This window comes from Phascolarctos cinereus, unplaced genomic scaffold (assembly GCF_003287225.1).
Source record: "Phascolarctos cinereus isolate Bilbo 61053 unplaced genomic scaffold, phaCin_HiC Scaffold_726;HRSCAF=1367, whole genome shotgun sequence".
NCBI lineage: Eukaryota > Metazoa > Chordata > Mammalia > Diprotodontia > Phascolarctidae > Phascolarctos > Phascolarctos cinereus.
In genome coordinates this window covers 404,155,909-404,365,771 of record NW_027556098.1, presented here as the reverse complement: position 1 = coordinate 404,365,771, position 209,863 = coordinate 404,155,909, and the positions used below count along the sequence as shown (strand labels likewise).

Sequence of the window (209,863 nt, the reverse complement as noted above, 5' to 3'; positions counted from 1 at the left end):
TTCACTCTCCCTCTTGGTCACCCCTCCCTTCTCCACCTCACCTCACCCCTTCTGTCTCCTGCTAAGGCAGAGATTCGGGACCTTCTGGGGGGCAGGGACCCCTCTGGCATCTAGTGAAGACAATGGGCGGACCCCTTCTCTGAACGATGCTTTGAGTGAAGTAAAAGAAATGCTGAACTTCAGTTAGAAGTTAGAGAAGTAAAGAAGTAGTTTTCCCCCACTTGACTTCACAGACCTGAAAACTCCCAGACTCCAGACTCAGAACCCCTGTTCTAAGGTACCCTCTCGGCCCGTCCTTATTGTCCTGTACCCACATTTCATCTGCTGTCACTTCCCATCTAGGGCCCTTATATGATGGGGCCAGTCCGGGTCTCTGCCCAGTCCAGAGCTTCTGACTCCAGAAGCTCCCCAGCTCCCCTGGGGCATGGATCTCAGCCTTACTGTCCAAGAAGGGCCTGAACCCTGAGCCTCCCTTGGGCAGTAAAGTTGAAGGGTCTTCATATTGTCTCCAGGCCAGGGTCCATCCTCCCCTCCTCCGTCCTCCCACCCCACAAGGAGGCCGGGGGGAGCCATGTGTCTTGGTAACAGCCTGCTCTGGCCTGGGAAGCCACATCCTAAGCAAATATTTGGTCTTGGAAAGGGAAGGAGGAAACGGGTCCAAAAGAGTCCGACCCAGCCAAGAGTGCGGGGCGGCGTCTGAAGGCAGGGAAAGAACCATACTTTCCAAGAATCTTTAGCTAGCCCTTTGGCTTCAGATGGACGGGCCAACACACTACTCCCCCGGCCTCCACCTTCCCGGCCCCATCCTGGCTTACACATACACGAGGGAAATGGAGGCAGGGCGGGATTCTTCAGGGCCAAGTCTGACTGGGTTTCTCCAACAGAAGCCCTAAAGGGCTGGTTGGGGGGCACTCCCACCCCCCACCCCCAGTAGCTGCCACCTCGGTATCATCCCTCCTCACTGCAATGCTGGTATCCTCTCAGTGGGAAGGCGGGGTGCATGGCAGCAACAGAGGTCACATCAGGCCCTTCCAAGTAATCCCTAGTCTCTCGGGACTCAAGAAAGGGTGGGCACTGATTTCCCGTTGGGTTTCATTCATTTATTCATTTACTCATGCATTCATTCACAACTCACACACATCCACTCCTTCCCTTATGCACTTATTCCCAATTAATCCATTTCTCATACACAGTCATTCATTTGCAAAGGTTCATTCTGTCACTGGCCCATCCATCATTCAGTCGCAACAGATTGACTCATTTACACATAGCTGAGAGGCTACAAACACATTCATTCCTTCAATCATTCACTCCTTTAGTTTGAGCATTTATTGAACATTCATTCAACAAGGATTTATTAAGCACCTGCTATGTGCCAGGCACTGTGGTGAGTGCCAGGAAGATGAGGACAAGGAGATCACATTCTACCTGCCGGGTGGTCAGCCCTATCCCAGGTTTCTGGGACTGTATGTCCTTGCCCCAAGGAGTACCCAAGTTGTGGTCTAAGAGAACATTATCCGGACACACAAGATTACTAGTGATTACCTCCGTGACAAGCCTCAGATGTGACAAATACAGTACCAAGCTTACAGTCAATTAAACGAGTGTCATGGGGTAGAGAGATCCAGGAAGGTTTTCTGGAGGAGGTGGAACTGGAGCAGACTTGGGGAGACAATGAGTTGGACATTTCCACGTGGAGCACAGCCCAGAAATTAGGGTGAATGTGACATGGAGACTGGTCCTGGGTGGAGCAAAGGGTACATAGAGGAAAGGGAAAGGAAGGGAAGGAAAGAAACATTTATAAAGCCCCTACTGTGTGTCAGGCATTGTGCTAAGAGCTTTTACAAATATCTCATTCCATCCTCACAACAGCCCTGGAGGAAAATGCTATTTATTTTTACAATCGAGTAAACTGAGGCAAACAGAGGTGAAGTGATTTGCCCAAGGTCACACTGCTAGTAAGTGTCTGAGATTGGATTTGAACCCAGCACTTCCTGACTCCTGGCCCAGCACTCTACCTACTACATCACCCACATAGAAGGGGAACAGTCAGAGATGAAGACTGGGTTCTAATTTTAGCTCTGCTACTCATTCACTAGGTGACCTTGGACAAGTCCTTCTCTGGACATTTGTTTCCTCCTCCACAAAATGAGGAAGTTAAGATCCAAATGACCTAACTGTAAAGGATGACATCATACATGAAGTAGAAGAACAAGGAAGAAATTGCCTATCTGATCTATAGGTGGGGGAAGGGTTCGTGACCAGACAAGGGACAGAGAGGGTCACAGGAGGTAAAAATTCTGATTACATAAAAAATTTAAGGGTTTTTGTACAAACTAAACCGGGCAGCTAAAATTAGAAGGGAAGTGGGTAAATGGGGAGAAAAATCTTTGCAGCGATTTTCTCTGATAATTTCTAAGATGTGGAAGGAACTGATTCAACTTCATACAAATAAAAGCCATTCCCCAATTAATAATAAATGGTCAAAGAATATGAAGAAGTGGTTTTTAGACGCAGAAATCCAAGCTATCAATAGCCACATAAAAATGTTCTTATTTACTAATAATTAGAGAAATGCAAATGAAAACAACGCTGAGGTTCCACCTTTGCCAAAGTTTGGCAAAGTGGACAACAAAGGAAAATGACGAATGCTGGAGGGGATGTGGGAAAACAGGTACATTATTGCAGTGCTGGTGGGATGATGAACTGGTCCAGCCATTCTGTTTTTGGTTGTTTTTTTTTTCCCCTGAAGCTTATAGCCAGAAAGCTAAGGGGGGAAATTCTTATTTTTTTGTGTGAAAATTTTTATATTTTATTTTTTTCAATTACATGTTAAAACAATTTTAACATTAGTTTCATTAGTTTTTTTTTTTAATTTTGAGTTCCAAATTCTCTCCCTTCTTTCCTCTTGAAAGGGCAAGCAATTTGATATAGATTATAAATGTGCAATCATGCAAAACATATTTCCATATTAGTCATGTTGCAAAAGAAAACACATGGTCTGGTCATTTTTGAAAGCAATTTGGATCCATGCCCCAAAAGTTATTAAACCATGCAAACACTCTGACCCAGTGATACTATGACTAGATCTTTATCCTCAAAAGATCAAAGACAGGAAACAGACCCATACACACAGGAATATTTATAGCAGCTCTTTTTGTAGTGGCAAAGAATTGGAAACTGAGAGCGTGGCTGGCGGGGGGAGGGGGAGCGGGACAGCGGTAGCTGAACCAGTTATAGCGTATGATTGTTGGTGAAGAGGATGTTTCAAAGAAACTTGGGAACACTTAGATGAACTGATGCAAAAGTGAAGTGAGCAGAACCAGGAGAACAATTTATATATGAACAGCAATATTATAAAGATAATTAACTTTGAAAGACTTGGGAATTCTGATTAACGCAATGGCCAGCCACAATTCTCGAAGACTGGTGATGAAACGTGCTGTCCATCTCTGGACAGAGAGGACATGGACTTGGAGGGTAGATTGAGACATTATTTTTGGTTGGATATGGACAATGTGGAAATTGATTTTGCTGGGTTGGACATGTTTGCAACAAGGGTTTTGTTTTCCTTGCTTTCTCAGTGGTGGGCAAGGAAGGGAGTGGGAGGGAGAGAGAGCTGATTTTTGTTTGAAAATATAGTTTAATTTTAAGAAGTGAGAGGTTTGGGGGCAGCTAGGTGGCGCAGTAGATAGAGCACTGGCCCTGAAGTCAGGAGGACCTGAGTTCAAATCCAACCCCAGACCAAACACTTGACACTTACTAGCTGTGTGACCCTGGGCAAGTCACTTAACCCCAATTGCCTAAAAAAAAAAAGTGAGAGGTTTGGATCAAACGATCTTGAAGGTGCCTTCATACTCTAAATACTGTGATCATCTATAAGACTGGCCAGGAAGGTTGGGGCCAGACTCTGGAGAGCATTGAATGCCAGGATGAAAAGTTAGGACTTTGTTCCTATAGTGAGGAAGGTTTCTGAACAGACTAGTTTGGAAACTCTGGAGTTTTGGGAAAAGATGCTGAGAGCTTAAGGGAAATTTTGCCCCCACCCCACCCCCACCTTCCCTCTTTCCTAAGCCCGTCCCCACAGCTGCTGAGCAGGAGGAGCTGACCCTGGGCCCAGCTGTTTCTCCTTAACAGCCTTCTTCTCCTCCAGCCCCTTCTCCCTCCTCCAGGCTCCAGCTCAGCTCCTGCCTGGCCCGGCCAAGTAACGTGATCTTGCTTTTGGCTGGTGTGCACACAAGTCTGTTCAGAGCAGCAGCTCGTGGGACTGGAGGCTCGGCTTTCCGCGCCCGGACGACAGGGGCCACCGCTCCCCCCAAGCCTGATCCCCCCCACCCTGGCCTGGCCCAGCTTGGCCCCAACCCCGCCCATGCAGCCCGAGTGAGACCTTCGCCCCCACTTTGGGCCTGAGATAGCCATGGGGCCTGGAGTGAGCCCCCCAGCAGAGCCCCCAGAGGGGGCAGCCAGGACGCCCCCTTACAGAGCCCTCCTAGGCCTGCTCTGCCTCCTTCCTGCCCTGGTGCTGCTGGTGACCCTGAAGGACATGGCTGACCCCAAAGCAAGAGAGACTCAGGTGAGAACAGAGAACACACCGCCCCGCTTTCCAGCCGGCTGTCTCCGACTTAATCTCTCTGAGAGTGATGTCTGAATTGTCTGTGTGTTCTGTCCGTCCTGGCAGCCAGCTGTTTGTCCAGCCCAGTGTCCTGTGTATTCAAACGAAATAATCCTTGTAAGGCATTTAGTGCCTGGCACATAGCAGGCGCATAGTAAAGCCCGTTCCCTCCCTTCCCCCCGCCCCTCCCCATGTCTTTACCACTCCAGTCTCCGCTTCTGTCTCTGTCCCGTCCTTGGGTCCTCTCTCCAGCTGTCTGTCCTTTCTCCCCTGAATCTTTTTGTTTGACCTGGCCCGATCTGTCTGTCTGCCTCTGGTCAGCTGATGAGGCGCCTAGATTGCTAGCTAGGAGGGGAGGGGACGGGGGTGGGGGGGTGGGGGGGGTGTTGGTGATTCCAGGGGAGAAGAATGTCCCTGGCTCCCAGGGGATCAGCCCGGGGCCGCCTCCTCTGACTCTGTTCTCTTTAAGGAAGATGTCAGCTTGCCTGGCCCCCTCGGCCTCAGTGGTCCCCAGGCCCCCCTAGAACACTCGTTGTCCCCTAAAACCCGCACAAAGCGCTACACCATCACCCCATCCCGGCTTCACTGGGACCACTTCAACCTCACCTACAAGTACGGTCTGAGGGTCGGGAAGGGGGTTGGAATAGGGGTGGGGCAGGAAAGGAGGAGTCCCCTGATCTCCTTCTCCCTACCCGCCCCAGGATCTTGTCCTATCCCCGAAACCTCATCAACAGGAGCGAGACGCGGAGGGGTCTGGTTGCCGCCTTCCGAATGTGGAGCGATGTGTCCCCATTCACCTTCAGGGAGGTAGCCCCAGACCTGCCCAGTGACCTGAAGATAGGTGAGCATCTCTGCCCATGTGTGTGCCAGTTTATGAAGACCCTGGTGTGAGTGTGTGTGTGTGTGTGTGTGTGTGTGTGTGTGTGTGTGTGCATGCGCGCCCACACCGACGTCTCCATCTCTTTAGAAATATAAGGCTGTGAGATAGAGAGGGCACTGGGTTTGGAGTCAGCAGGACCTGGGCTTGAATCTTGCCTCGATGATTAGCTGTGTGATCCTGGGAAAATCACTGCATCGCTCTGTGCCTCAGTTTTCTCATCTGTAAAATGGGGGTGAGGATGCTTGTACCATCAGCCTCACAGGGTCATCGTGAGGCTCCAATGAGACCATGCCTATAAGGGTGCTATAGAAATTTCAACCATCATTCTGGTGGTGATTATTCTCTCCTTCTCACCTTTCTCTTCAGCTAGAAATGGTTCTTGGACAAGTTGCTAATTGCCCTCCTATGCTTCTCGTATATTTAACTCGGACTATTGAACAAAATGATTTCTTTTGTCATTGAGTAATCCCAATTTGTAATCCCAAAAGGATTGGGATGTTGTTACTATCACTGTGGTTTCAAGACCCCACAGTTTCCCGAACAGCAGAGTCCTAGGGCAAGCCAAGCTCACGCTGGGGAAACTGAGGCCTTGGAGGGTGGGGTGGGGTAGCGAGGGGGGCAGAGCTCCTCCCCTCGGGAACCTCCTGGGTCCTACACTCCTCCCAGCCTTGGCTGGCCCCTGGTCCTCAGGTTTCTATCCCATCAACCACACGGACTGTCTGCACTCACTGGTGCACAGATGCTTCGATGGGACCACCGGTGAGTTGGCCCACGCCTTCTTCCCCCCCAACGGGGAGATCCACTTTGACGACAGCGAATACTGGATTGTGGGTGAGACCCGCTTCAGCTGGAAAAAGGGTAAGGGGAGTGGCCCTCCTGCCAAGCCCTTCTATGTCCTCATCTCGTCTCCTTCTATCTGTCTAGTCTCCGATTCCCTGATCCTTCCTCCATTCCTTCACCCATCTCCCATTATTCATTCCTCCATCCCCTCTTTCCTCCACTCTGAGGCCCCTGCCTCTCAGCTAGGGCTCACATTCCTAGGGGCCGATGTCACCACCTCAGTTACTAGGAACCCACCATCAGCTTTCCTGTGGTCAGGCCAGAAATCAGCGGGACTGGGAGAGAACCAAAGTCCTGCCTTCTCAGGCAGGCCCAGCAGCTCTGGCCTCCCCCGCCCCCCGGCCCCTGCCCTGCCCCCAACCATAGCTGACTCTCTGTTGTCTCAAACTGGGGTATTTATCACCACAGATTTCTCGGAGCTGGGACCAAGATTAGCCAAACTGTCCACGGACACCCCTTTCTCCAGCCCTGGGGCCGTGGGCCGAGGGGAATCCTTGGGGCAGGGGGAGGTTGCGGTCAGGAGCAAGGGGCCTGATTATCTGAGGTAGTATGCAGAGCTGACAAGGAGTTTGGGCTTTGCCAGGGGCTCTCCATAAAAGTCCCTCATCATTTCCTCCACCCAGACCTTTTTGTAGGCATCTAGAAGAGACACATGCTCAGAACAAACATCTATACAGGTCAGACATGGGCAGAACAGACATGCATGTAAGCACGTACAGGTCAGGTGTGCATATGGAACACATGTTGAGGTCAGGAGATAGGTATGGATCAGGCATGCACATGGAAAACATGCGTGTTTAGGTCAGCTACATGTACAGGGCAGATCTGTGTGTCTAGCACAGACATGAACAGGGCACACATAGGCAGGAGAGATGTGCATGCTCAGGACACGTGTGTTTAGGTCAGACACACAAGACATACATCCAGGTCAGACAGACGACAGAAGGAGAACATAGAGGAGCAAGATGGAAGGAAAGGAAAGGATTTGTTGCAGACAAGGGGGACCCCCAAGAGCCAGGTGAGCAGAGGGGCTGCGAGTGAGGTGAAGCCAGAAGCTCTGCCCTGATGGATCTGGGAAGGATTCAGAAGGGAAAAGGGTCCCCAGGGGCTGTTTGGGGGAAAAGGGATCAATCACCTAGCAGGTGCCATACTGGGGTATTCTCAGCCTGAAAGGGGCGGTGGGCAGGAGGTTAGGGGTGATGGAAGCTGGGAAAGAGTGAGGAAGGATAAATCTTAACCTGGGGTCTGTGAAGTTTTGTAAAAAATATTCCAATAACTGCATTTGAATATAATTAGTTTCCTTTATAATTCCATTTATTTTATGCATTTAAAAATATTACTTTAAGAAGGGAGGGGGTCCTTAGGCTTCACTGCCAAAGGGGTGCATGACACAAACAGGTTAAGAATTCCTCCCTAGAGGGATCTTTGAGCAGGAAGCTAAGAAGGAAAGAAATATCATGCTGCTTTGTTCATTCATTCTTCCTTTCTCCCATCCATCTATCCATCCACTCATCCATCCCTATCTGTTCATCTAGTCAGGCAGACATCCATCCATCCACCCATCCATCCATCCATCCATCCATCCATCCATCCATCCATCCATCCATCCATCCATCCGTTCATCTAGTCAGGCACGTATTTGCTTATCTGTGCATCTATCCATCTTTCCATCTCTTCATCCATTCACCCATCCATCTAATCATCTAGTCAGACAGACATTCACCTATCTGTCCATCCATCCATCCATCCATCCATCCAGGCACATATTCACCTATTTGTCCATCTATCTATTCTTCCATCTCTTCATTCACCCATTCATCTGTTCATCTGGTCAGGCAGACATCCACCTATCTGTCCATCCATCCATCCATCCATCCATCCATCCATCCATCCATCCATCCATCCATCCATCCACCCATCCATCCAATCATCTAATCAGGCAGATATCCACCTATCTGTCCATCCATCCAACCATTTGTTCATCTAGTCAGGCAGACATCCATCCATCCATTCACCCATCCATCCATCCATTTATCCATTCATCCATCCATCCATCCATCTGATCATCTAATCAGGCAGACATTCACCTATCTGTCCATCCATCCATCCTGCCATCCATCTATCCATCCATTCATCTAGTCAGACAGACATTCATCCATCTGTCTATCTAGCCATCCTCTCTTCATCCATTCACCCATCCATCCGTTCATCTAGTAAGGCAGGCATCCACCTATCTGTCCATCTATCTATCCATCCATCCATCCATCCATCCATCCAATCATCCATCCAATCATCTAATCAGGCAGACATCCACCTGTCTGCCCATCCATCCAACCATTTGTTCGTCTAGTCAGGCAGACATCCATCCATCCATTCACCCATCCATCCATCCATCCATCCATCCATCCATCCATCCATCCATCCATCCATCCATTTATCCATTCATCCATCCGTGCATCCATCTGATCATCTAATCAGGCAGGCATCCACCTATCTGTTCATCCATCTATCCATCTTTCTATCTCTTCATCCATTCACCCATCCATCCGTTCATCTAGTCAGACAGACATTCATCCATCTGTCCATCTATCCATCCATTCATTTACTTAACATTCATTAAATACCTATCAAATACAGAATTCTATGCTAGGCATTAGGGGTAACACAAAGTTTAGCTAAGTCATAGTCCCTAACCTCAGAGAGCTTATAGTCTCCTAAGTAACTGAGATATAGACATAGTTTTTCACATAAAAGGCAGGATTCAAGAAACATTATTAAGCACTTACTATGTCCTCAGCACTGTGCTCTTTACTGGGAATACAAGCTAAAAAGATAAAGTCTCTGCTTTCCAGGAGCCCAACATCTGTACCAAAAAGCAAATACTGTGGGATCTCAGATGGAGGAGAGGGATATGTGGGTAAAGGAGGCAGGAGTGGATTAGGGAAGGATTGGGATCATTCAGTGCAGAGATTCTTAACCTTCTTATCCCTTATCACGGGGCCCTATGAAACATAAGATAAAATACATAGGATTACAAAGTTATCTAATGATATTGAAATATATTTTTTAAAAAGAGCTTATGGACTCCAGGTTAAGAACCCTTGATCAAATTCAACTCCCTCATTTTACAGAGGAGGAAACAGAGGCCCAGAGAAAAGTGACTTGCCCAAATTCACGTAGGTTGTAAGCAGCAGAACCAGGAGGCAGACTTCTGATTTCAAATCCAGGGATTTTTCTGCTCCTCTGGCTTTGAAGGATGAGTAGAATGAATAGGAGGAGGTAGGGAGGGCATTCCCAGCCAGGGGAATGATACAAGCAAAGGTGTAGAAGTGGGAAACACATATTCCAGAGAAGGTTAGAAATCTGGCCTAGACTGAAAGCAGAATGTATGAGAAAGAAAGAGATCAGGCTATGAAATCATGTTGGAGTCAGGCTGTGGAGGGGGTTGAATGCCTGGCTGAGTTTGAGCTTCATCTGAGGCACTGGGGAGCCATGGAATGTCCTGAGGTGAGAAAGGGTCAGGGTTTCTTTATGAAGATGACCAGGGTGGCTTTTGCAGGCTGAGGGGGGATGACGGGAGAGTTCAGTAAGGTTCTCTTTCTCATGATCTGGCATCCCTGGGCCCTGAGAGTCTCTCTGGACCAAGCCAGCCATGCAAGGTTCTGAGGGTCCTCGTCCCGTCCTATGCCGCTGCTCACAGGCGTCTGGCTCACCGACCTGGTCCACATTGCGGCCCATGAGATCGGCCACGCCCTCGGCCTCATGCACTCCCTGAACCCTAACGCCTTGATGCACATCAATGCCACCCTGACCGGGAAGAAGACCATCTCCCAGGACGAGATGTGGGGCATGCACCGGCTCTATGGTGGGTACGGCAGCCTGCGAGGCGACTTGCTCTCTTCCCTTCTCCGGGCCTCCATCTCCTTCTGGGTCACGTGAGGAGGGGTCAGCAATGGTCAGCCACTCCAGGCCTTCTTCTCTGACTTCCTAGCTTCACTCTCCTGGGCATCTGGCCCTTCTGGCTTCATGTTTCCCCAGTCCTGGCAGAAGCGAGATGACCCCCTGTCCCCAGAGTGGGGGGGTTTGAAGGCTCCCCTCCTGGTATTGCACAAGCAGAGCCTGGGTGCCTTTGTCCCTGTGCATGCCTGGCCCTGGTGCTCCTGGCCCTCGGTCCTCAGCCCTGTGTTCTTCCTGGCCCCTGTGGGACCACTTCTGTGTGTTCAGTTTTAGTTTGCCCGGTCCCCATCTTCCCAGCTGTCCCCAGTGACAGTTCTGTGGGCTCAGCCCAGTCCATTCCTCTCTTCCTCACTCTGTAATGGTCCAAACAGGCTTTCTCTCTGTTCCTTACATGAGACTCCATCTCCCATCTCCGTGTCTTTGCATTGGCCGGGCCCCCTGCCTGGTATGCACCCTCCTTGCTTCACCTCATCAAGTTCATCTCCAGGGTCATTTTCTGCGTGAATTCTCTCCTGTTAGGGCCCTCCTCCTCTCCCAAACTGCCTTGGATTTAGCTGTACACCCACATATACTAATGCTGTATAGATTTTTGCATATCCTTGTCTCCCCCCTTGGAACGTAAGCCCCTTGGGGCAGCTAGATGGGATAGACCACCGGCCTTGGAGTCAGGAGGATGTGAGTTCAAATCTGGCCTCAGACACTTGACACTTACTAGCTGTGTGACCCTGGGCAAGTCACTTAATCCCGATTGCCTCACCAAAAAGCAAAAAAAAAAAAAGACAAGAAAAGAACATATGCCCCTTGTGGGTAGGGCTCGTTTTATTCGTTGTACTTGAACACCAGAGCCCAGCACAGTTCCTAACAGGTGCTTAATAAATGCTCACTGATCGATTGATTTCTGACTCTGTGTTCCCAGCCCTGAGCTATGCCTGGACCCTGTTTACTCTCCCCCCTCACTCTGCTGCTTCCCTTGATGCTGGCTTGCTCGCTAGCATCCCTGGGGCCCCTGCATCCCCTGGCAGGGCTCCTGCCTCTGAGATGGCTGCTCTCCTTTCGCCCAGGCTGCCAGGACAGGCTGTCCTTGTGTCCGCCCTGGGCACGGAGGGGCTTCTGTGACACCCGCCAGAAGTTCATGAAGAAGCTCTGTCCCCACAGCTGTGACTTCTGCTACGGTAACTGTGGTTGAGCGGAGGGATGGAGCTTAGCCTGGTGCCTCCTGTCAGGAGGGGGACCCTGGAGAGGTGGGGGATAGGTGTCAGGATTGGGGGAAAAATCTGCAGCAGGTTCCTGAACCCTGGAGGCAGCAGAATACCATGAAAAGAGCATTAGCTCTGAAGTCAGGGGACCTGGGTTCAAATCCTGTGCTTCCCTGGGCAAGAAATTACTTTCCCTGGGCCTCCCTCAATTTCCTGAACTGTGAAATGATATTGTTGGATTAGGTAGACTCTGGGGCTCCTTCCAGCTCTAGAGCTAAAATCCTGGTGGGGCTCTGGAGAGGGCTGCCTTTCAGCACTTGGGTATGGACAGAGGAAAGAAGAGAGGAAGGAAGGGGGGGAAGAAAGGGAGAAAGAAAGGGTAGAAGGAAGGGGAAGGATGGAAGGACAGAGAGTGGGAAGAGGGAAAGAAGGGAGAGAGAGGAAGGAAGGAGGGAGAGAAGAGAGGGTGGAAAGAAGGGAGGAAGAGAGTGAAGGAGGGAAGAGAGGAGGGGAGAGGGTGGAAAGAAGGAAGGGAGAGAGCAAAGGAGGGAAAGGAGAGAAAAAGGAAAGGAGGGAAGAGTGAGGGGAAGGAAGAGGGAAAGGAAGGGAGAAAGAAGGGAGAAAGAAGGACAGGAGGAAGGAAAAGAGGGAGGGAGGGAAGGAGGGAAGAAACAAGTATTTATGAAGCACCTACTATGTGTCAGGCACTCTGCTAAGCACTTTATAATCTTATCTCATTTGATCCTCACAACCCTGGGAAATAATTACTATTATTATCCTGATTTTACAGTTAAGGAAACTGAGGCAGACCAAAGTTGAAATACTCGTTTAGGGTCACATAGCTATTAAATGTCTGAATTTGGGTTCTGCCTGACTCCAGACCTGGAGTTCTGTCCCCTGCATCCCCGACTTTCCCTAGAGAGAACCCTAACTGCATCTAGGGGATATGCATGTTTTGGGGGCCGCAGGGTTCCTTTCTGCAGGGTCTTGGTACCTTCTCCTGGCTTGTGCAGTGTGCCACTCCCCTCTAGGGTTCTGCCCCTTCCTGTGGGGCTTGCCTTCCCATGCCCGGGGCTCCTACTGGCCAATTTCCCCATCCCAGCCTCATTGCGGACATCAGGAAGTCAGGGGTAATTGGCCATTCTCAGCCATCCTGACCAGTTGGGGTGTGGGGCAGCAGCAGCCCTACACTGCATTCGGAGGGCCAGCAGGGGCTGGAACTACGCCTCCCTAGTCTCCCACAACTGAATATCCCCAGGGAGCAAGGAAGGGACTTGATGCTGGAGGCCTGTAATCCCAGAGGACTCCCTGGAGGAGTCCTGGACCCCCAGAGACCCAAAGGACAAGCTCCCAGAGCCCTTGGTTTCTGAACATCACCATCTCTCGTCCTCTGGGCAGAGTTCCCCTTCCCCACCGTGGCGGCTACCCCACCACCCCCCAGGACCAAAAGCAAGCTGGTGGCTGAAGGCAGAAACGTCACCTTCCGCTGTGGCCAGAAGATCGTTCACAAGAAAGGCAAAGTCTAGTGAGTGGTTGGGGGGTGGGCTGGGCTGGGGCCATGTGCAGATCTAGGGGGCCATGCTGGGTTCAGGCCTCTGTCCTAGGAGGTGGGTCACGTTTAGAACACAGATGGACCCAAAGAGTCAGGTTCTGGGTTCTAGTCCTGCCTCTGGCCCAAGGACTGGGGGGTAGGGGGAATCTTGGCTAAATCCTTTCCCTTTGATGGGTCCATTTCTTCTTCCATAAAATTGAAATAAAGACCCCTATGGCTGCTTATCTCCCTGCTTCCCCGCCCTGCAAAAAAAAAAAAAGGGGGGGGGCAGTGATAACAGTGAATGTTAAAGCACTTTATGCTTTTATAAAGCATAAAGCATCTCCCAGCAGAGGTGTTTGACTTCTCTCCTCCGATGGAACATAAAGTGTGTTTCAAGGAGTCTGTGCGCCCAGTGCCTACTGTGGGGACCAGCACACAGTAGGTGCTTAGGAAATGCTTGTCAGAGGCAGCATGGTTCTGAGGCTGGTCAGGAAGACCTGAGCCTTCTATTTGCCACATGGTAGACTTCACGTCCCTGGACAAGTCACTTAACGGGATTAGTTTCTGTCCTGTAATACCCTGCCTTTCACAGGAAGGGGAAGAGAGCCGTCAGTTCTGGGGGAAGGGATGGGGGTGACTGCTGTCACCTATGGGGGTTTTTTCACCCAGGCTGGGTGTAACTGGGGCGAGTGGGCTGATGGGCATCTACACTGTGAGCACTCTGGGGGAGGCTGGGCTGGCTCGGAGCCCCCACTTGTGGGTAAACTGTGCAGCCTTGCTCTGATGACACTCCTCTCTTGCCCCCAAGCTGGTACAAGGACCGGGAACTCTTGGAATACTCGTACCCGGGTTACCTGGACCTGAACGAGGGTCACATGAGCATCATCGTCAACGCCATCAATGAAGGCACCTACACGTGTGTCGTCAAGAAGAGAGATCGAATCCTCACCACCTATTCCTGGCGCATCCGGGTGAATTACTGATGGCCCAGGGACGAGGCAGAGGCTGGGGGCCAGACCTGCCCCTCCCTGTCCTAAAGGGCACCGAGTGTCCTATGAAGGGCCTTTGGGATGGGGAGGGGGAGGCAGATGCCTTCCAGCCCCTGGGCCAGAGCCCTCCGTGGACCCTGTGCCAGGGTCTGGAAGGGTCTTCTCTGCTCTCCGCTTCCTTTCCCAGCGTGGGGGGCCGAGGGTTTGGAATCCAGCTGATAAAGCATTTTACCTGTGTTCAGTTTCCTGCCTCCCCTTTCTGAGGCTGAGACAGGGAGACCCTAGGCAGTCCCTGAGGCCTGTGTCTGCTGGGCAGACGTACTGCAGGGCCAAGATTGGGAAGATGAGGCAGCTGCAAAATGCTGCAGTCCAGCAGGCCTCGGTGTTAGGGTGTGGGGGGTGATGGAGGAGTGCAGGAGGACTGGAGGCTGGGGACCACTGTAGGGTCACCCGCAGACTGCCTCCTGCTGCTGCTGACGGAAGCCAAGGGCCCTTGAAAGGCAAAGCTCCAGGGTGAAGCTGCTCCTCTGTCTGGGAGGTCACGATCCCTCCCCCCACCCCCTCTCCCACCTCCTGTCCCTGATTCCCCCAGCCAGGACACTAGGACACTCCTCATCCCGGTCTGCCTGGGTGGGGAAGGTCAGCTTTCCCTTACTAGCAGCCCTTTCCCAACACAAGCTGGGATTTTCCCTGTCAGGGGGAGGGAGGGCCTTCCAGGGGAAGCCACTCCCCCAGCTCCATCTGAGGTCAGCAGATGCAATGCCACGTGGAAGCCTTGGAGGGCTGCTGCGGGTGGGGGGCTCGATGAGGCCCTCCAGAGACTCCCAGCGCATTCTTGGTGAGCGCTGGCACTGGCCAGAGACATTCTCATCGTAGCCGAGGCCTTAAGTGGGTTTTACTAAAAACATCTGGCTTTTATCAAGACTCCTGGCTTCCTGGGCGTTATTTTCCTAGGCTCCCATCTGAGGCAGGCCTCCCAAAACAAACTCCCAAACCAATCTCCAGGAAGAGGGGAGAGGAGTGGTGAGGCAGGGTGGAGGGCCGTGCCCCTGGGGAAAGGGGGCAGGGAGGGCCCAGCCCATGGGAAAGGGACCCACTGCCTGTATCTGTGGGGAGTCTCTGACCAGGCGGAAGGAATAGCCTGGAGGCCTTATCTGGCTGGTAAGAAGCCCCCCAAGTCCACCAAAATGGGGTCACCATCACCTACTAGCTTCCCCAGGTCCTCTGTAGCTCTTCTGGCTGGGCAACATTCCCCTGGGGGAAGGGGAGGAGGTGGGGCTGGAGTGTGTGTGTGGTGGGGGAGGGGGGCCTATTTGCCAGCTCCAGCTCAGAGGTTCAGGCCACCCCAGCTCTTTCTGCTCCAAAGCCATTAAAGGACAACATGCCAGGTGTTTTCCTCCAAGAATATTTTACTATATTTTAAAATTTATGACAATCTCAATATACAAAAACTTCACTGTGGCTAAGTTTGCATGAATGTCCAGCTTTGTACAGAATCGGAATCAGACCAAGGCTCCCTGCTGCTCCCAGGGCCTGGGTCTAGCTGTTCACTTAGAAAACCGAGACGTGAGAGAGTATAAAACACGAGGGCTTCCTGCTGATGTTTGGGCCGGGGCAACGGGGCCCACGCTACAGTGGGCACTGCCCGGGGGAGGGGAGCAGGGGAAACACACAGAGCTGATGACAGGTGGGGGCCCCAAGAGGGCTTACGTATGCTCCTAGGCATTGAAAAAACCACCAGCTTTGGTTCCAAATCAAAGCCACCACCCAGATGGGTCTGGGGGGCCCCAAAGACCCCTGGCTTTCTCCGCAGCATAGCTGGGTCAGTGCTGAGGGAACGAGCTACTTGTTTGTGGGTGTCACAGTGAAGAGCAGAGACCCCCAAGGCAAGCATCCACACCAGCGGCCCCTCCGCATTGGTCATCAGCTTTCAGAACAGCCAATCTGCCCCATCGATGGACAGAGCCGTGACCAACGGGGGTCAGGCAGCCTAAAGAAACGCCAACTTTCCAAGGAAAGCCGGACTTTGGATTCTACAAATTTACAAGCCCAAGTAAGACACAATGTAAAAAAAATCAAACCGAGAACAAAAGATTCAAGTTCCCAGAACGAAGCTCCCGGCTCTTCCAGGCGTCCCCATCCTCGCGGCACAACGTCGCTGTGTGCTTCCCATGGCGTCTGGGCAGGCCGCGGAGAGACTCCCCTAGCTCTCCGCAACCACATGTCCGGGGGCGGCTCACCAGGGTTTCCTTTGCTTAAAACTTGAGGCTGAAGCCCGGGCCAGCCGCGGATGCTCCCTGATTGGTGGTGGTGAGATGGAAGCCAGTGTCTTTGAGGTCATCGTCCCCCTGGGAAAAGCCAAGAAGCTGGGTGAGTGGTGCAGCAGAGAGAGAGGCCGGCCCCTGGGCTGCCTGGCCGAGTGCATGTGAGCCGGGGAAGGGCCTGTCCGGCTGCTGGCACGGGCCACTTACCAGCTGGCTGTACCCAAGTCCTCCTTCCGGAGGGCGGGGGCTGGTGCCGCGCTTAACCCTCTGCTGCTCACTCTTGGCCGGCCACGTGGGAAACATGGACGGTTCGATGGGGAGTGGGGTTTCTCTGAAGTACTCATGCTTGAGGCCATCTTCCGCGTTGATCCTCCGGCCGGGGTAATAGGTCAAGAACCTGTAGGTGAAGATGAAGAACAGAAGAGAGGAAGTCGGGCTCAGACACACAGGGGTGTTCTCAAAGTGGGCAGGCAATGGAACCACATCAGGGGCCCCTGGGACCTGTCAAGAACTTAAAGCTGTATCTGAAATGGGGGGAGGGGGAAGAAGCTCCTACCAGCCAGGGTCAGTGCCCAGGGCTCCCAAGGTCACGGTCCCAGGCCAGCGCCTACGGCAGGACCACCAGAACACCGGAAACAAAGGAGATGCCCAGTGACCAGGGAATGGCCGCAGGCATGCAGCGAATGTGGGTACCCCTGCCCTGGGAGAAATGAGGCCAGTGAAGAGCCCTGAGAAGCCCAGGAGGGCTTAGGGGAGGGAGCCCAATAAGCAAACGACACGCACAATGACGTCAGAGAGCGTGGTCAGCATGGTCATGGTACGGCCGGCCGCGGGGCCCTCCCTCCCTGCCTTCGCTGTGGAGGTGGAGGACTGGGGGGGAGGGACACTGCCTATGCTGCCTGGCCCGGCTGCCAGGTTTGGGTCGACCACTTCCTTTGGGGAAGGAGCAGCTTTTTACCAAACGGTTTATTTATCAAGGAAGGAGGATATGAGGACAACAGGCAGCAGCTACGGAGGACACAGGATGGCTGCCTCAGGGTGGTCCAGCCCCCGAGCCCAGAGCCCACACCCAGACACCAGCCAAGTGGGCAGTCAGTGGGGCTCCTGGGAAGCGGCTGCCTACCCCTGCCTGGGGGGAGAGCAGACCGCCCAGGCCCCGCCTCAGAAAGAGGGTCCCAGGGCCACTTACTTGTTCATTAGGTCAAAGCCCTGGTCAGAGAGGAGGGCCCCAAATCTTTTCCGCAAGTTATTATAGGGATATTCTGTAAAAGTCATCTTCTTCACTGCGGGGAGGTCGTTGTAACCAGGCCAAATCTTCTCACTTGGAGTTCCCAGGTCCTGCCAAAACAAGGATTTCTCCAGGTTACCTCCTCTCCCCAGGCCATGATGGCACAGAGAATATCAGCTGTGAGCGCATGAGGCCCAAGCCCTGGGGTGGGTCAGACGTCCAGCCAGGCTGGTCTGGGTAGTGGCCTCGCACCCCTGAATCTAGTCAGTCTCTTCATTTGTTAAATGGAAGGGGAAGAGCTGAAGTTCTAACGTCACCGGGCGCTTGTGAGATGAACAGAGTCAGAGAAATAGGCCCTCCCATCACCACTGGTGCCTGCCTGGGCAGGGCAGTGAACAACCCCGAGGGCTGGTCCAGCCAGAGTGAGATGATCATCACATGCACTCAGGAAGCTAGCGAGGCTGACCTTAGAGAAGCTGTGAGCACAGACACACCGCTGGCCACTTCCGCTGCTCCCTCCCCACCCCCAAAGAAGCAAAGCTGTGGGAGGGTTCAGAGACCCATAAATGCATCACCTTAAACACTTTGTTGATCTGGTCGATCTCAGATTTCCCTGGAAACAGGGGCTTCTGAGTCAACAGCTCCCCGAATATACAGCCCACTGACCACATGTCGATGGCAGTGGAATATTCCTGAAAATTCAAGCAGAGAAGTCAATGAGGAGGAAGCAGAGTGGGAGGGCCTAAGAGAGCTTGGGAAGGATGAGTAAGGGGAGAAGCAGAGCTTCTGGGACCCTGGACCTGCCAGTGGCTCTGCCCTCGGGCCAAACCCCAACCCCGGGCCTCCTCAAGGGCCTGTGCCGCGGGGGCTAGTCAGACGGCATGACAGTCCTTCGAAGACGGGGTGGGGCAGGTACCTTCGCTCCCAGTAACAGCTCCGGGGCCCGGTACCACAGTGTCACCACCACTGGTGTGTAAGCTTTTAACGGGGAGCCGTACTCTCTGGCCAGTCCAAAATCGCCAACCTGAAAACACAAGAGACAACAATTTGGGGCTGAGCCTTCCCCACATTTCCAGTAGCATCACTGCCCCTCTCCCAACTGGCCTAGAGAAACTGTGTCTCATGTTTGCCTGTGGGGAAAGGAGATGCAGAGCAAAACAAACCAACGTAAACAAGGGGGAAAGAAGCCTTTAGAGAAGCTCATGGCCTGGCCAGAGACTTCAGATGGGAACGTGTGTGTTTCTGGACACCTAGTTTTCTTGTCCCCCTGCACTAGGCCCACTGAGTTATTATTAATTTTATTTAAAAACAATGCTTACGTTAATCACAACAGCTCAAAGTGTGTACATAGTGCTTTAAGGGTGGGAAAGCACTTTACCAATATGATCCCACTGGACCCTCACAACTATCCTGGAAGGTCTCAGGTGCTGGTATTATCCCTCCCATTTTACAGATGAGGAAACCGAGGCTGAGAGGAATCAGGCAACAGGCCACATCTGAACTCAGATCATCCCGACTCTCAGCCCAGCTAATGCTCACAGCGTCTTATGGCGCTAGACATTTCTCACTGCCCGGGGACGGTGCCCAGGGGAGGGCGCGGCCAGTGCCGTGCTGGGCTGGGCGCAAGGGGCCTCTGAGGACAACCCGTCTGAGCTCTGCATCTGCAGCGCTGTGTGGCAGAGGCGGAGCCCCTCCCCAGGAACCTGCCCTGATTCTCAGTCTGTGATCCTCAGACCACCGGGCCCTCCTACTTTTAAAATGCCTGCGTGACTGAGGAGCAGGTTGGAGGTCTTCAGGTCCCGGTGAAGGATCCAGTTGTCATGAAGATGCTTCACCCCCCGCAGGAGCTGGATCATCAGCGTCTTCACTTCACCTGGAGAGGGAGCAGAGAAGCACAAGGTCTCCAGGTCATGGGGGGGGGGCCCAGAGACCCTCCCAAGCTTCTCGTCATCCATCGAGAAGCCCCTCGCCCCCGATTCTGACCCGCTTGGCCACGAGGGCACAGGGGGTGGAAGGAGATACCTGGCAGGAAGGGCTGCTTCATCGTCTCCATGAGGCTCTTGAGGTCATGCTCCACATAATTCATCACGATGTAGATCTTGTCCATGTTGCTGCCTACCACGATCTCCTTTAAAGCAAATCCCCATGGCATTGATTGGGGAGGGGGAAGGGAAGAGACATCTGTGTGAATCCCAAGGATTCCCATGGACTCCTTTGCAGAAGCCTGGACCCGGGAGGCATGACCAGGGCTGAGGATCCGAGCCTATCAAGTCCAATCCTCTTGTCCAACAGACGAGGAAACTGAGGCTCAGACAGTAAGGGACTCGCCCAGGGTCGCACAACTAGTAACCATCGGAGGCAGTCCTCCTGACTGTGAGTCAGGCCTCCTGGCCACTGACAGGCCTCATCAGTTCAGACCCCTCCACTTCAGAATCTGGGCTCATTCTGAAGGGAGGGGGACAGACTGAAGCGGACTCTCGCATTCGCTAGAGTGTAAAGGGTGTCAGCGGTGGGACACTGCACGGGCAGGCACCAAGTGGGACACTCACTCAATATGCAAACTGCAAATGAACAATGAGGGTCAAGCCCAGCCAGCCCCTGCTGTGGCCGCCCTAGGCCCTCCCCAGCAGGCCGGGCAGCTCTGGAGAGGAACGAAGGGCCTGTAGGAGATCCTGCATCACTCTGCAGGACTTCAGCTGCTCTGCGAAATGTCAAAAATGAGGAGTTTTTGTTTTCCCTTTTAGAAAATCAATACAGACCGATGCTTTTTCTGAGCAAACCTGATCTCCCCCACATCAGCTCTGTAAAGCCTACGGCGTGAGAGTGACCGGGGTTTTCTAGCTCTACTGGCTTCACCATTCTGTCAGGCAAAAGGGGTGCCTGAAAGCTCCTCATGCCACAGCGAAGATGAGCTGCCAGAGAAGAATCAGAGCAGTCCTCTACTTTTCCTGCATTTGTTTTAAAATATGGAAGAAAACAGGCATAGCCACGGTTTCTGCTGGAGCGTACCACTACGTGGCACTTTACATGACATTTCAGCCTGGAGGGATGGACAACAAAACTACATCTTACAATTTAAAAAAAGTCAACATGTTCTGTTGGGGCACAGCGGCTACTTCCCAACACACACCCAAACACACTTGCTTAGCTCAGTGTGTTTAGCGGGAGGCCCTTAGCAAATGCTCACTGACTTCCAGAGCACAGTCCCGTCCCAGGGATGCGTGTGGAGGGAGGCGGAAGGAAGGGGTCATTCCCTAGACCTGCCGTGAGGCAGGAGGACAGAGGCTCACCCGGACAGTGACGATGTTTGGGTGCTGAGCTTTCAGGATGGTATTGATTTCCCTGAGGGAGGTAATTGGGAAGCCTTCTTTCTCCTTTTCCATTTTCAAACGTTTCAGAGCCACGATTTCATCTGTAAAGAAAACATTTTAAAGGTGGGAACTAAGGAAGAGTCTGCGATCCTGGATGAACAAAGGGCCGGCAGGCCGTGGTAGACATCTTTTCCCAGCAGCAGCTGAGGACGTTCGATGCCAGGCTGGACCGGAGTCTGAGCCTGGGCTCACCTCCTCCTGCCTCAGCTTCAGCCCCATACGATGGAGATGTTGGCAAGAGAAGCACAACAGACGTGCAGGTTGTAGTGACTCACGGGAAACCCCGTCCACAAAGCACTCGACAAATATTAGCTCTTGTTATTACGGTTCTCTTCAAAGAATGTTTTTTTTTTCTTTCTAAATACGGCTGCGCAAGGTTTCAACGAACAGAAAGAAGGAAGCCTCAGCGGCTTACCCCCCTTCCACTCCCCAGCACTGAGGCCAATGTCCTGGTCCACTGGCTCATAAATCGTCCCCTGGGTGGCCATCCCCAACCTCCAGCCGGCCTCTCTTCAGAGGACAACCTGCTCTCTGTCTCTTGGGTGCGGACATACAAACATGCTCCAGAAGTGGCGGCTTGGTCCAGCTCCCAGGGAGTCCCCCACGCCCCACTGATGGCTGGATCTGGCACAGGGCCTTCCCGCTCACCCTCTCCCCCAAGGCTCTCTCTTCTCACTTAAGATGCAGCTGTCACTACCTCCTCCTCAAAGACTTTCTTGACAGCCCTCTCCCCCAACTGCTTGTGCCTTCAAGTCATTCAGTGGCCTGCCTCAGTTCCCCCATCTGTAAAATGGCAATGACAACACCTACCTCCCAGAGTGCAGAGCAAATGAGGTAACAGGTAAAGCACTCTGTCTACCTCAAAGCACCATGCAAGCAAAATGATTCCCAAACTACCTTGCATAAAAAAAAAAATCCTGACCCTCACACAAACAGCACGGGCATTTCCACACACACAGAGTGGCAAAGGTGGACCTCCGCGATGCCTAGGGAAGCTTCCTTTACGGGAGAACCACCTCGACAGGACTCTGAAGGCCCAGCCACCTGGGTGGGAGGCCCGGGGCGCTTCCTCTGTCCTCTCTGGTGCATTTTCAAACAGACTTGCTTTCATTCCCTGACCTCAGACCACCTTGTCTTTAGCTATTTAACACTGACTGAATTTATCCCGATGCCAGGTCCTTATCTCCCCTTCTATCCTTTGTCCTTCCCGTTTCAGCACTTGGTGTGGGGCCTAGCACACAGTACGTGCTTAAGAAATGCTTGCTGTCGACTGAATGGTGGGCCCTGAAATGGGGACGAGTCTCCTGGCAGAAGCATTCCCTCGTCTCGCCTCCAACTGCTAAGAACTCAGCACTGAAGCCGACTGTTAGTCCAGTCCGGCCTCCCTCAAATCGGCTGCTGTGAGCACACACGTGACGAGGCCGTGGACTCGCTTCTTGATCCTGGGGGAGGCTTTCACAGACAGGCTCTTGCACTCAAGGCCCACGACTGCCCTAAGAAGATGGCTCCAGTGCCGGGACTCCTGTTCTGCACAGCAGGGCACCGGGCCTAGGAAAGGCAGCAGCTGGCCAGACAGGCCTGGATATAGGGATCCTGACCCTGGGTCTTGTTGCCTCAGACACGGGCAGAATCACACAGCTTTTCATCTGACCCCTGCCCTCAGAGGGCCATCAAGACTGCTGGCTCAAGCGTCTGCAATTCGATGCCCCTAGACCCGAGGTTTCTGGCTCCTCTCTCCAAGGAGCACCCCCAACTGTACCCAGAGAAGTGGGAGACCCGAGGATAACATCCCCTGGGCAGAAGACAAACCCACTCCTCTTTGTGTGTGAACCTCTCTGAGTTCCAACATCAATCACGCCCAACTCTGTTGAGGGAAGGGAAGCAGACTTGCTTCACTGGTGTGAGACCCAGAATCAAGGCTCCCACCTGCCCCCAGGAACAGCTACTTTGTTAAATGATCTTCTCAGCCCTAAGAGTGGCCTGTGCCGGCCGGGCTCTAACGGTATGCCTGGTGCAGGATGTCGGGAGGAAGGAGGGCGGCGGTGAGATGTGACTGATGGTGAGTGGTGTGCTGGGTGAGCCCCTCAATCCATCAGCCAACTAGTCCCCTGAGGAGAGTGTGGACATGGAATAATGGGAGGAGAAACACAGGGCAGCGGCCACGGCAAGAGAAGCAGGTGTGCGTGTGCGCACATGTACTATGCTGGGACAGAAAGGAGGTTTTACGTCCAGCACGTCTGGGGCAGGGAAACATGGGATTCTTACAGTGATGTAAGAAAAAGGACTTCTGCTGAGAGAAGATGGGAAGATAATGAAGCGTAAAAGAATGATGTTTCTCAGAAAGGTCTAAGCAGGGCACTTTCAGGAGCTGACGAAGCCACCTGGTCTCTGGGTGCTTCCAAGGTAGCTGTCTGTCCCATCCACTGCACCAAGAGGGCACAGTCTGGGGTCACCCACATGTGGGACCTCGGCCAAGGCACTCCCCTTCCCTAGGCCTGAGTCTCCTCGTCTGGAGTATTGGGGTGGAGGTGGGGAGTGCTGAACTAGACCAGATGTCCCAAGGTCCCTCCCAGCTCTAGACCCACGGCCCTCGGCATGGGCTCTTCACTAAGGCCCAAGCGTTGATCACCCTCCGGCCCCGCCCCGAACCCCCTCTCCGTGCGCACTGACCAGTCTTTTTGTCCTTCGCTCTGTACACCACACCATATGTGCCTTCCTCAATCCTGTTCAGACACTGGAATTCTTCCACACTCCGACAACCCTGGGGAGGGAAGGGTAAGTGGTGAGAGCGGCCTCCGACCCCGGCCAGCTCCCGCCCCACAGCTGCCTGGAAAGGCTCGCTGTGCTGGGCCTGCTCCTTTGGGTGCTCGAGGCACGGCTGCTGGATGAAGGGAGCATTTTCTGCTCCTTGCCACAGAGAACATTAGTTCATGCTGGGACTCTCAGGGATACCGGTCCCAGTTCTCTCCTAGTTAAAAGAGGAGAGGCTGGCGGGGCACCGTGATGGGCTGAGGTACTGAGGAGGTGGTGACACCCCTTTCCCCTCCCCAAAAGCCCTGACTCCAGCAGCACTGGGACCTCTACAGCACAAGGTCTGCTGGGGACATAGAGAGAATAAAACCAGCCAAAGGGCCCACGAAGCCCAGAGCTCCAGGTGCCAGGGGAGGACACAGGGAGCTACAAGATGTCTCTGTCTTGTCCCTTTTCTTTTCTGTCAGAAAAGATCCGTTACTGAAAAGGCAGTTTCTTAAGGAAAACAGGAGAGCTTCCCCCTGCATCCACTTTAGAGGTGACAGAACTGGAGCCCTGATCTGTGCGCCGCCGGGAGCAGGGCCCAAGACCCGCGCCTGAGCAAGTCCCGAAGCGTGCCCTGAGGGGATGTTCCCCCATTGTCTGGAGGAGCCACCTGGGACAGACGCACTCTTGCTGCTCGGGGAGACAGCTCGATAAACTGTTGTCATCGACAAGTAATAAGAGGGGTTGCTGGTGCCAAGAACACACCCTGACTAGGTTCTGGCCAAGTGAAAAAGTCCATCCCTCCTATGGCCCCTGGGAAGGAGGTGGAAAAAGGAGGAGAGCGGGGAGGAAGGAGGACGGACCCAGGGGCAGGCAGGGAGAAGGGAGGTGGCCCTGGGGAGCATACTGACCTGCAGGGCCGGGAGGTATTTGGGAAGCTCCTGCTTCAGCTCGATGGGAGACAAAGCTGGGGAGTCGGGGACGTATTCGCCTTCCGTCATGGCATTGGACTGAGGTGTGCACTCGCCCGCTTCTTCTTCACCTTCCTCGCTCTCTCCCGAATCTCGGTCAAACCTTGACTCTGTAACTTTAAAAGTTAGAATCAAATCCAGCACAAGGGAACCGCCAAGTACCAGAGCTAAGCCTCCAGCCACAAGGAGGAGAGGAAGGCCCCATACAGAGTTAGGGGGCATAGAGCGTCTCTGCCCCAGAAAAAGGTGGCGAGAAAGCATGGGGTCAGATCGACCCTTGCCACTTCCTGGCTGATGTTACACCAAGGCAAATGCATCTGAATCTGCAGATCCACAGGAACCTTGAATCCTGTCCCACTGAGCGCACACACGAAGAGCCTGCCTGACATGGCCCTGCTGAGAGACCTCCCTGGTTCCATGGGAGTAGGAGCCAAAGAGCAGGAAAGAGGCCCCAGAAACCCAGGCACCCCGGGGAGACTTGTAACTCAGGGGGAGATCTGGCGAGGGTGGAGCAGCCAGACATCCTGTCCTGAATCCCCGCCCAGGCCTGGCTCTCCTCCCCCATGCCTCCATCACCTGGGACCTACATCATCTCCACTGGTAAGTTCCGTGCGGGCAGGGCCCATGGAATGTTTCTGTAGCACAGCCTAGCACACAGGAGGAGGAGGAAGAGGAGGAGGAGGAGGAATAAAAATAATAATCACCACAGCTGACCTATAATAGTCTAAAGTTTGCAAAGCAGTTTATAAGCACTGTCTCACTGGTCTTTACAACCACCCAAGGAGATGGGAGTACACCACTCATGCCCACTTTACGGATGAAGAAACTGAGACTCAAGGGGTTCAGAGACTTCAGCGGTGTCAGCGCCAGGGGCCTCCTGACTCCAAGCCGGCCACCCCTGCCACTATATCACATTGCCTGGCTTCCTGGGGTCATCAATACCTCCTTGTTCTGATGACCTTCAAGGACCAATCAGTTTGGTCTCCTGAGAACCTTTCTAGCTTCCAAACAAGAGGTTCTGGGAAAACACAACAGCACCAACATGCCAGCTCTCCTGTGTGATGGGCACAAGGACTAGTGAAACTTATTTTCTTTAGGATGTGGCCAAGACTTCAGCTCAGGGACAATCTTACCCAAAGTCACAGTGAGCTCTTTCCTGAGGCATCAGGAACATGAGAAAACAAAATAAAGACCAGATGTTTCACAGGGAAGAGGTTCTCACCCACTACAATATGGTTTCCATTCTCCCGCTCTTCCTCTTCGCTCATTTCTTCTTCACTCACCTCTTCTGCAAATCAAAACAAAGCCGGCTGCTCAGACGGACAGAGGACAAGCTTGACCTAACTGGGGCTTCTTCCCCGCCTCTTAATTCCTTTCCTGAACTAGAACACCTCTGTGCCTCAGGCATGCCTGGTATTAATCAGTCAGCCAACAAGCGTGTAGTCAGTGCCTCAGACGTGCCAGGCTCCACGACACACTGGAGATAGAAAGATAAAACCCCAGCAGTCTGTGACCTCAAGGAACTCACGTTGTAGTGGGAGACACATGCACAGAGTAAGTCCACAGAGAACACAGAAGACAAACACAAGCTAGTGGGGGGGGGGGAGTTGTACTACAGTGAGGGATCAAGCAGAGTTTCCTGTACAACAGGGGTTCTTAACCTGGGGTCTGCGGAGAGACTTCATGGAGTCTCTGATTGTGGAGGAGGAAAAAAACGAACTACATCTTCCTTTTTTCACTCACCTCTGGCTAAAACTGAGCACTTACTGTCATCATTTAAAAACATGATTCTGAGGCTGGGGGTCCACAACACCAAAAAGGCAAAGACCCCCAGCTTTGGAAGGCAGTGCTTGGGCAGCCTCTTGAAGGAAGGAGAGAGGTCTGAACGGAGCCCTGGGTGAGGGAGGACAGTTCAGCCTGAGGAGAGCCAGCACAAAGGTCGGCCAAAGCAGGATGGAGGGCCACGTGTGAGGAACAGAGAAAAGGACAGTCTGGGGAGCCCTAGAGTAGGTGACCCTGGAAACTGGGTTGTGGAGGGCTTTACTTTATATTTGATGTTCAAGGCCACGGGGAATACTGTGTGGTCAGGTCAAATCTATGCTTGAGGAGAATCACTTTGGCAGCTACATGAAGCACGGACTGGAAGGGAGAGACGTAAGGCAAGCTGTCTGAGAGGCGACAGCCGTGGGAAAGGTGCAAGAAGTGTGACAGAAGAAGAAAAGAGCAAACTCTGGCAACGGACTGGAGCTGGGGGTGGTGAGAGAGGATGATGCTGGATTTACACCCCAGGGAGAGTGGAGAAATGGCAGCGCTCTTGGGAAGCTCAGAGAAAGAGCTGCTCTGAGAATGATAGCGCCTTCCAGTTTGGACGAGCCGAGTATGAGATGCCCATGGGCCAGCCGACTGGTGATGTCTAATGGCCACCTGGTGATGCAGGCCTAGCTCAGGAGAGAGACTGGGGCTGAGCCCTCGGGAGCTGATGAGGTCACCAAGAGAGGAATGCAGACAGATTAGAGGGCCAGGACAGAGCCTCGGAGAGATTCGGTCAGTGGGCAGGACATGCACGATGACCCAGCGGGAGAGGCCACACAGGAGATGACATGCCGGAGGACGGGGTGTCAGCAGCACTGAGCGCTGCACAGGCCAAGCACAAGTACGATGCGGGACCGCTGGTCACTCTGCAGAGAGCAGTTTCGCTTGAATGAAGACGTCGGAAGCCAGACTGCCCAGGACTGAGGAGTACATGAGAGGAGAGGAAGTGGAGGCACCGAGTATAGACAATTTTTTCCTAGAAGTTTGGTCAAGAAAGGGAGGAGAGACACAAGAAGGTAGCTTGAGGGGATGGATGGGTCTAATGAAGGTTTCTTAAGGATGGGGGAGAGACCTTTGAAGGCAGCAAGAGAGGAACTAGCAGACAGGGAAAGACTGAAGGTGACTGAGAGGAAAATCTGCTGGAGAAAACGTAAGGGGATAGGATCAAGGGGAAACATACCAGGGGCTGGCCTTGTCCATCTTATTGGGAAGGAGGAGGAGAGAGTGGGGGATGACGTTGGGGGTTCTAAGAGAAAGAGAAAGGGATCTCGTGTGAAAGGCCTCGGTGTTCTCAGTAAAGTAAGATGCGAAGTCCTGAGCTGAGAGGGCCAGGGAGAAGATGGTGAGGGAGGCTGGAGGAGAGAAGAGGCGATGCCGAAGAGCCTCTGCTACGATGCCATCTCCACAAGTCCTCCCCAGCACCGCCACGGTGCTCACTTCATGGGACTTGTGGGAGAGAAGGAAGCGCACAGCCCTTCCTCAGAATTCTGGGCTGTTTTTATTTTTTTGTAGGGAAAAGTTAAGAATTCAAGCTAGCCATCTTTTTCTTTGGTCATCCTCCTCTCTGGTCTACTGCCCAAAGGAAAAGGACACAAACAGGTGGCATTACCAACTCTTAACTCTCCAATTAAGTTCTATCCCCTTACCAGCAGACTGCTCAGACACTTCCTCAGAATTGCTTCCTGTCTCCTCCTCCTCTTCTTCCTCCTCTTCCTCCTCCTCCTCTTCTGATTCCTCACTGCTGCTCTCTTCTTCTTCCTCCTCAGAGCCAGACCCTGACTCTGCTGGAGAAGAAAGCAGAAAAGGAGAAGATAAATCTCTGGTGTCCCTCCCTTGGAGAAGCCTCGCGGCCGCCTGACAGAATCTGTCTATCTGACGCTGCTCTCCACTACCTGATGAGGACTCAGCTGAGCTGGTCTTCCTTTCACTGTCGCTGACATCTTGTAAATCAGAAAGGGGATCCCTCTCCTCCAGTTTCTCCTCTTTGACTAGGAAACAAACACAGACGGTGGCAAAGGTAAGTTCGGGGAAGAAGTTTGTCAATAATTAAGACAATCTGCAAAGGCTTTGATTTACTTTTCATAAAAAGACATTTCATTCATTCATTTCACAAGGGTTTACAGAAGATGAGCTGTCAACCTTCAAGTAAAAGGAACAGCATCTCTGAATGCGTGACTAAGAAGCCCACAAGGGGAAGACTCGATGGGTCACCTGAGCAGCCAATCTAAAGTTCATCAGATGGGAATGGAGGGCTGATCCTGACATGGAAGCACAGTATCTGACCAGGCCATGTGCAGTGAGAGTAAGCATACTTTAATTAAGAGAGATACGGATTTTGCTGAACTCCCTCCTAAATAAAGCTATCTGGTCACAAGAGCCCCTGGGAGAGAATGTTACTCGTGACTGAAGGCCGTGGCCATCCAGGCCTGACTGCCCTGAAGCGTCTGTATCCTACTCGAGAGACTGCTCCATTTTTACAGAAATACACGGCCTGGTTCTTCACAGGAAAAACCACCATCCCCGAGGTTAAGTACACCACCTGTCTGCTGGGGAAAAGCTCCCCAGAGACTGTCCCAACAGTGAATTGTGGTGAAAAGCCAGCAAGCGCACGTCCTGAGAGGCACTGACCGCAGTGCCCAGCTGGCACCCAGGCAGAGGCTTACCTGGCTTCCTGCCATCCCCTTGCTCAAATCTCTCTCGCTGCTGGCGTAATGGGCTTCGACTCCAGTGACTTATTTTTACTTTGTCTCCATAGTCTTCTCGCACTGTTCTGTGATGGGCAGAAACTGGCAACCCCAGAAAAAAGAAGGCATTGACACCAGCTTGCTTAAACCAAAGGCCCTTTCCTCAAAGATTCCTCGTGCACACAACTACAAGACGAGCTGTAATCCGTCGGGGGGGTAGGGTGGGGGGATAGCGCTTATGTCCCCAGGTTCCATCAGAGCTGCTGGGCTCGCGTGGGGCGTTTTCAATTCAGAGGCACAGAATCTCAGAGTTGGAAGGGCCCTCAGTGGCTACGCAGCCCAACCGGCATCTGAAAAGGGATCTGCTCTGTTACATGAACCACAAGTGGTCGTCAGCCTTGGCTGGCAGACCGCAAGGACGGGGCACCATCCAGCCCGTGTGTAGACAGCTCTTCCACCCCTTTGTGGCTCCCGACTCTGTCCTCCAGGGCCTAACAGAACAAGACTCAACCCTCTTCAAATCCTGGAAGGCAGTTGTCCTGTCATCCCCCAAAGGTTTCTCCAGGCTAAACATCCACCAGTCCTTCAACTACAGCTCACACAGAGGCCTTTCAGCACGTTGGACACCCTCCTCTGAACACTCTCCAACTGATCCAAAAGCATAATGCCCCCAGTACTCTGTGTGAGAGCGGGACCATCCCCTCCCTAGGCCTCTCAACTCAGCAAACATGTCCTCACCTCTGAGGTGAAAGGCACCAGGCTGGACAGTGGGAATGCAGAGACAACAACCAAGGACAAAATGGGCCCTTCCCTTAGGGAATTCCCATTCTAACAGGGCTGGCAGGACACCACACGGACACAAATCAACACCGAGTAAGCAGGGGAGTGTGTTCTCGTGTGTATACATCTCATCCCCCAGACAGCTCCACGAAGGCAGGGGCACTGTCCTGGCACGCCTTTGGCTCATCCCCCCACGCTGGGCACACATAATAAATGCTTGTTGACTGAATGACACCAAGGCCACAGGTGGGATCCCCAACCACACCTATCCAGAGAACATTAACTTCTGTCCACGGACCATAAACAGTTTCCTTGATTTCTAGCCGCCACGTTACCAATGTTCTCCCGCCTATCACAAAGGAGACCTGTGTGTCTGTTTCAGAACAATCCACTAGCACTGCTTAAAAAGCAAATAAGCTCCTCCAACAACATCCCTTCTCCCCTGACCACATTCACTGCCACCCTCTACCTGCCACCCACCCACACATGATCTCCTGGTGTTGGGTTTTCCCTAACGGTAATTCTCAAAGAGGTGCAGAAATCAACAAGGAGAAATTGGATTCTTCATCTGATCATCACCCACAAGGATAGAAATAATGGCCACTCTGGAGAAAAGTGGCTATTCTATGTTAGAATTTATGAGCAAGGAAGGAAGAAGAGGAGGGCTGGGCACAGTCTGACAAGGAGCTTAGATTTGTAGAAAGCAAATTTCAAAAGGTTTAGAGAAAGGAGAAGGATCCCATTGATTCGAATTCTCCAGTCAACGTTAGCACAGCAGAAGACACAAAAATAAACAACGCAGACGAGGATGAAGGGAAGTTTTCTAAAGAGAACAGTGTAGAGGTACCAGAAACCATTAACCAACTTAGGTCTTAAAAAGTCACTTCCAGAAGACGTAAGCAAGAGCAGATTACTGGGAGTGAACACAAAGGCCCAGCACGATCTCTGAAGCACAGGGAAGCCCAGAAGGAGTTGGCAAGGGATTGTAAGGACCACAAAAAGGAATTTTTAAAAGTTACACTGGGGTTAGGAAGAGGCCCAAAGAAGAGAAAAAAACTGTGCCTCAGGACATATGGGACAATAACTGACAACAGAAAAGGCAGAGACCCAATCTTTATTTATTTATTTTTGTGAAGGATAAAGATCTTTGGAATAGGAAAGGATAGAACAAAAATGGCAAACAGGGAGTTGATGCCCAGGACAGTTAGGAAGATAGAAGAGGATCTAATTGCCCTTGATGAGTTCCAGTTACTTGGCTTGTATTACCCACATCTCCGAGGACTGAAAAACCTAGAAGTGATTGCGGGAATGTCTGGAGAAGGGCAGAGGCTGTCTCAATGCCAAAATAGGAAAGAGAAAGGCCAACAAGGTGATCTGATTCCTGGCAAAATGAAAGAACTTCTCATTCAAAGAATAACTGATCAGCCTCTTGATCAAAGAGAGCAAGCACGGCTTCCTCAAGAATGGGTCTGGCCAGCTAGGCTGCCCACGACGAAGCACACTGAGGTCTGATGAGAGGGGAAACTTGCTGATGGTCAGAACTGTCCCAAAAGGGAACGGGCTCCCCGTCACTAGCACTCTCCAGGCAAAGCTGGAAGACCACCTCCTTGGCATGATGTAGAGGAGATGTCTGTTCAGGCACGGCTTGGCTTAGATGGCCCTAAAGTCTTTTCCAACTCTGGGATTTCTTACATGAGCAGCACACAAATAAGTGTTACGTGTGTGTGTTGAGGCTGACCAATCCTCCACAATGGATCTTCCCATTTTGTGCACATTTACTCTGACCCAGAGGCCAACAGAGATCTCATGTATCTGCCAAATGTCTGACAGCTTCAAGCTCAACCTTTCTGTGAACAACTCTGAATCCATTTCAGCCTGTTTGAGGGACTGAACATTCAAAGAGTCCTTTTCTGGAGCAGAACTCACCCTAACAAGGCCCTCCCCAGCTCAACACACAAAGGAGCATTCCGCAGGGGCGGCCTCTGTGCAGAGGCCGGCGCAGGCCCGGGAAGCCCGGCTGGCCCCGCTGCCCTGCTGCCCAGCTCGGGGGGCCCCGTTACCTTCTCTTCTGGCCTCCCGCTCTTTGCGGCGCTCCTCGGCCCGTCTCTCCCGCTCCTTCTGTTCCCTCTGCTCCTTCTGCTGCTCCCTCATCTTCCGCTCCCGTTCCCTCTTTCGCTCCAGCTGTTCAAGACGGTCCCTGGAAACAATCGGATGCCTACTTTTTTTTTAATTCAAATAGGAAGTTTCCAATATTTTTCAGCACTTTCATTTACAAATGATCTCTTCTCAGCTTGTTCAACCTCAACAGCTTATGTTAAAACAGCTGACCTAAGAAAAGATCTTCTGCAAAGAGACAAAGAATGCACAAAGTATTGTTCTCAGAGGCATGTCACTGGCAGAAGGAGCCCCGAATCCTTCTGCTGGAACAGAAAAACGGGAGGCTCCAGCAGTGGTTCTAGTACTATTTCTATTCAAGTTTTGCCAGACTACATCACCAACATTTCTGTTTTGTTTTGTTTTTTGGCTAGGCAACAGGGTTAAGTGACTTGCCCAGGGTCACACAGCTAGTAAGTGATATGTGTCTGAGGCCGGATTTGAACTCAGGTCCTCCTGAATCCAGGGCCGGTGCTCTATCCACCGCGCCACCTAGCTGCCCCCATCACCAACATTTCTGGAGTATATATGACAACCCAGTTTTAAAGAGAGCTCTGAAAACCAAAAACCCCATCAACTATGCAGAGACTGGGGCACCTCCGGGAACAGTCCTGAGGAGGCCAGCTCGGAGGACGGAGGGACGAAGCCTGATTTCTCCAGCAGCTGCATCATTTGAGGCAATCCAAACCTAAGCATGCCTCCCAGAGTTCACCAGAGTTTCATCCACCAGTTGAGTAAATACAAGCTTGATGGATAAATTAGGTGGAAATTTAGGGGTTGCTTGGGGGAAAAACATCATTTTCTTGATTATCATGAGAGTCATCACTGTTCTCTTCTTAAAAAATACAGGTGGTACAGTGAACAGTGCTAGACTTTGAGTCGGAAGACTCGAGTTCAAATCCTGCCTCAGACACTAATGGCTTGTGTTGACCTAGTGTGAGTCATTGAAACTCTCTCAGCCTCCATTTCCTCATCTGCAAAATGGGGATAATAACTTCACTTACCTTCTAGGATTATTATGAGGACCCACTGAGAAAATCTATGGAAGGCACTTTGCACACTATGAAATGCCATATCAATGCTAGCTATTGTATTATTATTGTTATTCAGTTGTAGGGTGCCAAAAGCTGAAAACTGGGAGACCACAGAGGAGAATTAAAAGGTATCATTTCTGTAGGAAGTGAGTCAGCATGCTTGCTAATATGACACAACAAAGTCTAAAAAGCACATTAAAAACCACCCGAGCCCAGGGGAAGCAGCAGGCAGAGCGGCTGGAGAGAGGACCTCAACTCTGAGCAGGCTGGCGGCATGACCCTGGACAAGTCACTTTCACCTTCTGGTGCTATCTGCAGGAGCCTCTGAAGACTCAGCTATGAAGATGGTGCCGTTCTCCCTCGGCAGAGGGAGCCCCAATCAAAGCTCAGTTTGTCTATCTCCGAGTCTGGTCCCCCGGCACACCAGTGGTAAAGGAACAGCCAATTCTGTTGAAACTGAGACCGGCTAGCTGAAGGGAAGCTGCCCACTGGCACCCAGCTTCTAGGAAACCTGCCCAGAGCCCAGTGTCTGCCAACGTGTGCATCCCTCACCATCCCAAGCCGGCCTGGGGCTTTCCCTCTAAAAGCGCAAGGGGCCAGCTGAGCAGAAGCTCAGACATTTCCACCCACCGCTGACCCAAGGCCCTCAATCTGGCTCCAATTCCCTTGGCCAAAGAGTCAGCTTACTGAAGAAGTGAGGAACCTGTGGGAGGAGAGAGCTCCTTAAACAGGGTCAGGACTGAGGGGTCTGAGTAGCTAGAACAAAACTCAACCATCCCATCTCCTCTTCCTTAGCTTAGGCTCCTCTCCCCTTCTTAGGGAGTTCCATCTATCAATGAGCAGACAACAACCAAACTGAAGTAGCTGCTTTGCCCCTGCAATCCCAGGGCAGGATGTCAGGGCACAGGGGATGCAGAATTCTCTCCTCTTGGACCCCTCTCATCTCAGATGGTCAATCCCCGCCCCCCCACCCCCCCTCCAATGCTAGCTTCTCCAGCCATCCTCTGGATCCCATCCCTTCTTATATGAAGGAGGGAAAGGACTGAGGAGGAGTAATCTGAGAGAAGGTAACTGGCAAATTGATATAACAAAGAAAAAGCAAACATGAAACAAATTGGTAAGATGGCAAGATATGAGGTAAAAGAAGTTAGTGAGAAAAGGGAAAACTAAAAGTTGTATTATAGTGCTTTGGCTCAAGAGAAGAATTTAGAAAAATGAGAAGGGTAGACAACGGGTGTGATAAAATGTGAGACAGGATGCCAAAGAGAACCGCTAATCTGGGAGGAGAACGGCTGGCCAAGAACATGGTGTCTAGGGATTGGGTCTGGATTTCTAAACCTCAGTCAGTTTAAAATACGAGAATGTCAGGCTCTCACCCAGGCAGAGTACACTCCTAGTAAAGTCGAGCATGAATGCTGGAGCACTGGGTCTTTTTTTCTTCTTTCCTTTTCTTTTTCTGTAATGAGGGCTAGCTCCCCAGAGAGGGGAAGAGGAATGGACATAGTCAGAGTCAATGTAAAAAGAAAAGGCAGCAACAAAATGAGATTTATCTTAAAAGGAAAAGAAGTTGACGTAGTTAGCAAGGTAAAAGGTTGTAGAAAGGCCAGAAGGGAGTGATAAAAGGGTGTAAAAGTGTTAAAAAACATTCTGAAGAAATAGTGCGGACACTCAAAAGCAATCTGATAATGGAAGCCACATGGAGAGGGCTGCAGGGGTCTGCATCAGGCAGGCTGGGTTGCTGTGTGTGACTTCTAACAAATGTCAAGCTAAACACGGGTTTCCAGGAGCACCCTGCCACAAGTGGGAGGGCAGCAGGGGCCAGGAGCAGAGAACGTGGAGAAGCATCGTGCCAAGGTGTGGAAGGCCTTCACGAAGGACGCCTGTGACACCTGAGGACCCTGACTCGCAGGGAAGAATGCCCTACTCAAAGAGAAACCCTGAGAAGCAGTCTGAGAATTAGGTTCAGACCAATCTCTCCCCCGACATGCCACAAGCTCAAAACAGCCGCCTGACCTGGACAGAAAAGATCACACCACTAAACAAATTGTAAGAGAATGAAGTCAGGTGCCTTTCCCATCTCTGGCTAGAAGGAGAATTCTTAACCAAATGGGAGAAAGTGGAGCTCACAACAGATAAGACAGATGGTTCTTATTCTATGAATAAAAAGCTTTTGAATGAACAAAATCAATGCAACCAGGATGAGAAGGGAGACTGCTGAATGGGACAACCATCTCTGCATGCTATCCAAGATCCATGGTCCATTCCCACTTCACGTAAGCTCCCGGGCAGCTCTGCAGACCCTCAGTGAGAGGCTTCAGTGCCTGCAGCAGGTCCCCCCTATCCCGCCACTGTCCAGCCCCCACCTAGAGTCCCATTTATGTAAAGTGAGAACTGGCTCTATGTAAAATGAAGAGCCATTCCCCAACTGGCCAAAGGACAGGAATAAAATGTCCTCAAAGGAACTGTAAACCAGCAGACTTTGGAAAGGCTGCTCCAAATCTCTAATGGGAGAAATACAAATCCAAACGACTCTGGTTTCATCTCATTCCCAGCAAATTAGCAAAGCTCAGAAAAGATGGAGTCAGAGCTAGAGGGACTGTGGGAAGATGGCCTGCAAATAAGTTGTTCACAGAGCTGTGACCTAGTCCAACCATGCTGGAAACCAATTTGGAATTATGTTTAAAAAGTGGCTAAACTGTCCACATCACTGACCAGCTACCCCACTGCCAGCAACCCAGAAGTACAAATCCAGTGGCTGTCCCCTGAGTGGGGAAGAGCAAAACATGGCAGGGCACAGGAAGGCCTGGACCATGGCTGGAGTGAACAAATGACCAAGAAGTCTTACGTAAAGAGCCCGAGACTACAACGGATGATCCAGAAGCCAAAGGGAGAAGAGCAAGGGAATGGGGAGGGTGAGGACTCCCTTGCTCCAGGGATCTAGGGAGCTGTTTTTCAGCCAGTCAAGAGTAAGAGTGGCCCCATGGTCTTCCTGGGGCATGAAGCCTCCTGGCCTCTCATGAAGACATGTCTAAGAACTACTACCACTGGCCCAAAGGACCATCCATTTCTGCTCCTTGCCCTGGGCAGTCCCAAATGATCCTGCAGGAAAGACTAAATACCCAAGATTACAAATGTCCTGGGCAAGTAACTCAAGACCACAGGGCAAAGTGTATTTTCTTCACTGGTACCCACTGAAGTCAAAGATGATGTCAGAGAGGTGAACAGAAGGGAGGTAACCAGCCGGCCAAGAAGATGGTGTCTGGGGATGGGGCATGGATTTCTAAACCTTAGTGAGTTTAAAACATAAGAATGCCAGATTCTCAGGCAGGGAGAATATACATCTATTAAAGTCTGGCAAGAATGTACTGTTTGGTGGTCTGAAGACTCAGATAAAATCTAAGGCGAAAAGGACAGAGAAGGGAGGAAATCATTGGTATTTTCCCACCAAACTAGATGTCAAGTATGTTCTAGAGTATGACTAAGAAAAAAAAGAGATAGTGGCACCCAGAAGGTCAGAGGTGACAAAATCCAAGGAAGTGCCAATAAGAAAACCCACCTCCTCAAATATTCATACACAAACCACAAAACTGAGGACAGAGTAGGATCCCAGCACGGTAAGGAGGTCAAACTGACCACCAGACATCACTGAGAGTTTGTGGGATGAGCCCCACGAGTCACAGGCAGTTCTGCACAGGCATATGTGGCCCCACCAGGTGAAGATCTGAGGGGGGCCAGGGGAGGTGGGGAGGAGCACTGGACAGTAATAATGTATGTGCACATGAAGAAATCTAGGAATCGAGAAAAGCAGGGCAGAGAGCATTTCTGTGAAGACCAGCAAAGGGAGAGACAAAAACAATGTTGTCAGTGGCTGCAGTCGACCACAGACCATCAGGACAGAAAAGACGAATTAGACAAGGAGTCTGGCAAACATGATAAGCCTAGCATAAAGGCATGACACAAGAAAGATGGGGGGCTTCAATGACCCAGACATCTGCTGGAATTCTGCCAAAAGCAGAGCATCTCCAGAATAACTGCACTGTTCACAGGCAGAGGGTGGGGGAGCGTAGGAAACCAATAAAGGAAAATTCTATGCTGGACCTGATTCTCACCAACAGAGCGCAACTGGGTGTTGGGAGTAGAAAAACCGGAGTGAAGTGGCCTTCACCCTAAAAGTTTGTGTTGGAGGAGGGGAAAGCCAGTCACAGTCCAACCTGAACCCTAGATTGGGAGGAGACAGGAAGGACATCTATATTTCAAAGGATTCTGGGCAAAGGAAATCACTGACTAAAATTCTCTGAGAGATGGAAAATTCTCAAGAATGAAATTCTGAAGGTATACAGAGAAAGACAACCCCCCTCCCCACTGTTATCTGACAAAGTTCTAGAAGTGTTAGTTATAGCAAAAAAAAGACAGAAAAACAAAATGAAAGCTATAAACATCAGCAGGAAGGAGATAAAACAATCTAAAGATCTACAGATGACATGATAGTTTACCTAGAAAACTCCTCAAAACCAGACAAGAAACTGATCAAGATAACAGCTATAGCAACATAGGATACAAAATCATCAATTTTTAAATGAAATTAACAAAAACTAGGAGGAAACCATGAGAAAATGCATCAAAAATAACCATAAAATTCATAAGATATGTGATCATTAACTAACCAGCACACACAAAGTTTATACGAATACAACTACAAAACATTCTACAGAATAAAGGGAGAAAAATAACTGGAGAGACATTCACTCTTTGTGGGGCAATGCCAATAGAGTAAAAATGGTAATACTACCTAAATTAATCTATACGGTTAGTGTTATACCAACCAAATTACAAATGATAAGATTCACATGAAAGAATAAAAAATCTAAAATCTCATGGGAAAAAATGAAAAAGGAACAAATGAAGAGGGTAGAGTATTACCATAACTCCAGCTATTAGAAAGCAATCACCCTCAAAACCACTTGGCTCAGGCTAAAAAACAGAGAAGTAGATTGTTGGAAGAGGTGAGATAAGCAAGAAACAGAAACAAACCAAAACAGTCAATAGTTCAGTGCGTAATAAACCCAAGGCCATAAATCAACAGGGGAACAGCTTTCTTTCTGATAAGAAACACTGGGAAAACTGTAAAGTATTTAGTCACAAATTAGGCTTTAGACCAACATCTTACACATAACCTGAGTATAAATAATCACACCATCAAAAATTCAGGAAGAAAGAGATCAGTACCTTTGACAATTATGGCTATGAGGAGAATTCTTCACCAAAAGTAGAAGATGTAAAGAGGCAGGAGTGGGAGATGATTGATGTCAAGGCAAAAGGCATCAATAAAAACAATTTTTTGAAAGTCATAAAATGGAACAATTTTGGTGAAGACGAAAAAGAGGAGTTTTTTGAAGAGACATGTAGAAGAACTGAGAACTCCCCAACATGTCAAGATTTTTGGAACACACATAAAGAAAACAAAAGGCAGCTAGGTACGGGAGAGCTTTCTGGTAAGAATACCAGGAGAAGCGCTAACGCTCAGGACTGAGACTGAGGAGGAGTACTAAGGACAACAAAATGGACTTCTTAGCTAGACTGAAAAACAGAGGCCACTCAAAAAGGGATGAGACCTTTGCTTGAGGTGGCTGGAACAGTGATCACTGACCATAGAGGAAAGGAGGGATTCTATTGAGATTCTGCTTTCTCAGCCACTGAGGACCTTCGGATTGGAAAGGAGAGAATAAAAATGACTCAGCAGGGTGTGGACCATCAAAGATAAGAAAGGTGATAGTCAAAGAAGACCTTCCTGCTTTGGATGAACTGAAAGCCCATGGATCCGATGAGACCCCTCCCCCCTTCAAGGATTCAGCAAATGGGTAGGTATGAAGGCTGAGCCCTTGCCAGTGACCTCTGAAAGATAAGGGAGAACAGGACAGGTACTAGAGCATTGAAGCTCAAAGTTCTGGCCTGTTTTCAAAACAGAGAACAGAATCTGCAAGTAAATGATGGGCTAATGAGCTTGATTTCAACTCCTCGAAACATCCTAGAACATACTGTTAGAAACAGTTTATGAACATCTAGAGAAGGAAGAGGCTGTCAACTAGGGTGGTTTCAGCAAGCTACTTCTTTTTCTGATGTGGTTACTGAAGGGGTAGGTCGGGGAAAGCTACAAATATAGTTTTGGGGCAGGGGAAGGGGGTTGGGTCTTTTGGAGACTGGATCTCCCTAGCTCACTCAGGTTGGAAGAGCAGCCACCACTCCTAGGCCCAGTGCTGTTACTGATCGGCATGGCTTCTCTCCTCCTTTGCCAGCCTGGGGCACGTCGTTCCTAGGAATTCCCCATAGGGCTGCCAGACTTACTGAGGATTCCTGACAGGCTTTAGCCCTCCCACAGTTCAGAGCTCCTGAGGAGCAGGGATTACAGAAGTGACCTCCTCATGCCTGGCCTAAATAGTTTTCCTAGATTTTGGCTGTGTTTGATGAAATAGCCCCTGCAGTTCTTATTGAAAAGGTGGTAAGGCCCCTCCTTCTCCTGCTGCTGGAGGAGCCGGCCACCACCAGGAAGGATACTGTAACCATCAGAACCAACAGGTTCTTCCCTGTAAACAGATGGTCAGAGATGGCTGCCACCCTGGAAAGGCCACAGCGCCTAAGACTGAGACTCGAGAAAAGTCAGCCAAGACACACAAGACGGCTCCAGATGCCGTTTTTGTCTTTGGATTCAGAACCCAATCTGGTGGTGGCAAAACCACACAGGCTCTGACATGATTTAGGATTCCCCTGACTATGCAAAGAAAAATGAAGCAGAACACAGACTTGCAAGGCATGTCCATTATGAGAAGAAAAAGACATGAGGAAAACAGCAAAAGGAACACAAGAACAGAATAAAGAAAGGAGGGGTAATGCAAAGGCAAAAGTGGGTGCTGGCAAAAAGAAGGAATAAAAGGCATTTTGGAAGATGTTTACCCATGAAGAGAATATGGATTTTTTCATCAGAGCACAAATAAACTATATAAAAACTTCCAAAGGCAAAAAAAAAAAGTTGATGAAATGCAAGCTAGATAATGGTACAAGTGTGTGGACTGGGAATGGACTTCATGGAAAGATTTGAAGAGTCCTAGATGATAGTGGGTTAAGAAGAGGTCCTCCTCAGTGGCATGTCCCACTAATTTATGCATAGCCCTCTAACGGGTAATGGTTTAGATAAAGGCCCTGACAGAATCCTTATGAAATCTGAGGAAGCTAAAAATTGAGGAGGGAGAGCTAATGCACTGGATGAGATGAGTCGGGATCTAAAAAGACCATAGCAGGTTAGAGGATCAGGCTAAATCTAATTAAGGTGAACTTCATTACACTTGGATTTGAAAAAAAAAATCATCTCCTTGCTAGGGGAAGCAAGTTGTCTGAAAAAATCTCGGGGTTTTAATGGATGGCTAGTCCCCTGGGTCAGCACAGACATGTAAGCAGACAAAGCTCTGGGGATCTCGGGCTCCAGGACCAAGGAGGTGACAGTCTCACTGTCCTCAACCCTGCTTTGACTCCATCTGAATTCTGAGTTCAGTGTGGGGCATCATGGTTCAGGAAGAGTACTGGTGAAGAGCCTGAAGTCTGCTTCACACGGACACTGCTTGGAGGAAATGGAGATGCTAGTGTCGAGAAGACCGGAGGAGTGGACGGACAGCTCCCTTCAGGTCATCACAGAGAAGGAGACAAGACGTGACTGAACACAGGAGGGGCCTCCACAGCCACCCATACGTTCAGGTCTCTATTAGGAAATCACAAAATCCCTGAAGGAGACCCGTGGATCTGGATGTAAAGTGTGGTCGTTGGTCCCAGCTCAATGGAAGGAAGCCATGTGAGTTTGAACAATGCAGCCCAATCAGGGGAATCGCTATTTGCACTCATTCTGGACCTAGCTGGGCTTACTGATTTTGCCTGGTCCCACAGGGAAGAACTAAGAGTACTGGGCAGAAGCTGCAAACAGGCACGTTGAGGTGGGATGCTGGGAGACACTTCCTCACGATTCATGGGGGCTCTTTTTCCAGGCAGGGGGAGGGACTAGTTCCAATTCTGACACTGTGTGACTGTGTCCCTTTGTCCCTGAGGGCCCCACCCCCTCACATCCCTTCCCCGCCAGCAGCTCCAACCTCTCCCATCCCACCAGAGTCTTCCTTCCTGTTTAAGCCTGCTCATGAAATGCCTCCCCACAATCCAATGACCACTCTCTGCCACTCATTTTCATGCCTGAATGTTACGGGTGGATGACTTCTTCTCTCTACTGCCTCCTTCTCTTCCAATCTGACCACTGGCTGAAACTAAGACCCCCTCTTCCTGACTTCACGCCCCCTTCAGAAAGCACAGGCACCTGTCGACATCCCACATGGAGCTTCCCCCAGCAACAGGCCCGCCCCAGACTCTCAAGTCCCGGCCTATGCCCCTGCGTGGGCACTGCTCCCTCTATGGGAGCGCACAGGAACGCAGGAACCTCCCCCCAGGTGTTCAGGCTCCCTTCTCGTCCTTCACCGATGGCCAAAGCATCTTCCTGACATACGGATCAAATGACGTCCCTCTTCTCTCAAACCCTTGGATGGTCCCAAATAGTTTAAATGCCTTGGCCTGGGACTCAAGGCGCTCTCCAACCGGCACCACTTTCCCTTGCGGGCTTCCGTGTCTTCTTGGCTCTAGCCACGTGGACTGGCCTTGCTTTCCCCTGACATGTTTTGGTCACACTTTTCCATGGGCCTAGCATTCTGACTGCCTCTCCCGTCCAGTACTGAAGCCGCCTCTCCCATGAAGCCTTCCCTGATGCCAGTTTGCTGCTCCTCTCCCATAAGAAAGTAATCCTTTTCCCCTAGTGTAACTTTAAAGTGCACGGATTTAGCACCAACGGAACCCAATCAGCACAGATCTAGAGCTAGAAGAGCCCTTAAGGGCCATCAAGTGCAACCCCCTCATTTTACACAATGACACTGAGGCCGAGAGAGACAAAACAACTTGCCTGGGGGTCACCCAGCTAAGAAGTGTCTGAGGCAGAATTCGAACTTAAGTCTAACCACCACACCACCCGGCTGCCCATCATCTGGTACTACACTTGCTGGTTTATATACTGCAGGTTCCTTCTAGAATATGAGCTCCAGGAGGGGAGAGGGTGCCTCTTTGTCCCCAGCCCAGGCCTGGTTGAGGCTCTCCATCATCATTCTGCTGATTTCCCAAACTCAATTATTTACACCTCTTCTCTCCCCTTGCTTCCGTGTCCCACTAGGGGGAACAATGATAGTGCCTCCCTCACAGGGCTGCTGGGGGAATCCAAGGAGAGCTCTCAGTGCCCTTCTGAGCTGCTGTAGCGGCCCTTCCTTGGCCCACTGCTGGCTCTGCTCTCTGCCTCCAACTTCCTCCTGCTCAGGTCTAGCTTGCCTGAGTGATGCTACAGGGCTCAGCAGAGGACATCCTTTAACCCCTGGCTCTCCTGGCCAAGAACTTGGAGCCCCCACTTTTTAAGCTGGCACTGAGGGAGGCCCATTAGCCAGCACCCACCAGGCCCCCCTCCCTCAGCTCTCATAACTCCTCAGCTGACTCCCTGGCTTTAGCTACATTTAGAACACCACACTACCCTTTTGTCCATCATTTCCTATAAATCTCAGTTTAAAGTTATATTTCTCTAGGAAACTTCCATTGTCTAATGCCACACTGACTTCTTTTATTCTCCCTTCACTTAGCATTATGGACTGAGCCTGGATTCTACTCCTTTCTCCTTATGGACACATTGCTTTTTAAATTGTTATCATGTCTTTTCACTCCTTAATGGTAAGGAATCTTACTAGTGTTTTTGCACTCCACAGCACAGCGCTCAGTACTGTGTTCTGCATCTCACAGGTAACAGTAATATTAATAACGACGATGACGACGACGACAGCAGCCAACATTTACAAAGCACCTACTCTGGGCCAGGAGCTGTGCTAAGCAGTGCAGAGGCTGGCTGGCTAACAGAAGGCTCTCACCTCTCCCTCCTGGAATGTTCCCGTGCCATCTCCCTCCTTTTCTGCCTCTCCCATTCCCGCCGTGCTTTATCCTGCTCTTCCCGGTGCCTTTTCCGCCGCTCATGTTCTCGCTCCTTCTCTTTCACCCTGGCATGCTTCCCTAATGAGGGGAAACATCCTGTCACACTCATAGGAATACACTGAAGTTCCAGGAATTTAATTTAAAATGTAAGTTACAGCACATGAGAAAGCAACTCCCTTTGACTGGATTCTCCTTTTATGTGATCAGGATCTTGACTCAGAATTCTAACCAAAATGTCAGTTAATAAATCACATCTCAAATGTAGCCCACAGTTAAGTCTTCTTCAATACCCCCCTTCCCCACCCCACGGGTCCTCGCAAGTACACCCCCCCATCAGAATCATTTTAGAACTCTCCAGGTTCTCCGACACACTCTCCTGTCTTTCATGTTCTACTTGGTGCATGCCACAAGACACATCGAGCACCAGAACAAGGGCTGGGCCTAGGCTCAAACTCTAGCTGTGCCACTTCCTGTGTGGCCCTAGATAAGTCACAACTGCTTCAATCCCTTCAGTTTCCTTGTCAGGAAAAAACAGATAATAATTCCTGCCCCGGCTCTCTGCTTCAAGGATCAATTAAGATAATGAAACGTAATGCAATAATGGAAACACTTTGTAAATTGTAAAGTGTTCTATAAACGGAAGACAGCCTGCTTGGCAACAAGACTGGCCACAAGGCTGAGCGGCCCACAGGAGGCGCCGGAGCAGGCCAGCGGACGCAGAGGGGACAGGGCGCACGGCGCTGTCCACTCTGCTCTCTGGATCTGATGGACCACTGTTCTCACTGACAAGCGACAACAAACGGAATGTGAATTATGATTACTAAATCAGCTCAACATTAAGCAGCAGGGATGGAGGTGGGGACTTGTATACCCTGAACCAAATAAATGTTACCTCATCAAATCATACCTAGGGACAAAACAATATAAAAATAAGAGGGAAAAACTCTGCAAAGGGATAAGGGCCCACCTCTCCAGAATGCCCTAGGGAAGAACAAGCTAATGGCAGAGTGACTGGGCATGCAGAAGGAAAACAGCTCTGTACCTCCCTCTGCTGAGTGACTGCGATGCCGACGTTTTTCTTTCCTCTTCTCATCTTTCCTGTGATGAGCTTTCTCTTTACGGGACATTTGCTGGGGGGGTTTGATAGCCAAGGAGTCATCTTCTTCACCTCTAAGATTACAATGCAAAACAGCAGTCACTCTATGCACAAGTGCACTTAAAACATAGCACGGAATTAACAGCTTAATTACGAGCATGGCCATAAACTACATAAAAAGACAGCAGGAGGCACGGCTTCTCTCTGCCCATGGAAATGAAGGAGGGGCAGCTGTTAGTCAGGATGTAAAACCTGCAGTCACGGCAAAAATGTATTTCTATAGCACATAGGTCAGATGAAAAGGTAAGGGCAAAGCCAACTGGGTGTACTGAGTGAGGTCCCCAGAACACAAGTCTTCCAAGCAAGCGGAACATCTGAGGAGCTCCCTTCTAGCGCCTGCTGCTCCTACCCCAGATGGGGGAAATGCCGCCATCAAGGTTTCTTCCCACTTGATTAAGGGGGGATGGATGTGCAGCGGCGGGGAAGCACCCTGCATCAGGAGAGCAGGCTTCTGGCCCCGCCGTCGCCCCGAGAAGCCGCACAGCCTCAGACGAGGCACGCAGCTGCTCTGGCTCTCACTTCTCTCATCTTGTGGTTGGAAAAGTTTAGTCTAGAAGAACCCACGGCTCCTCTAAAAACCTTGCAGCACTCTGAACATCAAGCTGTATCCAGACAGCTCAGTGGTGTGGCTGAAAGAATGCCAGGCTTGGAGTCCAGCCCCAGACACTTACTAGCTCTGAGACCTCGGGCAAGTCATTTAATCTCAGTCTGCCTCAGTTTCCCCATATGCAAAATGGGGATGATAATAATAGCACTTATCTCCCAGCTCAAATGAGATCTACGTAGAGTGCTTAGCATAGTGCCTGGCACATAGGAGATGCTATGTAACTGCTAGGTACTATTTATCAATAAACACGTATTAAGTGCCTACTATGGGCCTGGCATTGTGCTATCCCACTTCACTTCAGGTCACTAGTCACCCCACTATATTTATGACACCAAGAACCAGAAAAACTTGAATAACAGCTTATGATTCAAAAAGCTCTTTCCATATAACAACCATGTGAGGGGGCAATATGAGTATTATCCTATCTCTTTGATAGAACGGGTGCTGAGGCTCAGACAGGGTGACTGGCCACCTCTCCAGAACGGCACGGCTAATAAATGTAGGAGCAAGTACAAGAACGAGGTCTTTCAAATCTAGGACCAATGCTCCCAGGTCTCCTCCGCTGGCTAGATTCACCTCATCAATTCCTATGAGCACTGGCCCTGGACAGGATATGCCAGTAAATCAAGCTGATACCAAGTTGGCAAAACAACAGCCTTGCTCGGGCAACCTTTCCCATTTTTCCTATGACATCACAATCAATACATTATTATTATGAAATACTGCAGATTTTAAACAGAACTGTTACTGTTTAACCTACATCTAACTTCACATTCAGTCGACAGCTTGCCTCTGACACTCACTAGATAGGTGACCCACCTTCTGTTTCCTCATCTGTACAATGGGGATGACGGTACCTGCAGTACCTATGCCATAGATTATGGCTTAAAGGAAGTATATGTGAACAGTGCTTTACAAGCTTCAACATGCCATATAAATGCCAACTGCTGTTTTTATTTTTAGATCTTCAAGCACGGAAGAGGTGGGTAATTTAGGAGAAGCCACATAATAACTCAGTTCTAAACATGGAATTCAGACTAGCCATCAATCCCCAAGATGGACCTTTTCAAAACAACACTTGTCCACTCTAGCTCGACTGAAAAAGCTGGCATGACAAAGGCCCCTCCACCAGACTTCCATCCAGTTTCAGGGAATTAGGCGCCGCCCACTTACCTGTCTTCCATAGAATCTTCCCTCCTGTAAGGTGAATTCCTGATTGTTATCTCCATCCGGTGATCTCTCAGCTCCCCCTCTTCAAGGGAATCCCGCTTGGAATCCCGATCATCAGACTAAAAGGAAAACAGAAAGAAAGAAAACCCCCGACCATTTTACTTTTTGAAAAATGACATTCAGGTTAACTTCATCAATGACCTCAGACACAAAGTTTACACAAATTTCAATGGGCCAATAAAATACAAAAATCAAATTCTTTCATTAAGGGCATATGATGTCTCTCAGTGCCCATAACCCTCGTACTGCAGGAAGCTGTGTATGTCCTAAGAAGCCGGTGAATGTGTTTAGTGTAGTCAGTGAGACGGGCTGCTTGTGACCAACGTACAGAAGAGCATTAGGTCCCATGAGAGAGGCAGCGTTTCTCTTCTTCTACAGTTGCCAACTAGATTTCTAGACACTGCATACATAGAAAGGAAAGCTAGAGGACGTATAAAGCTCTATGGTGTGCATGGTACTGTACTGTATTAAATAGATACTTATATAAAGGTGGCATTCTATGTGACAGATCGTGCCAACTTACTGAAAAGCTCTTCTGAACATGTTATTTTGCAAACTAATAGAGATGTTAATTTCTCAAAGCAGTACTTTATCAATATTTATAAACAGAATTATTTGTAAGTGTGAGCGTGAAAAGAATTAAAAACATTAATCCAACTGCACTTAAAAATATTCAATAATGATGTTAGGTCCCAAATACTTTATTCTCCAAACAAATCTTCATGTAGCATAAGGGTTCTTAACCTTTTTCTGCGTCATGGACCCATTTGGTAGTCTTATGAGGTCTTATGGACCCTTTCTCGGAATCACGTTTTTAATGCATAGAGTAAAATACATAGGATTACAAAGAAAACAAATAATATCAAAATAGTTATTTTTAAAAAATGGTTCAAGAACCCCAGGTTAAGAACCCCTGATCTAGAAATAGCTTTAGTTTGTTATCTTTGAGATAAACTGAGAAATCAGATGGGGTTTGGGGAACTTTTTAAAGAGACTTTGGCTCACCTGTGACATTTGGAAGTACAAAACCACTTCACCGAAGAAGCGAGGTTCTAATGGAAAAATGAGTGCAAAGACATTAAACTTCCTTTTTACAAACCATGGACTTGACAAAAGTGGCTTACATTTTTTATGCGTTTTATCTCTGCCTTCTCTTCTTGTTCTTTCCTTCGCTTCTTTTCCTGAAGAATTTCATCTAAAGTTTTCACTTTCCAAGAATCCTTTTCATCACCCATTTGAGTTAAGACACACTGAAAGAAGAAAACATTTGAAAAGCATGAAAGAGAGGCTACGCACAGCCCAGCATGATTGGAGACACTGCCCACCCCGATGAAACAGCTGTCTGTGGGCAGGCAGGAAGGCTGATGCGCTGTTGGAAGAGCTCGGAACAGGCTGCACCCCGGGAACACGCCCCAGGTCTTGCTAAGCCAGTGCTCAGGAGCCCTTGCCCCCCGTGAGCGCCGTCAGGACCCATCCAGGCAGTGAGCAAGAGCAGTGGGAGAGCCCACAGCCCTCTGAGTAGGGGGAGGTAAATCAGGGCAGGGATGAAGCAACATAAGGATGACCCCTCTGGCTGCAGGGCAGAGCGAGGCCATGGATGATACCAAAGAGTGTCAGGGAAGAATTTCTATTTCTCAGCCTCTCTCCTAACAGCACCCAAAGAGAGGGCTTTCTAGACACTCACCTATTTCCTCTTACTCCACGTATTTTACAAACTGGATTTGTCCTCTAAGCAGGCCCAGGGCTCTACTGCCTCTCTGTCTGTGCAGACTCTATTCTTTATGCCAGGAATGGCCCCACACTTCTTTGCCTGCTGAACTCCTATCCCTCCTTAAAGTCCCACTAACACCTTCTCTAGGAAGCTTTTCCTGAAAACCCTCTCACAGGGTCACAGACCCACAGCTGGAAGAGAGCTTGAAGACAGCCCCGTCCAGCCCTTTCATGTTATAGATGAGAAATGAAGGCCTGGAGAGGGTATGGCACTTACCCAAGGTCACACAGTGGACAGAACACTGTGCAGGAAGACCTGAGTTCAAATCCAGCCTCAGGCTGGACACACTGGTCACACACTAGCTGTGTGACCCTGGGCAAGTCACTTAACCCTATCTGCCTCCGGTTCCTTATCTGTAAAACGGGGACAATAATAGCTCCTATCTCTCAGGGTTGTGGTGAGGATTACATGAGACAATAATTGTAAAGCACTGAGCACAGTGCCTGGCACACGGTAAACACTATCTAAATGTTATTAGTGTCATGATAAATGGTATAGATGGGATCTAAACCCTGGTCCTCCGGCTTCAAACCTGCCCACTGTACCTTACTTCCTCTATTAGAGCAACAAACTTTCCCCTGAGACTTAATGTAGTACTCTAGCTAGGTGGCACAGTGGCTGGAGCCCCAGACTTGGAATTAGGAAGAAGTGGGTTCAATTCCAATACTGAGTTGAAATCCCACCCCAGACACGGACTAGACACGCAACTCTAGGCAAGACCCTTAATGTTTTTGAGCCTCTAATTCCTCACCTGTATGGGAAAATATAGCATCTACCTCACAGGGCTACTAGCTCTGTGTGTGTGTGTACAAATCTACACTAAAGTGCTTTGTGAACCACTATAAAAATTAGCTATTATCTTTTATGTTTCTCTAATGTATTTATCATGTCTTATAATGTCAATATACACTAACCCACCAATCACCAGAACGTTGGCTGGAGAGTGATCAATTCTGAGGCTACAGCGATTCGCTAAGTTCAGCTTAGCTTCATCAACTCTCCCAGACTCCAAATTTTACACAAATATCAATGAGATGTGTCTACTGAAAAAAATTTTCCTTGCCTCTAAAATAATAATACAGAACAGCATTTACCCTAGGTACCATAGATGCATTTAAAAAGCATTACTGCGTCAATACCTCAATCACAGACATGGCCAGGAAGGGTGGAAATCACAGATCCTTGAAGCATTTATGTAGCTACAGACCCAGAAGGCCTAGATTCAAATCCCAGTTCTTCCACTTATTATTTTTGTGACCTTGAACATAACTGGGCCTCGGTTTCCTTATCTGTAAAACTAGGAAACTGGACATTATAACATCTAAAGTCCCTCCTGGCTTTCTCTATGATCCTGGGATTCTAGTTATCTGTGTTTGTACCTCATTTCGTTACTTGACAGTAAGTAAGTACAGGGGCTGTGTGATATCTAAACTTTCTGTTTCCTCCAGTGCCCAGCACTGGGCTCCACAAAACAGCAGCTCAATAAATGTTTGCTGAACACCTGAACTGAAACCCTGCAAGAATCAGATCTGGAAGGGACCTTAGAAACTTCTGCTGATGAAGGGTGCTTTCCAAGTATCCTCTCATTCACACCCCACAACAATCTTAGGGAGGCAGATGCTACCTGGATTCTCACTCCCATTTTCCAGATGAGGAAACTGAGGCACAGAGGTTAAATGATTTACCCAGTTATTAAGTGCCAGAGGACGGGAGCTCCTCCATCCCTGCCTTGAAATTGCACTGGCCAGAAAAGGAGGAGTAGGGGGCGTGGTGGAGGGCGGTGGCTGGGCCCTCAGTGACAGAAACAGCGCAGGATGCCACAGACAGAGCAACAATGACAATTCCCTATGATATATTGTCTCCCTAGGTTCTCAGTCACCCTGCGAAGTCAGCACCGCCGGGGTTATGAGACCCCCTAAACAGGTGGGGAAACTGAGGCTGAGAAACAAGCATTATTATCCCCATTTGATAGATGAGGAAACTGAGCTTCAGAGATGTCAAACCGCTTGCCCAGGGTTACACATCGACCGTAGGAAGTAAAATTCGAACCCAGGTCAGGCGCCTTACTCGCTATGCCATCCCACCTCACTTTCTCGAGCCCCTAAGCTGCGAGACTCCCCGGCGGGCAGGCCACGGGCCCAGGGAGCAAGTGGTGTCCCGCTCTGGGCCTCGGTTTCCTCCTTCGTAAAATGGACCACTCGGCGGCCCCGAAGGTCGCTTCTGGCCGGAGAACTCCGAGCCCACGCGGGGGGCGAGGGAAGGGGGGCGGGGAATCTCCCCACCGAGGTCTAGAGGCGGGCCCGGCCTCGGCCCCGCCACAGGCCCCGCGCCCGGACCCGCCCCGAGCCGCGGACAGAAAGCCAGCAGGCAGGCCCGCGGGCCCCCTGGGTGGCCTCCACCCCAGGCCGGGCATCTCCCCACCAGCCCCGGGCCCAGACACTCACCACCGCGCCTGCCGCCACCGCCGCCACCGCCGCCGCCACCGGACCCGGAGACTGAGAACCAGCATCGGGCGCGGGAGAAGTGCGTCACTTCCGGCTGCGACGCGGGCCGGTGACGTCAGGGAGGGCGGGGCGAGGGCGGGAGCGGGGAGCAGCGCCGGGGGCCAGCCCGCGCTCCGCCAGCCGCACTTTCGCCACGGGCGTGTCCTCCACTTAGGGACGCGAGCACGCGGGTGCCGCACGTGAAGCCCCGCCCCCCGCCAGGGTTGGATACATTCCTCCCAGCCTCCCCGGAAAAAAAAAAATAACCTTTCCCAGCAGGAGTGGCTGCAGCGGCCGGGAATCTGCGGCCACATCTGGATGCAGCCCGGAGCCGCCGGTGGCGAAGATGCGGCGCCTCTGGCTCCGAGCCCCCACGCGGCCGCCTCTTCCTGGCCCCCCGCTGGGCGCGGGAGGGGGCTGGTTTACACCTCCTCCCCCAACTCTTTCCCATTCCGGGTGCAGTGGGAAGAGAGCTGGCTTTGGAGTCAGGGGCTCTGGGTTCCAATCCTAGCTCCGCCTCTGAAATTCATTTAACCTCTGGGCCTCAGTTTCCTCATCCATAAAATGGGGTAGCTGGTCTTGCCGGCCCCGTGCGGATCCCCCAATCTCCAATACTTCTAATCATGCTGCTCCAGCCAGAGTGCCTGGGGAGAACCGAGGAGAGCTGTGCTTTTTGGGGGGCAGGCGGAGAGGCAGCAAAAACGGGGTGCTGCAGATCAGCTACCCCCGAAGGAGCTGGTTTTCCTGTTTCCTCATGCACGAAGATGCTCTTCCTTCAAACTTGACAACTGGCTGTGTGATTCACTTAACCACTGCCTCAGTTTCCTCAACTGTAAAACGCAGACAAGAACACCACCTACTTTCTGCCCATGGTTGTTGTAAGAATCAAATGAGGTAGTATTGTAAAGCACTTTGCATACTGCCTGACATATAGAAGGTGCTCAATAAATGCTTTATTTCCCTTTCTTGAGTTTTTTTTTCTTAAGGGCTGTACTGCTGTAGCAATTAATTAACCAATAAACATTTATTAAGTGCCTTCTATGTGCCAGGCGCCAGTGCTAAGTGCTGGAGATACAATAAAAAGCAAAAGCCAGTCCCTGCCCTCAGGGACCTTATTATCTAATGGAGACAAACACATGTATACAAAGGATAAATAGGAAATAATTATAGGGAAGGCACTAGAATGAAGAGAGGTTGGGGATGACTTCCTTTAGCAGGGAGTGCTTTAGTTGGGACTTGAAGCCAGGGAAAGACTTAGAGAAATATATAGCTACAGATATACACACACATATATAAATAACATAACAAATGTAACAAATGTATTAACCAATCAGCTATTTTTCTTCTATGTTTGTATTTCAAGGCTTGTTTTTTTGTAATAAAAGGATAGGAAATTCATGGCTGAAGAATCAGAGACTCAGTTTGGAGGGTACTTAAGATCCGATCCCAGCAATAGACCAGGGGTGTCAAACGTGGCCCAGGTCTTTTTTGCAGCCAAACTAAATTAAAAATGTAACTGGGGAAAATGAATAAAATAAATAAAAATGAACATGGTTAGCATGTGGTTTTCTAAGTCTCTATGTGGCCTGTAGGTATGCACCGTTTCCAGTTGAGTTTGACATTTCAGTTCTACACTATCCCACAAGGAGCCTTCTAGTTGTCGCCTTGAAAATCCTTCAGGAAAGGGCAATTCACTCCACTTCTGGCCAATTCTCACCGTTAGAAAGAAAAATTTTAAACTTAAACAAGATGAAAGCTGCCTCTCTTAAATTTCCATCCACTGTTTCTAGTCTAGGGTGAAGAACAAGGCTAATCCCTCTTCCAAAAGATCCCCTTTGAAATATTCAAAAACAGTTATCACATCCTCCCTCATTCACATCTTCAGCTCTTTCAGGTCCTTCAGTCCCCTATTGCCATCTTGGTGACCTTCCTTTGGACATGGAGCTGTTTGTCAACGGCCATCTGAAAATGAAGTGCCCAGAACTGAATAATAACAACACCCCAGAGGTGCACTAACCAGGGCAGAGGGCAGACTAATCTATGGGTGCCTAAGTGGACAGAAATTCTTTAATTTAGGTGAAGGCTGCTTCGGGACAGCTATGGCTCCCACTCTGGTGTCTTAGTCCACCTGAAGATCGAAACCACAGGGGCGAGGTATATTCTCTGGAAGTCATACATAACTTTGCACCAAACTGGGGGAGGCTGAAGGATTGGCTGACATGCGCTGAGTCAGAGGAAAAAAATTTAGCCCCTTTCTGTTTGGTCTGCTTGTAAAATTTTCCCCATCTGGAAAGAGGTTTATCGGCACAGACTACTGGGAGTATAGTCTAAATTCTTTCAGGTTTGGTGGATTCTTTTCATTGTGGGAACTGGAAAATCACCAAGAATCCAACTCAGATAACTTAAGCAGAGAAGGCCCCCAAGTATAACACAAAATCGAAGACCAAATCGAGAAGCACAAATATCAATTTTATTTTACTTTTACAGAACAATGCTCATGGAAAGAAACTAACCCATCTGTTTTACTCATAACAAAGGAACAGCCAAGAGGCATCCACAGGATTTATTACACAGTTATCAACCTATTACCAAGCAGAAGAATTAAAGTGACAAACCAAATCATGGATGCCTAACATCTTATCCAAAGCAACGAACTTAGTTACAGCAATACTGCAAGAGGCGATGTACAAAATGCACAAAGGACCTACAAATGTCTCGTACAGTGTGGTTTTCGTCCTACACGTTTGGGTTTAGTTTAACACACAGTTTGGCTCAAGTGTAGAAAACGCAGTTACTGTTGCTATTTTCAAGTTTCTCAAAATGGAAAACTCACTATTTTATTTTAAAAATAATTCCCATTGGTACACAGGGACACTTAGATAACTGGGGGGGGGGAGAATCTGGAACTCAGAACTCCCTTGTTGGCACTGGGACAGCACAGAGAGGACTGATTTTCCTGCTCGACGGTGGTGTCGATGTTGACTGGTGGGGCTTCCCTGGTTTCCAAGAAGCTTTGAATCTCTCTGCAACCACAGTTGCTTAAGGCAAATTCTTAAGTGTTCTCTTTCTTTCTTTCCAGCATGCCCTCCTCTTTAGCCTCTAGTCTGAGCAGGCAGAATACTGCACGTGGCTTGACTCTCACAGGTAACAATTTTAAAAGAGCCAAGCATGATACACAGCACTTAGGATTTGAGATGAAGCCACAGACCATCCCTCAAGTGCAAAGGCTTTAATTTGCTTAAGACTCACAGCTCCAAGAAAACAAAACCAAAATGCATTGGTTGAGCAAACATAGCCAGGATGGGATATGTGTGGGCTTCCCCTGGATCAAGTGAGCAAACCAAACAGCTGTTTCTTGGCTGGCCCCCAGTCAGGTAAGGATGCTTATTCTGAGTGAGCTGTTATTTGGTGGCTTTGCTGAATCAAGTAACCCTCGTTTATGGCTGTTTGGGGAACTTGTGAGAAACTGGCGATTAAGAGTACGATGTAAACACCCATTGTCAAACCCACAAACTATGGCTCACTTCCTGTACGGCACTCATCATCTAAATCTGGCCTCTGTGACCCTGGAGTCAGGCTCTGTGCCCTTCCCGGCAGAGAGGACTGGCTTTTTACTGGCCTTTTCATCTTAAGTCTAAATGGTGGCTCAGCTCACCAACATCTATTTAAGAAGGTTGACATCTTGAAAGTAACAAAGCTTGACTGTAGTGTCCCAAATTAAAATGGCAAAAAAGCGTCCTACAAGACAGATCAGGGGTTGCTTTTTTTGGGGGGTTTTTTTCCGAGATAAAATTCAGGTATCTGGGCAAAGCACATTCTGAACTCTAAGGAAGAAACCAGCACTCCTAAGGCAGCCAGAGGGTGGCGCACCTGTAAAGCAAGTGCTTTACTGCCATGACACATGGCGCCACGACACATGGCGCCACGACACTCTGAGCCTCTCAGTTCACTGCCCCTTGGCTGACAAAGTGGAAAACAAAAAGATAAGCAAAACCAAGACACCCCCCAGAAGCCGGAATTCAGAGGCTCGACTAACTGTATCCAATAAGAGAAGAAAGGGCCCAAGGCCAGGAAATGGGCAGATCAGCTGTGAAAACACCAACCTCTTAGCTCTGGGCTGGCTTAAAGCAAGAAAGAAATGATCTCCGGCCCATAATCATCCTTTTGTGTCAACTTTCAACCTGAGGAAGCAAATTCTGGCCTCGAATCACAGCATCACTTGCCAAGTGCAAAAGCCGTAGGTACTTCCTTCAACGTTACAAGTGACCCAAACATTTTCCTGTGGGACAACTCAAACCAAAATGTAGGTGTAAAATAGAGAACCCAATGGCATGAAAGATCTTTTAAAACTTACAGGGGTGGGGGACAGCAGAGCTGTAAAAGACAACTTTCTTTATACATTCTTTACATAGTTCTGACTGCCATGTTGTGTGGTCTTTAAAATCAAAAAGACAGGGGGCAGCTAGGTAGAGCAGTGGATAGAGCACTGGCCCTGAAGTCAGGGGGATCTGAGTTCAAATCCGGCCTCAGACCAAACACTTGACACTTACTAGCTGTGTGACCCTGGGCAAGTCACTTAACCCCAATTGCCTAAAAAAAGGGAAAAAAAAGTGAATTAAAATCAAAAAGACACCTGGGAGGGTCCTCAACACTCTAGACATGTGAAACTACAGCTCATAGGAAATCATGAATAAAATGATCACTGGGATTTTAAAGGAAAGTTTTCTATGCCAACTGTGTGTGCTGGAGGGAAAAAAAAAAGGAAAGAGACAGGCCAGTCTTATGGTGAGAGTGAAGGATGTTGCAGCAACACCAGTCAAATTTGAAGAAGGTCTCCGGCAGGGTTGCTCCCCTGTGCCTGAAACTTTCTATGAGGTCACAGACACTGGACAGTATGGGTGAGCTGTGTGCGGATAGTAATCTAAATTAATGCACTGGATAATATCCACACTGAGAAGACCAAAGATACATCCATTGGAATCTACATGCCATAAGAATGGACATGTCTTCATAGACTGAAGAACTTTATAGAACTCCACACCCATTAATTTTTTTCTGCTTTTTTGTTTTGTTTTGTTTTATAATTAGGGTGAGAGGGGCACAGAGATTATATTTCATCAGGTAGGGAACTCTTGGTATGGAAGCTCCTTTCACCAATGCAGGTGGGGTACTCATTTGTTGTTGTTTTTTTGTTTTTAGGCAATTGGGGTGAAGTGACTTGCCCAGGATCACACAGCTCGTGTCAAGTGTTTGGTTTGAGGCTGGATTTGAACTCAGGGTTGGCGCTCTATCCACTGTGCTACCTAGCTGCCCCAGGGCTACTCATCTGTAACCTGTACTCTCAGAGAGTAGCCTGGAAGTGCTAAGAGCTTTAGGGTCATACAGCTAGCATCACAGGCAGGACTTAAACCCAGGCACCCCTGACTCTAGTGCCGGCCCCCTGTGCACTACGGCATATTGCCTTTCATCTGGTAGACAAGCTGTATCCCTACGTGTCTTGCATTTAGTAGGTGGTTAATAAATGCTTGTAGAATTGAACCGGAGAATTAATACCTTTCAACGACTGGCCATCAGCCGTGTTGCTTAATCCTCTACCTCCATCGCCCCACACAAATCTGCTATGTTTTCTCCATGTGGAAATATCCTCCAACCATGCAGGTTGGCAGCTTCTCTGTAACTTAGGGGTCTTAGAAGAGTTGCCTGGGATCATGAGAGATTAATGACTTGCTTGGGTCAGAAGCAAGGCTGAAGGCAGGCCTTCCTACGTGTCCGTAGGGCCAGGACCCAACCCCCGCTCCTGCCACACTACCTCTCTATCCCAGCCAAGGAAATGGGCCGGATCCAAAGGAATTGGTTCAAGTGTTTTTTTCTTTCACAAATGGCACAGATTAACAAACATGAACTCTAGGTGGAAAACCAGTGCCAGGTTAACAGCATGAAATGCCAACAAAACACATATTCATTCCTATGGACACACTGACGATGACGTGGGTAGAATGGGTTATCATTACTAAAATGTCTTAGCCAAAGGTAACAAAAATAGACCATTTCTGTACATTTACATTCCCTGGATGTAAAGGGGCCCCAGAACGCCTACAGATGGCGTCTGTGTGACAACATGGAATGAGGACAGTCAATCCAAAATGAGGTCCCAGGTCTGGCGGCTGGATGCAGGAAATCTGAAGTCTTCCACGTCACAAGAGGTAAAGATTTCCAGAAATAATCGTGTAATATGTTGTTGCCTCATCTACAGATTCAGCAATGAATTCCTATTATTAATCTGTGTTTCAAGGAGTTGTTTTTGTTTTTTTGAGAGGGCAAATTCCTGGAATCCAGAAGGTCTGAATTCTACAAAAGAGCTGTGCATTTTCTTTTTCTTTTTTCTTAAATGTGGATCACAGGCAGCTTCAGAAGCTACCAACTCATCAGCTCTCTGAGGAAACACAGGTCTTAGGAAGCATGCACAAGACCTGAGAACCAGATTCTAGGGGATCTGTCATTTGTGACCAATGGCAAATCTTGCAAATGTCAACGCTCTGCAACTGGGCAACCAGCCCCCAAAGTTCTGAGCCCTCTCCTGCTGAGGCAGAGAAGGGGAAGCTGGTGAGGACGCGGAGTGGAGATCTGTGGAGACCTGTGGCAGGCGGCTGATTCGGTGGGCCATCTGATGTCTTCACAGAGCAGCAGAAGGCCCCCACAGCCCCAACACAGCAAGGGGAAGTGAATATTCTTCAATTCTACCCTCTCTTTTAGGGAGAAGAAGGAAAAGTGATTTCAAGGGAATGTCACTGAAGACAAAAGCTCTTCCAAGTCTGAGTAAACAAATCTGGAATGTCCACTGTATACATGAGTTGAACTTACTGAAGAGGTCTCTGCAAGCTAACAGGCCTGCTGTTTGCTCTCCTGCTTCAGGCAAGCCTCTCCAAACAGGCAGAACTTAACAGAGACTTAATTATTGCTCTTTGTTTCAGAGAGATTTGATCTACATCAGTAGTTACTCAAAGCATTTTACATTTTTCCAGGTGAGAAGCCAAGCTGAAAGCTAATGAGATAATTAGGGGAGGCCAAGTTGGGCAGGAGGGAGAGAAAATGAGATGGGGGAGGGAAACAGTAGAACATAGAGGACCTCAAGTGGCTTTTCTCTTTTCTTATTCACAGAAAAAACAAACCTCACTGTCAGCTGATTCTGAGGACCATCAGGGCTATACAGACAGCATGAGAAACCTAAAAACTCACATTATGGGAAATCCCTTTCCCCATTCCTTTCCCAGGTTAAAAATGGGGACAGAATGCCACTTTACACCATCATCAAAACCCAAAACTTCAATCTGAAGAATATTTTTTTTAAAAAGTGCTACAATAATACACATTGCCAACACTTCTGCCACTCCCACCTCCCCATCCAATGCCCCCCCTCCCAAGCTCATTAAGGTCAGGTTATGGAAAAGAGGTCAATTCTCTCCCCACCACCCCATTCCAAAGTAACTTCATCTGTCTCTCTCTGACAATTCAACTTACAAACAGCTCCAGGGATGTCAACAGACACTAGGAAAGGCACCATCAGGGGAGGTGGTGGAATACTGAACCAATTTCTGAAACTTCTGGTTCATGGCGCAGACTTTTTAGACAAGATGTTCTAAGATGGGGCCACCTCATAAACAGAAGGGAATCGCATGAGAGGTTGGGGTCCTTCCTTAGGCCACTCGGAGCTACAGGAGTAAGACAAGCTGTTAGTTAAGATTCTAGCTTTACCCACAGAGCACAGTTTTTTATTCCCTGAAATCTGCTCTAAACCCCATCTATCCATTGTTAGATGGGGTTTTTTAAGTACAGTATCATTTTAAACAGTTTATTTTAACCAAAAATGTAAACACTAACACCTTTTACCAGCTTTCTTTCTCTACTCATCAACTTATGTAGAAAAAGAAAATTAAAATCTTCATAAAGTCAATGAGTGGCAAAGGTGGGGAAGGGGGCAGGGAGCTGCAGTTTTAACCCCATCAATGCTAAGAAAGAAAGAAACCACCCAGCATTAGAGCTATATTACACTAAACTGAAAAACAAAAAGAAGATCCCAAACAATTACAAGGTAGGAGACATTCTGTTTTAAATCAGCCAGTGCAGGGAATTAACCGTCAGTTGATGTTCTACTCCTCACCCACAGCATCGAGAGGCAGGGGCAGCTGGCATTAATAATCAGGTGGGCATGGCTGGCAAAGAGGGTGTGAAGGGAAACCCCTTCGGCATGAGAGGACAACACTATTTTCTAAAGAGCTTGGGGCGAGGGGGTCAGGGGAGGGACTTATTGCACTCCATAATTTAAAGTAAGCCTGTGAAATGACCCCTTTTTCTAAATATTTCACGCTGTGACATATCACTGGTTGGTTGGTTGTTGTTTTAATACACAGGTTGTGAAATTTTTAAAAAAAGGCAAAATGTGGAGGTACTGACAGCAGGGACCCCACTCTGGGTCCCTGCCCCCAATCTTCCCCTTTAGAGCCAGTGGAAAAAGGGTGGGTAAGGTATGTGTCAACATGTGTCCACTGCCACGTTCCACAGAGAGCCACTGTTACCTCAGCAAACCTGTGGTCCCCGGCACAACCAGCTTTGCTATTGCTGGCCCATCAGCAGCGCTGGCGGCATCCTTTTGGGCTGAAGGCTTATCGCAGATTCTGAAGGAAAAAGAAATGTCGTGAACCCCCCCGGGGTGATCATCTATGAGATTTGTCAGTCTCGGTTTCTTTTCCACTTAAGGACGTGAAGGAATCAGAGGACTCAAGCCTCTCCTGGATTCTCTGTTTTCTGTGATGGGGAAGTTCGGTGATTCCCATGGGCAGTAGTTGCAGGGAACATTCACCTGGGCACCTGGATCTCCAGCTCTGTTTCCACGGGTCCCCATCATCATCCCCAGGAAGCCCTGGGCTGCTTCCACGGAAGCGGGGCGATGGCGCTTGTTTTCTGTATGGCACCCCATTCCAGCCCCCAGCAGAAGTTCAAAGGCAGTGGCAGGGCGTTGTTTGTTTCACATTACTTTGGGGACAGTACTGAGTTGAAGCTGCCCCTCTCCAGGGTGCTGACGCTCAGGTCTCTTGCCCTGTATCACGTCCTGCCGTGGTTCTCGTGTCAGGAGAAGTACACGCCTCTTGCATCGGAGCATGTGGCTTCCTCACATTCCAGCTGCCTTGCCTGCCCCCTCCCCAGTCCCCATCTGCACATCAACAGTGAGGAAAGAGCAGCTCCCACGAGACACCAGGGCTGGACGCTGGTGGGCAGGATGGCAGACTAGGGTCAGTTGTACGGCTTGGAGTCCTTGGTGATCAGTGGTTCCGTGTCCTCAGGGGAGGTGGGACTGGCAGTCACAGCGAAGCTCTGCATGGCCTCCTGTTGATGCTGCTTGGCTTTGTTGTAGAGCAGCACGCCGATGGTCACCAGAACCGTCCCAATGGCTGACAGGCTGGTGATCTTGTTCCCAAACACAATAATACTCAGCCAGACTGACAGCGCATGCTTCACTGTGCTGGCCACGCTGGAAGAGAAAAGTGGTAATGATGTCAACAGAGTGTGATGCCCTTGCCTCGTGCCCAGGTTACCCGTCATCTGCAGGAGGGCCACGGTAAATCTGGGTCATGTGACAGGCATGAGACGGCCGTAGCCCAGTGAGTGGATTTCCTCACCCACTGGGTAACCCATGTGGATGGTTAGGGCAATGGTGGAAAAGGCAGCTAGATTACCTTGAGCTCTCCAAATCCGGGGGGAGCAAAACATTTTTAAAAGGTCTAGTTTTTCCACACTCTTATTAAGCATCCTTTTAAACCAACCATTCACAATCATTTAAAACCAAAAGGTTTTTCCCAATATGTGTGCGTGGAGAGGGGGGGCAGGTAGGAGGGAGAGAATGCAGATCTGAAAATAAAATAAAACTTAATTTTTTTAAATAAAAAAAGGGTCCTTGAATCTCTGAAAACAACTTTAACTTAATACACCTTCTACATTCCCCAACACACACATACTCACACATCCTCTCATATACCCTTTAGTGTATACATTACACTAGTGTTTAGTATATTTCTAAGTCAATATCACAGGAGCACAGTATTATAGATTTAGAGTTGGAAGGGACCTTAGCGGCCTTCAAGTTCAATACCTTCATGTTACATAAGGAAATTGAGGTTCACAGAGGTTAAATCACTTGCTCAGAGTCATGCAGTAAGAGTCTGAGGCAATAGCAGGGTCCATAAAGGAGTCTAGTCATACAAGGCATGAGGGTGGTTCTGTTATGTCTTGACATGGAGGGGAAGAAGAATACATTGGAGTGGGGAGGGCCGGGGCAGAGGGGAGGGGGGGAGAGAAAGGAAGATTAGGGGAAATTATCTCACATAATTTGGACACATAAATTCATATCTATATACAAACCAGGAGAAGTGGGTGAGATGGAGTGGCTGACACTTTTTGAACCTCACTTCCATAAGAACTGGTCCAATGAAGGAAAAACAAACACACACACACACACACACACACACACACACACACACACACACACACACACATACAACTGGGTACAGAAATACATTTCACTCAACAAGGAAACAGGAGGGAAGGGGGAAAAGGACAGAAGGAGGACTCAGAGCCAAGGTAGACTAAGGGAGGAGTTAGCTCTAAGCAGAACAAACTGTAAAAATATTTATAGCTCTTTGAGCTGGCAAAGAATGGAGTCTGAGGGGGTGCCCATCGATCAGGCAATGGCCTAACGTGTTATAGTATATAAATGTGATGCAATGCCATCATGTTGATCTCTTATCAGCCTAATGATCAACCAGGATTCCAGAGGACTAGTAATGAAACATGCCACTCAACTGACAGATAAAGGACTCAGAATGAGAATTTTTTGGGACATGGTCAATATAGAAATTTGTTTTGATCGACTATATATGTTTGTAATGGATCTGATTTTTGTTCTCATTCTCAATTGGGGCAAGGAAAGGGCTTGATAATAGGGTGAGAAGGTAGATTTTGGCTAAACCACTAGAATTTTTTTTTTTAAAGAATCTGAGCTAGGATTTGAACCCAGGTCACTCTTACTCTAAGGCTAGCCCTACGTTTCTTGAGGGTGAGGGCTGTATTTGTTAGTCAGTTTTATCACAGCTCACCATGTGAAGAAAACACGCAAGGCACACCATTGTAAAGCTGACCCTCTAATAAGAAAGTGATTACCTTCTCACCTGTCTTTTTAAAATCTTTATTAAAGATACATCTATATGAAAGCAGAGAGAAGCTGAGCAGGGTCACACAGTAATTAAATATCTGAGTCACAATTCAAATTCAGGTCTTACTTCAAGTCCAGCACTTTATCCACTATACCCCACTGCCTCCTTTTAGTACTTCCTACTGTAATTACATTAAAATTATTTACTTCTACAAGTCCACTCCACTCCAGAGTGATAGACTGAATAAATTTTCAAACTTTTTTCAATGCACTGATCAACTGTGCTGAATTTTTTTCCTTAAAATATATTATTTTTTATATGGGATGGCTCTCTGAAAAGAGGTTGAGGAGGGATACTTGGAGACATTTTGTTGATATAAAAAAGACAGCAATAAATTTTTTTTTTAAATTGCCAATTTCTGAAACTAGGCAGACTATAAAGATGACAATGACATCTAGTCTATCTCTAAGTCTCCAGGTAGGATTAAACTGAAACTATTCCAAACAAATTATTTTCTCTTCTATATCCCTAAAAGATTTCTACAAGAGACTCACTGTACAACTTTGAAAAGCTGTAGTAAAAATGGCATTTTATGGGTAACAGCGGGTCAATACAATAATCACAGTGATTGAGATATAACTACAATTTTGGAATGCCTGACTAACATCAACCAGACAGGAACACCTGGTAATTCACACTCTAGTTTATTTCAAGCTTCCAACAGCCATAGCACAGGAACACCTGGTAATTCACACCCTAGCTTATTTCAAGCTTCCAACAGCCATAGCACAGGAACACCTGGTAATTCACACCCTAGCTTATTTCAAGCTTCCAACAGCCACAGCACAGGGACACCTGGTAATTCACACCCTAGTTTATTTCAAGCTTCCAACAGCCACAGCACAGGGACACCTGGTAATTCACACCCTAGTTTATTTCAAGCTTCCAACAGCCACAGCACAGGGACACCTGGTAATTCACACCCTAGTTTATTTCAAGCTTCCAACAGCCACAGCACAGGGACACCTGGTAATTCACACCCTAGCTTATTTCAAGCTTCCAACAGCCATAGCACAGGGACACCTGGTAATTCACACCCTAGTTTATTTCAAGCTTCCAACAGCCATAGCACAGGGACACCTGGTAATTCACACCCTAGTTTATTTCAAGCTTCCAACAGCCATAGCACAGGGACACCTGGTAATTCACACTCTAGCTTATTTCAAGCTTCCAACAGCCATAGCACAGGAACGCCTGGTGACTTATGCTCTGGATCATTTCAAGGTGACTCATACTCCCACTAATGTCTCCTGCTTACCTGAAAGTGACAGGGGAGATCTTTCCCATCAAGGCATAGGCTGTGACACTCTGAAGGTGGAACAAGACGCCATCCATGAGAAGCAGCAAGATGACATCTTGATTGTAATGGAAACTTTTTCCACTCTTTCCAATCACTGGCATATCCTGTACGAGTCAGAAGCAAAATAAACAAATAAATAAATGCAGCTGCTTCATACTCTGAATATAATGAATCTCTAGATTAGAAAGCCTGATAATATAGAAATCTGGCTTCTTTTTTGGGGGGAAGGGGAGTTAAGAAGATATCACTTTGGGGCCATAGTCCTTAACAATATGAAATTTCTAATCATATTAAAGTCAATCAAGTGATCAGATGAAATAATATCTATTGGGGCAGCTAGGTGGCGCAGTGGATAGAGCTCTGGCCTTGAAGTCAGGAGGACATGAGTTCAAATCCAGTCTCAGACACATGACACTTACTAGCTGTGTGACCCTGGGCAAGTTACTTAACCCCGATTGCCTCACCAAAAAGCAAAAAAAAAAAATCCTTTAAAAAAAAAGAATATCTATTAAAAATAGTACCTATCACAGTGTCTGACACATAGTAAGAAGCTATATAAATACTAATTTCCTTCCCCTTTCCCATACAATAAACATTTATTGAGGATCTAATGTGGTTAAGGGACTATGTTATTATCTTTCTGATTTTGGTATAAAGTTGGCTTATTTTTCTAAGCTGGTGGGGGAGGAGGTTGGAAAAGAGAAGATATGTTTATTAGTCTGACTGAGCTCTGAAAAAGGAGTTAACCAAATGACAAAACGTATTTTGTGCCCTGGACCCTTCTGGCAGCCAGACACATAAAAGTACAGACCCTTTCTCAGAATAATGTTATTAAATGCATAAAAATAAAATACATAGGATTACAAAGGAAATCAACTATATTGAAATGCAGCTATCAAAATGTTAAAGAAGACTTCATGACCTCAGGTTAAAAATGGTTGCCTCATATGCTTTGAGAAATGCAAAATGTGGACACATCCCACACAGCAGAGTAATGGCTCTCAGGCCTGAAGGAACAGCTCATAAACAAAGGCAAGCAGGAAAAGACAGAAGGAATGAGGCCCCGACCCAGGACTTCCTTTGTAAGGGGAACTCTGAGAGGGTGAAATGCTCTCTGCCAATGCCTTCTCTGCAGCTGACGGTGGTAGAGGGCAGCCCAGCACAGGCCTCCATCGCCTGAGTCCTGGTCACATGGCCAGTCTGGGGCAGGGGCAGGACTTTGAACCCAGGTCTTCCTGACTGATTCTGAGGCCAGCTCTCTATCGACTACACCACAGGGCCTCTCCACTCTCTGAAAATCAATCTCATGGCCAACAGCAAAGATCTATCTTTGCACGAAGCCACTCTCACCATGAAAAAGATCCAAGCTGGAATGAGCATGACCACAGCAGCAGCACTGGTATAGAACTGAAGTTCTGGGGCACTGCACAGAAAAAAATAGTAACAAAGGACAAAGAAAAAAACACATGCCCACTTCAAAGGCAAAGCAAATCTGAGCGTAGAAACCTTAACCCTCCTCCCCCACCTCTTACTCCCCCCATCAGGTACTCTGAAATCCTGTGACACTGGTCCCCTTGCTGCTCCTCCCACAAGACATCCCATCCCCGCCTGTGGGTATTTTCCCTGGCTGGGCCCCATGTCTGGTGAGCTCTCCCTCCTTATCTCTGTCCAGCTCGGATTCCACCTTCTACTGGAAGACTTTCTCAATCACCCTTGTTTCTGGGGCCTCCTCTGTTGATGGGCCCCAATTCATTTGGTCTATATCTTGTACTTATTAGAATGCTGACTATCCCATTAGACTGTAAGCTCCCTGAGGGCAAGGACCGTCTTTTACCTTTCTTTGTATCCCCAGCACAGTGCCTGGCACACAGTAGGTGCTTCATAAATGCTTGCTGGCTGACTGAATCCTTTCTGAGATAACCTCCACTTTGTCCTGTACGCATATTGTATGTACATAGTTATCTGTATGCCTCCTCATTAAATCATGAGCTCTCTGAGGGCAGGGGCATGGTATATCCCCAGCATATGGCACGCAGTAGGTACTTAATAAAGGCATGCTTCAGATACTGGGTGAGGAGGCTCCTTTAGAAAGCATCCTGGACAACTGAAATTATGCTTTTCTTGTGTGAGGAGGGGGGACAACCAAGTCACATGAGGAACCTGGGGAGCTGAAGCCTAACGTCATACACTTTGTGACTGTTAAAGGAATTCCTGAGCAACTGTGAGTGACGGGCCGGGGTCTTCACATTTCTGCTAGGCCAAACCCACCAATTCACTGCACACAAGTATTTAACACTTGGGAATCATCAGTGTAGCTCAGACACCTCAAATGGGCCATGGGATCCCTGGGGGACCCCGGTGAAAACCTGAGGCTCCATGCACTATGAATACTTACGAAAACCTGTATTTATCCCCACTGAGCAGCTTTTTGGAAAATACATTTTGCAAACTAGGAAAAGAAAAAAAAACAGAAAAAATATTTCATTGGCAAGTTAGAAATAAGTGAAAATTGGAAATAATTCTTAAAAATACCTAAAGCAACCACTTCACTATAAACTAGGACAGAAATGTTTCTAAGGAATAAGCTGTACTTTCCTGTGGACTACAAAAATATTACATGGATGGGTAAACGTACAATATGGGCTCTTCCCAAACAATAGTCTAACACAAATAATCTATCTCCCCCCAGTCTTGAGTAAGATGATTCAAAACAAATCATCTCGGGCATAAAAAAGTTGCATCTTACATCCTGTATCTGCCTAGCTCCTTTCTCTTTTATATTTAGTATCAAAACACACTTTTACACGGGCACTGTCACAATACAGAGGATATGGCGAGACAGGGTAAGGGACTGGACTCGGACTGGTGATGGTCTTTGGTTCGGGGACTCCCAGGTGAAGGAATGCCCTCCACCAAGGCATGTCTCCCCCTTGTCTGTGATTTAATGATCAAGACAGTTGTCTAGAGCAACGAGGACTTAAGAGACGTGGCCCAGGGCCACACAGCCAGGAAATGCCGTAAGAGAGCCTGGAGGCCAGTTTTCAAAGTCAGCTCTCTCTCCTAGCCCTTGCAGCCTTTCTGTGCTGAGATGTGCATCCTTGTGGGGAGCTCGCAGGGGGCCAACTGCCTCCATCAGTGTACATCAGCACCTCCTCTGCCAGAGACTAGTGGTACCCGGGCTACCCAGGGTTAAGAGGCTTGCCCAGGGCCAGCCAGAGGACCTATGACTCATCCGCTCGGCCCCCTGCCTTGCCCAGTCTGCCTGGGCGCACTTCAGCATTCCAAATGGAACTGTTCACCTGAAATGAACGTTTAAAGTATGAACAGCACACGGCACTGTACTGCAGCTTACAAGCAAATGAACAGGTTTTCTGTACTCACTGGAGGGGAACCTGGCTTTAGAGCTCCCAGTTTACCATTCTATGAAGCAATATTAAAGTAATTTATCACCTGACACCTGTGATTCTTATGGAAGAAAATCCAGTGCAGCTAGGGATACTCTAAGAATTTCCTCTCACCTTTAGCCCCACTGGAACCAAACATCATCTGCTCCTAAGATTTTTCAATTTATCTTTCCTTTTTTCAGTCTCTCTCTGACTCTCTATTTCTCTCTAAGTCTGTCCCTCCCTTCCTCTCTCATCTTTGTCTCTCCCTCCCTCTCTGTCTCTCCCTCCCCTCTTATCTCCCCCCTTTTTCTCTGCCTCTCCCTCCCCCCTTCTCTCTCTCTGTCTCTTTCTTTGCCTCTCTTTCCCTCCCTCCCCCTCCCATCTTTGTCGTTCTTTTTCTGTCTCTCTCTCTCTCTCACTCTCACTATGGTCCTAGGTCTTACCAGTCCATGATGTTAGTGGACAAGGCTGCAGAGAACCCCAGGACGTTGAAGCTGATTTCAGTAGCTGTGCAGAGCGCGAGCCCACCCATGACGGGGATAAGGGATAGATTCACCAGCAGTCCTAGAGAGATTGGAGGGAAGAAGAGGAGAGATAAGCTGCTGCCTATAGCTTCTAGTCTCCAAAATGTACTATTAGATAAGTCTTTCTTATGAGAAAAAAAATTTGGGCCCACAACTTAAAAGCCCATGTGTTTCTCTAACAGATATATTTACTGATAATTTTATTGATAATGTATTCACATGATGGGCAAGTCATCATTAACTCAATAATTGGTCATAGAAAGTCTGACCTCATGACTTTACTAACGTGGGAAACCCCCAGTGAGGAAACCCTTTCCACCAAGGCAGGCCGCCGGGCCTCTGTAGCTTTTGGTCTTTGGAGAGTTGCCCAGGGCTGGGGGCAGGATGTTTCTGAGACAGGACACACTAAGGAGTCTATGCCAACAGGGAGTGGCACAGTCAGACAGGAGCATTAGAAAATTCTGTAGTTATGTGAGGGGTGGGCCACAGAGGAGACAGCAGAGACGGGGAGGCCCATGAGGAGGCTATGGAAATTGTCTGGACAGAGAAGACGAGGGTCAGAAGTAGGACGGAGGGCCAGTTGAGCAGAAGGGACACAGGAGAAAAGGTGAAGAAGAGGGAAGAAGCCTTTGGAGTCTCGGCCCCAGGGCAGAGAAGGCCCTACAGTGCCAGGGGACTGGGGGATGCTTAAAAGAGTTTCCTAGCCCGCTGCTCTATTTCCACTCAGGCCGCCTGGCCTCCATGCTGACCTCTGTAAAGAGCTAGCTAGCCTCTCCATTGCGTGGTCAGCAGGACATACCGAGGGCTCTCACTTATGCTGGGCAGACAGGCTTTAAATTACAGAACTCAGGGCTGGGATTGGGAGAGATCTCTGCTGCCCCCCAGCCCTGCCCCCCACTAGGACCCTTTGGCAATTTGGAACTGACCACTTACCAGTGTATTCTCCTAAAATCATCCTGGACATGATGACCGTAAAGATAGGAGCCGAGCTTTTCACCGTTTCAGCAAACGAGACAGCCACATTTTTCAAGCTAACCAGCCCCAAGACCACCGTCGCAAATCTGAAAATAAAGTCAAGAACAGCAGGTCAGAGATGGCTCTCCTGCTGTTGGGTGAAGCTTCTATGAAGCACAGTCAGTAAGCATCATATAATCATATAGTAAGTACAGAAAGACACATACACTTTTTAAAAAATCTAAGTAAAGGCATCTCCTGTTCCTTCCTCCAGACAGGCCACTTAGAAGTGGTCTTTCATCCTGGAAGGGGGAAATTTCTGACCATCAGACACATATGTTCATACGAAAGAAATGTCTGCCATCAGGAAAAAAAAAAGGTATTTTTTCCCCCAAAGGTTTCACTCATTTTACTCTAGACTTTATCTGCCTCCCCCTACATAACATCTGCTTGTACTTACATCCCACTTGGAAGATAACCAATGCCTTTCCTCACAGAACCCTGGGAGAGAGGGGCTGTTATTATCCCCATTTTACGGATGAGAGAATTGAGGCTCAGAAGGGAATAAAAACTTGCCCAAAGTCACAGATACCAACTGCTATAGGCCAGCCTTGACCCCCAAGTCTTCCTGTTCTCACCTGCCTCTTATAATAAATACTGCTAGAGGGGACAGAGATTGGACCTGGGATTTCAGTGATGTGGGGAACTCCCAGGTGGGGAAAGTCCTTTGACCACTGCAGGTCTGCCTCTTCTCTGCAACCTAGAGTCTGGGAGAGTTGCCCTAAGGTGGAGGGACTTGCCCAAGGTCACACAGCCAGCAAGTGTTAGTGGTGGGATTTGAACCCAGGTCTTCCTAGTTTTCAAGGCCAGCTTTCTTCCAAGTGAACCCTGCTGCCTTTATGACAAGTGTTATTAAAATAAACTTTGAACCAATATGAAAAGGCCCTAGAAAAACAGAGCCCTTTGTTGGAACATCGACTTGCTTCCGTGACGTTATCACTCAGGTGAAGCTCGTGTGTTATCACAAAAAGCATCTGCTTGCATCAGAAGGCTTGAAGGAGACCCGTGCAGAACTGGTGAAGCGCGGCCACAACGGGATGGACTCTCTCTCCTGTTAAAAGGTCCGATAGTGTCTGTTGGCATCTTCCATGAGGCCGGTACCCATTCTCACGGACAGTCAGAGACACGCTCGAGCTTGGCCAGCTTGGCTGTACGGCCTCCCCCTCTTTTAAAAAATCTCTCCCCCCTCCCCTTAAAAAAAAATCTTTGTTATAAGGGATGCTGGGTAGGCAGGGAGGAGGAATAGATTCAAGAATAAAGTGATGTAGAGACAAAAACCATGGGTAAAAATAAGATTTAAACAGAGAAACATGATCCAACATTCTCTTAGCCACAAAGATTCTTTACCTCATTAGTCCAACAAATATCATTATCATGATGAAATTAGATGGATAGGACAGGCGTGCTTTGTGCTGATATAAACAGCATGGAACAAAGATCTTAATACAGCCAATCACTGTGGTGGAAAACATCTGCACGGCTCCTAGAAAGAAGAGAGAAGAGAAAGTCAGACTCAAGTCAGGGCCTGGACTGTCCGATGGAATGAACTGAAGCAACGGTGTCGCTCGTCACCCTTCCCTGAGACACACAGACACAGACACACACTCTCACACACAGACACAGACATACACACACACACACACACACACCCAACTTGTAGACTTTTAGGAAAATGATTTCTTTTGCTCTGACACTACAAGCCAAAGGAGCAGCCTCTCTCGTCCCTACAGCGTGCTCCTGACATTTCATGCGGGTTAAGCCCCCAACAGCACAGAAATCAGACACGTTGTACAAAAGGCAAGCAGAGAGAAAGCTGCCTGGCGCCCGGAGCCCTTCCCCACCACGAGGTCCCAAACGGTCCCCAAGAACCTCGAATGAGCTCACCCAGCATGCTGGGCTCGCCTTCCAACAGGGACAAGATGTACTTGTTGAGAAAGAGAGTACAAAAGCTGAAGAAGAACCACAGGGTGAGGTAGAGGAGAGCGTGTGAATTCCATATGCCTGAGTCTGACTCGATGACCGTGGTCTCTGTGATGGTGATCTTCAGGACATTCTCATCGGGGGCGCTATCGCTTCTCGCAATGACAATTTTCTCACTCCGATTCCCAATGAGGGAGCCCAGGCCAAACAAGGATTTCCCCTTGGGCTTGTCCTCAGGGGCAGGAGATTTCCCCTTGAGCTTCTCCTCTGGTGGCACAGTTGGGACTTTTGTCAAGGAAGGCATGCTGCCAACACAACCAAGGAAATGCCCTCAGTACCAACGCAGGGCAGCACGGACCGTGGTGCTGGGTCCCACGCGTCCGCCTGCGGTCCGTCCTCCAGGGTCAGTGCTGCATGGATGCTGGCTTGGTCCTCCAAGGAGAGTCCTTTAGACAGAGGGTGGTGGTCTATTTCTGATGGCCAGCTTCATGTTCTGACCTAAAAAGAGGAATTGAACAATATCATCATGGCTGGCTCCGTGCTATCTACTAACCTCTAGGAATACAAAAAGGGACCAAAACACCCCCAGTACCCCCAAATACCCTCAAGGAGTCCCCAATCCAGCGGGGAGACAACGTGTGCATAACTAGTCATAGATGCAGACGAGATGGAAAGTGACTGGGGAGTGGAGAGGAGGAACAGAGCGTTCTGAGCCTAAGGAACGGCCAGTGTAAGTATTGGAGGTGGGTGATGGGGGGACTGGGTGAGAGGAAAAGCAATGATGCTAGAGAAGATGGCCTGCTGACTGCTTGAGGGAGTCAAGTGTAAGAAGGTGGGAGGGCAGGAGGGGGCCGGGTGGGAAGGGCTTTCATTTATATTTGGTCCTGGAGGTGAGAAGGAAAGCCTTTAGTTTGTTGAGGAAAGGCTGGTGGGGTGGTGATATTCTTCAAGGCAACCTTGGTCTGCCAAGACTACTATCCCCATTTTACAGACAGGAAAACTGGGCCTCAGAGAAATGAAAACAACTTGGGCCAGGGAGAAAGTAATGAGACTATAAGAATTCCTAAGATTCAGAGCTGGAAGGTGCCTGGGAGGGCCTGCTGTCTAGGGGCTCCTAGCCTAGAATCTGGTAACTTTTTTTTTCTAAATATTTTACTAGTGGTATATCAATCTATTTGCTTTCCTTTGTTATCCTATTCAGTTTATACATTTAAAAGCAGGATTCTGAGAAACAGTTGACAGGCTGCCCCAGACTGCCCAAGAAGCTGCAGTCCAAACGCCCCTGCTACATCTACCAAGCTTTTCCTTTGACAGCTAAGGAAACTGAGGCCCTGAGAAGGTGAGTGACTTGCCTAAGGTCACAGAAGAACCACACAGACTCAAACCTACATCTTAGGATTTTTACCGCTGGGACAAGAGGCAGGAAATAACAGTGGACATGGATGCGGAACTTTGAGGTCTGGAAAGCCCTTTACAAACACTACTTCTTTTGATCCTCTCAACAACCCGGGGGGGGGGGTTGCTCACATTATCCTCACTCTACATATAAGGAAACTGAGGCCAAGAGAAATGAAGTGACTTGCCCAGGGCCCAGAGTCTGAGACAGGATTTGAACTCAGGTCTTTGTGACTCTAAATCTAGCCTGCCACCTAGTGCCTTTAAGAGGAAAGGCATGGGGGCAGGAGGCAAAGTGGGGTTGGCACTGGGCCAGCAGGCATGGGAGGTGGAGACTGAGGACATCCTCAGTGAGTATGCACACAGAGGCGGGTCCAGCCCTGTCCAGAGGGCAGCAGCCTCTCATGGGATCCCAGAATTGAAGCCTTAGAAGGCCCCCGGTGGCCATGTAGCCCAACCTCCAAGTACAAAAGGAATCCCCCTCTCTAACACGCCCAAAGAGAAAAGACCCCCAAGGAGGGGGAGCCCACTCTTTTCCGCACACCGAGACCACACTGGTCTCACTGGGACTCCCTCCTGCCGCGGCTGGTTCTGCCCTGTGGGGCCAGGCAGAACATGTCAAATCCAGCTCCTCTGCACCAGGATGCTGGGTAAGGCCCAGGCCAGAATAAGCATTCAATCTGGCTATGTACCAGGTACTTTTGACAATGATTATCTCATTTGATTTGATAATGAGACAGAATAAAATGAAAAGGAAACAAAGGAAACTTTGGGGTTCTCAGTCTCACCCCTCTTCCTGCTGGCAACAGTTAAGATCCCCTCACTGGTTTCAGCAGCCAGAACGTCTGCTGGACTTGGGATCAGAGGCACCTCCAGGGCCTCAGTTTCATCTGTAAAATGGAGCGGATGGTCCCTAAGATCCCTTCCAGCTGTGCTCCCATGGTTGTCCCTCCCCTACTGGCCTTCGTGGCCCACCCTGTCCCCCTCCAGGCGATCCTCCTCTTTTTTCAAGGAAGCAGTGAGTCACATGTCTATCTTCCATTATCTTCTTTACCATTCAATGGCTGACCTATTCATATTTTATCTACATCACCAACAGATGCCCAAAATGCGATAAGCAGGTTAATGCCAACAGCTGCCGCCGCCTTAGAATCTGGGACAAAGTTCTACCAGTCTATGTGAATGGGAATTATTAGGCCTATAATCTCTCACGGGAAGGGATTCGCTCCGGAAGGGCCCCAGAGACACCTCTAACTCAAAGGTTCTTCACTGAACTTCTTTTAAAAACAACTAGGATTTCAACATAAAAAATAGCTGTGTTTCAACACAATTGGTTTCCTTCAGTAATCCTGGCATTGATTAGGCACTACATGCTAGGCACTGTGCTAAAAACACATTTTGTAAAATGTTACGTATTTAAAACATGATTCTGAGAAGGAGTCCATGAGGCTGCCCCCGACTGCCAAAGGGGACCCTAACAGTGGGCAAAAAAGGTTAAGAAGCTATGCTCCAACCGAACAGATCTCCAAATCATTCTGCGTCCAAGAGAGCACCAGCGGTTTAAGCCATCCCAAGGCTCGACCACAGGACACGGAGGCCAAGCCCGGCCCACAGATACGGAGGGACTTTCCCAGGGCGATATAGTTTGTTCCTCCGGGGCAGGAGCTGCATCTATTAGCCCACTCTTTTAATAAATCACTCTTTAAAGAAACGATCCATGGACACACTCATTTCTAGTAATGAGGTTAATGACCACCTTCTCATGCATGTTTTGAAAAATCTGGAGTTTTTTGTATACGAGGTTTCCTTAAGGTGAAACTTATCTAGGTGGCTTAGAGGAGAAAGGATTATTAGGGAACAGTCTGGTGATACTAAGGCAGGGAGTGAAGGCAGGCAAGCTGTTGTCCAGCCTTCTCAGTAGGCAGAAGACAGAAGACCACCCAGCAGTCCACGGATCACACTAAATGGCAGTGTCCCTTCTTTTCAATAAATTTCAACATAATATTGTCAGTAAGTCCTATTGTATTCCTACCCAAGTAGGAACTGATCCTGTGATTCTAAATGGGAGAAATGACTAGAAATCTTTTAAACTGCCACCTGCCCACATGTCTGCATAGTACTTTCTAAAAAGGACCAGAGCCCTTCCCAGAATTTGGGCTCTCCATCAACTGTGGAAGATACTTTCCCAAAAATGAAAATGCAGATTACAGGTCCCCTTTCTGCCTATCCTGACGCTCTGCTCCAAGCTGTGAGTCCCCGCTGCCTTCCCCGGCCCACTCCGGTCTACCCTGGCACTTTCTCTCTATTCTGCACAGATGCCATGTTGTTCCCCTTTTGTTCCCATGGGGGGACAGGCGATAAAATGTGGGCAGCGAGCTTGACCCCAGGTCACCCTGGGTGATCGACCTGCCAGCTGAGCTCCCTTGCTGGCCTACCTCCACCTGGGAGCTGGGTCTCTTCTTCCTGCTGTTTGTTTCGAATCAAGGTACAACGTGGCTCTCCTGGCTCTACCTTGACCTCCTGGCTGTTCCTCCATAGGCTTGTAGCCAATTCTGACCCAGCCCACTACCCACCCACGCCCTGGCACTACGCGTATGCCGTAGAGGACCACATGCTCCCTAGTGAACCATGACAAACACCCGTGAGCCAACAAGATACTGTGAGAGAGTACAAACTGTCAGGCCTTTGCTGGGGGAAGGGAAGGATTCACATCCTGCCTTTTCCTAATAATGGAATAAAGATTGCCATGCCAATGTCCATGGGACGAGAGTTACACATAACCAGAGTATTAATGGCCTTGGAAACAGAGAAATCCTCGGGGTCATGCACTTGAGCTTGCAAAGAACATTCAAACTACAACACTGCATCTCTCTGTCCCGATTCTGCGACTTCTTGGTGACCCCAAGCCACCATCTCTAAGCACTGATTTCATCAGTGAACACAGGGCACCCACCCTCAAGGGCAGGGGCTGTCTCCTCCTTGCATGGCAACCCCGGCACCCAGCTCAGGGCTCAGCCTGGGCACAATCCCTCAGAGGTGACTATCGGTGGTTTCCCCTATCAAGTCCTGAGGTCCTTGGGGGCAGGCCCCCCAAGACTAGCTAATATAGGGCTTTATACACTAATGAATTCCCATGAATGAATGAAGGCTTCCTGAATCGCTAACACTTGAAAACATGGCCCACCCTGGCCCTCTGGGCAAAGCATTCTTTTTTAACCACCTCCTTCAATGAAGGATATAGCACCAGTTCACAGAGTTCCAAGGTAGATCACAGCCTCAATATTCACTTTATGAATTCTGATCTCAGTTTATGATAAGTAACCAACGAAAAACCACAATGCAGAGAAATGCCCATAAACCTTCCAGGAGGGACAAGGTGTGGATAAGCCTTCTGATCCTGTCTACACTGTGTTCTCCTCATCCAAGTACAGATAACCCCAAGGCCAAGCACAGCTAAGCACCCCCTTAACACCAACAGACAACATCTGAGCGAGGTAAATACAGGAGGAGTGCCCCCCACTGGATGGAGCCCCATGGGGGAGAGAGTCATCAGATGATGCAGATAGGAGAGAGACGTGTATGGAGGCTGTGCAGGCAGGGAGAGAGGGAGGGAGGGAGGGAGAGAGGTGGGAGGACCACAGGCTACATACATGCTACCTAAAGAGTTCAGTGACACAGGTGTTCACCCTCTCAAAAAAAAGCCAAGGTTCACTCAGATGCAGCGCCAAAAGGGACCACCAAATACACCCTCCTCGTCTAACAGGAGGAAACTGGAGCCCAGAGAAAGGAAGCCTAACCTCCCAAGAGACCACAGGTCACCAGCATCAGAGGCAGCACTGGAACCCTGGCTCTTCCTCGCTGCCCTCTTCGACCCAGCCAGACCTCAGTTGCCTATGAGGCAGGTGGTATTGGCTTTCAGACACTGGCAGAGGTAAGGTCAGGGTGGGGAACCTCTGGCCCTCAGGTGCAGCACTTTGACCGACTGGGTCATTTTGGTCATTTGGGCCCCGGGTGGCCTCGAGGCCGCAGGCTCCCCACCCCGGGTTAGGTCATGCTAGGGATTCTCCAGGGCAGCACGCAGAATCTGCCTGTCCAGCTGTCTGCCCAAGAGAACACAGGACTATCCGAACACCACACGGTTGGGCTTCAGGAGAATCACACAGCATCTCTCTTTCCATATCGATTTCAAAATACTGCCCCTTATGCACTTCATGCTACAGCCCCCCATGCCCTCTCTCCTCCCCTTCCCGGACTCCTGAGCGCCATGTGAGGCCCACCTCAGTCCCGACCTGCTCCCCCAGGTCTTGCCTGAACCCCTCAGCTGTGTGCACTTTCCTCATGCCCCACCTCCACTCCAAATTCCCTCATGCGCTTTTTGTGTTCACTTATCTGGACACAGGTTGACACCCCAACAAAAGATTTTTGGTTTATTTATTTACTCTCTATGACCCCGGGCGGTCCTCTAAGGCTTATGTGGCAGATTTCAATTGAAAGAGGAAGTTTTCCAAAAGCATGAAATCATAGGACTGGTCTGGAAAAAGAAAAATTCCCCAGAGCCCTGCCCAGGCACCCAGCACATAGCAGGTGCTTAATCAAACCCAGTTCAGGTCCACAGAAACAAAACCACGCAGCCCCTGCCACCACGAGAGATTAAATGATCCCTGGATTACGAAATATTTAAACATACGGTTTCGCAGACCATCTATCTGAAGAGCGCAAACTCATTCAATGCGCTCAGGTTGAGGCAGAGGGAACATTATTTACCATTCAGCTGTTTTGCTGTGCACCCCCAACCCCCCATCATTTCGAGAAACAGAAAGCCAGACCTTCACACTGTGACTAAAACAAGATATTCCAGTTAGGTTTGCCACAGAAAACTGACCTTTAAAAGAAAAGGCTGAAGAAAGGAAGGGAGTACCCAGGAGAAGCCAGGGGTTCAATGGAATGAAATAAGCAATTTTTAGGTGTCCACTACGTGCCAGGCACTTTTTACCAAGATGACCTCATCTGATGCTTGCAAGGACCCAGGAAAGTAAGGGGTATTATTATCCCCATTTGACAGATGAGAAAACTGAGGCAAACAGAGGCTCAGTGACTGCCTCCCCCACCCCATGTCACAAGCCTGAGGCTAGATTTGTACTCAGGTCTTTCTGAGTCCCAGCCCAGCACTTTGTGCTTTGGGGGGGATCCCCTGCCCAGCCTGACCTTTGATGCATTCAAAGTGACCACAGACAGGTGGATCTGCAGGACCCCAGGAACGCGCCAAAGCCGAGCAATGCTTTTTTTTTTTTTCAGCCCAAGAAACAGCACCCAAATGAAAGGTCCTAAAGTCAACTCAGGAAGTCTGCCGTTATTTGGAGAAGTAAATAAAATACCTCAATCTAACAGGTGTCTAGAGACAGGGAGATAAGATCTGAAAGGAGAGAAAGCACCGGAGGTGCTTTCCCTGTCCCTAAGGGAGAGAAGCAGGGTGGAGGAGTGGGGATAGAGCTGGCTGGGGAGCCAACCTGGGCCGCGGGGTCTGAGGGACCATGAACCTCTTACAGCCCACCACTTCTCCAAGCTGCAGAGCCCCCACCTCCGTTGACTCACAGTTTTTCATCTGAGAGTTCTCTGTGCCAATGCAATCATCCCCTAAGAAACACTCAGCTTAATCAATGAACATTTATGAAGTACCTACTGTATGCCAGGCACTGTGCTAAGCACTGGGGATACAAAAAAAGGCAAAAGATAGTCCCTGCCCCCGAGGAGCTTCCAATCTAATAGAGAGACCATGTAAACAGCTATATACAAAGCAAGCTATATGCAGGAAAAAAAGAACAGAAGGAAGATACTGGAATTGAGAGGGGTTAATAGAAGAAAACATGGTAGCAATTGAAAATCTCAGCCTAATACTGGTCACAAAGGCTTTCTTTCTCTTTTTTAAAAGGAGAAAGAGAAAATAGATTTTTGTTAATTAATTTTTAAAAAACATCTTAGCCTCTAGCTTGCACAGGGTTCACTGGGAAAAGCATGTATGAGGACCTGAGTTCTAATCCAACCTGCCATGTTTTGCCTGTGTGACCTTGGGCAAGTCACTTGTCTTTCCTCTCTCTCTCTCTCTCCTCAGTTTCCCTGCCTGTAAAATGACAGAATTGTAGTCGATGACTTCTGAAGTCCCTTTTAGATCTAAGTCTTCAGTTCTGCGATCTTTGGGTTCATGAGAATTGATAAAAATGTCACTTTCTATTGCTGCTCAGACCAATGACAGCTAATGCTGATAGTAACTAATACCAGGTTAGCCCAAGAAAAGAAGTGCCATCTTCCCTTCTTTACCAGGCCTAGAGTCTGGAAGACCAGAGTTAGAATCCTGTTTCAGATACTTACTAGCTGTGTGACCTGAATTCAAATCTGGCCTCAGACATTTATTAGCCATGTAACCTTGGACAAGTCTCTTAACCCTAGTTTGCCTCAGTTTCCTCATCTGTAAATGGGGATAATAACAGCATCTACCTCCCAGGCTTATCATGAGGATCAAATGAGATAATAATTATAGAGCACGTAGCACAGTATCTAGCACACAGTAAAAGCTTTATAAATGCTAGCTATTATTATTATTTACCTAGGGTGTGGCTGGGGCATGGGTCTTGCACACACATGTTTGGCCAAACTCAGCTGATGTATTGGCTGGTTTTTCTGACCTGCCTTTTCCAAAAAGAGTTACAAGGAATGGCTCCCTGGGTAGGGGCAGGGTATGTTCAAAACATCAAGGTATTGTCCAAACAAAAGATGCTGATACAAATTCAAATTAAAAACCATTACACCAGAGGCAAGGCGTCCTCTCTGAGCCTCAGTTTCTCCACCTGCAAAATGAACTGCTTGAACTAGGCAGCCTCTAAAGCACAAGTATAACACCTGGCACTAGGTAAACGCTTTGTTCTCCATTCTAAGGTCCTCCGCAGTTCTAGAATCGTGGTCCCTGACTCTGGAATGAGTAAACTGGACATGATTATTCTAATTAGATTGGAAGCTCCTTGGGGCCAGCCTTTTGTCCCTTTTTGTATTCCTAGAGCTTGGCACAGGGCCTTAGCACACAGTAGGTGCTTAATAAATGTTGACTGAAGATTAAAGCTATCTATAGTCCTATGAAAAAATGCTCTAAATCACCGCTGATGAGAGAAATGCAAGCTAAAACAACTGTGAGGTACCACCTCACTTATCAGATTGGCTAACATGACAAAACAGGAAAATGATAAATCTTGGAGATGTGGGAAAACTGGAATACTAATGCATTGTTGGTGGAGTTGTGAACTGATCCAACCATTCTGGAGAGCAATTTGGAACTATGCCCAAAGGGCTATAAAAATGTGTATACCTGGGGCAGCTAGGTGGCACAATGGATAGAGCACTAGCCCTGGATTCAGGAGGACCTGAGTTCAAATCCAGCCTCAGACACATGACACTCACTAGCTGTGTGACTCTGGGCAAGTCACTTAACCCCAACTGCCTCACAAAAAAAATTAAAATGTGCATACCCTTTGACCCAGCAATAGCACTTCTAGGGCTGTATCCCAAAGAGATCATAAAAATGGGAAAAGGACACACATGTACAAAAATATTCATAGCAGCTCTTTTTGTGGGGGCAAAGAACTGGAAATCAAGGGGCTGCCCATCAATTGGAGAATGGCTGAACAAGTTGTGGTATATGAATGTAATGGAATACTACTGTGCTATAAGAAAGGATGAGCAGGCCGACTTCAGAAAAACTGGAAAGCCTTGCACGAATTGATGCTGAGTGAAGTGAGCAGAGCTAAGACAACATCGTCCACAGTAAGAGCCACATTGTGCGATGCCCAACTTTGACAGACTGAAATCTTCTCAGCAATACAAAGATCTAAGACAATTCCAAAAGACTCATGATGGAAAATGCTGTCCACATCCAGAGAAAGAACTAGGGAGCCTGAATGCAGATCGAAGCAGACTATTTTCTCTTTTTCCTTTGGTTTTTCTTTCTTGTGGTTTTCCCCTTTTGTTCTGATTCTTCTTTCACAACATGACTAATGTGGAAATATGTTTAATATAATGTTCATGTACAGCCTATATCAGATTGCATGCCATCTTGGAGAGCAGAGAGGGGAAGGAGGGGGAAAATTTAAAACAAAAGCTTATGAAAGTGAATGCTGAAAACAAAAATTAATTAATGTTGACTGATTGATACTTTAGTGATATACCTGGTGAATGCTGACAAAATACAATTAATTAAATAGTAAAGGATATTTATTTAATTCATTATATCCATGACTCCTTTTTGCATTTGGGGAAACCGAGGCCCAACCTGTCCTAATCTGGGCTCCCTTTAAGTCCCAACTAAAATCTCACCTTCTTCAGGAAGCTTTTCTTAACCTCTCCAGTGCCTCCCCCCACCATTTACCTCCTATTCATCCTGTACTTGGCTTGTTTGTATGGAGTTGTTTCCTCCTCCCCCCATTAGACTGTAAGTTCCTTGAGGGCAGGGACTGACTTTTGCCTCCTTTTGTATTCCCAGTGCCTGGCACACAGCAGGTGCTTAATAAATGTTGATTAACTGACTAATCCGAGCTGGTGTTCAGGAGTTAAAAGGCACCAGAACGTTATACCCAGGAGTCCAGCCAGAGTTTCACATCGACCAGCCAGCCCAAGGTACCAGCACAGGCTCTTAAGTGGCCAGGCTCACCTTGGTGACGTTCCCAGGAGGCAAAGGCAGTGCTTGAACCAAATGCCAGGCGACCTGTTCATTCCCACCCCCACATATTCTGGGAAGAGCCAGTGCTCGGGACTGAGATTGTGAAGGGACATTCCTCCTGACATTTTGGCGTTACTCTTGGCGTGCCTGAGGCGCGGCGCCGGCATGACCACTGAAGGCTTGTGTCTCTGTCCCCAAGGAGCGCTCTGACCTCACAGAGAAGCTAGAACAAGGAGGGAAAGACCCGACAGAGAAAGAAATGAGCCAGGATGTGAGGAGGGCCGTGCCCCAAGAGGAGCTGCGGGCTTCGCACCCCAAACAAGCCCCAAGGCCTGGGAGTCCATCTGTGGGGATGACAGCCATGTGGCATTGCTGACTTGGATGGGGAGCATCTCGCTCAAACCTGGGCTCTGCCTCTTACCAGCCTGGCTGTGTGACTGCAGGCTGCATGACCCTTTACCTCCCCGGGCCTCACATTGGATGACTTCCAGCTTCCTTCCAGCTTCCTTCCAGCTCAGTTGGTTGGTTTTTTTTTAACCTGTGACTAAGTTTGCTCTGGATGAGGGACATCAGGCAGCTGGGGGATGCAGTGGATAGAAACCTGAGCCTGGAGTCGGCAAGTCACTGGTCAGTCATCTCTGGGATTCCCTGTGTGAGGTTTTCTTGGCAAAGATACTGGAGTAGTTTGCCATTTCCTTCTCATTTTACAGATGAGGAAACTGAGGCAAGCAGGGTGAAGTGACCTGCCCAGGGTCACACAGCTAGGAAGTGTCTGAGGCCTAATCTGAATTTGAGCCTTGCTGACTTCAGCCCGGCATTCTGTCCACTGTGCCACCTAGCTGCCCTGAGTCAGCAAGATCTGAATTCACATCCTGACTCAGTCACTTACTAAGTGTGACTGAACATGTCACTTCACTGCCTTCTGCCTCAGTCATCTCATCTGTAAAATGGGAAGAATAGCACCTCCTTCCAACAGTTGTTATGAGCATAAAATGACATATTTGTAATGTGCCTAACAAGTGTTAAAACAATATAATAAAAACGATAGTTACCATTTATATAGCATTTATGAGGTAATATTATATCATTCTTGTTATAAGAAATAAACCCCCATTTCAGGCCAAAGATATTTCAGTTGTTCAAACTACAGCCGATACTAAGAACACATAAGAGGGAAGCCAGTATCTGGGGCAGTTTCTTTAATTTCCAAGGGGAGAACATTGTCTCCTGGGAAGATTCTCACTCTTTGGGGGGGCATGCAGGGTTGCTGCAGGGCATGATTCCAATAAGAATTCACCTACTTACAAGGCCACTGATTCTGAGCTAGTCCCCAGCTTTCTCTAGGAAGGTAGGTCACATCTGAAACAGGCAAGGGAGATGCTGGGAGGGCCCAGGTGAAGCCTTCATCTTCCCCTGCTGTTTTCACATATTATTCTCATCCACCTCTTGGGCCCCATTGGCCCATATCTCAGTGACCTCTCAGGCCGATGACGCTACAAGAAATCCATTTTAAAAATCAAAAGGCTCCCAAGTCACTCATTCCCCCCCCCCGGGCCCTCTGACATCCTGGCCCGCGGGCCCTCCCTGTTTCCACTCTTGGGTTCCCCCCCCTTCTCACAGCATCTTTCCCTGGAGTCCCAGCTCGTTTCACTTCCACACGCCCCCCCCCACCCGCCTTTGGCCCTCTGACCGCTCTCCCACTGGCCTTCTCAGGCACTGGCCCTGGCACTCGCAGCCCCCTCCCCCCCAGGCTCTCCCCGCCCCCAAAGCCCCCTCCTCTCTCTCGGCTGCTTCATCCCCCGCCCCCGCAGGGTTCTCAGTTAGTGACCACAGGATTCCCAGATGGAAGGGACTTTCGGAGAAACGTCCAGTCCACCCCCTCGTGTCACACAAGCCTCGGGCGGAGATGATTACTCGATTACTTCCAAGCCCCGGGGGGGGGGGGAGGTCCCGGCCAGGTCCAGCCCTCTCTGGCCCCTCCCGCTGCCCATCCGAACCCAACAAACGCGCGGGGCACCCGACCCGGCCGACAGGGACAAAAAGCGGCCCCGCGCCCCGTCGCACGCGGCATACACCCCGCTCCGGGGGCCCCGCAGCGCCGGGGGACCCCTTTTGTCCCCTTCGATTTCCCTTCCAAAACCATCTTTGCAATGAAAGGGAAAGGGAGGGGAAAGGCCGGCGGAGCAGAAGCGGGACCGGCGATTTTCTGAACTAAGTAAAAGAACGAAACAAGCCTCCCCACACCCCCGGCCCCAGTGCCCCAAAGTGTTCCTAGGCGGGGGGGGGCGGGCTGCTTGCCCCTCTGCACCCCCCGCTCAGCCTCCGCCCCCCTCCCTGCACCTCCCTAGCCCCCCCCCCGCTCAGCCTCCTCATGCGCTTCCCCCCTTCTTTCAGCCTCCTCCTCCTCTCCCTCCTCCCCGCCCTCGTGGGCTCCCTCCTCCTCTCCCTGCTCCCTCTCCCCCCCACGCTCAGCCCCGTCCTCTACCTGCGGCTCCCCCCGCGCGGCTGCTGCCCGGGGGCCCGGCCCGGCCCGGCCGCGGAGCCCCGTGGCCTGGCCATCCCCTGCCCGGCTGGACTGCTCAGGCACCTGCTCCTGTCCCCGCCGGCCGCAGAGCCGGGAGGTGCGGGCAGGACCGAGGCCTAGCCCTGGGAGCAGCCGAGCGCGCGCTCGCCGAGTCAACCAATGGGGGCGGGGGCCGCGTGCGCGCGACGGGACGGGGGTGGGGAGAGGAGGAGGAGCGCCGCTGGGGGGCGCTGTGGAGCCACGGCGGCGGGGTCGGGGGGGCGAGGGCGTCCCGTGCCCGGCTCTCTCCTCCGGACGCCGCAAAGAAAGGGCCCAGCGTGCACGTGTCCTTCCCCGGCTCCCAGGGCCGGCGTCCGCTCTGTAATCACCTTGGCCAGCAGGGCGTCTTCCTGGAGCCCAGCTCTCAGCCCCCTCTCCTCCTCCTCTCTCCAGTATGGGGGCACGCACAGGCGGGCGGACCCGCACCCTCGGTCCGCTCGGAGCCTCAGCGGGATGAGACGAGGAAGGAATGGGCCAGAGATAGCTCAAGCCCCTTCAAGGACAGCCCCAGCCCCTCCCCCCCTCAGGCTGGAGGGAGGCGGTGAATTTGCAGTCAGAGGAACGGGGTGCAAATGCTTCCCCTGTTCCCCACTGCTTCCGTGCACTCGGCCATTCTCCCCCAGAGCCGGGATGATTGCTCGGCGGAGAACTGGGGATGGCCACGGCCAGACGAGCCTCCAGGGGCCCGCTCTGAGTCAGGGGCAGGCGGGCCCTCCTACATTCCGGCGTGGCCCCTGTAATCAGTTACGGCATTTCAGTGACCCCAGGGCATTTACGGAGCGCTTTGTGTGGCTGGAGGCAGCACAGGGACACAGCCCCTCTTCCTCCGCCTCAGCTGCGGCTCAGCGTTCTTGGTTACCACCCTTCCTCGTCCCCCCACCCTTCCATGCCTCTGTGTATACTTCGCATTCACCCACCCGTGTACGTGTTGTTTCCCCACGGTAAGGCAGGGCAGGGACCATTTTTGTCTTAGTGTGCTTGCTCAGTGTCTAGAGTTAAGCCTTGGCTCCTAATTAAATTGGATTGAATGGATGGAGATTTAACACTTCTTCCACTTAGCCTCCCTAGATCCTCTAGTCAATTTTAATCTTTCCCCCGGGCCTTCCCGGAGCTCTAGGCTTTTCACACAAGATAGAGACGGAAATTGGGACGAGAGCTGTGACTTCATTGGGATAGGGAAGTGCTGGATGAGGAAAGCCTTCTCTACCAGTGCAGGCCAGCACCTTCTCTGCAACCTTCTCTAGAGCACCAAGACATTAACCACTAGTATGCATCAACCATGGGTCTCCTTAGCTCTTGCTCTCTTACATTAATCCTTTACAAGTCACTCATTTTGTCCTAAAAACAACCCTGGGAGATAGGTGCTGTTATTATTATTCCCATTTTACAGATGAGGAAACTGAGGCAGGCATTGTGACTTGCCTAGGGTCATACAGCCAGGAAGCGTCTGGGGCTGGATGTGAACTCGGGTCTCCTTGACTCCAGACCCAGCTCTCTATTCACTGCATCATCCAGATGCTTCTCATAATATTATGTATTGTAACTCTTTGTATCTTCCTCCTCCATTAAATTTTGTCCTAAAGAGGCACACACTTCCTTTTACATCATCTCTCCCTCAAGTCAGATGCGCCTGACTCAGTAGACCCAGAGAGGTGATTTAATGAACAAAAAGGAAGAGATAAGGGCAAGGGAATACAGGATGAACACCCCCTTCCCACCTCCCACCTCCCAACCCCCGAGCCTAAGCTTGGATCCCGCCAAGGTGCAGCTTCAGGCCAGCCACAGCCTTCCCTCCTCACCTCCATTTCCTCATCTGTAACATGGGATCACATTATCTAGCTCAAAAGTGGACAGCCTGAGGCCTCGTGGCCCTCTAGGTCCTCAAGCTCAACCCTTTGACCAAATCCAAACTTCACAGAACAAATCCCCTTACTAAAAGGATTTGTTCTGTAAAACTTGGACTCAGTCAAAAGACCTAGGTCCCCAAGGACCTAGAAGGCCACACGTGGGTTAGGGGAGGGGTGGCACTGAGAAGTTAAGGGTCCCACAACCAGTATGGACCAGAAGAGGCATCGAGCCCACATCTGGCTGCTGCACCATGCTGCCTCTCCCATTACTGTATTACATTAACTCTGTTAGGACATATTGAGTCAAATTTAGGTAAGCAAAATACACTACATAAAAGAAGACTCCCTTGAATGACATCATCACTATCTACGCCTTCACTTAATTTCAAGAGCTCCAGGGAAGGTCGTCTTTAATCCTTCCCATTCCTTTCTTAGCGCACCCGCACCCCCACCCCAGTGGCTCAGACCTCCACAATGAGCGTCTCAGATCTGTGTATCCCTCCCTCCCCACTCACTGGGCCATCAGCATGTGGAGAGGCAGTGTGCGATCCTGTCGGAGGGAGTCAGTCATTTCCAAGCTGAGGGCTGGACAGAGCTGTAGCACCAGCGATAAAGAGTGAGTGGATAGACTCCCAGGCCTAGAGCCAGGACGCTTGGGTTCGATCCCCATTCCAGACAGGTAATGGCGGTGAGATGGCAGACAGTTTCTGTAGCCTCAAGGCCTTGGTTTTCTCATCTGTGAAACGGGGGATGATAAGAATTGCTTTCTCTCTATCATCATCTTCATTTTACAATTGAGGAAACCAGGGCAGACAAAAGTAAAGTGGTTTGCCTAAGGTCACACAGCTAGTAAGTGTCTAGGCTGGATGTGAACTCAGGTCTTCCTGATTCCAGGCCCAGCATTCTATCTGTTATCTACACACAGCTTTGTAATACCTTAAAAAAACGCTTGTTGCCTCACTTCTCCGATTAGCTGCTACTGCTATCTGCTGAGACTATTATCTATTGTTTTGTTCAGCTGGCCAGGTACCGGGCCTGAGGCTAATCGGCACTTTTTTTTTTAAAGCTCTTCTGTTAGGTCTACAGTCGTGCTCCTCAAGCTACTGCCAGGATTTTAAAAAACAAAACCAAACCCACACTTCACTGGGGAGGGGGAGGGTGTAGCAGGAGCCTGCCTTAAAGCTTTAATAAATTTAAAGAGACACAGATTCTACAGGTTGGAGCTGGCAGGTAGAGCTTGCCCCACCTACCATGAGGCTCATGTTCCCATCATTATCCTGGCTGAGTAGAGGGGCCTAGCACCCTGAAGATGAGGAGCTGGAATGAGGAAGGCTCGAACCGGAGATGTTTAGCCTGGAGAAGGAAATGCTCCGGGAGTAGTGCACAATGCTGCTTTCAAGTCCATAGCTGAAAGGCAGGTAGGTAGGTGGAGAAGGGTTGTCCCGCCTGGGCTTGGAGGCCCCCAAGCTAGGAACAGTCAGGTGGAATTTACAAAAAGCAAAAGACAAAAAAAAAAAGGTGGAAACACCTCATGAAAATTAGGGCTCTCTTAAAGTAAAATGAGCTGCCGGGGGGGGGGGGGGGGGAATAAGAGTCCCTAGTTCACAGACTTGATGGAAAAGATTCTTGGCAAGGTACAGATCGGTTGGCCTGTGAGAGTCTGTAACATGATAAAAATATTCAACAGCCCCGAGCTAAGAGCATACAGATAGATCCCTTGGGCGATCCCTTGGCCGTACCACTGGAAACTTTCTTCCAAGTTCACACTGATGGGTCCTTCCTGTGTCACAATCTAACTATACTATCATCTCACCCATATCTTTTGGTCTTATCCACAAGCAATCGCGAGGGATTCTGTGTAATGCTTTGCTTAATTCCAAGCAACATCATACGAATAGTATCTGCTGATATGTAGCCCTTTAAGGTTTACAAAGTACTTTACAAACGTAGTTTCATTTGATCTTCACAGCAACCCTGGGAGGTAGGTGCTATTATCGTCCACATTTTACAGATGAGGAAACTGAGGCAGAGGTTAAGTGATTTGCCCAGGGTCGGGTATTCTATGTCTATAGTATTTGCTTGTTTTATCAGGATTGATTCCCAGTTTAAAAAAAAAAAAGGCAAATTAGGTTAATTAGGCATGACTGGCTTCCAATGAATGACCATACCCTTCTTTTTTAAATACTCAAAAACCATCCCTTTAATGTATTGTGGAACTCAGTCAGGAAAAGCATCAAGCCCATTCATCTGGTACAGGTTGCGGGCACCACCTCCTTGCCTTTCTGAAAGATGGGGCCCTCTCCAGGATATCTTACTGTTTAGCAAGAACACTGCTATTCATACAGTATTCTAGCCTGGAATCTCTTCAGTCAGTTCACTAGCATTTATTAAGCACCTACTATACACCTGAAGTCACTGTGCTAAGCACTGGGGATACAAAGGAAGACAAAAGACAGTCCCTGCCCCTCAAGGAGCTCACATTCTAATGGGGAAGACAGCCGTGCCACCACCTATATACAAACAAGATGTAAAGCGGGGCAGCTAGGTGGCACAGTGAATAGATCTCTGGCCTTGGAGTCAGGAGGACCTGAGTTCAAATCCAGACTCAGACACTTAACACTTACTAGCTGTGTGACCCTGAGCAAGTCATTTAACCCCAAATGCCTCACCAAAAAGAGAGAGAGAGAGAGAGAGAGAGAGAGAGGAGAGAGAGAGAGAGAGAGAGAGAAGAGAGAAACAAGATGTAGACAAGGTGAACCAGGGATAGTTCCAGAAGGCCAGACTTGGTAACCTGAACTCTTTTAGGGCAGTTAAATGCCTAGGTGACCATTTCCTCAGTTATTTTGGATACCTTGCTACCCTCAAAGACAAAAAGTAAGATAGATGGGTTAACAAGAGATTCTAGCAAGGTTTGGAACCTTGAGATACAAGTACTTGTGTCTCAACTCTTCGCAGCTTGCAGGTCAAAAGGAGGAGTATTCAATAATCACTTAATAAACGGTGCTTGATTAAGCACTTATCACCTACCAGGCACAGCTAAGGGGTGGGGGATATTAAAAAAAGGGCAATAGCAGGGTACTTGCCTTTAGGAGCTTAGGTTCTAAAAGGAGAGACCAACATGACAATAATTAGATACCTACAAGACATATGCAGTCGGCTGGAGGTTATCAGAGAAGGGAAGAAAACCCCAGCAGTCCCAGGGAAAAAAGAGAAAAGGATCCTACAGAACCTGCGATCTGAGCTGAGTCTTAAAGAACGTCCAGGAAGGAGAACATTCCAGGCCTTGGGGCCAGGCAGTGCAAAGTCCTGGAGAGGGGAGATGGAGCATCCTGGGTAAGGAACAGGCAGCAGGCTGCAACACTCCAACAAACACCTTCCAGGCAGCCAAAGTCTCTAATGATGATCTGAGCCGTAGCCCAGCTCCCTCCCCAGCAGCTGGACCCGAGTTGGTTCTGAGCCCAGCTTGCTTTTGGAAGATATTTAGTTGTTCCAAAAAGCATTAAAGGTTTTTTCTGACTCTCTCACCCTCAGGTTCATTCTCCAAAGGGACAATCCAGGGAGGAGGTTTAAAAAAAAAATGGCAGAAGAGCAGGCAAGCACTGGCGAAGGCAGCTAATGTTTTCCTGCTTCACTTGGCAGAGTAGCTACTTAACAAAGAAGGAAAACAAGACACTCCTTTTGCTGAACAACACCAGGAAGGGATCCAAGAAGCCTTAGGAGTCTTAAGGGAGTGTTACCATTTAAGGTGGCCTATGATTAATTAAAGCTATGAACAGTCTGGCTCCAAAACAATGATATTCCAGAATAGTTCTCCACTTCCTCAGGGAGGAGGGATAAACTAGTCTTGGCTTGTGGAAAATGTATGTGCAAAGTTTCCAGGAAGAGACAGAGACAAAGAGACAGAGACAGTCCTCTCCCATACACAGTAGGTACTCAGCAAGAGAGATGGCACAAGATAGATAAGGCAACACTGTCCTATGAGGTCCCTTCTTTGTTAAAAAGCCACAGGACAGCAGTGTTGGAAAGGACTTCTGTGGTCATCAAGCCCTAGCCACACCTGACCACTCAAGGGATCATTCAGCCTCCACATGGAGAACCTGGGGGTGGGGGGGGACCCCCAGCAGCAGGAATCCTGCTCATTCTGATTTTTGGTCTCCTTACTCGTCCTGATGTGAAGAGGAAGTAACTGAGAGAATCCAGGAGATGAAATGGTAAAAATACCCCCCAAGTGAGTGATGGGAGGTTGGCTGGGAGATGTGTGCTGAAGAGTGTACTTGAAGGAACTATTTAAATAACTTCACTGCCTTGCTCCAGTTCTTCAGGGTGCTAAATGCTTACCCCAAAGTGGTCAAAGAAAAAGGAAAAGGACCCTTATGTATAAAAATACATATAGCAGTTCTTTCTGTGGTGGCAAAGAACTGGAAACAGAGGGGATGCCCATCAAGTGGGGAATGACTGAGGAAGTTACGGTTTATGAATGTGAGGGAATACTAGTACATTGTAAGAAATGAAAAGGTGAGGGCAAGAACTGTCTTTTGTGCTTGTATTTCTATCCCAAGTAATTAGCGCAGTCCCCGGCATACAGTAAGTGCTTAATAAATGCATGTGGAATGTCATGTTCAAAAAAAGAAATGATGAAAAGGATGGTTTCAGGGAAACCTGGGAAGAATCACATGAACTGATGCAGAGGAAGAGAATAGAACCAGAACAATTTCAACAATAATAATAATATTGTAAAGACAAATCCCTTCAAATGGCTTAGGACCTCTGATTTAATGCAATAACCAACCATGATTCCCATGACCTGATGATGAAATGTGCTGCCTACCCCTTGACGGGGAAGGGTTGCACTCAAAGTACAGATCAAGGCATATTTTTTGGATGCAACTACTTCAAGAATCTGTTTTGGCTTGACTATACATGTAATAGGGTTTGGGGTTTTTTTTCTTGCTTTCTCAGTTGGGGAGAGTAGGGAGAAAAGGCAGATTTTAATTTGGGGGAAAAAGTAAAATCCTTCAGTGTTTCTCTATCACCTTTTAAAATGTGCTAACATTCCTTGCAGAGCTAGAGGACCATGAGGGCAGAATGTCATACACACTGTCAGACAAGAAGCATTTACAGATTGCCTACCATGTGACAACAACTGTGCAGAGCCCTATCAGACACAGTCACCTCAGGGGCTGCTTTTGCAAAGCAGTCTTTCTTTATGTAGCAGGTGCTTCTTTGGCAGTTTCATTTTTTATTTTATTTTTTTTTATCCATTTTAAACTTAAATACAAAATGAGAAAAGAAAAAAGACACTTTCCATGTGCACAGATGAACATCAAGAGAGGATTCAATATAAAACAATAAATTTCCATTTCTCAAGAACCTATGTAATAAATTCCTACACATTTTCTTTTTTTAAAATTTATTTATTTTGATTTATCAACAATCACTTCCATAAGCTTTTGAGTTTTACATTTTTCTCCCCCTCCAAGACGGTGCACAATCTGACATAGGCTCTACATATACATTCCTATTAAACATATTTTCACATTAGTGGTGTTGTAAGTGAGAATTAGAACCAATAGGAGGAACCATCAGAAAGAGGAAACAAAACAAAACAGAAGAAAAAAATTGCAAATAGTATGCTTCGATCTGCATTCAAACTCTATAGTTCTTTCTTGGGATGTGGGCAGCATTTTCCATCATGAGGCCTTTGGAGATGTCTTAGATCCTTGTATTGCTGAGAAGGGTTAAGTTTATCAATATTAGTCATTGCACAATGTGGCTGTTACTGTGTATAATGTTCTCTTGGTTCTGCTCACTTCGATCAGCATCAGTTCATAGAAGTTCTTCCTAAAGTCTACCTGTCCATCATTTCTTATAGCACAATAGTATTCCATTACATTCACATACCACAGCTTGTTCAGCCATTGCCCAATTGATGGGCATCCCCTCAATTTCCAATTCTTTGCCACCACAAAAAGAGCTGCTACAAATATTTTTGTACATGTGGGTCCTTTTCACCTTTGTTTGATCTCTTTGGGATATAGCCCTAGAAGTGCTATTTCTCAGTCAAAGGGTATGCACATTTTTAATAGCCCTTCAGGCATAGATCCAAATTGCTCTTCAGAATGGTTGGATCAGTTCACAACTCCACCAACAATGTATTAGTGTTCCAATTTTCCCACATCTTCTCCAACATTTATCATTTTCCTGTTTTGTCACATTGGCCAATCTGATAGGTGTGACGTGGTACCTCAGAGTTGTTTTGATTTGCATTTCTCTAATCAATAGTGATTTTGAGCATTTTTTCATATGACTATAGATAGCTTTAATTTCTTCATCTGAGAACCGCCTGTTCATATCCTTTTTCCATTTATCAGGTGAGGATGACTTGTATTCTTATAAATAAACTTAGTTCTCTATGTTTGAGAAATGCGGCCCTCATCAAAGACACTGGTTGTAAAAATTCCCAATTTTCTACTTTCCTTCTAATCTTGGTTGTGTTGGCTTTGTTCCCTACCCATTATTTTCAAAGCAATGCAGCTTTTCTGTGCTGGTTGTTTGTTGATTCTAGGTGTAGGCCTAGAGGTGTTTGCATTTCACTGAGGTCAAACTTCCACCCCAGGAGGTCTGCCCTTTCCTGGAGTCCTCTTAAGTTGTCTTAGGACAACTGCTTTACCCTGACTTTTATTTCTGCTGCTCTATCTTCACTCTGAGGCAATGTTCTGGCTTTTCTTGTGGAGGAAGTTTGGAAAGCATGAAGTTTTCTGTCCTACTCTGCCATCTTCCCAGAATCCTCTCCAGCAGTTTCATTTCTCTGGGAATTTGAAGGGACCTTGGACATCTCAAAGTGGAAAGAGCTTGGTGAGACACTGTAGAGTTCTGGGACTTCTGAACCAGGAATCGAGGTTTCTAAAGTTCCCTATCTCCTGCCTTTGCTGTTGAGAGATATTTCATTTCAGCTGTAAGGGTATGAGCGGGCAGGGAGCCCATCTCTGTCCACTATGATGGTAGATGGCAGGTCTCTGTGAACTTCTAGGGGTTAAGCCCTTGTGCGACCAATAGTCAAGACCCAGAGCTGTATCTGACTTGGACCAGTGGTAGGAGGGCTAAGACCAGACTGAGGACAGTGGCAGTGACCTCAGGACTAGTGCTGCCTGAGTGACCAGATGAGGTCAAGAAGCAAAAGAACAAATGGAGAAGGCATAGTGTGACATTCCAACGGTAGAAGATTCACCAGCTCTGCCATGAGGATGCCCTTATGTTTAGACTCCTGGGTTTCCTCTCCACGAACATCAGCTCATTTTCTCAAGACAGGGGGGAATTATACGGGCAGCCCCGCAAAAGATGGATGGGCGAGGTTTCTACACAGGGACCTGGGAGCACTGAACAAACTTCCTTACAGTTCGTCCTCAGCGAAGTGCTGTTGATGAATGCGTCCTGGTTGTTGACTAAGAAGGTAAAGTCCAGAGGCAAGGGTGCACCATAGATTTTCTATTTTTGAGCAGTATTTCATCATTTTTCTTTCTAAACTGAATCAGGTCGGTAATAAAGGGAATATGCAGAGTGGGGCCCCCTCTGGTGGCCAGTGGAGATACTACAGCCTTTTAGGAAAGCGATTTCAACCCAGAGTGGGTAAAGAGCAGGTCTCTAAGATAGGATGGTTTGGTTTCAAGCCCACCTCTGACACAGTCTAGCTGGGGGTCTCTGGGCAGGTCAGCTAACCTCTTGGTAAAAGTGGTATATCCAGGAATAACTGGGATGTGAAAACAAAATACACAAATACGGTAATTAAAAAACCAATGTGGAATGGGGGGAAAAAAAAAGAGGTAGATATATGCTAAGGTTCTGACCCCTAAACTAGCTTGTATGTATTGTGCATTTATTCCATATCTACTAACATATGTTCATTCTGTTTCCTGTGACAATATAGGAAAGGTCCTGGAGGGCAGGAACTTTCATTTTTGCCTCTGAATTCTCCTCCTTCCCTCTCCCCTCTAGCTCCCCAAATACTTAGCTCGTTGCCTGGTACGTAGTGGGTACTTCCTAGTGGCCTGCTGACTGATTTCCTACTTCTTTTCCTCACTGACCTTTCTCTGTTAGCAGCATTTAGCTGTAGATCACTCCCTCCTCCTGGATATGGTCTCCTCCCTGGGGTTCCAGACACTGTTCTCTCCCGGTTCTCCTCTCATCTTTTCCCTCTTCTTTGCTGGATCACGAGCCAAGCCCTGACCCCCAGGTATGTAGCTCAGAACTCAGTCCTGAGCCTTCTTTTCTCTGTCCTCTCCCTCAGTGGTCTCATCGGTTCTCATGGGTTCAATTGTCACCACCATGCAGACGATGCCCACATACAAATCCTGACCTCTGGGTCCTGAGCTCCAGGGCCACATTCCCGGCTGCCAGCTCCTCAAACTCAACAAGTCAAAAATGGAATTGTCTTCTCTCTCCAATCCATCCCTCTTCTTGATGGTGGCGTCCGCGGGAGCCATCTTCTACTTTCCCTTCTTTCTTGGTCCCATATCCAATGTTGCCAAGTCTTGTTTATTCTGCCTTCACAGTATCTCTCACACTGAGACTTCCAGCTCAAAAGCTCTGATTCACAGCTTTTCTTAAGTTATCTTTTATAACTTTCCATTTGGGATAGCCCTGTGAGGCAGGCCTTCACGAACAGAATATGCTGCAGAACAATCAATGCCACAGACCTCTGAACTTTCAAAGAACCTTGGAATGCTTCAGGAGCTTAAGAAATGATCTAGTTTTGAAATATCAGGAAACAGGAACAGTGTACACAGGCTCTTTGAGGGCAGGGACTGTCTTTGCTTTTCCATCTATTCCCAAGGTTTAGAAAAGTGTTTAATAAAGAGGTTTTCATTCATTCACCCACACCCTTCTCTCCAGTCAAGTGACCAGCACCCTACATCAGCACCCTCTTTACCTAGCCTGGGTTATTTCGACAGCTTCCTCATTTGTCTGTCAAAAGTCAACAAGCCTTTACTAAGCACCTACTATGTGCCAGGCACTGGATAAAGGCCTGGGATACAAAGAAAAGCAAGCACAGCCTCTGCCTTCAAGGAGATTACTTTCTAATGGGAGTCCTAACAGGCAAACAACTATGCATATTCCAGATATAGAGACGAGGCAGGCTCAAAGTGCGTCAGACAACAGGTACTAGCATTAAGGTGGACTGTGAAAGGCTTCTGGCCAAAGTGCGACTTGAGTGGGAGACCTGAAGAAAACTAGGGAAGGCAGAGGGGTGATGAGGAGAGCATTCAAGGCAGGGACAACATCTGCTGAAAATGCACAGGCTGGCAGTGGAGTCTCGTGTGAGGAACAGCTAGGATACCAGTGTTCCTGGATCAGGGGAATAAAGAATGAGACTGGGGCAGCTAGGTGGTACAGTGGGTAGAGCACCGGCCCTGAAATCAGGAGGACCTGAGTTCAAATCCAGCCTTAGACCAAACACTTGACACTTACTAGCTGTGTGACCCTGGGCGAGTCACTTAACCCCAACTGCCTCACCAAAAAGCAAAAACAAACAACAAAAAAAGCCTTTCCCACTCCTCCTTAATGCTAATGCCTTTCCTCTTGAGATCAGCTCCATTTTATTCTGTATATATCTTCATTGTACATAGGTGTTTGCAAGCTGCCTCCTTCATTAAACTGTGAACCCCCGAAGAGAAAAGACAATTTTTACCCTTCTTTGTATTTCCAGGCATTTAACATAATGCCTGGCACATAATGGGCTCACAATAAATTCTCGGTGACTCGGCCTGTCAGAAGACAGGAGAGGGCATATATGAAAGGTATTGGAAAGGTAGAATAGACAGGCCTCAGAAACACAACAGGCATGGGGTCAGGCGTCAGAGAGTGAGGAATGGGGGGTGATACCCAAGTTGTGAATCTGGGTGACAGGAAAGGTGGTAGTACTCTCAACAATAATAGAGAAGTTAGGAGGAAGATAAGGTTTTGAAGGAAAGATGAGTTCTGTCCATTTTGGACATATTGAGTTTAAAGCTGCCTGTGAGATGTCCAAAAGACAGTAGGGAGATGACAGACTGGAGGTTGAAAGAGAGATTAGGAAAGAATTGATTACTGAATCCACAGCTCATCAAGTGAAATAGCCTAGAGGGAGAAAAGAAGAAGCCCCAGGACAGAACCTTAAGGGACACCCATGGTTAGTGGGAAGAGCCAGCAAACGAGGAGTGCTCTGACAAGTAGGAAGAAAGACATGAAGAAAGCAGCGTCACAGAAATCTAGAGAGAAAAGTATCAAGAAGAGGGTGATCCACAGTGTCAGAGGGTGAAGAGAGGTCAAGAAGGAACAGGATTGAGAAAAGGCCATTGGATTCGGCAATTAAGAGATCATAGGTCACTCTGGAGAGAGACATTTCAATTGAATGATGAGGTCAGAAGCCAGAATGTAGAGAGCCAAGAAGAGAGTGAGAGGAAGGGAAGCCGAAGCCTTCTCGAGGGAGGAGAGATATGGGACGCCAGCTACTACGGATGAAATGATCAAGTAAGGGTTTCTGAGGATGAGTGAGCCATGGGCTGATTTGCAGACAGCAGGGAGCCAGCCAGTAGACACATTGAAGATTAGTGACAATGGGGATGAAAGATGGAACAATCTGCTGGAGAAGGTGGGATGGAACAGAATCACCTGTGTATGTAGGTGGATTTGCCTTGGGCAGGAGCAAGACCACCTCTCTGGCTGAGATGGAGTTCCGGTGGGGAAGGAGATAGTGGAGGAAGGTATATGGGAAGTGTGGGATGAGGAGGAGAGAAGAGGGAGCCCCTAACAAATGGTCTTTTTTTTTTTCCTCCAGAAAATGAGGCAAAAAATCTCAGATGGAAGATCTGATGGGAGGGGGGGTATTAGATAGGAGATTTGAGGAGGGATGAAAGGTTTGGAGAAAGCACGATGGAGAGTGGGACAGCAGCTCCATTAGGGAAATATAAAAGGATTGCTTTACTGCAATGAAGGCCCCCATATGTGACAAAAATCTGTAGTAGCCCAAGACAAGAGGGCTTTATGATTTTTCCCTAACTGTTCCCTGCCTCCAGTCTTGCCTTCTGCTATCCCTCTGTACATAGCAAGCAGATTGGTATTTCTAAAGCACATTTCTACGTGACCAAATCATTTTAGACTCAGTGGTTCAGTGGTTCCCTACTGCCTCTAGAATAAAATACAATTCCTCTGACATTTAAAGCCCTTCACAAACCAGTGCCAACCAGTCTTTCTAGGCTGATCTCACATCTTCACACATTTTATGTTCTTGACTGACTGGTCGGCTCGCTGCTTCCTATACATGACATTATATCTCCAGCTTCAATACCTTCATACAAGGATGTGTCCCATGCCCGAAATGTATTCTTCTTCCTCTTAGAATTCATAACTTTTTTTTTAGCTTTCACATTTTTTTTAATTTATTTTTTTAGTTTTCAACATTCACTTCCACAATTTCCAAATTTCCTCCCCATCTCATCCCTCCCCCACCCCAAAATGGCATGCATTCTGTATACCTTCCCCTAATCTGCCCTCCCTTCTATCTCTGCCCCCCTTCTCTGATCCCCTTCCCCTTTTATTTTCCTGTTGAGTAGGACAGATTTCTACACCCCATTTCCTGTATTTCTTATTTCCCAGCTGCATGTGAAAACAATTTTTTTTTAACTTTTGTCTTCAAGACTTTGGGTTCCAAATTTTCTCCCTTCCTCCCTTCCCACCCACCCTCATTGAAAACGCAAGTAATTTGATACAGGCTATACATGTGTAGTCATGCAAAAACACTTCCACAGCATTCATGTTGTGAAAAACTAAGTATACTTCCCTTCATCCTATCCGCCCCATTTATTCTATTCTCTCTTTTGACCTTGTCCCTCCTCAAAAGTGTTTGCTTCTGATTACCCTCTCCCCTAATCTGTCCTCCCCTCTATCATCCCCCTGTTCTCTTATCCCCTTTCCCCTCTATTTTCCTGAAGGGTAAGAGGTTTCCATGCGCAATTGAATGTGTATGTTATTCCCTCCTTAAGCCAAATCCGATGAGAATAAGATTCACTTATTCCCTCTTACCATCCCCCTTTTCCCCTCCACTGTAAAAGCCTTTTCTTCTATTTCATGTGAGATAATTTACCCCATTCTACCTCTCCCTTTCTCCTTCTCTCAGTATAATCTTCTCTCACCCCTTAATTTTATTCTCCAGCTATCACCCCTTCAAAAGACCTACATCTCACCTTGTGCCCTCTATCTATCTATACATGAAATTTTTTTCCTCCAACTACGCCAATACTGACAAAGGTCTCATGAGTTACAAATATCATCTTTCCATGCAGGAATGTAAACAGTTCAACCTTAATAAGTCTCTTATGATTTCTTTCCTGTTTACCTCTTCATGTTTCACTTGAGTCTTGTATTTGAAAGTCAAATTTTCTAGTCAGCTCTGGTCTTTTCATCAAGAATGCTTGAAAGTCCCCTGTTTCACTGAATGACCATCTTTTCCCCTGAAGGATTCCACTCAGTTTTGCTGGGTCATAACTTCTTTCAAGTGCTAACTCGTATCTGGATATTTCTGGAAACCTCCCCCCCCCTTCTTAATGTTCTCCCCACACATTCCTTGAAATTATGCTAATAATAGCTAACATTTATACTTTGCCGGCTTTGTGCTGGGCACTGTGCTAAGTGCTTTACAAATATTATCTTATTTGAGCCTCACAACCACCCTGGGAGGGAGGTGCTATTCTGATTTTACGGATGAGGAAACTAAGGCAAGCAGAGGTAAAATGACCTGTCTAGGGTCACACAGCCAGTGTCTGAGGCTGGACTTGAACTCATGACTTCCTGACTCCAGGCTCAGCACTCTGCATTAGGCTACCCATCTACTTCTTTGTGTGATTTTAGTTGTTCTTGGCATGTGTTTCAGTCCCACCCAACTCTCTGTGACCCTATTTAGGGTTTTCTTGGCAGAGATGCCCAAGTGCTTCGCCATTTCCTTCTCCAGATCATTTCACACATGAGGAAAGGAAGGCAAACAAGGTTAAGTGACTTGCCTAGGGTCACACAGCCAGTAACTGTGGGAGGCCAGATTTGAACTCGTGAAGATGAGTCTGATTCCAAACCCAGTGCTCTATGGCTGGGTCACCTAGCTGCCCTGTGTGTAACACACACACACATATATATCTGTGCAAATATATGTTCCTGTATATATACGTGTGTAAATACACACCCACACACATACATTTGTATCTGTGAATATTCTCTTTCTTCCACAGAAGGCATGCTCTCTGAAGGCCAGAACCTGGCTGGCACAAAGTAGAACTTGCAGGGGCAGCTAGGTGGTGCAGTGGTTAGAGCACCTGCCCTGGAGTCAAGAGGACCTGAGTTCAAATCTGGCCTCAGACACATAACACTCACTAGCTGTGTGACCCTGGGCAAGTCACTTAACCCCAACTGCCTCACCCAAAAAACAAAAAAACAAAACAAGGTAGAACGTGTAAGAAGACCTGAGGATTTGAACCATTAGACAGTCCTTGATTCCCCGCACCGAACGCAGGGTCCTGACCTGGCCCCGATACACTCAAATGAAAACCAGAGTCTTGGTGGGTCCCTCCCAGGGTGGGGAGGGCGCCCCTAAGGCTGGTTTTTCTTTGACACACCTGCTCCCCAATACCCACAGAAGACCCAGAATGATGCCCTGGTGCAAGAGTCCTGACACGTAGGGGCCGCTGGCGGAGGGGGAGGGCAGCCGGGTAGCGCAGGCGGCGCATGGCAGGGAGAAAAAAGGAGGCGGCGCCGGAAGTGACGCGCCGGAAGCCCGGGGCGGAACTGAACAGCCTCCTCGCTCCTTTCCCGGCCTGGCCCCCCCACCCCCCCCCGCCGCGCCTCCACGATGTAGCCACAAAACCTCAGAAGTCTCCGCCCGCCTTTCCTGCAGGGCAAGAGGAGAAGGAAGAGGAAGACGCGGAGCAGCGGCTTTGCAGCGGCGCTCAGCATGGAGTCCGAGGGGAGCAGGTAGGTTAGTCAGTCTGTCGGGCCGCCAGTCAGTCTGTTGGTCGGCGCGCGGGGGGCGGGGGCGGCTGCGGCGCTGCTAAGCAACAGCAGCTCTTGCCAGCCTCGCCGCCTATTGGTGGCCTCCGGACGGTCCCATCCTGACGGGGGGGGAAGCTCTGGAGAGGGGGTTACCACCGTTCATTCCACGAGGGGGGGAGGAAAGAAGCAGAGTTTCCCCCCTCCACCACCCCTCCTATTGGTGGCTTCCGGATGGTCTCATTCTGACCCTGGAGGGGACATTAACCACTGCTCATCCCATGAGAAGCATCATCTTCCCCTCCGCCGCGCCTCCTCTTGGAGGCCTCCAGACGGTCCCATCCTCACCCTGGAGGGGGGACGTTTTCACCGTTCATCCAATCAGGGCGGAGAGAAGCCCCGTCCCCTCTGCCTATTGGTAGCTTCTAGAAAAGCACATCAAAATCCTCTGGTGGGGCTGGCGGCGGTGGGGGGGGAGGGGGGACGGGACACGACGGGACGGACCGCACTGGACCTTCGTTATGGGCCACGCACATGTTGGCCGCTAGGGGGCACCCACAGTGCACAGGTCCCTGAATCAGGAAGTCCTGAATTCAAATGCAGTTTGTGATGACCCTTTCCAGCTGTGTGACCCAGGGCAAATCAGTCAACCCCAGGGGCGTCAGTTTCCCCCACAGTAAAGTGAGATTAACAAAAGCACCCACCTCCCTGCTAAGCCCAGTGCCAGGCATTCAGTAGGTACTTAATAAATGCTTGTTTCTTTCCTTCCTTTTGGGTCTGGAATGTTTTTATCTCTGCAGGAGGCAGGGGACAGAGAGAGGGGTGAGACCCAAGTGGAAGGCCCCCCCCCCTGGCACCCGGCACTTGTTTGAGCTGGAGTCATTTTGGCACAATTGAACTTAAGCCCCCTGAGGACAGGCACTCTTCCCAGCCCCTGGTTTTCTTCAGGCCCTAGCTAAGGTCCTACCTTTCCCAGTTCCCCTTAATTCTGGGGCCTCCCCTCAATTCTCTCCAATATGTTCCAGCTGTAGCTTCTTAGTAGAAGATTTGCTGTCTCCCTGCCTTAGACTGTAAGCTCCTTGAGGGCAGGGACTGTCTTTTGCCAGTCTTTAGCATGTCCATAGCGTCTGGTGTCTGGCGTACAGTAGGTGCTTAATAAAAGTTTATTGGCTGTCATAGCTGGTGCTTAATAATGCTTGTCCATTGATGGGCGCCTCATCTTGGGGAATCTCAAAGTATCGTGGGGTTGTCCCTGTTACACTCGTGGGCAGACTGACACCTCATAACCAGTACGATATAATACACATTTGTTAAACACCTCCTCTGTGCCAGCGCTGGGCCTCCTAAGCCCTGGGGGTCCAAAGAGAAATGGGAATCACCCCCTGCCCTCCAGGGGCTTACATTTTCTCCTGGAAGTATGTTGAAGAAGCAGGAGTTTCAAGGCTGGAAGTGAGCCAACTCATCCAAGGATGGATGACCGGCAGAGCTCCAGAAGGAGCTCGGGCCTCTGACCCCCACTTTCTTTCCAGGGAACCCAGATGTTTTTTCTCATTCTGTCTGTGTGTACCTTTGCCCCAGACTTCACTTTGTGGGTGCCCAGGCAATATTTAGCCACCCAAGGCGTCAGTAGTTTCCTGTTTTGGACTTTGCCACTGGGATTTTTCTGGGGCCAGGTTTCCCATAATGACTCATGCATGTGGGAGGCTGTGCCCCTTGTGCGGAGCCTGGACAAAACCGTCCTTGGAAACTGCCCTGTTGGCCCTGGAGTTGGGCGGGCTTATCTGGGGGGAGCCAAGGACGGGGCTCCAGATTTATGGGGATTTATACAAGGAAGATGCAAACATGCGTGCTCTCTTCCTGCTCAGAAAATACTGTTTCAGCATGAACATTCCAAACCCCCAAGGCCTCGAACTTCAGACCACACATGTAACTCTACAGGAATCCAAACTGTTGACATTCGTTTTATTTCTTCAGACGGCTATAGTTTTGTCTGTTTATCCTGTGTCAGAATTGTCTGCTACCACCCAGTGATCCCTGGCTCCTCGTGGGGTGGGGGTGGGGGGCTGAGGGGGAGGACTGAGGAAGGGTCCATAACCTCCAGTTTCCTTAATAATCAACAATATCAATCAGTAAACATTTATTAAATGCCTACTATGTGCCAGGCACTGTGCTAAGTGCTGGGGATACAAAAAGAGGCAAAAGGTAGTCCCTGCCCTCGGGGAGCTTCCAGCCTAATGGTCCCCTATTGCAACAGGCAAACAGATATGTACAAGCAGCTGTACAGAGGATAGATAGGAAAGAATTAATGGAACGAGGGTGGTGGGATGAAGAGGGGTGGGGACGTCTTCCTGTGGAAGGTAGGATTTTAGGGGGACTTAAAGGGACCCAGGAAAGTCTGCAGGCAGAGAGGAGGAAGGACAGCCAGAATGAGATGGAGACTGTTCAAGGCTGGAGGACCAGGATGGGGGGTGGAAATGTACACGGCGGCTAGGTGGCGCTGCAGTGGAGAAAGTGCCAGGCCTGGAGTCAGGAGGACTTGAGTTCAAATGTGACCCCAGATGTTAGCTGTATGACCTGGGGCAAGTCGCTTCATCCTGTCAGCTTTAGTTTCTTCCTCTTGAAAATTGGCTGGAGAAGGAAATGGCAAACCTCCCTGGTATCTTTGCCAAGAAAGCCCCGAATGGGGGCCCAAAGGGCTGGATACCAGCGAAGACTGAACAAGAGGAGGTGGGGTGCCTGTGTGTTTGTGGGGTGATGCTCTGTCCACAGAGCCCAGCCTTCTTTCCCTTCGTGGTCCTAGAGAGGGCTGAGGCACACCGAGGTGGTGAGCGACCTGCCGGGATCACACAGCTAGAACACGGAAGAGCCAGGATTTGAACCCAGGCCTCGGCCTCCCAACCCAGAACTTTCGCCCAGGCCTGCCTGCCTCTCTTGTAACTGCATGCCACTGTGACACGACACTCCTGATGGAGGTTTTGTTCTGTTTCTGTTTCAGAGAACCCATCTTTCCTGCTCTCTCGGAGCCCGGGGATGCCCCGCTGCCCAACCTAACCCCAAGGCACCAGGAGCTCATCCCAACTCCCTGTGGCCCTGTAAGTAGCCTGGGCACAGTCTGGCCTCGGGGAGAGGTGAGCCCTAGGCTGCTGCCGCTGAGTGTGTGTGTGTGGGGGGGTCCTCGGGCCGCCCCTGAACCCGCCGGTGCCACGCTGGTGCTGCACGGTGTCCCGGCTGGTCAGCAGCGGGCCGCGCTGGGGTCTCGGGGAGAGGTGAGCCCTGGGCTGCTGCCGCTGTGCAGGGAGTCGCGGCCGCGCCGGGGCCTCTTCACTAGCTCGCGTTGCGTTATGAAACTCACTTATTGTCTCATGCTCTGGAATCTGTCCCATACGTTTGCCAGGGTTCGTTAGGAAGTACGCCAGGATCCAGCTCCCCCACTCCCTGCCCAGGACTCTTCTATTAAAATTCTTTGCAGGCGTCAAGATGGCACTGGGCCAGGAGTCAGGAACACCTGAGTTCAAATCCAGCCTGAGACACTTCCTGACTGTGTGACCCTGGGCAAGTCACCTAACCTCCGTCTGCCTCGATTTCCTCATCTGTAAAATAATAGCACATTTGTCAGGTGCCTGGCACACAGTGGGTGTTCAATAAATGCTTATTCCCTCCTTCCATCCCTTCCCCACTCGCTTTGTCTGTCCTTCTAGGAGGAACAGTGATTTTATTTTTAGAGGGAACTTCCAGGTGAGGAGCCTGCCTCTCCCAAAGGCAGGCAGGCACCTCCTCTGCCACTTCTGGGCTTCCAGAGTTGTCTAGATGCCCGAGGGGTTAGGAGACTCAATGGGGCTCAGAGGCGGGACTTAAACCCATGACAGCCTTCTGCCCAAGTCGCTTCTGCCCCATGTCCAGGCGTGTCAGCTCCTCCTCAGCATTCCTGGCATCTGTCCCCCTTTCCCTATTTGGACTCTGGTTTGGGAGCCAAGGGGAATGCAAGACCCCACGCAGCAGAAACGTTGGAAGGGCCTCGGAGCATGAGGATTCCATTGGGTGGGTGAGGAAGGAAGACTGCATATGGGTCCACGAAGACCCCTGGGAAGTTTGCTTAGGCCAGAAGGGGACGTCGTGGGGAGCACAGCTGGAACCGGGCGCCCAGGGTCTGCAGGCCTGTCAGCGCGCAGGCAGCATGGACAGACGGGGTCAGAGCCGTGCCTTAGGAAGGCTGTCTCAGCTGCAGTGGGGCAGAGGCTGGAGGCCTGGGAACACCAGGTGGTAGGTCATTCCCAGAGCCCAGGAGAGAAAGGGGGGGGTGAAGAGGAGGAGAGAGAGGGGACCAGGGCGGGGAGGAGACAGGCAGGCGAGCGGAGGAGGGGATGGCATCAGAGGGCTCCTGGCAGGTGGATTGGACAGTGGTGGGGAAGAAGGCGAGGCCCATGTCCCAAGCTTGGGGGTGGGGGTGCATCTGCTGAAATGGGGGGAGAGACGGATCGATATGAAAACTGTCAGAGTTCTGGGCGTCATTCTCCCAGAGTCCTTCGTGGGGCGAGTGTGTGGGCGCTGCTGTGGGCCTCTCCAGCCTCAGACTGATTTTTGAGATGCTTCTCACGTTTCCTTACTTCCTCCTTCCCCTGGCCTGGTTGTAAAACACCCAGGGATTTCTGGGGCCAGGGAACTGTCACTGGGTCTTTCACTTCCAGCCCTGGAGGGTTGCTTGGGACTTGGGGACCTGCCTTTGATGCTCCTCCAGGTGACGTCCCTTTCCTCCCCTGTAATGAGGGGTTGGCCTGCGTGGCCCCTTGGGTCCTTCCAGCCCTGAAGCTGGATGATTCCCTCCTGGTGTGGGGAGCTCCGGGCAGGCACTTTGTCTCTATCTCTGGGTCTCGGAGAGTGACTTGGCCAGGGTCCCACAGCCAGCATGTGTCCACAGTGGGTCCTCTTACCTGTTCACTTGTTAGCCCACACTGTCTCTCTGAGCTGCACTCAGGCTGGACTGGAAACCGGAGCATCGTGCTCTGGTCCATCTCGTCCTGGGGGGGGGGGCTCGGACAGCTTGACCTCCCGCCTTTTGTACAGCTGCCGTGGGGCACATTTGTAAGGCTGGACTTTGGTCTGGGAGTGGCCGTCATTTTACAGTAGAGGAGACAGAGGCTCGGGGACGGTCACCCCTGAGTGACCACTGCCTGAGGCAGGATTTGAAGGGTCTGCGTGGCATTTCGGTGTGTCCTCAGCTTTCTCCCCAGCATGCTTTTTTATAGGGCATTTCTCATTTTCTTTTGTCCCCGTCCCCTGGTCTGTGAAACCCCCTTTTGCCGTGGGACCTAAGGAAGGACCCTGCCTTGCTGGCCTGCCATGCTCCCTGCTGCCGCCAGGGGGCGCGCCAGCTCAACCTGACGGAGCCTGCTGGACAGGAGCTCGTGGTGGCCTGACCGCGGTTGGCTCCGGCTGGGATGCAGGTACCCTTTGACAAAGGGAGGAATGGAAGGTGCGCCCCCAGGCGTCTGCACCCCCCAGTCCGGTGCTTCTGCAGACATCGCTTTGCCGGAGGCTCAGGGGCCCAGGAAATCGCGGGTCATCCGACGCGTCTGGCCAGCTGTGTGGTCTTCGGAGGGGAAGGGTCCACCGCCAAGGACGCTGTCTGGTCCACCAAGTGCTCATGCAGGCCTCTGATGGAAGGCCTCCAAGGAGGAAGGAGAGCCGCCGGCGGCTGGGGGACCTGTCCTTCCATCCGGGCACCCCACCCCACGCTTTTCTTAGGTCTGCCCTCTGGGGCTGGCCGGCCTTCTCTTCTCTCCCCAGACACGACGGGTCCCTTCAGTGTGGTGGGCTCTGGGAACGCTCTCTCTCACCGGGACCGCTTTGGATTCACTCCATCTCTGTGTATGTCTCTGTCTGCAGACTGGAAGCTCCCTGAGGGCAGGCACCATTTCTTTTTGTTTGTTTTTGTATCCCCAGCACCAGGCACATTTTGGCGTGCGATTTTAGACCAGGCCTGTGATTTCATCAACGTAGGGATCTCCTAGTGAGGGAAGTCCCTTTACACATGTAAGCAGCCCCTGTTCTGCCTGGGACCCAGAGTGCCCTGTGTGCTGGATGGTTCAGAGGCAAGACTTGAACCAGGTCTTCCTGACTCCAAGGCCTGCTCTCTGTACAGTATTTCCTGCTGTCTTTTGCCTAGCATGTGTGCTGCAGAATAAATGTTTGTTGAAGTACATTGAATGAATAGTACTGTTGCCTTAGGAGCTTATTCCAGACTCTTGTTTCAGTCTGGTCTCCCTTTAGTACTCAGGTCACATTTTGCCCTTCTTTGTCTCCATAATGTGTGTGTGTGTGTGTGTGTGTGTGTGTGTGTATATACTCCTATGTATGTGTATATAATACATATATATGTATATGTATATATAACTTCCCAGTGTAGAAATTCCCTTCTTCAATGCTGCTTTTTTTTTTTAATTAAATTTTATTTTTTCAATTAACCAAAATCTGCCTTTGCTGTCTCCCACCTCCCTTTTTCCCCAACTGGAAAAGAAAGAAAAGTAAAACCCCTTTCACGAACACATATAGATAGTCAAGTAAAACAGCTTCCCACAGCAGTCACGTCCAGAGAAAGCCCACCGTGTCTCATTGGGTAACCTGGAGTCATCACACACACACCCCACCCCCGCTGGGAGGCTGGGCATCCTGTTTCCTTGTGGGCCCTCTGGCGTCTTGGGTCCATGTGTTGATCAGAGTTTCTAGGTCTTTCCAGATCATTTGTCTTTACAATGATGTTGTTGTGGAAATTGTTCTTCTGGTTCAGCTCACTTCGCTCTGCATTAGTTCATCTGGATCTTCCCAGGTTTTTCTGGAACTATCCCTCTCATTATTTCTTAGAGAACAAGAGTATATGGGTGCTGCTCCTCTTTCTTTGATTTCTTTGCAACTCTGGTAGATTCTCAAAGGGTATGCACAGTTTAATAGCTTTTTGGACATAGTTTCAAATCTTCAGAATGGTTCACAACTCCACCAACAATGCATTAGTGTGCCAGTTTTCCCACAGCTCCTCCAACGTCCGTCATTTTCCTTTTCTGTCACCTTAGTCAATCTAGTTGGGATGAGGTGGGCCCCCAGAGTTGTTTTAATTAACATATCAGTCATTAAACATTTATTGAGGGCCTTCTGGGTGCCAGAGACGAGGCTAAGAGTTGGGAATACAAAGAAAGGCATAAGACAGTCCTTGCCCTCACCGAGCTCACAGTCTAATGGGAGAATACAAAAGTGGGGCATGATAAAGTCCTACAGCTCAGATGGGAAATGATCCGAGGAAGGGAGAGTTTCAGAGTTGATTTCATCTTGAGGAATGATGAGGTGGATTCTCTGAGAGCCCTCCTCAGACTGAGGATCTGGGAGCAGCTCCCAAATGCCCACCCTCTGCCCTCTCTAGAGAAAAGGAAGTGTTAGATTCAGAGTCAGTTTGTCTTGAGGAAGGATGAGTTTGTGGGAGGTCACAAAGTCCAGGAAAGTAACGGGGTAGGAAAACGAACATTTCTCTAATGATGAGTGATTCACAGCATTTCTCCATATGAATTTTGAGAGCTTTGATTTCTTCCTCAGAAAACTGCCCATTCTTATTCTTTGACCATTTATCAATTGGATATAATTGCTCTTATTCTTATAAATTTGAGTCAGTTCCCTATATGTCTTAGAAAAGAGATCTTTCTCAGAGAAACTTGCTGCAAAGATTTTCCCTATTTACCTGCTTCACTTCTAATTTTAGCTTCTTTGGTTTTGTTTGAACAAAAACTCGTTGGTTTTTTTAATTCTGTGTCATCAGAATCGTCAGCTTTACCTTCTAGATCCCTCCATATCCCTTGCTTGGCGGGGAACTCTCCCCCCTCCTTAGATCTGACAGGGGATTGCTTCCTTGCTCCTCTGATTGGTGGTGACATCACCCCTGATCTTGGTAGGCGGTATGAGATGGTGGTCTACACCCGACTTTCTGCCAGATTGCTTCCCACTTGGCTCCAGCAGGTGGTTTTAGTCAAATAAGGGTTGCCCAATAGCTGGGCTCTTTGTGTTTATCAGACACTAGGTTTCTTGTGTTTGTTTGCTTCCGTATATTTTGTGCCAGATTTGTCCTCCTGATTGACCTCTCTGCTCTTACTCAGGACCAGATTGTTCTGAAGATTGCTGATTCACAGTACAGTCCGAGACTTGTCCCCCTAGGCCTGCTTCCTTTCTGCCTTTTCCCATTATTTCCTATGATATTCTTAATCTCCTCTTCCCTCAGATAATTGTTAATATTTTTCCTAGCCCTGTGTAAAGTAATTTTGGGTAGCTTGATTGGCATCGCATTAAATAAGTAAATTAATTTGGGCAGAATTGTTCTTTTTGTAATATTGGCTCAGCCTGCTTACTAGCAATTAATATTCCTTTAGCTATTTGGATCTGTCTTTATTTGTGTGAAGAGTAATTTGTTGTAAGAGCCATTTTTTTTGTCCTGGACCCTTCTTGGAGTATTTGGTGAAAGCTGGGGACCCTTCTCAGAATAATGTTGTTAAATCCATAAAATAAAATGTAGAGGATTACAAAGAAAACCAATTAGATCAAACTACCATTACTGAACTATTTTTAAAACCAGTTCCTGGGCCCCAGGGGAAGGACCTCTGGCTTGGGTGATTTCCCAGAGGGAAGGTCTGACCATGTCACTCAATAAAACTCCAGAAGTCTCCTATGTCTTCATGCTTCTAATCCGCAGCCCCCGGCTTCTGCCCACCTTTCTAACCTCATTAGCCATGCCTTCCCTCCCTGCACTCATGGGCTTTTTTCTGCTCCCCTGACGTGACCTTCACCTCCCATCTCAGTGAGCTTGTCCAGGCTGTCTGGCTTGCCTACAACACACTCCCTGTCCCTTCAAAGGCCGCTTGGCACACAAACCCTTTCCTGATTCCCCCTAGCTTCTGGTGCTGTTCCCTCCACACACTTCTCCATACTTTGTATATCTTTGCTCCGTGTAGGTGTGCATTTCCCCTCTCCCCCCATAACAGGAGCTCCTTAAGGGAAGCTCACATAACTAGTGAGTGTCTGAGGTCACTGACACAGAATCCTAGCTCTAGGGCTGGAAAGGTGGAGAAACTGAGGCCCAGAGCCAGAACGTGACTGCCTGGGGTCAGCCAGCTGGTATAAGTGAGAGGCAGGCCTACATGCTGGTAAATGCCATCTCTCTTTCCAGATAAAGCCATGGTCGGAATTGTCCTGTCCAGTCAAGGTCTACTTCTGCATCACGCTGGTGTCTCTCCTGAGCATCATCGGGTTAACCATAAAGACCCTTGTGCAGAAGTCGGATGAGAACTTCACCGTCTCTCTCATTCAGCTCATCGGCGTCGGTAAGGGGGAGCGCTCTGTGCTGGGAGGGGTCTCTGGTGCCTGGACGGCGCCCTGGGGTGGGGGGGACCGCATCGGTTCTGCTTGTCTCATTTACTGCACGTTGTCAGACGTCTCCGATTTCCTCCTTTTGTATTTTACTTGAGTTTTCAGTCATAATTCTCTGATGAGCAGGAACCTGAAATTCCTGTGGTACCAGGGTCTGTCCTCCTGCTCTCCTCATCCCTAGCTCGGGGACCACATTCTTCTCTTAATCTCCCCTCTAGATTGTGAGCTCCCTGAGGGCAGGGACTGTCTTTTGCCTCTCTTTGTATCCCTGGTGCTTAGCACAGTGGCTGGCACACAGTAGGCACTTAATAAATGTTTATTGACTGACCACCCTACCCTGACTGCCTGGAGCGAGCTACTGTTCCCTCCAGTGCTGGGGATGTGCCAGGCCCTGCCACAGGGACTTAGGTGGGTGTGTGAGCCAGAGGCCTGCCTGGGAAGTGCCCCAGTGCCCGGGGCAAGCAGGAGCCAATTGGTTGGTGCTGGGTGGACCAAAGTGAGGTGAATTACCTCAAGGAGGGGGCCGTCCCTCCCCAGTGAAATAGGAGCCCTCGTTCAGTTGAGAATTCAATGGCCTCCTCTGTGCCAGGGACCTTGCAAGAGTGTCAGTCTCTAAAACCTTAAACACAGGGAGCATGTGGGCTCCCCACGAAGAGTAAAGAAAACACAAAATCTTAGCGCTTAAAGGGACCTTGGCAAGGTGGCACAGCTCTCCTGTACTGTGGATGAGGAGCCTGGGGCCCTGATGGGGGGGAGTACAGACAGACGGACGGACTGACTGACCCACAGGGAGCTGGATGCCAGAGCCCCCCCTCCTGGCCCCTGGGCTGTGAGCCCTGCTGGCCGTGGGAGGGAGGGACAGGGAGGCTTCAGGGGAGAAACTGCCCAGCCACCTCCCTCCACTGCAGAGGGCTGGCCCCTCATGCCCTTCCTGGAGATGCCATGAAGGCTGCTACTTTTCCCCTCCTGTCCTCCCTCCTTGCCATCCCAGCCCTCCTATCCCCTCCCTGCCCCTCTTCTCCCTCCTCCTCCCTCCTCTCCCCCTCCTCCTCCTTTCTCTCCACTCCCTCCTCCTTCCCTCTTCCTCTCCCCTTCTCCTTCGTCCTCCTTTCCCCTCCCCTCTTCCTCCTCTTCCCTCCTGTTCTTTTCCTCCCTCTCCCTTTTCTCTTCCTTCCTTCCTTCCATGTTTTCCCCCTTTCCTGATACCACTGATTTCCTTGCACCCTGGGCTTTCTCCCTCTGTCTGTGGTTTGCCTTTCTCTCACTGCCCTGAGGGTAGACGTTGGGGCTTCTCCTGTCCCCCTCCTCCCCTCTGCCTCTCAGGATCCCTGCCTTCCTCCAGGGCCCAGTTCCAGTCTCTTACTCTGCAGGAGGCCTTTCCTGGCCCCCCCATCTGCTAGTGTCTCCCCCTCAGATTACCTCCAGAGTCCTCTGTAGGTGTCTTGTCACAGATGTCATCTCTGCCCTGTCACATTCCGGGGGGGGCAGGGAGAGCTTTGGATTTGTCTTTGTCCCCCCCCCAGGGCCTGGCACAATGTGTGGCTCATGGTGGGCCTTCAAAAATGCCTATTGATTGATGTTTACACGCATTTATTCGGGGGCTCCCACGTGCCAGGCCCCGTGCTGTGCACTGGAGGGGGGTGAAACTGAGGGCCACCAAGCCCATTCCTACAAGAAGTCGCAGAGCAAGGGGAGCCCAGCGTTGGCCTGGGAAGAGGCCCGGCCTAGAGCAGAGCCAGCAGAGAGGTGCTGCTGTGTGCACCTCGTCATGGCCGCCTGATGGAGAGGAGAAACCCTTCATGGCCTCATCTTGAGAACCACTTCGATTAGCTCCCTCTGTCTGAGAGATGGCCTTGGCCCTGGCCTCTTTCTCATTAACATGGATAAATGTGGGGCTGCCATCTGGCTCTGACGGTTGGGACCGGCCAGCTGGGCCTGGCAGTAGACATCTGTCCGGGGCCATTGATGTTCTCTGAGGTGGGAGGCCACGGGCTTCCTTTCAGCACAGCTGCGTGTTGGGAATGGAAGACTGCTCAGAGTGGCTGCTTGTCCTCAGGAGTCCTGGGCATCTTTGTGACTCAGGGAAATATCCGTCTTCCCTAAGGGGGAGGAAAGTGGCAGAGCCTGTGTCCTGGCAGCTTGGGTGGAGGGCTCAGGGGAGATGCAGGAGCATGAGGAGTCTGCCATAGGGATGGCTTCATCAGGGATGGGAGGGCCTGGCCCTCTCAGGAGGCAGACAGTTTGGCCTAAGGAGAATGGGAGACTTTTGTGGCCAGAGGGGCATAGGGAGCTCAACTGGGCACTCACTTTTCTCCTGGAGTCAGACCTATAGGCATGCCTCCTTCTGGGCAGCTGATGATGGAAGGCCAGCTTGGATGCGCAAGGGCCGGAGGGGCAATGGCAACTGGGGCTGGGCGATTCCTTCACAGATTAGCTTTGTCCCTGAAAATAGTTGTGACCTTGACCCGGCTCCCTGTGGAGCTTGGGCTGTGTTTGGAATTATACTGAAATTCTTAAAAGTTACCAACGAGGCTTCTTTGCCAATTTCTTTTATGGGAAAGGAACTTGGGAAGCCTAGCCAGGCCAGTGAACCAAAGGTCAGTCGGGTGAGGGCCTTCTTCATCCTTCAGTCATAAAATGAGGTAAATATGCTTTGCGCTGTCCCCCCTGGGAAATCTTGGCTTCTGGAGAACAGGGTGTGTCCCTCAGTGGATGGGGAGGGGCCCAGGAGAAGGACACTACCCTGGAGACAGTGTTCAGGGCTCCCAATGCCTTTTTTGGATTATTTACCTAGTTAGGAGATATCACTCAGGCACCTTTCCTTGACGCCAGCCAGGGCAGTGATTGACTGGTTGTCTTTTCCCTGGAAGGTCACGCCTGTACCATCCGCATGATGCATGGGCCTTTATGTTGTGCTCATGGGTGTCCTTCCTTCCAGGACACTCCCGGGGCCCTGAGTTCTCCACTGCCTAACCCAAGTGGACGATGCCTTCTCTGGGGGCATGCATCCACTCCCTACTGTAGCCTCAGTCTTGGACAATGCTTTTTAGAAAAGCCAGTGGCTGGCCCCAAGGCCCCATCGTCCTCTGCCCTGGACTTCACCTGGCCCAGGAGGAAATCAGACTCAGCCCGGTGACTCTGGAAAGCCACCAGAGGAGGGCTGTGACCCTGAGAAGCTGGGGCTCGGGGAAGTGGGCTAGCAGGGGGTCTGGAGATTGTCCTGGGAGAGACAGGGGAAGAAGCCTAGTGCAGGAGGTGTGGGAAATGAGGCTGAGGGGTGCAGAGTCACAGAGTTCACTAGCCTACCGAGGCCAGACTCAGACCCAGGCCTCCCCGATTCAGCTCCTGCTGTCCTCTCACTACACACAGCCTCCCAGTTCAAGTCGGCACAAACTTATGAGATGCCTGCTATGAGCTGGGCACTGCACAAGGCACAGGGCACTGGAGACAAAAATGAAATAGTCCCTGCCCTCAAGACACTTGCAGTTATGTGGGACAGCGACTCTCAATCAGTTAAACTCAGAGACTTCTCAAGGTGGAAGCAAAGGTTGCTTTCTGTTACGATCTGGCGAGAAGGTGCACCTGTTCCCCGCGTACACTTCCAGGAGGAGAGAGGCAAGGCACAGAAAGGGAAATGAGATTATATACCCTAACGCAAACAAGCCTCCACCCGCCACTATCCCTTATTCCCATTGGCTGGGAGGCGGGTTCACATTCTTAGGTGCGAAAATTCAAAGACAGAGAACAAGGAAGCCGGGCATAGCCAATCCAAACATCCGTGTCCTTATTCAGTGAACCTAATGCTGGCATCGCCGTGGTGCGGTGATCAGGAGGGGGTTTAGGGCCGAATTCCCATCAGTTCGGTAATTCCTAGGAAACCGAAATTTACTGCCATTTCCCCTCCCTGACCCCTTTCCCCCTCATCCCAGAGACAAGAAAAGGCAGGAAGCTTTTCAAAGGGCAAGCAGTTCAGGTTGCGGGCAGGGCTATTCTGTCTGAGCGCGGGAAGGTTTTGAAAGCGAGAATCAAGAAATATGAACAAGAACTATTGATCCCTGATGAGGCTTCACTTCTGAGAGATCACCTCTCACAGTCTACTGGGGAGAATCAGCCAGAGAAGCAAGTGAAAACTACATCTGTACAGAGGAATTGAACGAATGAATAACACGTTGATTGCGTACCTACTGTGTGCGAAGCACAAAGTGCTTCCTGGGAATGCAAACAGTAGGAAAAAGTAAAGCCAGGCAGTCCTGCCATCAAGGAGCTCCTGGTCTAATAGGGACAACAGGACGGATGAGGGCAGATGAAAGTGCCCCAAGGCCTTAGCAATCAATAGACACTGACTAAATGCTCACAGTGTGCTTGGCACTTGGCTAAGCCTCAGGGCAGTGGCCCTTCTCCTCCCTTTTGCTACCGTAAGCTTTGTCAAACGATGACCTCTACCTCCTGCCCTGTGGCTGGGGCCCTCTGTCCTCTACCTCATCTGCTGCCTTGATCAATACCTTTCTTCAGCCAGTATCAGGTTGGCTTAGTCCTGACTGCTTTGTGGGATAGTTTGAGATCTGGCATTGCCCAGCCCCCTTCGTTCCCTTTTCTTTTCCTTATTTCTTTTGAGATTCTTGACCTTTTCCTCCATATGAATTTTGTTATTATTTTTTCTAGTTCTATAAAACAAATCCTTTGGTAGTGTGCTTGGTGTGGCATTGAATAAGTAAGTTAATTTTGCCTCTTTATTTTCATTTCTTCTGATAAAATGTTTCTGATGATGAAACGTTTGATAGTGCCATGGGCTTTGGGGGCAAGGTAATATGCAGGGGCAGGGGGGGACACAAACAGCTGGAGGAATCAGGAGAGGCCTCCTGTAGACTCTTGAGCTGAACCTTGAAGGGGCTGTGCTGTCATACCTGGCATAGGGGACAGCCTATGCAAAGACTTGGAGGTGGGAGATGGATTCTCCAGCTTGGCTGGAAAGTGGAGCATGTGAGGGGAAAGTGATAGGAAAGAAGTTTGGAAAGATGGGTGGGAGCCAGCTTGTGAAGGGCATTCAGACACATCCCAACCACAGAATCAGCTGCCTGGCAGAGTAGTGAGTTTCTGGCCACTGGAAGTGAATCCTGGTTGGGGATTTCTGAACTAGATGGGAAGTGAGACTTAGATGACCTCTGAGTCCCCCTAAGGGCTTAGAGGCTGAGACTTGTGTCTCAGAAGGGAGGTCATCAGGCCCAGCTAGGAAGGGCTTTCTGCGGCCTCCACCCTGGAGGTCTTCTCTAAGATAAAGGAAGTGATGGGGTGTGGGCTCAAGCCTTGTCCCAAAGAGAATATGGCTCCCATCTGCCTACAGGCCCCAGCTCCTCATCTTCATTTGAAGGCCTTAGTCCTACCTTTTGATCTTATTCAGATTCATGCCATCACCCCTTGAACTAGTTTATCTAGGGGTCCCAGAAAACCCTTAAACTTTTAGGTTCCTTGTCAACTCCCCTTATCTCCCTTTGAAAGCCCCAGCCCCACCTTTTGATCTTATACAGATACCTTTCAAACTTCTACCTTCCAGTTCCCTTCATCATCTATTCCCATTGTCTATTCAATTTCTCAGACATTCCAATGGGAATTCTCACCTAGACTCTTTTCCCAGCCCCCTTCCCTGGCCACCCAAAGTTACTTTAGCATATATAAGATCCACCCTGACCCCCGTTCAAATGCTGAGAATCTCTCATGCCCCACAGGCTGAGCTTTTTTCTCTACCAGGCTTTTCCTTCTGGGAGTCACCTGGCCTATATGATTTATCATTAATAAATCTTTTATCTGGCTGGAAGATCTGAGTTGAATTCATTGAGGCAGGGACCAGCGTTGCAATCTTGGGGGTTCCCAGCAGCACGCCAAACCTCTAGACCACTTCAGAAGGACTCTGGGGGCTGGTGTCCTGCGGTGGCTGGACCACGTCTCTCTCTTCATTTGTCTTGGTCAGTGTTCTGCATTTATTATGTGACCCGAGGAATCCTCCAGGAGAACCGTCAGGAGCTCATTGTGTTTATCCTCTCCATCCTGCTGGTGATGTTCCGATCCCTAGTGAACTTCCTTGTGCTGGCAGCGGAGGATAAGCCTGCAAGGGAAGACCCTGTCATCCTGGTGAGTATGTGTGCTCCCTTCTGCCTTGCATCAATCCCCTTCTGTAGACCTGAGCCCTGCAGCACAGAGTGTGAGGATGGGCCAGCCCCTACAGGCAGGAGGGACTCCAGTGGAGTGTGCTAACCCTGGGAAGGAGATGGGCAAGCCAGGGTGTGGGACGCCACAGAGACAGGGAGGGGAGTGCCCTCACGGAGTGTGGTACCCCTGCTCCTCAGCGCTTTTCCTGATCCGCCCCCACAGCACCCCCAGCTTGGGCCTTCCCAGGTCACTTTGTATTCATCCTCCATCCTTCATGGAATGTAAGCTCTGTGAGGGCAGGGGCTTTACTTGTGGCTTTGTATCCCAGCACCTGGCACAGAGGAGGCCCTTAGGCATTGACTGGGCGGGGGGGGGGCTCAGCCACGCTGTCCTCTCAAAAGCCAGGGACAGGAAGCCTCTTCCCTGTGACACCAGCCTGTGCCCCAGGATGACCTGCAGCCCTCACACTGACCTCGTCTCAGGCTGACCTCAGCAGGTGCCCCTCAGAGAGAGAACAGACCGAGAATATCCCCCTCTAAGCCCACGCTGGCCCAGGTCGGCTCAGGGCTCTCCTTGGGTAGCTCTCAGCAGCCAGAGTAGAGGGGACCAAAGAGTGTGGCTGCTGGCACCTTCCTGCCCTCAAGGGGCTCACGTTGTCCTGGAGGGTGACGCTGAAGTCCACACTGGTAGCGCCGCCTCCTCTCTCCTGTGAAACCCTTGGCAGGGGCATGCCTCTCAGGAAAGGAGCCCTGGTGGGAGGGTCCTCTGTGAACACTCATTTCAGTGAGCACACAGCGCCCAAGCAGCCACCAGAGTACAGGGCAGAGTGCTGGACTCTGGGCAGGGTCCAGCCTGCCGATCTCCACGCCCTAGTCCGAGGTGCGGCTAACGTGAATGACCATATGCAGACTGAGGAATGGACGAGATCTTGAGATGACGTTCTCAGATTTCTTCCAACGTCTTTTAAGATTTTGGATGTCTAGAATAACCAGCCAGGCTGACACCTTGCATGTGAGCCCAGAACCACAAAACGTGAGAGATGGGTGGGTTGGCCTTGGCGGCCATTCAGTCCAGCCCATACACAGAGCAGTCCCTACTCCACCAGCCTTGCCTTGAAGACCTCTGAGGGCGGGGATCTCACCCCTTCTCCCCCCTTGAGACTTCCTCCCCAGCAGCCCCACATAGGAGGAGGAGGCTAGGTCCCAGCTCCCTACATCTTCCCCGAGAACAGGAAGGTCCAGGGGAAAGAGCGCCACCGAAAGGCCAACATCTCCCCTCTCAGACTCAGTTTCCTTGTGTGTAACATGAGGAGGTTGGACTGCGTGCCCTTTGAGGGTCCTTCCAGCCCAAGATCTGGAAACCTAAGTGGACACTCACTGTATGTGAAATGGAATGTCAGCCCCTCGAGGGCAGGACCTATTTTCTCTTTGTATTCCCAGCCCCCCCTCCCCCCCCACACGCTGTGCTTGGCACAGCAGGCACTGACTGAGTTAAGCCTCAGAAGTTTTTCTGACCCTGAGATGCAGTCACAACGTCTCCACTAGTGAGGGGAGTCCGAGCTCTGAGACCCCAGGGTCCGTGGCCCGCTCCGCCCAGGGCTCCTCCCCAGGCCCCTCAGGCTTCCCCGGACGAGGCTGTCCCATGGCTGCCCCTTGTGCCCTGCCCATCACGTCACCCTGAGTGGCCCCCGTTGGCACTAGGGCTTTACCCCATCTGACTAAGCTTTGACAAGCTCTTCTGTGGTTTCTTTCCCTCCCGTGGAAAGAACAAGGTCCGGGCATCACCACTTCCTCCTGGCTCGGTGCCTGGGAGGCTGGGCAGAAAGAGCCCTCACTCTTCCTGGGACTCCCCTTCCTTACCTTCAGGGCCAGGCCCACGAGGCTACCTCCCCCCCCGGCCTGCCCTGTCCAGCCCACCCGCCTTGCGCCCTCCGCTTCTTCCACCAAGGTCCCACCCCCTTCTTGGTGTCATCCTCCCTTCCAGTCTGCCAAACCCAGGCTGTACCCAACAGTGAGCAAGCATTTTATCAAGAGACAGGTACGGGCTGGCGCCTGGCTGAGGAGTGAAGGAAAATCACCCTCCTAAGTGCAGGGACCCAAGAAGCAAAGCAGAGGCGGCCCTGCCCCCAAGGAGCTCCCACTCTAAAGAGAGACCACTGAGCAGGAGGGTCGGGACCCGCTCCCAAAGGGCGCAGACCCGCAGAAAAGTAAATGTGAGGGAATGGCATGGCAACGGAAAAATAAACATGAGGGAATTTGAGGAAGGAAAGGCAACTTCTTCCTGGTGTGGAAAGTCCCTCAGAACTCACAGCAGGGGGAACCAGGCAGGGCTTTGTATGGGAGGCAGTGCCCAGGCTGAGCCTTGAAGGATTCTAAAGGGGAGGGGGAGGCGAGGAGTCGTGGGGGCCAGGACAGGGGCGGCAGCCCCTCCTCTCATGATCCCCCGCTGGCCCACTCTGTGCCTTTTATTCTTCCCTTCCCTCAGGACCTGTCTTTCCCCTTCCCTCAGACCTGTGCCTGTCCAGTGAGAGAAGGCCTGTGTCTGGCCACTGTGGGAGGCTGGGCCTCAGGCATCCCATTAGTTAGGAGCTGTCCATCACTCGCATGGTTGTTCACCTGGCCCTGCTAACTTTGCAACTCCCCTAGCAGGCACTCATCCAGATTGGCCCAAGAGCACGAATTCCTAGTCACAGGCATGGCGGTGGGATGGCGTGGTGCCAAGTTTGGCTGGCATGGGGAGGACCGTAAAGCCTGGAAAGGTGGGGACAGCGGGGCTCCTTTTTCTCTCCCTGGCCAGGCCCGGTTCGTCGTGATCCTGCTGGTGGGCTTTTTCGATGTGATCTGTGCCGTGCTCCTCATCCGAGGCCAGGGCATGATGGCCTTCCGAGTGGGCGGGGCCCTGGAGAGCCTGCAGGCTCAGTACTTCATGCTCAATCTCTGCTTCTCCATGCTGACCTTTGATCTCCAAGCTCAGGTATAAAAGGCCCAGAAAGCCCACCCAGAGAAGGCCCCACACCCTTATGTGTCTGCACCTTTGTGCCCAAATGGGATTTTGTCTGACCCATTCCTAAAAAGGAGCCAAGGGGCCAGGGCCTGGCCAGACTGACAGGCTCGTTGATGGTCACCTGGGGGCGGGGCGGGAGCCCATTGGGGGCCTTGATGTGCTCCAGGGGAAAGGCCCTGCCTCCCCAGAAGTAACATTCCCACCTATGCACAAAGAGCCATACGGCCCTGGTTTATTGAAGAGAGCCATTGGAAAAGTTCAGAGGAGTACCAGCATATATTCTGGTGCCCCAGAGGTTTCTGGGGATTAGGTTTCAGGTCCCAGGAATCCTTTGTCTCCTGGCTTCTGCAGGCCAGGCTGCTGAGTGCCTCTGCCATTTGGAGTCAGCAGGAGCCGGGCTCGAGACACCTCTGACATGTCCCAGACAGGTGCCCACCTGCACTGGCAGATGGGAGCCTCCCACCCTTCTTCCAGGAGCGGGAAGGTGTGTTCCATTATCTGTTCTCTGGCTGTGCCCCTAAAGCGCCCCCACCCATGTTCTTTTTTTGGTAAAGCAGTTGAGGTTAAGTCACTTGCCCAGGGTCACATAGCTAGTAAGTGTCAAGTGTCTGCTGTTAGGCGGGATACGAACTCAGGTCCTCCTAACCCTGGGCGCAGCGCTCTGTCCACTGTGCCACCCAGCTGCCCTTGCTTAAGTCTTTTTAAGGTGCCTCCTGGACTTGTGTATGGGGTGAGGGAGAAGGAAGAAAGCCTCTGGTGCGGGGGGGAGGTCACTTCAGGGGCAGGCAGGTGTGGCGCTGCTTGGCCAGTTTAAACAAACAGCCAGACCCAAGTGGGTGGGACACCCCGACCTGTGACACCTTTAACCCGCTCCAAGAACTCGTGGCGCCCTGCTGGCGTCCTCGTTGCCAGCTCCCTGCCCAGACTCTGGTCACCCGAGGTACCCAGAAGTCCTCATGGGAGGCCACCCCGGGACGGGGGGGTTCTGGAGGTCCTCCTGAGCCCTTCTTCTCAAGGACTAGGCTATAGTCCCCCTGTAGTCGAGGTCGGGTCATTTCCTGCAATGGCTGCAGTCCATCGCATGGAGTGGTCCCCTTGGCATCTGCCATCCAGCTGGACATCCTAATGCCAGCTGACACAGCTGTGTCACATTAAGGTTTGCAGAGCACTTTTCACGTATTAGCTCAGCCTTGTGAAGTAAACTGTTATCTCCATTTTATAGATGAGGAAACTGAGGTCTTATGGGCGTGAAGAGGCTTGTTCAGGGTCATGCAGCTAGGCAGTGTCCGAGGTGGATCTGAAGCCAGGTTTTACTGTCTGCCCCAGCGGGCTGCCTCTGGCCGGGGTCAGCATGACCCGGAGCATCCCCAGCCTTTCCTCGGGAGTCGCCATGATGTCCTGAGCTCGGCCAAGCCCACAAGCCTGGCCCTCTGGGGTCTCCTTGGCTTTTCGGGATTTGGGCCCGGCCTTCGTCGGCTCCTCTTCTCCTCAGAAGAGTTCTTGGCCTGTGGCCCAGCCTGTGGACCAGATGGGAGCCAAGGTGAACTCACCATTCCTGGAATCCCTGGGACCCCTCGGGTTCTTGCCGCTCTGTTCATCCTCTCGGCTGCGTGTGGAGCCATTGGGGAGCTGTGGACTGGTCTTTGCCTGGCGCGAGTGCCCTCGGGCGCGTTTGCCCTTGGCCTCCCCGCAGTCTTTGCGGCCACCCTTGGTTGGCAGTTGTGGTTCTGCTCTTGGCCCTGGCCAGGCCTCCCAGCAGAGGGCTGCCACGTGGCATCAGAGCCCGGCCTGCTCTCCCAGTTCAGTCTTGCTGCCTTGGTCGTGGATTCCTTCTGCAAACATCTGTTGATCACTTATTTTGTGTCAGGCACTGACATAGAAAGGCAGGAATGAACCAGTCCTGATCCTGAGGGCTGGCATTCTGTTGGGGGACCCAGCCTGAGTGCAGAGTGGGCACAGAAGCACCATCAGGAAAGAAGCAGTCCACGGGGTCACCAGGAAAGGCCATGGGGGGGCAAGGCATCCAGCCAGCCTGTGGAGGAAGCGAAGGACTGGGGATGGGAGGGAGAACAGGCCAGGGCAAGCCAGGCTGGGCAGAGGGACCCACACACACCAGTCTACCTGGAATCCAGAGTGATGAGAGGGGCTGAGAAGAGACAGCAGCCAGCCTGCCAGAGCCTTTATTCTCAGCTCAGCGTATGCCAGGCACGGGCCAAGGTGGGAGCCAGATTGGGAAGGACTCTAGAGGCCCGTCAGGGGAGGTCCTGTTTTGTCCTAGGGTCAGTGAGGGGCTGAAGTGCAAGCTTCTGGAGCACCTAGCAGTAGTGGTCAGAACCCGTCAGAGTGAAAACTGGAATCCACAGCTCCGTCAGCTCCCCCTTTCCAGAGGAAGTCAGCCCCATGGTAGAGACACGAGCCATCGGGGCGCTGCGCCTTGGTGCTCTGGAGCTGAGACATCTGGGGAAGGGCCCCCGCCAGGCTACCTCACCACACTGACTCCTCTGAATCTTCTGAGTGAACCAGCAGTGAGTGACAACCGGACTTTGCAAGACTTGGACCAGGGCCTTGGCCCCATCTTGTCTGGCATCGTTTGGATGCCCCATTAAAATGAGGTGCAAGATCACAGCTTCTCCCTGGCAGGCTTCTTCCTCCCTCCCCTCCCCTCCCCTCCCCTCCCCTCCCCTCCCCTCCCCTCCCCTCCCCTCCCCTCCCCTCCCCTCCCTCCCCTCCCCTCCCTCCCCTCCTCTCCCCTCCTCTCCCCTCCCCCCTCCCCTCCCCCTTCCTTCCCTCCCTTCCTTTCCTTCTTTCCTTTTTGGGAGAGTTGGTGTAAGACTGTAGGACATGCCTTCTTCAGCCACCTCTTTACCTCAACCATCAGTAAAAGAACAAGGCTCCCTTGTACTGAGGGATATGGCACCATATTCCCACTGGGTTGTGCTCCAAACAGAGAACATTTTGGATTTCCCATTGCTTGCTTTCTAGGACCATTCAGGAAAGGGGGATCAGGCCTTCTCTCACCCATCAGGCTGCCACTTGCTCTCTCATGGGCCGCTGGTGTTATCAGACCCTTCCTCTAACAAGTGCACTCTTCCCTTCCCTTCCCCCCGGAGGGGATGTGTTTAGTATTGGTTAATACAGATACTGACCCATCCCCAGAGCTCCCTTGCTGGCCCATAGATGGGACCACCTCGTTTCTGACTCCTGACAGTTGATGTCTGAGATGAAAGAACCTGCGTGGTCACCTCATTGTTGCTCCGGGGCCTCGGAGGGAACCCGAAGGGCCCGGCAAGCTTCAGTAGCCGGCCGCCAAGCGTGGGCTGCTTTCCCCTGGGACAGATCCCCTCGCCACTTAAGGCATGTGCTCAGGTGCACCCCACTAGGCAACCTTTTATCATGAATGTAATTAGTAACAAGGAGAATGAACAAACAAATGTCAGGAGGTCCTGGCTTGGGAGGGCCAAAGCCAGATAGGAGAGGGGCCCTGGAGCCCCCAGGACCATGTTCACAAGGCCAGAGGAAGATGTCTTTAGGCTAGTGGTCACTGACAAGCGCCGGGGCTTTACGTAGATTTTTCCTTCCGGCGCAAATAGCAAAACAAACAGGCCCTGCCCTGAGCCTCCTGCTCTCTCCCTTTGCAGCTCTGCCTGTGTGTCCTGATCCTGACGTCGGGCCTGTACGCCTCGCTGCAGCACAGTCTCATCCTCATCGTGGGCGTCCTCTGGGCCGGCCTCAAAGTGACCATCGGCATCTTGGCGGTGAGTACGCAGCTGCCGGGCCGCCTCCTGTCCCCTCGCCGGATGTCGGACTGCCTCGCCCGCCCCCTGCCTGCGGTCCTCTCGGTTGCCCTCATTTCCTCGTGTGCCCCTCTGGGGTGGAGGGAGGCAGCCCGCCAGCCCCAGCATTGGCAGAGAGCCCGGAGAAGCTCCAGCAGCGTGTGAGCGCCCTCTTACTGTCCAGGGGCTGCCGTTTTGGTGCTCCTGGTGCTTTCTCCAAGAGGCCAGGGTTCAAGTAGCCCTGCTCTGCTAGTCACCGTGTGCCTGGGCCGGCCCCTTTGCCTCTTGTGGTAAGGCAAGAGGCTTGGCCTCCATGCCCAGGCCCTGTGGGCCTTGGGATTCCCCACCAATACCAGCTGCAGCCTCTGTTGTGTTTCAGTGGACAAGGTTCAAGAGTGGCCACCTTGAGGATGAGCCTCTCGGTACTCAGCCATGTGGAAGGCAGGCTCACTTTCACTTCTGTCCTGCCTGCAACCAGTACGTGATTAATCAGTCAGTCAGCTAGCGTTTATTAGGGATGGACTCCATGCTGGGCACTGTGCTAGGCACTGGGAGCGTAAACCTTGAGGCGCTGATTGAGTGATTGACAGGCTGGTCCTCAACTCCTGCCCTCTCTTCCCTTCTCTTCCTCTTCTCTCTTTCTCTCTCTCTCTCTCTCTCTCTCTCTCTCTCTCTCTCTCTCTCTCTCTCTGTCTCCCCAGTGTCTGTCTCTCTGTCTTTCTCACACACACACACACACACACACACACACATATACACTCTTTCACACATTATCTCTTACACACACATTCTCTCTCTTAGATTCAAACACTGTCACACACACACTCTTTCACACACACACACACACACACACACACACACATACACACACAGAGCTTATCAGTGAACTGTACATGAAGCCCTCCAGCCCAGTAAGACGTGCCATGGCTTGTGCTCGGCTGGCAGCACCTTTGGGCACCGTGGCTGCCTGGCACATGGCCATGGGGGGAAGAGTTCACTGGCAGGAAGGACGTTTCATGACTTTAGACAAGATATTAAGAGTCAGGGGTGCCTGCTGCGTGTGCCACGGCCTGTCTGAAGGCCTGCCCCCCGAAGCAGATGGAGTGGGCCCCCACGGGCTCTTTGGGAGCCTCCCAACAGTGTTCTCGGTTCTCCTCTAGACATTTGCTTCTCCTCAGGGATGAAGATGGGCTGGGCCTCTTAGAATGAGACAGCTTACTTACTATCCATCCAGACGTTTACATGACTGGCCACGTGTGTGTCTCTCCTTCTCCTCATATTTGTGCCTGCCCCTGTGATGTGTGTATGTGCGTGAGTCTTGGCTTGTAGACTTGTAAGATCATAGATCTAGATCTAAAAGGGACCTGAGAGGCCATGAAGTCCCCCGCTTCATTTTATCATTGAGGAAACTGAGGCAGACAGGTGAAGTAACTTGCCCAGGATCACACAGCTAGGCAGTATCTGAGGCAGAATTTGAACTCAGGACTTCTTGGCTTCAAATCCAGGGCTCTGTGCACTGTACCATACTGCCTCGGTTCACCACATCTGTGGACCTTGTTGTAGAGCAGTGAGGCTTCATGCTTTTGGCTCTGGCTTTTTTTTCCCCGAAAGGAAAACTCTTCCTTCTCTCCCTCTTATCTCTTCCTCCCAACTGAGAAAGCAAGAAAAACAAAACCCTTGTTATAAACATAACCAAACAGAAGGAACTCCCACCAGGCTGGGCACAAAGAGAGAGCGCCCCCTCTCTGTCGTGCTTTGTCTGTGCGGGGCCTCGGCCTTTAGAGTTACTTGGCACAATATTGCCATCACTGTGTGAACTGTCGGTCTGGTTCTGCTCCGCTCACTCTGCATCCGTTCTTGCAAGTCTTCCCAAGTTTCTTTGAAATCATCCCCCTCGTCATTTCTTTCAGCACCGTAGTCATCCACGATATTTATATCCCAGAACTTGTTCAGCCATTCCCCGGTTGATGGGCACCTGGTTCAGATTCTAGTTCTCTGCCACCACATTGTACATGCGGGTCCTACTATTGCTGGGTATGTACAGCTTAACTTTTAATTTTTTAATTTTGACTTTTTTTTTTTAGGCAGTTGGGGATAAGTGACTTGCCCGGGGTCACACAGCTAGTAAGTGTCAAGTGTTTGGTCTGAGGCCACATTTGAACTCAGGTCTTCCTGACTTCAGGGCCGCTGCTCTATCCACTGTGCCACCTAGCTGCCCCGGGTATGTACAGTTTAATAGCTTTCTGAAATGTCCGGACCCGTTCACAGCTCTACCAATAAGGCCTTGGAGTACCTTCCCCACCCCCTCCACATGCCCTTCCATTTTTACCTTTTTAAAAAAATCTAATTTACGGGTCTAGTGGGCATAAGGTAGAACCGCAGAGTGGTTTTAATTTATCTTTCTCTAGTCATCAGTGATTTGGAGCACTTTTTTTTTATATAGTAGCTTGAATTTCTTCCCCTTAAAACTGCTTGTTCCTATTGTTTCATCATTTATCAATCTGGGAATAGCTCTTATTCTTAGAAATGTTAATCCCTTTCCTACATGAAACTTAGCAATGAGACTTTTATCAGAGAAGCTTGCTGAAAAATTTTCCCTCAGTTTCCTGTTTTTCTTCGGTTTTAGCTGTATTAGTTTTGTTTGGGCGAAAGCTTTTTAATTTTATGTAATCAATCTGTGATTTTCCACCATTTTGCCTCTTCTCTCTTTCCCGCACCGTGGAGCCCATTTTGTCCAAGGCATGCGTTCATTGGAGCTTATATGGTAGGAGGGGTTGGTCTGTGCCTCATTTCTGTCAGGCTGCTTTCCAGTTTTCCCAGCAGCTTTGTTGAATAGTGAGTTCTTGCCCCATTATCTGGGCTCTTTGGGTTTCACCAGGCTGTGGTGCTTGTTTGCCTCTATATGTTGTGGGCTTGAATAGTTTCCCTGACCTGCCTTTCTATTTCTTAACCAAGTTGTTTTTGACGATTGCTGGCTTTGTAGCGTGTTTCGGGATCTGGCCCTGCTAGGCCCTCTTCCTTCCCACTTTTCTTTTCGTTCATTCCCTTGGGATTCTTGACCTTTTGTTCCTCCAGATGAATTTTGTTATTATCTTTTCCTAGCTCTATGGAGTAATCCTTGGGAGTTTGCCTGATTGGCATGACACTGAATAAGTAAATTAATTTAGGTACTATCGTCACATTTATCGTATTGGCTTGCCCCACCCATGAGTAATTAATATTTCTGCAGTTACTTAGATCTTTCTTTGTGTAAAGAGTGTTTTGTAATTGTATTCATATAATTCCTGTGTGTGTCTTGCAAGTAGACTCTCCAATAGTTTATACTTTCTGTAGCCATTTTAAATGGAATTTCTCTTCCTGTCTCTTCCTGCTGGATTTTGTTGATAATATACAAAAATGCTAATGATTTGTATGGGTTTATTTTGTGTTTTTCAATTTTGCTGGAATTGTTCGTTATTTCATTAGTTTTTTAGTTGATTCTCTGAAGTTCTCTAAGTAAACTTTTATGCCATCTGCAAAAAGCAATAATTTTGTTTCCTGTTTGCCTATACTTATTCCTTCCGTTTCTTTTTCTCTTCTTGTTATAGCTAGCAATCCTAGCGTAATATTGAATAGTAGCTATGATAATGGACATCCTTGCTTTACCCTGATTTTACTAGAAAGGCATCTAGTTTATCCCCATATTTGGTTTTAGATAAATGCTGTTTATCATATTATGGAAAAAAATTGATTTATTCCTATGCTTTCTAGTATTTTTTTTTAAACAGGAATGATTATATCATGTCAAAGGTTTTTTTTTGCATCTATTGATATAATTACATGATTTTTGTTGTTCTAATTAATTTACTCATTTATGATGATAGTTTTTCTAGCACCGAGCCACCCTTGCATTCCTGGAGCTATAGCTCCAGCCTGGTCATGGAGTGTAATTTTTGTGACATGTCATCGTAGTGTCCTTCCTAATACTTTATTTAACATTTTTGTATCAATATCATTAGGCATAGTGGCCTGTAGTTTTTTTCTCTGTTTTCATTCACTGTGGTTTAGGTATCAAGCCCTGCTCTATTTGTGTCATAGAAGTAGGAGCCTTTCTTTTCCTATTTCTTTCCAGTAGTTTATGTGATGTTTGGAATTATTTTTTAAATGTGTGGTTACTTATAAACACACCTGACCCTGAATCTTTTTTCCATTGGGAGTTCATTTATGACTTGTTCAATTTCTTTCTCTGAGATTTAGTTATTCAGATTCTCTATTTCTTGTTTCTTCAACCTGGGCATTTTATATTTTTGTAAATATTCATCCATTTCATTTAGATTGTCTGTTTAATTGGCATATACTTGAACAAAATAGTTCCCAATAATTTTTTTTTCTTTTTCATTGGTTAGGAATTCACCTTTTTTATTTTTATGTTAGTCATTAGGTTTTCTGCTTTTTAAAAAAATTCATGTTCATTAATGGTTTATTGTTTTTCCCTAAAAAATCCCAGCTCCTAGTTTTATTAATTCATTGTTGTTGCTGTTGTTTTTTTGCTGTTTTATTAATCTCTTTTTTGATTTTTAGGATTTCAATTTGTTGTTTGATTAGGGTTTTTTAATTTGTTGATTTTTCTAGGGTTTTTTTTTCTTGTATGCCCAGTTCATTAATCTGTTCTTTTATTGGTGAAAGTGTTTAGAAACATACGTTTTCTCAAAAAATTTGATAAATTGTCTCATTATGGTCATTATCTTTAATGAAATTATTATTTCACTAATTTGTTTTTTTATCCACTCATTCTTTGTTTCATTGTTTTTGTGTGTGTGTGTGTGTTTTTTAGGCAATTGGGGTTAAGTGACTTGCCCAGGGCCACACAGCTAGTAAGCGTCAAGGGTTTGGTCTGAGGCCGGATTTGCACTCTGGCACTCCTGACTTCAGGGCCGGTGCTCTATCCACTGCGCCACCTAGCTGCCCCTGATCCGCTCATTCTTTGGGATTAAGCTATGTTTAGTCTCCAATTAATTTTAAGGGGCACTTTATTAAATATATTTTATTACATTGTGGTCCATAAAAAGATGTATTTAATATTTCTGCTTTTCTGCATTTGTGAGGGTCAGTCTTTGTGAAGTTTCCATGCACAGCTGAGAAATATGTGTGTGTACACACACACACACACACACACACACACACACACACACAGACACGCACACAGTCCTTTCTATTCCCATTAAGTAATCTCCAGAGATCTATCATGTCTAACTTTTCTAAAATTCTAAAATTCAGGTTCTTGACTTTTTAGTTTTATTTTTTGGTTAGATTTGTCTAAGGTTGAGAGGGGCTAAGTTGAGGCCCCCCATTTTTTATTGAGGTCCCCATAGTTTTATTGCCAGTCTTTCCCTGTGACACGTTTAATTTTTCCTTTAAATATTTAGTTGCTATGCCATTTGTTTAGCATTGATGTGGCATTGTCTACGGTGCCTTTCAAAGGCAAAATATAGTTTCCTCGTTTGTCTCTTTTAATTTCGTCTTTTTTGCTGTTGCTTTGTCTGAGCTATCGATTGTAACTCTACCTTTTGTACTTCAGTGCAAGCAGAAGAGATTTTGCTTCAGCCCCTTATTTGAACTCTGTGTGCGTATTTCTGAAGCGTGTTCTTTATCAGCAGTGTACTGTTGGATTCAGCTGTCCGATCCATTTTGCTCTCCTCTTCCGTTTTATGGATGAGTTCGTCCCATTCAGATTCACCATTAGGATTATTAATTATTTACTTCCCTCTATCCTAGTCTTTTATACTTTTCCTTCTGTTTTTTTTTCCTGGCCCCTCTTTCTTTGTTTTGCTAAAAACTAATCTCTCCTTAATCTGCCCTCCTTCTTGCTGCCCCCTTTCTGCTTTCGTCTTTCCGTCCTGTTTACTTGTTGAGTGAACTGTATTTCTGTGCCTAGGTAAGTGTGTATTCTCCTTTCCTTGGACCAGTTCAGATGAGAGTGAGGTTCAAGCATCACCCATTCCCCCCTCCTCTTCTTCCTCGTTTGTTCTAAGCTTCTATTTGTGTGCCCCAGTTAAAGTGAGATGATTTTCCCCGTTCTTCTGCCATCTTCCTCCCCACACTCCTCCACCCACTCACCCAGGGGGACAGAACCGTTCCCAGGCCCTTTGTCTAATGAGACTCCTTCTGTGACTCCTGATGGAGCTCTGAAATGATACATGTCAGGGGATACGAGTTAGAATGTAAACCATTTATCCCTCTTTAGTTCCTAATGATTGCCCACTCGCCTTTACCTTTTTTGGTTTCTCTTGACTCCTGTGCTTGTATTCCACAGAGTCTGTTTGTCTCTGATAGTTTCGTCAGGGACACGTGGAAGCCCTTGGTTCCATTAATGGTCCATTTTTTCCCTGTCGGTTTGCGCTCAGTTTTTTTCTCGGCAGGTTGTTCTTGGTTGAAAGCCCAAGTCTTTTGCCTTCTGGGACATCGTATTCCAAGCTCCCTGTTGCTTCATGGCACCGGCTGCTAAAGCGTGTGTGGTCCCGGCTCCTCAGTGCCTGAATTCTTCCTTTCTGGATGCTTCTGGTGTTCTTTTCTTTGACCTGCAGCCTGAGTCTCGGCTCCAAGGTTCCTGGGAGTTTCCAGCTGGGGGCTTGTTTCAGGACGCGATGAGTGTATTCCTTCTGTCTCTACTGTGTCCTTCATCTCCAGAGGTCTGGGCAGCTTTCTTTTAAGATGTCTTGTCATGCGATGTCAGGGCTCCTTTTTTGGTCCGGGTGTTCAGGTGTCCACTGGCTCTTAAAGGCTGTTGGTTTTGCTCTGAGAGACCTTGTGTTTTCTCCTCCTCCTCTGTTGACTTGGGCTTTGTTTTTGTTTTGCTTTGTCTTGTTTTTCTGAAGCAGTCAGACTGAGTGACTTGCCCAGGGCCACACAACTAAGGAGTGTCTGAGGTCAGATTTGCACTCAGGTCCTCCTGACTCTGGGGCTGGTGCTCTGTCCACTGGGCCACCTAGCTGCCCTTCTTTTGACTTCGTTTTCACTTTTCTTGTTGTCTTATTGAGCTTTTGCTTGGTCAGGTCTAATTTTCAGGGAGTTATTTTCTTCAGTAAGTTTTTTTAACTCTTGTTAAAAGCTATTAATTCTCTTTCCACAGTGCTCATTTCATTCTGTTTTGTTTCTCTAGCCCACTCATGTGTTCTTCAAAATCTTTTTTTTTTCTCTTTCTAACTTTTGCTCCCTTGTTCCAGGAATTCTAGTTAGACGTGTGCCCATGGTGTGTTTTTCTTCAAGGCTTTGCTTGTAGATCTGTTAGAGTTCTCTTCTTCTGGGTGTGTGTCTTCACCTTCCTCCTCACCATCATAGTTCTTGATGGTGGGTTTCTTTTTTATTTGCTCATTCTTCTGGCCTTCACCTTGGCTTTGGACTTCATGTAGGGGCTGGGCTCTGCCAGGGAGTGTGTGAGCTGAGGTTTTGTCCTCTTGGGTCCTAAAGTTTTGAGTATTGTGTTGTTTCAGGATTGCAGACAGTCCAGCTGGGCACCTGTGAGCTTTCGGTGTTCCCAGAGTGGTCCAATCCAGGGCAAAGTCTGCTTGCTGCCCCTGGTCTGAGCTCAGCAAGGGGCTGGGATGCTGCTGGACCCTGCCCCGAACGTCCAGAGCTCCCCTTGCTCTGGGCTCCCTGCCTTGGCCGTTCCCCTGTAGGCTTCAGACACGGTTGGGCACCAGAGATATACCCTTGCTCTTGGCTCCTTCCATCCCTCACTGTGGACACAGCCCAGGGCCCGAGCCGGCTCGTCAGCTGGGAATGCCACACCTAGCCTCAGGTCCCCTCCATAGTGTGCCCCAAAGTGAAGCTCCCCTTGTGACCCCCCAGAATTGAGTAAAAGGAACTGGGCACCAGAGTGTATGTGATGGTGTGGGCGAGCCCCTCCTTCTTCAGCACCCCTGTTCAGCCTCTATCCCCTTCCTCCCCACTTTAGAGGTGAGAAAGCTGAGAGTCAGGGAATGACTTCCCAAGTCCCCCAAGAGAGTGAGGAGCGGAGCCAGGATTCGAACCCAGGACCCCTGACTCTCCATCCAGTGCCCTGTGCTTCCTTTCTTATTAGTACAAGTGCATTCAGAGATGGGCATTTTGTGGGAGGGGAGGCTCTCTCCCTCATTGCCAGAGGTGGAGGCCTAGATGTACCGTGACCCTCACCTTCAGCCTCCTGGACAGTGCTGGTGACCCTCGCCCTCTGCCTCTTGGACAATCCTGCTCTGAAATCGGGCTTTGCTCTGGGCCGATACAGAGCCCTAGGGTTTCTTGGCCCCTCCCCCCCAGTAGAGCAGGGCTTGCTCTTCCCCTTTTTCTGTGTCAGCCAGTGCCCCTGGGGCAGTCCAGTGAAAGGCCTTCTCAGAATCATGTTTTTAAATGTACAAAAGAAAGCACACAGAAGTGTAGAGGAAACCAGTTATGCTGAAATATAATGCAGACTCCCCTGCTTAGCTGTCCCACTCCCAGCCCCACCCAGGGCCTAGCTCCCTCCCCAGATTCTTCCAGTTCTTCTCACCCCAGACACCCAGATGAGGTCATGGGTGTGCCTGGTTTTGTGGGAGGCTCCCTGCAGCCAGCCCGATGACCTCCCTGCCTCCCCACTCCTCTGGGGTTTGCTGGTAGTACCCGAGGCTGCATCCAGGGTGGCAGTGCTCCTATCCTCCCCTTCTGATCTAGGGCTCGAAGGACTCTTGATGTCACTTGGTCCAGCATCCTTCTTTTAGAGAAGAGAAAACTGAGGCCCATAGAGGGAATCACCTGTGTGATTTGAACTCGGATCCCAAGACTCTGGGTTGAGTTCCTCTCTACCTGTCTTCAGAGGAGCCATGACCCTGAGGGTCTGGCCGAGCTCTGGAGGGGAGAGGGGCCCCTCTGGCTTGCCATGCAGCCCTCCCCTGACTGGTGATAGATAGAGCCCGAGGTGACCGCCAGTTAAGAATGAGAATGGGAACGTTGGGGGGCATGATGGGGAGAACCAGGAGGAAAGTGACCTTTGTGTAGAAAGGTCACCTTGTCCCCTGAGCTCCTTCCTTTGGACTGGCCAGCCCCAGCTGTGGGGGAGGACAGCAGGGCAGGCCTACTTTGGACCCTCAGGCCAGAGGTCAGAGAGCATCCCAGACCCTCTGGGACATCTCAGATTTCAGACTGGTCCTTTCATCTTTTTCAAGCCCCTGGGGAAGAGTCCTGTGCTTCTCCCGAGGGCTCCAAGCAGGATGGGCTTGCTCCTAAGCTGAGGGGAGCTAAGGCCCCTCAGGGACGTCCCCAAGGCTCTTCAGGGGAGCCCATGGGCTTGGCACCTATGGGTGCTGTCCTCATGGGTCAGCATGACCGTTGCTCCCCCTCATTCATCCCTGCCTTTGGTTGACCCATTACCAGGCCCTCGCTGTGTCCCTCCCAGGCCTTAGCAGTTCTGTCTGGCCCAGGGATCTATGAGGCATTTAACATAACCCCAGAGGGTCTTCTGAAGGCCACAGGCAGTTCCTGGGCAAAACTCCCTTCTGGACTCCCTGTGTCTCTGGCCACAGTGACTGCTGAGATGAATTTAGGGTTAGGGTTAGGCCTGTGGACAGAACACACTCCTGGACTGGCCCCCATTACCCCAGGGTAGCGTCTGTGTGGGAGGTGGGCTCAGCACCTGCAGGAGCAGAAGGAGGATCTGCCATCCCTTCCCCCCAGGGCTGGATGCCAGGGCAAGAGGCCTTCCTCTTCTCAAGGGTCCTGGCCCTGGCGGTCTCTGCCTGGAGCTGGGACGCTGGGAGATGGTGCCTCTCAGCAGGAGCTGGGAAGTCAAAGCCGAACTTGGAGGGGCCTGGAACAGAGCAGGGCCCAGGCCTGGGTCATCCTTGCTGACCAGCTAGGAGGTTATCCCCCCTCCCTTTTACAAGTGGGGAAACCAAAGCCCCAAAAGGTGATGTGCTGTGGTCATAGTACCTACATCCTCCCATTTGAGCCTCAGAATAACGCTGGGAAGCAAGCCCTAGACATGGTCTTATCCCCATTTTCCAGAGGAGGAAGCCGGGGCTCATGAGAGGTCAAAGGACTCGGCCAGATTCACACAGCTAGGAAGTGCCTGAGGTCCTCTGGACTGCCACCCCTGCAGTTTCCCCAAAAAGGAACCTCCCAAGATCCTTTCTTCCTCCCATAATAAGTTTTCCATAAAGACCATCTAAAACCCCATTTTATAGAGAAATAAACTGAGTCCCACGCAGGCAGGCCTGCTCGCCCAGTCCCACAGCTAGTCATTCGCAGCCAGATTCTCTAACCCCTGAGCCAGCCGCCCTCCCTGGTCCATGCCATGGGGCAGGGTGGCGGCTGATGTGTGTCTTGGTGGTTGCGCTAAGGTGGACAGAGCGCCCTCGGTGGCATTGCCTGACCCTGGGTGGAGGGGAGGCCTTCACCAGGTCCCAGGTGATCTCAAAGGGACATTGTTTTCTTTGCAGATTCTGAGGGAGCTGAAGGCCCTGGTGTGGATTTTCCTGGTGCAGAACGTCCCTGAAGTGGCTTACCTCTTCTATCTCCTCTACACGGTGAGGGGGCTGCGGGCAGAGGGGAGGACAAAAGTCATCCATGCGCTGTGCCATTGGAGGGCAGTCTGGCACCTGAAATGCTCCGTGGCACTCTCTCCTCACAGCCCGGCTTGCAGGCCTTTCTGCGGCCCAGCCGGCCAGGCCCCCTGAGCTGTGAGGGGCCAGGGAATCTTTGCCTCACCGTCCCTCGGGCCAGGGCCGGGTCAGGCTGACTCTGTTCCCATCAGCTTAGCTCAGCCGTCTCCGGGATGCTGCCAGCAGTCAGGGGGACCCTTCTGCCCTAGGAGGTCAGGGTCTAGCCCTGGACTGAGCTGTGTGGCTTTGCTCTCTCCTCTGTCTCCATTAGCCAGACTGGAGAAGAGCCATTGTTTTGGCTGGAGCTGGCCGTGGCCGAGAGAGACGTGTTCTCCCTGTTGTAGCAATGCTGAGGCAGAGGGTCTCGCTGACCCTTTGCAGGCCTGGGACTCCCCAGGAGAGGGCTGGGGTGAAGGGCACATACCCTGGGCTTCCTGAGGTGGTGGAGAATGGTGCCAGATGCCAGGGACGCTGCCTCGGGGAGCCCCCATGAGTCCACCCCAGATATGTACAGGTGCCCTGGTCCTCTTGGATGGGATCTCCAGCTCCTGCCAGGTTTGATTGTGTGGGGTTTTTTTTTGGGGGGGGGCAATGGGGTTAAGTGACTTGCCCAGGGTCACATAACTAGTAAGTGTTATATGCCTAAGACCAGACTTGAACTCAGGTCCTCCCAACTTCAGGGTCAGTGCTCTATCCACTGCACCACCTTGCTGCCTCAAGGTTTGGTTGTTAATAGACAGGAAGCCATTGATCCACATGGGTGGGTCTTGTATTGTGTGATTCTTGGAAGTTCTGAATTGCTTCCGTGGGTTTTCAGCGGACTCGTGAAGGTTTTCCAGGTAGACCACAGTATACCTGACTCACAGCAGTGGTTTTGCTTTTCCCTGGCCTCACGTCATGATCCCTCAGTCTTTCAGCATTTCAAGGACCATGGTCACCATTAAATAGCCAGCATCACTTCACACAGGGCTGGTCACAGAGCAGGTGTATAACAAACATGGCTGGCAGTGGGCGACCTTGCTTTACTCCTGCTGTTAGTGGAAAGGCCTCTCACTTTTCTTCATTACACGTGATTTTTGCTGTTGGTATTAGAGACATGTATACAGTGTTAAGGGAAGGTCCTTTTATTCCTATGTTTTCTAGTTGTTTTTTCAAACAGAAACAAGTATTGGATTTTATCAAAAGCCTTTTCGGCACCTACAGATATCTTTTGGGTTTATTGTTTTTGTTATTAACGTGGTTGATGATGTTTTTAGTTTTCCTTATACTGAACCAGCCAGCAGGGCAAGGCTGGGGGCACAAGATGCAGCGGGGGCCTGGGGCTTCAATCCTCTAGCTTCGTGTGCTCCACTTTTCAGTTCCTGCCTCACAGGGGCCGCCCCGAGCAGAAAGGAGATGCTTGAGCAGCTCTGTCTCACCCTCCTCCAAGCATCTAGCATGGCTTAGGTAGCCAGGGCGGCCAGGTGCAGGTTGAGAAAACGGGAGTTCCAGGTCCCTGGGAGGGCAGTGAGCTTCCTCTTCAGAGAGTATGCAAATCATGTTCAGTATGTATTGATTCATTAAGGAGAGGGAGAGGGAGAGAGCCAGGAAGGAACAGGCCAGCCACTCAGCTAAGATCCCACCTACTTCCCAGGAGCAAAATGCAGCTGGGCCAGGCCTAACCAAAAGGCTGCTGACAGCCACCAGCGGACCGGCCCTGGGACTGGCCACGCTCCAGTCTGACCTTGGACTCCAGGTGCCGATTTTGTTTCTTCAGTTGGGAGAAGCAGCAGCTTGGAGCCCGAGCTCTGGCCAGAGTGACTGGTGGCTGACTTGATCCCATCAGCTCCGGCTCCAGGACGGCTGTAGTCATTTCTCTGTCTCGGTGAGAAAGTGATTCATTTCACCTGAACATTAAGAGCCCACTCTGCTCAAGGCCCTGGGGTGGAACAACATGGGCACGGCCACGTGGCAGAGGGGCACGGGGGGAAGGATGGCAAAAGGAGAGTCAGACTGAGGACTCCGGGAACATGGGGAAGGGAAGGAAGCTTCCATGTGGGACTGGGGCCTCGGAGTGAATAACAGAGCCAGCGAAAGGACTCCAGTGCAGCCAGGGGGACAGCCTGGGCCAGACGAGGACCAGTCTGGCTTGGGTACAAAGTGTGGTGTCACAGAGAGGGGACTGCAGATTGGTCCCCAGGAGCCTTCTCAGATAATTACCTCTGAATGATTATAGCTAGCACTGATACACCAACTGTTACACTTGCAGAGTGGTTACATAGGGGGTCTCATCTGAGCCTTACAAACCCCGGAAACTGAAGATGAGCCAGGCTAGATGACTTGCCCAGGGTCACAGAGCTAACAAGTGTCTTCCTGACACCCCTCTAGTACTATGTACTCTGTTGCCTTGCTGCCTCAAGACGCAGAGGGAGAAAAGTGTGGAGGCAGGTCGGTCATTCGTAAGAAAGGCTGATGGGAGATCAGGGTGGAGAGCCAGCCCCGGGCCTGGAAGGCCTGTATTCCTGGCCTGTCTCTGGCAGCTCCCCAGGAGCACGAGCACGGGAGGTGCTGCCCCGATGGGCCACGGGCCCTGTTCTTCTCCTGCCCTGGCTTGTCCCACCCTCCCATTTTACAGATGAGGAAACTGAGTCTCAGAGAAGTGGGGGCTTGTTCAAGGTCACACAGGAAGTGAGCTGGTCTAAGTTCTCAGGAATAAAACGTTGACCAAAAGAAGAGACTAGCCCATTGAGAGAGGATTTCTAGAGGTCACTGAGGAAAGAGAGAGCATAAGCTGTTCCTGTTCGGAAGTTCCTCGAAGGAAGGGGCTGGTTCCTTTTGTGTCCTGGTGTGTCTTAAAACACGCTCATTGGATTATTGAATGGTGTGGTCAGAAAGGGATGCGCAGATGGTAGGGGGAAGCAGCTGGTCTGCCCCCAGTGAGAGGGGAAGAGCCGAGTCCTGAGGACAACCCAACCATCTTTTCCCACATGTGTGTGTGTGTGTGTGTGTGTGTGCACGCACACATGCATGCATGTGGCTGGGTGCTCACACATGCCTAGCCTGGTTCCCTGGCCTGACCACAACATTTCCTGAAGCCCACCTGGGGTTTCCTGGGAAGAAGTGGCCATCCTAAAGCCAGATCACGCAGGTCCAAGGGCAGGCCCCTCCCCTTCCTGGCTGCCCCTGGCAAGAAGGCCGGACCAGAGCTGGGGAGCAGCACGTGGCATGGCTGTGATGTGAGATCTGTCAGTTCGGATGGGTGGGGGGTCAAGGCAGGCCTGGGATGGGCACGGCTGCTCCTGAGAAAGGAAGGGGAAGGGGCCCCGCGTCCTGGGGAGCCCATCCCAAGGTGCTGAACGAGATGTGCTCGTCTTTTCAGATAAGCAGAGCGTGGGGCCAGGGCAGCTCCTACACTGGAGAGGCGGCCGCCATCGTGGGCTCCTGCATCTCGGTAGCCATCAAGTCTGTCTTGCTTTGGGCCCTGGTCCACGTGTATCGAAGCTTTGGCCAGGGTCTGAGAGAGAGAAGTGAGTGGATCCTTGCTGCCCCCAAACCCCTACCCTGTCACTGGGTCACTGGATCATAGGACCTTAGAGGATACCCCCCCACACTCACACCCATTTTACAGATGAGGAAACTGAGGCCCAGGAAGGTAAAGGGCCTTGCCCAGGGTCCCATAGATGTTAATGGCCAGGCTGGGATTCAAGCCCAGGTCCTTTGATTTCAAACCCAATAGGAGGCCACAGAGGGTCATCGCTGGGGCATGAGCCCAGACCCTTCCCCATGCTTGAGGCCCGGGCAGCCGTGCCCACTCTGTGCCCATGCTGGGCAGCCAAAGGTGGAAGCTCACTCCGCTCTAACTAGGGAAGAGAGCCCCTCTTCCTGCTCTCCCATGGGCATTGTCTGGCTTAATCTGGACCCTGGGCTGACCCAGGTCTCTTGTGTTGCAGCCCAGAAAACCTACTTCTTTTCCCTGGTACTGTTTCCTCCTCTCCCCCTGCCCCAGCCCAAGGAGCAGAGAGTGGAGGGGCAGAGTGGTGCCTGGTCAAGGGCAGGAGATAAAGCTGCAGCGCCGGTCAGGTGGAGGCTGTGACCTCCACTGATTGCAGAGCCTCCCTGTCCCCTCCCCCTCTGTCTGCCCTGCTCTCCCGTCTCTGTCTCTGCCTCCCCACCGCCATCCCCTTTTCTCCACTACCTACCGTAAATTCTAAACCCCGCCCCCGGAGCCTTTCAGGAGAGTTTTCTGCCTCCTGCTCCCAGTTCAGTGAGCAGAGAATCTCAGGATGTCACTGTGGAAAGGGACCACCATTCCCACCCCCTAGACTTTATAGATAGTGTGGAGTCCGAGGCCAGAAAAGGATTCTGGAGCTAGAAAGTCCCTGAAAGGCCACAGAGTCCAGGCCCCCAGAGGGGAAGTCACCTGTCTGTTCAGTGGTACAGCACAGACTTGAACTCAGGGCCTTGTACTTTCCACTGATGTGCAGCAGGAGTGTTCTGCAGCCAGCTTCTCCGACAGTCGGCCCAGGACTTTGTCCCCTGTGCCGCCCTGCGTCTGTGAGTGGACTCCCAGCATATTTTTGTGGGGGTCTGTTCCCACCCCCCCAATGCATCTGCATTCTGGTCCCAGATCCTAACCCGACCCACTGTTCTAGGTCCCCTCTTTGGAACTGCCTGCAGCAATCTCTCCTGAACTCTAGCTGTTGTTTGGGGCTGGGGTCTCTACTCTGGCCCGTCCCTGCCCTCCAGTACAGCCTCACATTTGTCCCCCCAGTGAATGGGTCCCATCAGCCATGAAAGGCTCCCCCCCCCCCGTAGACTAGGCCTGGGATTCTGGGGGATAGGGGTCGGGGGTCAGCTCTGTAGTTTGGGAGACCTGGGTGCGGGTATCAGCCCTCTGTCAGGGTCCATTGTGTGCTTGGCTTGTCACTTTGCTGGGCCCCAGAAGGGGGCTGAGGAGAACAGACGCTGACCGGAGGGCAGGGAGGGGGCTGGCTTGTCTCCGCTGTTCCTCGCTGCCGACACCTCTGTTCTCTCTCTTGCCAGTGTTTTCTTCCTATGGAAGGATTGAGTCCTGAGCAGCCCTCCTTGGATGACCACTCATCAGCGTGGACCCCAGCCCCGCCCCCCCATCTTCCCTGCACGTGGCAGTGACGTCCATCAGCAGCTAGTCTTGTGCCAAAGCCCCATCCAGAAATGCCTTTGGAGGAGCCTGGGTGCAGGCTTTGCCCCAGCACCGGCAGGCTGAGGCTGTGACCCTCCCTTCCCCCCAGGGCCAGGGCCAGGGTCTGGGCCAGCAAGCATCTCCAGCAGCTACCCAAGCCCTGGCCTCCACCCCGCCACAGCACAGCGCCTGGGGTGGGCGGTGCCAGGCCCTGGCTGGGAGGGAGGGGGGGTTTCCCAGCTTTCCTCCTGCACAAGCCCGAGGGCCCCGGGCTTCTGGAGAGCTGCCACCAAGGAAAGCAGAAAGGGACATCCACAGGCCCCTTGGAAAGGCAGTCACAGTTTCCCCACCCTCTCTCATACTTGTTAAGAAACAAAGTTTTATTATTTTACCAAATGGAGCTTTGGTTACTGGCTTTGTATTTTTCAATAAAGTACGCAGAACACACAGGTGTGGTGCTGGGGGCTCTTTTGAGGGGGGTGGGTAAGGGGCCGGGAGGAGCCTTGAGTGCCCCTACTTGGATGTTCTCAAAGCTGCCCCACGGGCAGGCCAGTGTCACCCGTCTGGGCCCTTCCCCCGCCTAAGAGGAACGTTTTGTTTCTACTTTCTTATCCCAGGGACTAGACTGTCTGTGTTGAGCTCTCCTTGGATTGTCCTGGTATGGGATTCTTGATCATCTGCCTGGTACCAGAGTCTAGCTCAGCTGACTAGGGAGAACGGCCTGGGCGTCGACCTTCCTCCCCTTCAGCCTCCCCTCCAGGGTCAAGCTGAGGCCTTGGCCAGCTTCCACTGTCCTGGCTCAGTCCTTCCACGGCCTCTTCTGGGCAGACCCGTCAGCCCTTCTGAGTTTTCTGAGTAGAAAGCAACAGTGAGGGCCAAGGCCAGCGGGACGAGGTTGGCCGATTTACGTCCCCCACAGGGTGCTGGAGACGTGAGCTCTTGGAGAAAGCGTAAGCAGTGACGGAGAGTGGGGGTGTGGGGCTGGCCCTCTGAATGGGCTCTCCTGTCACTTGGGGCTGGGGGGAGGTCCCTTCCACTGGTGGGCCCCCGCATCCCCAGTGCTCAGCTCAGGGCTCGGTGAGCAGTAGGGCTAAACAAAGCGGTCTCGTCCCGTCCGCTGGCCAGCGTTCCTGGACGTCTAGCAGTTTGAGGGAGAACACAGCCACAAATGAGGCAGAACAGATCAGTTTGGACCTTACTAGCCAACTCGCTTCCACTGGGCTGCCGTTCCAGAAGCGGTGAGGCAAGACTGGTGGAAAACGAACAAAGCCAGATCTCTAGGAACCCCTTAGAGGAGCTGGGGCTCACCCTGCGAGTGGCTCAGGAGGCGGGAGCCTCACTCGCTCTCACTCTCCTGCCTGTCGGCCCTCTCCGTGGTATCAGGATCCGAGCCCCACGAGGACCGGGGCTGGTGTCCAGGTGCCCTCCCAGGGTCACTGACTTCACAATGGCATCCCTGCTCAGAACGTGTCGGTGGCTCTGAAGGGTTGTTATCATCTTCCCCTAGGACTATAACTTTTTTTTTAAAAGGTCAACTTTAAAAGATGCCCATGAAGGGAACTCTCACGGCTTTTTACTGCATCTTCCTAAGCAGGTGTGATCCCAAAAGCGCCCCTGAGCCTTGGTTTTCTCTCATCCCCAGTGCCCAAGAGCTCACTCCTGGCCCTGCCAGGCTGGTGCAGTCAGTGCCCAAGGCCACTATGCTATGGGCGTTCTTGCACAGCGACACTGCTGGGACCCGGGGAGTCACCGCTTAGGAGCCAACTGATGCACCACCCATTTTGTTTCTTAAGAAAAGAGTTTATTGAAAGGATGTGAAAATAGTAATATATGCTTTCAACAATAATAAATTTCCAAAGTATTAACATTATGAAACATTAGGAATCTTCTTGAGAGGCTCAAAGCACACTAAAATCATACCGTGTCCTGTTGCTTTTAGAGTTGGTCAGCACTCAGGAAGGACAAGTCAATCAGAGATACTGAGGACATCTTATGACCCATCGCAACCCCAAACATGTGTACCCGCCGGGAGACTGGGCAGTGGTGGAGGGAAGGCTCTCAAAGCACCAATGCCAGTCTGCCTTTCCTGCTTCCAGCCAGGGCTAGACAACACAGTAAATATTTGGCTTTCTGCAAAGTGAAGTTTTACCACTGTTTCAAACTGTTTGTTTCTAAGAAGACTGCATTCCCAGTCAGCCCTCTTCACAGAGTTTTCTCACAAGCTGAGAAGAGACAGGGCAGCTTGTGGGGAAGAGAACTTTGAAGGAAGCCTTGCATATGCGTGCACTGGATTACACCAAGTCCTTCGGTGCAAAAGATGAAAGTACATATATACATCTTGGCATAGATAATGCATTCTGGAAGCGCGCTCTCAAAGATCACAGCAGAGCACGAACCTGGAGGTCCAGGAAGGACCAGTCCTTGGGTATGTTTTCCTACGGGCTGTGCCTGACTCAAATCTTTACTTAATTAGCCTTCCTGACTGCGAAATCCACACATACCAAAGTAAACGGCTTTTGCTGATTCCTGTTCTTACTGACTGCGTTTCAGTGGAAAAAAAAATACAAAGAAAAAAATCAGAAAGGAAACAGTCATCTCATAAATTAATTCCTCTACGAAACGTTAAGCATGGAGAGAGAAGCTACATTGTACTTACACGTGAAAAATGAGGCGATAAAGCCCTCTTAGCACATTCAGACCCAAGTCTGATGAGTCTGGCTTACTCAAACTATTAATGCACTGCAAACAACTCACAAAAGCTGTAGAAACAGATTATTAATTTACATCCACATACATAATTTCCAGGTCGATTCTACATGGTTTAGTTGACAGCTTGCTTTTTGCAAAGCTCTCCCATCTTGATTGAGGAAGCAGACACAAGGATGAGGGGGCAGGCCGGGTTGGGAGAACCTTGTCCAGCCCCCCCCCCGAGAGCCCCGCCGAGCAGCCGCCGTGGGGAGTGCTGGGGTGCCCTGGCGCCTCTCCCCGCTTCCTGCTGCCAGCTCTGCTGTTCCTTGGGGGCTGGCGGCAGCATGGCCCTGCAGGCCACACACGCCACACAGCTGTGCACGGCTCAGTCGGGCTTTGCGTTAGTACAGATGCTTTCAGCACAGACCCTGTTTCTGAGTCCTCATGAGATATATACAGAAAGAAGCATTTTACAAGCGGAGCAGAATCTGTAAAACCTCTTCGTGTGCTGAAGGCACCATGGTTGCTAGGTGAGGAACGTGGGCAGTGTCTGATCAGCCTCCCAAGGCAACGCTAGCTCGCCCTTCCTGCTGCTTTGGAGGAGGGGGGATGGGGGGACAAGGGAGCTAAGACCTTATCGAGGAGGCCTCAGGCAGCTGGCTGGCCAGAGTGCTGGGGCAAGGGTGGGTCTCAGTCGTGTTTAGGTTCTGGTTGCTTTTTTTTTTTTAAAGTAGAGTGTAAGGTGGGAAGGAAAAGAAAAGAGGCAAGGGACCCACCAGGGCCCCGGGGTGAGCGCCAGCAGTTGCAGCCATGGGCCCAAAGAGAAGTCAAGGCTGCTACTGACTCAGGGCAAGTGGTGGGAAAGAGCCCACCCTGTTCAAGGAACTTCGACAACAAAAACAAATCCCGATCTTTCCAAATGACTACCAAAAATGTCCTTTAATTCTGACCTTTGCAGAAGCATTTCCCCTGACAGTCTTAGGAAAAATAAAGATAAATGAAATGTACAGAGGGGGAAAATGTTTGAGACTCCTCTGCTGAAGGAAGACATCTGGCTGTGACACATTTATTCAAAACATCAAAGAACAGTTTTTTTTTGTTTTATAATCCAAAGGACAGATTAAGTCACACATATCCCCTCTGAATTTTAAATACACTGGTCTATGAAATTTCCATACATGTGGAATTACAAATACGAAGTTATGTAGACTATTGTAATATCATTTTTAACGTCGGTATAGAAAATCACCTTGAATTTGAAACTACAAATGAGCGTGTGTGGATTGTTGATATCATTTAGAAATGCCGACTCATTTTTAATTTTGCTTATTTATAAAACACAAAAGGAAACTGAATTCAAAACATTCAACAAAGTTAATTTGGTTGACAAAAAAAAGATAAATTTTAACCTCTTCCCTTTGGCCAGTGGATAGGAAATAACATGATATCTGGTCATCAGCAGATCAGACAACTGGTATGAGGTACATCACCGTATTCAAAAATATATATATATATATCCTATATATATATTTACAGACACAGACACACACAGATTGGTCGAGTTCTAGGGGTCGAGGGGTTAAGGTAAGAGAAGAACACATTGAAAGGATTTGCACACGGTTCCGCCCAGGAGTTGGGGACCTCGCAGGGCGCTGTCAGCCGCCTAGAACTCCTCTTCCTCCCCAGTGAAGTGGTTCTGCTTTTTCCGGACGTTCCAGTGCAGACACTCTGCCAGGCTCTCAAACCAGTCACTCACAGGGTCCCGGAAACAGATGGAGGGGAGAGGGTAACAAGAGGTAGTGATGCTGATGCTGATACACACACACACACACACACACACACACACAGAGAAAACAAATGTTTGTTATGCTTCAGAGTCTAAGAAAACCAAGCAGGTAACTATTACTGGCACATGCTGACTTAGTGCCAGACTCAAGCTGGCACCTGCAGGCAGGGAGGTCCCTGCCCTCATGCAGCTGACGCTCACTTGCACGCAGGCCAGGCCAGGATGCAGGGTCGGCTGCCCGATGGGGCATCGCAGCTGTTCTCACAACCCTCGAGCCAGTGTGGCCCAGTGTCTGCAGTCCAACGGCCTGCCTGACCTTTAATCCTGCCTCGGCCTCTATGGTCTGTGGTTCTCCACTCAGAACCTCAGTTTCCTTCTCTACCCAATAAGAGGGTGAAACTCAGTGAGTTGACGCACCTGCTCCTGGGGGACAAGCAAGGCTAGAGATGCAGAGATGGCCAAGAGCCAGCCTCATCCTCATGGAGCTCATGGGCTAGGAGTCCCTTTAGAAGAAAGCAGCTCCCTATGCCCTTCTGCTTCGTGGGCTGCGACATTAGTTCATGCCTAATTTATAATGAGTGAACAGAAGCCAGGGGCCCCCAACTGCACAGACAGGCTGCAGTCATGCTGCGTGTGCACAGGCTCTCTGGGGGCCGCTGACCTGCAGCGGGAGGAAGAAGGCACGGCCCAGGGACAGGTCGGAAAATCCAAAACCACCAAAGAGTTCATCTGGCCAGCCCTGACCCCGACTCAAAGCATGGTGGCCTCCACACCTGCTTTTAGGGCTGATGTTTGCCTCCAGAAACCCACATGCAAAGGACGGGGACTGGACAGGACGCCTCCAAGCTCTCAGGGAAGTGCCAATGGTCTTGCAGCAAAATACTCACCTGTCTCCATGGCAGATTTCTTGTCTCTTCCGCCCATCAAATGAAACCCACGCTGTGTTCCTAGCTTCTGGCGACAGTGTGATCTGGAAAAACACCAAGGAGACCCCTGGGAAGCTGATTCTGAACATTTATTATGGGAAGAAGGGACGGCACAAGGCAAGGCCACAGAGAGGATGTGGTGAGGGTGAGAAAGGCCCTGAGCACCCTTTGAGGGTCTGGGCCTGATTCCAGACAGAGAGAGTCGCTGACAATGATGGTGTGAGAGGGCGGCACGATGGAAGCAGAAGTGGTGAGATGATCCTGCCCCTGGCCCTGCCCCTGGCTGGAGGGAGGAGGCCACGCCAGTACTGGAAAAGAAGAGGCATGTCTACATGACACCAGGAAGGGGACAGGAGGGGAAATTCCAAGAACATGAGGTCATGGGGCTAAGTGAGAGGCAGAGCATGTGGCCATCATGTCTGGGGCATCCCAAAAGGACCACAGGGTAGAAGCACTGGCAAGCGGCTGGAATGCGGCCTGCAATAGGGCACCCAGATTCTGTGGGCACAGGCAGTCCGGTAGGCCCCTAATGAAGTGAAGGAGAGAAGGGCAGGTGGGAACACAAGAGGCTCTCAATGTAGCTAAGCTCAGAGGGTCTTGTGGGGGCCGCTGACGGCCTTTACAAGTGCCAGAGTGCTGCGTCTGCCCCCAAAGACTGACCTTGAGCTCCACGCCAGCAGGCACCACGATGGGCCGGAAGGACAGCGAGTGTGGACAGATGGGCGTGATCATGATGGCGGGCACATTGGGATGAATCATGGAGGCTCCTGCAGCAGCGGCGTAGGCTGTGCTCCCAGTTGGCGTGGACACAATCACTCCTGAGGCAAGAAACAAAATGTTTCAAGGACAGTCAGCGGGGCAATGTCCTGTGGGGGGGGAGGTGCCAGGTGGAGGCTTTACCTCCTCTTCACCTGGAAAGGTCAGAGACAGAGAAAGACATGGGACTGAAGAGGACTTTTTAAAAACCAGCCGCCTGGGTGTGTTCCAGCCTCCTGGGTTTCTGTTATTCTGTTATTCCAGTCCTTTTATTGAGGGGATTTGTTCAGTGACGTTTGGATTCAGTCACAGGGCCGCACTTGAGGACCTAGAGGGCCACAGGTGGCCTCAGGTGCCCCACCCCTGCCCTAGGCTCAAGCATCTGAGGTCTACACTCCTGCCTTGCTGGGGGGGGTTCTGAGGGGGTCATATTTTCCATGAGAAAAATTTTGCATCATTCTAAAGTCAATTTAATTCCAGCAGTATTTGCCAGTCTCTGCAACACAGTGTGGCACAGGACCTAGTGGATGGAGGGCTAAGTCTGGAGTGCGTAAGACACAGGTTCCAATCTTCTTTTGATTCAATTCCCCAGGAATAACCCAAGTCAAGGAAAGGCTGCCCCTGCCTGAAGTGGTCACAGGTCCATGGAGGGCCATTCATTCTGCTGTGTAGACACAGTCCGGACACAGATCATGAGGGGCCCCTCCCCCTTAGGCAGAGATTTGGGGCCTTTGGGGCTAGCAGGACTTACCATCCCCCTGGACTGTTGTTATCAGGTGTCCATCTAGATAAACATCAACATTAGAGAGGTATGAGGAGGGACCCCGATCGATCACCACTTCATTTAGAACCTGACAGATAAACACAATATGTGACCCCAGGAGCAACACTGACCAGGAGGCCCCTGTACAGGGGGCCCAGATATCGGCATCAAAGAATCACCAAGTGTCATGGAGGACAAAACCTCCTCGGAGGGGAGGTCAGCTTTGTAGGGAGGAAGTCACAAACTCCTCACAAACACAGCTCTGAGGCATGGCATCCTATGATAGAGACAAGTGTAGCTAAGACTGAGAGCCTGCGTGGGCCTTGGAGATCAGACTCTGGGTTGTCAGGACGCTCACTCCAGGCTTCCTCACCAGTCCCCAGGACAAAACCCCAGCTGGCTGCCATGTTGTGGCGCTCTGGTGGCCTGCTTGGACTCCCTGCGGGCAGGGGTGTTCCTATTTCACCCTGCCCCCTGGAGCCCCCAAAGCAGCTGCTCACGGAGGGAAGGCCGGATGGCGCCTGGACGGACCTGGTAGTACATCATCTGCCTGCCGCTCTCCTTCTCCAGGCTGGGAGGTAGCACTCCGTTCTCATCGATGCCGTTCGGGATCAGGGCTTTCTTTTCCCGGAGCTCCTTGACCACCTTCACCTTGAGCCTGCTTCGGAGAACGATGGCAGCATTTCCTGGGCCAGAGAGGATACGAGCCATCAACAAGAGGAGCGAGCGGGAGGCGTCCCTTACAAACGAGGGCCGGGGCGGGGCACTCTGGGTGCGAGGAGACAGCCTTCCTCTGGAGAAGAGGCAGGAAAGCCCGCTACCCTCTCCCCTCCCCAGCGCAAACCCCAAAGGAAGCCAGGAATGCCACTGGCCTTCACGAAAGCCTGCCCAACCTTACTGACCAGCTCACCTTCTATCACCTGGGTGACTTGGGACTGAAAGTTTTCAAAGTTGAACGGGGTGAGAAAGCCGAGGGATCCTAGGTGGAAGGCCATCACTGGAGGCACACTCCCCTGTCGGTAAATAGGAAGAAGGGTTGTTTGTGCAGATGGGCAGGAGCTTCTCCTCGATTCCAGAACACAGTGAAGGCTATTTATCTAAAGGGGTTTCCAGCATCCACAGCCCATGGGAGGTGAGGGAGCTGCAAACAAGGCTAAGACACCAATTCATCCCAGGCCTCCAACAGTGAGGCTCCAAGGCAACAAGGCGGGGCCCCCACTGGCTGCTCCTACGCATCCATCCTCCTTCTCACAGCTGGAGAACACCTTCCAGCAGGCGCCATCTTGGCCACATCCAGCAATCCTCTCTTCTTCCCCTCTTGTTTCAGGGGAAGAGGGGCCCTGCCTTTGAGGACTGACAGACGCTGGCACCTCTGAGCACATTCAGTTCCTACTGTCTAGGGACTCTTTCCTTTCTGCTTCCATGCTGGCATGCAGGAGAAAGAGGGCCAGGTTCAAATCCTCTCTAACCCCCTCACCATCTGGGTGATGTTGCACTTTCTTGTGCTCCTCAAGTTTGAGCTCTGGTTTCTCCATTTGAGGGGGCTCAGACCAGACCACAAAGCCCTCTGCTTCTCTTTGCTCGCTCCCTCCCTCTCTCTCACACACCCGACACTCCTCTTTCCTTTCAGCTCCAGACTCTTCTGAATTCCTCCCAGCCGATCTATCACTCTATTATTTTTCATCCCCACAGAAGAGCTCTTCCCAACTCTCTTCAAAATCACTCCCTAGAGTTCTCTCTGAAGCACCCCCTCTCCTTTCAAGGACCCCATGCCCCCTTCTCTCCTTCTCCTTGGCCTCTAAATGGGGGCAGCCCCTAAAGCTCAGGCCTCGGCCCTCTGCTCTTCTCTCTTTAATTCAGATTGTCAGCAATCTCATGTACTATGTATGACGAGGACTGCCCAACCCACCATCCTCCTCAGCCTCCTCAGGCCCATGTCTCTGCATTGCATTTTCCTACCCAGGCACATCTGTTCTCAGCCTCCTCAGGCCCATGTCTCTGCGTTGCATTTTCCTACCCAGGCACATCCGTCTGGCGGTGAACTGAGCACCTCTGCCCCCCAGGCTTCCTTATTGCTTCCAGGGGAGCTGTCATCCCCTCCGACAGACTAAAACCTCCACGTCATCTCAGCCTTGTTCTTAATCCTTGTCCCTACATTTGGTCCTTCACAGAATCTTCTTTCCCAAAGTTATTTAAAGCCATCCCTCTATTTCCATCCTTACTGTCTCTTCCTCAGGTCAGGCCCTGACCACCACATACTGGCATTCCTGCAGCGCCCTCTGAACTGGTTTCTGGTCCTCCAGGATTTTCTCTCTCTAATTCCACGTGGATAACACTGAGCCTGAAACTGTCCTGTTCCAAACTCTTCATGTGTCTCCTCCATTGCCCACAAGACAGTCTACATTCCCTTGCCTGGCATTTGAAGCAACCCCCCCCCATGCCCCATCTCTATTACCTGGTGCCCTGGAGACACTCTCTGCTACAGGCAGGACAGCAGCCCCCCAGTCACTCTCAACAATGTGTGCTGCCATGCCTCTGCTTCCCCCAAAACACTGGCATGGAATAATTCTCATTAAAAATTAATATTTCTAAACTTGTTTTGCCTAAAAAACTGTAATATCAACCAAATTTTCCAAGATGTAAAGTACAAGACGGCAAAAAGTGAAAAGAGATTCCGAAGACCTTAAGAAGCATCTACATGAAGCATACATAACGTTCCCTTTTGTGCCTCCCCAAGTTTACCTGGAAAAGGGAAGAAGCGTAAAGCAAGGTCCCGTCTCCTCCCAGGCAGATGATGAAGTCTATCTGATCTGAGATGTCATCGTAATCTGGGAAGCACCAAGAGACACCCGCTTAGGAAGACCAGCTTTCTGGCTCAGATCGCAGGACGCGCAACGGTGAGCGAGCCGTGGGAAGTGCGGCACCGGGGACCTTCAACATCGCCTCAGCCCAGCCCTCAAAGGTGACAGCAATGCCCAGGAATGTCGAGGCCACCCACCCAGGGCCAAGCTGAGAAATGACTTCAAGGCTTCTGGCCCCAGACCCAAACCCTTCCCCATCACGCCACACAGCCTGAGCTACTGCCAACCACGCTCTCTGATAGGGACGACTGTGGAAGGTCAATGAAACCCTCACAATTTTGTGGGATTACCTTCCCTGAAGGTGCAGAACTTCTTCTTCACGGTTCCAAAATGTTCATCGTTCACTATAGCAGGGTCTTCTAAAACTTTTTTTTCCACATAAACGATCATGTTGTTTTCCTAAAGCCAAACAACACGCACAGATCACTTCAGAAACATACCAACGCCCCATCAATCAGGCTCATTACGGAGGTACTTGATTTTACACGGCTCAACAATACTAAGGCCAGAGGAAAAAACATCCCATTCATCAATACCTCGTTGCCCAGAAATAAATAAGTTACTGCTCACTGCAAATCTCTGGTCATGACTGTGTGAGAAGTCTCACAATGCAATGGGATAGTGGGGACAGACTTATGAAGATGCCCACTTGACACTCACCCTCACACTTACACATAGAGATGAACATGAAATTTCTATTTTTAGCTTACAGAGCGATAAAATTGCTTTGGAAACTCCAACTTGTATACATGCTAAACCTTTATGATGGCCACAAGTATGATTTCTTCTTTGGCTTTTCTCTTCCCAAGCAGGTTGGGACAGTCATTTACTCTAGTCTGTGGGTGACAGCTCCCGACCAGCAGACATACCTCCATAAGATATACACAGAGAGCTTTAAAAGGCTGCAGGAGGCTGGCATCTCGTATCTTTTTTATTACAAGGACACTCTTTGGAGATTTGTTCCATGTCAATCGCTGGCTTGCTGGATCCTGAATGTGCCTGCGTGGGAAAAAGAAATCCAACAGTTCATGTGGGGGAAGACAAAGCTTGAAAAAGGACAAATTCACTAAACAAGCAGGAAGAGGAGGATTCTGTGCCTTGGCTTCACTGCTACATTGGCAGTTTAACCAAGACCCCACCTACATCACACCACCTGTACCTGCCTGTACCTGCTTTTTAAATGTCCGTAGTTATAGGGTTAATAGTTAAATGAAATCCAAGACGATAACCTTCTTTAAAACGTCCCCCAGCTCTTGTCCTTACCTCCTGTCCTTTGCCAACAATTCTCTTAGAACTCAGCTCAAAAATCTATCCTCCTCCCTGCCCAACCCCTGAAGGATTCCCTGATTTAACCAAGAAAAAGCTGGCCAGCATCCATAGTCCACTGTCTAAACCGATAAAACTGACTTTCACTTTCCTGGACACGTTCATAAGAGCTCTCATTTACAGACAGAGTCTGCTGTAGACCAAGAGAATTCATTGATGATTCTCTCAGTCTGTGGCTATGCTAATGCTAGAGTCCAAGATCTACACTCCTCTATTAGATGGCAGACTCTCGGAGGGCTGGGATTTTTCCTCACGTGCACAATGAGGGGACTGGACTAGATAGATGCCCCCCGCTATCCCTCGGGGCTCTGAATCACCAGAGGACCCAACGCGTACAACAGGTGGTCCAGTTTTGTCCACTGAACGAAAGCTCAGTGGCTGGAACTGCTGTGCAGAAAAAGGACACGTTCCCAAACCTGATCTGTCCCCATGAGCTCTGCAGCCCAAATCTAACAGCCATTGTTTTAATTTCACCTCGGTGTGTCCAGCTCATATTCTAATCACCTTGTCGGCTCTTTGAGGATAAGACCCCAGCTACCAGCGCTACATGAACAGCATATCCCTTGGCCTCCCAATTACTGCTGGCTAAAGATGACTTTAAGAGGATTTAAACTATGGACTTCCACCTCCTATTTCTCCAGCGCTAATAATAAGCAGTAAAAACTGAAATTCAGGGCACAGTGGCTAGAGCACCAGCCCTGGAGTCAGGAGGACCTGAGTTCAAATTCGGCCTTAGACAACTGACACTTCCTAGCTGTGTAACAATGGGCAAGTCACTTAACCCCACTGCCTAGCAAAACAAACAAAAATGCTCAAATTTATTTTCTTTCCTCAGAGGACAAGCAGTAGGAGGGAAGAGGCATGAATAACCACCACAGAGAAGAGAACCAACTCAAAGCCAATTTCTGTGGAACAATACAGAGGACAGAGTGAGCAAGCTCCCAGGTGACTAATTTCTCTAGTTAGCTGAAGGATCATAAGTACAGGAGCATAACAACAACAATAAAAAGTGCCTAAGAAACACCAAGAGAGATCCCACTGGCTTTAGTGTTATACAGGACAACTGTAAGTACAGGGGCACGCCCTGTTCTGCCTTGGAGGAAGCCCAATTCAGACTCTTCCGACTGTCTCATTAAAGACAAAACTCTGATTTATCAACCTGACAACAGTCATTCTGGCTATTCTAGCAGCACTGATGGAGGGCTCAGATTACATAACACTGACGGTTTCCACAGATTTGCTTGACATTATAACCCAATACTATAAATTACATCTCACCATGTAACTACCAGGATGCAAATGTGTACATCTGTCAAAAGACGGAAGAGATCGTGGAGGCTCACCACCCCTACAACTTTGTATCTATGCTTAGTGCTATTACGCCACAGAAAGGCCATCACCGCTGTGTCCCTGTAAGTACAATGTACCTACAATGTCTGCTCTTATGGGAGAAGGGAAGGTCACTGCCTACAAATGCTGACTCACTCCCAGTTCCAACTTCCATCAGTCTTCAGGCCACTGAGGACAGTGGGCCTCTGGGCACTCACAAGTGAGTCCTGAAGCTTTACAAGTGAGAAAAATCTCCTACTCTTATCCTTATCAATTCTAGCAAAACCTGCAAGCTGACAGAGTACACACTTATTGGCAAACGCCATGCAGTCCTATGTAACAGCCCTTCTATGTGGTGAAGGCATGCCATCAGGGCCTCGAAGAGACTCCTGCTTCTAAGTTTCCCTTTCTCAACTCCCTTCAACTGTGTTTAAAAACACAAAATACAAAACACACTGTACAAAATGTCTGATAAATGTTATCTGAATCAAGACTCCATCAAGTGAGAGCTGAGACATGCTCTGACAGTCTTCAGAAATGACTGATCTTCCAAACTGTAACTATTCCTCACTGATGAAGAGGGTGAAAAAGACAGAACAAGAGTTTCTACCTTTGCTATCAATGTTTACCCAGATGCCCAGAGCACCCATTCTTTTCGCAGTACTCACCATTTCCAGGTATTTTTGTTAATCGAGACGTCATTCATCACATTCTTTATGATCTTCATGGCTTTCTTCCAAAATCACAAATAATTCTTGAAATGTTTCTTGTTTATTTTAAACTAGGCTGCTGCCATTGTCAAAAGAATCGTGTTTCTCTTGGCAGGCTAAGAAAGGTTTACAACAAGCTAACAAAACTGAAAACACCCAAACTCTCCCAGCTATGCATTGAACTAACATTAACTTAACCTCCAAATACTAAAATTGTAGTTCCAAAGCACAATACTAAGTCATCTTTTGTAGATTTTTAAAATACTAAGCCAAAAAAGCCACCTCAAATTAAAATTCCCTAAAACCAGTATCCCTCATGTTATGTTACTCATAATATAATCCTTTCTCCTAATGACCCACCCCAAAGAAAGTCTTTCAGATCGCTTCTAATCAGCACCATGGAAAAAATCATGGGATTTTTAGCTCTTAAATAAGCTAGCCATAAGAGACTAATCTACTCCTGTTTCTTATTAACCTACCAACACCACCAAAAAAGCCAAAGCAAACCCTGTTGGCGCTAGCAAACCTTATCTTAGTCTCTGAACAACCACCTAAAACTGCTCTCCTTCACAGGTGTCTGCAGGCTCTGGGCTCCAGCTCTTTGGCACACTCAGCCTCAGCAGCACTGAGCGTCCCCTGCCCTGCCCACCTTCTACACACTCAGTCTAGTGTGAAAGCCAGTGGATTCTCTCACAGATCTAGCTCAGCCCCATGGGAGGGGTTCTTACCACAATCAGGCGGAGTCTGATGGGAGCACAGCCCTCCTCTTAGCCAACAGGCTCAAAACAGTGTAAGCAAGGCCAAAGTGATTTAAGGGAGAACTCCTCAGGACTGATTTCCTTAGGAATTCAACATAGGATTTCTCATTACAGTAGTATTTACATATTTAAATTGTCAGGATATTTCAGACAGCTGATTATTAAGGTGTTAAGAAGCAATGTATTGAAATGAGAAAAGCAAAACCAGATTTGTTTCATTGTGCTAGAAGTGAAAAGTTATCCCCACTGTGGGGGCCTGTGGGCATACTGGGAACACACCTGGGCAGGTGTAGCTGTTCAGGGCTCTCACACACCCTTTATTAGCAATGTCTTCAGGCAAATGACACAGGCCTGCAGTGGGAAGGAGAGGAAGTAAACCCATGAAGGGCAAAGATGACAGACAGCTGGAGGACATTTGCATGGGAAGGGCAGGGAAAAGGCCCAGTCATTCTTTCCAATAGGCCCTAGGAGGGCAAACTTGCAAAGCGGCACCTTATTCCACAGCAACCTGGCTGGCCATGACCACTTCAGACTACAAAGGACCTCAAAGCCCACACTCTTCAGCCCCTCAAGATCTGTGTTTCTAATGTACCTTCCCCACTCAGCGTTTCTGACAAAACGCAGGAATGAGTCGGTCTTTTCTAGCAATCTTTCACATCCAAGCTCTTGTGTGTTTACAGAGAAGCTCACGTCTACCTCGTGGGGATAATCTTTCTCTCAGGCACAACGGATCAGCAGCAAACCCAACGAGCGAGCTGAAACAAATCCGAGCGTTTATTCCACCAATGTGTGCTTGCCACTTGCCATGTGAAAGCTTCTGTTCCAGGTATTGCTCAACACACACGGTGAAGAAGGGTAAAGGCCATTTCCACAGGAGATGGGGAAGAAGGGTTAGTTAAAAATTAATCCTGGGGATGATAAAAGTACCAGTGTCAATCAGTCTCCTTACATTGAAGGGAAAAAAATGAAATGAAAAGAGTCATTGCTGTTCAGTCACAGCTGACTTTTCCTGATCCCACTTGGGATTTTCTTGGCAGAGATACTGAAGTGGTTTGCCATTTCTTTTTCATTTTGCAGATGAGGAAACTGAGGCCAACAGGGGGAAGTGACTTGCCCAAAGTCACCCAGCTAGTGAATGTCTGAGGCTGGATTTGAACTCAGGTTCTCCTGACTCCATGACCAGCACTCTATCCATTGAACCACCCAGCTGCCCTTGAAAGAGCAATTATTTTTTGATTGGGACATGTCAGGAAACATCACAACTTCTCATACAGTTACACTCTCCTCAGTTCTCTGATACCCTCCTTTAAATGAGGAAGTACTCCCACTCTTCTCAGAAAGTTACAAAAGCAACAACAACGTTGCAGAATATCTTATCTTCCAAAGATGAGGAGGAAGGAGGTTTAAAAAAAGAACTATTAATAACTTAAAAAATTTTTTTTACATATACACTGAATATGGGAATACTCACATGAAATCCAACATTTATTTCCTACCCTGCCTCCATCCATTTTTCCTGAAACCTAAGAAATAGAATTAGAGACTTGGGGATTATCTAGCCAGCTTAATACCCATGAAAGAGGTTGCACTTGGTATCTGGAGTGTGTCTACCTCCACATAAAGGGATGCTACTGACTGTATCACGTTAATCCTCACCAAGAACACCTGTTTTTTCTCTCCTAATTAATACATGCCCATTTAAAGCCACTCCACACACTAGACCAAAGATCAAAATCTAGTTCACTTGCTCCTAAACAAATGTCCCAAAGGGAAGATCCTGGAATCAGACTTCTAGGTGACATGGCAGCAGTTAAACCATGTTAAGACATCCTCCCAATGGGCACTAACAGATAGCCTGTATCAGATTGCTCCCCATCTTGGGGAGGGAGGTAGGGAGGGAGGGGGAGAAAAATTTAAAACTCAAAAGCCTGTGGAAGTGATTGTTGATAATTCAAAATAAATTGATTTAAAAAAAAAAAGGTACACACCTGATTTAAGGTGTTTCAGAGTTTCCCTAAGTGTCTTTGGTTACAGAGAGAACTCAATGACCATCAATTTATTGATAACTGGCTAGCCTAATTAATAAAATGATTACTAATTACTTGTTAAAAAAAACCCCCAAACACAACAGATACAGGGTAGGCCCCCCCCCATCGCTGCCTCATGAGATGCCTCAAACACCAATCTCTACACAACTCATACATCTATCTCTGCTCCCCATTTGTCCTTCCGGGGCTATTTCCCACTCCTTCTGGCTCTCTCTCAGCAGGGTTTGGGTAAAGAGGCTCTATTGGGCTGCCTAGCCTCCTTCCTGCCTCCTCTGGCTGCCCTGACCCTGCTCTCTCCATGGTCCACCTCCCACTTGTGTGACCATTCCTTCTCCCTCCTGATTCCTTCTTCTCCTGAACCTGGGGAGCTATCCCACAAAGCCTTGGCCTCTTCTCACCTTTCTCTATACCCTAAGTCTTCAATGATCAGCTGCATGCAAATGACTCCCAAATCCACAGCCCCAGGTCCATATTTCTAAATGCCTACTGGACACCATCCTACAGATGACAGATCCCCACCTGAACGCATCATCTTTCCTCTAAAACCCACTGGCCTCTCCTTATCTCCTCTGCTAATGGTACCACAAGTCTTCTAGCCAGCCAGGCCAAACCCTTGGACTCCTCCTTGCCAGACCCCTCTTCCTCATTTTCTATGTTCAATCAGTCAACAAGTCCTGTCAAAGCTGTCACCACCACGTCTCAGTGTATACTCCTCCCTCTTCCTTTCCACTGTCACCACTCTCCTTCAGTCCGGAACAGCTCACCTGGAACACCTTAATGGACTCTGTCTCTAGGCCCCTTTCCTCTTGACAGTCTTGCCAAAATATAGGTCTGATCCCCTCAACTCCTTTTCTCAAAACCTCATTATCTTTTACAACCAGTGTCTCTGATAAGGGCCTCATTTCTAAAATATATGGAGAACTGAGTCAAATTTATAAGAATAGAAGTCATTCCCCAATTGACAAATGGTCAAAGAATATGCACAGGCAGTTTTCAGAGGAATAAATTAAAGCCATTTATAGTCACATGAAAAAATGCTCTAAATCACTATTGATTAGAGAAATGCAAATCAAAACAACTCTGAGCTACCACATCACACCCGTCAGATTGGCTAACATGACAAAACAGGACAAAGATAAATGTTGGAGAAGGTGTGGGAAAGTTGGAACACTAATACATTGTTGGTGGAATTGTGAACTGATCCAACCATTCTGGAGAGCAATTTGAAACTATGCTCAAACAGCTATAAAATTGTGTATACCCTTTGATCCAGCAATAGCACTTCCAGGTCTGCAACCTAAAGAGATCCTAAAAATGGGGAAAGGACCCACAGATACACAAAAATTTTTACAGCAGCTCTTTTTGTGATGGCAAAGAATTGGAAATTGTGGGGATGCCCATCAACTAGGCAATGGCTGAACAAGTTGTGGTACATGAATGTCATGGAATACTATTGTGCTATAAGAAATGATGAGCAGGCTGACTTCAGAAAAACCTGGGAAGACTTGTGTGGTCTGATGCTGAGTGAAGTGAGCAGAACCAGGAGAACACTGTACACAATAACAGCCACGTTGTGCGATGACTGACTGATGGACTTGACTCTTCTCAGCAATGCAAGGATCTAAGACAACTCCAAAAGACTCATGATGGAAAATGCTCCACATCCAGAGAAAGAACTCGGGAGTCTGACTGCAGATGAAAGCACATTATTTGCTCTCCTTTTCTTTTGTTGTTTTGTTTTATTGCTTGATTCTCATGGTTCTTCCCATTAGTTCTAATTGTTCTTTATATCACGACTGATGGGAAAATATGCTTACTATGGATATATAAGTAGAGCCTACATCAGATTGTACGCCATCTTGGGGGAGGAGAGGGGGAGAAAATTTAAAACTCACACTCTTATGAAGTGAATGCTGAAAACTAAAAATAAATAGATAATTTATTTTAAAAAAAACCTCATCATCTACCAAATAAAATAGGAATACGTTAGTTTGGCATTCAGGGCCTTCACTGGTCTGATTCTAACCTACTTTCTTTGGCTCCAGGCAAACTGGACTATTCTCCCATTAGGTTGAATAAGGTAGCCTCCACATGCCTGCTATGATCTCCCCTAGCTCCTCTATTGCCAGTTATAGGAATCTGAAGCCTCATTAGATTCCTGCCCTCCCTCTCCAGCTAGAACAGATTTCTCTCAGAAGTCCATCTGATGAGACCTTTGCATTTCATCTTCTAAGTTCCCTGTGAACACCTCAATCCCCTAATGGGGTATAATTTCCTTAAGGACAAAGACTGAGTTACTTTTCCTATTTTTGTACCTAACACATAGCCTTTTGCACACTGGTAACTTTAATTGAATACATATTAAATTTTCAACATGAAAAAGCTAAACCCTAAATATTTGTTGTCAAGCAAAAAGAAAAGTCAACTTACATGATGGTCTTGGGGTTCTGCAGCATACAAGCCTTTGGTCCAAAAGTGGTCACTGGGCACGGCCCATGCAAAGAACGGGTCCTCCTTTTGGAGGAAAAGGGAGAAAAGCCAACATTTCTGATTAGTACCTTAATATAAAGATTTGAAGAAACAGCTATTTGGGGAAAAAAAGAAGAAATTATGCTAACTTTAAAAAGATGCAAAAAGAGACTAAAATCCCCATCCTCTGAAGAGACCCGCCCCACCGCAATAGTCACAGACAACAAAATATTCATAGCAGCATTTTTTGTGGTAGAAAAGAACTGGAAACTAAGCAGCTGCACTTCTAATGGACGATTTCTCAGCAAACTGTGGCACATGAAAAGTGACGGCACATCACTGTGCTGGAAGAGCAGAAAGCATGGGAAGATTTCTACGGCAGCTGATGCAAAATGAAATAAGCAGGGCCAGCAAAACACATGCAACAAAACAACATCGATGTGAACACAGAAGGACCAAAAAGCGGCCTGAAAGCTGCAAGAAGACCCTCTCCCTCACTCCTCCTCAGAGAGGAGGGACCAGCGACGTGCAATATGGTATAAGTGACTTTTCGGATATGTTGGCTTTGCAGAAGTTTTATTCTTTATGGTAAAGGTAGGAGAGGGATACAGCAGGAAATGTAGGTGATGTCAAAACAAAATATCAATAAAAATTATTTTTGAAAATTCAAAATTCAATCTGAACTACAGCACACTGTCCACGGAGAAAGGGATCACACAGCGCCCCATGTCCTCAATAGAAGCAGGCCTAGGTTTGAGCCTTGTGCTGTTATTCCCAGGGGCCAATGTACTGCCATCCTGAAAAAGTCACTACAAGAGCTTGCGATGTCCCCGCAAACCAAGTCTGTGTCTACCTCTAGAGAACACCCACCAGACCTGCAGCAGAGACTCTGCATTTTATAACTCAAAAAGGAAGGTGGGCAGAAAGGTCCAACTCTGAGCCAAGGAAGCAGCTCTGACCACATTAGGCTTCTGCTAACTCAAGAGCAAGCACTGACCTATGGTGGTGACCTCTGCCTGGAAGACGATTTGCTAACTGCAGCGTTAGGGAATCCATGACACAAAGCCTTCTCTTCTCTTGGCCTACCCTTTGGCTGGTCCCCAGATGAGCTAAGGATGTCACTGAAACTCTAGGAGTCCTTCCTGATGAGAAGTGCTACTCACCTCTTGAAAAAGAAGTAATAGGGGCAGCTAGGTGGCACAGTGGATCAAGCACCGGCCCTTGAGTCAAGAGGACCTGAGTTCAAATCTGGTCTCAGACCAGACACTTGACACTTACTAGCTGTGTGACCCTGGGCAAGCCATTTAACCCCAATTGCCTCGCCAGAAAAAAAAAAAGAGAGGGAAGTAATAGTCTCAAACATATCAGGGTGAGGTAGAGAGAGAATACATACTTTGATTAATTGGAAAAATAAAATATTCTAGGAATTCAGCTATTTAGCAAATTAAAGATTCACATCTTTCCCTCAACATACTTGGGATAAGAGCACAGCAGCGTTCTTTACCATCAATTTTACTACTGTTCTCACTAGGAAATAGCATTTTTAGAATAAGGTAATTGGGGCACTTATGAATTCCTGAAAAAATCTAATGATTATCCTTTTATACACTAAAATACTATCACAAAATAAACAGAAGAATATAAAGCATAATTATAGAAGGATGCCAATATACTGAATATTCTGGCCAAGGAAAAAAATCTTATTATTCTTTTCTGAGTACAATTCTTTACCAGGTAGCTCTGTGAAAGCGTCTAAATTTACTGCTACATTTCTTTAGGTTTTATTTTATCATTTTCTAAAGAAAAAAAAATTAAACTTTTAATCTGAAAAATGTGACCAACTCCCCACCCTGAAGTCACATCTACTTACTCACCAAGGGAGAAAGAACTATATTTATGCTAAGAAATCACCTAACTACTGCTAAAAGCGTCACCTCTAGCTGGTATTTATCAGGCACCTTCCAAATTAAGGTCTACATTTTTGTATATCAACATTATATGTGAAAATAAGGAGAATAATAATAATAGCTCAACGTTACAAAGCACTGTGAAACATGCAAGCATTTGACTCTCTAACATACATATATATATATAAAATTTTTCCCCCAAGAAAATATCTGTGTGTGTGTGCGCGCGTGTGTGCACGTACGTGCGTGTGTTTGTGTGTGTGTATATATGCATGTGTGAAAAATACTGTATCCTAACTCCAATACTTGTCCAGTGTGATCCTGGACAAGTCATTTACTCACCTCAGTGTCAGTTTCATTAACTATAAAATAGGAATAATACTACCTACCTGTAAGCAGGTACAAGAAAAGTTCTCTGTAAACCTTCAAGTCTTATGTAAATATGTCAACATAGCTGGATCCTAATTGGTGAGAAGAACGAGTCCCCTCCAGTGGTCATATTATTCAAATTCACACTGTACATCACCATTGGGCTGGAGCCAATTACACTCTAATGAAGTGGATTCATTATTCACACTAACCAAGACTTAGCTGTGCCAATATACACTTATGTGTATACACTTATGTATATCTTAGACACGTGAAACAGACAATGAGTTGGGCCTAGAATTGAACAGGAAGATAAGTTCTTTCAACGACCCCAGGCTTCTTCCTGAAACAAAGGCTTATTTCTATAACACTAATATTCATACTGCGGACAGCCACGTGTCCTCCTGCTGTCTGCGGCACTTCGGGAATGCAGAATGAAACGTTGGGTGGATCGTCCATGACAAATGCATGGAAAGACATGGAGGACACTCCACAATGAGCAGGTGGCAATCTATGTCCCTGGAGAGAGCATCAGACCCGTGAGACCATGACCCTCAAGTAGCAGCTGGCCAGCAGAGCTTAAGTGACTTTCTAAAGATTCCCTTGCAGTTGGTGACAGAACAGGGTCTGGAGCTTGGTGGCCAGGCTTTCTGGACAAACATACACACTCTCACCTCGTTTTGTGCAATCTGCCCTGACCATCACACCTAAGCCTTCTGTCACCCCTAGCCAGCCCCAGAGAGCTCAGCAGCTCCAATGTCAAACACTTTCCGTTGTAGTTCTAATTGAAATTAGAGTTCCATTGATTCGTGCAAGGACCACTGGGGGACAGAGTTCAGCTTTAAAATTTCTGGGGTTATAGTTAGTAAAGAAAAGTTGTCATGTCATGTTTTAAACGAAATGATCTTCAAATTTCCCATAACATTTTAGAAGCATTTAATTGAAGAGAACTTTCAATACAGAATAAATGGACAGACATTATGTTAAAGTTACTTCGGTTTTGTGTGATACTAAAATTTAATTTCTATAGTCAAATGCCAATTATCCACATTAATGGAAGGGACAGTGGTATGGGTGACACAAATAAGGAATAATCCAAGTGACATTTTCCAAAGGGGAAGCAATTTCTTATAGCAAATTAGCCTAAATATTTTTCTTAAGTCCATATTAAAATTAATCTGCATTATAGCGGGGGATCGCTTAAGGCTGTGCAATAGCAGGGAAGAGGTAGTCCCCAATGAAGATATTAATGTATAGAGTTTACCAAGTCAGGATCATCAGACACCACGTGTGGGAACACGAGCACAAACTGACATATGTGTGACCTTCCCATATGAGGCAACTTGACATTGATACTAATCAGGTACCGCAGGGAGCCCAATGCCACTGTTTACTGACGATCCAGAGAGTGGACTGCAATGTCCCATGGGACAGGACCTCTGTGAGATGCAAGCACTCATACTGAATGGCCCTGAGAGGTGGGTTCCCTTCCCTAAGTCCCTTTAACAGTGCAAACACTATGGGATGCCCATGCCTGCATGTGTCACATTGAGCCAATTCTCTGAGAAAGTCCAAACTCACCCATTTTTCCTGGTCCCACCAGCCAGACAACGCCAATCACCTAGACAGAAGATGAGGAGCCGGCCCTCTTCATGGATAGGTACTTTACCTGAATTCTTTTGTGCTCCCCAGGGCAGGTGAGGCAGATAAACTCCGAGACTTGGCTCGACCCCGGATGGGATTCCCATAGCTCCAGTCCTCATCTCCGTGACATGCTGAACAGCGGTAAGAGGCTGAATCTGGATTCAACTCTTTGCTCAGACTGATTTTTTCTTGTTCCATCTCCACAGTGGATAAAAGGGAACTTCCGTCAGGAAGACACTGACGCCTTAAAGCGAAATTAAATGATAAATTCCATGGACTTATGATTCAGGTTCAATTAATCAGTTAACTTAGCTTATCACAATATACCTGTCTTTGATTATCTTTGCTTCTTCTGATCTACATACCCGTTTGAACGACACAACTTCAATGACAGCTTCGAGTTCAGCCAAAATCCAACAAAATAGATAGACTTTCTTTTCTCCTCTGCCTTTCTTTAACTACTCCTATATCATCAGCTCAATGCAAACTTCCTTTGGAACTCTTAAACCAGATTACAGATAGTTCAGAGGCATGTCAGGGCTCCGTAATGAAGGCATGGGCTACAGTGGAATGTTTTCACTGAGGTAAGGGGTGCTACAAATCTAGTTATTGATCATTTTCATAAATTAAGAACTCCTTACTGCTTATAAGAACACACACATTCAGATAGACTAAGAATGAATATTCTAGAAGGGATGGCTATTCTGATTTAGATCATGTAGATGACTTCAGGTCAAAACAAAATCCAAACCCCCAACCTCATCATGGTGTGGAGGTGACCCTGGGTTTATGAAGGTCATGCCACGGGGAGACAGCTTCTGGCAGCTTTTACTAAGCTGGAAGGACTTCAAGAATGGTCCTGGAGACAGTCCGGGTTTCCTAAGCCTGGCTCCTTTCCTGCAGCCTATGAGCATTCCTCATCCTTAAAAACCCTTCCTTTGACTCGAAAATAGCAGCCAACACCCACTGCCCGGAGACCTGGGGGACTCCTCCACTGGAGACTTTCTTCCAAACTGACCCATATGCTGTGGCTCTCATCCCTTTCACAGCCAAAGCCCTAGGAAAACTGTCTACATTCATGATAGTACAGTATCTCTCTCTCTCTCTCTCTCTCACACACACACACACACACACACACACCCTCTTTCCTGTTCTGAACTCTCCTTCCACTGCCAAGGCTAAGGGCAGGATTCAGTTCACATTTATTTTTTAAAGGTTTACTAGTTTTTACATTTCTAAATTTACCAAATTTATATTTCTTCCATTTCTAAATATCCTTTCTCCTTCCCTCTCTCCCTCCTCAGAAATCCATCCCTTTAACAAACAAAAAGGAAAAAACCAAATCAGCTCTGCTAAGCAGTGTTCCCCCCGCCCAGGTCTGCCGGCACCTGCCCGGCTCCACACCATCCCTGCCCGCCCCCAGAAGGCCCATTTGTTCTGTCTTCTTTAGGGCCAGATAAGGCTTTGGTGTCCAGGCAGGTTTTCCTGTTGTCCTTGCCATTTCTGCAGTCACAGCATACACTATGGTCCTGGTCCTGGTTCTGCTTCCTTCATCTACAAGCCTTCCCCTGGTTTTGTATAGTCCTCATCATTGTGATTTCTTACAGTGAAATAACATTCCATGATATTCCGGTGCCATAATGCATTTATCCATTCCCCAAATGATGGGTGACTTTTGTTTTCAATACATACATTTTGGTGTAATGGGCCTTTTTCTATCTTGAGGAACATGCCTGGCTCCCACTCACTTCTCAGCCCCTTGAGAAACTGTCCCGGCCAACCTCTGCTGACGGCAGAAGCCTCCTTGGTTGTCCTGCTCCCTGAGATCTCTGCAGCCTCTCACGCTGTTGACTGCTCCACCTCCTGCACACTTTCTCCTCCTTCCTGAGTTTCACTACCCTGTTTTCTCATGGTTCTCCCAACTTCCTTTTCAGGATCTCTGCAATCTCACATCTCTATCAGCCTGCTTGACTTTTCCACTCAAATGTCCCAGAAGCATTTCAAACTTAACCTGTCAAGTATCACCTGCTTCTCTTCTTAACAACCCTATTTCTAGTGAGGACACCATTACTTTCTAGTTGCTCACATTTGCAATCTTGGAGTCATCTTTCACGCCTTCCTCTGCATCCCTGCCCCACTCCCCCCAATTCCAATCAGTCACTGGGTCTTGTTGACTCATCTCCACAATCCTTCTGATCCACACCCTCTTCTCTACTTACACCACAACCACACTAGTGCAAGCTCTCATTGCCTCTCTAATGGACTAGACCAAGGGTTGGTAAACTACAGTCCCAGCTAAGGACTCTCAGGGGCCACAAAAACAGGCTGTAGTTGGCCTTCCAATTCCTGGCCTAGCCCAACAGCTTAGTAGATCACTCTTCTCTCCAATGTATCCCTCCCCCAGCTACCAAAGTGACTCCAGACCCAGGCCCAGGCCTGACCATGTCACTTTCCTGCTCCAGAAGCTTCAAAGCCTCCCCACTGTTCCTAGGAGAGAATAAAGACAAACCCCTCTGCTGGGAACGACCCTTCATGGTCTGGTAACAGCTTACTTTTCCAGGTAGATTATAAAGTTCTTCCCCTTACACATCTATTTTCTAAAATATCTGGCCTAATGGCTGTTCCTTATGCACAATATTCCAAATCTCCTGCCTCTCTGTATTTGCAGCCCGCTGAACAAAAAATACAAAATGGCCCTAAGTCCTACGGAGTTGCCCATCTACTGTGGCAATGACAGTGGCAGAGTGTGTTAAATATCAGTTTTTAGATCATCCAAAAACTTTTTACTGGTGCTTTTTCCCATTACAAAAAAGCAAAACAAATTACAGCATTGGCCATGTCAAAAACAAGAAGCTTCAACCTGTACTGAACCCATCACCTCTCTAACGGGCAACATGATTCATCTCTGGCATTGGGGTTCATTACTGTTTAAACGTGAGATCCCTGTCCAATGACCAACGACTAGATGCAGTACTCAAGCCTAGCAATCTTGACATTCTTGCCAGAAACAAAATGAGAATGGAAGGAGTGTTCGTGGGCTCTCTCAGGAAAGGAAAATAAAGCACCAAAGCACGTCATGGGTATTTGGCCATCCTCAGCTTCAACGATCATAGGGGAAAAAACCATCATGAAGTATATATACACCAGCACCTTTTGTAGAGGATAAAGAAGTAGAGAAATTACATGAAAAACTCAGTAAGACCACCAAATTAAATCAAAATAAAATCTTCAGTGACTCCATGCAACATTAGACAAAGACAGTTTAAAAAAAATTGGAAAACATGATTCAGGAGAAAGGAATGAGAGAAGCCCAAAACTTACAGACTATATAAAATCTTTAAATCTATTTATCATGAATACTCTGAGAAAAGAACCAAAAAGTGCTAGATATGTAAGCTTCAAATAACATCCCAAGAAGTGAAAGGGATATTTTAATTGAGAATAATTCTTGAGTAATTTTTTTAAAGTAAAATTTTTATATCTTTTTTTAATATTACCAAAACTTCTTCTAGAATCCTTCCTGCTCCCACCATAACAAATTATTCTTTAAGGTACAACAGCTGTGACTTGGGCAAGGGGAGCACTCCCCCCACTCTCTTCTCCAGGGCCAGGCTCGTTCCTTGTCACTGGCAGCATTATTTTGTCTCGTTCTTTCCATTTACACTGTTGCAGTCATTTCCTTAGCTTTGCTTACTCCCTGGGCATCAGATTATGAAAATCTTTTCATTCTTCTTTATGGTTGTTGAATTGTCTACAACTCTTGGTGACTTCATTTGGGGTTTTCCTGGCAAAGATACTGAATGGTTTGCCATCTCCTTCTCGCTCATTTTTTCCCCCCTATAGATCAGGAAACTGAGGCCAACAGGGCTAAGTGACTTGCCTGGGGTCACACAGCTAATAAGTGTCTGAGGCTGGATTTGAACTTGAGAAGATGAGTCTCCCTGATCTAGACCCCAAAGTCTGTCCACTGTACCACCCTGCTGCCTATGTTTGCCTAGCTGCCATAAAAAGATGTTTGAGTAACCTTAGGGTACTTGATTCCACAGAGCAAAATAACCAAGAAGGTGTTTCTCAGACATCCCTCAAGCTTAGATAGGATTCCCTGAAGGCTCTCACACCAGGGATGAGCTTGTCTAAAGATTCTGAGTTGGCCACAATCACAGAGTAAAAGCAGCAGAGTCCCAGGCTGAAAGAGGCATTCCATACAGATGGTGAAGGCCTCCAGATACTGCTCTCTGGAGATGGTACTTAGCTGGTTACATCAAGCTTCAGAAAAACTGAGAGGCTCCTGGGTAATACACATGACCATTTGAAAGAATCTGGCCTGACCAACCATACAGGAAAAACAAGGGAAATGAAAAATGCCTTTTATCCAGGCTATGATATGCAGTTAGATAAGGAAAACCTACACAACTCATCCATCAGCAGTTAGACAGACACTACCAAGTGACATGAGAAATGGAAAATAAATTGGACTCAGAATTAAACAGGGAGAGAAAAGGAGGCTGAAGTATCTTTGGAAAACTGCACAATTCTTGTACTGACACAAGCAAAGATCCATCTTTTCAACAGAAACATTCAATTGGAATTACACAGTTCAGTCAGGGCACAACGCTTCAGAAGAAAAGAAAATGGGAAATGGAGAGGCACATGGTGAGTGTGAATATACTATTAACACATTACAAATAAAGAATTATGAAAGAGAAGATTAAAAGATGTAAAACAACACACAACCCATAAGTGAAAAAGGCAGCAAGAGTGAGAGAGAAGGGCAGAATGTGTGTGCTCCGCTGGTATCCCCAGGCATGGGGGAAGACCTGGGTGGGAGTAGCATAGGGATGGATGGGTTACAACCTGTATTGCTAGAAAGAAGACCCCCAATGATGAGATCACAGAGAGATTAGATATGTGTAAAGTACTGACATCACCACTGAGGATCCATAAATAAAAGCTGTCCTTGCCCAATAAGGACATAAAGACATGAAAAGTAGGCCTGTGCTTACAGAGCTAGCATTTTATTGGGGGGGGGAGGGAATAAGATGTTAAGTGTGATACAAGGTAGTGGGTGAAAAGGGCAAAGAAGAGATCAAAGTGCTCCAAGAATAGGGAAGAGGGAGGGAACACTGACAAATAAGACAAACTGCCCTGCGTGCTCCTCAAGGGTGCTTCCTTAGCTTCCTATTGCCTTTTCAGTCTTTCTTAAAGTACTCTTCTGGAGAATTATAAAAGGTTGTTCCAAGTTCAGGAAATAGCAATTCATGATTCTTTACAAAGAGGGAATGAAACAATGACAGCAGATGACTACATCTGATACATATCTTATGGCCAATGGTATTCTAACAACTGTATAACCTCCTAAATAAATACCTCAACAACGAACAAGCAGATGACAGAAACTGTCCCTAAAGGGTTAGCAAACAAGAAAATTATTTAACTCACTGTAACATAAAGCATTTATTACCAAAAATAATCAAACAAGACAGTCTCTACCCCCAAAGAGTTTCCATTCTTGCATAAGACAACACAAAGTGGAACTGGAAGGGTGAGGGGAGGCAAAGTGATTGGCAAGGAAGTAAAGCAGTCTAGACAGTGAGCAGAGCTGGGAGAGTGAGTGCCCCCTCCTGAAATGACAACACTGCTGCCGCTGTTCGGTCGGGTCCAACTCTTCTTGATCCTCTTTGGGGTTTTCTTGGCAGAGATACTGGAGTGCTTTGGCATTTCCTTCTCCAGCTCATTTGACAGAGGAGGAAACTGAGGCCAACAGGGCTAAGTGACTTGCCCAGGGTCACCCAGCTAGGAAGTGTCCAAAGCCGGATTTGAACTCAGGAAGAGGAGTGTTCCTCACTGCAGGCCTGTCACTCATATCTACTGTACTACCTAGCTGCCCAATAATAATTACTAAGCTATTTATATACTGGGTTTGAAGCAAACTGCAGAACTGTCTCATTTCTTCAGTGGCTCAAACTAAATGGAGAAAATTCCCTACGCAAAAGTCTGGCCTGAGAATGACACACTCCAAAACCTGAGCCCCTGGCTTTGTTCTGCCCTTAAGATTTTCAGTAAAAAATACATTTTACAAATGTGTTAAGGCCAGCTTTCCAAAATATTTGAAATAAAACATATCAAAGTATTTTTAATTAATCTTTACTTGACAAGAAAAAGTTTCCATCTCTCATTTTGGTAATAAGCACTTAGAAATAAGGAAGGAAAATGGATTTTGCTTACAAATGAATATTCAAATTCAAAAATAGAAAGCACAGAAGACATTTTCTATTTTGCCAAATTTGACATAAATCCAATCACAGACTTATTCAAAGTACGTCTTGCCACACAGAACCAAACAGCTGATAAATGACAGGTTACTGCTAAGGGCAGAAACCAAAACTTTCAAAGACATATTCCAGATGTTAAAGAAGGTTACTTTATCAAGTTTATATGAATAAGGGGTTTCTTTTTGCAGCATGACTAACCAACACTTGAATGGAGTGGCATTTTGAATGTGCATCATAAAAAGACATTGCTACCCAAACTTACAAAATTTATAGTCTAAAGGACAAATGCTGGAAAAATGTGACAATGCCACTTAATTCACAACTGTTCTTGGACCTCTTACGCCTCCACAGCCTTCAAAAAAAGCTGCTGGGTTAGCCCTGAGGGAGAATGTGCTCCGAAGGCTAATATGTCTTTTCATTTTGTCAAAATGATCTGATGGAATAATTCCAGCAATGTTTCCCATACTTTCTAATAAACGTAGCAAGGCACTTGGGGCACTCAGGATTCACAAACAAAGCTGCAAGCGTGTGACTCACGTACATTGTTCCTTTTTCCCCATTTTCTAATACAGATCTCCTACGAGTCTTTACACTTGGCTGGTTTCTCCAGGCACTTTCATTACAAATACCTATTTATCATAGTCCTATGGAACCATGGCTATAATAACATGCTCAAACCATATGGTCATTGTATGAGAGAGATAAGTTGTTGCTAAGAGCCTAGCAATGGCATTACACAAGAACCCCTGCAACAGATGTAAGTTAACTGGCATATTACTTAAAGTCTATTATTCCATATATATTTGAATATGTTTACATATTTTTCAGTCATTATTAATTTTCCCCAATTTTGCCAACTGCAACTGAGACTTTAAGTAGGAACGCTGGGGTCTGTAAAGTGCCACCAGTATCGTATTGTCTGTCAAGTACTGAACCACCTCTAAGGAGCCCTGAGAAGCCCTCTTGGATCATGACAACATTTTAGATTTCAGCCGAGCTTTGCACAGATGTTATCCTTATAGGCACTTGAGTCATCTGAGCTTTAAAGGTTTTGAAACTTCCTCATCCAGATGGATTATTGTGCTTGTCTTTTTGTGAGGTTTTTTCAATGCCTCTTATGGTTATTAGGCCGTTGGCTGACGAATTCTCTGAGGAGAGCAGCGAAGTCATTTTAGGTCATCCAAGTGACTAGTGAGACTAATTTCTTAAAAAATATGGCAAAGGTCATTCCCATGTCAGTATTGTCCATATTAATCAGACTCAAGGTTTATTTCATTACAGCTATTTCAAATCAAGAGGAAAATAATTAAGAAATCTGAAGGTTTCAATTTTTTTTCTCATTGGGCCCAATGGATTTCCACTCCACCCCACCCCACCCCACCCCACTCCCATGCCTGGAATACTCCTCACCTCTGCCTCCTGGTTTCAAGACAGCCCAAATCCTACGGCCTAGAAGAGGCCTTTCCCAGCCCTTCACCCAGCTATGCCCACCACTCGGGCCTCCCCTTGGGGATTATCTCCAATTTATACTATGTGTATCTTGTACGTACAATTTTTTGTATCTTGAATATGAGGACACTGGACATGCTTCTGCCTTTCTTTGTATGCCCCCCAGTGCCTGGCACAAAGCACTTAATGAATGCTTAATTGATTGATAATCCCATATACAAACCGCAGCAAAAGATATATCACATTTTATAGTTCATCCACCTCATAACACCACAATCCCCATAATCCAGCAACGATTCAGAAGAGATCAAAAAAGACCTGGGTTATAAACACTTGTTGCTATACTGGTGACCTAGGCAAGTCACTGAACCTCCCTCAACTTCAATTTCACAACCCGTAAAATGGGCAACTACCTACTGCCCAGGGGTACCTATGGTCAGAATCAAAAAAAGGAGGGGAGGGGCAGGAGAAAGAGAGAGACAGACAGCTCTATAAACATTAAAGCCCCTTCTATCATTTCCTCCTGGATTTTGTTACTGCTATAGAGAAAAGATTTTCTGTGGGTTTATTTTATATCCTGCTCTTTGTAGAGACTGTCACGATAAGCTTCTCTGCTAATTCACTTAAACTGGGTATTCTGTACACATTTCAAACTCAACATACCCCGAACAGAACTCATTATCCACCTAACCCTTCTCCTACTCAAAGTCCCTACTCTTGTCAAAAGCTCAACAATCTTCTACCAGTCTCTAGTCTGCACACTCAGCATTTCACTCCCTCCTTCCCCTCCCTCATCTTACATATCCAATCAATTGATCAACCTTGCCATTTCTACCTTGACAACATCTCCTGCATCAGACCCGTTCTCCCTATTCTTACAGCCACCACTTTAGTTCAGCCCCTTGCCTGGACTACTGCGACGGCCCCGATTGCTCTTGCTGCCTCAAGTTCCCCCCTACTCCAAAACCCATCCTTCCCTCAGGGGCCAAAGTGATTTTCTTTTAGGCACAGCTCTGACAATGCCACTCTCCTACTTGGACCCCTTTCAAATCTGGGATCAAATATAAACTCCCACTTGGCTTGTAAGTCCAGTGCAACCTTGACCCAACATATCTTTCAGCTTCATTCCATATCTTCCCTTTTCCTCACTTTCTGGTTCAGTCAAACTGCTCTTCTCTGTTCTCCACACGCAAGCTCTTGCATTTAGAGCTTAGCACAGAATGCCACAGCAGAGGATGATACCTTTGACAAGTCAATATCTCCCTGCCCCCCCCATTTTTGTCAAGAACAGAGACCTCTGCAGCAGTGAACTCTGAGTGTAAGTCATCTTGTATCATCTTAATGCATGCATGAGGACTAGACTCCTTGCTGAAGAAGGACCTCTAGGCGGTGTTTTATAGAGGAGGAAATGGAGGCTCAACTGGGTTAAATGATTAGTCAAAATCACACAGCTGATTTCAGAGGGGGCTTGGTGTTCTATTCACCAGCACACACTTTCTCTCTCGATACATGCATTCTATACCTATGTCACAGCTCTGTTATCAGGAAAGCAGGTTCCAAGTAACTATGGACTATTTATAATTTGACTAATTATGTGACAGCTAGGTGGTACAGCAGATAGATTGCTTAACTTGGAGTCAGGAAGACGAAAGTTCAAATCTTTCCTCAGACGCTTCCTAGCTGTGTGACCAGGGACAAGGCACTTAACCTCTAAGTCTCAAGGTTTCCTTATCTGTAAAAAGATAAAAGTAAAAGCACTTTGAAAACCTTAAAGTGCTATATAAATGCTGGCTATTGGTGACCATGGTATTACTATTAACCTACCCTAGAGTCCTGCTGGGCTTCCTCACTTTAGTATGGAGCTGACTTGAGCCTCACTTGTGAACCCTGGCAAGTACTCCCCACATCCCCTTCGTGTTCTGTTTGGTTGCCATCCAAGGACCAGACTGGCTCCACCAGGCAGGCTCATCACCAAGTTGGCTCCAGCTAGACTGCTATTATAAATTGGGGGCAGGGAGGGTGATAAGCTTGGAAGGAAAACGCACATGATGAAATCAAAGGTCTGACATGCAAAGGAAGGAGAGCACACGGGTTTGTATCCCATTAAGCAGAAACACACCAGGCAGCTAGGTGGTGCACCCGATAGTTTGTTGGGCCTCAAGTCACGAAGACTCATCATCCTGAGTTCCAATCTGGCCTCTGACACATACTAGTTGTATGACCCTTGCTTGACAAGTCACTGAACTCTTTTTGCCTCAGTTTCCTCATCTGTAAAATGGAAACACACTGGAAAAGGAAATGGCAAGCCCCTCCAATATCTTTGCTAAGAAAAACCCAAATGGGGTCACAAAGAGTCTGAAACAATTGAACAACAAGAAGTGGAAGTATTCTCAAAACGATCTGGACTGCTAATGAACAGAGCTTCCACTACACTAACAAAAAACGAGGCCATTTTGTAAGCTCCCTCCTCTCCCCTCTACAATGCTACCCGGTGCGAAAAAACTCCATGAGTTACCGCAGCACTATGCAGATGTAGGGGGCACAGAATAAGCCTGTTTGCCGAAAGGAGTCAAAGTCTTGCTCACTCCCAAATGCCTTCACTGGTGTTTGCTGGCTGACCTTGCTGAACCGTGCACCTCAAACTGGCTTAAACCAGCCTTGTGGTCAGCTGTTACGGCACAACACCCTGCTCCTGTGTCCCACCTGCTGTTCCTGGAAAGTACAGTCCATTCTCCACCATAACCCCTCCCTTCGTGGTTTTCAAGCCTAAATTGCCCCTGCCCCTCCTGGACTGTGGGCTCCATTGTACCTCTGGAACTGGGGCTCTGACATGCATGTCTTCTTTCCCTTTTAATAAATTAGTTGAATCAGACTCAACCAGATCTCCTCTGTATTTGAAGCATGTGATACCACTCTCTCTTCCCTTCCTTTGCTCCAAGTCTCTGGAGGAAAAGGAGACTCTTTTTGCCCAGGCCAAACTCCGCACTTGTGCTCGCGATGCCCTCGCCCGTCTCCACTGGGAGCTTAGACTGGCAAGCCTTGGTCACCCCTGACAGCTCTAAATTGAGGAATCCCATCACCCCTTCCTCAAACACATTGAGTGGCTTCCTACTGTTTCTAGGACAACCCAGAATTCCTCCCACTGGCTCTGAAGGCAAGCTCTCCATAATGAGGCCCTCCTCAACCTCTAGGACCAGACACAAAGGTCTCTGCTGACACCGATGCATTTCTCTCCCTGCCTCCAACCTATCTTTCTGGGTCTCAGACACAGCCCAGTCAAGCGGGCCCTGCCCTCTCTCCTCATCTCCAACTTTTAGAATCTCTGGCTTCCTTCAAATATCAGCTCAAATAGGAACTCCCACGGATGGCCTTCTCCCAGAAATTACTTTATTTTTGCTGATTATATCATCTTCACAGAGAGGGCAGCACAGCACAGGAGAAAACCAAAGGACTCAATCAGCAAGGCCTGGTTTCACGGCCAGTTTGCCCCACATTGACTGTGTAGTCTTGGGCTAATCCCTGAACCTCCCCAGCTGCTGAGAGCATGAACTGCAGAGCAGGAGCAGACCTACAATAGCTCCTCGCCAGGAACTTACCTATACCAATATGTATTTTACATATGCCTAAGTGTAGGAATTGTTTCTCCTGATAAAATTTTAAGCTCCTTGAAATCAGGGACTCTTTCAATTTTTGTCTTTAAAAATTACTTTTGCCTCTATTAGAGTGCATGCCATCTTGGGAACGGGAGAGGGAAGGGAGGAATAAAAAAATTTGGAACTCAAAATGTTGTAAAAGTGAATGCTGAAAACTATCTTTACACATAATTGGAAAAAATAAAATGCTATTAAATGGGAAAAAAAGATAAAAATTATTTTTGTCACTGCACTGGAAGGGGAAGGAAAGAAGCATCTTTTATAGTGCCTACTATGAGCCAGGCATGGTACTAAGCATTTTGCAAATATCTCATTAGGTAATAGGTGACTAATTAATCCTGCTGACTGATTATAGTTTTACATCCATCTCAATTTGGTTCACTATTCAATATGTTGGCAGAAACTGTCACATACGGGGGAGAGGACAGTAGGGGAGAAAGCACTCACACAACAAGGAGATGCCTATGTTATTCCATTCCAGCAGGATCAGAATCACACTGTACACTCCCCCTTACTGTCCTGTTCCTGAGACTACAAACTACAGTATTTCTTTTTTGTATCTCTCTTTGATAACTAACTCAGCGTCCATATTTATTTTAACCATCCTATTAATAGGATAAATACAGTAGGAACTCACGGAATTGAATTTTAGGAGAAGATTTTATATTGTTGAAAGCATCATGATACTTTTTTGCACTATAGCTCACAGACAACTAAATTCCCAAACTTGGAATTTGTAGATTTAGGGCTGGAAGGGGTCTTAGAGACCATCTGATCCAACCTTAAGACTAAGGCCCAGAGATGTTAAGTAACCAGCCCAGAGTGACCTAGCTACTAAGAACCTAGGGCTGAATTTGAACCCTGGTCCTCCTGACTCCAGGCCCAACTCTATCTTCTATATCACATAAGAATAAAAAACAAATGCTGTCACCAAAACCTGGAATTACCAGTGGTTGTTTATGGAAACAAAACATGAGTTCTGAAATACTGGACCTTTCATGGATTTCTCTGGTAAATCAAACAATAATTGAAGTGGAAAAATACAATTTTCCAACATATTCACAAGTTGTAATTAACAATAAATGGAAGACTATATCACTCTTCTATGTCTTGACAAAACTCTTCATTTTCCTACTTCAAATTGTCAAATCTGCAGCAATTCTTGATCTGTTTGCTGTTCTTTTCCCTCACAAAAATACACACTTGGGTAGCTCTGAGAGTAACAGCCTAAGCAGGGTGATCCAGGGTTGGAGCCAGGATGTCAAAATCAGGTTGCCTACGGCAAAGACCAGAATTCTTCCCATCATGCCATGCTACCCTGAGTAGGAGGCCCGGATGAATGGAAGAACTCACAAGTGAAACAACCACCACCACCAAAGAAAACTTTATGCATTTTTCGTCTTTGAATTTTACTGGCAAAAGACAGTTTACTTTTGAAAGAACTAAAATAAAAGCAAAGAGTTATTTTTAAAGAATACTCATATTTACTGCCAAACTATTCCAGAAGCTCTATCAGGCTTTGCTAGTCAAGACTATAATGGGTATGATGGCTAAAAATAACTTAATTTAGAAAATAATGCCATTAAACACAAAAAGCAGCTTCTTGAACTGAGTTTTCCATGTTCCATTTTAGCAGTGGTTAATATGACGAGGATTCAACTGCATTTAATCAAAGTTTGTGTTTGGCTTAATGATATTTTTAAAAAATCAAATTTCTAACTTCCTCCAAATGCATTCAGACTTCCGACAGCACAGATTTTGTAATTTACTATTACAAAAACCAGGACCCACATATTTAGTTAAAAAACCAAAAATAACCTTATGAACATCTGGTTGCAAGATTCTTAATCGGCAAGGTTGCCCTGGAATATTTTTTGGGAGTGAAAAGAACGTATAAGGAATACTTCCCCTCTTCTCCACTCACTTCACTGTTTTCAAATCAGCTTGAGAATAGGCATTTTTTTTTGTTGCTCTTAATGTGGAATTATACCCATAAATCAACCCAAATTTACCTGTTACTTTTATAGTGTCAAACTTTAAGGGGTGAGTTAATGCCGAAAAATCTATCTGTACAACAAACAGAAAGAAACCATATTCATTTCAGCAAACATTTATTAAACCCCTGAGTTAGATATAGAGTTGAGATGAAAAGTGCCTGACCAGTGTCAGAGACAGGGCGATGTGTCACACAGATGGACACCCCCAACTGCACAGCTAGCCAGAGCACCCACAGAGTTTATCCACATGGAAACAATGAACTGAGCCCCAAATGGAACATGAGAGGAGACTAGCCTGATTTTGGCTCTGTGGGGTTCTTTTAGTGAGTCGAGGGATTGCCCTAAAACAAAAACCCACCATTTTAATACCATTATTCTTCTGGTCATGTATTTTACACATGTCCGTGTTTCATGGTACACCAGGTTCCAAAGAACTAATGCCGAGGACCACCCGAAGGACAATACGGGGGTGCCTGGTCGGCAGGAGCAGGCTGCAACACATTATAAATGGGCAACTGCACAGTGTGGAACAACATAAAGATACACCAAAGACGAGGATAAATGGGCAAAAGAGACAGGGTGGTCTTGCATCCGGACCAAAGGGCAGTCGACGTACCCCACTAGATCCCCCCCACAAGAGGCCTTCCCTTGACTCCTACAGGAGCCTGGGCGGTCACAGAGACCACTCACATCAGTGAGGTCACAGAGCCAGGGGGAGGGGGGTACCAACTGAAACAGCCAGAGTACATGAGGGCTGCAGAGGCGGAAAGCATCATCCTGCTAGCAACGTGTTATAAGCTGAGCTGTTACCAAATCAATTTAACTAGGCATCTACTGTGCTCAGAAGACCCCAACAGACTGTGCAGGTGCACAGCTGAAAAAGTATGAATGTCACCAAAGCGGAGAGAACAAAAGATCTGAGAAGACTGGGAGGCAGTGAACCCCCCAGGGGATCAGAGGGAGCACAGCAGAGCCACAAGTACCAACGAGAGAGAGGATTAGTGACCATCTCATTGCCACCACAGCTACACCTGCAGCATTTCACTTCAACCATTAAGCACCTACTGTGTATAAGGTACTACCACTGACACTGTTTCACCACAAGGTGAAAACAGTCTTGTTTCTCAAAAAGAAAAAGAGACAGAATGACACCAGTCTTTTGATCTATAAGCTTAAAAAGTCCCCACACAGGTTTCACTGAGTTAAAACAGGCCTTAAGGAGGCAGCTTAACATGGGGCAGTGGTTAGTGTGCCAGTCCTGGAATCAGGAGGCCCTGAGTTCAAATGTGGTGTCTGACACTTACCAGCTGTGTGACCCTATGCAAGTCACTTAGTCCTGACTGCCTCCTAAATTAAACAGGCCTTAAGGAACAACCATTCCCAAACTTCATTTTGCAGATGTACAAAGGGAGGGAAAAAAATGCCCTTTTTCTTTTGGGGGGGGTCCTCTATATCCTCAAGGTCTAGCACAGTACCTTGAATATGCCCATAACTGTACAGAGTCTTGAATTTAAAGCAACATTTGACCCAAGTACCAAAAGACAACCTAGAGTCCTGGAAAAGCCCTCTTCCAAATCATGAAAATCTCCACCTGCTCCTATGCCTTCTTGAATTTGCACCTGTTCTTGATCATAGATGAGGATTGAAGACAAATACATTAATTCTGCTTCAATACTAATATTTCAACAGTATTTTCTACTCTGTAAAATGGGGACTAGATTCTGAAATGCTATAGACATGAGGAGTTTTTCTCCATTACGAAATAGAGCATTCTTTTGGCTACCTTTTGAGATATCTAAATAGGTTTTTGGAGGCCAGCTCAGGGACCCATCATTTACAACTTTAGATCTTTGAATGCATTTTTCCATAACAGCATATTTACAATGAAACTTATAAGGGACTCTTAGAGGGATGAGTAGGTTAAGGAATAGGAGGGCAAGGTAGTGGCTAGCAGGAGTAAAGCAGAGGAGTGGGGAGGGATAAGGTAAAAAGGTGAGGATAGTGAGGAAAAATAGGAAGGAGAAAATACACAAGTAACTGTAGCTCAGAATGTGAATGGGACAAATCTACCCCTACAGCAGAAACGGAGCGCAGATTAAAAATCTGAATTCGACGATATGTTGCTCTCAGAAAACATTATAAAAATGAGAGATACACACAAAGATAAAATAAAGGGCAGGAGTAGAATTTAGCATGTAAAAAAGGCAGAGATAGTAATCATGATCTCAAAGTTAAAATGTATTTAACCAAAGTAAAAAAAAAGAAACTACACTATGTTTGGGCAACACCATTCAATACAGTTTTAGACCATTTAAAACACTTCGACAGTATAAAGTACCTGAGTATATACCTGCCAAGACAGGGACCATATGAACATAAACATAGAACACTTTTTATACAAATAAACTCAGATCTAAATAAATGAAGTAATATTTATCATTCATGGGTAAAGCCAATATAATTTTTAAAATAACAATTTTACCTAATTTATTTATATATTGTCATCCCCAATTAAATTACAAAAAAATTATTTTACTGAGAAGAAATACTAACAAAGTTCATTTGGAAGAACAAAAGGTCAGGAACTTCAAAGAAACCAGGGGAAAAAGATATAAAGAAAGGAGATTCAGCAGTATCAGACCTTAAACTGTCTTATGAGGTAAGAGCATTGAAGTGTAAAAAGAATAATTTCAATTATTTTAAATTAAAATTTTCTTGTATAAATAAAACCTATGTAGCCAAGAATAGAAAGAATGCAGAAAATTGGGGGGAAAAACTTTCATAGACAAATCTCTCAGATAGCATGGGATTGGGCTGGAATATTGCTGTGGTGTAAGAAATGATGATCTGGTTGATTTAGAAAAACATGGAAAGACCTGGACTTACAAAGATGCTACCTACCCTTGGTGAAACAGATGATAGGAGGAAATAAGCACAGGTGTGTATGAGTATATGTGCATGCGTGTGTGCGTGTGTGTGTGTGTGTGTGTGTGTGTGTGTGTGTGTGTGTGTGTGTGTATTCTTAATCATAGCCTTCTTGAGGGCGCTAGGGGGAAAAGAAGGACAAAGTGCACAGCAGAGAACGAAAGCACACCCACAAGGAAGCAAAGAAGCGCGGGCAGGCTTGGAACACACTGGGCAGTATTTCTTGTACAGGTTTTCTTGGAAAGGAAACTTGTTGTTTTGTACTGAATCATCTCTTCTGGTCTGTTGTGGACATGGCAATGTTTGCTTTTTCCTTTCTCATTTTGTATTTAAGTTTAAAACAAAAAAATTTACAAAAAAAAAAAAGCACTAGAACAAATCCCAGAGAGGAGATCCAGAAAAAGTCACGGTGTGTCCAGGGAGACAGATGGGGAGGTCTGGGGACGATGAGGACAAGGTTGGAGGTGGGCGAAGCACTCTAGGCCCCAAGGAGAGGTGGCACACCAACATAAGAGGAGCTCTCAAACAGTACCGGCATTCCACCCCAGACCCTTACCAGGGCACCCCAATGGGAACAGGGAGCAACTAGAGGCTTTGTGGCCTAAGAAGTCACAGATCCAGGGCTAAGTAAGAAGGGGGCCCACGCACAGCGGGAGCATCTGTGGGCAGGGAGGAAGAAAGGAGGAAGCTCAGAAGCCAGCAGCAGCAACAGCTGGGTAGCTCAGACCAGGCACCTAGAACAGCTGGCAGAGGAATACCACAGCTGGAATCCCAGACCAAGGGGGAGCCTACAATTCTGTCCCTCTGATTCCACAGACTTTCCAGCAGGATGCTAGGGGCAGAGCCCAGCTGCAGCCGCTCTTGTACAGACCCAGATCCAGGCCAGAGACTTGCAGGGCTCAGACCACAAAGGCAGCAATCAGATTTTGCCCAGGACCAGACACGTGGAGAGCACTGAAAGCTTCCACATCCCCAGCCTGTCCCTGAGATCCCAGAACAAATACAACACTCAATACCCAAGAAAGCAGCAACAGGACCAGCCCAGACCTTCCCTCCCGAAGTGTGGCACGTCCAAAGTCAGGAAGGAGGCAGGAAGAACGGGCAAACACACTGAGAATCCAACCATACAGAGCTACTATGGTGGCAAGACTGCTCAAGATACAAATGCGAAAGAAAAGAATGACAAGCAGCACCTCGGAGAAAAATACAGCTCCAGCACAAACTCAACTAGAACTCCCAGAAGAGATGAAGTGAGACTTTTTTAAAAACAGTTTTTATAAATTAAATAAGAGCATTTGAGGAAAAAATAGGAAAACAAATGAGAGTTTCTGAAGACAGAATCAGAAAGAGAATTAATGCTCAGGACAAAAGGTATATATAAAACTTTGTCCAAGCAATAAACTCTCTGAAAATTAGAATGGACCAAACAGAAGCCAATGACTTCATGAGGCAACATTTAAGAAATATTAAAACAAAATCAAAAGCCAGAAAAAAATCAGAAAACACCATAGCAATAACAACTAACCTAGAAAACATACAAGGTAAAAAAAAAAAATTTAAGGATCAGTGGACTATTTGAACACCATGACCAAAAAAAGGGCCTAGACATATTTCAAGAATGTTTTTTAGAAATCTAACTGCCAGTTCTCAGATGAAGAAATTAAAGCCATCTATAGTCATATGAAAAAATGCTCTAAATCATTATTGATTAGAGAAATGCAAATCAAAACTCTGAGGTACCACATCACACCTATCAGACTGGCCAACATGACAAAACAGGAAAATGATAAATGTTGGAGAGGATGTGGGAAAATTGGAACGCTAATACATTGTTGGTGGAGTTGTGAAATGATCCAACCATTTTGGAGGACAATTTGGAACTATGCCCAAAGGGCTACAAAAATGTGCATACCCTTTGATCCAGCAATAGCACTTCTAGGGCTATATCCCAAAGAGATCAAACAAATGGGAAAAGGACCCACATGTACAAAAATATACATAGCAGCTCTTTTTGTGGTGGCAAAGAATTGGAAATTGAGAAGATGCCCATCCATTGGGGAATGGCTGAGCAAGTTGTGGTATATGAATGCAATGGAATACTATTGTTCTATAAGAAATGATGAACAGGCTGACTTCAGAAAAACCTGGGAAGACTTATATGGTCTGATACTGAGTGAAGTGAGCAGAACCCAGAGGACTCTGTATACAATAGCAGCCACATTACGCAATGACTAAGAACGTTAAACTGAACCCTTCTCAGCATTACGAGGATCTAAGACATCTCCAGAGGCCTCGGGATGGAAAATGCTGTCCACATCCAAAGAAAGAACTATGGAAGTCGAATAGCTCTCACTTATTTTTACCTTAAGTTGAATTTTGTTTCATCTTTCTGATGGCTCCTCCTATTGGGTTTAATTTTTACTTACAACTTCACTAATGTGAAAATATGTTTAATGGGTATGTAAATGTAAAGCCTATGTCAGATTGTGTGCCGTCTTGGGGAGGGGGGGGGGAGAAAGGGAGAAAAAATTTTCAACTCAAAAGCATATGGAAAAAAAAAATTAAATTAAATTAAATTTAAAAAAAAATCTAACTACCAGGAGGTGAAGCCAAGATGGTAAAGGCAGGAACTTGCCTGAGTTCTCCCCCAAATCCCTTCAAATACCTTTTAAAAATGACCAAACAAATTCTAGAGCAGCAGAAACCATACAAAGATGGAGTGAAACAAATTTCCAGTCCAAGACAACTTGGAAGGTCAGCGGGAAAGGTCTGTTGTACCAGGGTGAGAGAGGAGCACAGACAAACCCAGAGCAGGCCTCGGGGCGACTGAATCACTGGCAGCAGTGGCGGTTTCCAGACTTCTTAGCCCACACACATCAAAGACAACTTAGAAGGTCAGGAAGAAAGGTTTATCAGTCCAGCACAGCCCTGGCCCCAGGAAACCAGGACTACCTCTTGGAAGTGACTGAATCAGCAGTGGCTGCTTCCAGAGCCCCTGGCCCACAGAGGGTAAAGGGGGTCAAAGAACTGGTCAGAAGGAAATTACAGGGGGCTTTTTGCTAGCGCTGGGGGCTGCACTCTGTTGCTCCGCCCATACCTGGATCACAGTCCTGGGCGGCATACCCAGGACCAGGAAGAGCACTAGCACAGCAGAGCTTTGTGGCCACAGTGGAGGGCGGACCCTCTCATAGTTTCAGGCCAGAAAAAAGGGCTTTTGGTCACTCACAGACCAGAGCATAGACAGGAGAGTAGTAAGCACCTCTCCTTAGATCATACCACCTTGGAAGAACCGAAAACTTACAGGTCCCTAGGAGTATCTCTGAAAACAGCTGAACAAAAGCCCTGAAGCTTGGGACAGTGCGCCTTCCACCCTGGAAGCAGAGCCCCATTTTAGCAAAGAGTGAAGATTCAAGTAATAGGCTGGGAAAATGAGCAAACAATGGGAAAAAACTGACTACACAAAGTTATTACAGTGACAAGGAAGATCAAAGCACACACTCAGAAGAAGATAGCAAAGTCAAAGCTCCTACATCCAAAGCCTCCAAGAAAAATACAAATTGGTTTCAGGCCATGGAAGAGCTCCAAAAAGGATTCTGAAAATCAAACAGGAAAGTGACAGGAAAAATTGGGAAGAAAAATGAGAGTGATGAAAGAAAATCATGAAAAACAAGTCAACAGCCTGGTAGAGGAGAGACGGAGAGACGGAGAGACAGACAGACAGACAGACAGACAGACACACACACACACACATACACACACACAAAACGAAGAAAATAACACCTTAAAAAAAAAAAGACTAGGCCAAATAGTATAAGAGGCCCAAAAAGCCAATGAGGAGAAGAATACCTTAAAAAGCAGAAATGGCCAAATGGAAAAGGAGGTCCAAAAGCTCACTGAAGAAAATAATTCCTTAAAAATTATAATGGAGCAAATGGAAGCTAATGACTTTACGAGAAATCAAGAAGAAATAAAACAAAGCCAAAAGAATGAAAAAATAGAAGACAATGTGAAATATCTCACTGGAAAAACAACTGACCTGGAAAACATCCAGGAGAGAGAATTTAAAAATTACTAGACTACCTGAAAGCCATGATCAAAAAAAGAGCCTAGATATCATCTTTCAAGAAATTATCAAGGAAAACTTCCCTGATATTCTAGAACCAGAGGGTAAAACAGAACTGGAAAGAATCCACCAATCACCTCCTGAAAGAGACCCCAAAATGAAAACTACCAGGATTATAGCCAAATTCCAGAGTTCCCAGGTGAAGAAGAAAATGCTACAAGCAGTCAAAAAGAAACAATTTTAGTATTGTGGAGCCACAGTCAGGATAACACAAGATTTAGCAGCTTCTACATTAAAAGGATCAGAGGACTTGGAAAACGATATTTCAGAAAGCAAAGGAGCTAGTATTACAACCAAGAATCACCTACCCAGCAAAACTGAGTATAATCCTTCAGGTGGAAAAAATAAACATTCAATGAAATAGAGGATTTTTAAGCATTCTTGAGGAAATACAGCTGAATAGAAAATCTGACTTTCAAATACAAGACTCAAGAGAAGCATAAAAAGGTAAACAGGAAAGGGAAATCATAAGAGACTTAATAAGGTTAAACTGGTTACATTCCTACAGGGGAAGAGGATATCTGTGACTCCTAAGACCTTTTTCATTATTGGAGTAGTTAGAAGGAGTAGATATAGACAGAGAGCCAGGTGTGAGTTGAATATGAAGAGATGACATCTAAAAAATAAAATTAAGGAGTGAGAGAGGAATGTACTAGGAGAAAGAGAAAGAGAGAAGTAGAATGGAGTGAATTATCTCACATAAAAGAGGCAATAAAAAGCTCTTTTATAGTGGAGGAGAAGAGGGAGAAGGTGAGGGGGAATGCATTAACCTTACTCTCATCAGAATTGGATCAGAGAGAATAACATACACACACAATTGGGTATAGAAATCTATCTTACCCTACAAGAAAGTAGGAGTGAGAAAGAGGATAAAAGAAGGGGAAGGGGGCTGATAGAAGGGAGAGCAGATTGGCAGAGGGGTAGTCAGAAGCAAAACAGTTCTGAGGAGGAACAGAGTGAAAGGAGAGGGGGAGAATAGAATAAACAGGGACAGAATGGAGGGAAATATAATAGCAATAATAACTGAAAAAAAAATTTGAAGCAAGTTTCTCTGATAAAGGCCTCATTTCTTAAATATATAGAGAAATGAGTCAAATTTATAAAACTAAGAGCCATTCCCCAATTGATAAGTGATCAAAAGATATAATCAATTTTCAGATGAAGGAATCAAAGCTATCTATAGCCATATAAAAAAAAATTTGAACTCACTACTGATTGGAGAAATGCAAATTAAAACAATTCTGAAGTACTACCTCATACCTATTAGATTGGCTAATAGGACAGAAAAGGTAAATGACAAATGTTGGAGGGGATGTGGAAAAAATGAGATATTAATGCACTGTAGGTGGAGTTGTGAACTGTGAACATTCCATAGAGCAATGCCCAAAGGGATATAAAACCACGCATACTTTGACCCAGTAATACCACTACCAGGTCTGTATCCCAAAAGAGATAAAAAACCAAAAAGGTAAAAATATTTATAGCAGCTCTTTTCTAGTGGTAAGGAATCAGAAATTGAGGGGATGCCCATCAATTAGGGGATGGCTGAACAAGCTGTGGTATGTGATTATGATGGAATACTATTGTACTAATGAAATGATGAGCAGGATGCTCTCAGAAAAACCTGGAAAGACTTGCAAGGGCTGATGCAAAGTGAAATGTACTGTGCTCAAAGTAATAGCAATATTGTAAGATGATCAGCTGTGAATGACAGCCATTCTTGAAATACAATGACTTGGATCTTATGATAAAAGGACTTACAATGAAAAACGCTATCCATCCCCAGAGAAATAACTGATGGTATCTGAATACAGACTGAAGCATACTTTTTTTTAACTTTCTTTATTTTTCTTGAGTTTTTTTGTCTGTGTTTTCTTTCACAACATGACTATTATGGATATGTTTTGCATGACTACACATGTATAACCTATATCAAATTCCTTGCCTTCTCAATGAGGGGAGCGGGGAGGGAGGAAGGGTGAGAATTTGTAACTCAAAGTTGGTTTTTTTTGGTTTTTTGCTTTTTAGTGAGGCAATTGGGGTTAAGTGACTTGCCCAGGGTCACACAGCTAGTGGCAAGTGTCTGAGGCTGGATTTGAACTCAGGTCCTCCTGACTCCACTGCGCCACCTAGCTGCCCTTGGAACTCAAAGATTTAAAAACAAATGTTAAAAATTGTTTTTTACATGTAACTGGAGAAAAATAAAATACTAAATACAAAAAAAGTTAAAAAAAAATCTAACTGCCCAGATCTTTGAGAATAAAAGGGCAAAATAGAAACAGAAAATTCACTAGTCATCTCCTAAAAGAAATCCCAAAGTGAAAACTCCCAGGAGTTTGGTAACCCCAAATCCAGAGTTTCCAGGTCAAAGAAAAAGTACTGGGAGCAACCAAAAAGAAAAGAATTCAAGCACTGAGGAGCCACAGTCAGGATTACACACTATTTAGTAGTCAGCACCATAAAGGAGCAGAGAACTTGGAATACAATATTCCAAAAAGGATATATGCTTATAAACAAGAATAATGTACACAGCATTCCTGACAAAAAGACCAGAGCTGGGGAGAAACTCTGAAGTTCAAGCACAGGAGAAAAAAACATAAAAAGGTAAGTAACAATGAACTATGACAAAAGACTAAACAAGGATAAAATACTGACATTCAAATATGGGGAGATGATAGATGCATCTGAAACCTGCCATCATCAGGATCCACAGAGCAAGTCCAATTCGACAAGGCCTGAGAATTGTTCTGTTATATTCTGACGATCTTCTTATGAACGGAACGGTGGAAGAATACACCAGGGAAAGGAGGTGGTGGTAGTGGTGTTGGGGATGGGGGAGGAAGGTTAAGAGAAATTACCTCACATAATCTGGATGTACAAGTTCACATCTACACAAACATGCAGGAGGGAGTGGGGGGGAGTAGCTGACACTTCTGAACCTTACTCTCATCTAAACACCTCAAAAGAAGCAAGAATACACACACACACACACAAAGAGCTGGATACAGAAATACATTTCACTTAAGAGGAGGAAGAAAGGTGAGAAGGGAAGAAGGGGGAATTAAAGGGAGAGTACAATAAGAAAAGGATTAGACCTACACAAAACAGATTCTAAGGATATACAAAAATATTTATAGCTCTTTTTGAGGTGCCAAAGAATGGCATCTGAGAGGATGCCTATAAATTGGAGAGATGAACAAGTTATCGTACATAAATGTAACAGAATACTGTTGCATTGAACTCCTATTAGAGAAATGACCAACCAGGATTCTAGCAGACTAATGAGGAAACACACTACCCACTTCCTAACAGAAAAGTGAAGAACTCAGAATGAGAAAAATATTTTTTTGGACACAGCCAATTTAGACATTTGTTCCAACTGACTATACAGGTTTATAATTTTTTTCTTGTGTTCTCCATTGTGGGGGGAGGGAGGGAGTAAGAAAGTGAATCTTGCCTGATTAAAACAAATAATTTTTTTTCTGAGAGCTATCCAGCCATCAACACTCTGGAACCCTTAAGAACAAAAAAAAATGGCCTAATCTACCTTAAAAATGGGGGGTGGGGGGGGTGAATCCTCCAATGGGTGTCGTGTATTAAAATAGTTAAACATAATCCTAAAAAATGATATTACCATTAGTTAGGACAGTAAAATATAATAATGTTACAGTAATTAAAACCAATTGAATAATCCTAGCATAAATTTTTCCAAGACACAATTTGAAGATTTGGTTAAATTTAAACAAATGTTTCAGGAAAAGGCCAACAGCAAGCAGTTTTAAGTCATTATCGAAAATTAAATCCAAACGGAAATCTAATTGCTTTTGTAGGAAAAAAACCCAAAGTCCCTGGAACCTTCATTTGTCAGGGAAGGAAAACTACCCCTGGTATTCTGCATTAGCTTTTGGGCACACCCTTTTCCTGCAATTAAAAAGCAAAAGGCAAAAGACCAGATGAAATTGTGTCTCCCTGTTGATATTGAGACTCTGGGTAGCCAGGTGTCACACACAGCTTCATAACCCTAAAGAACAATAAAATAACTTGTCAGGGAGAGCCATTACAGAGAGTTCAGGAACTGATCTGACTTGGTAAAAATATATTGTTACCAATGTGTCCTCAGGGTCTTCAAAACAGCTTCAAATCTAGAACAACACATGCAGAATAATTCTGGAGCTTTATCACTAATAATGCACAAGGACTCACTACCTCTAGGTTTTCAACATGGTGCCTTGGCACACAGCAGGTACTTAATAAATGTCTGCAGAACAAAAACTTCCCCAATAGAAGTGGTCAAAAGATATGAGTAGTACTCCAAAGACTTTCAAATTATTAACAATTGTGTGAAAGAATGAGAAATGAAGATTAAAATAACCTGAGATTTCTCTTCATACCCTGCAAAGATGACAAAAGATGGGAACAGTCAACGTTGGGAGAACTGTAGAAAGACAATGACACCAATACATTGTTGGCAAGCTGTGAACCTCCACAAACATTCTGAAAAGCAATTTGGAATTATGCAGAGAGAGTGACTAAAACGCCCATAACCTTTAAGTCAGAGATTCCATTGCTAGGCACAGACCAAGGAGGTCACACACAAAAAAAAGGCTCCACCCATATCCAGCAAAATATTTATAGCAGCCCTTTTTGTGTTTGCAAAGAATTGGAAACAAAGTGGATGCCCATTAACTGGAGAATGGCTAAACAAATCATGGCACAAGAATGTAATGGAATATTACTGTGCTGTAAGAAAAAACAAATGAATACAGACAAACATGGGTTTACATCAATTCATGCCAAACGAAGTGAGCAAGGCCAGGAAAACAACATACACAAAAAAGACAACCAACGTAAATGCAAAGAACCACCACCACCAAAGCATCAAAACTGAGCATTGCAAAGCTGTGTGAGCAGATCTGGCCCCAAAGGAGATGTGAAAAGACCCCTCCACCTCTCCTCCCCTACAGTGGTCACAGGCCACAAGTGTGGAGCACTGTCTGTATTCACAGACTTTTTTTCCCCATGTGCTGACCATTTTTGCTGAATTTTTTCTCTTCTTCCTGTTTTTCTCTATGAATAAAATTCTTTGTTACAAGAGATGGCTCTCTAGGAAGAGAAAGGAGGGGATACTGGGGGAAATCTAGGCAATGTAAAAATAAAAGATTTCAATAACAACCTATTTAAAGGTAAATGTCCATTTCTTACTCCACTACTTGCAGAGAGATTAAAAATCTCAGATGCAAATAACTGTTTTTTCATGTGTTAGTGCAAACACCTACACTACTCTGAGCAGCATTTTAAAACTGTTGCTGAGAATAAGTCTGCAAACAGGGAGTTCACTTCCACACAGATTCTCATGAAAACCTAAAAAGGGTATAGGTATCAACTCACCCATCCCCAGCACAGGTCTCTCCTGACTAAATTCTTTGGATATTTTGAACTAAGTTATAGGTTCATAGATTTAGAGTTGAAAGGGACACTGGAGGCCATCTAGCCCAACCCCTTGATTTTACAGATGAGGAAAATGAGGCCCAGAAAGGTTGACTTTCCCAGGGTCATGGAGCTAGTAAATGTCTGAGGAGTGATTTCAACTCAGTTTTTTTTGACTCTTGCATTGTCTTTCCTCTAAAATCCATCCATCTCCCAGGCTTCCCTCCTACTGCCGAGAGCACCGCCATCTTTTTAATCTTCCAGGTTCGAAACTTCAATGTCACAAGCTTCTCCTCCTGCCAATCCAGCCTCTACCCAGCTAGCTACCAAAGGGATTTCCCTAAAGCCTAGTTCTGCCCCATCAACACTGTCTACATCCTCCAATTCAACAAACTACAGTGGTTCCTTATCACTTCTAGGAGCAAATAAAAATCAATTTGGCATTTAAAGCTCTTCATAACGTTACCCTCACAGTCTACTGACCCGTTACGTTCCACGCTGCTCTCTCTGGTGCAGCCACAGTGGATTCTGCTCTCTAGACCTTCACCCTGGCAGTCCACCAGGCCCAAGCGGCCTCCATCCACACCTCTGCCTCCCAGAATCCCTGGTTTGCTTCAAGACTCCACGCTGCTGGCAGCCCTGACTCCAGCTGCTAGAGCTACCTCCTCCAAGACCACCTGGGACTTGATGCACCTTGCCCTGTATACACCCAAGTATGTATGTCGAGGCTGTCTCTCTTAATGTATTAGACCACACATACACTCCTTGAATACAAGGGCTGTTTTGCTTTTGCTTCCATCTCCCCAGCACTTAGCACAGTGCCTGGCCCAGTGAGTTCTTGATAAATGCTTGCTCATTGAAAAGGCATGTTTGTAAGCCCTCGGTAAAAGAGGTATCTCACTAATTCATACTGTACAGAACGAAAACAAAAAAACAAAAAAAAGGACTACCCTTAGAGAAATATGAAATGACTTCAAAATGGCCAGTGTCTGTATTAGCGTCAGGCTTTTCTAGGGGTATCATTGATGCCAAACTTGCAGGGGTAGACCTGGGTTCTGAAGGACTGTATAGGCCTCCCCAGAGAGAAAGCTCGGGCAGATCCTATCAAGCTGGAAAGGCTGGTGTACAGCCAAGTGATATCTAAGCCCTTTACTCTGTCTGTGGACTATGGACCAGCCTACTTCAGTTTATAAACAGCATCAGCACCAGGTTGGTTACGGGCTGATGGATTTTTCTGCCACCACGACTTCTGAAAACCAGCTGGAGTGGCAAACTTCACCAGTGGAGGAAGAAACCTCACCAACAAGGTGGCCAGTACTAGAGGAGCTAAAGTACAGGCCACCAACAAGTAGAAACCATGCCCAGCTACCATCCCCGGGTCAGCAAGGGTCTGCTAACACTGTTTTCCAAAATCTACCTCCAAGGTGTGTTTTATATACTGTAAAAAAATTCCCAAAGCTGTGGAACTAAATCTACATCAGGGCCAGTGTCCAAGAAGGTCTTATTCCATCCATCCTCCCAACACGTGATAGCCAACAGGGCCAGGCTGCAGCTACTGCCCAACAGCACAGCCCCCCCCCATGGATCATTTGTGGGTCATTCACAGGCCACTGCTGGCGTAGGTTCACGAAGGCCCAAACACAGAGCCCACCAACCTCTCAGGGTGCTTGTGAGGGTCAAATAAGAGTCAAGTTTGTAAAGGCTAACTAAGCCTGGTACTTAATAAATGCCTGCTCCCTTCTCTCCTTCTGGCTAATAAGCCCCCTTTACTGAGACGGGGTGTCAACAAACAAGCCAGGCAATACACAGGGCACACACCTGGAGGGGCACCCAAGGACCCAGAGACATAGGGTACACACCCTCATACCAACTTACACACTTATGACAGGGGGCAGACACACTCACACTCATCCACAAGAGAGGCAGACACACACACACCCCCAGAGGGGTCGGCAGAGGCACTTACACACCCACCCAGAGAAGGGCAGACATTCACACTCAGGCTTACTCACCTACAGGGGGCAGGCACAGGCACTTACACACTCACCCCCCAACGGAACTAACACACTCACACACAGAGGAGCAGGCACACGAACTTACACGCTCACCCCCCCAACGGAACACACTCACCCTCACCCAGAGAGGGACACACATTCACACTCAGGCTCACTCACCCACAAAGGAGCAGGCACACGCACTTACGCCCCAAAGGAACAAACACTCACCCACTGAGGGGCAGACATTCACACTCAGACTCACCCACAGAGGGACAGGCACACGCACTTACACACTCACCCCTCCTCTTTCGGGAAGACTGGGGAGGGCTGAGTGAACGGCCGGGTCGGCCCCACCCCCATGACCCCGTAGGCCCGCCCCGTGACCCTCGTAGGCCCGCCCTCCCCCCGTCCCTCCTCACCGCTCGGCCGCAGACGCCGACGCCTCTACATTTCCGGGGCCACCCGGCCGCTCCCTGGGCTCGTCCCGGGGCTCGGCGGCAGTCCCGCGCCGGCCCCGCTCGCCGCCGCTCGCCGTCGCTACCTCCAGGTCTGCGCCGCGGCCTGTAGCTGCCCCATGGCCGCCGAGAACAGCAGCGACAGCAGCCGGAGCGGTAGCGGCGGCGGCGGCGCCTGCGGCCGGGCCTGGACTGCGCAGGTGCTGGGGAGGCCTTGCGCAGGCGCAGGCGCAGGAGCAGCGCCGCGTGTCGCGTGCGCCCCTCTGCGCGAGCCGCCCCTTCCCCCACTTCCCTTTAGCGCGCGCACGCACGCGCACACACACACACACACACACACACACACACACACACACACACACGCACACACGCACACACACACACACACACACGCACACACGCACACACGCACACACGCACACACACACACACACACACACACACACACACACACACACACACACACGCGCGCGCGGCTCTTGCTAACTCCCCCAGGCCAAGGAGCCGAAATCCCCTGGCCTACGCAGCCTATCCCAGGCTGACTGGTACGGGGAGATTTCATCATCCTGCTCAGCCCCGCCTTTCGGTGCATGTACTTCCCCCTTAGAAACAACCCGCATTTATTAGGCGCCTACTGTGTACCGCCCAGCCACTATAGAGGAGACAAAAATAAAAATATCAGTGATGGCAAAAATCTGCTGCCAAAAGGCGAGTTCACAACCCCTAGTAGCCTCAGGACAGGGAAGCAGTTACACTACTTTCGCTCTACCTCCGGGTCCCTAAAGTCTGAGCTTAACTTTGTACACTCTACATAACAAATTATTCAAGTTGTTTTGATGAGAATGGGATCTAGACCCCAAAAAGGAAAAACCCTGGACTTTTCCACTTGGCCTGCCTCCCAATTCTCTGTTACCCTTAACCTAGCCTAGCCCTCCATTGTCTTACCTCCCAATGGCCCCAGGCCACTTCCACCCCCTTAGTCCTATCTAGGATCATTCTCCCTTGGCCTCCTAGTCCAGGTTCCTGGAGTTCTATTACCTCAGACTACTTGGACTCCTAGATCCCTCCTGTAGTCTTTCTGTATATAAGGTCCATCTTGTCTCCATTAAGATGCTTAGTTTCTTAAAATCTAGCCAACAGCTCGCTAACATTCAGACTCCTTAAGAGTCTGCCCAATATGATGGTTGTTCTATTAAACTGAAATTAGGCTTGGGTAGAATTCTTTCTGGCAGGACCCATGAGCTGTGATTTTTGGGGTCCCAGCACCCCTAAACCTCTTAACCACAACAGTTTCAGTCGGTCAAACTCTTTAGTGGCAGATACTGGAGTGGTTTGTCATTTCCTTCTCCAGCTCATTTTACAGATGAAGAAACTGAAGCCAACAGTGTCAAGTGGTCCAAAGTCATACAGCTAGTAAGTGTCAGAGGCCAGATTTAACCTTGAGAAGATGAGTCTTCCTGACTATAGACCCAGCTATCATCCTTATTTTACAGATGGGAAAGGAGAGACACAGAAAGGTCAAGCAATTTATCCAGGGTTGCACAGCTCTTAAGTGTCTGAGTCAGGATTTGAACTCTTAAGTTCAAGACTCATTCAGGTGGAGGGGGAGCTGCTCCCCCAAATTATAACTGTTAGAGTTAGAAGGGCTTATGTTTCCACAGGTAGAATAATGCAGAGATTTAAAGAACAGCTCCAGGAAGTAGTACACTGTAGGTGGGCTCAGGCTTAGCCAATAAAAAGTAAGTAGATTGTTCCAAAAAGACCCCAAAATCAAGATAAGGGTCGAGCTAGCTCAGACCAGTTAGGGTCAACCTGAGGACACCTGAAAAATGTTAGGGCACCTGCTTAATTAACTTTATTACTATTGTCTGGCACACCCCGCATAAAATTAGAGCCTCATTAACTAGTCATGGGACATATGACCAAAGGAGGGGGAACATACTTGAGCATATCGAGGGGAAACATGTAAGGATGTTACCCGGGAAGGGATGGACCAATCCCGGCCTGGGAGGTTTCGTGCTGAATTCAACTGCACAAAAGCACACTTTCCCTTGCACTTAGGGCCCACCCCTCCTGAAGAGGGGTGGAGCCTGCTTCTGGCCGGAAACGTCCAAATCCTCTGGACTTTCTTTATAATAAATTTTCTTGATACTAAATTTTTGGTGTCAAGCCTATTTCTAACATAACTCTTTGGCTTACTTTGCCCCGACTCAGTTTGCTCTGTTAACCTCAGAATATACCTCATCTCAACACAGAGACAAAAAGGCCCCAGTTTCCTTTGCAAGCACTCCAGGTAACAGTGTATCACTTACAAAACAACTGTTTCAGATCCCAGGCAGAATGCAAAAACCACAAAGGACTTACAGTTTCTCGTAAACAATATAATTACCCTCCCTTTCCAGGTTAACCAGCCTTCAGCCCAGAAATCTATACAGACCTCTGTCTTTCCGGTCTACCAGTTTCAACTCTATTTGTTTTCGAGAGGTTACCCATTCCCCTTCATGAAGACCTTCGTGGTAACTCATGCTGGGAGCAAAGGGCAAAGTCCTTGAAGGGTTTGTTTGTTTGTTTTATCTCATAGTCCTCTATATCTGAATCCTGCTCAGTGCGTTGTGCACACTCCTTTAGAAGGCTGCCTCACAGCAACCACCGGCACTTTGCCTCTTCTCTCTTGTAGGGACCTAGGTCTAAGGAGTGGAAGCCAAAATAACCAACCAATTTATCTCCAGTCTTTGAGATCAAATCACTATTCTTCAAGGGCGACTGTAGATGGGCCATCGTTACCCAAACCCAGCATCATAATCTTCATGAGGTTTCCAAGGGCACACATTCCCCTAGGCTCTGAGTGAGTGGATGCATGGATTCCTGGAGGGAAACCAAAGGTCACAAGTACCCCCGTGCTAGACTGTGACCTGCTCTTTTATCTGAATCTCTGCCGGAGTCAACTGGATCAGCTTCAGTAATAATTATAATACAGCATTTATCACTTCATATTTACTATTCCCTCGTTCCTTATTCCTGCTCATACACACCATATACCTCTCCATTGCCCTGAGAGTGATGCTTATTTTCAATTTTTCAAAGACCTGGCATTAAACCGTGTAATACTGTAAACCATGAAACAGAATGTTGGTACTATAAAGAACAAGCTATGAAAAGACACCTCCCCCTTTCCTTTGCAGATGAGGGGGGTGGTACACAAGTGTGGAATGCTACAGATGCCGTCAGTTTTTTTTTTTATGAATTGATTAGTTTTGCTAGGGTTTTTTCCTCTTTTGCTTTTCAAAAAAATTCTTTGTTCTAAAGAGGAGAGGAAGAAGAATAGTGGCCCCAACGCACGTTTCTAGCCTCACTTACTCCCTCTTCCTACCTTACACACACACACACACACACACACACACACACACACACACACACACACACACACTTGCCCAAGCCTTTGCACAGACTGGCAACCTCCCCCCCCCAAATTCCTGGAATACTTTCCTTCCTCACTTCTGCCTCCTAGAATCCCTCTCTTCCTTCTGTAAAGAGTTTTCTGAGCCCCTCAGCTGCTAGTGCCCTCCCTCTCAAACTACTTTAACTACTTTGAATGTATTTCTTTTTGTGCATTTCAATGTACATCTCGTTTCCTACCTGGCTGCCCTCAGTCTGGACTTTTTTTAAGGCAATTGAGGTTAAGTGACTTGCCCAGTGTCACATGGCTAGTGTCAAGTGTCTGGTCTGAGGTCACATTTGAACTCAGGTCCTCCTGACTCCAGGGCCAGTGATCTATCCACTGACCACCTAGCTGCCCCAATTATGGACTTCTTTTACTTCTCTCACAACACTGTGATTGGATGGTAGAGCCATAAACTCCTCCACTGCACATAATTGGTAATAATAATAATAATAATAATAATAATAATAATAACTAACATGTATATAGCACCTCCTATATGCCAGGCACTATGCTGAGCACTTTACAAGTATTATTTCATTTAATTCTCATAACAACTTTGGGAGGTCCCCTTATTATCTCCATTTTACAGTTGAGGAAACTGAAGCAAACAGGTTCAGTGACTTGCCCTGGGTCACACAGCTAGTAAGTGTCTGATGTCAGATTTGATCTCAGGAAAATGAGTTTCCTGATTCCAGTTCCAGTGCTCTATTGACTGCAGCGCCACTTAGCTGCAGATGCTGACTTGGAGGCTGCTGTTGCTTTAACTCCTTCATTCTCCAAGAGGACCCTCATTGAATTGCATAAATGATTTAGATGTGTCATCTGAGTTCTAAAACCCACTGGTATGGGACTTTCTCCTCATTGGAGGAGATCAGTGCCCTGTACTTATGTGATGGGCAGGATGGAATTGCCAAGAAGAGGAGACAAGAGAGCTCTGCTCCCTGTGGACTAGCTTTGAGACTCTTCTAGTATTTCAGGCTTCTGGCTTCCAGAGAGCAGATGGATGGTGGCAATCCCATTTCAGATTGCTGGAGTTCTGGAGAACAGGGCTAGGAAGACACTGACATGAGAGGAGGTAACAGCCTCCATCATGTTCTCATAGAGATTTTGATGAACTTCCCTTGGGTGACATCTGGCACTTTCATTAACTCAGTTCAGCTCTTCGTTGAGTTGAGTGACCTTGCTTCCAATGGGAGAACCGTCATTTTGTATTGGCTGGTATGTTCTATGTGTAATTTCCTTGATTTTTATTTTGACTTCAATAAATGGGTTTCTTTGTTACCTGCTAACATGTTGCTTTTGGATCTAGCATTTGGTGTGAAAGGTGTTAAGCCTTAGATGTAAAGCTTGGGTCCTCCTTTCCCTAGTAAGAAATAGCAGTCAGAAATATAGCCTGAATCTGAAAATCACATCCTCCAAACAGTATCTAAGGGAAAAAAATGGATGTAATTCTAATCTAATACTCCCTCTCTGTTTGGAGAGTAGAGTAGTAGCCAAGCCTCAGACTCCAACCTTTTGCTTCCCTTCCTGGTAGGAATGAAAGCCTTCCTTGGAGAAAGGTGGGGGTAGAAGAAGGTAGAGACGATGTCTATCCTTTCTCCTTTCAAGCCGCACAACACTCCCAATGCTACATATAGGGGACAGCTATTCACTGCAGAAGTACAAAATCAGTACCATTCCTCCTCTGTTTCTCCCTCCTTCCTTCCCTCCCTCTCCCCTCTTCTCCTCTTAGCCATATATTCAATCTGATGGGTCTGGGATCTGGATCCCAACCCCATCAAATCCACTCCAACTGGCATTTATTAAGGTGTGCCAGCCTCTGTGCTAGGAACTAGAGGTACAAAAACACAAAGCCTCCTGTTGGAGATGGTTCTGGAGGGTACTTTGAAGGGAGATGGGATTCCAAGTCAGACAATGGAGAAGGAGAGAATGACAAAGCCAGTGCAGCCTGGGCAAAGCCTGGAAGGCCAGATATAGAAGGTTACAGGGAGCTGAGTCAAAGGCCATCCAAGAAGTTTGGCTAACACCGAGTGCCTGAATGGGAATATGGGATGGAAATAAGTGTTTTCCTGTGTTATCCTTTGATGTTTCTTGAACTCTATATCACTTGGGGCCCATTTTGTAACTCTGACTTGTGATGGAGTTTTAATTTGCTTTGGAAAATCATTACTGGCTTCCTACCACCACCCTCTACTCATACACCCCCATAAATGCACACAGCTTGGCTTCCTCGACTTTACTCTGATAGCCTCCCATCCCTGCAACAAAGCTATAGACATTCAGGTAGCCCAAAGTTGGAGCACTGGGCATCCCTTCACCTACCCTGCATCTGGACATAAGGTCTATCACCACTCAGATGTTCTGGGGATCCCCCCGCCCCCCAGTCCTCTCTTAAAGGTTAAGGAGCAATGCCCTAGAAAAACCCTAGAAACCCCCTACACACACACACACACACACACACACACACACACATCAAATCCCCAGCCAGCTAAAAATCATTAACAGTCTCTGGGCTGTTTGATGGTCCCCTAGTCTTTGCTGATGCTTAGAGATCCACTGCCCCATCTCAAATGGATCACCTAATTATTCCCTTATGGGGAATGCCCTCTCTGCCTTCCCATCCCCTGCCTCTAGGACACTGCAGCACCAGCAGACCAGTGCTGCCCACCTACTAGGAAGGAAGCTTCCTGTAAGGACTCCTGGACAGAGTCCAACCAAATAAGCTGGATGGGTGATAAACCAAGCCTAGATCACAGGGACATGAACTTTAGTTCAAGAGCCAATGACCAAAGCTGAGACTAGGTATTCTGCTACTCATAAGAGCCATGTCATTGGCCCTCAGGCTTCAGGGATAGGGAAGCCTCACCCATACTCCCCTTTTAGCTCATAAGTCATTGCCTAAACCTTGGACTGCTCAGCCAGGCAGCCATACTGAGACCCTGATAAGCATGAAGCCATGATTCAAAGAGTTTGCTAAGGAACCTTGTGGATCAGCAAGAGGGCTTCCTCTATTCTACTGTTGAGGTCTAGATGTTTAGGGGATGCTGAGACCACAAAATCACAACACACAGGTCCTGCCTGAATGAATTTGACCCAAGCCTTCTTTTAGACAGGGTTTAGATTGGTCAGACTCTTAAGGAATCTAAGCACCTTAATGGAGACAATATAGACCTTATATATAGAAAAACTATTGGAGGGATCTAGGAAGGATCCGGAAACAAAACACAACAGAAGAAAAAAAATAGCAAATAGTATGCTTCGATCTGCATTCAAACTCCATAGTTCTTTCTTGGGATGTGGATAGCATTTTCCATCATGAGGCCTTTGGAAATGTCTTAGATCCTTGCATTGCTGAGAAGGGCTAAGTCTATCAAAGTTAGTCATTGCACACGTGGCTGTTATTGTGTATAATGTTCTTCTGGTTCTGTTCACTTCACTCAGCATCAGACTGAGGCCAGCTTCTTTACCTTGAGCAGATTGTGCTGAACCTGGGTGATGCTTCCAGGCAAAGGTTGCCGTAGGGCCCTAGGACATTACCAGGGGGGCTCACACTGTAGCTGCTGCCCCTCCCCCCTCTTTCCTTTCCTAGGTGGAGGAGGGCAAAATCAAAGGTGAGCGGTAAAGGGTAAAACTCTCTTCTTCTATGAGAGGGGTTAACAGATACCCTCCTGACTCAAGGGAAGGGAGTGACCAGGTTGTACAGGTGTTTCAAAACTCCTTAATGATAAATCACAAAACCTCTATAATCTGCCAAGATATTTTTAGCTGTTCTAACTTTCCCTGTAACCTCCATGAAGGAGGATTCAGAGGTGCGAAGGGAAGGGAGTAAGCCTCAGGGAACCAAAAAGCAACTGCAGTTTCCCCCAATTCCCTAGTGCCAAGGGAATTAACAGAACTGAACATACACTTCCAGATAGGGCATCCATCCTTGTCCCCTATGCTTCGGAAGGTGTAGCCAGGTCCATGGCCTTGAACCGACCCAGTGGACCGGGAGTCTGACAGCATCAGGCCGAGTGCTAGACAGCCTTGTAACTGTCTGCTAGAAAAGCACCTCCAAGCCTTGGTGCTTGGGGAGTTACCCCAACTGCAGAACAAGAAAGGAGGGGTTACCTTCCAGTCTTGGCTGAAGAAGAACTTGGGGTTAGGCAGTTTCCCCGTATGGGTCACCAAAATGATAGGGTTTAGGGGTCCAGGGGTCTTGGGACCCCAAAGTCACAATACACGGCTCCTGTACTAAAGAATTTGACCCAAGCCTTTCAGCCAAAGACAAGGTTTATCAGAATAGCCATCATATTGGGCAGACTCTTAAGGATTCTGAATGTTAGGGAGCTATTGGCTAGATTTTAGGAATCTGAGCAGTGGCTAGATTTTAAGAATCTAAACCTCTTAATGGAGACGAGGTGGACTTTATATACAGAAATACTGTGGGAGGGACCTATGAGTGGTCAGTAAGCTGGGGTGAACAGAACTCCTGGGACATGGACCTAGTGGCCAAGGGAGAATGGAGCCTAGCTAGGACCAAGGGTGGGAATTGGCCTGCGGCCATAGGGAGGCAAGACAATGGAGGGGGGACTGGGTGTAGACACAATGAAAGCCAGTTGATGGCATTATAGCCTCAGGTGAACACCAGACATTTGGCCATGTGGGAAAGTCCAGGGTTTTCCCTTTCTGGGGCCCAGATTCCATTCTTATCAAGACCATACAAGTATTTCCAGGTTTTTTCTGAGGTCAGCCTGTTCATCATTTCTTATAGTACAATAGCATTTCATTACATTCATATATCACATTCACAGTTATGATTACTGTGTCTTTCTCTCCATCCTCTCCCCCCTTCTATGCTTTTCTTTCTCCTTTCTCCTTTTCCCTACTCACTAGTGTTTTGCAAACTGCCTCCCTCTGTCCTGCCTCCCTTCTATCCCCCCTCCCTTTTCTTTCCCCTTTTCCCTCCCACTGCCTGTAGGGCAAATTAGATTTCTATACCTAACCGATTATGTTATTCCCTTCTTAAGCCAAATCTGATGAGAGTGAGGTTCAAACAATACTCATCTCCACCCCTTCTTTCCCTCTGCTGTAATAGGTTTTTGTGATAGGGGACTTCCAAACCTTCCTGATAAAAAGACCAGAGCTCAACAGAAAATTTGATCTTCAAATACAAAACTCAAGAGAGACATAAAAAAGGACAGAAAGAAACATGTTATTAATGAGGGCAAACTATTTACATCCCTACAAGGGAAGATGATACTTGTAACTCTTGTGAGAGATGATCTCTCAGAAGTGATGCCTCCTCAGGGGATCAATGGTTCTTGTTAATATTTCTTGACTGTTGCTTTCAAAACCCTCCCCTGCTCAGACCCTGTTTTTAAATGCTTAGCAGAAAGAATAGCTCTGCCCCCAACCTGAACTGCTTGCCCCTTGAAAAGCTTCCCGCCTTTTCTTGTCTCTGGGATAAGGAGAAGGGGGTTAGGGAGGGAAAACTGCAGTAAGTTTCGGTTTCCTAGAAATTACCTACACCTGTAGGAATTCGGCCCTAAACCCCCTCCTGATTGCCACACCACTTTCACATCCAGAAAAACCTAGAAAGACTTGCATCAACTGATGCTGAATGAAGTTTACTAAATAAGGACATGTATGTTTGGATTGGTTATGCCCTGTTTCCTTGTTCTTTGTGTTTGAATTTTTTCGCCTAGAATGTAAGCCCACCTCCCAACCAATGGGAGTAAGGGATAGTGGTGGGTGGAGGTTTGTTTGCCTTAGGGTATATAATCTCATTTTGCTTTCTGTGCCTTGCGTCTCTCCTCTTGGAAGTGTGTGGGGGGAGCAGACACCCCTTCTGGTGAGATTGTAATAGAAAGTCACCTTTGCTTCCACCTTGAGAAGTCTCTGAGTTTAATTGATTTACAGTCACTGTCCTACACACTCTTGAGAACTGTATTGTTATTACACCAAGTTAAAGGGGTATACATAAAGGGAGTGGGTATAAATTGACTTTGATTTAATGATTAAAAAAATCTAATCAAATGGGTTAAATGGATCCAAGTAAGTGGATTAATCTGATCTAACTAATAAAGTGTACTAGGAAGGATCTAGATGGGAGTGACTGGGAGGTCAGAATGGGATTTAGATTGGGTCAAGAGTGGGAAGGGGCCATTAGGAGGTAATAGACAATGGAAGGCTGGGCTAGGTTAAGGGTAACAGAATTGAAAGATTGGGTGTAGCAGATAATAAAAATAAATCTTGAATGTTAGTTTGAAGAGCTTTGAATATTGAATTTGAATTTTATCCTCAAGGTCAGATTACATAGAAGTTTCCTGAACAGGGAGTGGCATGATTGTTGCTGTTCATGTGATATCAGGAGGGTGATGTCTTGACTTGCAAATGAATTGGATTTAAGTGAGGCAGGGCTGTGCAAAATCAGTAGCCTCACCCTTTCCTCCAGAGTCATCCAAGCCCAGTAGAAAGACACAGATCAGGATGAGTGGCTATGGCCTGGATGCTGTGGGACACTTTGGCCTTTTTAAGCTAAGGTCTTTCCCAGGTTTCAGTTTGTCATAAGGCAACACCCATTCAATGATTAAAGGCTAGGTAAGAATTAAAGAATTTAATTAAATTAAGAATTTAATTAAATTAAAGAATTAAAGGCTAGGTAAAGGCTAGACAAAAGTTAGACTAGTTTGTCTTCATAAGGAGTCAATTTGGGAGGGGAAGACCCTCAGAGTTTCTAGAAACAATTGCTGTTTATACTTACTCTGAGCCATCAAAACCCAATCAAACCTACGCTTCAGGAGGATTGCTTTGATGTCATAGTAGAGAAATGGACTGGAGAGAGACTGGAGAAAGTGAGAGCAACCAGAAGGCTATTCAACAGTCCAGGCTTAGAGGTGGGTGATAAGGGCTGAACTAGGGTGATGTGGTATGAGGAGAGAGAAGGGGAGAGAGGGATGCAAGATGAGATGTCTTACAACGGTCAAATTGACAAGTCCGGCAAACTGATTGCTTATGGGGTCAGTGGCTGAGAGGATACTCAGAGATGACTCTGGGAGACTGGGATAGTGGCACCCTCTACAGACATAGGAAAGTCGGGAAGAAATACAATGAGTTCCATGTTGAATTTGAGGTACCTATGGGATGTCCAGAGAGAGATAGCTAATTGGTGTTTGCTGATGCTGGACTGCGGCTTGGGAGAGAGACTAGAACTGGATATGAGTGAGAATGCGTTTATTGAACAATGACTAAACATGCACTAGGGCATAGAAACCTCACAATCCAATGCAGAAAGGCAGAAATATGAAATGCGTCCTTTTCAGATCATGATGCAATAAAAATTACATGTAATAAAGGGCCATGTTTTAGTCTATCCGGTAGACTAAACATTAATTGAAACTAAAAATCTAATCCTAAAGAATAACGAGTGGGTTAAACAAACAATAACTTCATCCAAGAGAATGGCAATAATTAGACAACATACCAAAACTTATGGAATGCACTGAAAGTGGTCCTTAGGGGAAGTTTTATGTCTCTAAATGCTTATATGAATAAAAAAGAGAAAAAAAGAGATCCATGAATTGGGCATACGACTAAAAAAAGCTAGAAAAAGAACAAATTGAAAATCCCCAATTAAATACCAAATTAGAAATTGTGAAAACCAAAGGAGAGATGAATAAAATTGAAATTAAGAAAACTATTGAACTAATTAAACAATGACTGTATGTCAGTCACTGCTTTGGGAGTCATCTGTATAGAGATGATAACCTATTAATTAAGGAGATTATCAAGAGAGTTGTCCAGGCTCAGATGAGATCATATATATACAGATATATATAATCTATGTACATAAATGCATATATATACATATATATATGCATACAGAGGCTGGCACGTAGTACGTACTACACAAATGTTAAATATGATGCTGCTGCTGCTGCTGATGATGATGAAGAGGAGGACCATGACAGAGCCCACATAGTGGGTAGGTCTTGAGGGATGTTTCCACAAGGGAAACCCAGGAGCAGTCAGAACCAAAGAGAGAGCAGCGTCCAGAAAAGCCAGAGAGAAGAGAAGGTCCAAGAGGAGGAGACTGACTTCCAGCAGGGCCCATAATTGTTGGTTATATTAGAGCCAGGGATTCTTTTGAGGTATGGGCTAGACTAGGTGGCCACTGAGATCCCTTCCAACAGCAAAATCCTGTAAATATGTCCCCTCCTCTGGCACTGCCCCCATCCTAGTGCAGGTCCTCATCACCTTACACCTACACTATTGAAATAGCTGCTAGCGGATCTGCCTTTCAAGTTTCTCCCCACTCCAATCTATCCTCCATTCAGCCATCAAAGTGATTTTCCTAAATTGAAGGTTGGATCATGTCACCCTCCCCCCCGCTTCATGAAATCAACTCTAGTAGCTTCCTCTTACCTCCAGTATCAAATACAAAATCCTCTTGCCATTCAAAGCCCTTCATGACCTGGCCCCCTCCTACCTTTCCAGTCTTCTTAAGCCTTACTCTCCACACAAACTCTTTGATCCAGTGACACCAGCCCCCTGACTGTTCCACAAACAAGACCATCCATCTTTCCCTCCCAGCATTTTCTCTGAGGGTACCCAATCTCTGGAATGCTCCCCATCTTCATCTCTGCCTCCTGACTTCCTTCAAGTCCCAGCTAAAGTCCTAACTTCTGCAATCTCTCTTACTTTCTGTTAGTTTCTTTCCCAACCCCTCTTCATTCCAGTGCCTTCTCTCTCCTTCCTCCTCATACCACATCATCCTAGTTCATTATTTCCTATTTATCCTGTATATAGGTTGTTTACTTATTGTCTCCCCCATTAAATTGTAAGCTCCTCAAGGGCAGGGGCTGTTTTTTACCTCTTTTTGTATCCTCAGTACTTAGCACAGTGCTTGGCACATAGTAGGGATTTAATAAATATCTATCGAATTGAATTGAATAAATGCCAATGGTGCAGTGTGGGTTGGAGTAGGGGGAGATCAGGAAAAGCTGAGTAGAGGGATGGTAGCTGAGTCGGACTTTAAAGGCTATGGAGGAATCCATGGAAGAGTATATTTAAACACAATAGATATGGAGAGCTGAGAGTAACCTGAGAGGCCCTTTGGTCCACCCATCCACATCCAATCCTTTCCAACCCCATCTAGATGAAGTCTTTGAAGCCCAGCCAGTAACTTAAAGTCATATAGGGCCAGGATGAAGATGAGAACTTGAGAATTTAGTGTGATCTCTCTCTCTCTCTCTCTGTCCCTCTCTCTCTGTCCCTCTCCGCCTCTCTCTTTTCTCTCTGTCTCTCTGGCTGTCTCTGTCTCTCCCCCTATCTTTTCATTTCTCTTCTCCCCTTACATCCTCTTCTCTTCTCCCTTTCTCTTTGCATCTGCTCTCTCCTCTTTACTCCCCCAGTCCCTCCTCACAGGTGTCTCTTCCTCCAGGCTGGGTTCAACTGACGGGTAGGGAGTTTGAGCTCCTCCCAGTGGGTCCCAGGCCACTCCTCTAACAGGAAGGAGAAGGGGAAAAGCCTCAGAGTTGTGTGCTTACCTGCTTTCCTGAGCACTGGAAGCCTGCTTTGCTCCCACCTTGTTCCCCAGGGTCTTCCACCAGGGCATTCTGCCAAGCTGCAGAGCTGTCTGCTACCTAGGGAAGGGCTGGACAGCCTCATAAAGGAATGTCAAATTTCCTTCCCCTTTCGGCCTTTCCTGTCCCCCTCCCCCAGTGTTCACTCACTCTCCCTCCTACTTTGTGGCCAAACTGTTCTCTTTAAAGCCTCTAGAATTTCTAATTCAACACACATTTGTTAAGCACCTACTATGTGCTAATGATGGATGCTAGGAATATGCCAAATAGGCCTTGCCTCCGAAGGGCTTACAATCTAATGGTAGTGGTGAAACATTGAGTATACTCCTGCTACTTTTAGATTGGCCCTTCTTAGATTCTCCCAAATCTTATAAGGTCCTCTGGGAGAGGGAATGCTTTTCAATCTGAAGTTGTATCTCCAACAACTAGCATGGCGCCTTGGCCTTGCAGGGAGGATGGAATGGGCCTGGACCTATGGAGAACTCCCAGGGCAGAAACTGTCTACCAATATGCTGTGTTCTGTAATTATTAACTGAGGCACTGAGGATCTCCAGGATTTGCTTAGGGTCACACAGTGAGTGGGCACCAGATTGCAGACATAGATCCTGAGAGATGATTTTTTTTGAGCCGTAATAATTGTTGTACCGAGAAATCAGCGAGCGAGACCCAGACGTAATTTAAAATGTGAATTTATTAGCGTGCAGCAGCAAGGGGTATGCACACCCAAATCAAGCAGCCCCGATCAGGGGTCAAGCTAGGGTTTATATGGAAAAGAGCATGGGAAAGAAATGCCAGGAACACTGATGAGGTAATCCAAAGGTGCAGGTATCTCTGGGAGCTATGGATGGGAAAGTACAGGGAGTATAAAGGACAGGGAGGGGGATGGATCTTTGCAGTCTGGCAGGAGGAAGAGTCCTTGGGCTTGCCAAGGACACCCCTCTCCCTCTGTCTTGATGAAAGAATGCTCTGCAACAAGGGAAAGCTTTCTCACAACACAGGAACTTACTAAGGAATTGGGAGGCTTCCAGAGACATGATCTGAGGGCTGGGGCCTGAGCAGCCCAGCTCTGTGTAGCTGTACCAGGGAAAGAGAGATAAGGGTCATGCTGAGGCCCATGCATGAATAACTGCTAGGCACAGTGTCCTTGCGCTGGGGAGTGGTTGTCAGAGACAGTGTTTCTGAGACTAGGCAGAAATTGGGGCACAAGTACAAGCACAAGCACCCAAGCACCCCATCATTACAGGTCAGAGATCACACAAACCAGACCGGGTGTCCTGGTCTCTGGTATAAACATAATTATCTAAAGCAATTATATTGCAAGCTTTCTTATCCATTTGCTTTGGAGGTACGGGCTATGCTGAGCTATGCAAAAGTACATTTCACTATTGTTTAGATTTAGGAGGAAAGAGGTCTGGGGCAAGATTAAGCACCAACTTTTGCTTTCCATGGATTAAAGGGCCCTACTACCTAAATGGCAAAATAATGTTCTGCATTACAATAATTATCTTGTGAAAATGCCAAGGTTTCTGGGCTCTAGCATCTGTGCAGCTGCTTTTTGCAACTGTACGGATTCTTGGAGAAGATGGTCACTGTTTGGGTCATCTTGAACCTGAGAGGACCATGGTGACATGGCCAGCTGGCTGACCAGGAGCCTTGGACCCTTAGGACAATACGGCGTATAAAGCGAAGCATTTCTTTGGCTGTCTCACAAAGTGCATTTTCTTTTCAAGGAGATGATGAGAGATAAGTTACTGTTTTATGTTCTAGTTTTTGTTAATGCTTACGTGTCTTTAGTGTTTTAAATATTTCTGTTATGACTGAGGAAATAAATAGCTATCCTGTTTTGGAGTTGTTGTTCAATTGTGTGTGATTTTCCACAATCCCTTTTGGAGTTTTCTTGGTAGAGATAACTGGAATGGCTTGTCATTTCTTTCTCCAGCTCATTTTACAGATGAGAAACTAAAGCAAATAGGGTTCAGTGATTTGTCCAGGGTCACATGGCTATTAAATATCTGAGGCCAGATTTGAACCATGAAGATGGGTCTTCCTGACTCCAGGCCCAATACTCTATTGTGCCATCTAGCTGCCCTATATCTGACACCTGTTTTGTACCTTTTTCCACGAAGGGTCCCATTTGATGAGACCCTAAACATGAGCCATCCTTAGTTTTTTAAAAATTATTAATTAATTTTTAGTTTTCAACATTCAGTTCCATAGCTTTTGAGTTCCAAACTTTTTTTCTCCTTCCCTCCCTTCCCCCCTCCCCAAGATGGCGTGCAATCTGATATAGGCTCTACATATGCATTCCTATTAAACATATTTTCACATTAGTCATGTTGTAAAGAATTAGAACCAATGGGAGGAACCACAAGAAAGAAGAAACAAAAAAAAAAAAGAGAGAGAACAAAGAGTATGCTACAATCTGCATTCAGACTTCATGGTTCTTTTTCTGAATGTGGATGGCATTTTCCATTGTGAGTCTTTTTAGAGTTGTCTTAGATCCTTACATTGCTGAGAAGAGTCAAATCTATGAAAGTTAGTCATCACACAATGTGACTGTTACTGTGTACACTGTTCTCCTGGTTCTGCTCACTTCACTTTGCATCAGTTCATGTAAGTCTTTCCAGGTTTTTCTGAAATCTGTCTGCTCATCATTTCTTATAGCACAATAGTATTCCATTACATTCATATATCACAACTTGTTCAGCCATTCCCCAATTGATGGGCATCCCCTCAATTTCCAATTCTTGGCCACCACAAAAAGAGCTGCTATAAATATTTTTGTACATGTTGGTCATTTCCCCATTTTTATGATCTCTTTGAGATACAGACCAAGGAGTCATCCCTAAGTTATGTTTTAGAGGTTTTCCTTGGAGTTCTGCTCTGGGGTGGGGTGAGCCAGTTTTGAGAAAAGCCTGACTCCCTTGTTGGCAGTTAAGAATCAATCAATCATAAATGGTCAAAGGATATCAATAGGCCATTTTCAGATGAAGAAAAAGCTATCCATAGTCCTATGAAAAAATGCTCTAAATCACTACTGATAAGAGAAATGTAAATTAAAACAACCCTGAGATACCACCTCACATCTATCAGAGCAGCTAATATGACAAAAAAGGAAAATGATAAATGTTGGAGAGGTGTGGGAAAATTGGGACACTAATGTATTATTGGTGGAGCTGTGAACTGATCTAATCATTCTGGAGAGCCATGTGGAACTATGTTCAAAGGGCATTCAAACTCTGCATACCCTTAATACCACTACTAGGTCTGTATCTCAAAGAGATCAAAAAAAAGGGAAAAGGACCCACATGTACAAAAATATTTATAGCAGCTCTTTTTGTGATGGCAAAGAATTGGAAATTGAGGGGATGCCCATCAACTGGGGAATGGCTGAACAAGTTGTGGTATATGAATGTAATGGAATACTATTGTGCTATAAGAAATGATGAGCAGACAGATTTCAGAAAAACCTGGAAAGAGTTGCATGAACTGATGCTGAATGAAGTAAGCAGAATCAGGAGAACATTGTACACAGTAATAGCAACGTTGTGCAATGACCGACTTTGATAGACTTAGCTCTTCTCAGCAATACAAAGATCTAAGACTATTCCAAAAGACTCATGATGGAAAATGCTATCCACATCCAGAGAAAGAATTATGATGTCTGAATGCAGATTGAAGCATACTATTTTATATTTCTTTCCCTTTCTCATGGTTTTTCCCTTTTGTTCTGATTCTTCTTTCACAACGTGACTAATGTGGAAGGAAATATGTTTAATATGATTGCACATGTATAGCTTATATCAGATTGCTTGCTGTCTTGGGGAGGAAGGAGAAAAAATCTTGTGAAAGTGAATGCTGAAAACTAAAAAAAAGAAAAGAAAAAGAAAAAAAGACTAAATCAATCAAGAAGCATTTATTAAGCTCTTCATTTAAGACAAAAACTAAACCAGGCCCCTGACCTCAGGGAGTTGACATTCTGTGTAAGGAGACAGGATGACAAGACAACTCCTGATTATTTGTCAAGATGAATCAGAAGGGTTGGATTTGCCCTTTGATGCCTCTTACGGGATAGGCTTTGGTGATGGCCTCCAACATGATTTAATTGGCTCTTGGAGGCACCACCCTTGACCTGACCAATACTAGAGAACTCAACACATTACAAACCAGAATCCCTGCTTTGACCTTATTCAGATCAGTGGTGATTGCATCAATGGCACACTACATATAGGCCCCACCTACACTCACCATGGACATACCAAGTCATACCCTGGACTCTTTTCACTAGCCATCATGCTGCCCCACCCTCACTTTCTTCCAAGTACAGAGCTATAATCAGATCAATTCCATCACTGTTCCTGAAAGGGTTTGTCAAGCTACCCAGGGGAGGCTCCATTCATCATCCCTGGAATTTTCCTCCACCCACCCACCCCCACTCTTATTAAGTGCCTACTATGTGCCAGGCACTAAGCAGTAAAGGAAGTTTTGTGATTACCTTTTTTCCTTTCTGATGAAAGATCAGAGAATTGAGAGGTAATTTTACCAGCCCAACAGATGGGAAGTAGCCAGGGTAATTGTGGATTATCCTGGACAAGTAAATAAATATTTCACCCTAATTAGAAAGAAGTCTGTGGACATCTGCCACTTAACTTCTGTTTGCCTCAGTTTCCTCAAATGTAAAATGGGGATAATAATAGCAAACACCTCCTAGGGTTGTTGTGAAGACCCAATGAGATAATAATTGTAAAGCCCTTAGCATAGTACCTAGCACATAGCAAGCACTATATGTTAGCTATTATTATTATTGGTCTGTGCCTCCTTGCAATAGGAAAATGATTTCCTAGGCCATGTGATCTTGGTTGGAATCAGTATCAGATGGAATCTTATTCCTTGGCTGTTTTACTTCTCCACAATGCCCCAGCATTCCTCTTCATCTCCACCACCCCCACCAAGAGCTTTTTTTGTGTTTTGTCTCCCTTATCAGATTGTAAACTCCTTGAGGGCAGGGACTGTCTTTCTTTGGTTGGAGGCGAAGGGGATATTTGTATCTGTAGTACTTAACACAGTATCTGGCATACAGTAGGCACTCAATAAATGTTTATTGATTTGATCTCTGACTTCAAGGACATAGAAGAGTGATCCCTGGTGCAAGGCAGTGCCAACCTAGGGGGTGGGGTGGGGAGGTGAGAGGTGGTTAACCCAAAAGTAATTCCAAATTCAAGAGTTCTGAGACTTAACCTTATATGTGGATGGAGGGCAGGGAATGTGTTTGTGGGTCCTCCTTCAGCTTAAGGACTCGTCATGACATGAGGGAGCAGAATACCTATACTTTGCCTTCTCCTGTTATGGTAATTTATTTGGACAGTAAAGGTCTGATAGGAGGGGGTTACCTCTCTAGAATCCTCAAAGAGTTTCACCTTTTAGAAAAGCCTAAAGCGCAGGGTGAGCCAACAAGTCGCCAAGGAATAGTGTCAGTCTGTGTTAGTAAGAACATTCAGTAGAATATCGTCAGGTCCCACTGGTAACCTCAAGTTCAGTTTCCTTCCAAAGAGGGTCTACAGGTTGATGATAAATTGAAAGAACTCTGGGATCCTGCTGGAAAAATAGAATTAGCTTGAGAGGGGATTATATTGATTACCTATTGCCATTATGAGTAATATACATGTTTTTTGTATAATATTTGTTTATAGACTCCATAGAGTCCTTTGAATATTCTGCATTTGCTGGATGGGTGGGGGGAGGAACTGGGGATGTGAAATAAAAGTTCTAGATATGCATTGGTTACCTTGAGTGCTTATATAGGAGCTAAAGACTTTGTAACTCATACTTTAAGAACGCCAGACAAGGGCTGTACATATAACCTATATTCAGATGTTTCCTAAAGTAAACCTTCATTTGTTTACTTGGTGGGGACACCAGCCAATTGATTGTCGATCTTAAGGGTCAGCCCTCAAGCCTGGAACTGGTCCCATGTTAGCCCGAAGGTGGGGGATGTGGACATGGGTTACAACAAATCATATATGATATTATAGGATGCCATCAGAGGAGTAGGGGATGGAGACAGAGTCCATTTCAGGAGAACGCAATAATAACAATTATTTCAATAACAACAACAACAAATACTTCCAGGTCTTGGAGTCACAGATTGAGTCACTCAAGCAAAGATACAGAGAGGTCAAGAGGAGAAGAGGGGATGGAGTGGGGTCCACCTTGGTTGGAACATAGGTGAAGGTGAGTTGTATAAGGTAAAGCTGGATCAGTGAGTTGCTACCAGACTGTGGCATGCCTTCAATACTAGGACTAGGAGTTTATGCTCCATTCAGTAGGCAATAGGGAGTGGAAGAGTGACACAGTAAGAGAGGTGCCTCAGGAACATGGCCACAGTGGCCCTGCGTGACTATGTGAAGAAGGCAGGGCCCTCTTCCTACCCCCATCCATTTATGCCTGGTACTGGAGGTCCAGGGAGGACTGGGGCAGGACCTTGGGCTCAACCTCCTCTCAGGACTGTCCCAAGGTATGTCCCAAGGAAACTGGAACCTCAAACCCCACCTCTGACATAGAGAAAGCACCTTCCTCACCTCCTTAGACCTCACTGTTCTCCTGGCCTACCCACCCAGCTACTGCAATCCATTAATGCATAAATGGAGGATAGGTGAAAGGCCTCCATCTGCTTCTGCAGGCAAGACTAGGGCACAGGGCCCCCTCCATCCTGGGAGCTCTACTTCCATGGTCGAAAGTCCAGGACACCAACACTCTTTCAGGGGACAGATCTGGCCTTGTGTGTCACTCCCTCTTGCTGTCTGCCCAGCTCAGGTCACACTGACTCAGGGCCTCCCCTCATCCTTGGGCTGAACTTGAGGGAGGGTGGTAGGTTTGGCTAGAGTCCAAACCCCAGGCCTCCTCCATCCTACTCCCTGTCTTGACTCCAGAGGGAATGAGGGGGAGTGAGGGAGAAAAGTACACAGTCATCACCCACCTTACTATCAGCTGAAAGGCACATGGATAACCTGTGCTCCCTGAAATAACTGGGGAAACCCTGAACATAATAATAATACTTATTACAATAACAATAACAATGAGTAATTTCAGGCCTGACTACAGGCCCAGGAGTCAGGAGACCTGAGTTCAAGTTATGGCTCTTCCATTTAATGAGTCAAGTGACTTGTTGAGTAAGTCCATTCCCTTCTTGGAACTTAGGGCCCATGCTTATAAAATGGGGATAATAATAGTTGTCATTTAAATAGCGTTGAAGGATTGTGAAAACACTGGACAAACATTATCTCATTTGATCCTCCCAAGATCCTTGTGAAAGAGGAAGTGGACAGATATTATCTTTATTCTCCGTACAGCTGCCAAACCAAACCCATATTCTAAAACCAGAGCCCTCACAGCGTGTCACTTGACTGCTCAAATATCTTCAATGACTCGTCTCTTCCTCTAAGATAAATTACAAGTGCTCTGGCTTAGTGTGTGAAGCTCTACAACATGGCTCCCACCCACCTTTGAAGACCCAAACTCTGCCCATTTCCCAGGGTCACGTGGCATAAAGTGGTTGGGGGTGGTAGCCCTCTACACGTGGTGTCACCTGCTATGACTGTACTCCTAGACACAAAGGCATGAAAGAGGAAGGCCGTACTCAGTTAGGAAGTTTTAAAGTCATGGTCAATTAATTTGGCCTACACAGCAAATGGAAAAGGCTGCTCCCAACCCCCAGCTAGGCCAACAGCAAATGGAAAGGGCTGCTCCCAACCCCCAGGTAGGCCAACAGCTAACATCTGTGTGTGCACCAGTTTTCCCATCTCCAAGAAGCAGGTCCCCAGCATTTCCCACAAGGGTGATTTCGTCTTAGGTGATTCGAGCCTACAGCTATTATACCTGGAATGCCCCAGTTCCTCACCTTTGATCGGTAGATACATAATTTCCTGCTGAGGTTCTGCTTCCTGCCTGATTCCCCACCCCACCCCATGTGTCATTGCTCTCTGCTTTTTAAAAAATGTAAATAGTATTTTATTTTTTCCAATTACATGTAAAGATAATTTCCAAAATTCATTTTTTATAAGATATTGAGTTCCAAAATTTTCTCCCTCCCTCCCCTCACCTCTCCCCAAGAGGGCAAGGGATCTGATATAGGTTATACATGTGCAATCATGTAAAACATATTGCCACACCAGTCACATTGTGAAAGAAGAAACAGAACAAAAGAAAACAACAACAAAGTTAAAGTAGTCTGCTTCACTCTGAATTCTGACTCCATCAGATTTTTCTCTGGATGTGGACAGAATTTTCCATCATGAGTCTTTTGGAATTGTCTTGGCTCACTATATTGCTGAGAAGAGCTAAGTCTATCAAGGTTGATCATCACACAATGTATAATGTTCTGGTTCTGCTCATTTCCTTCAGCATCAGTTCATGTTGTAACGCAAGTCCAGGTTTTTCTGAAATCTGCCTGCTCATCATTTTTTTTCTTTTTTTAAAATTGTTTTATTATTTTGATTTATCAATAATCACTTCCATAAGCTTTTGAGTTTTAAATTTTTCTCCCCCTCTCTTTTCCCCTCCCTCCCCAATCTGATATAGGCTATACATATACATTCCTATTAAAAATATTTTCACATTGGTCATGTTGTAAGGAAGAATTAGAACCAATGGGAGGAACCACCAGTAAGAGAAAACAGAACAGAACAGAGAAAAAAAAAACAACAAGTAGTCTGCTTCGATCTGCATTCAAACTCCATAGTTCATTCTCTGAATGTGGATAGCATTTTCCATCATGAGGCCTTTGGAGATGCCTTAGATCCTTGCATTGCTGAGAAGAGCTAAGTCTATCAACATTAGCCGCTGAGTTGCTGTGCAACGTGGCTGTTATTGTGTACAAAGTTCTCCTGGTTCTGCTCACTTCATTCAGCATCAGACCATACAAGTCTTTCCAGATTTTTCTGAAGTCTGCCTACTCATCATTTCTTATAGCACAGTAGTATTCCATTACATTCATATACCATGACTTCCCCAGTTGATGGGCATCCTCTCAATTTCCAATTCTTTGCCACCACAAAAAGAGCTGCTATGAATATTTTTGCACATGTAGGTCCTTTTACCTTTTTTATGATCTCTTTGGGATACAGACCTAGTAATGGTATTGCTGGGTCAAAGGGTACACACATTTTTATAGCCCTCTGGGCATAGTTCCAAATTGCTCTCCAGAATGGCTGAATCAGTTCACAACTCCACTAACATGCATTAGTGTCCCAATTGTCCCACACCTCCAACATTTGTCATTTTCCTTTTTTGTCATATTAGCCAATCTGATAGGTATGAGGTGGTACCTCAGAATTGTTTTAATTTGCATTTCTTTAATCAATAGTGATTTCAAATTGCTTTCCCCTCTTGAAATAACTTGGTATTGACTTATTTAAATTCCCCCCGCTAGAATATAAGCTCCATGAAAGCAAACTTATTTTTTCTTTTGTATCTCTTGTGCCTAGCACAGTGCATAATGTCACTTGTATAAGATCACATAGTTAGTAGGTTATGAAGGTGGGATCTGAACCTAGATCTTTTCTGGCTCTGGCTCCTTTCACTCTCAGAGCTCTGCTGTAAGGCTCAAATAAAATAAAGTCAGTGATGGTGGAAGTGGCCTGTCTGTCACTCAATGTTTGTTTTCTCTGCTCTCTAGCATTTATCAAGTGCTGACTATAGGTTTTTTCATTCTTTTCTTTCTTTCAGTCATTCATTGAAATGAGATAGCATATATATAAATTTTTTTTTTTTGGTTTAGGCAATGGGGTTAAGTGACTTGCCCAGGGCCACACAGCTAGTAAGTGTCAAGTGTCAGTTCAGATTTGAATTCAGGTCCTCCTGACTCCAGGGCCGGTGCTCTATCCACTGTGCCACCTAGCTGCCCCCATATATATAAACTTTAAAACA

General features: G+C 47.9%; 5 protein-coding genes across 27 annotated transcripts; 2 read left to right on the top strand and 3 right to left on the bottom strand.

The window, feature by feature from the left end:
* The first annotated feature begins 4,131 nt into the window (after positions 1 to 4,131).
* On the top strand, positions 4,132 to 14,932 carry MMP23B (matrix metallopeptidase 23B). Of its 2 annotated transcripts, XM_020976103.2 has the most exons (8): positions 4,134 to 4,573; positions 5,082 to 5,224; positions 5,314 to 5,453; positions 6,183 to 6,350; positions 10,033 to 10,197; positions 11,351 to 11,461; positions 12,884 to 13,010; positions 13,828 to 14,932. In XM_020976103.2, exons 1-8 carry the CDS (start codon positions 4,418 to 4,420, stop codon positions 14,000 to 14,002), a joined length of 1,185 nt encoding a protein of 394 aa, XP_020831762.1. In that variant the 5' UTR covers positions 4,134 to 4,417; the 3' UTR covers positions 14,003 to 14,932. The 2 variants fall into 2 exon arrangements, with proteins under 2 accessions (XP_020831769.1, XP_020831762.1); XM_020976110.2 differs by lacking the exon at positions 6,183 to 6,350 and having other exon boundaries at positions 4,132 to 4,573.
* Positions 14,933 to 15,399: 467 nt separating this feature from the next.
* On the bottom strand, positions 15,400 to 50,392 carry LOC110200664 (cyclin-dependent kinase 11B). Of its 8 annotated transcripts, none has more exons than XM_020976055.2 (20): positions 50,292 to 50,392; positions 47,201 to 47,326; positions 46,020 to 46,135; positions 44,126 to 44,253; positions 43,023 to 43,161; positions 31,915 to 32,069; positions 29,054 to 29,176; positions 28,283 to 28,378; positions 28,037 to 28,174; positions 25,801 to 25,866; positions 24,519 to 24,694; positions 23,542 to 23,632; positions 20,791 to 20,912; positions 19,523 to 19,628; positions 19,252 to 19,373; positions 18,417 to 18,524; positions 18,076 to 18,192; positions 17,462 to 17,610; positions 16,480 to 16,669; positions 15,400 to 16,356 (listed from the first exon to the last, which is right to left on the bottom strand). In XM_020976055.2, the coding sequence occupies exons 2-20, from the start codon at positions 47,309 to 47,311 to the stop codon at positions 16,264 to 16,266; spliced, it is 2,346 nt and encodes a 781-aa protein (XP_020831714.1). In that variant the 5' UTR covers positions 47,312 to 47,326; positions 50,292 to 50,392; the 3' UTR covers positions 15,400 to 16,263. The 8 variants fall into 8 exon arrangements, with proteins under 8 accessions (XP_020831714.1, XP_020831720.1, XP_020831727.1 ...); XM_020976061.2 differs by having other exon boundaries at positions 24,519 to 24,688; XM_020976068.2 differs by having other exon boundaries at positions 31,915 to 32,051.
* Positions 50,393 to 52,778: 2,386 nt separating this feature from the next.
* SLC35E2B (solute carrier family 35 member E2B) lies at positions 52,779 to 83,039 on the bottom strand. 4 transcript variants are annotated; one of them, XR_002322289.2, is made up of 10 exons: positions 82,320 to 82,522; positions 69,703 to 70,236; positions 69,166 to 69,301; positions 67,738 to 67,865; positions 66,724 to 66,844; positions 65,290 to 65,343; positions 64,245 to 64,317; positions 62,853 to 62,998; positions 58,904 to 59,856; positions 52,779 to 58,039 (listed from the first exon to the last, which is right to left on the bottom strand). XR_002322289.2 is itself a non-coding variant. In XM_020976044.2 (9 exons), the coding sequence occupies exons 2-9, from the start codon at positions 70,040 to 70,042 to the stop codon at positions 59,619 to 59,621; spliced, it is 1,236 nt and encodes a 411-aa protein (XP_020831703.1). In that variant the 5' UTR covers positions 70,043 to 70,236; positions 82,727 to 83,039; the 3' UTR covers positions 52,779 to 59,618. The 4 variants fall into 4 exon arrangements, 2 of the variants coding, with proteins under 2 accessions (XP_020831703.1, XP_020831695.1); XR_013482567.1 differs by having other exon boundaries at positions 52,779 to 59,002; positions 59,188 to 59,856; XM_020976044.2 differs by lacking the exon at positions 82,320 to 82,522 and adding an exon at positions 82,727 to 83,039 and having other exon boundaries at positions 52,779 to 59,856.
* Positions 83,040 to 98,094: 15,055 nt separating this feature from the next.
* Positions 98,095 to 136,743, top strand: LOC110200628 (uncharacterized). Of its 6 annotated transcripts, none has more exons than XM_078145767.1 (9): positions 98,095 to 98,236; positions 101,247 to 101,343; positions 107,448 to 107,601; positions 113,613 to 113,773; positions 116,588 to 116,764; positions 120,433 to 120,549; positions 130,995 to 131,081; positions 134,515 to 134,662; positions 136,179 to 136,743. In XM_078145767.1, the coding sequence occupies exons 1-9, from the start codon at positions 98,217 to 98,219 to the stop codon at positions 136,208 to 136,210; spliced, it is 993 nt and encodes a 330-aa protein (XP_078001893.1). In that variant the 5' UTR covers positions 98,095 to 98,216; the 3' UTR covers positions 136,211 to 136,743. The 6 variants fall into 6 exon arrangements, 5 of the variants coding, with proteins under 5 accessions (XP_078001893.1, XP_020831681.1, XP_020831686.1 ...); XM_020976022.2 differs by having other exon boundaries at positions 101,247 to 101,379; XM_020976027.2 differs by lacking the exon at positions 136,179 to 136,743 and adding an exon at positions 132,790 to 133,020 and having other exon boundaries at positions 134,515 to 134,601.
* Positions 136,744 to 139,904: 3,161 nt separating this feature from the next.
* Positions 139,905 to 199,983, bottom strand: NADK (NAD kinase). 7 transcript variants are annotated; one of them, XM_020975987.2, is made up of 12 exons: positions 199,904 to 199,983; positions 158,662 to 158,880; positions 154,678 to 154,761; positions 146,946 to 147,075; positions 146,367 to 146,475; positions 145,958 to 146,043; positions 144,126 to 144,228; positions 143,747 to 143,901; positions 143,204 to 143,303; positions 142,357 to 142,514; positions 141,658 to 141,740; positions 139,905 to 140,795 (listed from the first exon to the last, which is right to left on the bottom strand). In XM_020975987.2, exons 1-12 carry the CDS (start codon positions 199,969 to 199,971, stop codon positions 140,648 to 140,650), a joined length of 1,443 nt encoding a protein of 480 aa, XP_020831646.1. In that variant the 5' UTR covers positions 199,972 to 199,983; the 3' UTR covers positions 139,905 to 140,647. The 7 variants fall into 7 exon arrangements, with proteins under 7 accessions (XP_020831646.1, XP_078001891.1, XP_078001887.1 ...); XM_078145765.1 differs by lacking the exon at positions 199,904 to 199,983 and adding an exon at positions 186,899 to 187,131; XM_078145761.1 differs by lacking the exon at positions 199,904 to 199,983 and adding an exon at positions 186,778 to 186,848.
* Between the last annotated feature and the right edge of the window lie 9,880 nt (positions 199,984 to 209,863).

Bases quoted from the DNA above. Each gene is read 5' to 3' on its own strand.
- LOC110200628 (XM_020976014.2), top strand. From the start codon at position 98,217: ATGGAGTCCGAGGGGAGCAG. The intron at 107,602-113,612 runs GTAAGGGGGAGC...TGTCTTGGTCAG, and splicing joins CATTCAGCTCATCGGCGTCG to TGTTCTGCATTTATTATGTG. The intron at 113,774-116,587 runs GTGAGTATGTGT...CTCCCTGGCCAG, and splicing joins GGGAAGACCCTGTCATCCTG to GCCCGGTTCGTCGTGATCCT.
- SLC35E2B (XM_020976044.2), bottom strand. From the start codon at position 70,042: ATGCCTTCCTTGACAAAAGTCCCAACTGTGCCACCAGAGGAGAAGCTC. The intron at 67,866-69,165 runs GTAAAGAATCTT...CTTTATTTTCAG, and splicing joins ATATTTGTTGGACTAATGAG to ATTTGCGACGGTGGTCTTGG. The intron at 62,999-64,244 runs GTGAGAGTGGCT...TGACTCGTACAG, and splicing joins CAGCTTGGATCTTTTTCATG to GATATGCCAGTGATTGGAAA.
- NADK (XM_020975987.2), bottom strand. From the start codon at position 199,971: ATGCCCTGGTGGAAGACCCTGGGGAACAAGGTGGGAGCAAAGCAGGCT. The intron at 154,762-158,661 runs GTAAAGTACCTA...TTCCTCCAAAAG, and splicing joins GGGAGCACAAAAGAATTCAG to GAGGACCCGTTCTTTGCATG. The intron at 146,044-146,366 runs GTAATCCCACAA...GGTGCTTCCCAG, and splicing joins GTTCTGCACCTTCAGGGAAG to ATTACGATGACATCTCAGAT.
- LOC110200664 (XM_020976055.2), bottom strand. From the start codon at position 47,311: ATGGGTGATGAAAAGGATTCTTGGAAAGTGAAAACTTTAGATGAAATT. The intron at 25,867-28,036 runs GTAAGGGGATAG...TTTGATTTGCAG, and splicing joins AGTGTCTGAGCAGTCTGCTG to AAGAGGTGAGTGAAGAAGAA. The intron at 20,913-23,541 runs GTCAGTGCGCAC...TTTTCTTTACAG, and splicing joins AGCGAAGGACAAAAAGACTG to ATGAAATCGTGGCTCTGAAA.
- MMP23B (XM_020976103.2), top strand. From the start codon at position 4,418: ATGGGGCCTGGAGTGAGCCCCCCAGCAGAGCCCCCAGAGGGGGCAGCC. The intron at 5,225-5,313 runs GTACGGTCTGAG...TACCCGCCCCAG, and splicing joins CACTTCAACCTCACCTACAA to GATCTTGTCCTATCCCCGAA. The intron at 5,454-6,182 runs GTGAGCATCTCT...CCTGGTCCTCAG, and splicing joins GCCCAGTGACCTGAAGATAG to GTTTCTATCCCATCAACCAC.